The sequence below is a fragment of the Acipenser ruthenus genome, chromosome 1 (genome assembly GCF_902713425.1).
Source record: "Acipenser ruthenus chromosome 1, fAciRut3.2 maternal haplotype, whole genome shotgun sequence".
Classification (NCBI taxonomy): domain Eukaryota; kingdom Metazoa; phylum Chordata; class Actinopteri; order Acipenseriformes; family Acipenseridae; genus Acipenser; species Acipenser ruthenus.
Window position 1 is genome coordinate 6,694,951 of NC_081189.1, and position 243,793 is coordinate 6,938,743.

Consider the following 243,793-nt stretch of genomic DNA (forward strand, 5'->3'; position numbering starts at 1 on the left):
ATAACCACACAATTAACAAAATACAATGATATTAATAATAACAATAAATAGCAAATATCTAGATAGGACAAAAATAAAATCAATAAAAATAACAAATAAAATACAAAGTTAGCAGATAAAAATACATAACAGAAACTTTATATCTAGATCAGGTTAAAAAAGCTGATCTATAAAAATGAGTCTTTACATGACTGAACATGTTAACAGCGACTAATCTTTATTAAAGCTATAATGAAAAGTATTTTATGCTGGACACACTTTATTACAATCGTTCTGAGTGACTGTATTTACATTAATAAAGAGGTGTCGCTTCTCCTTTGAAATGAAAAAGTAAGACAATTGAAAAGCCAATTTATTTGTTTCATAGAAAACCCCTCGTAAATTAAATCAATTTTACTATTAAACACATTTCTCAGGCTTAACAGGAATCAATTGAATTTTTAAAGGAGAGTAGAAAAGTCGGCAGAAAACACAGAAAATCAGAAGCCCTCTTTATAATAAAGAGATAACTTGAGGGTGTATCGAAGTATACAAGGAGAGAACAGGAGACATTTTTGTTAATAGTTCTTGACTAACACTTAATTGACTTAACAGGCTCATGATTTCACCTGATTTGATTCCAGGAAATGGAAGGTTTTTTTAGGTTTATTTACAAATTACAAATGAAAATGTTCATCTGTACACATCTGTAAAACACTTACTCAAAGAGACTGTGCAGGGGTGAAGTTACAATGGCCAGCGCAGTAAGCAGGTGATTGCAGTGGCTGTGAATAGAAAAGATCCAGGGACAGATATCTCTACTTGGATGAAGCAGCTCCTCTCTTGTACTACAGAGTGACCAGATCAGGTTCTCAGTGCACAGCAGTATGGCTGTAATATCAGTCCTGTTGAGGTAAAATAATACTGTGGAGGTAGACCAACAGAACACAAACCTCCCTTTTTATTAGTATAAGGAAGACATGCCATTATAGATAGCTAAAGGGGAATTCAAAACTAGGGTATTATTCTACAGTTATTAAAGGAATTGAAATATGATGATGAATACAACATATGGTCTATATCAGTTGAATTGCCAGACAGTATTAAACAATTTTTTCACGCTGTATCTAAAAATGATTAAGATGTCACTGCTTAGCAAACTTTAAAAAGGAAAAAGTCTAGTTTTTAAAATGAAATGTTAAGTCTGGGACTGTGTTATTAAATACACTAATACACTACAACTGGAGTAATAGATTAGTAGAAGAGGGGGAAACTACCCTGAACTTTTGCTCTCAATATAGACAGTTAAGCATGATAAAGTAAAAATTACTTAAAATCAATAAATGAAACATTACAATTGTTTTCCACATATTAAAAAACATCACAGGCAATAAATACAGTTGCCCTGCCTTGCATACTGTAATTTCCTGCAAGTATAGAAAAGCTAAGTAAATGCACAGTAATGTATAGCAAAAGCAAAACAGCTCACAATTGCTATGCAATTTTTAAAAAGGGAGCCAGTACAAGTATTGCAACTTAATAACTGAAGTAACAGCAGCCACAGTACCTGATCTGTAAGGTCCTCCTATACGTCGGGCGTGCCTGTGAGTACCTCTGCACTAACATTTCCAAAGTTTGGCTCAGCACCTGTGCTAGGATCTCCTGGGCAAGGCTGGGAGGAAGCACACTCCAGAGATCATGCCGCAGAGCTGAGAGGTAATAGTGCCACATCTGGATGGAAAACGAGCACCTCTCCCCCTGGCAAAACCATGCATGCGTTAGACAACAACAGATTCCCAGAACAAAAAAGTCTGGTTCCTGGAAATCTAATTAGTTCAGGCTGTAAGGAAATAGCTGGAGAGTTTATGTGGGTGACCAAGGAAAAGTATTGACAAGATGTAGAACATCTTTAATGGCCAAGGGACATGATCTATTTGCATTGCAAAACCAAAAAGACATCCACACAGTAATTTATCAGACTGATGACCAGCACAAAAGCCTCGCAAAACTATTATTTTTTTAATTAGTATTTGCTAGAGACATGACCAAAATGTAATGAAATCAGATAATTAATGCTTATATGACAGCTTGCAAATGGATATATGCACTTCAGAGCTACTTGAACGGATACACTTTCTAAAACTACATTAGCCAAAGAAAAGCATCAGGTGCTACCTGATTTCCTGTAGTCAAGCTTTCCTGTGCCAGTTTTTTTTTTTTTTTTTTCAAGCTTTGGCTTCCAAATGTAACCGAGAGCAGACAGCTTTCTGTTTTACGGGCTTATCAATGTGTGTACAGACTTTAATTAACGTCAAAATTTAAATTAAATGCCTTTTCTTCTAGGGGTAAAAAGAAAAAAGTTGTGTTTTTTCAAGCAGAAAAATACAGTGTATAGGTCATCCATAAAGTTGAACTCCCTTAAAAATGACTTGCTTAAATAAATTTAAAAAAACACACGCACTTTGTTTTATTCCTGTGTTGACGGATAGTAACTGTTCACCCACTGCTCTTGTGCCATTTAATAAAGTTTTTGTTTTCGCTACTCCTTTATTCCAGTGCCATGTACTGCATTACAATATTAATCATCCAAAACAGAATATTCACAGTATAGGAAATATAAAAGAGAAGCAAAAATGTAATGTAATCAAGACGTTTCCACAACGAAGTTGAGGCATTTCTACAGGAATATCAAGTGTTATGCTGTACGAACTTTTTTTTTTACTACTTCTATATCAATCAAAAAAAGTATTTGTTCAAATCATAGAGAAATAAGTGGTACTGAAGTAACTGATATGACAAACCAAACAGCTCCATAACATCTGTCTTCGAACAACATTTTTAAGAAATGACTGGATGTGGCACTATCTTTAATGTACTGAAACCTCATTCTGCTCAACACATGCTGCTCCCTTTAGAGTTGTCAACAGCCCTCCAGTGCTGCATTTACACAATGGTGTCGGACTTGGACATTGAGGCTGTCACCACTGTAGTTGTAATTTTGACGACATCTGTTAATATTTTCAAAAATATGTAAACAGAAGAAATTCCAAGATTATCAAGAAATTGTTGGCATGGTAAAATGCTAACAAAATGTCAATGTCTTTCACTGCTACGTCTCAAGGGTAATTGTGACTTTCTGTCTGAAGGAATGATATACAGTTTCAGCCACTCATACTCAATAAAGGTTTACACAACTGTACAAGCCTGCAGTAAAACAAAAGCAGTTTCCATCAGCATCGCTTGTAAGGTTGCCACTTTTAAAAGTGAAAACACCACCCTTTTTTTAATTTACTTTGAATTTTATCTAATTTCTTTCAATTACCAGAAACACTAGCCTGCCCCAGGACAAACTTGGTACATGAGCATATACATTAGGTAACATTGAAATTAAACATTTTTATTTCCCAATAATCACTTCATTTAACTTCACAAACCCTTCTCCGTTCTAGCCATTTTATTAGCCCTTCACAATTAAACATCTGCTACCACATACAAAAGGCTTAAAAAAAAAAACAACCTTAAGACATAAACAGCTGGCTTGTATTATACAAGATGATGTCTACGGCTGGATCTCAATTACAAAGGATTATAAATATGATCCAATACAAATATAATAAACGTTTTTCATTGTTAATACAATTGCAACCTCTTCCGGCAACTATGCCAACATTTTTTTAAAATATAATTTTTTTAATATAATTTTAATTGTAATCCCCTGTTTCTAATTAGATAGCACAGATAGACAGTATAAAAACACATTTGTGAAAAAAGGAGGGATAGTGAGCTTAACCTCGCACCTCATAAAAAACCTTGGGGTCATCCCAGTGGTGGCTCTCGGGATCCTGCAGGATGCTCGTAGTGCAGACTGTGACGCAGTAGCTGGTAACTTGATCCTGGAGGGCGCTGATCAATTCCTGGTACCTCTGGACTGATAGAGGGAAGAGGGGCCTGTGCGGGAGATCAAAGAGCCAGAGAGATTTAAAGCCTGGTTGGTAGGAGGTAATAATCCCCGGCGCTACAAATGGTTCTGATTATTAGCTATCAATCATTCATTTCCTCCATGTGCTTGTGTTAGCGCTCACAGTCACTTAAAAAAAAGTCTGCTCCCCCAACTCTTGGCTCTTTGAAAACCTACATGTGTTTTTCAACAAATCACTTATACAGATATTAATATTTTTTATAACCCAAATATTGGATTGTAGTGTTTTTGGCACAGCACTGACAATTTCACTGGACTGAAACGTAAACTTGTCAGCTATCGATTCCATAGCTTTCTAAGCGCAATCTCAACCAACCCCCTTCCTTGATTTAAATCTCAATCAAGTTGTGTATTTCCTTTCTTTTTTTTTCTTTCTTGGAAGGATCCCAAGATATGGGTTTGAAATAAATTATTATAAATTACATGAGTAGAAAAGTTGAAAGCCAGTGCAGTCTTGTAGTTGCTCCCCATTGAGCAATGTATTAAAAGAGGGAAAGCAGGAGGTGGGGTGTGCTAAATAATACACAATTACTCCCATAAGTCAAGATGCCAAACGCTTTTTATTGCCACAACAGTAATCTAAGGCTGTGTTCACACTGGGTCCGTTTAGAGGGTTTGGTCTGCACTCGATACGGTTCGGTACGTTTGATGTGAAGCATGAACAACAAAGTCCGCTTGGGAAACGAACCATACCGAGTCCACCTAAAGAGGTGGTCTGGTCTGTTTGGCAAACACACTGAGTCTGGTTCACTTGCTAAACGTCAATGTGAACAACTGCTGGACCTTTTGCACATAGGAAACTAACTATAAGGTAACCTGAGTAGAAAGCAAACATTTTGCGGTTTGGTTCATATTGTGAGGAAACAAGTAGAGCAAAAAACTAAAAATGTCTCAGGGAACTACATTAGAGTTACCAGACATCCCAGGAAAACTGGGATTGTCACAGGTTTTCAGCCTTCGTTTTTTGTCCCTGAGGAAACAGTAAAATTGTTAATCGTCCCTGTTTTGCAATTGTAATTTTTTTTTTTTTTACGTACAAATGTATCAGCGTGCTTAGCAAGTTAATAGCAGAGTAATGTATTAGGTTGTGTGTTAGCGCCATTCAAAAATAAAATAAACTATTGTGTGGATTATTTGTTTAATCATTCTGATTATGTGTATACCATATTTTTAAATGGCAATAGATGATCTATTTTTTTAAATCTGGCTTTTTGTACATTTAACATGTTTTGATTAGATGACAATATAAAGAAAATAATGAGTTGTTACGATCTGCAATACATTTACCCAATGTTTAATTTTTAAACTATTATTATGTTATTTTATATACTGTTATTTTTTGTAAACAGCGTCAGAGTTGCCACGGCTAAATAAATGCAATGAATTGAAGAAAAAAAAACATCCCCGGTTTTCTCTGTGGAAATCTGGTAATCCTAAACTACATGGACAGTGTGAGAAACTGAAGCTCTGGTAGAAAATCTGATCACCAAAACCTAAGCCGAATTGGACAAAACTCACAAAAATATTAAAATATATTCACTTTTCTCTAATGCCATGCAGAATTGTGTAAACTGCATTCTCCTACTGTAGGCATTCAAGAAATGCATTCATTAAATTAGCTCCCCCAGTGCTTTCTTCTACAGCAACGTGTAAGAATTTAATACACGATATTGTGGTGAACCTCGGTTCCTGCAGGCAGGGGCTTCTCACAGGGGGAGGTTGGATGCGAACCTGGGACCTCCCGCTTTGAAGCATAGCACCGATATCGCTGTACAAAAGAGCCGGGCTCCCTTGCAGGAGCAATCGGGATTGTCTTCCTGTTTAGATTGTGCCACCTATCAGCCCTGACCCCTACACCCGTGCACGCTGCAATATATTAAAAACCAGAGGAAGACATCAATAGCTGTCATCTTTCAATATACCTTGTAGGATATTGTAAACATCCTGTTCACACACCAGATAAAAGAACCAAGGGCACTTGAAAAATGCATTGTTAACACAAATGACCTAGGTCCTGAAAAAAATGAAAACTTTAGCTGGCATCCAAACGAACTTGGTCCCTTTGCTCTCAGATAAGTGTGAACAGCAAGCACATTGATACATTGTTTCAAACTAAACAAACCAGACCGAGTCTGTTTGAAATGGACCCACTGTGAATGCAGCCTTAGATTTAATCAACAAACACCCCAAGTCTGGGGCACAATCAGATGGTGCCTTGCTAAAGTCACACACTCGGTAGCTACCTTGAGTAGACCCTGAGACCCGAAGTCTAACCAAGACCATACCGTATTCTCCTTCCTATTCTCCTACACTGCAGTATGGAAATCATGCTATGTATACTAAAAATAACAACAGCCAAAAGAGCAGCTAACGGTACTTAATTTTGACTTTCCTTCAGTTAATATTTAGGTCATTCCCACAAAGATCACCTAACAACAACTCTAAGCTGATAAACATCAGCAGACCTCGACAATTAATGCAGGATGGTGATCCATGACCTCTCCAATTTGAGGGAGTTCCATGCTGACACAATTGTGCCCGCCCCCCACCACACACATTTTGTAGATATTTAACCCTTTACACCTAACTTGATGATTTTTGACCCCAGCTAGTAGAAACAGCAATGGCATTTAATAAACTTTTGACAGACCTGTAACTACTACCCAATACAGTTTTAAATAGACCTAGATGCCATAGTATGCAATAAAATTATTTACAAATATGTAAATGTTCAAGAGAAAAAAACATTACATAGGACGTCCTAAATTAAGGTAAAGCAATCAAGAATTAGTGCCAATTGGTATTTGTGGAACCAGTTAACGGTTTACTGATATTTGCAATACACATATAAACCATAATAAATTACACTGGAGCGTGGAGTGATTTTAAATGCCCTACACATAAATAGAAAGGACTACTAAGCATGTTCAGATACAGCTCTATCTAAGAACTGTACATACTGCATTCTGCAAAGTAGAGGAAGAATACCTGTAGATCTGGGAGCCCTACAATTTTTGGCACTAACCTTGATCAGTAAAGCAACAGACATAAGGGATGAATCAGCAAGTTGCTTGCACGAAACAAGTGTCTGCAAAGATACTAACTGCCAGAAAAAAGATTGACAAACCCATGGAAAAGTCTTTGAAGGCAGCGTTTAATCACTTTCCAAAAGCTTTCTTTCAACACCTTAGAAGCTGCTGCTGCACTGCACACTTCATTTAGGGGTTGTGTAATACTCCTCCTCCTCCTTTTCACCCCACATCTCCATAAACGGTATTGTAGGTCAAGGGGGATTACAAATCTGGCTCAGGAGCTACTTGCTCTTTAGCATTTGCACCCATTTCACTCATGTGGAGTGATTCACTTGAACAGACTCACTTGCAGCTAGCACCCTTCAGCCTGGCCTCATACTGGGTCAAACGCTGGAGGACATGGATGGCAGTGGAGAGCAGGGTGTGCAGGTTTTGAATAGGCGATTTCAAGGGAACCTCCTTACTCCTCTCCTCCAGCCTTGTAAGAACAGCTGCTGTTACTTTGCTGCAGACCTCCACAAAGTTTTCTATAATTTCCTGCAGAAAGTCCTTTCTGCACGCCAGGGCAAGTGGAAGCAACATGTCGAGTTCTTCCATGATGTCAGCGCAGAACTGGAGGTGGGGGGGGGGGAGAAAAATAAATGTGGCATTAAGTTATTCCAAAAGACCCGACAACAAAAAGTGTAATTTATACAAGTCTGTGTCACACTGGAAAGAGCCTTGAGGTCAATCTTTCTGATTATTAAATACCTTGACAGTCAAATTACTGTTTTAGATAAAATGGCAAAACTACACTTGAACATAACTGTAATAATGGTTCTTTAAAAAAAAGAGCCATATGGTTTTGTTGATTTGGTTAATGTTGCCTGCGCATTTGGGAACGTTTTATGTAGGTTTGGATAAATCTAATACAAAGGTTTAATCCCAATTTGTGTAACTGAAGCAAATGCATCTTAAAACAAATAGCTGTGATTTCAGCTGCGTACCAGCGAATACTAGACCTTACAGTTAGCTAGGAGAGGCTGAGAACAATTAGGCTCAGACCAGTCTGTCTCCACCTTGGTTCAGAAACAGGAAGTGCATTTGGTTTCAAGAACATTTTACAGCCATCCCTACTGGAAGCGATAAAAAATGAGTTATGCTGACCAATACTTGGTGGCGAAAATTGTGTATCTGAGCAGGTGTCTGAGCTCAACATTTCTGAATTCAGAACTGGTGCCAAGAACTGATATATGCACTGTGCCTCCTTTAGTTTTTTTTGGATAAAACTGTTTTTATATTAGTTTTTTTTATTATATTATTATATAGTTTCTCTTTCTATCTAGTGTGTATAGGTACTGCCAGAAGACATTGGGTCAAAAATGACTTAAGAGTCCTTGTTTTCCCTAGAATATGAACTATACAGGTATAGTACAGGCACTGAAACCACCAAAAAACTTCCCAATTGAATTGCCTCAGCAAGACAATGCTGTTAAGCTACCTTCTCTATTTTAGAACTGTACAACAATGGGCTAGGACCAGCTTAACCCTATACACACAGGCCACTACAGACATCAGACAGCCATTGCATTTAGTCACTAAGATCTTGCGGTGGGTTTGATCCTAACAACTTCCCTGTAATTGAGTTAAAAACAGTAACCAAATACCCAACACAAGCACATCCTGAAGATCAACTATAGGAATGCAGCTGCCACTATGGGTTTCACAGCTTATAGCTTTTTTTGCTCCTTTAATAAAAAAGCTATTTTCACCATATGTGGGTGTTGCTAAAGCTACAACAGATCAAGGTATGTCAAATGTTAATAAATACATACTGTTCTTAATGATATATTTATATGTCATTATAACTGAGTTACGATGCATATGATCTGGACACAAAGAAAAAAAACACCTGAAATGACTAAAGAAAAGTTACTGAACTTAATCCTTTTAAAACACTTTTTATGTGCAGTGCCCAGAGGATTCTGAAGCAGGCGCCAAAAAGGGGGCTGATAGATGGCGTACCTTAGGAATGAAATTTCTATTTTTATAACATTACAGTAAAATATTTGACAAAAGGTTTTAATCATTTCTTGCTAAAATAATGGTTCATAACATTTGAGTACATTTTTTATTACCTCGCTGTGACACAGCTGTTAGGCAATCGAGTTACAGCATTAGTATTAAGAAATAACTTATAGTATATAATGTTATAAACACATTAATCGGATCTATGCCCAGCTATAAAGTTTTATTGGAAAAATATCAAATTACAAAGAACTAAAAATAAACCTTTGCACGCATTTTTTTTGCATGCTATTTTTTTCCCCTTAAAATACATGTAATGTATAGGTCTAAATGATTTTGTGAGCATATGCTGTAGAACAAAACAAGTACAAAACTTTTTTTTTTTTTAAATCTATGTATCTGCATCATCATGAATCATTCTGCTTATCATCACACAGTGTTGGTGAAACATGAAATGAAGTACAGATGTCTACCAGTGCTGCCTGCTGGGTTTCCATAGGACTACATTGACAGTAGTACCTGTATCCTCTAAGGAATGATCTGTGGATCCCAGCAGTTATCTGGTCCACATTCTGTAACACAACTGTACTTTTTCCAAGAGGCATAGTAGAAATACCACAGGAAATGACTAGAATCATAACAAATGAGTTATAACATATGAAATGCTTCAATATACAGCATGTTGTGGGCTATCACAGAAAGTACACTAACTAGCTTTAGCTGTTCATATATTTTGGTTCAAGTGTTTTGGGGATTATTATAGACCCCCTATTAGCCACACTGTTACAGGACATGATGGCTGTAGAAATGCAAGTTTTGGTTGCTTTATTGCTGTCTGTCTCTTGGTGCAATGTGCCATGTGTCCTGAAGAAACAAAGACATCTCTGGAAATGTCCTTTTGATCTAATGCCAAATGATGCCCTTTTGTTCTATGAAGGCTGCAGCCTCCGAATAGAAGCCCTTGTGCTGTTCTTCAAAGTACTCTCAAAATCTAAATACATTTAAATAAATACGTTCATAACCCTGGGGATGAAAGTATCTTGTTTTATAGGGAGGACCTACAGATAACATACTGATAACCATTAGAATTCAAAATTCAGTCACTGGTTTGCAATAAAAGCTATCTTTCTAAGGTATGCAATACAAAACACCATTTATGAAAACTGGTATGGTACATAAAGAACAAGGAAGTCTAAGATAATCAATGAGGATATAAACACAGGGATCGCTGTCTTATTTACATGTATTATATTCTAATGCTTTCACATGTATGTCCATGCACTGCAACAGTAGATAATGGATCATTTCAAAAGAAACTTCAAACAGCAGTAGCTCTATGAAAGAATAATATTGAACTATTTGTATCCAACACTATTCCATCATTCAAGTTTACACTTTATTAATATAATGTAATACTGGCAAATTCATTGTGTAAAATGTATGTACAGTACTTCCCCCACTTCTTTAGGATGCCCACAGGTAATTAGGAAAAGTTATCTATTACAGTATGTGGCTATCTGTTGAATATGTTTTCAACAGACAGAGGAAGAATGCCTTTATCGGAATAGGCCAAGCCTTATTAGAATTTGTGTTGAAACACTACAACCTGCGAGACACCTATTTGTTTTATATCTAATAAGAATAATTATATATTCAATGTAATAGTAATCAATGACAGCACTAAAGATGCTGATATAAGTCTAATTGCAGTTAAGTGATTGTTTGATTTTTTCAGTGTACCGAGTTCAATAACAAACTTAGTGAAAGTCTACTTTGGAGATTTGCAATTTTGTTTTTCAACTTCAGAATTCACCATTACATGGCAATGTCTAGAAATTGGAATAATGTCAGGTTGCACAATTTCTCCACTGACTTTTACCATGGCAATGGAAGTAATTATTAGGGCTTCAAAATGGGTAGTGGGAGGAGAGCGCTTGGCTTCTGGAACGCGACTCTCACCAATTAGAGCATACATGGATGACATGACAATCATGACTACAACAGTATCCTGCACTAATCGGTTATTGGGCAAACTAATCAAGACTTTTGACTTAGAGTGCTATTTCTTACATTCACTATAGACAGATCGCTACAGGGAGACAGGTTCATGTTAAACTCAAGGTATTCTATTCTATTTTGAGATTTTTTAAACCCACACAAAAACCTACAAAAAGGTAGACTGTAATATCAAGGGCTGTGTTAAACGGTGTTTTCCAATACTTGCCTTGGCAATTCTCTGTGGTGGTTCTTCTGTCCTGCTTGGCAAGCAGATCTGATCGTCCTGCTGCAGACTGCAAAGATCCATGACCCTCGAGGAGTCTGATGAGTGGAAGTTCTCCTCCTGCTGTAACCTCTTCACACAGATGTCTTCCAGCACCACCTTGACACAGTGGGCTACAGCAGGAGCAAGGTCTTTGAAAGCACACCTCCAATCAAACTCCAAAACAGCAGGCTGGAAAGAGAGAGAAAAAATAAAAAGCAATGTCAAGTTTGTTAGTTATTTTGAAAAAGATCCTGGTGACAAAACTTTGGAGGCATTATGTCCCTCCAATAACTCAACCAGATCTGCTAGTTAACATTTTTAACAAATTGATGGATATGGTTTTACAAAGAGCATTCAGTCATTCTTACTTGTATAAAACAAGAGGTCATCTAAAACTTGAAATCAAAAGATATAAATATGAGAAACTATATCAAATACAGGAAAGTCAAGTTGACAAATGTTTAGTTTAGTGCCTCGTCCTGTGTTCACGCAAAAAGTATGTCCCAAAGAGATTTAACGCACAAATTCTAGATTGCGGTTGACAAAGAGAAGGAGATGTGATACCTTTTATTGGACTAACTAAACAATAATTAAGATTATGGTTGAAACAGAACTCAAAATAGCAACATGTAATACCACATTATCTATCTATGGTAAATCATTATTTATTGTATTGCAACCTATTGCTTCCTAATTGTAAACAGTTAACGAAAAGCCTCTTTTTCTTTGAGAAACTTCTAAACAAAAACAAAAAACTAAAACCTAATTTTCAATAAATAATTTGAAAGAAGACGACAAAAAGAATACTCTTGGTAGAAAAGCTACTACTGACCTCTGTGACCTGTAGTAGCTGTTCAGCAGTTTGCTTACTGGTCTCAGCTGGGGTCATATCAGTGTCCTCACATGTTTTCTTCAACATTCCTATATAGATAAACAGCATTCTTTAAATAAAGCAAGTGCTGTTTAAAGTCATACACAAAATTGTGTCTTATATTATAAATATGATTTGCTCAATAATGTTTTTTATAGGTTTTCTTGAATGGATGTGTGAATGAGAGCAAACACCATAAAAGAAACATAGTGCCAGCAGTTTTGAAACAAATGCACATTATGGAATATAGTAAATGATAACTGAACTCCAGTCAATCTATATTAACCCTCATTATATAAGATGGTGTAATTAATCCACTCCATCCCTGGCAGTGCCATTGTTCGATATGGATTGTTGTGTCATCCCAGTGGGTGAGGAGAGTGAAGAGAAGAAGCGAGCATGTGAGGAAGGAGAGTGAAGAGAAGGAGCGAGCACGGGAGGAAGGAGAGTGAAGAGAAGGAGCGAGCACGAGAGGAAGGAGAGTGAAGAGAGGGAGCGAGCACGGGAGGAAGGGGAGTGAAGAGAAGGAGCAAGCACGGGAGGAAGGAGAGTGAAGAGAAGGAGCGAGCATGTGAGGAAGGAGAGTGAAGAGAAGGAGCGAGCACGGGAGGAAGGAGAGTGAAGAGAAGGAGCGAGCACGGGAGGAAGGAGAGTGAAGAGAAGGAGCGAGCATGTGAGGAAGGAGAGTGAAGAGAAGGAGCGAGCACGGAAGGAAGGAGAGTGAAGAGAAGGAGCGAGCACGGGAGGAAGGAGAGTGAAGAGAAGGAGCGAGCACGGGAGGAAGGAGAGTGAAGAGAAGGAGCGAGCACGGGAGGAAGGAGAGTGAAGAGAAGGAGCGAGCACGGGAGGGAGTGAAGAGAAGGTGCGAGCACGGGAGGAAGGAAAGTGAAGAGAAGGAGCGAGCACGGGAGGAAGGAGAGTGAAGAGAAGGAGCGAGCACGGAAGGAAGTACAGTGAAGAGAAGGAGCGAGAACGGGAGGAAGGAGAGTGAAGAGAAGGAGCGAGCACGGGAGGAAATACAGTGAAGAGAAGGAGCGAGCACGGGAGGAAGTACAGTGAAGAGAAGGAGCGAGCACGGGAGGAAGTACAGTGAAGAGAAGGAGCGAGCACAGGAGGAAGTACAGTGAAGAGAAGGCATTACAAATCTGCCAGTAAAGGATGAGTGGAGAGGGCAAGAGGGAATATAAGGAGACACAAGGGATTGGAGATAAGAAGGGGCAGTATGATGAATAGAGTGATAGGCAAGAGCAAGGGTCTTAAATTGGATGCAAGCAGAGATAGGTAGCCAGCGGAGAGTGTGAAGCAGTAACGGTAACAACATCAGAGCTATGTACAGTATTAAAAATACTGCAATATGTAAAGTACAATTGCCCCAGATAAAAGTACTGAAGTCCATTTTTGTGAGCATATTTTATTCTATGTCATCTATCTTCCACAAGCAATAGCTTGGTTCAGATTGGTTATACAGGTCCTGTACTTGAATGGTTGTATTGTGTAGTGACACTGCAAGCCAGGGGCTCCTGTCTTGAATCCAAGCTAAGCCAATCTTTTGCAGTGTGACCCAAGGCAGAAAAAAAACAACAACTCTGTGATTGCTTTACTTTTTGACCTTTAAGCACATCTGATGAGTTTCTAGTAATTAAGTACATTTGATTGCCCAAATTAATGACTTGAATAACTGCCCTTTAAAAGATGTTTACTTCTCTGTAAATCATCCATTTCTGCATGTCTTGGTTTTACTGTAACCTTTACATAAATGACTACATGTACTGACAGCTTTAATTTTAACTTCTGCAGTCCATCAGGAATACTGTAATATAAAAGCGGTCCGTACCTGAGTTGCTTAACAAATTAGTTTACTGCTAGGCATATTGCTTTTTTAGCAAGTATGTCAGTTTCCATATTGTTTTTAGACCTTGGGTGTTTTTACATCAAGCCTTCCTAAGGTGCTGGGGAAGGATGTATGGCTGCTTGAATACAGGGATGTTGTGTGCGTGTACTGTATTCATGTACTTTATACATGCCTTACAGAAAACATATAACAATGCAACAGGGATACTATTATAATACAGAACCATTATATTGCCTTAGTACAGATACATGTATTGCTATTGCAGAGCCACTGCATGCAATTGGAGATATGATAGGGTGCAGGACCAAGCTGTTCCGGACAGGAATTTAAAGGGATGCTGTATACCATTTTAATCTTCAGTATATTTAATTTCTTCCCTGTTTAATATATTATTATGTCTGCTCTTTGTCATTCTCTATTGTTTCAGCTTAGATTGATATTTACCAGGCTTACTAACTAATGGCCTTTCTCAACCTCCTTTGGGTCTGCTTCTGAAATGACTCAGAAAAGCAGAATTTCTGGTATTCACTGTTAATGCATGGGGGCTGAAGGTGAAATAAAAAACCACAGCAACTCTCTGTAGTACTGCTTTGCTTGGATGAGTAAAGTAGGTACAGTACAGTACTTCACAGCCTACATTGTGAGTTTATTGGTTCAGTGACTACTACATGGTATCACACTACAATTAACCAGGAGTTTATTAGGGGTATTAAAATAAACTTTACAATATAATTAGTATATTACAACTTGCCATGAAGTATTTGGAAAAAAACAAAAAAACAAAGGACAATAAAATACCTTGTATGCTGCTGGCAGCCTCCCCTCCACAGTTCAAAAAGGAAACTTCAGTAGCAAGTTCCAATATTCTTTCCTCCATGCACAAAAGGGATTTCATGAGTTGGGCAAGACACCTCAACTGATGTGAGGTCAGGCAGAAATTCCTCCCTTTTTTAGGCCTTTCCTGCAGAGCTGTGTAAAATAATAATAATAATAATAATAATAATAATAATAATAATAATAATAATAATAATAATAATAATAATATGAATATGAATATGAATATGAATAAATAAAATGTAAGTAAATCTGCCTCACCTTTCTGGATACATTTGTTGGTACAGTAATTTTGCAACGTTTAAAGAGTGCCTAAGTTCCTGGTACCCCTCTTCCCACATTCATGTTTTCTATGCTGATCTACTCTGTCAGAACAGGAATATGCCCTGTACATACTGCAGCACAGTTATAAGGAAAAACTTGACCCCACAGTAGTACTGATGAGTACTTCTGTATTTTCAAAGCTCAGTAACCAACCATATAAATACTCCCCCAATACTGTCCATGCAGTTAAAATGAATGTATAAGGCATAAGTGGCCAGTGGAAAAAAGACATCCAGATTTTTGTATTCCGAATGGAACTATAATCCCAACCTCACTATCATTATGAAATGCATGCTGACAGCGTATGTAGAAACTGCATTTCCACACAGGTGAGTGTAACTATTATAACGAACAGTGTACATCAATAGTACAGTGCAGGTCATCCTAAGAAAGTAACTTTTAAAACTAAATGGATACAAGCAAATTACAGAAAAAAATGATAATAATTAAGATCCGCTAACCAAACAAATCACTAATCTGAAGAAGGTCTGGTCCCAAGTGGTATAGATTAGCTGTCCAAAGCATTTATCCTTCATAGCTGATTTGGGTTTTTTAATTTTTTTATTTACTATTTTTTAACCTTTTTATTCTGATCTCATCTGATGTCAGACGATTAAAAGGAAGGGTTTGATCATAAAAAATAAAAAAAAACTATGGGTGTTAGTATGTGATGCTAATTTCCACTAACCTGGCTAACCCCAAACCCCCTAAAAACAGGGCCATGATGTTCCTGAAAATGTGACGCTACAGTATGTAAAAATGGATCTGTGTACACTACCTCATTTGAACAGTATTGGGTCACAATACATACAACATTCAACTACTGCTTATACATTATGTACCACATACTATTACCTCAGTCTGCACTAAGAAACAGAAAAAACAATAAAATGTTGAGGAATGTTTGGAGCTGCCTCCATACTATCATAAAAACAGATCTTTCAGGGCTGGTATTCCTGAAAAGCTTTCTTACCCTTTGAATTCATGACACGACCTTGAGCCTACTGCAATAGTTTGTTGCCAGTAACTCTCACTTACTTTATGACATGTAACCTTCGAATTAAATGGTTTTCTGTCAACGTTATATGAGCTTTTCCTTTTAAATAGAAAGACAGTAATATATGTCCTAAGGTGGAATAAAATAACAGTTATCACATTATACGATAATCAATTGCAGGATAACGTCGGCTAATTATGCCATAAGCTAGAAAAGAAAATTGCCAGAATAAACTAATCAAAATCAACCAATCCAATAAAGACAAGGTTAATCCCATAAAATCAAGTGCTCAACCCATCACACAAACCATTTTAATCCACTAAAAATCAAAATGCCCCATTTTAAACTGAACAGAAGAAAAGCACCACCATGTTCACTGTTATGTTAAATACATGGAAAAGAAACAACTCCAAGGAATAAACAAGTTCTTTTATAATTTAAATATCCATGACTACTCCAATACAAGACATTTCCAATAGAAGGCTTACAGTGGAATAACTTCTTACAGTATGACTAGGGCCCTACCAAATTCACAGCCGTGGAAAACGCGCCACGGACCGTGAAATCTGGCCTGCCCTGTTAAATCTGTTTTTTTTGTACTTTTACCCTATAGTAAAATCCAAAGCAGTTATATGTAAATATATATATGTTATATGCAGTTACAGGTTCCTGATGCGATTGTTAGCTTGTTTAAGTTTTAAAAAAGGCTCATCATGAATAAGCCAGGATTTATTGATTGACACATGACAACAGCCAATAACTGGGCTCTACTCACTGATTAGTGGACACGTACTGTCAGGCAAGTCAAATTAGACATACATTTTAAAATGAGTGTCCAAAATGAATCAAAAAGTGCTACAATCATTACTGCAGCGGATCATGTAAAATAATTTGGAAGCCAAATGTATACCAAGTAGTACTATGAGCATAGAAATACATTAAAAAAAAAAACACAGCAGGACAAAAACATAAATAAAATAAATGTCAGTAATTTCAGAGACTTCACGTTTATATTTTTTAGTCTCTGGATATATTGTCCAGCTACGGACCTGTCTGTCTGTAAATTCCAACAAACTCTGTGGATGCAGAGAGAGCTGTGTCTATATACAGACAGGTATTTACACCGCAGAGACAGGGAATGAAGAAAAGCAGCATTTCAGAATAGTTTTTGAGTTACTGTTGCATACAATGACTACTTTGTAGTCACATCCCTTTGTTGAATTCAGGGCTTTAAATGTAAATGTAAATACTTTACACCACCGTGGAATTTAATATTTAAATAGTTGAAATCGTGAAATTTAAGAATTTTAAATGACCGTGAAATTTACAAAAATGTACCGTGAATTTGGTAGGGCCCTAAGTGACGACAATATGTGACGTATGTACAGAATAGTCGCTTACCCCGTTTGGTTTCAATTCTGTCCACAGTAAATAGTTGCGGGTGAAATAATTTTATTTTATTGCATACCCTTATAGTATTTGATTCTAACAAAAACGACAGCAAACAACATTGCGTTTCCTTAAGGTCAGCCTTGTGTTTTTGGTAAGTGAATATGGAAAGTGCAGATTTCCTGCACTGATTTCAAAGACAGCATTGGGGTTACAAAGCAGGTTTGCAACTAACCTACAAGACTTTCTAGAGCAACGAGATTTTGAATTATATTTACCTCCCACACAATAATTTTCCAACAAGAGCAACAACCATATACGTTTACCCAACATCGTACCCAGACAATTTGACTGATAAGGGCATCTCTGATTAAACACTGAGGAAATAAATAAACTGTGTTTAAAGATCACAAATTTGGAGGACAATTGCATTTATTCATGAATTAAATGACTCACTGATTGGATTCCAGACTGCATTATATTTATTACTTTCACATCTCTTAAATGACAAGCTTCGGAGCGAAGGCAGTCAGCACGATGCATTTCCCCAATAGAAGCAAGTACAAAAAAATAAGGTCACCATTGCATGTTAACTCTAAAGCACTGTTACTGTATAAACTTATAGTGGGGCCAAATAATTCCAGATTGCACTGAATTTAATCATACCTCAACTGTGGCTATCTAGCAAATGTGAGTGGACCCTTACAAGGCGTGTGTATGTTTACAAGGCAAACATTGTTAGTAGCATACCCTTGTTGGTGAGTATGATAGAAAGGGGAAAAAAAGAAGAGGAAATCCCTTAACAGTTGTTATTGATTCCAGCGTTTACGGGATGGTAGTTTAGTGCCGTATACAAAGTAAAACAGATGCAGGCAGCAAGCAAAAAGGTAAACAATTGCTGTGTGGCTGGCTGCCAGATCCCTCGTCTGATATATTAAACTGGGAGTGAAGTGCATTTCCCCTTTGGTTTGCACTTATTGCCACTTCATTTCCTCTGTGCTCTTTCTCTCCAGCACAGAGGCTGTCGTCTGGCTATTTCCCGTCCTTCTCTGACCCCTGAGGCCTAGTGCTACCTAACAGAGCCATTAGCGGGGGGAATTGCATGTGTCTGACATGGCCTGAAACCAATTATTAGATATTTTCTTCTGAATGATGCCCAACTCTGCAGGGAATGAGCAATCATGAAATAATTTACCTCCTGATTTAATTTTTTCCTGCACAAATTAGTTGTGGGCTTCACCAGGGCTGTACACAGCTGCCTGCGACACATTTTCTGTCTTATCAAGATTACACTTGAAACGACTAAAAGGAGGAGGGGAGGGGTAGGGTACGAGCTGAAATGAATAGGTTGGTGATTCTAGTTCTAAAAATCCCACTGACAAGTATATCAGATATACTGATCCCCCTGTATCTTCCACTGATTGGAAATGACAGGAAAATAAAGGGCTGTCAATGTTGCCGGGAACACAAATCACAAAGATGCAAACCTTATTCCACGGGGTATTTTAATAATCTAATAATTAGAAAATTAGAATCAAAAGGTTGTGAGAACTGTTACTAATGTTTGCTACAGTAGTTATCAAGGTATACATTTTTTTATTTTTTTTGCTTTGAGCTCCCTCTTCCTTTCTGACTGCCCTGGCACATTGGCAATCATGGAAGACTGCTCAGTGAGATGATGCCATTATTAAATCCTCTTTGAGCGTAAAGCTTAAACCTTTGTTATACATCAGTCCTCTGCTCTCCGGTGCTCCAGGTTTAGGCAGCAGCAGGGGACTTGCACTTGAGATGAAAAAGCAGCAAGTTTTGATATCTCGATCAAGCTGCCCGGAGGGTTGTCGCACTCCTACCGATCTAGTGGTGTGGAGGGATTATCCTAAATTATTTTACCAGGACAGACCAATAAAGATGCAATGTCTAGTTCCCAGTGGGATCCTGCTTATACCCACTGTTACAGCTGGGTGGGACTGAGGTGCATGGAGGTTAAGCAATCTGGCCCAATGACTAATGATTTCATATTTTTTTTAGTCCTCAACTGCAAACGCCTGATCATGAAACTACGACACAGTAGAAATATCACTGAGCTTGTACAATATTATCTAATTTTTGGGGTACTAATAAAATCTAATAAATATGCATATATCACCCTCATTCTACTTTCAATGCAATGATTGCAGAGACATTTCTGTGTTTATTTCAGGCTTCTCCCTTGAAGTCATTAAATTACCTGCTCAGGGTCAAAATGGAAACAAAGGAAGACAGGACTCATTATGTCCCCAACCTGGACCTCCTTGCCACTTTCCGTCAGACTAGCTGAGTATGTTATACTTTTTAAGTCATGCCTGAAAGCACATTAATCATTCCAGATTGCAAAAGACACTATATAATATATGCTGGTTTTTTTTTCTTTTGGTAAAGGACCTCACATCAGGCTTGGAAAAATCCCAGCTCTTCCTCCACAGACACCAGGGTTAACCCCTCTTAGACAGCCACGGCTATATATGAAAGCTGTTTAATGGTTCAGTGGTTTGACAGTATCAGAAGCCAGTGAACAAATTCCCCCAGGAAGCATCTCTGGAACTCTTTGTCTCTGAAGCATGCTTCCAAAAAATTACCATTTAATTTGAGTGTGAAGGAAGCGGGTAAAGAAAACTACCTCATTTTAACAATGGAAAAACTGAATGGAGGTTATCATGTGAGATTTACAGCACTTGAGAGTTTATGAGTTTTGGCAGATACTTAGTAGGCACAGTCGGAAAATGTCCTCACACTGTCACACAAAACAGCCATGAAACCACAATTCAACAGTTTCCTTTGCCACACAATAAATGTACTGAAGCAGAACAGGTAAACAACTAAAATGTGACCACCCACTAATAAAGACGCACTTCTTTATGCCAAAATCAGTCACAGAGAATATGTTAAATTGCGGTCTTAGCTTGAATCCACATCACAAAACAACCACAATGAGTTATGGTGCATACTGTTAATTATAGTCTATATTCTATCCAAAAAAGCTGATTTACATGATCTCAACCTTAGTGGGTTGATTTGAACTAAGCAACTATTATATGCTATGAATATTAAACATACATCTAAACTCATGTAGCCTTATTTACTTGTAAATGTTGTGTGTGCCCTACATGTACTACAAGAGTATAACAATAAACAGTAAACAGCAAACTAACCCATAGCGTGCACTGCTCCTTTCTGCTTGCTTTTGTCCATTTTAGTGGCGTGCATTACATTTTCTTTAAACTGCAGGTCACAAATCTTCTCGATCAGAGTGGACAACTCGTCAGTAATGTTGGAGAGGTATGTTTCGTTAAGAAACTTTAGGGTCATTGAAGGCTCCATAATCCCGTTGAGCATTTGCAGATCTTCCTTGATCATGGAGCAGATAGAAGGGATGCCTCTCTGGTGGGCTTGGACCAGTTTGTCGAAATTGGTTTCTCCAGGGCTGGAGAGCACCGAGTTCTGCAGGAGATCCTGCACTGCTTTGCTCTGGATGCTCTGGTACTTTGACAGGACCTCTGACTCCGGGTAGAGGAATAGAAGCTGCTGGAGACACTGTGTCTTGAAGGCCACCCTGTGATGGAGCTGGTGACCCACCTCCTGGCTGCATTGCAGTTTGTCCACCAGGAATCGCCTGAGGTGTAGCCGCACGTCATCCCACACTGACTGGACATCAATGGAGAAGTCATCCCCGACAGCGTGTAGGGAGGTTCTGGAGGTCAGCTGGAAGGACGATCCGCTCGGAGGAGATGGGAAGGAGACACCACACTGAGAGGAGATGTCAAGCAGGAGCAGCAGCAACGTTTCCTCCTGACCTTGCTCCGTCTTCAGGAAATGTTGCTGTCAAAATTCAATATGAAAAGACTGAACAAAAGAAATATAAACTATGGTTTCTATGTTTACACTACACTTAACATGTACAACTATTTATTGACATAAGTAATATCTGTAAGTACTACAAAGGTATGGATGAAATGTTGGTGCTGTTTGCTGGTTCCTAATCACTTCCTGGGTTATACCTACAATTCATAATTTCACAGTTGCCCATAATACCTTGCGCTCAGTGGGTTTCCTGTAACTACTATACTAGGACCAAAAAGCTATAATCAAATATAGAATCTGACTTAAATTAGTTGTGTAATATTTTTGCTCTACAAAAATTAGGTAGGGATGATGCTCGGGAAATAGTTATGCCATTATTTAAAAAACAAACCCAGTGAGGATCTTGTATGTTCAGATAACACCAAGGTAAGGTTTAAAACACTTGTCTCTCCTGTGATAGTACAGAACAGGCACGACCAGCTTATCTGTAACTTAGTATTTAAAAGATTTGTATACAATATCCTGAACAATGTAAGAAAAAAAGGAGAGCAATAAAAGGGGGATCAGTGATAATATTAAAGAAGCTAATAAGCTTGGTTATAATTTAATGAGTCTGTTTAATTAGTAATTGTCCTTAGGCTGGTTTGCCCAGGTATGGAAAACTGGCAGACATATTCAGTCACCTCAACCAACTAAATGTATCACTGCAAGGCCATGGAGGCAACATTTTTTAGCACAATGACAAAATCACAGCTTTTAAAAAAAAGAAAAGCTGAAACTATGGGGGAAGCTGGTTGATGATGGGAGTACTGATATGTTTCCTCTCATGACTGAAACTTTTGATGATGATGAAGCCCAAGATTTCAGTTGGGTAAGAACAGAGGTTGTAAACCACCTCTCTGCTCTCACAGTTCAATTTGACGAGTATTTCCTTGGCGATCCTACATCAAACATTGAGTGGATTCGACACTCTTTTACTACGGAGATCGAGAGTCTTGACCTGCTGGTGACTATGAAAACGATCTCATAAAACTTTTCTGGATGTTTCTCTGTCACAATTTTGGATCCTGGTTAAATGTGAATATCTCAATGTTGCGCTGAAAGCCATCAAGCATTTGTTTAGAACAACGTATTTAGTGGAAAGGGGAATTTCCGGCATGGCAACAATCAAAACAAAATACAGGAACAAGCTTCATATAGGGGATGACCTCAGAGTTAGCACAACAACTTATTGGAGAACCCTTACAGAGGGCAAGCAGGCACAGATCATGCATTACGTTAGTTTTTTTTTTTTTTTTAATAATTTAATTACTTTTAGTATTTGTAAAATGTACTGTTTGGTTTATTTATTTATTTATTTATTTATTTATTTATTTATTCTCTACATAAAATTAAGTATTTTACCTTTTCTAATTTCTTTATGGCTTTGTTTTTACTGGGTGGGTCACAGCTTCAGTATAAAAATAAATACAAAAGTGGTTCTCCAAAAAAAAAGGTTGAGAACCGCTGCTCTAGAGAATGAGATTTTAATTTTAATCAACATGCACCTTGACCAGCTTAAACAACAGCACATTTACCAGGGCTTTTAGGAAGTCCAGTAGATCCTGATGGCCAGTACAGGATGGTTTGAGTGAGCTGAAATTGCTGGGGCTGAACCACTGCGGGTTGTCAGTCGTACATGGCAGCTTCTCTCCGGTCCAGGTATCATTCAGTTCCACCTGCAGCTCCTTCAGTCTCTGTTCAATGCTTACAAGAAACGCAATTGAAATGACTTAGACAGAGGCTTTCAGAAAACTCCTTACACAATTTGACTGTTTTCTAAGTGAAAAAGTTTGTCATTATCTGAAGTGGATGAACACAACATCTGTTTAGATTATTGCACTTCATAATAATAATAATAATAATAATAATAATAATAATAATAATAATAATAATAATAATAGATACATTAAAGAAGGCATCCACAGTTCTGAATTCTGGTTACAGTTAAAGTTCCCCCAAAACAACTTTTTCAAAGAAAAAACAAAACAAATCTGTAATTAATTAAAAACAGTGGAAAATAATATTAAACAATAGGACAGGAGTCTCAAATATACATACAAAAATAATGATAAAAAATCATTGCCTGCTGGTTTTTGTGTAATAAAATGCTGTCAAAATGCAATGCTGGTTACTGTAAGCCCAGATGTCCCTAGATGTAAATACCATAAATTACTAAGAGAGATTAAAAAAAAAGGCATTTTTATTAAATCACAAACTATTGCATATAAAAAAATAATTAATTTTTAGAGGCCTGTTTCATAAAACGGTATACAAATTAGTTTGTTCTTGGCAATGTCTTTCAGTATGAAGTTGCTGGCAGAAAGCCAAAAAGCAGTTTCGCTTATTTAAAAACACAAAAGAGCACCACATTTCTGACAAGCAGTGTCAGTGTTTTCACTTGTATAATACTAATTGATGGGAGCTGTAAAATATTGTGCTGGTGTATCAGCTGACATTGAAACTGAATCTCCTTAAGTGTCCACATTTTAAGACTATAAACAAGATGTTTGATTTCAGTAACTTAATACAATATTGCACTTCTTTTTAGGAATTGTAATTAAAATAGTAATTCTGCATTTATAATAGCCCATATACATGTTTTAATTATTTGCAATAAATTAGTTTAGTGCTCTGAAATTGTAATGTTCTTGAACTGTTTAGCTGGAAAAAAAAAAACAGGTATTTTAGAAACTATAGAGTCCTCTACTATCATTTAAACATTCAATAATATACATTGCAACCTTATAAAAGCATATACCATGGTAAAGAATAGCAAAGGGTACAGTAGAAATGTTCTGGCTATTACTGTCTGGCAAGCACATATTGCAAGTCATTGGAAATGCAAGTTTGCTGTTCTAATATTTAAAGATATGTACACAGGCTTGATCCACTGAGACGTAACACACTTTTAAGAATGCTCAGTCTCCGGATGGCAAATTAAAGACTTGTGAATTAATTAAGGTAGCGTGAGGGGTATAATTAGAAAAGTCCAACTTTTCATTTTGCCTTTTTTGGAATTTGGCTAATACAAAACACAAATGGTCATTTATTTTATTTGCGATGTGGTATCTTTTTTTTACATAATGTGCCTTCCACATACTGTATACCAGGAAGTTCGGTAGATGGACAATGTCAAAGATAGCCCCAAATGCATGACAAGAACCAGTGACCTTCCAACTTAGAGGTGAGTCCACTACCTTTAGACTCAGAAACACCTCAAAAGGATTAACAGTATCAGCCATGCCCTTTGCAAAAATATTGTCTGTATAGCAGAAGGAACCCTGCAACACTACAAAAGGCCTGGGAGGGTTTTGAAAGAAATTGCGATGTTTAAGAATTCTTACTAAACAAATACTCAAGGTAGAGTTTTATTTATTTTTCCTCTCTTCCATCACATCAATCACTTCCAAATGAAATCTAATTGTTTTCAAACCAGAAATGACACTAAAGCCTGAAAAGGCGACGTGACACTTTTATTAGTTATGATGGCACATTTCACAGCTCTGTGATTTACAGAAACCGAATCCACCGATTAGTCAGTGGTTTGACAGTATCTTAAGTTCTCTGTCAAAATTAATTTAGTGTGGGTGGGCTCTGGTGCTGCTGAGCTCCGAAAAGAGGAGGAAAAGATATCTTTCAAATAAGTCTGAGCTTCAGTGAGTTCAAAAATGAATTGCTCTGAAACAAATATCTCCTCGCTATCAAAGGACTCCTTTTTTATTTAGGGAAAGTGAATTACTGCAATGAAAAAGGATACCTTGTTGCCTGTGGCCTACTTAGTTTCTGAGTAGTACAGATCTGGGAGACCTGTGTCAGTGAATACCTGATCGAAGCATGACAAAGATCGGCATGAACTCTCCTTATCTACTGTAAGCCTTTCCCAGCTTGTGAAATACGATGCCCAGCTTATACACCCTGGCCCCAGTGACACTACATTAAATACCTTTATGGTGGCCTCCAGAAGTTTCCAATTTGATGAAACCTACAGGATTACAGCATTTCAATTTGGAAAGCCCTGGCCATTGTCAGTCTATCTTAATCTGCTTCAATTAGGAAGCAGCTCTTAAACAAATCTCTGACATCTGAGTCTGGGTGCTAGCCAATGACTTTGACCCATGAATAGGTTAAAACCTTCACAGGAGTAGATTTCACTTTTTTTTCCCTCGTAATTTGTCCCAGACACCGATAAGTGAATTAGGCAGGTGCATTTCAATGGACCACCCTGAAACGGCCAAAAAAAGGCAGAACCAGTGTATCAGTGAATATTAAAATAAGTGGAAACTAAGAGAATTGTTAATGCAGATATTGATTTGATGGTAAGGCGTCATATCAGTGTGTTGTCTGAAGGGGCTATTGAGGGTTTTGACTCATTTGCACTCATTTGTAATTTATCATCACATACTTTACAGTGTCACCGGTGCAACGTGCCTAAAATAATATATGAAGACTTTTGAAGACAATGGAAAAGACCTAGTCGAAACATTTCTGTTAGTAATTCTAAATTTGCCTAAAATATTTGGGTTGCATGTATGGGAGGCAAATTTATTAACAGTGTTTAAAGATGTTAAGAGCATCAAAGAATCACTAAACCCAATCTGACTGAGTTTTATTTAGCACACAGTCAAATTTACTAGATAATGTAAAACAATATAAACCGATTTTCTATGAAAGATTATTTTATAAGACTAAAGACGTTGACAAAAACGTATCATTTATGATTTTAAAAAGTTGTATTTTGAAATAGTGAAAAGCCATGCAGTTCATTCACATTCTTATAAAAAATGAGAGAATCCTGAAGTAAACATTTCACGATATCATGACCTTTTAGAATAGCTAAACCACTCACTTTTTTTATCATTTTGTTTTTAAACAAAGAAAACAGAAGATATTTCAGATATATTGACTACATATGCTTTTATACGTCACTGTGAACCAGATTGAAGTCAACTACATCACATGATTTCTCAAGAAACAGGACGCAATCGGACATTGCAAACACAGACCTACAAGCAAGATGACAGCCAGCTAGATTAAACAACAGAACTCTGAACCATCTGGAATTTTTTTTTTTTTTTTCATAAAAAGGTAAAGGAAGGGTAAACAAATACTTAAATGGCATGTGTAGCTATGGCTATGTCTTCTTTACTATAAATACATTACAGATGCTATAAATTGAATGTTTAACAATGAAAGCACAGCTTCTGTATAAAATGTTAATTGAAAACTAATTGAAGAAGGGCAATTAATGTCAAATGTCCGTATTTCAATACACATTGTGGGTGTCTAATTGCAAAAAAAGTTTAATTGTTAATGAGATTTGTGAGAAATCTCAAAAGGCAGGTCTCTAGGTCAATTAGGTCATGAGATATAACCTTGTGAAAATGTGGTTCCACTTTCAAAATGCAGTCTTAAAGAAGTACCTGTGCAGAATTAAACCAAAGCCCGCGGTGAAAACTGCAAGCCATTTATCATCAACCTAAGACACTTTCCACACTACAGACCTGTATTTTCAAATCATTCTTATTGGTTCACAGTTCTGTTGCTCAAATATTGTATTGAGAGTTTGTATTACATGTATCTAAAGTTCTAATTACATACATACACTTGCACTATATCCCCAGAGGATATTAAACACAACACATATGAGCCATACATGAAAGACTTACCACAAGGCATTCAACTTCAGCTTCTCCTCTGTGTCATCAAGCACTTGTTGCAGTTCCAAATTCCCAGGCACCCCACTGAGTAAGCAGTCTAAAAACGAATGGTCCTGCAGATACTCTCCCTGCCACTCCATCTCTGGTAGCTGCAAACAAGCACATTCTGCAGGTATAACAAAGTCAAAGCAGTACTATACCAGAACAACAACTGGGGGATCATGTTGTGTCATGTTGTGGGCATTTATTTCCCATTTTACCTCACATGATTTGTTCAACCTATACCCCACTGGGATAAGGCACAGGAGGATTTTGTTGGAGCATTTTTTCAGTACCAGGAATCCACTGGGATTGCATCAAATCTGAGATAAACACTGATAGGTGGTTTATGCAATCCTGTTGTCCCCCCCGTTATATGCTCCACAATTTTGCTCCATCTGTGGCTTATCCCAACTAGAAGGTTGTTTTGCATTGATTTATTTATAAAAGCAAACACAAACTACACTCATAAAAACTACTCTCCAACATACACTGTTGTTATACTTGGTAGGGTGGTGTACAAAAACAGCCAGTCCATGTAAAGGCTGCAAGACTGTAATGAGTTCAAAAAAAGGCCTTTCCTCTTCACTCTTGTTTTAAATAAACAATCAAATACCAGTGCTGTATTCTTTATTACTTTATACTTAACATTTCCTAACAGCAAATTCAGCACTTAGGATGTATGATATCAGCATAGTCATCATGAGTCAAGTGGAATATAATGGAGAATGTCAGTGTCAATTTCACTTTCTCACACTCTCTTCCCTTCATCTCGCCTGATTTTAATAATCCCTGTCAAACCACAAACAGACCGCATTACCGTCCTGACACAGGAGCCTTCAAGTCAGAGACAGAATCTCAACATTCATTTAGCCTTAACAAAAGAAAGCTATCCAGCTGGACAAATATTATTTCCTCACTTGACAATCCTTACAGTTAAGATTGTACTTTATTATTTATTTTTCTTTTATTTTTCTAACAGGATGTTGATGGGAAGTTTGAAAATAGACTTCTTGCACTGAGCAGTTTCATTTATGGGATTAGAAAGCCAACAATTTCATTATACTGAAAAGAAAAAAAAAGCAATATGTTGCACAAAAGGATGCACATCGTCACTCGTCCCTGATAAATGTGAGAGCAATGATGAAGTGTCAAGTTTATATTGTCAACAAAAAACTCTAATTAGGAAGAGTAGGACTAGGGTTTTGTATTATTTATTTTGAAAAAGTGAAGACTTTAGTGTTTTTGAAAGCTGCCAGATCAACAAGACAGAAGACTGATTTATTCACATAGCTGGTGTAGACAGCTCGTGTGCACTGGAAGTTTCCAAGAAGCCCTTACAGTGTACATATACCCATGCACTGAGGGGACCTCACTCTAAGGGGTGACAGTGTTTCTTGCTACCCTGCCAGTCTGGTCCTGTACTTCTCTGTACAGCAGTCACAAAAGTGCCCTTTTATGCTACTGTCTGAGGTGCTTGATCATCTATTGATCGTGTGTTCTTTTGAATTTTCTTTAATTTATCCAGCATTCTATCTACTGTTCATGCCTTTATAAATGCAGAGCAAAAATAATTAATTTACCTAAAAATGTTTTGCATGGTGCCACCCTCACTTACATGTCCTACCTTCTGGTACACTACTATATTTACCCACCCACTCTCTCAGGTCCTCCTACTTAGTATTGTTGGTTGTTCCACCTTTTAGGTTGATGTGCTCTATGGGCCTGCGGGAGGAATCACTACCAGCACAGCTAAGTGCGTTTGGCGTGTCATCAATGTTGTCAAGCAGATCCTGTGGGAAGGCCGTAACGTCTGTGTCTATCACAAGCAGGAGCTAGACACTATCACCACGACCAGAAGGGCACAAACTCTTATCAAGGACTTTGTAATTCTGGACATCCGGACCCTCGGGAAGGACAAGGCCTGCGCGGAGTGGAGGATCGCCGGACTTCAGGACGTGAAGATGGAATAAAGGAAAAAACTGGAACCGCTAGCTCCTAGGAGCGGGACTACGGGGCACCGCTAAGCCTTTTATTTATTTTGTCATGCCAGCATTCCGCCCTTTTTAGCTGGCATGACCGTTTTTCAACGGTGCCCTGGTTTTATGTAGTCTTTTTGTTTCAGTTTTATGGACCTTTGATTTAATTTGAATGTTTTATTTGATTTTGTTTTGTTTTGTTTTATGTATCTTTAAGATTTTTAATGTAAACTATTAAAAGTTACATTTTAAGTGTTTTAAAATTTTAGAATTTTAACTCACTGTTTATACACTGTCCCTTTTCCCCTGTCCCTGTTTTAGATCTAGGTTTATGTTCACTTTTTTAGAGAGCACTCCCCGGCCCTCACAAGCACTGGTTTTTTATAGATGGTTCTTTTTTTCCAGTCACTTTTAAAACAGCACAGGTTTTTTTCATGTTGATTTTAATCTGTGTCTGTTTTAACCATGTACAAAGCACAATTGTCTTGGTGTTTTTAAATGTATTTTAAATGCTTTTAAAACAAAATGTATGTCTGTATGCATGAATGTCATCTTTAAAAGAAATGTAAAATGAATGAAAAAACGAATGGGTGTAAATGTAAAAAAATGTAAAATCTCAATAAAAGAGTATTTTAGGTTGATGTCAGTGGGTGACCGGGCATTTAGCCATTAAGTATCCAAGCTATGAAATGCATTTCCAAGGAACAATGGGGATTCAAATGTTCAGGAAAAGTCTTGAAATGTAATTGTTTACCAATGCTTTATCCAGTTTTATCAGTTTGTTTTTTTGGATTTAGTTGTAGATATTGCATCTATTGCAGCTACATACATAATATTTAGAACAGGCCCGTAGAAAGCAATTTGAAAGTGATACAGCCATACCACGTGAGTCAATAGCAATGTAGCCATGTAGCTAATAAAGTATGCTGTTCAATACTGGGTTTCTTCTGTTAGAATGGCGATTTTATATTAAGAATAACTGAAAATGAAATAAGGAGATTTATGGTTGTGAATTGTCATTTTTAAAACACTCAAAATTGCATTTACTATTTATTATCTATTTAATATTTTTATTATTTAATATTTTATTCTCCTTTATTAACTGAACGTGATTGTCTCCCAATACAGTGTTTTGTGTCACTTTTGAGATTATTGGAAATGTTTCGTTACATTATTTTTCCGTTTAAGTTTTTGTATATTTTGCTTTACTTTAATTTTGTTCCCACTCCAGTAGTTATATAGTGAGAGTGCCATGTCTATTCTATTACAAAACCGAAATGCTGAAAAGCACATATGCAATAGTATTTTTTAGAATATTTGCCAAGCACTGTAAATGCCAATAAGGAAAGTGATATAAATAAGCAGAAATCACAAGTCAAAACAACAACCTTTATTTTACATAGCGCCTTTCAAGAGGAAGCATCACAAAGCGGTGCACATCAAATTGCTTTCATACCAAATAAAATATCACTCTAAAACTATTTAAATAGAAACTAAAACTTTAATACAAATCGGATACTTGCCCAATTAGTTTGTCTAGTCCACGATACATGACCGTATTCTTTCATAGCCTGCTTAAGATCTTCAGCAGTGAATTTGCCAAAGAAATATTAGTGGTGCTCCGAGCCTTCTACAAGCTCGTTGGCAACTTCCACTAAGTTCAAGTTATCTGTTACGGTCTTGTGAATGTGAGGAATTATAAGGTAATTCAGGCGGGCCTGGCTCATGGTTGTAATTATCATCAACCCATTTAAAGTCTTCGATGCAAGATGTTACAACATCAAATGCAATCATGCATGCTTGGTGAAAGTGGTCTTCAACTGAACTGGGAAATGCTGCTGAAGAAGTACCTTATTCAGATCTGCATGGTGCTTTCCTCTTTCGGGGGAGCTGTGGTTCACCCACATCCAGGTTACTGGCCATTTCTATTACATGTTCTCAAAACTTCTGAAGCTCAGCCTTGCTTCTCAGAGATTTTAAAGTTACTACAGTCATTCTTGCTAAATTCTGTCCTTCTGATGCACATATTTCTGGAGATTGCAGAGCTGTGCTGAGGTTATCACAGTGACGAAATAAAACCTCACCAAGAGCAGCACCAAATAGGAAATCAAAAGACTTCATAAGGGAAGAAACACCCAACATTCTGCTTTTAGTTTCTGGGTTTGGACCTCGGTCTTCATGGGCAATCCATGTCTTCTGAAGTATGTCATAGTTATCCAAAACACTTTTGAGTGACTTCCCTTTCACAGTCCACAGAACACGAAGTCCCGGGACATTAGGTGCAAGATTTTTTTTTTAAGCTGTTCAAAGCAAGTTCCTCTGTTGGGAAAGTTTTTAATCAATTTCGTTATTTCATGAGTTACCTCAAGACCAGTTTTGATTTATTTGCACTTGTCAACAGCACCACAGCAAGTTTAAGGAATGTCCTTAACAGTGGACAAACAATGCCTTTGGCTCAGATATCTGCTGTGCCACATCTGACTTTTTTCCAGCCATAGCAACAGTACCATCATAACACGGCCCCCTGATATTTGTGATGCTAAGGTGAGCACGAATCAGAACGTCTCTGATTACACGCACCAGCCTTTTTGCATCAGTTCCCCCAACTTCATATTATCCCAAAAATTCTTTGTGAGCTTCATAATGGTCATCTACCCATCTAACACAAACTACAAACTGTTCCTTGTTGGCAGAATCCCTGGTTTCATCAATCATTATTAAAGTCAGCTGAGCATACTTTCAGCCTCTCATTTTGAATTTCTGCCAGTGTGTATTTGTCTGTTTATTGTTCATTCCAGATAATAATCCTAGGGTCATCGTAATTTGATCGTCTGCATAAAAGTCTGAATCCGATTCATCCCCGTCTCCGCCTAAAGCCAAACCCTGCTGAGCTAAGTATTTTCCATTTTGAAGTATTTTTAAAAAGGAATGATGCCGATCACTCTTCTGTTGTTAATGGACTAATGACAGACATTCACCAGCACCACGGAATGACATGGGAGCAGTCACAACCTTGAAAACAGAATTTTATGTGACACTTTGACAGGTCGTGTTTTCTAAAGTTAATACAAGCATCTTTCCAGCTGCTAAATCCCTTAGAAATGAAAGACGGATCAAGGCAGATTAGAAGTAATTAGTTTGTTTTGATATGCCTTTACACATATAAAGCAAAATGTACACAGTCACTGCTTTCATCGTAATGAAGCCACTTTCATTTATCGAACCAAGAAGCATTGAATGACCTATTTACTACCTGTGTTTTTCCAAATTGCCGTTTTGGAAAATCATAAACCAGTGGCTGATTAGGGTTGTCTGAAATTACTGGGGTTTCCAGTGTTGTGTAAATTTTGCTAAAAAACTTAGACTGGGCTGTATTTTATTCAGTTACAGTATTTTTAAATGATCTGCCTCAGAAGATTACCACCTCTGCATTCCACGTTCAGTAGCCTAGCAACGCTGAAGGTCTAGCACTATTGGCTAAGAACAGAATAGAAGTGAAGGCAACCTCAGCGCTCGTAAGCATGAACGATTACATCGTGTAACAATTTTTTTTTTTTTTTTTGGTTCCTGGGTAGTAAGTGTTATTTCCTAATTGCTTATGTCTCAAAAGTATAGAAAATAGCTATTATTCCCCACAAACTTTGCTTTTGTGACCAGGACAGTGATATTTTGAAATTTACCTATTTTCCAGAACATTCCAGATAGATTCAGTGCTGAGTAAACTTGGAGTAACTTCTAGAACTTTCTAGAACTTTCCAGTAATATAAATAGTAGTATAAATACAGGGGCCTTAAGCCCACCAGTTCAGTTTAGTTTCAGCTGCCTAAGTGGATACATATCTGCATTTTTCTGAGATGGCATCAAGGTCATAGGAGACTTCAAAATGGTGGCATTCCTGACGGGTCTCCAAGGCGGTTTTACCAAGTTTCCCTGCTATCTTTGCCTTTGGGACAGCAGGGACACCAAGGCGCACTACCACAGGCGGGACTGGCCACAGCGGACCGAGTTCTCTGTGGGGAGGAACAACGTCAAGTGGGAGCCACTGGTGGACCCCCGGAAGGTGCTGATGCCCCCACTGCACATCAAATTGGGCCTTATGAAACAATTTGTCAGAGCTCTAGATAAGGAGTCGGCAGCCTTCAAGTACCTTCAAGACTTCTTCCCTAAGCTGTCTGAGGCAAAGGTCAAAGCCGGTGTCTTCGTCAGACCACAGATAAAGAAGATCCTGGAGTGCAATGAATTCCCCAAGAAGCTCACTAGTAAGGAGAAAGCGGCTTGGAACAGCTTTGTCGCAGTGGTTCGGGGCTTCCTGGGCAATCACAAGGCCGAAAACTATGTGGAGCTGGTTGAGACTCTGGTGAAGAACTATGGCACAATGGACTGTAGGATGTCCCTCAAAGACCATATCCTTGATGCTCATCTTGATAAATTCAAAGAGAACATGGGAGCGTACTCGGAGGAGCAAGGCGAGCGCATCCACCAGGATATACTGGACTTTGAACGCCGCTACCAAGGACAGTATAACGAGAACATGATGGGAGACTACATTTGGGTGCTGATTCGTGAAAGTGATTTACAGTATAATCGTAAATCTCGAAAAACTACTCACTTCTAAATCTGTTGTAGTCATTTTTGTATTACTTTAGTATAAATACATGTTAATTTGGATTCATATGTTGTTTTTTTCTGACTTTATGTGAACGAAAAGACACAAATTCGCCCATTTTCTCATTGGAAATAGGTAAATTTCAAAATATCACTGTCCTGGTCACAAAAGCAAAGTTTGTGGGGAATAATAGCCATTTTCTATACTTTTGAGGCATAAGCAATTAGGAAATTGGTGAGGAGATGGGGGAGTCCAAACTGGGAGAAAAATAAATAAATTGGGAACACAAATTAAATAATAATAATATATGGTTTTGAAATGGACAAAAAAAGTGGTACAGCCATCACCGTACCAGCCGTACCGGTTTCTACGACTCTGATTTAGAAGATCGTTTTTTGCCATCCTGTATGCCATACTAATATTGTAATAAATGCTAGAACTTAGGCTGGTGCTCTTGTTCTTATAGTGGCATGAAAAGCATACTGTAGTTGTATGAAAGTAATGTAATATTAATAGATGTTTTATGATGTTTGCAGTCATTCTGGGTGGTTCTGAGTTTTGCTGCTCCAAGCATCATTGATTTCTTTTTTTTCTGTTAACCTGGCTTTGAGCTTGCCTGAAGAAGCATCCTCATTCTTTTTAAATCATGTGACAGTGACTTTTCAACTCTGCTAGCCCCATCTACTCTATCTCCTAATGAGCTGTCCAAACTGAAAGAACATACAGCGTGCATTTCTTCATTTCAATCCAGTGCTCTGCAACTACTGTATGAGGCCATAAAATTGATAATACAGAATCCATCCAGCAACCCAGAGAACAAAAGTGTCATAAAAGTGACACCCTCTCTGGGTATGCTCTGAATCAGACATCAGCATTCTACTGAATTAATATTAAAAACGTAAACTCCAAACAATCTGGATTAATTAGATTCAGCTTTACTATCACATTGTTAGTTGACAATTGTGGGAAAGTAAATGATACACATTAATCTGCCATTCTGCTCCAATCAGTGACCGTCAATAGCACTTTAATATATAGTGTGCATGCTGGGTAAGTGTAAGACTGTTGTGTCAATAGGAACATCAACACTCCTTCTTTCTGTATGGTTAACAAAATTAGGATTGATCCAGACAAGCAATAGGTCACTTGTAACAAGATAAATTCTAATAGAAAATAACATTGTACTTCAACCATCTCAACCATTTCCAATTGCATTGTGGCACTATGGTCAGTAGAGGTGTCAAATTTAAATGTGTTCACGCTAGGGATGCACCAATCTGATTAGAATCAGAATCAGCTATCACTGTCACTATCACTGATTATTGTTATTATTATTATTATTATTATTATTATTATTATTATTATTATTATTATTAGCCCTTTTCAAGGACACAGCAACGCTGCTGCCAGGCTGCGGTCTAGTAAACCTGCTGTGTGGAGATACTTTAAAACAATATAGATTCCAATGAATTTCAAATTCAAAAGCTCTGTCTCAAATCTGTGATGTTATACTTTAACATGGGGCTCAGACCCACAGTTTTCATCTCCATACACATGCCGTGCCAGTGGGTCTCCCTATAATCAAGCAAACTCGGCATTGGTCAGAGCACACTGTCATGGGCGTGGTGGCTCGAGGTAGGTACAATCTTGTTTGTAACTTTTTTTCTGTTGTTGCAGCAAACTTTTAATCATGGTAACGCTTTATGAAAATATGTTCTGTTTATGCATAACCACCGTTTGTATGCTTGGGATTTTCTGATTCTTTTTATCATCTGCGTTTCTTGGTACCTTCATACCGGTAGGCCAGTGTACATGGTGTATAGCCTACATGCATCTACATTTTTTAACTGTAGCTTTAAATAAGGATCTCGGGTAGAAATTATTCTGAATGGTTACCGTGTTTGTGTTTTATGTTAGGCTATGTGTCTGACATGAGTGTGTTTGATGCACATTACTATTTACCGTTTTGTACAGCAAGTAAAATGTGTTTGTGCTGCGTTCAGTTTAAGGCATCAATACATTTTCAGGTGTCATATTACAACTTCAAGTGATGGTTTACAATATTAATAGTGAAAAAGAAAACAATATCAGAATCAGTATCTGCCAATTATTGATTTGGAAAATCGGTAATCGGAATCGGCCCAAAACAAAATCAGAATCGGTGCATCTCCAGTTCACACTTCAGTTTAGTTTCCTACGACTACATGTTTAACCATTCACTAAATGAGTAAGATAAATGCAGAGATATCCGTAAAGAATATAAATAATACATGGGTAACTACAGTTAAAGTAGTTGTTGTATAGAGCGGATCAATGGCAACACATTATCTGTATTTAAAAATAGTTTAATAATAAATGACATGGCTGGCTCATCAACGCCATGTTGTTGAGAAGAGTGCTCCAGGGTAGTTGAGTGTGATAGCATTCACCTCCCAAGACTTTGGTCCGTGCTGGAATGACCCATATAACAAATGACACCATTGTATCCAAACCATGTGAGCAGGTCTGTTATCTGAATAAAGTTCTACTACAGTAGTACTTACCGGTGCTGCCACAATTTTCCAGGGTTTTTCAGTCAAATCTGGAAAGATAAAGGCGGTGTAGACAGAGGAAGATGTGTGAAAATTGCTTAAAAACACTCCACAGATGTTAACCTAATTTCCCCACCATGCCCAACCCTATTTGACCTTTTGGGCTAGCTGCAGTAGAGTAAAACAGGGCTTGTGTCGTTTTTTGCTGAGATTTTACCTCACGTTTTTATTTATTTATTTTTATTTTATTTTTTACCAGAAATGATACTATTTACAAAATCTGCTGTTTGTGCTACCGCTAAAGATATATTAACTGAACCGGTGCACTTCAGTAGTGGAAACACATACATTTTATTTAAAAAAACAAAAAAAAAAAACGACATAAGACCTCAGAAGGTAGTTCATACATAAGCTAGTTCAATATAATTTCATTACACCTCATGATCATTATCTTTTCAGAATCATGCTAGAATCGATTCCCTCGGACAAAGGCCCTTCATCTCTTGAATCAAATCGACATGTTACTAGTAGCTTATGTTAAGCATGGGTTTAACGTACAGAACAGCGTATTTTAGTTGATCACATCTCATACTGTAAGAAACACATACACCGCATACCTGCATGTCGCTGTAAGGTTGAATCCAGAATGCTAAACCTATATTAACACATAAACTAGTTTAAAATTTCTGAGCATCAAATGTATGGTCTTCACCATAACTAAATACCTTCCCTCACTATGGTTGATGATAATCGTATCTTCTTTCGTTATGACTAACCAAATCACAGCCGAAATTTTAAAAAGTGTAACATATTACATTTGAAAAACGCACCTATAGGGTCATATTATATAATTGTCTGGTGTTTACAAACATATTGTTATGAAGTCTCAGTGTTTATTAGTTAAGATGTATAGGTTCGTGGTACCAGTTGACGAACGTGTTCAGTCCAGAATTGAATAGCACTGACTACTTAAAAAAAAAAAAATCTCTGTTTACAAAACAGCGAACCAAAACCAAAGCGTCTCTGACAACCAGCCGGAAACAACCGTGAGATACTTCCGACAGCGAGGGTTGCACCATGCTGATAAAAAACAGGAAGAATCAGCTAATATAAATGAATGCATACGTTAATGGAACAGACAGAACGTTTGTAATCAAAATTGTTATTTTAGCAATATTTCATACATAAATAGGGCATATCATATATGTGAAATGTACAAAAAGAACCACCTCAATTTATAACTGTACTTGCACCTTTACATTTTATAATAGTGGTACAGTCTGCAATAACAGCTCAAAGAACGTAACTTCCAAGACAATGGGGGTGTTGTGGTATTTATTTAGCTTCAAAATAGTTTTTTATTGGATTATCTATAAGAAGAAGCTGTATAGATACGAGTTATAGTGATATTATTAGTGATTTATATTAAATTTACAGACGTCTACAGGAAAACGTGTGGTTTCTATTACCAAAGAAACCCAAATCCCCCCTACCTTTATCTGTAAACATGGCACATGCCAGTATGTGTGCAACTTGTGTAAAGTTTTGGCGCTGATGTTTCATAGTTTATTATTAGCAACGTATGTATCTGTTTTGTCAGCTTGTTTTCAAAATAGAAGTAAAGGTATGTGACAGTATTCCAGCACTGTATCACTAAATGTATTCGTTTTTCTTTTGTGTATTAAGTTTGCAAGTTTATTTAACTTCACTACAGTGTTTGACAGACACGTAAAAAACACGTAAAAAAACAAGTTTTTATTTATTTTTTATTTGTTTTTACTTGACACGTTTCACAAGCCATGTTGTTTGAGTGTTCAACCTATAAGACGTTGTGTGTTTTTAAAAATAAAATCTAGACCAGGGTCGAGAAAGTTCTTCTTGTTCTTCTGTTTACATGTAGTTTTTGAAGCGAGCGTGTTCTAATTTAAATTCAACAGTTTTAACACAATCACGACTAGTTACCTGAACATAAGCAGGATTTATTGCCTTATCTTTTACACTTGTAGGTGTTTGTGTGTGTGTGTGTGAAACACATCATGGTAAATTTGTGTTGTATTTATCTGTACAGATTGAACGCATTTGCTGAAACCCAGGTACAGTAGTTCCCAGGGGTGCATTGTCAACCTGCAAGGTAAGTACTGTGGATTCAAATTTATTATTATTATTATTATTATTATTATTATTTTCGCATCCGTTTTTATGATGTTTATAGTCATTCGAAGTGATTCTGTTACAATTTCTGTTGAGCCTGTAGAATCATGTTGCTGGCTCCTTTTGAATATTTTCTGATTTACAAATATATATATATATATATATATATATATATATATATATATATATATATATATATATATATATATAATGCTTTGACCTTTCAACTTTGCTGTCTCCACTTGTTTTATACTATTACTATACACCAGGTGGGACCTGCAGAGCTTAAAGGTCACAGCATTATGTGATCTGTTTGTAGTCAGGATGTGCTCAAAATGAACTAGCTAACGCTGTTGGATTTTACAAGCTCAAGGGATGCCAGGTGGTTTCTGGTGTAACGATTCATTGTGTATTGATGAGTCGTGATATTTCCTTTACGTGATATATCGTAATAGAGGTATGTGTAGTGTGTGTTTTTCTTTTTTTTTTATCATAAGAGACCAAAAGCACAGCATAGCTCATTGTGGTGGACCAAGTGGTGCTTTTAAAGAAGAACAAGTGTGTTTTATAGTTGGTATGAATGTATACTATCATCATGTTTTTTGGTCTTTTAACAAAATAGTTCTTAATTAAATAATAATTTGATCTTCTTATGCATCATATAAGTAGCCCACCGGGACCATCACATGTATCGTGGTACATATGGTATGGCAACGGGGATATTGTGGTGCCTATCCTGTTGTTACACTCCCAAGCCCTGGTTGTGATGTTGCCAAGTCCTGACATCATTATGGTCCTTAGCACCTTCTATACACGAGAGAGATGTTCAGTTCTGCCATAAATCTTGATACAACCGCGCACATCAGGCTTTAAGGGATGAATAGCGTTTTAGGGAATCCAGTTATTTTTCTATTTTAATTCCAATGTTTAAGAGTAGAACCCAACATTTTATCTTCACTCTATGAAACTTTCGCTGTATGTTCCCTGTTTGTGTTCTGCAAATAATGTATTAAGTTGTTTTTGTTTTGTTTTTTAGGATGGCTGATACAAGGAAAACTCCTATTATCCAAATATCTGGACTCAAAAGATTGAGCATTAAGAAGAAAATACTAGAGTGTATCCAGGCACTGGGGGGTACATATCTCGGTGGTTCGGTGGGTTTGTTCTTCTTTATGATTTCCATTACACGAGAGTAGATGTTAAAACTTCATGCTGATTTGAACTCGGCTCTCGCCAAGATAAGCACCAACTAAGACGTAGCTTTACAGTAAACTAATGTGATCCATATGCGTCTCCATCCATTTACGTTTCCTTCCATATGATGATGTAGATATCCTTCTGTCTGGTGTTAATGGCTGAAGTGTAATGCTGGCTCCAGGGATCAGCTTATTTTGCCTCCCTGGCGCATCAGCACACACAACGGCTGCGATGCTGGCTCCGGGGATCAACCAAAGTGCGGCCTCCCCAGCGCATCAGCATGACAACCGTCTGGATTGAGCTAAGTAGGGTACATCTCTGGGGTTTTCAAGTGGGCACCTTCCATCCTCAGTGTTTCGTCGACTAGCCCACGACACCTCAAGAGGGCTCGACGGTGATTCTGGCGTCCCAGCATCACCCCCCTCCGTCCCCCACTCAACTCAGCCCAGCTTACTTACCTGTCCCCAGCCAGAATCTTTCCGTCTCAACCACAGCCAGTTGCTGCTCCTCTCTGCTGCTTCAGATAAGTTCTTCACTGTGCGACGCAACTCTTGGCCACTGAATCCGACGTCTCTGAGAAACCGGGTTGTAGAGTGTGCCACAAATCCTCGACAACCCACTTCCACTGGGTAAACCCGAACTCTCCATCCTCGCTGTTCCGCTTCAGTGGCTAGTTGAGCATACCGCAGTTTCTTCCTCTCATACGCCTCATCTACAGCGTCCTCCCATGGCACTGTTAACTCTACCAGGTGAACAAGGCGTGCTGATCCAGACCACAAGACAATATCTGGTCGAAGGTTAGTGGTGGCAATCTCAGGTGGAAAAATAAGCCGTTGACCAACATCTGCCAGCATATTCCAGTCTCTAGCAGCTTCCAGTTGTCCTGGGCGAGGATTGGTTTTAACACCTTTTCTTGGTGGTTGCTCTCCTGGGCGGAGGAATGTTGTCTTTTGTGTGTAATGTTTTGATGGAACAGGTGGCAACTTATTGGTCATGTTACGCTTGTCTTCCAATGCTAAGGCCAAACATCGCAGCACCTGGTCATGGCGCCAAGTAAACCGTCCTTGGCTAAGAGCCACCTTACATCCTGTCAAAATGTGCCTTAATGTTGCAGGTGATGAACACAAAGGACATGAGGGATCCTCTCCTACCCAGAGGTTTAGGTTCTGTGGTGATGGGAGAACATCATATGTTGACCTGATGAGGAAACTGATCCTGCTCTGTTCCATTGACCATAGGTCTTGCCAGCCAATCTTGCGTTGTTCCACACTCTCCCATCTCATCCATTCTCCCTGTTTGGCCTGGGAAATGGCCTTTATACACCTCATCCTCTCCTCCTGCTTTTGCACCTCGTTGACTACCAGCTTCCTTCTTTGAGCTGGGGCCGCCTTGTGCCATGTAGGAGGAGTTGAACTGAAACCAAGACCCCCTCTTCCATGCTGAACTTGCCCCATGATATCACCAATTCGAAGGGCAGCCTTTGCATCTTCCACAGCTTTCTTTGCCGCCCACTTTCTTCCAGTTTTCAACACAGGTGCTGCCTCCCTTACGCATTTATCGCGTGACTCTACTAATGTCATTTCCAGTCTGACCTTGGCGCACTTAAACTCCTCGGTTAGAGCAGAGACTGGTAGCTGCAGTATTCCTTTACCATAAAGTCCCACTCTGCTGAGGCAGCGTGGAACTCCCAACCATTTCCTGATGTATGAACTGATTAAAGCTTCCAGCTTCTCTACTGTCGTCAAAGAAACCTCGTACACAGTCAGTGGCCACAGCAACCTCGGCAGTAGACCAAACTGAAAGCACCAGAGTTTTAGTTTACCTGGTAGAGCGCAGCTGTCTATGCTCTTCAATCCTTCCACTGCTTGTTGTCTAACTTCTCCCACACGAACTGTGTCCTTTAGATCCCCGTCGTACCATCTCCCAAGACTCTTCACTGGCTTCTCAGACACTGTTGGTATTGCCTCACCATTAATGAAGAATGTTTTATCTACTACTTTGCCTTTAATTATAGAGATGCTCCTTGATTTAGTGGGCTTGAATTGCATTCGTGCCCATTCAATGTTATTGGTTAATTTGCCCAATAATCGATTAGTGCAGGCTACTGTTGTAGTCATGGTTGTCATGTCATCCATGTATGCTCGAATTGGTGGTAGTCGCATTCCAGAAGCCAAGCGCTCTCCTCCTACTACCCATTTTGATGCCCTAATGATTACTTCCATTGCCATGGTAAAAGCCAGTGGAGAAATGGTGCATCCTGCCATTATTCCAACCTCTAGGCATTGCCATGTAGTGCTGAATTCTGAAGTTGAAAAACTGAATTGCAAATCTCCAAAATAGGCTTTCACTAAATTTGTTATTGTCATCGGTACACTGAAAAAATCAAATGCTGCCCAAAGTAGTTCATGTGGCACTGAACCATATGCATTAGCCAAATCCAGGAATGTCACATGGAGCTCCTTCCTCTCCTTTTTAGCTGATTGAATTTGTTGCCAGATCACATTGATGTGTTCTAAGCAACCTGGGAAACCTGGAATGCCCGCTTTTTGTATTGAAGTGTCAATGAAGCAGTTCTTTAATAGGTAAGCTGACAATCTCTGAGCAATAATGCTGAAGAAAATCTTGCCTTCTACGTTTAATAGGGAAATGGGACGAAACTGACTGATGCTTGTAGAATCTTTTTCTTTAGGTATAAAGACTCCACCTGCTCGGCGCCATGCTCTTGGTACAACCTGTTTTTCCCATGCCACTTTCATCAATTTCCACAGAATTCGTAGAACTCCTGAAGCACTCTTGTACACTCTGTACGGAACTCCATTAGGCCCTGGAGATGATGAAGCCCTTGCTTTTTTCACAGCTTGCTCTATTTCTTTCCACTTAGGTGCACAGTCCTCCATTTGGTATTCTGGTGGATTGATAGGTGGGATGTCTGACGGAATTGACATAGGCTCCTGCCTTTTTGAATCTGTATGTGTTTCCTCCAAATATCTCTCCAGCTCAACCTTAGATGCTTTTAGTGTGCCATTCTTCTCACTGGTGAATAACTTCTTTACAAATTTGAATGGGTCTTTATAAAAGTTAGCTCTCGCACGCTCCTTCTTTTTGTAACGTTTCCGTAGGCGCTCAGCTCTGCGCAATGTTGCAAGCTTATCTTTTATGACCCTTTGTAAGAGATTGAGTCCCTCCTTCTGACTTTGTTCTGCTCTTCTCCATTGGTTCCTCAGCTGTCTCCTTTCTCTAACTAAGCGTTCAATCTCCTGCTGCCGTCTAGACTTTCCAGGAATAGTTTGTACTTTTTCCTTCCTTTTTTCAACTCCAAACCTCTCACTTCCATATGCGTAGATGATGTCCCCAAATTTATCCAGCTTCTTTTCAACTGTTCCACTTAATCTTTCCAATGCAACGCAGAGATCTGTGTTTACTGTGTCCCATGCAGTTTTCTCACAAGCTCTTGGCCATTTAACTCCAGGCTTGTGCCCGTTGAGGTTCTTTTCTCTCTTATGCTGGTTTGTCTGACCGGGTTCACAAGGTTAATTTCATGGAGCTTAATATTTAGTACCTTTCCCATTTAATATCCTGCTACTGCATGTATGATTCTTTATTGTTCTTGCTTGGATAATTATATGCTTATTCACTATACCTGAAGACATATTAGGAAAATTGATGATATTTTAAGCACTAATTATTTCAAACACTTTAAATGATCCATGTACCTGTAAAATAAAGGCTTCCTGGACAGAACCATTTAGAGTTAACACAGCTTATTAAAATAAAAGTGCAATTATTTCACCGGAAAGCAGACCTTGACATACCTGTGTATTTGCATTCCCTAGAAGTAGTTTTAGCTGTATGGTTTTCTATTAAAACCTGCTTGCTGTTGAGTCAAATAGGCATATTCTTGGTACTACAGTCGGCGCGGCCTTATCGGGATCCTGATAATCAGGATTGCTGATTAAATGGGATACAACTATGGGAGAAAGTTAATCAAAATGCAATTTATGTTGTTTAATTGGGACGACACTTCGTTTAATTGGGGTATTTTCAAATGATGAACGGAGATTGCTTTTCAAAGCAAGACAGGCCACGTAGTACAGTGCAGGGAGTACGTGATTCGCTATGACTTGCGTAAACCACGTTGAACTCTTGAGAAGGAGGAGCCGTCTGTGGTTTCTCAGGCTGCTGTTGCAAAGAAAGTTGTCATGTCAGCATTTTTAGGGATAAAAAAAACTTGGACAAATGATGTATTTAACATTTGATCATAATGTGATGTGATTTCATTCTTTTTCTTTTCATTAAGAGTAAAAAAAGTCTGACTAAGGTCATCTCAACTGCCTCTTGTTTAATTGGGACAGCTGCTTATTCAGGATATTTTTCCTTCTCCCGAAGTGTCCCGATAAAGCGGTGCTGACTGTATGATTCATAAAATTCTAATTTGAAAACACTTCTGCACTGCAGCCAGTTGAAGAAGGACATATTGTTCGAATTGTCCTGAACTGTTACAATAAACCAGTTATGTACATTTTCTTTTTTACAAGTTTATGTACAAAGCAGTTGATCCATTTTTAACTCCCAGAAGTAACTCGGTGCTCTGGGTCTTCCCTGTGATAAGTTGTCCCTTTTGCATTGATTCTTGTGTATGAGTTCCACTATAAAACATTTGCAGAAGAGCAGGACCAGTATATGTACAAAAGCCATTTGTTCTTCACTAATTGCAACAACAAAAAAAAACATAAAAAAATCAAATATGCATTTACTGTAATTGGAGCCCTGCATTTTTCACGATTCACGACTTACTTTTTTACCTTTTAATTTAGTCCTACAGCCCCAAGATGTAGAAATAACCTCCACAGTAAGCCACATGATGATCAGTCATTAAACAATCATCTCATTACGTTACTTCAACCATTTTAATTGCTCATCCCATTACTACAAAGTACATGTTAGCAGATTAGTAAACAGAACGCTGTAGATGACTACTGACATTTATTTAACTCTTGCATCCCTGTCAATATGTATAACAGGGTTTTAAAAGGATGTTTTTTAATACTATTTCAGAGAATTGTAAATACATTATTTATAGATTTTAATTTACCACTACACTTGCAAATCATTTAGTAAAAAAAAAAAAAATTACATTTTCTTGATACAGTATCTGCCCATTTACTGGAATCTGGGCGTTTGATAGATTCTGTAACATATGTAAGCTGTGTGTGTTGATGTCTGTTGTTTTTAGTGGTTTGGTTTTGTTCTTTGAATATAATATATATATAAAAAAAGGTTGTTCATAAGAAGCCCATAAGTGTTACTTTTGTTGCATGAAAGAAAAAAATTCCATTCTCAGTTCTTGTGCATTATATTTTGCTATTAAACTAAAGCATTGTCAGTTGGTTAAGCCGGTCTTCTTTCGAGGATTGACGTTGCTCTGTGAAAATGTGTGCAGATGAAGAAACACTTCTTGCAGCATCCACAGAATTGGTAACAACTGACTAATATATTTTAGCCTTTCGTGCTAAATTCGGTCAAAGAAATTCCACTACTATTTTCTTTTGCATTTAGCTGATATCCCTCCATTTCTGATTTACAGTCAGCATCAAAATTAAATAAATAAATAAACATGGTTTTATTCTGCATTGATCAGGGTTGTATTAATGTGTCAATTTTTCAAAAACTTCATGGAAAGTTTTAACAACACACTGTGTTTTTATAAATTCTATAACTTTATATTACATTTGATGAACTCTAACGTTACTGCTTTCAAAATAAGTTCTACCCATCAGTTTGCAGCACACCGGTAGATATTGCTGCATGTGATTTTTCAAAGAAATGCTATTTGAGTTTGTTGGTGCATCTATTTGTTCTAAAATAGCAAGTCTCAAGTCAAGCTTTTAATTTAAACACATCAATTTCTAGAATGGCAATAATTGTCCCACGTAATTAGGGGGTGTTTTCTAATTGGCCAGAATTTTATGGGGTGATTACTTAATTATTCTTTTGATCAGTTTAGCTGGAGTGGCTACACAGACATCTGGAGGTTTAGGACTGAATTGCAGGTTAAAAAACAAGTTGTGAAAAACCCAGGTCCCTAACCATAATGTCTGCCAGGGTGTCCTCAGCTCACCACACACCAGTAACCCCTGTAGTCTGGCTGGGCACCTGTGTTGTCCTCCGACGCTGTAGTTCTGAGGTGGCTGCATGGTGGGTCTGCAGTGTGAAAAGCGGTTGGCTGACGGCACACGCTTCGGTGGACAGCGTGTGCTCGTCTTCGCCCTCCCGAGTCAGCGCGAGGGTGGTAGCGGTGAGCTGAGCCTGAAAATAATTGGCTACTCTAAATTGATGATCGGATACCAATATATTTTGCTTGATGCTTGTAGATCTCATTAACATCTATCCAAACATATCTTTGGGTGATTTTTTGGAGTCCCCTTACGCAAGTCATTACGGCGTAAACTTGGTACAAATAGCAAACATTCAAATTTCAAGGGGGTTTAATGCCCAGTAGTGGGACTTGAAACCAAAAGTTTTTCACAGAATTTGGAAGACTGGTTCCTAAGGTTCTCACAGCAATACCTACATTTTAGGATCCACATCCCCTACAGGGTAAAGGGTTAGGCTGAAGTTTCGAATAAAACTCGTCAGTTACCCCTCATCTGGCAATTTGCCAGAAGTGAGTAGGGTGCTCCTAGTATTTTTTTCTGAAAAGCCCTATTCAACACAAGTTGAACGAGGTGCTACACATGATGGTAGCATCTAAATTGCACCCTGGGTGATTTTTCTGGTCAAGGGCCCTTTCTCACTTTAGGTTGACCTTTGCAAGGTCACAGGTCGAAGGGGAACTTTTAAAAAAAATAATGGCTATCGTTTCTGAACTTGGCGTGTCTGAAAACCACCAGATGAATTTTTCTAGGAAAATCTGAGACAGGCGGGCAACGGTACTAGTTGAGTTGGTGTGGAATGACCCCTGATGAATTTGTAAAGATACAGATTTCAATTCCATACTGGATTTGGAACCAGCCCTCCCACATGTAACCCATGTGAGCATGGATGTATATAATATATTAAGTCAATTTTGTGTTCTAGACTTCATCAAAAGCTAGGATTTGTTTTTAAGGTTATGATTTAGGGGCTCCCAAGTGGCGCATCCAGTAAAAGCACTCACGTAGAGTGCAGGATGCGTCCTATAGTCTGGACGTCGCGAGTTCGAGTCCAGGCTATTGCTTTGACGACTGAGGACGGGAGCTCCCAGGGGGCGGTGCACAATTGGCCGAGCGCCGCCCGGTGGGAGGGAGGGTTAGATCGGCCAGGGTGTTCTCGCCTCACCGCTCACCAGCGACTCCTGTAGTCTGACTGGGCGCCTGCAGGCTTCCCTGTAAGCTGCCCAGAGCTGCGTGGTCCTCCGACGCTATAGCTCTGGGTGGCTGCATGGTGAGTCTGCAGTGTGAAAAAAAACGGTCGGCTGACGGCACACGCTTCGGAGGACAGCGTGTGCTTGTCTTCGCCGCTCCCGAGTCAGCGCGGGTGTGGTAGCAGTGAGCTGAGCTAAACAAAAATAATTGGACACTTAAATTGGGGAGAAAACAAAACAAACCAACAAAAAAACAATAAAAACAATTGGCGACCACTAGAAAAAAAGATTATGATTTAGACCATCTCCATTAACGTGTAATTTAATGTAAGTTAATAAAACAGCAGACTGTACCTGTCAACCAGTTGATTTGCAAAATAGCAGTTGAAGGTTACTTCTGATAAATGACCTAATTTGTTCACATATTGGAATGTATTTTTGACTTTTTAATTTTATCCCTGCCCTCATTTGCCTCTTTTTATAGTCATGTACCTTCTTTGTACTTATTATAATTCCCTTAGCTAAAAGTACAATATAAAGTTCTTGACCTTTTTTTTTTTTTAATATACTTTATAGTGTCCTTACTGCTCATAACTAGTCAACTAACTGGTGATTTAAATATGCAGATTATTTGTGCAGCAGTGCTGTGTTGATATCCTGGTAATCAGTGTTAGTGTGGTATGACTCTTGGACAGTCCATTCATTTTTTTTATGTAAGTGTGTGAACATTAATTACATACAGTAAAACGTTCTTTGTTTTAATTAAGTTAATTGCGTTGTATTGTTGAATACTAAAAAGCTGTTAAACTCTAGATATAGCAATATTTATAAATATTATTTAAATACAGATCCATGCATTTTTGGGGCAGTGTTATTATGGAAATGACAGTGGATTTTTTGGGGTCTTTTTCCCCCCAGATCTACAGAGACTGTGCTACACATCTTATTGTAAGAAGAGCATGTGCAAGTGAAAAGTTTTTAGCTGCTTCTGCTGCAGGTAAGTTCCAAACTGTCCAAACTGCAATATTAGAATACAAAATAGAATTCTGATTATTATTGTTGTTGTTGTTATTATTAATAATATTTATTATAATTTTGTTATTGTTAATATTATGCATTTATACAAGGTAACCTTATACCACTAGAACGACCGTGTTTATAGGCATTGTGAAGGAAAAGGTTGAGGGCCCTTTAAGAAAACAGCCCCAGACAGAAAAAACTACATGCCCCAGAAAGCTCAACGTCAGTCAGGAAGGGGTGGGGCCTGGGGATATATAGGGAAGCAGACAGAACAAGCTGGGGTGTTGCGGTGGAGAGACATTCCCAGACTTGTTTGGCGTGCTGACCGACTATTACGAAGACCAGCTTTATAGTAGGTAGTTACGCAACACTGTATTGTATAGATTTTCCAGTTTTGTTCGCTTTTGACTGTTTTGTTTAAAGTGTTTGTTTTACGACTGCATTTTCTAGCGTTTCGTTTGCACTGTTTGTTGTTTGTTCCTTTGTGTGGGAAGTGCCTCTGAGACATAGCCGGGAAATTTGTGTATTTGGAACGGCAGCAAAAGTTTAATCGCTGTCCCGGCGTATTACGCCAAGTTATTGGGGTCTATAATGTGTGTGTACGGGGGACTCCTGCAAGTTAAAAAAACAAATGAAAACACACACAGGACACTCGAGCGGGGTAGGCAAAACACTGTTTATTGCGACAAAGTTTTTGTTTGGAGCTCTCCGAAAGCTTGCCGGTTGTCCATTGGATGCGGGGCCTCCTTCCTGTGTGGACATATCGGGGAAACCAGCCTACAGTCAACCCGCTCCAGGGTTCCAGCAAAGGGAACCCAGCGTCACCTCTTTGTTCCACTCCAGCCTCCCATCAGGGGAGCACAAGGAATACTTACCTGTACTGTTCCAGCTCTCCAACAGAGGGACCCCAGCAACCCCCTACCTGTTACTGTTCTGGCTGTCCAGCAGAGGGCGCACAATGACCACCTATCTGCATTGTTTCGGTTGTACAACAGAGGGAGCCCAACGAATACTTACGTGTGCTGCTTCGGTTACCCAGCAGAGGGAGTCTAACAAGCACTTACCTGAACTGTTCCGGTTGTCCTGCCGAGGAAGCTCGTCGGCCAGCAGTAGTCTGAGGGTTCAAGAAGTGAGACAGTTAGCCGCCCACACAGGGCCAGTGTCTGTTGTAAATTAAACAACTTTGTATTGTAAATATTGTAAATAAGAAGTACTCGCCTTCAGAAGTACGCAAGTGCCTCATTCCTGCCAGGGAAACTACGCCCACTTGTGGCAAGAGTCAGTACTTGTTTCACGGCATACATAGAACAACCATGACCGGTCAATTTGACCAACGTATTAAAAACAACATAAATATTATAATGAAAGGACAAACAATTGAAGTTGTAGTTTTATTCAGGAACATCATATGAAGCATCTGCACAACTGAAACATTGTAAATAAACGAGCATTTGAACAGAAATGTGTTTATATACAGACGTTACATAAAGTGCAACCTCACAAAACTGTAAAAAATTAAATAAACAAATATTTGAAAATAAATTTGTGTATGTACAGGTATATCATGTACATACAAAACTGTACAACTGAAACAATGTAAATAAGTATATAAATACAATATACAGACACACTATAAATGAAAATGACATGAATAAATAAACATTTAAACAGAATGGGTTTCATTTACAATCGTTTACAAAGTCTAAGTGCTGGCACAAATCGCACACATCGCAGACTGCACTTGGCACAGCTATCAACAGTAACCCAGGCTTCTGGCACCAAATGCTCCACGAGCATATACCAGTGCAATGAAAGCTTCTACTTCCTCCAAAGGCATTGACCAGGGATCATCTTGTAGTTGTCGGTGGGCTTCTGCTTCAGTGCAATGTTGTATGTGGTGAAGCATATGCATGTCAATCAATAGGTGAAAAGCACTCAATGTGCTCTCATCAATGTTGTGTTTTGCATATGCCGTGGGCCCTGGAACTTCCCTCAAAATACTATGTTCGCCCCTTCTACCTGCAGCTTCAACACCAGGATTTATAGTGTTCCAAACAGTGTCATCATTACCAGCCTCTTGAGAGCCATGTGGTGCTAGCGCTACCGCTGGAGAAGCGGCTGCCCCAGGTGAAGTAGTGGCTGGATCAGATGCAGGGGCTGATACAGGTGAAGTGGCTGGCATCCTTGCAGGGGCTGCCACAGGATTGCTTTTCTTCCATAGGATCTCCTGCGCCCTCGGTGTCTGCTGCTGGAAGATTCATCTTCGCAAACCCAGTCTGCTTCAGAGCCAGATTTGTCATTGTCTGTCTCTGTTGCATCAGAATCGTTGTTTGGTAAAATTTGCAGTAATTCCAAACATTGCTTTGCTGTCCTGCGTTTTCTGTGATCCGTTTTCAATGTGTATTGGGGTAACAATTAATTTCTTAGAAAAATGAGTGACTTGTATAGTAACCAGAGTTGCAGACAGACAGACAGCATGGCGCTGTGTGCTGTCAAGGCTGATTGATTGGGCTACCAGGAGGCTCATTGAAACAATAGAAATGTCAGAAGACTGTGCACTTGAGGAATGCAGCCTGATATAATCAAACTTCAATACATGGCAGCAAGTTCCGACTGATAAATACAAATAATACCACAACATTTAATTGTTATAATATGTTTTATATGTAGCGCTCATTTTGACCGCTTCTGGTTGGAATAGATATGACAGCATTTTATCTCCCTAATTTTTGTAGCTACGCGATTCACTCTGGCAGGGTAATTTGTGCATATATTTAGGAAAAGTCAGGAAAGCACAGCTCTGTATCTTAAACACACACACCGTAATTTAAATTCCAAAAACGGTCAAAATGACCGCCTTGGTCGTTCTAGTGTTAAATGACGCACCCTTGCTTGAAATAACAAATCTAAATAATCCTTCTGCTCTGCACATTGAACAGAACAGTAGTAATTATGATAATGTCTGTGTAAATATGAAGATGTTCATTCAGCTTGAATAAATACACTTTTTCGTGTACCAAAAACGACGACACAGAATGTTACTTTGCCCAGAATCTGAAAAAGTTGAATCTGATGGAAACATGAAACAACGTTTTAACTGATGAACCGAATGTCATTTCTTTTTTTTGGTTTAAGCCATTTGATAAAAAAATTATTTTAAAATGAATTAATTCATGTAGTTGTACTAACAGTAGTCTGTCAGTGTCCTTGTATTTCACAGACTTTCTGATTGGGTGATAAACTGCAGATCCATGTCTATCTTTTGTCACAATTTCTAGATTTATACTGGATGTTGTGGGTTTTTCAATATAGTTAATCAAACATATGATTCCTGTGGTTAAATAAGCCATCATCCATGGTCAGTCCACGTCTCATCAAAAATTTATCTGTCCATGTGTAGCTAATTTGTCTGGTTTCATCCATTTTAATTCCCTTTCTTGATAGGTAAATGGATACTACCTCCAGAGTATGTATTAGACAGTGGTAAGCATGGCAGGTGGCTGAATGAACAGTCTTATCAGTGGCATTCATCAGTGTTGAAGGACTGGTCCCCACGTGAACTTCAGATCCTGAACTCTGCTAAATGCTGGCGTCAGAAGCTGGCCAGCTCCAAGATGCCAGGTGCTTTCCAAGGCTGGAAAGTTGTTCTACTCACTGAAGATGATGAACACCGGCAGATGTTTGAACGGTAAGGATCTTCACTTCTCTGAGTGGTACATACTGGATGGTAATTAAATACACTGTCAAATTGGTGTTTCTCTTTTTTTCTTCTTTTTTTATAATAGTGTCTTGAAAGCTGGGAATGCCATTGTGTACCAGCAGATATCTGCATCCAGCGAAATTACACATGTTTTCAAGAAAAAGGTGGAAATTGATAAAGAGCACATGAAGGCCTTAAATGTACCTTGCTACTCTGTGAGCTACATAGGTGAATATTTATATGGGGTAAGTACTACCATCACTAAATGGTGCTGTGTCAACTATTTTTAAATAACACCGATCAGAGCAATACTGGATGTAGATCTGCCTGTGTTATTCATTCAGTAACTCTAGCGTCTGGTATATTTAAAAGCACGTTTCCTGATGAGTACTTTTTCATCCAATGAAGACGTGAATCTAGGTCCTTTTTATGCCGGGGCAGATTGATCTAAATGGATCTGGATTTTGGATTTTCTTTTTGACACAGAAGGAGATTGCAGAGTCCCGGGCCCACATGTTGGATTCTGATGAGGATAATTGCCTGGATCTGTCTCAATGCAGCACTGTAAACTCACAAACAGATATACTTACTGATTTCGATATGGGAGATGAGGAGTGGTCCAAATTGGAAAGCACACTGAAGGATGAGATCTGTGCACCAGAGGTAAGAGCACAGCAAAAGGACTGTTTGGAGGGTCATTCCACATCAGGCCAGACATAGAACTGCTTGTTAAGAGTGTTTATAGGGCTACATGTAATTGATCTAAAAGGCATGTTTGGTTCAGGCATGAATCGCAGTACAGAATGTGGATTCCGATCCCTGTGTCAGGTACTTGTCTACACTCACTGCATCTTAAGGTTGTATATATACATATACACACACACACACACACACACACACACACACACACAAAGGTCGCGATATCGCAACATTTTGCAATACTGGTCATGGTGGTTTGTTCTGGGGTTTAGTCTTTCTAGGACTCATGTACTGTATGGTACCTTTCAAAACACTCCTCCAAACAGGCCTGGCTGAGAGGGACAGTGAGGACAGTAGTACCGTGTATCCCTCCGCATGCCCTTGCGGGAACATTCACAGCACTTTTTTTGTGGCTTTGCTTTACTCCCAGATGGTGGCAGCGTCCGTATAAAATGATGTTCAGTAAGTCTAGCCACTATCTCTAATCTTACTGTTTCTGGCATTTCTTGGCTGGCAAATATGAGGCTGGAGATGACAGTAGTCCGAAAGGCTAGAAAAGTAAGCTTGTTTTCTGGAGCCGTACAGTACATAACATGGCTGTTGTATAACGAAATCTGGACCATGTACATGGCGAGTTTTTTATAATATTGCAATGGTCTTCCTTGCAGCATTGTACAGCTCCAGCATTTGGTCCGACTTATCTACACCTCCCATGTGTCTGATGTAGTCCAGCACACACTCAGGCTTATTTGTGCGAGTGTCCTGACCTCGCACAGGAACTGCCACCGTGGCCTCATTGTGAATGGTGGTGAGGAGGTACACATCCTTTTTATCTGTGTATTTCATTGCCAGCAGTTCCTCACAGCGCAGAGTGCTAGTTTCGCCACAAATCTGTTTCTTGGCTACCAATTGATGGGGAGATTCCTTCCGGTTTGGTCTTATTGGGATGTGTACAAAACCCTAAACAGAGGGATTCTTGTGTAGAAGTTGTCTACATACAAATGGCAGCCCAAATTTAGGAGAGGAAAATTGTATGGGATATGGTTTTTCTCAATGGTCTGCAACCATGGGGGGCAGCCAGGTGGCTCAATTTCAGAGTAAATTACAGTGAGAAAAAAAAAAATAACCTAATAGGATATATTTTAGTTAACAGAAATCAAACCGATATTCAGAGGGAATAGTTTTCGTTAAGAAAAACAGCTGCATCACACTCAACTACCATTCTCTCTACTCTTCTTGTCCCGCCCCATAGCAACCAATACACACTTCTGATTCACTGGTACAGTACTCACCTGACCTCCCAACTCCTACCTAATAGGCTCTCGTTAACTTTCAGTAAATGTACTGTATTCAAGCCCCAAAAACACACAAGAGAATAGTGCTGAGGATCGGAGCCTCTCCTGGTGCCGTTTCTAAAAATGCCTTAAATCATTTAATAAAATATTGCAGCGTTTGTAAAGCATAGTATTATTAATAAAGGCCGCCCTCGTTTAAGGGTCGCAGTCAATTTAAAATAAACGCAGCAGTGCCAAATTGAAGTAATACAGTATATAGCAAAAACAAGTGGTCCCTAATGTTCCTAAAAAAAAGATTCAAACTGCAGTACCTCCCACACACTTGATACATTACAATAGTGTCATGTGATGACAGCCAGGAGCAGGAAGTATCTTCCTCTACCGTCATATAAACAAAACAAGACAGTCAAATACAGTAGGCAGATGTTACTGCTAATTCCATGAAGCACAGGTCGATAAAACAGCTACTAATCAAAGGTAAACTTTTTTGTTATCAATCCACATTAAAAAGAAAACGAAAGTTACGCATAGATTTAAAAAAAAAAATTCACTCGATGTTTCACAGTAGAAGCCAAACACAGGGCGCCGGTTCCGTTGAAATAGGCTATTCATTACATTTAGCAACTTCGTCACATCAAAGATATTTTAACTGTGTAATATAATGAAATTAAAGCCACTGACCTAATATGTAATAACACCTCGATGAGCGACCCCCAGTGAAATAACGGCCATGTATTTCAATTGGACGTACCAAACAAAAATCAAGCTATTTGGTCACGCTGATAGTCGTTATGTTTGGAGAAAGTCTGGTGAGGCGTACAAATTAAAAAACGCCATACCTTCTGTCAAGCATGGAGGTGGTAATATTCTTCTATAGGGCTGTTTTTCTTCTGATGGCACAGGAAATTCAGTTCCAATACATGGTAAAATGGATTCCATAGCATACCAAAAGATACTGGCCAATCATCTGAAACCCTCCTCTACAAAACTTGGTTTAAAGCTCAACTGGATGTTCCAACACAACGACGATCCAAAGCACACATAAAAATCTACTTTAGAATGGTTAAAGAAGAATAAAATCAAGGTTCTGGAATGGCCTAGTCAAAGTCCCGATCTAAATCCAATTGAGAATAGGGTGACCACCCGTCCCTAATTGGGCGGGACAGTCCAGAAATGTAAAGATCAAGTCCCGGTCCCGGGCTGAATGCCTCCGGGACGGCATTTATCCCGAATTCATAGACACAGTGCAGTCTTACAGTTTAGCATCACAGTCAAACCATAGCATATCTGTTTATAGCTCATCATAGCACTGTCCCTGCCGCATTATTTTGCAATGCCTTACACTTGCTCGCTCGCCAGTTAAAACAAAAAAAAATGTATTTATATATCCAGGCGCGCCCTCCAGAAACCTTTCACATGGTACGCACAAGTGAACCACACCGACATCTCATCTCATGCCGATAACGACACTGTATCAACATGCTGTAAAGTGTTTCAGTCAGAGTGCTGCATTTCTGTTCTTTCCTGAGTTTCCCTTTTTAAAAATGAATAAACACAACATGCTGCCATCGAGACAGAACAGCAACTACAGTGACAGCCAAATAGTTGACAGCAATAAAAGCTACAAATAAACCTATTTGAAATACAGACTTAAAGGAAAAAATAGCTCACAGATATTTTATGCTGGTTCCATTTCTAATCATTTTATTCTCACAATCACTACAACTAATCATTACCCCCATACCCCCCCCCCCCCCCCCCTTCGGTTAAAAGTTAAAAAAATATGTAAATATACCCCAGCATAAGAAATGGCAGGCATCCCGTTTCTGCATTTTGAAAAGGTGGTCATCCTAATTGAGAATCTTTGGTATGAGTTGAAGAAGGCTGTGCACTAGGTAAGTCCTCGGAATTTGAATGAACTGGAACAATTTTGCGTTGAAGAATGGTTAGAAATCACCTAAAGAATCATGCCAAAAGCTCACTGACAAATATCCTAATCGTTTAAAAAAGGTTATTATTGCTAAAGGTGCCTCAACTAGCTATTAATTTAATTTTCCTTGTCGGGGTGAATACTTTTGAATTAGCATTTTTTGAGTTTTGCAAAAAAAATGTTCAAATAAATACTTGTAGACATCAATTTCTTGTAACTTTTATTCCTCATGCACAAAAGCAAAACTTTTGCTGCAAAAGATTGTTCCTGTAATTATTTGTTTTCAAGAAATTTCAAGGTTATACATTTCCATTGGGGCATGTAAACGTTTTACTACAACTGTGTGTGTGTATAATTTTGATATGCAATGTATTTGAATGTTGTGTGTTTTTTTTTAAACCAACAGGCTTTGAAATTTTCAATCTGCCAAGTGTAATTTATTTATTTATTTATTTATTTATTTATTTATTTATTTATTTACATGTACGTCTGTCTTTTTTTTTCAGGCTTTGAAGAGCAAATATGTGCCAACCCTTATTGATTGTTATATCACAGATGTTCCCCAAGGCCAGGTACCATATTAATGGGGTGTAACTATATACCAAGGTCACAATATGATGCATAAGCTGTAACACAGAACAGGGAGTCCTGTTGAACTAGAATACATTTATTTTAATTATTTTTGTCTCTCTTTCCAGAGTATTAATTCTGGTTTTAGCCAGGGCTCCATTCACAGGATTGAATATCTTCTAGCGGATGCACTTTTCACTGAAGCACTGGAGGAGCTCAGATACTGTCTATCAGCTGGTGGACTCCCCCCTGCACCACTTATTCATTCTTTAATGAAACATGCACTGGAGGTAAAGGGGTCTGGGGGCTGGGGGGAACTTCATTCATACATTATTATTATTATTTATTTCTTAGCAGACGCCCTTATCCAGGGCGACTTACAATCGCAAGCAAATACAAATACATTCAAGTGTTACAATACAAGTAATACAATAAGAGCAAGAAATACAATAATTTTTGTTCAAGTGTGACAAACCACAATTCAATAATACAGCAGATAATAGTGATAGTTACATCAGGATATGATTAAATAGTGATAGTTACATCAGGATATGATTAAGTACAAAATACTACAGGTTAAACACTTGGCAGATTACAGTATTCTGAAGTACAGGATTAAATGCAGTAAAATAGGGGGCAGATAAGAGCAAAATAAAGCATATTTAAATGAAGGGTGATAGTGTCCCAGGATACAACAGAAGAGTTCTATAGGTGCTGTTTGAAGAGGTGAGTCTTAAGGAGGCGCCGGAATGTGGTCAGGGACTGGGCAGTCCTGACATCTGTAGGAAGGTCGTTCCACCACTGCGGAGCAAGGGTGGAGAAGGAGTGGGCTCGGGAGGCAGGGGAGCGTAGCGGAGGTAGAGCCAGTCTTCTAGTGCAGGCGGAGCGGAGAGGTCGAGTGGGGGTGTAGGGAGAGATGAGGGTCTGGAGGTAGCTGGGTGCAGTCTGGTCAAGGCATCTGTAGGCTAGTACAAGAGTCTTGAACTGGATGCGAGCGGTGATCGGGAGCCAGTGGAGCGAGCGGAGTAGCGTGGGCGAAGCGAGGCAGAGAGAACACCAGGCGGGCAGCAGAGTTCTGGATGAGCTGGAGCGGACGGGTGGCGGACGCAGGGAGGCCAGCCAGGAGGGAGTTGCAGTAGTCTAGGCGGGAGAGTACCAGGGCCTGGACCAGGAGCTGGGTAGCATAGTTGATGAGGAAGGGTCGGATTCTTCGGATGTTGCTCAGGAAGAATCGGCAAGTGCGTGCCAGAGTGGAGATGTGCTGGGAATAAGAGAGGCAGGGGTCCAGGGTGACTCCAAGGTTCTTAGCGGAGGAAGAGGGAGAGAGTGTGGTAGATTCCAGAGGAACAGAGATAGAGAGATCAGAGGAGGGGGAGGAGGGAAAGAAAAGGAGGTCAGATTTACATGTTTTCCATAACAATGCAACTTAATCCTCTAATGCAAGTCTTACCAATTATCCCAATTATAATAAATAAAAAGTACACACAATAAATAAATGCAGAAACTTCAGTCATGGAGAAGCATGGAGATTTCTTTGCTGGTTAGTTCAATGTGTTCCAGTCTTCTAGTTAGGTCTTATCTTGGTCTTCCCTCACATTGCGGGGGCGGGGGTCAACAGTCATCAGTCATCATAATAGGAATTGTACCACTTTCAGACACTTTACCACCATGTGGACATGAGTTACACAGCTCTTCTTTTGCAAGCATATGATACTTGCTCTGACACAAGCAGTGTATGTACAGCATCATCAACCACAGGATCCCCCCTCCCCAGAATTTGCTTCACTTGAGCTGTTGGGATGTGGGTGTATCAAACTATAAAATAAATACTTCTGTGGCTTGACTGTTTTCTATTTTGTCAGGGTGATGCTGGTCCAGTTTTCTCTCCCATGTTTATGGGTATTTTGCTAGAGATTCTCCACCATAACCCTCCATGGCGGGTACCTTTGAGAGTGAGTTACTTCCTGGACATTCTCCAGTGTCCTGACTGTAAAAAAGGGACATGGTCATTGCTGGAGATGGCTATAAGGTATGAAAGATAAACCACTGTATTCAGCAGTCAAACTGCTTGGGTAAACAAAAAAATGCTACTTTGTCAGTGAAGACAAGCACAGAAATGTGACACTGTTTTTTTTTTGGGGGGGGGGGGGGTCAAAAGTCTTACTAGACAGTTTTAATTTGAGAGTGGGCACTATTCAGAAAGCTTTATCATTCAGTTTTGGTAAATTTAAGCAGTTTCATGAACATGATTAAACTTGAATTTTAAAAAATACAATGCATAGAACCGACTCCATTTCTGATTTTTGGACGAACTACAAGTTTAAAAAAATATAATACAAAGACAAGACAAGGCATATTGAGTGTTGGGCAGATTACAATCTGTACTAAAACAAATCACTATCCTGAACCGAGTCCTGTCCTGAAGTATACTTTTATGCTTGTTTTACAGTAAAACAAAAAAAAAGTTATTCATTAAGACTTTTCTGCAGGATGTGAGGTTTCTGAACAGTGCATGGCCATATTGTGAAACGTTAAGCATAATGTTTTGCTTTATCATTTTAGATTCTGTATTGATGGTGGACCTTTCTGCCACCACACTCCTGGTCCAGTTCAGCCTGGGCTCACAGAATTCCTTGTAGAACTTTTGAGATATTTTCTCAGGCTGATTGAGTATGATCTACATGATTTAAACTCCAAGTAAGTTAAAATAATGAATTAGAAAACCCTTTTTTAACTAGAAAAATGATTTAACACATTTTGTGTGGCCTTTAACATCTGCATTACAATTTGTATTACAGTACAGTTCGGTTTATATGCTTTACCTTGACATTTTGAACACAGTATTTATCTACTGAAATAAGTATAAACCACAACAGGTTGTGCAGTTCCCATGAAATATACAGACACCGGGTGAAGCCAAGGGCCTTTAACCATCCAGGCGTGCGTATATTTCATGGTTTGTACTGAAAATAAAAACATTTTATTGGGTATACATTTGCTGTATTATGTAGTCCCAAAGGACATAGCCTTTAATTTGTATTCAATAATTTTTTTTAGTTTTACTTGGAGCAAATGATGATGTGGATGTTTAGGCGGACAAGGGGTTTTCACTGTTAGGATCAGACGTTTTTTGATGTCCTCGTTCTGTGCGAGGCACACATATTCAAGTCCGTTTTTCATCCTTTTGGATCAAGAAGGTTGTTGTTTTTCAAAGCCGTTTTATAAATACATATATTTATCCTGAATAAAATCATATTTATGTTTGCATAAATTAAAAGGTGAGGCGCTGGTAAAATATATATATTTTTAAAAACTACCAGTAAATCAAACATTTTATAATTAATCATTTTTATTGTCTCCACATACATAAGTGTAGTATTTTTCTTTGATTATACTAGATTATTAATTTAAAAAAAAAAAGTTTCATATTACAGATCCCTGAAATGGGTGTATATCCAATAGACACAGGAGTTACTATACATGTGACAAAAAAACGCCCAAGAATTTTGGAAAGTAACCGAAAACAATAATTTCATACATTTATATAAAAATCGAAAGCCCTGAATAAAAACAATTTCGGGGTATCTACATAAAACTAAGCTGAAAATAAGCAACGATAAATTTAATTAATAAAAACCATAAAACAGAAGCCCTGGTATACTGTATGAAGCCCTGCGATCTAGCATCCAGGATGCATTGTATCTAGTGTTTATTTGCACCAGGCAAAGTTCAGCAACCTAACATGCTACCCGAAGTGAAAGGTCAGTGAGTATCAACGGCCAATTGGAAGCCCCCTGTAGGCGACAGTGTGACTTCGGTGCTTATTTTTGAGCTATTTTCGAGTTTTATATACTGTATGAAATTAGTGTTTTCGGTTACTTTCCAAAATGCTTGAGCGTTTTTTTTTTTTTTTTGTGTGTGTTTGTCAAAATATGTATAGTAACTTGACAGTACTTGCACACTTAAGTTGTACCTTCTTTCCTTGGCTGTCTTCCACAACAAAATCCCTATGGTCATGGGCACATTCTTCTGGGGTTTTTATGTATAGGCATTTTTGTACATTTCGCCACAATTCTGTTTTAAATCCTCCATGTCTTAACTGTAATACAGCTTTAAATCCCGCTAGCAAGCCTCCATCTTGATTGTAATCTCGTTTTAAGTCTTGCAAGCGGAGTCTCCAATAGAAATGTAGGAATGTGCTGTCATTCAGTAGCTGGGGCGGGTTTAAAGTATTCAGAATGAATCAATGATAGATACAAGTCAGGCAGCCGGTTCATTGCCCAGCAGCACAGGGAAATGTATTTATTATTTTTGTAGTAGGTTTTATGTGAAAAGGGTAAAGTCAATGTGAATAGATTAACCATTTCCACAGTTTTTACATTGTTTTCCGGTGTTTATTGGCTATCCACCGATTACATTTTTTTGTATTGGGGGTGTTTTATCGGTTAAAACCGAAAATCAGAAGCCCTAATTATAGCTTTAATCTAACTGTAGTGGAGTTTGTACTCTTTATTATTTTCTTATAGTATAAGAAAGTGAAATTGTAATAGCTATACTGAAAGATGGATCGCATGTATAATGGCGGTGGCTACCACACATTAGTGCATAGTGTTAGATAGTCTTGCGTCTGAAGTGAAGCTCGGTACCTGAACCAGATAGCGCTCAGGGTGACCTGGTAAAGCCCTGAGTTCCTCTGGAATTTTTCAATAATTATACATACTATTTTATTACTGAATTTACTATTTTAATTAGTAAATTGTTAGTTATTATTGAAGTGTTGCACATGTTTTAATGTGTGTGTGTGAAGGGGGGGTAACAGTGAAATATATATATATATATATATATATTGTAACACTATGTAATTCCTAGTTGGGTGAAAGTCCAGTGATAGGTTCTCCATATACTAGGTGGAGGCATTGTTTTAGCGCCAAAGTTATTATTGTTTTAGTTAGTTGAATGCTGGAGACGACGGCCTTTTGAAGCCTGCTTAAAGGCCAGGACGATAAGAACCCAGGGCCCTTTATCAACAGCTGGTACCAGCAAACCTCAAAGTAAGCTTTTATAGGTAAAAACGGTATAGCAACTGGTAGGGGCGTTGCATGTATAAAATACACAAAGGAGCAACTTAATAAGGACAATGGTAAATCCAGGCAAGTATTATTTCGCTCAGCCGGAAAAATAATATTGAGACCTTTAGGTTTAGCCCTCCATCTGGCTCCATACTATGCTTTTGAGTAGGAGGTGCCAATCGATTTGACAGGTCACATGTTTCAGGTATGAGGAACTCAAAGACTATGGGAAAGACAGCTGTGGGAAGTGAATAAAGAATAATACAATCTCAATACCCTATGTGTCTACTATTTTTCTTAGCAACTCAGGAGATTGGAAGGGTGCAAATCCTACGGTCCTGGTGAAGATTTTTTGGAGTGTATGGGAAAAATCCAAGCTGACCACTAACCCTATTGAGCGGCTAACAGAATTTGTTGTCATTGCCACCAAATGGCTAAATGCATCAAAAGAGGTAAACTAACTATACCTTCCCAAAACATGCATCAATCCAAGCAAGAACGAGAAGAGAAGAACTTGTGTGCAAGAGTAAGCAGTTCAGTACAGAGTAGTAGACATATTTTCCATAATCCACTCGTTAACTCCTAGTTTCATTATGACATGACATTTCAACAGCAGGAACTCATGAATGCATAATCTGCAAATTAATAAAATTCTCTCTTCATGTAGGCTGCCAAGATAGAACTGGTTTACATACTGCATTCAATCCTGGGGGTAGTAGTGGAGTACTGGATTCGAGAAAACCTGAACTGGGATCTGACAGAAAAAGGAGTGAAAGACTTGGCTGAATATCTTGTTATGTTATGTGAAGGTGGGTACAAAGAGGCCTCCTCCTCCTTCTGCTGCTGCCGTACTGTAGTTCATCTCGCAGTGAATGGGTGTCATTTAAGATGAATTGGTATTTGGAAGATGCAAATGATGATTTTGTAACATAATTCTTGTATTAAGTTTGATAGGCACTCAGTACTGATTTGTCAATATACACTAAGCACTTTGATGGTAGGTAGTCCAAGACTACTTCTAATCTGGGTCTGCACTACCAGCCATAAATGTTCTGGTTCTTTAAATATTTTGTCAGACCCACAGCTGAAAGCTGCAATTTAAAAATGCTGGTTTTCACCTCGGATGGGGAAGTGGACCTTGCAATTGAAGCAATTATTTTGTAGCTGCATACAGTTTTTCCAAATCCACACCTGTGTAATGTCCAAAGTATCTTTGTTACATTTTACTTGTGAGAAAATGTGCAGTGAAATTTATATTTTAACATTTATATTTTTGTCTTTCAGATTTCTCCTTCACGGATTTAGAGACACTTATTACGTACCAGCAGTCCCCCTGGCTGAACATGTTTACTGCAGATGCCATCTACAGAAAGTTCTGTTTACAGAACAGCATTGCATTTCACCCAGAACCTCTTTCTTTGTTTAAAATTGTAAGTTTTTGTTTGTTTATTTGTTTTTTATGCTCCCCAAAGTTGTGTAGGTAACTAGTTGAGTATCTCCTCAAGGGAAGTTTGTATCCAGCACTGACTTATAACTCACAAATTTCTTGTTTCACAAACTGTAAACAATTCAGGCATAGTATACACCCTTGGGGAATTAGTTGGGTGCCTTTGACCTCCTATTCAAAATGGCAGCCTGGGCTGGTTTTGCTTGTGGTAGCAGGCTGAATTGATGTATGTTATTGCTGTACATATAAAGGTGTAGCAGGAGACTGGATGAAATAGTGACACCTTCCAAACATGTTTCTTTCAACCATCGCTCACTATAATGTTTTTTTTTTTTTTTTTTTTAAGATAAGTCATTCCCTGTTCATTTCAGTTGTGCAAACTTTGAAAAGGGCAAGATACACTATTTTTGACAAAATAAGAGTTTCAAATAGAGCTTATAAGAATAAGGACTCTGCCCTTATTCATAAAACCCATACATTTTTATCCAGCGCTGCAGATGCATATCCCAGCTAAATCAGGATGAGGTGTTTTGTATGTATCTAGAGAACCTTGTGAAGAATCTCTATCCAGACTTAAACTGCAATTGGGCTCGTCTAATTTTAACCCCCCACACACACCATCATAATCCCCCCACACCATCATAATCCCTCAACAATTACCAAAAATATCAGGCAATATTGAGGTATTTTCTTTCTTTGTGAGTTTTGTCTGGTTTGCTGGGTATAGGCAAAGGGAGTGTGTTTTAAAGGCATCATTATACGTTGATATTATTGAACATTATCGTATACACACGATTGAAAAATGCAACTACTGCCATCCCATCATATCAAACTTTGGGGGGGGGGGGGGGACTGTAAAAGCGGCAACAATCAGTGGTACTGTGCATCTGACAACACAATACCTGGAACAATGAACAGCAAACAAAAAAAGAGAATTGCGATCGCCCTGCTCTACCGGAGAAAGAAAAAAAAAGTAAGATCGCTGTGGGTCCATGACATCCTCAAGAAAAGAAAAAGGTACGACGAATATCATCGGCTGATACAGCAGCTCCAGTTTGATGAAGGTAGATTTCAAACCTACTTAATGTTGTATTATACAACTCTGGAGAATCTGAAATTAGAACCACAAGCTTTTCCTCCATTTTAATTTTTTTAAATTTTATTTTACTTCCTTGCAAAGGAGCCTCCTACTTTCCCCTGATTGGCTGCTGGTAGTTTACATCACGGCGCGGCAAAAGTTGAAAATATTTTATCTTCTGCGCGCCGCTTCCCTCTGCCGCTGCGCGTAACCACCTTCATTGAAAACAATTGCTTTTGCCGCACCGTGTTCGGTGTGAATGCCTCTTAAGTGGGCAAACAAAAAGATGGAGTGTAATAGCTCTTGTAGCTTTCCCTAAGTCTAACCTTGACAGGACATTTTATTTAAAAAGAAAATGCTTTGGCCTCAAGAATCGCAAGGGAGTCAAATCAATTGTCCAGTTGCCCAATTTGTTTGTGAAGGTTGATCTGTGCTTGGCGGGAGCTTATATTAATTAGAAATGTGCCGTCGAGGTGAGAAAAAAAAATTAAGGATGCCTATTAGACAGCTAGCTGTGGACTTGGCATAGAAATGCTATGGCTGATGTTCCCCACAGTATCCCTCTCCTGGATGTACGACTCATCAAACCCCCATTGATGACACCTGCCAGGAGAGGCGGAACTAGAGCAGCTGTGCGTTCACCTTTAGCCACTACCTGTCAATGCCTGCTCGTGGTTCAGTGGTGTCTGCTGCCTTTACTAGGGCAGGGTTACTCTGTTCCTGTCAAGATCCATACACTCATCACCAATTCAAGTCTCCAACTGTGGTTTGACTCACAGCAGCAGAGTGCAGAGCCATCAATATAGCAGCACCTTGGATACTAATAAAGACTGGTATCTACTGTATATTTGTATTAATATACAAATCTGTGAAAAACTTTAAACTGTAAGGGTGTCTGTATTGCATATTGAATTATTTTAATATATCCGCAATCCACTGTCCATCACTGGAACGGTCTGCGGAGACCATCTCCAGTTTCTGGTCTGAATATCAGATTGTTGCGTACTGTTGATCAGATAAGAAATTAGAAATCTCCTCAAAGCTCGGGCAGTGGCAGTGGGGTTTTTGAAAAGGATTTTGCAACAATACACAGTGTGTAAAGAAAAGGCTGTAATGCTTTTTAATATAAATTGTATTGTATGACTCAAATGACCTCAGCTGACTTCGGACATGCTGAAGAGATGGCTTTTGACATCTCCCTCGAATATTGTGAAATTTAGTGTACCGGCTGTCTTTTGTTCCTGTTTGATGTCTTAATGTGAGAGGAGAAGGGGTTAAGATCCTGTTTTTTGACAGTAAGTTTGCTCACTAGAAGGAAACTGATGGAATTGCACCAACACTTCAAGCTCATGGAGTAAATGTCCTTGCCCCCCACTAGGTCTCCTCATATGTAACAGCCCTGGGGAGACTGAGCAGTTCTGGGCCAAGCCGAGCGAGAAACCCCGGGGGAAAGAAGATGGGACCGTGGCCTGGGATTGAACCTCACACACCAGAGTTCACTCCCAGTGATGACAGCCAAAGCCCTGCCAATGTGCTGCCAAATCTCCCGTAAGTAATACCTATAACATCACCATGTTCAAATGTCTTGTGGGGACAGCCTCATGGGGTGTACACGCCACAGACCTTGATGTCACGCAGAAAATCACTATTCTCAAATACTGTATGTGACCTTGCAAGAAAGATCAAAATATACAATGGTAATCTTTAAACCAGCTTCATTCAAATGTAGGTTTCTTAATGCATAGATTTGAATCATTTTTACAGCAATACCGTAGAAAACAACTAGACTGAGCGGGGTTCTTCATAATTTAATACTAAAACATACTGTTACTTGCCTCTATCCCTTTCTCTTGCTTTGGTTTTATTTACCCCCCCCCCCCCCCCAAGTACATGCTGATAGTTGTCAAGTGTGCCTTGAGTCGTGTCCATTTGTACACAAATTTGATATGTTTGTATATTGTTCATTTGTTAATAACTAAAGTATGCACTATTAGACAACAGATGACACCCTCTCCACACCAACACTTTCTTCTTCCTAATAAGAAATCAGGTGTCGAGCAGTGAAAACACTTTACATAGCTTGGAGATTCAACGCTTTGTATAAAACAACCCAATTATGAGAAAACAAGTCTTTTATTTTGTAAGCACAGCATTCTATCCTTGTTATCATTCTGTCAAATGTCTTCAAGGTAGCCAATTTATGCCAAAAAGCATCTTGACAGAAAAACTCAAATTATCTCTGAGAAATGCACTTAGAAACAGTAGTTATGTTGTTATGTGAAACTAGGTTTTTTTACTTTTGACTAGTTTTTAAAAGGCCTCTAAAGATTTCTTTTTACATAATAACCAGGCTCAAACAGTAAATGTAATAGTAATACTGTGTGCTCTACTATCTATACAAAAACAATAAATACTGATGCAAATTGAGCACCCCAGCCCTCCCATCACCTCTACATAAAGGTGTAAGATAGGTGTTACAGAAACATTAGATTAATGTAATTACACTGAGGAAGGCATTCACCAAAACACATGTTCACTATTGGAATATTTGTGACCCGTAGACGTTTTCTTCTGATTTTGATGGTCTTAACTGATTTACATATAGTCAGTAATTACTACAGACTGATTGCAAATTATAGTTATGTTATTTTCAATAGGCTGTTTCTACGTTTTAGGGCATTTAAAAAGTCCATCGGAGATTCCAAGCCCCTCCCAGCACACATGAACATTCCAAAGGGGCTGCACAAAGTTAACATGGTTGGTAAGATCATTTTACTAATGTTAATTGTATGGTGTTAAGAGTCTAATCCAAACCCTGGTAGGATATGATCAGTGCTCCAGACAAATCACTGTTGTGACCAGCATCGAGATCTAGCCTGCTTGGATTAACACGTCTACTGTAATTGTGTATTATGTTAATATAATTCATGGTGGTTTTATGCTAAGCTTCTTAAGGCTGAGGCGATCCATCGATGCGTCGTATCGTTTGAACACTATCGATAGTCAGTGACAGAGCAAAGCAGATTACAAGTATGGTTGTGAATGTAGTGACCCAAGATGTATTGTAAGGCCTGTAAATATTGAGGGAGCTGCGTTTCGAAAACTGGCTAATGGCTTGCCGAAAGATGGTGTCCAAGTAAAATATAAGCCATGGATCAATTTACTGAACTGCTGTGGACAGTGTTTACTTTTTCTAAATTACTTATGCTGTTCTCTGGATTGGTTGTGGGTTGTGTTTTTTTTTTTTTTTTAAATCCAACTGGCACAAATCAACACGGATAAAGCAAGAAAATTATTTACTGATGTAATTTAATCAATATAGTGTTTTTTTTAAACCTTTTACTAGCAATGTTGTACATTAATCCACAGCTCCACGTGTATTACTGCTGTATTTTGTTTTACCCTTTCATCGATGCATCAGCTTTTTTGGAAAACGATATATCGATGGTGAAAAATTAGGCATCACCCCAGCCTTCATGCTTCTAGAGATGTTCTTTGTATTGCATCCCCACTGGTGCACTGATAGATGGTACTTGGTTCTGTACATGAATTAGCAACTACTTTGTTTAAGCTTTCAGGCTGGTTTGAGAGAGAAGTAATAAAAATTAATACACTAAAAACACATACATGCGCACAGTAGCCAAAAAGTAATTATTTAGAACTTCGAAGGCGAGAACGATAGAGCAACAAGTATGGGGAAATAAAATTGCACACTAATGTACTTGTGCCGGCAAAGATAGGGAGGTTGTACTGTAGTTACTGTACCTTCCAGATCCAGTGTGAGGTTTTTTTGGTGGATCAACACAAGTACAGTATCACACAAGTCCAAGATGAACGTTCTAATGTGTACACCAAACACTGTGACCCAAATACTTTATCACATAAATTGTACAGACTTTTAACTTGATCTCCTTTGCCAGTGTTTTTGACCCTGAAGAGAACTACTCTCTGAGTGCAGAGTATTGAAAGTGGGTAAAGTTTTCAGTTTGGTAACCTGTGTTCTATTTTGCTGTGGATAAACGTGCGAGTCTAGTGGAGCTGTAAGTTTGGAGCACATCTCAGAAGTGTGCTTCTTAAGTTATAAAGCAAATGACAATCTAGTAGCACATACTTTGTGACCAACATTCTTGTTTGTAAAAAACATTCTGCACAGCCAGACGTCCTGTTGAGAGGCAGTAAACCATTTATTAAGGGACCTATTTATTGCTTTACTAAAATATGTGCTGAATATCTAGTGCACAAGAGAAGTGTGATGGTAGAATAAGTATGAAACACCAGCACTAATAATTTTAGCACCGTCTCAGTGGTGGTACAATCGGCAACCTAATTTCTTATTAGATTATCGTATAGGCATTTATCAATAATATACGATGCATTGGCGTTTTATTTTTAAAATTTAAAGAACAAACATTACTGTTTTTAACAGAAGATCCAATAACTCTTGTGCATAATAGTTAAACAAAAAGGCACTACTTGCATTCAAATTAGAATAGTTCCGATTTAAAAAAAAAGAAATACAAAGGACTTGAGTTTTTAAAAACTAAAAATAATATGCGTGCATCTGCACCCTTTGACATTGTAATAATAATAATGAATACTATATTTTAACAGAAGTCATTTCTATCTGAACTATGGTTGTTCATTACTGTTAACATTTTATGTCCAAAGCAAAGCATTTGAATTAATCTTACAAATCCTAATATGAAGTTCGGGGTCCATAATTGAGGAGGTAGGAGAAATATCAACCGCACACAAAGAAACGGTTGTGGCAGTCAAGCTGGGTTTATTGCTCAGCAGGAGTTCAAGTAGCATAGCACTTTATAGTGCTAACAAACATACACCATAATAATGCAGCATCAGGAACAGTAGCAACCATCACGACATCCTCCTGCCCACCCTCTCCCTATACTCTGTGTTACACAGCTTGTACAGCCAAAGGGGCGGTGTAAGGGAATGAACGTAAAACCACTGACATGCTAATATGAGCGCACACAGAAATGACATGTACGTTGCTATACATACAGCATACCGTATATGGGTTCATTACACTAACCAATTTAACTACTGTACTAAATTCAGCTTATTATTATGTAATATCGCCATATAATCCAAACACAACATGCACTGAAACAAAATAAGGTAATCAGTAGAGTTTTAATAGATTAAATTAAAAAAAAAAAAACATATTGCCTTAATTCTTAAATCAAGAAAACATTAATACAATAGGCCTACTTCTGATTTGGCTTGTCCAACGCGAATGTAGAGGCCTAAAGTGTGTATCCTAGCAACGCGCTGATATTGTTTATCTACCGTACTAGCACTAAAAGAAGCACAGCCTCACACACTCAAGGTTTTAATGCAAACCGGCAACAGGAGACTTCAAAACGGGTTCTAATTTGATGCATCGATTCATCAATATGTAATGGAAGCTCAGGAAATTTAAGGACAGATGATCAATAATCAATGCGTCGATTTAATTGTTGTACCACTACTGTTAAATAAAGCTTTGTTTTGCCTAAGTCAGCTGCAGTTATTTTATTTGGCCGCAATAAGGTGCTTTACTGTTCTATATAACATATTTTTAAACTACATGTGAATGTTTGTTTTATTCCATTTATATGGATTACCAGTAAGATAGTAGGATTTTCAATCAAATATAAACTACTAGTTAGGGTTGAGTCTGAATATTCGAGTAATCGAGTATTCTAAATTTAAAATTACTACTCGAATACTTTCATCAAGTTTTGAATACTCGTTCATTTCTAAAACAAATGGAAAAATGTGCAAACTACACGCAAAAAAACTTGGCACGGTATTTGAGCGGAGGAAGTTAAAAGTGATGAGTCACTACAATTGTCATCTCACTGATAATTGACAGGGAGGCGGGCGTGCTCATTACCTAGCTCTGCTATTGGCTAAGGGAGTACATGCGCAGTGAAAATAGCATCTTTGGGGTGGGAGGGGACAGTATTTTGAAAAGTTAAATGAGACCACCATGCAATGTAATGTCTGCAACACAAGTATCTCGTATCGTAAATCAAGTTAAATGCTCAATCACCTGGAATGCAAGCACCCATCTGCTACTTTGGAAGGAAACACAAAATGTGGCAAAAAACAAACAAGCATTGCATCTTTTAATGTGTGCAGTCCTGGACGATGTGATGAGTCTCCGTCTGAAAAAAAAAGGTTTTTTTTTTTTTAGTTTTAAGTTTACATTAATTTGGATTTTGACTGCAAACTACCCGGGCGATGTTAAGCCTTTGTTGTTTGAGTTCTGCTGTTATCGGTCTCCAACTGATATCGGCTTGAATCCGGAATCAGACTTTTTGGGTAAAACAAAAATGTATATATTGTATAGTGGAATCGGCAAGTACAGGTACAGTACATCTCGTTTTATGTTATATGTTATTGAGCAAACATACATTGTTGTGCTTTGTTAGTAAGCAGTAGTGTTGTGTGTTTTATAAGAGTCGTCAAAGGGTGTTAAAAATGCAGTTTGGGGCTCCCGAGTGGTGCATCCAGTAAAAGCACTCGCTAGAGTGCAGGATGCGCTCTATAGCCTGGACATCGCCGGTTCGAGTCCAAGCTATTCCACATCCGACCGTGGACGGGAGCTCCCAGGGGGCGGCGCTCAATTGGCTGAGCATCGTCCGGGGGAGGGAGGGTTAGATCGGCCAGGGTGTCCTCGGCTCACCGCGCACCAGCGACCCCTGTAGTCTGGCCGGGCGCCTGCGGGCTTGCCTGTAAGCTGCCCAGAGCTGCTTTGTCCTCCGACGCTGTAGCTCTGAGGCGGCAGAGTGTAAAGAAGCGGGCGGCTGACGGCACACGCTTCGGAGGACAGCGTGTGTTCATCTTCGCCCCTCCCGAGTCAGCGCAGGGGTGGTAGCGGTGAGCTGAGCCTAAAAATAATTGGGCATTTCAAATTGGGGGGAAAATAATAAAAAGTAATTGGCAATGACTAAATTTAAAAAAAAAAAAAAAAAAAAAGCAGTTTGAAGGTCCTTTTTATAACGTTCTGTGTTTTATTGTTAAAATCCCTCTGCTGTGTATTCTTATTTTTTATAGTTTAAATCATTTTTTACTTTGAATACATTAGATGCCTTAGATGTGTCTTTGCTGTTACTGTTGATGTATTTATCTGTGTGTCCCTATGTTTGGTTGCTGATAATACATTCTAAGGACCGGTCACTGTTATGAGTAATTAGAGGTTGAGTATTCGGGTATTCAAAACTTTTATTCTTGGTATACTCGAATATGTTTATATAGGCTGTTGTCTGAACCTAATTTGATGCTGTTTGGGTGTGTACATTTGTACATTTACAATCCTAGCTGACTTCTTCAGATTCCCCTGTAGAATACCCCTGTACATTTACAATCCTAGCTCTTCAGATTCTCCTGTAGAATACCCCTGTACATTTAGAATCCTAGCTGACTTCTTCAGATTCCCCTGTAGAATACCCCTGTACATTTAAAATCCTAGCTGACTTCTTCAGATTCCCCTGTAGAATAATCCTGTACATTTACAATCCTAGCTCTTCAGATTCCCTTGTAGAATACCCCTGTACATTTAAAATCCTAGCTCTTCAGATTCCCCTGTAGAATACCACTGTACATTTGCAATCCTAGCTCTTCAGATACCCCTGTTGAATACCCCTGTACATTTACAATCTTAGCTCTTCAGATACCCCTGTTGAATACCCCTGTACATTTAAAACCCTAGCTCTTCAGATTCCCCTGTAGAATAATCCGGTACATCTCTCCATTCATGTTGTCTTCTATTAGTCCAAGTTCACCAACCCCTGAAGCTGCCATTCACCTCCAAACTTAATGTTGCCTCCTCCGTGTTTCATGGTGGGTTGCAGACACTCCTCTTTTTAATTCTTCGGATGGCTTTCTTCACACCATCACTCTCCCACCTGAGCTGAACAAATTCAATTTTGACTCATGCTGAAAAAAGCGTCTTGTTTCTGGAGGTATTGGCAAAAGACATTTTTTCTTCTTGTTGACTGTGCTGATAAAGGGTTACTTTCTAGCAACCGGGCCATAGAACCCCCTTTATTTCACTCTATTTATTACCGCGTGTGCTAACATCTTCACACCATATTCTTCAAATAGCTGATCCACAACAACTGAAGCATGTACTTTTCTGTTTCTCCTGATCTTGGCAACCAGGGCTTGTAACCAGGAGGTCCCCAGTTCAAATCCCACCTCAGCCACTACTAACTCATTGTGTGACCCCGAGCAAGTCACTTAACCTCCTTGTGCTCCGTCTTTCGGGTGAGACGCAGTTGTAAGTGACTCTGCAGCTGATGCATAGTTCACACACCCTAGTTTGTGTAAGTCGCCTTGGATAAAGGCGTCTGCTAAATAAACAAATAATAATAATAACAATGGCATGGTCTTGTCACTCTGTGTTTGATTCTTTTCCTCCCTCTGCCTTTTCAAGTTGCTCACTTTTTTGTTTTTTGTACTTCTGTAGTGCACTGTCTGGTGTGACATTTTTACCTACTTTTCTTTGGCTGTAACCTTCATACAGTACAGTACAACACAGTGTGATTTTATATAGCGCTCTTCATACAGAGCATCCCAGGGCCACTCAATCCAGCTCAATAATAAGCTAACTCAAACAAATATGTTTTGAAAGGTTCGATTGTGCCAGCATTCCTGATATGACTTGGGACGTTCCAATGGCAAGGAGCATAACAACTAAAGGCCCTCGCCCCTCCTATTTTTAGATGACTTCTAGGAACTACCAAAAGTTCAGCATTCACTGATCTCAAAGAGCGACTAGGAGCATAAGGTGCTAACAGTTCCTGTAAATATAAGGGCCCAAAACCATGAAAGGCCTTTTGAGCAGTAAGCAGAATTTTAAAACCAATCCTGAATTTAACAGGAAGCCAGTGCAGCGATTTAGGAATTGGAGTAATATGTTGTGAACAATGTGTGCGAGTTAGCACTCTGGCTACAGCATTTTGAACCAGTTGGCTCCGATGTAATTTAGAATCGGGAAGGCCAGCAAACCGCATATTACAATAATCTAACCATGAAATAACAAGAGCATGAACCAATATCTCTGCATCTTTATCAGATAGAATAGATCTCAATTTGGCAATGTTCCTGAAATGATAAAGTAAGGCCTTTGGAACAGTGCTAATGTGGGTATCCACACAGTTTTGAATCCATAGTAATTCACAAGTTTTTCACAGTATTGGATAGAGTCAAAATATTACTATCAAAGGGGATTTCAGTACGGGTGGATTTAACTAAACTGTGTCTGGAGCCCAGTTATAGCACCTCTGTCTTATTAGGATTTATTTTTAGACCATTTATAGCCATCCGTGATTGAATTTTGCTCAGGTACTGAGACAGCGCAGAGACCGCTATCTTCAGTTTGGGAAGAAAAGAACAATATATTTGAGCATTATCTGCATAACAGTGAAATCCAAGGCTATATTTTTTAGTAATTGATCCAAGGGGAAGCATATAGACTGATGAGCAGGGGAGCAAGGATTGAGCCTTGTGGAACTCCACACTTCACATCACCAGTCAGATGAGTACTGACACAAAGAGAAACACTGGCATTGATGTGATAAATAGGAACTAAACCATTGTCAATGTAATTCTGTAGTTTTTCCAATAAAATACCATGGTCCAGTGTCAGAAGCAATAGAAAGATCATGCAACACTCAAATAGACAATCGTCCAGTATCAGCAAACAGGGTGTCAGTACAGACCCTCCATAAGGCTGTTTCAGTACTACTGTATAACCGAAGCGAAAGCCCGAATGAAACTTTTCCAGCAATCCATTTCTACAAAACTGAACCTGAAGCCAAGTTGACAAGACTTTTTTTAATCAATTTCTCAATAAAAAGGGATGTTGGAAACAGGCTTATAATTTCCAAAATCATGTGGGGGCAGGAAATGTTTCTTCACACTGCTGTCACCTCAGTCAATTTGAAAGTAAAGGGAACCCTTCCAGTTGTTGGAAAGGAGTTCACAATAGGAGTTAAAATAGGACCCAAAACAGGAAGACCCTTAATTGGTTAAGGTACTACTTGCACACGGACAGCGCCAGAGTATTCTGCTCTTTTTGCCATTTTGAGGCAAAATGACAAATTATTCTGAAAACAATGACTGTTATACTAACCTGTGTGTTTTTTTTATTTGCATGATTTCAATTAACATCTGAAAAAATATATTGTTAAGAAATGTATTGTAATGTATCCCCCTGCCTGATTAATTGTTTTCAGACTGCCTGAAAAATTATTTGAGCACATCTGACATAAAATCTTTGTTTAAAAAATGTATTGTAGGAGAAAAAGGGTTTGAATTGTATTATATACTGAATACAAATAAGTAGCTTTTTCCTTTCCACATTCAAAATCAGTATAAAAGATTACAAAAAAATAAGAAATGCAGCACTGCCTGAATAATTGCTGTTGTAGACACAGTGCATACTTACAAGGTCATAAAGTGAATCAGTGGCCACTGAGCTGGGATTATTCAATTCTTTTGCTCTCAACATTGGACTGCACAACCTCACCCACCCTTATCTTAATACTGACAGAAATCACAACGATTCAGTTCTGTAAAATGGGGTCAAAAAACTAAAAAGGCTTCTGAGGTTACATAATTTGATTTTAAAGCATCCAGTGAATTCCTGGTTAGCTTCAGTTTCTTGCTGACACTTACATTTCAAAAGCCTTTTCTCCCAGATGTTTCCCTGAATACAGATGAGGCATTTCAATCCTGGTACAATTTCATTTAATGAAATCTGAGTGCATTTTAAGTTTCCTCTTAGTAAACTCTGTCTAAGGAGCATATTGTGTTCATTCCTTTTTTATGTGACTTGAAACCTCATAAGGTGTTTTTTTTTTGTTTTCCATATAAAAGATGCCTTTACAATAACACACTGGGCTTTATCTGTGCAAGCCAACATTCTGTACAGCCGGGTGCCCTGTTGAGAGGCAGTAAACCATTTATTAGCAGATTTGCAGTTTGGTATTATACTGGCAAGTACAGAAGCACTCATGCTTGGCCTGAAACTTTCTTGTGAAGTTCAGCCATACATGGAAATAGCCGTCTCTCTCTGTCTCTCTCTCTGTCTCTCTCTGTCTCTCTCTCTCTCTCTCTCTGTCTCTCTCTCTCTCTCTCTCTCTCTCTCTTTCTTTAATATTTTCATGATGTGATATTGTATAAAAAAAGGGTATACAAAAAATATAAGTAAAACCCTTTGGAGCCTTTTGTGCCAGCGTGTTGTAGTTTGCTGATTAAACATCACGTGGCGCATTCGTAATGCCCAGTGGAGCTTTTGAACCCTCGGTCTGTGAAAAATACTGTTGAAACCATTGTGCTAAGGCTGTGTAGCAGAACTTCATGACTGGAACAATACCGGCAAGGAAGTGATTTTCTAGCAGATTCAGTGTTGACTTTCACACTATAATGGAAATGGAAATTGAAATGCTATACCAAAAAAAAAAAAAAAAAGTCAAAATCGGTTAGCTTTTTTTTTTCTTCTTGTTTTTAATCTTTTCTTTTTCTGCAGTCTCGAAGAAAGCTGTGTTTTTATTGTGGGATATTTGGGATTGTAGCTGGTGCCTGTTTGCATTTGCGTCTGAGCATTGCAGAGGAACGCTAGCCAGACGCACCCTCATTTTGGATGATTGTTTTTTTACAAGGAGAGACGCTGTTACATAGAGCCTGCAAGCGGAACCAAGTCGAGAGGTTGATCGGTGCCCTTCATGTTCCTGGGGTTGACATTAATGTTAAAGGTAGGTCCTATTGTTGTTGTTGTTGTTATTATTATTATTATTATTATTATTATTATTATTATCATTATTATTATTATTATTAGATTTTTTTTAAAGATTATTCTTATATATATATAAGGTGCACTGACAAAATGCTTAAAATGACTGGGAGTATGGGGGCAAAGGTCACATGCCCATTGGTAATTGAAAAGAGCTGTTATGTCTTATATTATGGTTCCTTGCTTGAACAATATCCCCTTCTCACAACTGAATACGTTTTCCTTTTTGACCGCTGTGAAAGAAAAGGCTTTTGTTTTCCAGTTTTACTGTCTCGCTCCTCCATTTAAATGCCAATTTTCCAAATAGATGAAAAATCAGCTCTCGAGCAAGACTAAGATGCAAAAAAAAAGAAAAATCACTGATTGCTTTTCAAAACATTATTAGGATGGGTTGGTATTTTTATTTTTTATCCCCCCCCCCCCCCCCCCCCATACGGTCCAGTTGGCTTAGCTAATAAATCTGCATCACGTTTTCACAGAGAGAGAGAGAGAATAAATAAATAAAAATATTTGGCTCTTATTTGGTTTAGGATATCAAAGGTTTTCACTGTATAATGATAATACTTTATGAAGTGCCCTGCATTTTCCTTGTCCCTACTTATTATTTTCATAAAATCGTTTTATTAATAGCGATGCAAAAACTGCAAAATGGCCTTCATGTGAAATGCATGTATGTTTAGTCATTTTATGAAGGCTACCACCAGTGTTGATTTGCTTTGTAAGTTGACTGATTTCATTATTTGTGTGTACTTGTTCATTCAGACCATGCAGGCTGGACGCCCTTGCATGAAGCCTGCAACCATGGCAGCATTGAGTGTGTGCATGCCATCCTGCAGCACTGCCCGGATGTAGATCTTCTTACCCAGGTGGACGGGGTGAGCCCCCTGCATGATGCGCTCAGCGTTGGAGAGTTGGACATTGCCAAGCTGCTCCTCCGACAAGGCGGTAAGCATCCAGCTCTGCAAACCAGCGGGCACAATGCTTTCCTCTGTAACACTTTCAAACTAAGCGGCACAGAGTAATAATGCTGTTCACGTGATTTTGTGTTGTGGTTAACCTTATTAAGATTCAATAGGAAACCCTGGAAACCTTGGCACATCACATGTGGTGTATTCTCAACTACCATTGTAGGAAACACCTCACCACTGGTCCACTTCAGCTGGAATGACCATTATACAGTACGGTATAACTCACTATCCATGAAATGAATTATTTTATCCCTGGGAGTATAATATACCCCTCCCCTCCCACTTGGGGAATGGTTTGTTCAGAGTGCTGTAGTATCCCAAATATGATCCGCTTTCTAACATGACTGGCAGGGTTGTGCAGTTTTAGAAAAAAACTTCTTGTCCAAGGGACAGAAATCTACTTGCCCCCTTCCCATCGCACAAAACACACAAAAAGTAGAATATAACTTGTAGGGTTTTGGTTTTTATTTAACAGTGAGCACAATCAATCAATTGGTGATGAACAGGGGTTTATCTAGCCTTGTAGCTTGACTGGTTCACTAAATTCTTCAAGATACACAGAAAGATTATCTGCTACCCCACCTCACCTCAACATATTTAAAACATACTTTAATGAAATGTTCCTTTTAGTGCAGTTTGGAACACGTGCTAGTACATTTAAGTAGCATACTAAGAGTACAACTGTAATAAGCAATACTTGGGAGTTAATCAAATTGTAAAATAGCTTCTGCCTGTTTTTTTCCACTCTCTATAATTACTTTTTGTTTATTTAGCAGACGCCTTTATCCAAGGCGACTTACAGAGACTAGGATGTGTGAACTATGCATCAGCTGCAGAGTCACTTACAATTACGTCTCACCCGAAAGACGGAGCACAAGGAGGTTAAGTGACTTGCTCAGGGTCACGCAATGAGTCAGTGGCTGAGGTGGGATTTGAACCGGGGACCTCCTGGTTACAAGCCCTTTTCTTTAACCACTGGACCACACAGCCTCCTTGTGGTCCAGCCTCAATGCACAACACAAGCGAAGTAAGCGGCGCAAATGAAGCGAGCAAATATAGAAATACATTTTGTTTTGCATGATGACAACAAAAACATGACAATATTGAGAAGCCTTGTTGTTGTTGTTGTTTATTTTTAGTTGCTGTTTTTTTATATATATAATTATTCCTCTCGAAAGAGGCATATTGAGAACAGGAGTAAAAGGGCCTTCAAGCCGTCAGGAATCGTTCTGCATTCTAATCTTCTGAATATTGCTGTTTGTTGTGGAGGCTCTGTTTGACTGCCGTATTCATTTCACATACTGCAAATCACTGTTAGTGTGGTACATGTTAAAAATGTGAAGGCATATTTTCAACAAACTTTATACCCAGCATGACGAATAAACACAACATTTTTATCTTTGGAAACTTTCCATGTGGTATTTTCATATCCAGTGCATTTACTTCAAGCAGAAGTTACAAAAAGCTAAAACTAAAAAGTGGTGAATAGGTTGGGCTTTTTTTTTTTTTTTTTTTTTAATATAATATCCCTAAATGCTAAGTTATTGTCTGCTCTATAATAGTGTAGCGTGCACAGGGTAGGGGTCAGGGTTGGTAGGTGACGCAATCAAACATGAAGACATAAGCCCGATACCAGCTCCTGCAAGAGAGCCGGCTCTTTTGAGCAGCGGTATTGGCGCTGTGCTTCAGTGCGGGAGGTCCCGGGTTCACGTCCCACCCCTGCCTGCAGGATCCAAAAACGTTACAGTAGCAATAAGGCGTGGTTTCAGGACTGCACAGGAAGTAAGAATAATAAGCTAACTGCGAAGACTCACTGCTGTCATGTCTTTTTTGCTAAAATAGAAGTTATACAATAAATATAAAGTAATTAGATACACACAGAAAAGCGCAGAGAAGTATGTCTGATGTGTCAGCTGACGGGCTTTCCTGAGGTAATATTAGTGGAGAGAGTGCAGCAGTGATTGATGGTTTTGATTTTCCTGCTTGCACCACATGCTGATGCAGCACTCCTTGCTCATTGAGTTTGTCTGTATGTAGGGAAACCGCCACAGTATAGACACATTAAACTGTTTCTGGAATTCTTTTTTTTTTTTCAATTTCAAAAGAGCACAGTCTAGTGCTCTGTTTCAAATTCCCGAAGTTGCCTTGGGCTACCGGATACCTCGGTGGGCTACTGATTTGCTCAGTTAGTAACCTAACAGGCAGCCAGGCTGTTTCTTCCCCTGTGGTTGGTTATATAGGAGACATAATTGCAGTTTTAGGTTTTCTTTGTTTTGTTTTGTTAACACTTGCAGATATAAAACCAAAAGACAGACTGTAGTGGATTTAGTATTTAAAAAAAAAAAAAAAAAATCAGTAAGACAAGGTTAATGGTAGCATGATGTGAACTATTTAAACTATACTTAGTTTACAGAATAAAGTCAATTTTATGTTTGAGGACGTACTGTGTTGGCTGCAAGAAACAATATGACTCAATGATGGTCTTGCTTATGTGGAAACATACCTAAGATAACATTAGGTACTGCAGTCTAGAATTGGTGCTTACTGAAGTCGGTGAAATTAAATGAACAGTATGGGGTTTACTCATGTCACCTGAACCCCAGGGTGAGTTTACAACCGTGTATGTGGAGTACAGTGTACTTTAAATAAATAAATAAATACAGTTATGTTGTAAATAGTTTTTTTGCGGCCCCGGGGGGTGGGGGGAGGGGTTGGAGGGCTTTACATGACTCCATGTTATCTCCTTCAATCAACACCTCAAAATAGCTTTCTCGCAGTTACTAATATATATTTTTAAATTTACTATACAGCCTGCTATGCCAGACCAAAAAGTGAATTGTCAACCTTATACATAAAACTGAAAAATATGTGTCCCAGCCACTGCCTTCCAGACATGCATATCTTAGAACCGTGCATTCATGTTTTTTACCCTCATCCATAAGCAGTGTGCTGTTGTGGTTCTTAAACTCTTTCCATGGTGCATATTTTCATTAAGGTTTAATGAAATTAAGACTTTTTTTTTGTTGGTTTATTTTTGAATATTTATTTATTTATTTAGATATATTTTTATGAAAACACAAAAAAATCTAAATAACACATTTTAATGGAAGTTGTACTCACTTTTTGTGTGTTTTGACACATGAATAGTCAGGTTTTTACTGTACTGTAGTGTACAATGCAGGCGTTGGGTAGGTCTGTATCAGAGGTGTGTAACAAGCCTTTGTACTGTAGTGTACAATGCAGGCATTGGGTAGGCCTGTATCAGAGGTGCCTGGAACAAGCCTCTGTACTGTAGTGTACAATGCAGGCGTTGGGTAGGTCTCTATCAGAGGTGTGTAACAAGCCTTTGTACTGTAGTGTACAATGCAGGCATTGGGTAGGCCTGTATCAGAGGTGCCTGGAACAAGCCTCTGTACTGTAGTGTACAATGCAGGCATTGGGTAGGTCTGTATCAGAGGTGTGTGGAACAGGCCTCTGTACTGTAGTGTACAATGCAGGCGTTGGGTAGGCCTGTATCAGAGGTGCCTGGAACAGGCCTCTGTACTGTAGTGTACAATGCAGGCGTTGGGTAGGTCTGTATCAGAGGTGTCTGGAACAAGCCTCTGTACTGTAGTGTACAATGCAGGCGTTGGGTAGGTCTGTATCAGAGGTGTGTGGAACAGGCCTCTGTACTGTAGTGTACAATGCAGGCATTGGGTAGGCCTGTATCAGAGGTGCCTGGAACAAGCCTCTGTACTGTAGTGTACAATGCAGGCGTTGGGTAGGTCTGTATCAGAGGTGTGTGGAACAAGCCTCTGTACTGTAGTGTACAATGCAGGCGTTGGGTAGGTCTCTATTGGAGGTGTTGGGCTTTCAAGGACTGAAGTAATATTTTCAGTTTAAAATCGCTTTTTTTTTTTTTTATTGAATTTCAATCTCAAACTTGGTATGTAAATGGTCCATAGAGCAAACCATGTGGTGAATCCAGTAAAAAAAAACAAACTTCTATTCCCAGGTACCCCTTTGACAGATCTGATTGAAGTGTTTCTGAGCGAATCGGCTTCAAGTCTGCAGCTGTGCTCAGACTATCCCTGCAAAAACAAAAACACAAATAAAAATAAATGTACCAGTGAAGCTGTGCAGAACAGAGACATGTAACTGATCGCTGTAAGGCTAACACGTGAAAGTGTACAAAAAAAGTTAAACTAAGAATGACATATGGTCAACTTAAGGTACAGGAACAACGTGAGTAGTTATAAAGCTGTGTTTTTATTAGCCCTACTGACTTTGTCTTTACTATGAATTTGAGTGGCATAGGAGAAAACCACAGTACAGAACATTCTGTCACTGTATGCCAAATCTTATCCAAATCAATACTAAAGACAAAAAGTACATATGTTTGATTGCAAAGTATAGTAACCCAACCTACCGTTTTATACCTTGTGTGTTTTTAAAGCTGCTGTTGCCAGTGTCAGACACGTCCGCCATTTGAGGTTGCAACTTCATATTTGCAGGGTTAAATAAACGATGCAAGCAAAATGTGTTGGCTGTGACGTTGACCTCTGACCTACAGTAAGATAGCTACCATATTGATGGGATGTGACTTTTTGTGTCTCTGCTGTCTAGTCAGTAGACTTTTAGTTATTGTCTTAATGCTTGGTAGACAGCTGCATTATTTGATTTATCTTGGTTAAGTTCCATTATCAATGTTCAGTAAATTAATCAATATTATAGATCACATGTTTATAGTTGGTACAAAAAAAGGGTACAGAACATCCCTGTTAATTGTGAAAAACGAATCATGAGAGTACTGAACAAGACTTATACTTCGAATCGACATATATTGTTAATTATGCGGAATTTAGGCTTAAAAAAATACATAAATAAATAATAGTACACAAAAGTATAGTAGGTCAAGTGACTGTGGTGGGATTTGTTTTTTTAACAAATATAAGCCAGATTTTTCTTGAACTTATTTTACTGTATTTTTATTAGTGCTGGGACAAATATCTGAATATTCAAACAAATATTTTTTGACATGTATTCAGATACAAAAATCTGATGTTCTTATTCACTAGTGACAAAAATACCTTGTATTTATTTACCGTCTCACCAGAATTTGCGCGACAGTTAATATTTATAAAAAAAACCACAGAATCAACACAGCAGCTCTTGAGCCTCTATTTAAAAGTTTTAGACAGCAAAAAGTAAACAAATGTCATTCTGAAATGCCTCGCTTAAACAGTAACCAACTTGCTGGAAATGTTGTGTAGTGATTTTTATATAGATTGTCTATATTATATATTTTTTGTTGCGACTTTCTCTCATGTGGAATGTAATAATCGAGAACCAAAACGGAGTGTTTTTTGCCCCTTCATTTTACTGCGACATTTTGTTTGTTTTATTTGAAGTGTTTAAAGTTACATTTCAGTTTTCAATTGCTTGTTCAACTACATGTTATTACTTTATGAAAACGTGTCTATGGCCACTGTTTACTGTGAATAAACAGCAATGGCAAGGAATGAAAAAAAAGTTTAAAAAATAAATAAAATGCATGTCAACTTTTTGTGCTATTATTTCGGGAATAAACAAAACAATGTTTAACTTGAACTGCTATTTGGCATCCTTTGTTTTGTAGGTAATTCACTGGGTAAAGTAAGGCCTACACGACATATTCTTTACTCCTGGAATTTTTTTCTACTTTAACATCTTGCTGTAAAATAAAGGCACACACAGAGGGGCAACGGCCACACCCCCTGCCCCTGCTGCTATGCTGTCTCTGCCTGCGTTCAGAGCAACACAAAGACTTGTATTACTTTTTGAAAACAAACGAATATCTGAATGAATATTTAAATTGTGAGTGAATATCCAAACATGAAAATTCAGGCTCCTTTTATTAGCCATTTTTGAAATGAGATAACTGTAGCATCCATGCTTTTATAGAATTTATCTGTACCACAACCACCGTGGTGACAGAAGAAATGTGCTTCGACCCTTGACCTGTGTCACCCATACAAAGCTGTCTGCAAGACCTTTACTTATCCCTCACATTACAGATGCCACTCACCATTTCAGAGTGGCCAGTGGACACGCGGATCACAAAGGATGCTTTATGACTCAGGTCACTGTGGTCACTGTTTTATTGATGGCACTGAGATGCTGACCCTCTCCTAGTTGCCCTCCAGACTTCCTGAACCTGGGGTCTGTGCTGTCTGAATTATTGTCTGGAGACGTACAGTACACACCACTCAGACTAATGGTTATTATGGGGCTATATTTTACCTCTGCTGCTGCTTGATGTTTGATTGTTAATGGAATGGACAACCACAGCATCACTGGAAATACCCTTTTAATTTGCCCATATGAATTAGTTTATACTCGTGTTGTTGTACCGAGTTTTAGTTTGTTAAATGGCTTGGTGGTAGTAATGTTATGGGGGGTGAGGTAAGCAGGTCCATGGGCAGCATGATTGGAAGGTCAGAGGGTCCAGTGCAGTTTTGGTGTAGTCTTTAAGTGTTTATTTTCAGTAGTAGCAGACTTCATTGACACATCCTGAAACTTGTTAATTGTGTAATTTGACACTTAATGCGATAACAAGCAAGGACATCCAGGTACAAGCAAATGAGTTGCATGGAAATAATATTCCATTCTCAAATTTAAGCCGGGCATAATTCTTTCATATGTAATTATTTGATTGAGCATATTATTCTTGCAGAATCTAAAACATGACTGCAGTTTTGTTCCAGGCGTTTAAACAGTAACAGACTTCCTGAAATAAGGAAAGCAAACAGAGAACTTTCTTTTACCATGCATTGTACCAGATACCGAGTTTTAAAATTAAAATACATGTAAGCTGTGGTGGGCAACGATATGAAAATTGTATACTGATATTGTGCACGTATTTCAATATCAATAATATCGAAGTCTTCCAAAACACAGAAAAATATAATAACACAATTGCAGTATCAAATATACTGTATATAGACATTAACAGACATTTACATATGAAAAGCAATAACTTGCTTTAACTTAGTGGTGCTTTGCTTCACAATATCCATGGAGAAAAACAAGGTCTTGTTATATTGTTTTACTATTCCATCATCAGCCACCTCAAAACCGAAATATTTCTTTACTTCACTGTGCACAGACTTTCTAGCCAATCCGGCAGTAATTGAGTCTTCAGCTGCTGCTTATAAATGCTGACTCACGGCACCCCTAAAAGTATTAAGTACGGCGTCATGCTGAATTGTGCATTATTTTGAGATGTATTTTGATGTTTTAAAAGTACATCTCATTTATAATACTGAAAGTTCATATTTTAAAAATACATTAATAATAGCGTAAGTAATCACAGAGACAAAATGCAATGAACCGCTGACGCATGTGCATATCTCAAATAATGCAAAACAGATGGCCAATAGTGCTTTATTGCAGCATGGAATGAAATGGTTAAATAATACTTTAGTGTGTGGCGTTTGCCTACGAGACTCACAATGACTGGTATGTATAGGGTTTGCTGTATCATACTATAAAATAAACTTGATTATACTGCATTTGTATTTTTAGCAGTATTATCAATAAAAAGAACTGTAACAAAAATATTAAAATAATAATCTTAAGCCCATTGCAAATCCTTGCATCAGAAAATGGCATTATTCTCCACGGAGCTCTTGTTATGCACACACATGTAGAAGTAGTTTAAAAACTACAGTACTTCTGTAAGTTTTATATGAAATTGTGTATTTTGTGTAATTTCCTCTTCCACTTTTAACCTCCTTCACTGCCTGATCAGTTTTCTTTTCCTTTTCCTTTTTCAGTTTGACTGCCCACTTTGTAAAACCTGTCGCTGTCTTTGCACAAAGCAATGCAGGTAACCAGGGTTGAGTTCCTTAAAATTGCCATTTGGCATCAGTAATTTTCAGTTATTGGATAGCTACAGTTTCTACAATAAGCAATTCATAAATACAGCATTGATACCAATTCTGCAATTCCCTCCAGTGACAGAAAATTACATTGTAATTGTGAAATCATTTGATTATGAAACATTTCTGTTAATGGATTGTAGTTTTTAATCTTCACAACAAATAGATAATTAGCACCTATTAAGTTGTTGGGAGGCGCATATCTTGTTACACTAACAGTTTAGGGTTTGCAAATGGGTGAATGCAGCAACTAAATTTGGGGATTTTTTTGGTATTGTATTTATTCACAGTCACAATTGGTCCCTGGATCACAGGACAGAAACCTCTGCTCCAAAATCAAATGGGTGAGCTTAGACTGAGATTACTGGGATCAGAACTATTGGTCCTGTTATAAAGGCAGTGACGTGAAAGATGCCACGTCGGTTAGACTTCCGGTGGGTTAGCTTGGCAACATGTAGATTCTGTTTCACCTAGTAAAGTTCCGGAACAAAAAGGAGACTCATGCACCAAGATGGGTAAATAGCGTAACTAGATTTGTATTCTTAAGCACTAACTTTGTTTCTGCACTATATATCTCCTTATTTTTCATTTGGATAATGTTTTTACAAAGTTGAAGCTTAAAACATTAATTGAGCCTTGTGGCTTTTAAAAATTACAAAAATTAGATGCATTATATTTTTTGTTCAGAATTATGCTGTGTAAGCATATGACTGTTTACTTATGTCTTTTGGGGGATTATCAGATCCCTGTGCCTGTAGCTTGTCCTAGCAAGTACAGAGTGATGAGACAAATAGTGGCCAGTTTCACTCCAGTTGCTCTGGAAAAGTTGGCAAACATTTAATTCTGACATCCAAATTTCTGAGAAAATTAATCTATATAAATAAGACAGATGGTTTCAAACTGTTACTAAATTATCTTTAATAACATTTACCCCTGTGAACAAGATGTTTCGCCTCAGTAGACTATCCAGTTAAAATAATTGAAATAAACCTGTCAAGATAGAAGATGTATATTTTATTTTGTTTACACTAGCGTGTACTGTATTAGCGCAGGTCTCCAATCCCTTTGCTATGAGACAAGAAAAGAATCCGTCCACGGTATATATTTGTTCTTTCTTTTTCTCATTTTATTTGTAGTCTTCTCCTGCCCCCTAAAGGCCAGCTCTGGCTGGCTGTGTAGCGTCTGAGAGGCATCAATTCCTCTGTTCATCCAGCACGAGCCCTGGCACTGTGTAATTATCAAGGTTCACATTTAATCTCCCAGGTGTTTTATTCATCTCCAGAGCCGTGCATCTGACACATCACGCCAATACCTGGACTCACTTCAATCGGTCTCAGTGATGTGAGAGCCAATATCATATCAAGCCCAGCTTCTCAAAGGGACACGGCAATGCACTGACAGATGTGTATTTTACGGGCCATTGTGAAGAATAGGCAGTGGCTGATTTTATTGTCCTAGGGGAGGAGATCCACCAGCGCTTGCATTCATCAAGGTCTGCTGGCAACTGTACAGGCTGCACACAGACTCATCTTTGCCTTTGTCACATTCGGGGTTTCGGCCTGTCAAGCAGTTTGACACTGCCGTGGTAGGGACTGCGTCAGCTGCTCATTGTGCAGTCATTCAGTCTTGATGATTTTGATTTGGGCCGCAGACGCTTTTGCATTTGAAAAACTTTGCCCATTAAGTCCTATACTGAATTCATGCTTGAGTTACTGCATTTTAATAACAGACCCCTGCAGTTACTATGTGCTGAGGCACATTTGTCTCAGTTCTGTACATCTTTACTTTGGCTCTAGTGCAAATTAACCCTTTCACTGATGCCTTTTTGTTACCACATTATTATCCTGTTGGTTTATTGGTTTATAGTGCAGATCTGTGTGTGTAAGTATTTTTTTTTTATTTTATTTGTCTAGCACTAGTTTCAATAATAGCTGACACTAGCTGTTTACCTTACTGTTCCCCTTCATGCTAATGGAATCATGATGGATTCCAAATTGAAGGCCGAATGGTCTTGGTAAAAAGTCATATTCTAAATAGTGCTTGGTGCCACCTGGTGGCAAAATATTGTTTTTGCCTTGCTATATTAAGTCCATTCATTCATTTTGTAATTTTTTTTTTTTTTTTTTTTTGCACGGCCTTCTGTTAATTATTGCTAATATTTTGAGATATATAGTAAATATGGACTGGAAAGGAGGGCTATAGTAGAACATTATTGACCTGAGGGAAGACTATTGTTACCAACGGGGCTATGATGCCCGAAGCCGCAGGGGCATTTAATTTTCCACTATGGCTGAGTCTGCAGTACATATTTTTATATCTGAATCAGTGAAGAAAATAAGTGAGGCAAGGTTGGATAGTAAATACGATATTTGGTTTAAATATAGCTGATACCGCATACATAAATAAATATTGACATATATTTTGTTTAAATATAGCTGATACAGCATAAGTAAATAAATACCAGAAAATGTTTTCGAAGTTCATACCGTATCGTTAGCAAAGTTTTTCTCCGCCTGGTTTGCTGACTGCTGCACAATCCAGTTTATATCCCGCCCGTCATATTTGTTTTCGTCGAGTTGAATTTCAGAAAGTCAGAAAACAGTGACAGTAACGTTTTAATCACCATTTTGTTTGGAGCATCTTTCTTTTATAGGATGTTTTGTAATTCGTTTTCTGTTAACACACAGAGTCAGTGTTCATCCATTTTCTCTTGTGAAGAGTGCAGCGGAGCAAGGCGTTCATTTGAAAAGGGGTGGGACTGACAGTAATGTGTACCAATCACACAACGGTCAGAGACTATTGACCGGTGGTGTAAGGATGTTAGGGCAATAGTATCAATCTATGATGAGGTTTTTGCCAATCACTGATTCATACGTAGTGAAGGTAGAGTCTCTACAGCAATACAAAAATACAAAACTCTTTGAGCCAAACTTCAGTTTTAATGGTTTACCAAAAAAGTTTACATAGGGACATTCATAGTTGCACTCTCAACATTTTTCTTCTTCAAAAGAATTAAATGCATGACTCCTGCTGATTTTTATACTCATCAAAAATGTTATTTATTTGTTAAAAACATAGTGATTAAACAAACACACAACGCGTTTCGACACCTAATGTGTCTTCATCAGGTTTACATCAAATTGGATTTGACAAAGGGGGCCATTCATTGAAGGCTGCCATGGTTTTAGTTAACTGACTTTTCAACCTGTAAACAAACTTTTAAAAATTGCCTATAAAATATCCTGATTGACCGAAAAGGGCTGCAAGTAAAGCAGATGTCTCTGAGGCTAAAGATCTCATTATCCTGATCATACTTCTGTATTTAATATAGACAATTTTAAAAGCACACAACCCACAATGTAAATTAATAAAAAAAATCAGTTAAAAAAACTATTTATAAATGTGTTTAAAAAAAAAAAAAGGTTGTCCATTCAGCCATTTATAAAAGAAATACAGAATGTTGTATCAAGAGTTAAATAAGAAATAATATACATTTAATTCACCAATTGTTAATATTTAGTCATCAGTTTACAGAGAATATATTCATAAGATAATATTGCCAAAATGGCTGTCGTAATAGATGTATTTGCCATTTCTGTTCATTTGAACAGCGTAATTTTTCACTGTTAATAATGATGTAAAGTGCAGAATACCGTCTTCATGCAATATCTTGTAGTGTTCCCTCAACATCACTTCTGAACTACAGTAGATGTGTTTTTCCCTGAAGCTGGCAGGCTGGCTGTCTATCTATCTAATATCCAGGGACGCTTTATGAAAATGGCCCATGAAACTGTTGTCACAGTTCAGTGTTCCAGAGCAGGTCTGTGGATGCTCACTTTTTTATTTGAACTCAATTAGGTAATTTACTTAAAATTTCTTCCTTAATGTGACTTGACTAGGCCGTCAATATGTAACCAGTTAATTGTGTCAACATAAGTGCTAAAAATGGTTCTAAATGGCCCCCTAGGTGCTGTGTAAAACAGCTGTTCCGTCACGTGCATGTAAATGCTGTTCCTGTTTATGCCCCTTCATTGTTCCTGCAGGAGCCGTGTTGTTACAGCAGAGGGATAAGAGTGGAAGGACGCCGCTGGATTATGTCCATTCTCAGCCACTGAAAGAGGAGCTTCTGGACATTGTGCGAGAGGGTAACTCTCCCAGGGACGGCCAGGGTGACAAGCTGTTGGATGACGCCTTCTTGGAGATGTGCTCCTGCCTCCTGAGCTGTCTGATAATGAACTACCTGGTGGTGTACAACCTGCCAATGCATGGCAGCTTCGAGTCCAGTGAAGAGGTGAACTCACAGCTGGCTCGCTTTGTGGCTGTTCACACCTTTGAGAAGGTGACCAGCATGTGGAAGGAATCCCGGCTGATTCGGCACGCTAAGGACATAGAGACCTTGCTGAAGATGTCAGAGTATTACCAGCAGGTGCCTAACGTCCTCAAGAAGGGCTGTGGGATACACAGTGAGATTCTGCTAGCGTACCTGCAGATTTTGGCATTTCAGAGTGAACAGCTGAACAAAAACCAGGGGTGACCACAAGTGCAAGCCTGGGAGTCCAGCCCTCTGATCGCTCAGCTGAGGCTAAACAGATCAGTAATTGTTATCTTGGACGTTGTCACTACTTAAAGTCAAGCAACACAGTTCTTGCTGATTACTTGGTTGCATTAGGGCACCCACTATTTAGCTCTTTTTACAAGCTGGGATAAGGGGAAGTTCCTAATAAATATTTATGCATAGTGTATAGCTGAGTGAATATCTTGCACTTGACACTGTTTATTGTTGAGCGGTGTCCGAAATGCTGTTATAAATCACTTAACTTTATTGAAACATCATGAAAAATGTTTCAGAATGGCTGAATTAAATGTTGTGCCTGATTGAGTGGAGAGGGGGAGTTGAATGTAAACAGTACTAAAAGCAAGCAGGTTCGGTTTTTTGAGTCCTTAATAAAGTAGGTTGTAACAGTGGCAGTGTGGTCCAGTGGTTAAAGAAACGGGTTTATAACCAGGAGGTCCCTGGTTCAAATCCCACCTCAGCCACTGACTCATTGTGTGACCCTGAGCAAGTGACTTAACCTCCTTGTGCTCCGTCTTTCGGGTGAGACATAATTGTAAGTGACTCTGCAGCTGATGCATAGTTCACACACCCTAGTCTCTGTAAGTCGCCTTGGATAAAGGCGTCTGCTAAATAAACAAATAATAATAATAATAATAATAATAATAATAATAACAAGCTGGTAAAAAAAGTACTTTTAACACTGAATTTAGAATGCTTTTTAGACGCCAATTTAAAAAGCCTGTGTAACCGGTTGCAGAATTAACAGGTTTCAATGAATATCCCAAATCAACTAACAAGTTTATTATCAGACAGCTCAACTAACTAACTACAAATATATATATTCTGAAAGGTGAGTGATTTTATAACGTTAATACCAGAGTCTCAACTGTAAAATTGTTATTACATTGTTATGCTTTTTGTTCAAATTTAAATACGGTGCCTTGGTAAATATTTCCAATAAAGTCTTATTTTAACTAGTTAGTGCTTGTAAACACATTACAATGAGTCCTTTTCTTTGTTTTGTTTCTTGTTCTCTCACACATCAGTTGCTGCTTTTTTTTTTAATGGCTCGCAAGACATTCTTGACCAGAGGTTGTCTACTACGTTCCCAGCTTATTTTACCAATGCCTGTGTCTTTCAACGCGTCGTTAAACACTCCCCCCCCCCCCCCCCCCATCTTAAATTACAAATATATCAATAATCCGTGAAGTCTCGGGCCGAAGTTATGTGTTTTTAAACACTATTCCATTACTGTACCTTTATGTTCATGATACTGTATGAATGCTCTTGGAAACAAAGGGAAAGGGGATTGTTGTACGTTTTGTCCAGATTTGCTTTCACACACGTCTCTAAAAACACATCTCATATACTGAACGTTTGTAAGACATTTATGGGTCAGTATTTTTTAATTTTTTCAAACATTTCTTAAATTCAATCTGGAAAACTGACTTGGGTCTCTACAGCGTAATACAAGAGGTGCACGCTATATTTTAAAGATGGCGCTATTAAGATGTCAAAAACAATCGAGCAACAAAGAACTACTACAGTATTCAAACGTCTAACGTAGACCCCCCTGTATATAGTGACTGCTCTTCATCCCAATGAAAAAGTAGCAGAAGCAGTACAGCGCTCAGCGTTAAAGTAGATTGTCTGCTGACATGTGCTTGGGTGAACAGCCAATCAAAAGCAACAAAGAGCGAGGTAAGCAAAATATTGTGACCATATTAAAAGACAAAATCTCAAACTGGATGCCCCAACACTGTGTAGAACATGCCTGTGCTGAGTTTCCAACAGCTGTAAGGTTTATGATAAAGATAATAACAGACATACTTCAGCAGGCAAGGCAGTGATGTTAATGTTGGCAGGTACGGTCTGTGTTTGCAGAGGGCCCTGCATGCTTAAACCAATTCAAAACTGGATAAACCTTGCTTCTAAATAAAAGTATATGCAACTGGGAGATTTCTTTAGGAACTGCAGAAATGATAACTTTGATGTATTGCTGTATTAACACTGATCATCCATTTTACTAAATATTTAAGGCTGACATCTCTGTGTGAGGCCTCCTATTGCCGCTGCTGCTCCTGACGACTGAGATTGAGCTTTCTCATCTGGATACCATGTGGAGTTAATGCTAAAGCTGCCCTCCATCAACTTTTGGGTGGCTCTCCTGGTTTGAAGAACTGCTTAGGGAACATTGAATAATCACTTGTTTCCTGATGAGTCTTTTCAACTTTATACATTAAAAGAGAGGGTACGTGGGGAGGATTAGAGGCTGGGTGCATTGCTCAAAGATTGTCTACCTTGTTTAAATGTGCAGGATGGGAATGCTTCAGTTTATTAATTACAAAAAAGGTTTCGAACTAAATGTGAATTTGCTTCTTTGGCAAGACAAACTTAGCGACCCAAAACTATGCTTTTGCTTTACTAGCTGTCAAGGCTAACCTGCACAGACCATGCTCAATATCGCACTTCAATTTTTAAAGTTATTATAAGAAAAAAACTAAAATGCAATACAATGCCAATCAGCATATAATTAGTGCTGTCTTGAAAAAATATATATGTATGACAGAGATCCAGAAAAGTCACTGATCACTGTGTATTTCTGTATTGAGAGTATAGTTTTTGACCTTTTGCATTTACACACTGCATTGAAAAAAGGGTATAACAATTCAGACAAGAAACTCCTCACGTTAATATTATTTTGTAACTTTATCCGTAGGGAAATCATTTACAGTTTATTGTAATACTGCTATACTAAATGAGAAAATTGACTAGAAGTCAGAGTTGTCCCTTCATAAATGTTGTAAATGACATGAATATAAATGCTAGCATTCACAATACTACAACATCTGTCTTTTGAAGCATAGTATGTATACTACAATGTAGAATTCTACAGCTGCACATGGATTTTGCATTGTAGCCCTGTACATAAAGGCATCTGCCAAATAAATAATAATAATAATAATAATAATAATAATAATATCATCACAATAGGTTTCTACAGTATAACAAAACTAAAAAAGTGTTCCCTGTATTAAATGGTGTGTTTGACCTCTCCTCCAGTAGTTGAGTTACAGAAAGTCACACCTGCCTGCTGCTCTAATGAAGCTTGGCTCTTTTGGTATCTATCTAACAACACGTCACTCCAAACTGAATCTGGAGTCTGGCAGATTGATCCTCAAGGACACTGACCTTTCCAGTGGTATCTGTCCACATCTTCGTGTGTGTCCGTACATACCTGTATCACACGTCTGCATGTTCTGGATATTGGGCATGCAGACTTATTGATCATTATACTGGATTTACAGCCAAGGCATGGTGATGTACAATAATGACAATGTTGTTCACCTTTCACTTCGTTAAGTGTATAGACACACACCCTAACACATATAAGAAAGCACAGATGGATTCCTGTAGTTTTGTTTTTGCAGCTGTACTTGGCAAACACGGAATCGTTGAGATAAATAGTTAAAATAAAAATATTTAATATTTTCAAAATATTTTTTTTTTTTATCTTTTCACTTCATGTAAAACAGCGCAACAGCAAGCAAAGTACGGACAGCAGTGTCACAGACTATACTGGGATTTCTGCAGCAATGACTGACCAGATGGCATGCCTTCCAAAACTAACTAGCAATTTATACCAGAAAAAAAAAAAAAATGTACAGTCTGTACAGCATTTTATACAGGTGACCTTGATTGGGATTAGAGCACAAAAAAATGAATTCTACATAAATAAATTATATAGGCATGGAAAAAAACAAATGGGACCCAATAGTAAGATTTTTTAACAGTACATGAGCAAAAGTGCATACTTAGATGCGATACATTCTTCACAAACAGAACTGCCGTCTTAAAGTATCAAAGATCAGTTTAACTGAAGGACTCTAGTTTACCTATCTTTTTAACAGCAACAAGAGTGCGGCAGTTTTAAGATGGAGATACCCTGGCGGTAACCACAGTCTCTTCCTGTCGTACTTGAATATGTTCTTAATGCAGGATTTAAAATCACCTGCTTTAGAAAACATTGCGAATGAAAACTTGCAGCGATTGACATTGAGTTTATGAGTTTAACATAAAATGCAACACTTTACTTGCCATTAGTTATACTGCAATTGCACTCAGTTAAGTACACATGTAATTAAAGTGCAACTAAATACTTTCATGTTGTAATCAGGCATGTTTAAGTTGATCGTGTAGTAAATAAAGTGATTACATGTGTTATAACATGGTTATATTGGCACTTGAGTATTAGCAATCTAAAAAGTGGTATCTGTTGGTTATGATTGAAAGGTTTACAGGTTTAACTATCACAGGAATGCCATTTAAGAAGGACTGGCGATTTTAAATCGCACATGAAACAGGCAAACCCTGCAAAACCCACCCATACCCCACATACACCCCAAATAAATAAATACATTAAAGTGCTCTGTATAATGGTAATTATACTTTTCTGAGTCTGTACATTATTTACAAAGAAAATAAATAAGATGGATAACAAGGAGGAGCAGAATTCCTTGTTGGTCAAGGATGGTCCTTTCATCTTCTCAAAGCTGCGAGGCGAGGCTCCTTGGAGGAGGAAGCTGGCTACCCGGGGTTGTTTTTCTTCCGTTTACCCGGGCTGTGACCAGGATCTGGTTTCAGCTCTCGGTACTGCACCTGTTAAAACACACAGACACACGCTGCAGTCAGGTGGAGGGGAGCAAACTGTGAAAGGCTTGGGAATGTGCCTGCAAATATTCCTTTATAGCTGTATGAAAGTACCAGCTGGGAAGGGAAAAGACGGGAAAGAAAACAAAGAAAGCAAAATTATACTCTGCCAGGAAACAGTGGGGTTTTGTACGTTAACTCTTTGCAAGCCTTGGAAACTGCTTCAAAATAACAAGAGGTTTCCCAGCTGCTTATAGTGTCCCAACACCACACTATTCAGGTTAGATAACATTAGCAATAGCTTGAGCGTGTCTAAATATTGCATTTTGCACATTTTTGCACACAATGCCATTCTATATCGGCAGTACTGACTTAAATGTGTACCAAACAGTGAAGGTAATAGGCAAAGGATGCCGAAATTTTACTGACATTAGAGCAGATGTTACTAATAAGGTCTGTGTGAAAATTAAGTAATCAAATAAACAAACAATAGAGATATTTATGATTTTCTGAGGTAACTGACAACGGTAATTTCAGACTTCTGAAGAGTTTGGTCATTTCCGGTGTGTGACATCAACTTTGCTGTTCAGGTCAAGTATAGCTAATGTAAACATTTGAAACATCGTTGTTGAGCAGACATTTCACGAAGGAAATTGGTTTATTGCAAAGTAGTAGGTTGTAAATCAGAATCTAGTAAAGGAGAAAGGGTGACCTGGCATTGATTTTCCATCTGACATCCAACTGAGGAAACAGTGGATATCAAAATTAAATAGGACTGGCGTCCATCACATTCGGTTTGTGCATACGCGAGTACCAGTGGTACAAGCGTATGTCTGTGTTATAATGAAATATATGTGTGGATTTTAGTTGATACAGACACACATTTATTTTACCACACATAGCCTTGTGTCATTTAGCAAAACCCCGAAAACCGGATTGCGTTGAGCCCGCCCTGGGAATGCAAACATTTCAGTGGGATTTAAAAGAAAAATATCTTACAAGACGGGGTTGCGGAAATAATCATATCATTTATGATCATGAAATGATTTTACACATCAGCAGGATGGATGGATGGATTGCAGTTTACCTCGGTGTAGAGCTAGTGAAATAATCATGACCAGTACAACTGTACAACACAGTTATACAGTTAACCTTTGAAACTCTTTCCTACATTCTTCAACTAAAAGTTCATCAACAATACACAGACTCGATCCCGTTTACATTTTACACCAGAGCATCTAAAAATAAGAAAGCAAGTCAGTACGGCATCGCAAATGTTTTCTCGACAAAGTGGGGCACAAGATAAGCTAAGTGCGATTGGAGACATTCTAATAAATAAAAACAAATGGCTTACCTTCTATAACCTGCAAAGCATTGTGATTTAGAACAAGCCCTGTTTGTCACAATCAAAAATAAGTGATTTTTATAAACCATTTTTAAAAAAGGGGGTACGTTAAGAGGTTTGTTTGTTTGTTTGTTTGTTTACGTGCAGGTTTTTTATTAAGTTTTGTAAACAGCAGAATAGTTTTTTACTTTTTCTTTGCCTGTACATATTCAACATTTTTTTTTTATTTCTATAATGTTACTTGAGGCATTGCTCTTAAATTGCTTTGTGAAAATACAGTTAATGCAGTAGATTGCATAATTCAATGGGGATCGGTTCAGCAGACAAGTCGTACCACACACAATACACACGTATTATTATTGAACAGATTGAAATTATACGTTTTTTTTTGGTTTTTATAAAATTGTTGAAACGGATGAATGTAAACAGATAAATTTAAATGGCCCGGAGATTTAAAAAAATAAATAAATAAATAAATAAGTGTTTTAATTTATTGCAAACATAGGTTTTGCCCATGGCCCTATAATTAGCTAAATATTTAACTAAATCTTAAATCTCTTAACAAGATTTAACATTTGGCAAAATATTTAACTGGCCAGCTAAATCTCTAAAAAAGATCTAACATTTAGCTAAATATTTAACTAAAATCTTAAATCTCATAACAAGATTTAACAACGGGGTGATTTTTGTCGCCGGCGATGTGTCGTCAGTGATTCATTGTGAGAACCTTCTCACCACACGGGGTGATTTTTGTCGCCAGCGATGTGTCGTCAGTGATTCATTGTGAGAACCTTCTCACCACACGGGGCGATTTTTGTCATCAAGTGATAGAATGGCAGAAGGAGGACTGCCGGTTTTATGTGCTTCTGCAACTCTTGCTTTGAAAAACACTTCATATGCTGTGTGTATACCAGGGTTCTCCCCAGGAATTCTGTAACATCCGGGCGGCAGAACATTATAGCCGGGAGCACTTTTAATGGAAAAATAAACCTGCCTTACCTTAAATACATAAGACGACAAAGAATTTGATAATGTGTTGTCTTTCGATGACTATATCTGGTTGCTCTTTGTTATGTTCTACATTTTCTTTTTCATGACTGTTTTTTATTATGGTAAATTACCGTGCTTATTTAAGCACTCTAAGATTTGGCTGGGGAAAGATAACGTAGGTTTATTGGAGTTCACAAAAAAATAAAAAACGGGAACCTTGTCACTTCCTTTTTAGCTTAATTATTGAGCTTATTGCTTCATTTAAATTGTTTTCTTTATGTTAAGTTTTCAGTGCATTTTGTTAATCCACGTCCATTTTTGTTTTTCGCTGTTCTACATTTTTTTAATTGTTCATTTTTTAAAACTGTCCATTTTAACCATTTTTTTTAACACAACAGTAGTCACACATGTATCCATCATAACTGTTGCATGAAACTGGAGTGTAATAATCCAGCACCTCTGCACTTAAGCATTTGTATGTCAGCTGACAAGTGTTCAGCTGATATCCCATCATGCCTTTCTTCTTAAAGGCGTACAGCCTCTATACATGAACCCCCAATATCTTTCACAAGCACCTGGGTACAGATTTTTTAAAATATCACAAACAAAAGGAATACGCTTTTTTTTTTTTTTTTTTGGTGCATATGTACTTTAAATAACCTTACAGTACAATAATATGACAAAATATGGACTGAATGATTGATAATACATGAAAATAATCTTAATATTTTTTTAATAAAGTAGCCGGCGCAAATAGTGTTAGGCGGTGGATCTGATTGCCAGTTTATTTTGAAAACCCTGCATTCATTTTCACTATTTTTGCTTTGAAAATAAACTCTCAAAGTGCTTAACTTTTTTTTGCAGTGTACAGTAATGTGAACAAAGCATCACAATGTATGTTTTGTTATCGGTAGCCTATATGCTAAAGTAATTTACCTGCTTGTTTGTAATTTCTCTGTAAGAGAAACCGAAACAAAATCTCATAGATAGTAAGCAAGTTTTTTGTATATAATTGTACAGGACTGAGTAAAAAACAAAACAACTTAACCCCCTAGAAGAAGATATCTTCAGCCAGCTTTCGGATAGCGCTTAGAGTGACCGGCAAAGCTCTAAGTTCCTCTGAGTTTTTAAGTTTTCACCATCCAAGCTGACGACGAGGTAAACAGACAGCCCTTGTTTTATCCCCTGCTGTGTTGGCACTGAACTCTGCTGGAAAAAAAAGGGACGTGAAGGACTGCTGTGCTGTAAGTAGTTCATCTTGGGTTGTCTGTCGGGACTGTTCTATAAAATAATATTTGCTTACTAAGGTGGGTGTACATTAGTTTGTATTACATGCTGGATTGAGGTTGCAGTCTCTTCGGGGGTGTCATGTACATAGGCAGAGTTGCGCGTTTCTTTCTTTATTTTTTGAACAGGGGTAGAAAAAAAATACCGTATTTACGTTTCTTTATGGAGAGCGGCGTTTATTCAAGGGCGGCGTCTATTAAAAAGCTGATATCTGAGTGAGGCGTTAATTCGAAGTAATACGGTATTTAATATTTCCACGACCCGCTCATGCAAGCTATATGTTACACTCAATATCTGTATTTGGTCGTTCACCATTTATTTCTTTAACAGTTTTGAAATATTACTGTTAATTTAACTACCACGTTTTAGATTTTCACTATGAATGTACAAGTACATACTATAGTTGTAAAACAAACTTTGTTTTTGATGAATTGTGTCTCAGGATTGCAGCACCGCTGTGGTGTAGATGTAATTACATGCTTTTCCAGCTTTCTTATTGGCAAACTCTTTGCTCTGTGTAAATATTTTAAATGTATGCATTTTACTGTCTATAAGCATACTACTTCCCTCTAGGTTTTTATGTATGTATTTATTTATTTATTTTTAGAAGTGTAGTTGAAATTTAAATACAATTGATTTCACACAACACAAACTGCTTCGGTGAATTTTATTAAATTTACCATGACTACACCGTGATTTTGGGAAACTTTTCAGAGACAGATTTTCAACCTTTTTAGTTATTTACATGTCTATCTAGTTAGCTACCAATGCACCTGGATTATACTATGAATTTGCTGTGTCTGTGTTGATATTAGAACACGCTGCTCCATCGTCCTCAGACACAGACAGTCTCACTCTCCATCATGTCAGAGTAGCTCCGTTGTTTATTCTAGGGCAAAGCTGACGTCACAGGCCTTGCCCTCGCGGCCAAGGGGCGAATTGCAGTTTGTCTTCTAAACTTCTTTTTTTAAGAAAGGAAACTATACCCACAAATATCATTATGTAAAATAACAACTGTGAAAATGACAGGACATTTTCAAATTTCTTTGCGTAGGTACCACAAAAAAACCCCTGCAAATGTACAGTATATGATCACGTGACATGGTGAGACATGAGAGCTGAGAGCAACAATCCTGAGAAAGCAGAAGGATCTCAGTGACTGAACAAGGGCTATGATAATGAGAGCCCATGCAACTGACTCTCAACACAGGGGCTGCATTGACCAGTGTCCTTCAAGACAGTATCCCGGATGTGAAGCCTTTGCCCAAAGCACAGTAACCATGGGCTGTTAAAGTCTCTCCCTAATTTATTGGCTAGTCAATGTACAGTAAAAAATATGTTTTTATACCTTGGTAGGGGACTCTGTCCTGGTCAGAACTTAACCAGTGTATAGCAGAGTATTATGAGTTTTACACTAACCTTCTTAGGCATCAAGCCGAGTTTTATATCAAGCATTAAAGAAAAGACAGAAACAAACAAAGAAAAAAAAAATCGGTCTGCCGTTGGGAGATCTTTCTGGAAATACTGGCAACACAGCACAAGAATAAAAGATCTTCTTGGTGGCAGGCGGTTTAGAATGGCAAGTCTTAAGATCTACATTCCCTCGTATTATAAAGAAAGCTGTTCTGAGAAAGATAACATAGTAAGCTAGTTAAAATCTGCAGCTGTGGTATGTTAGCAAACTGGAAAAGTTGACAACACAATGAGCCGTCACTGGAGACGTTAAGTAAAGACCCTCAGCAGCACAAAGGCTGCTCCACCTTCCTTTCCTCATGTTGACAGTTGGACTACAAAACAATGTTTGAAGCCTCTGCTCTGTTGGGTCTCATCGTACAAGAGCTTTTAGTTGAGCGGTGTCAGGTGACGTCCCAGGACTCAACGTGTGGAACATTTCTGTCTTGCTATTTGTTAGGGTGGGGTGGGGGGTAGTTTAAAGCTACATCAGCAAGAAAGAATAATAGCAGAACATTTTTAATGATACTATAATATGCTGTTTATAAAACACACGTCGCAGGCTTCATCTCTTGTGATGCCAAACCCAGTGTTATGGTATTAAACGATATCATAGCTACGGCTTCCTCAGCAGGAGACTGAAGCTTTGAAATCTACTGCAGAGAGTAAAGCTGGGAATACACGTCAAGGAGAAGCTAAAAGTTCTGCAGCAAGCCTACAGCATACGTGTTACTTTTGTTTATATGTAATTACCTACTTTCAGGTTTCAGTCTTTTACCAACAACATGTAAATTGCTACAGGAAATTCCAATCAATATGTACACTATACAAGTTGTCAACTAACACTTCTGCAACTTGCAAATATCAGCAGACAGTAGTGGTGAGTTCTACTATGTTAACGGAAACAAAGTGTTATAATGTTGGCCTGTGCCTCAGTTAAAGACTGTGTGCTGTGAGTAAGTTCTCAAGAGAAATAATTACCATTTCATAGCACATTCTTGCTATACTTTGCTCTCATGAAAATGTACCCCTTTGGCCCAGATCGCTATCTGGCAAAATATACTTTAGACCTTCCACTGACTGCTGGTAACATGCCCTCTGGGGGTGCTGCCAGGGATGGCCCTCATTGCTTGAAACCCTGCTGGTTTGTGAGGCATGTTATAAAATGCTATGCTAATCTTCTAAGTAGACAGTACCTTGGGGTGAACAACTCCTGCAGAGCATTGTTCAAGAAGAGAGGATTCAGTGTTGTGAGGATGCATTGGTGCCAGTATTTATGGGGTCTCTACTAGAATGCGTAGAACACAGTAGTAATGAATTGGTCATTGAGGGTTATTTCAGTGATAGCAAAGTTAAGTAAAAACATGGCATAGAACTGTTATAGCCATGCATCAGATTTACTGTGTTTATTATGCCCGAGTAAAATAATGTTTTTATGATAAGCAGTGCAAGTTGTGAATCTTCCAAACTTGTTAGGCGTGGTGTGTCTATCCAGTGCCCAATCCAAGCACTATGGGTAGAAGCATTGATGTATTCAGATTGCCAGTTTGTTGTGCCAAAAATATAACCTGCACAGCTAGATTCAGAGGGTTAAATACACCTTGCATACTTTACATAACATTGTACACTAATGAATGCTAATGCGTAGATAACAGAAAGATATTATAAATAATAGAGCATTAGGAATACCATCTTGCGACCTTTCTGAATGCTGCGAGTCTTTGTTACCTCACATGAAAAGAAGCTAAAAGCACCTACCACTTGTACATCTGAAGGAACTCTGGAGAGGAAGTCAAGCAGCTCGTTGTTGTCAATTGTATACGGGTCGCGAAGTTTCTTTGTGAATTTATTAACGCCTAGGGGGGAAAAGGCTTAGTTAGCACCTGGAGGGTATAAATAAGTGCACTTTCCACCTGCATTATGGAAGTTGCAACATGGAACATGACAGATTAAACTAGGACAGCATCAAAGGCTCCTCAGAAACTGTCACCAGATGCTGCAGAAATGAAACTGGCTGAGACTCTAAGTTCAGTGTGCTGCTTTTCTTTTTCTTTTTGTAATCCCCACAATTACAATTACCAGTAGTACTTGCGTACTTGCAAGTGAAACTACCTGGGGAATAAAACTGACTCAGAAACACGAACACGTGTCACCCAGTGGCCAATATTTTTGACAATGACCTCAACTTACCCCAGGCCAGCACAATGTATCTCAAGGGAATGAAGTAGACGATAATGGTGGCGACAACGAGAGCCACAATGGCCAACCAGCTGAGAAAAGGCACGGTCCAGTTGAATGTACTGAAAAGACATGGAATGAAACAACATTTTAGGTGAATGATTGGGTAAACTTTTAAAAGGATAATACAACGTCAGACAAATCCCTCGCCAGCCTGAACAAAACATGGTATGATTATTTGCCCGTTGACTATGCTTCCTTAACTTGACCGTTAAACTCAGTTGGCTCCACACACTATACCATAATGCTGGGCCCAAGTGAAGTCTACAGAGGTGAAAGGTCACAGTGTCACATGATCTTCCTGAAACCAGGAAGAACAGGTAATGACAAAACAACAAGGATTCTTTAAGCAAACTCAAAGTCAGTAAGACACAGCTTGTAAATAATGAAGACATCGCAGAACTGAAAATAAAACTATATCATGGTAAGGCAAATGTGAGATAGCCCATGGCCCAACCTATAACTACTGATATCACACTTCTAGGGGCTCCTGCTATATAAAGTCACAGCGGCGGTGTGCCTGAGACACATGGAGATCAGGGGGCTGTCCAAGGTCACACAGTAAACCCAGGATTCCATCATTCTTAGTCCCTATCTTATCACCAGACCCTGCTGACTCCTCCATACACGTTATGCAATGGAAGGAAAGGGTTACCATCTTCCCAAAGTCCCCCTCACATTCCTCAGTGGTGAAACGAGGAGCAGACTCCTTCAGACACTACTTTATCTTGTTGGCTGGCAGCTTGTTTCACTGTATCTTTTTTAGACAGAAACGTCCTGGGTGTCTAAAAAGAAGGACGATTTTTTTCACATCAAAGCCACCTTAAAGCAGGAAGGGCTTAAGAAGATGTATTACCAAGATATCCACAACTCCTAGATCTTTAGGGAATATAGGCCGGCATAAAGGGAGGTAAGTAATGATAGGAGCCTGGCTATACATCATCCAGTGTGGTGCTATCCTGGCACCCTAAACAAGGGAACATTTTAGGCAAAAGCAACCTGCTGACTTACTTCTTTATACGTTCAGCGTATGAGGCCACCTCATCCAGAGCATTCTGCACGCTGATGCAAACATCCTGTATGGCGTACAGTTTGTTCATGAATCCTTTTCTTTCAGAGTCCTAGAACAAATGAAGAAGCACAGAAGCATTGTGAAGTCCTTTAAAAAGGTATGTGAAAGGTTCCATGGAAATTCTAAGTATTATAATGCTCATTTTTTCAAAACATGGTGGGTGTACACAAGTGTATTCTGGTGAGTTTCAGCAACACTTCTACATCTAGGCAATAAAGCACCTGTCTAACAGGTTATACAAAAATAAAAATACACATCCCTCAGTCAGACAAAATCAAAATTCTCATATGACATTCTATGTTTATCTAGGGCTGAGATGAACTACTACAGCATTGCAGAATTTTGATTACAGCTTTTTTTATTATTATTATTATTTATTTATTGAAAGCTTTTTTTTAGCAGCATGTTTTACTGTGAAATGTAGCTGCAATGACTTAACATGGTGCCAAGGCCTTCATTCTAATTCAGTAGTTGGATTACACTATTCATTAATAATTATGTTCTCACTATACAACAGTGAATAGCTGGGTAAATGTACCGAGATGTTTTAAAACAAGGTGCATTTCACAGTGGCTCCATTTGCTCGCCCTCGGAGCTTCCCTACATTATAATCCCAAAAGACAACTAGAGAGATATGGAGTGTGGGCATTGGGAAGAAAACATCCCCGGTTAGGGCTGCTGAAAGCAGTAAATATGGGAAACTGGGTGCCAGTAAATATTACAGTGCAGTAGAGAAGTCAGGAGGAGAAATATGGGCCAGATTCTCAAAGCTACAGTATTTACTCAAAGCTGTCATGAGCATTTGTTGTTTTCCATAAAGCAAACCTGCACACAATAGGGTTGAAATAAACAACTGCCATTGATTTAGAAGCTTGGACTGTAAAGTTGCTTCTCTTTATTTTTTAGAATTGTAAATGGAGTTACAGTCGGCGGTGCTTTATTGGGACGCTTCGGGAGAAGTAAAAATATTCAGGACAAGCGGCTGTTGCAATGAAACGAGAGGCATTTGAGACAACCTAAGTCACACTTTTTTGAAAAAGAATGAAATCACATCACATTATGATTATAAATGTTTAATAAATCATTTAAATTAATAGTCAATTTTTTTTTTATTCCTAAACAAAATGAATCGCTGTTTTTTATTTCTACACCTGTGATGTTGACACGCCAACTTTCTTTGCAACAGAAGCCTGAGAAACCACCTTCTTCAAGAGTTCAACATGGTTTACACAATGTATGCAAGTCACAGCGTAATCACGTACTCACTGCACTGTGCTACGCAAACCTCCGTTCATCATTTGAAAATACTGTACCCCAATTAAACAAAGTGACATCACAATTAAACGACATAAATAGCATTGAGAAGAACCATCTCCCAAGTTGTATCCCATTTAAGCACAAATCTGATTAGGCGGTGTGGACTGTGTTTCCTTTCAGAAAACAAATGGCTAATGATGATTAGGAGTAAACTAGCTTTGAGAATGTAGCCCATGTTCATTGCTATAACGGAATTACACTTACAAATTATAAAACAATTAACCATATCATAATTGTAGTTCTCTACTCCACGGTTTATTCACTGCTAATTAACTGGGTGCTAAATGAACATGCTGTAACAGCTGGCAGTCCCAATGACAAAGAAATCAGCTGGTATATAATACTGGTATTGGTCGCTGTAGGCCGTGACCACGCTAAAATAAAAGGGTGTACAAAATCACAGGTCTGATCGCTTTCATTACTCCAAACTCTCTCCGCCCCAAGTAGGCGTGGCCTCCCTTTTATACCTCCCTTAACCCCTACCCCTTAAAACATCACCTCTCCAATCCCAATCAGTCTCTGTGCCCAGTCCCTTTTGTGCAAGTCATTGTCCATTCATTCCTATGGTAACACCCCATTCTGTCTGTCTATAGGCTAGTTCGGTCCGGTCTGTGATGTGCATCAGCACAACCTAGCTGTCAGTTCAGTTTCACAGTAGCCTAGTCGCTTGAGCCCTGCAGACTGCCCACATTACATCATTTATCTGTCACTTAAAATGTTCTCTTTCTTTCAATACATAAATTACTTAATCGAACATTGGAAAAAAAGTTGCACAGTCCAGTTGTTAGACAGTTGATTATAAGTGGTACTGTAACTATGTGAAAAGGTACAGTATGTACTGCAGAAGTTGCTGTGTTAACATTTTTACACAGCAAATAAATCAATTGTTTATATAATTTTCAATTGAAACTGAGCTGCAGCTCACAGATTTGTAGCTGGCTGTTGTTGTGACAGCATGAGCTGTATGAAAGAATAATGTTTTCTCAATTCCTAAGGAAATGTGAAATCTTCAGCTTCGCTCAGGTGTATGCAGGTGTGAGTGCATTCGGTTAAAACATTGTGACAAGATAATGGAAAAACTGCGAAAAAGATTTGTACGGAACATAAAATGAAATGCAAACAAATATACTTAACACATTGTTAGAAGGCTAAAGGTTAACATACTTTTAAATGAAACTGTAACCTCCAGTTTCGACAGCAAGGTTTGGGATTAAATACACCCCCTTTTACTCATGCGACCCTTCTGAACTACTTCCCCATTAATCTGCTTCTCTGCCTTCCCCTGCACTCCTGTTTTGATTTATAATCAAATAGTGTGAGAAGTGAGCAAATATTACCGGAACAAAACAGTGCCCTCTGTGACACTCCTGTTAGAGAAATAAGGATCCTTTTATTGTGTCCTGGAGTTATTTTTCTTTACAAATATTTTACAAGACAAACCTCTTTTTTATGTGCGCATCTGTTCCAAATTAGGCATTTAAAAAAATAGATTCTAACTCTTGGTTTCAAAAGGTCTGGAAGGAAATTTGTTGACATATTCCGAGGGAGGCTCAGACAAAACAGTCCAGGAAAAGTGGGGGCGGCCACTGGGATCAGGGTTCGACTATGTCTAAACTAATTCCACATGCCCCATGAACCAATCACTGTTTTTTATTACCTGCCCCTCAAATCCTTTCTTAAAGGAGTGGGGGTTGTATTAATGCAGCTTTGCTTATTTTTATTGTATACATTGCGCATACAAACATACATTCTGAGCCAGCTTTGGAGAGTTAAGGTCTTTAAGAATCTTTGTCCAAGCACTGCTGGTATTCCTTTGCGTAAAATGAATGAAATCATTGTTTTTTATTTTTACTTTTCTTTTTTATGGCCCTTATTGCCAAGTTTCTGGAAATAACCATCATATTAATACTAGACATCTTGATGTTGTCCAGCATCTATTTTATTGCCCTTTAATTTCAATTACATTTTTTGTCGGTTTAAGACATTCCACAAAATAAGATATCAGTGTCTTAAAAATATCATTGGTACTAAAGGGCTATGGAGAGCGCTTCATCCTACTGCCAAGATTCGCTTGTATCCCTGGGATCCCAAAGGGACAGGCGGGGCAGGCGGTGCTGAATGTTCATGCAGCCACTTTGCGAGGACTGTTCCTTGGTGGGAGACTGCTGCCCAGAGCTTCTCCATTTGCATCGAGTCCGCCGATCGCTTATACCGGTGACGACTTCTTCCTCGGGGGAGGAGAAGGAGAGGCAGAAGAAGATGAGGAAGACCATGAAGACAGCTTCCTACGCAGGCTTTCCCGTGCGTGTCGTCCGCTCTCCCTTGGCACAGAGCTATGGTGTGAGGACGCAGCCTCCTCTCTAACAGAGGGTGGTGGACGAAGATTGTTGTGCAGAGGTGAGGGACGCAGAGTGCTCTGTAGAGCTGCGGGAAAGATGTTTCTCCAGCGTACGCTTTGAGAAATGCACACAAAACTCGTAGAAACTGAGGTTCACCAGTGTCTCCTTTTCTGACCCCAGGCAGGAAGAGCATCTGCTTGTCCTCCACAGGCAGGCTGGCCTTGCATGTCTTACAGGGATAAAACCAAGGCATTATGCAAATAGCAAGCAATGTACAGTAACAATGTACAGTAGCTGCCTCTGCTGCTAAAAGACAGCAACGGGGCTGTTCAAGACCCAACAAGACCGGCTAGGTACCAGACTGGGGATGTAAACACCAGCTGGTAGTGGGTCGGAACCGGGGCAGTTTCGGTGATTTTAGCACCGAGTCGGTACAGTATGGTACCAGAGACGGTGTGGGCCGGTGACCGGTATGGTACCGGTACGGTCTACCAGTCCGCAGTTACCGCGGGTAAGAACATAAGAACGTTTACAAACAAGAGGAGGCCATTCGGCCCATCTGCTCGTTTAGTAGCTTATTGATCCCAGAATCTCATCAAGCAGCTTCTTGAAGTATCCCAGGTTGTCAGCTTCAACAACATTACTGGGGAGTTGGTTCCAGACTCCTACAATTCTCTGTGTAAAAAAGTGCCTCCTATTTTCTGTTCTGAATGCCCCTTTATCTAATCTCCATTTGTGACCCCTGGTCCTTGTTTTTTCATGTTGAAAAAATCCCTTAATTTTGAATGCTTGAATCAGATCACCGTGTAGTTGTCTTTGTTCAAGACAGAATAAATTCAATTCTTTTAGCCTGTCTGCATACGACATGCCTTTTAAACCCGGAATAATTCTGGTCACTCTTCCTTGCACTCTTTCTAGAGCAGCAATATCCTTTTTGTAACGAGGTGACCAGAACTGAACACAATGTTCTGGATGAGGTCTTACTAATGCATTGTAAAGTTTTAACATTACTTCCCTTGATTTAAATTCAACACTTTTCACTATGTTTCCGAGCATTTTGTTGTCTTTTTTTACAGCTTCCCCACATTGTCTAGATGAAGACATTTCTGAGTCAACATAAACTCCTAGATCTTTTTCATAGATTCCTTCTTCAATTTCGGTACCTCCCATATGGTATTTATAATGCACATTTTTATTGCCTGCATGCAGTACCTTACACTTTTCTCTATGATATGTCATTTGCCATGTGTCTTCCCAGTTCTGAATGCTGTCTGGATCATTTTTGAATGACCTTTGCTGCTGCAACGGTGTTTGCCACTCTTCCTATTTTTGTGTCGTCTGCAAATTTAACAAGTTTGCTTACTATACCAGAATCCAAGTCATTAATGCATGGGAATGCATTTCCTTGAATCCGTACTGCGTTTAGTTTGAGAATTAATCTTTTTTGCGGGACTTTGTCAAAAGCTTTCTGGAAATCTAAATAAACCAGATCATATGCTTTGCAATTATCCATTGTCGATGTTGCATCCTCAAAAACATCAAGCAGGTTAGTTAGACAAGGTCTCCCTTTCCTAAAACCACGCTGACTGTCTCCCAGGATACTATCACCATATAGGTAATTTTCCATTTTGGATCTTATTATAGTTTCCATGATTTCCATTACACGATAGTAGATGTTAAAACTTCATGATGATTTGAACTCGGCTCTCGCCAAGATAAGCACCAACTAAGACATGATGATGTAGATATCCTTCTGTCTGGTGTTGATGGCTGAAGTGCAATGCTGGCTCCAGGGATCAGCTTATTGCCTCCCTAGCGCATCAGCACACACAACGGCTGCGATGCTGGCTCCGGGGATCAACCACAGTGCTGTCTCCCTAGCGCATCAGCATGACAACCGTCTGGATTGAGCTAAGTAGAGTACATCTCTGGGGTCTTCAAGTGGGCACCTTCCATCCTCAGTGTTTCGTCGACTAGCCCACGACACCTCAAGAGGGCGGGACAGTGATTCTGGCGTCCCAGCATCACCCCCCTCCGTCCCCCACTCAACTCAGCCCAGCTTACTTGCCCGTACATCACCGTTTCTTTCTTTCTATTGTGTTTGAGATCCCCAGCCAGAATCTTTCTGTCTCAACCACAGCCAGTTGCTGCTCCTCTCTGCTGCTTCAGATAAGTTCTTCACTGTGCGACGCAACTCTTGGCCACTGAATCAGACGTCTCTGAGAAACCGGGTTGTAGAGTGTGCCACAAATCCTCGACAACCTCCACTGGGTAAACACGGACTCTCCATCCTCGCTGCTCTGCTTCAGCAGCTAGTTGAGCATACCGCAGTTTCTTCCTCTCATACGCCTCATCTACAGCATCCTCCCATGGTACTGTTAACTCTACCAGGTGAACAAGGCGTGCTGATCCAGACCACAAGACAATATCTGGTCGAAGGTTAGTGGTGGCAATCTCAGGTGGAAAAATAAGCCGTTGACCATAAGTTTACATATAATAGAGTTCAGGCTTATTGGTTTGTAGTTACCTGGTTCAGTTTTGTTTCCCTTTTTGTGGATCGGATGCCCACCTGTGCATGCTATTCGCAAAGCCACTCAGACAGCACTCACACAAGGCTGAAGGAAGCCTGCTTCTTAGAATGAAATAACAACTTATTGGAACCAGGTCAGTACTGGGTCGGTGACAGTAGCACCAGGTTGGTACGGTACCAATGGTATGGTTTATTTGGCACCGTACCTGTGCGGTAACCTCGGTCCAGGTTCAGTACGGACAGTACCGGCTTGGGAATGGAGAGGGTCGGTGACCTCAGTACCGGTACGGTCCACTCGGTTCACAGTTACTGCTGGTAGTAATGTACAGGGATGCCCACCTGTGCAGGCTACTGGCAAAACCACTCAGTCAGCACCCACATGAGACTAAGGGAAGCCTGCTTGTTAGTAAACTAATAGCCCTCGTAATGGTGATGCGAAAGCTGACACCAAAACGGCATCAAGATGCTGTGGGAGGGATTGTCCAGCAGCTGCTCTCACTACACGTGTGCTACATCACGCAATGCAGACAAGCCTGCGTGTAGTCTTCACGCGGGGCACAAGGCCGCAGCGGGATGTAACAAACAATAGGCTGTAGTGCACAAATACCTGTAATTAGTAAAACTAATGCAGCGATTATTTGTAATATCACATACAATTTGTGTAAAACACAATAAATGTGAAAATTTATAACAGAAAAACTAACAAGTACTTATTTGAATCAGCTCTCCTGTCAGGTCAGGTCTTGAAAGGAAAAATGGCTCTGAGCTCTGTGAGTGAGGTCCTTTTATACCCTCGGGGGCCGGCATGACTGTGTCACAGAGGCTCGGTTAAGCAGCTTTGATATATTTTATTCCAGCTTCGGGTCTTTAGGAGGTAAATACCCATTCGGTAATGGTTACATTTCATACTTCAAAGGGAACTAGTGGCAATGCAGGAGCAGGGAAGCAAGACAAGCGGACACTAAACACTTCTTATAGCAAACAATGAATTCTACCATGAGTGTGCCAGGGGGTGTCATATACAATGAGGCACAAACCCCACCACATGAAAGAGCAAACACAAACGCTGTTCAGATTCCAGGAACTATACCATTAAAGATGCTGCCCCTAGACTGGGAGGAAACTACAAGTATATATATATCCACACTTTTTTATTATTATTATTTATTTATTTATTTATTTAATTTTCTTGGAACAATGTATATTTTAAATTATCTAACCTAAAGTGATATAACAGAGTGATTGTTTTCTGGGGTGCTTTGTGCAAAGATCTGCTCTCTGGGGAAATATGATGGGTTGGGAGATGAATGGCACAGTATAATTAAAAAACCTCCAGTGCGGGCAGTTTGATTCTAGCCCAGAAAGTGACTTCGCTGTAGGGCTGTCTGGAGACTGTTTGGAGACCCAGTGTAATTGAAGTGCATTGCGAGCATCTCAGCTTTTATATACAGTAAGTGCATATGTTAGAAAACCTTGATTTCAAAACATTACTGATGAAAATTCACCAGTATTGTGCAAAATTGAGAAGCAAACCATTGTAGTAGGGAAGAGACCTACGATTACATCACTTGGATGTCTGATACTAGTTTTGAAAAGTCAATTGCTTTTTTTCTCGTTTAAAAAAATAGGACTTCATCTTTGAAAACATAGTCCGCTGTGTGTATGTGTGTGTGTGTGTGTGTGTGTGTGTGTGTTGGGCTAACATCTTTGTACAAGCCTTACATTATTAAATATTCCAAAGATGGATGTACTGTATTAACACTAAAAAAAGACAGCATCTCAAATGTCTTGTGTTCCAGAGACTTGACTATAACACTTTTTCGTAGCTTTGCAGTTTGTGGTTTATTGCTTAGCGGAGAAAGTCACACAATCATGATCTGATTAATCAGTGATAAGAACAGGAAATCTGTGCTAAGCACACAGCATGCTCTTTCTGTTGTGCATCAGGCAAGTCACAACTAGCAGAAGTAGCAACCCAATCATACAAGTGAAGCATGCTATTTGCACTTCATCGCACAGCCAGGAAATCCATATTCACATAAATAACATTGGGCTCGGTCAATAATTAGGTTATTAATAAAGACCAGAAATGAAATGAGAAATGCGCCGGGAACAGCATGGTGGCTCAGTGGGTTCAGGCAGCTGCTGTGCTTCCTCAGGGGGGTCTGTGGCTTCAATTACAGCATCTGGCTTTAAAACGTGACACGGAGGCTACTGATCAAGCTGCCTGCACATTTCTATCTTAAAAACAGCCTTGAGCTTATTAATAAGAATCAACAGCAACTACAAAAAGAGAGGTTTTTATTTCTCCAGCAGTGGCACACGTACGGTTAGAAACCATTTTACATAAACTTCCCTTCTAACGCGCACCACTCTGCCTACATTGTACCACAATGCACTGCTACCAAAACAATTTCCATCCGTAGCTATTTCCATCACTTCCTGTGTCACACCAGTTTCAGTCATAACAGCTTGCGTGTAACAGATATTGAATAACACTGAAAAAGCAAACTGGTGTCGAGTTATGAAGTGCTAACAAAAATATGAACCTCTAATAGTTTCCTAAATTGTAGATGCTTACAAGAACACAATAGTTCACCACATCCAGTTCCACAATTCATCTCCACACCGTAGTGCAGCCTCCTGCAGCAATGCTGCCGCTCTCATTGAAATGAGTGGTGTATTATAGGCAAGGCCGGATTAAGTTTAATGGGGGCCCGGGGCTGTTATCATTTTGGGGGCCCCTCTTTGCATATTAATTTGCTTCCCTTTACTGTTTTACTACCATCATGCTCAATTAACATTAATGTCAAATGATTCAGTCTTAGCTGATCCATATTTTATCTGATTCGATGTTTGAATTAGCTCCAGTTTTGAAAATGAGCATTGGCCACAGCGTTAGTTACTGGCAGTTTCAAATACAAAATGTTAAATGCAAACTGCAGACTCTTTTGTCGTAATAGCAAGTTATCTGAAAATGTGTTGTCCTTATCTCTTACGAATATGCATCTTCCTTGCGATGACACTGTACTTGGTGTGTTTCTGCCTTTCATACTTCCAAGGTGCTGCTTTGTCAGACATTTACAGGTTCTGATCTGCGTCACGTTCGCGCCGCAGCACACCTGATAAAAGTGGCATGTGACTTGATTGCAGGTCAAGTCTTATGATCAGGCAGTCCCTGCTCCTCCAATGCAATACGGCTTGCTAAAACAGACCTGTTGTTCCGACCCATACAGTCACACACTACTTATTCATGCTTTAGGTATTGTATTATAAATTATATGTATATATATTTTGGGGCCCCTCAAAATCTCAGGTCCTGGGCTGCAGCCCCTAAAACCCCTGCGTTAATCCGGCCCTGATTATCGGACGGAGAGAACAGGCATTCTTGGGGATCAAGAGCACATCACATTCTTTCCACTGCAGAACTGCGGATCACTGAACTAAACTGAACCCAAACAAAACAAATCACGGTAGCAGAAACATTTGATTAATTGCAGCAGGCATTGAACACTGTGAATTATGAAGAGTGTTTGCTTACGTGACCCAGGGCCAGCGTATACACTTCCACTTGAAAAAACAAACACAATATATGTTGGGTAATCAGGTGCAGGTTGTGAAGTGACCTTTCCATTCCCTTTACAGTAATGAGGCTGATTGCAGGGACCTGTATTCCAGAGAGCACAAGTGGAGTGGATTACATACAAATTCAAGCACCCCACGGCACACAACTGGATAACAAACATACCATAATTCAGTGGCACAGTACAACCAAGTGCACAGTTGAGCAGCGTTTACTCGATGAATGGTATTTTACCACAATGTACTTTGAGACAGGATTCTAGGTCAAATTGGTAATACAAATTTCAACACTGTCACATGGTCTACCTCTCAATTGAACATTCTGGACGTATAAACATAATAATAATAATAATAATAATAATAATAATAATAATAATAATAATAATAATAATAATAATATTAATACCTGGCAGACAATTATGTAGATACTAAACATTTTTTAACTGGATAAGGATTTCAACATTGTCCCCTAGTTTGAAAAGTGTAGATTCAAGAAAAAGAAAGTAGAAAATAAAATGAAAATCAGTGAACTTCCCCTAGGCTGAAATGCTGCACTAAAGCCTTTCTGCAGTTAAAATACAGTGTCATATTATAGAGCCTTAATTCAATAAAATGAACTGCCTGTTCTGTGTATATGAACATGGAAAACACAAGTATTATAATACTGTATATAACCCTGGGTCAACTGACCACTAAAACACATGAGAGAAGTCTGGGAACGCTAAAAGGCCATTCAGCCCATCAAGTCTTGTCCCTTGTTAGCACACCATTCTCCCCTACTGGGAGAAACTAATTTAAAAGCACACACTCTAGCCTCTGTTTTAGATCCTTCTATGCCACCTGGTCAGCTATTTTATGCATGTATGACTCTGTAAAAAGTGCTCCCTCCCTTCTGTTCTAAACTTACTTTTACTCAGCTTCCCTTTATGCCCTCTTGTGCTAAATCTGAAGTAGTGTCTTGGGTTAACTTTATCTATTCCATTTATGATCGTATAGACTTCAATCAAGCCCCCTCTTTCCCTTTCTTTTTCTAGGCTGAAGAGATTTCATTACTTTAACCTTTCCCCATATAGCAGCTCATGTCATTAAGTCCTGGGATCAGCCTAGGTGCCCTTCTCTGTACCTTCTTGAGTGCAATGATGTTTTGGCACACAGTACTCTAGGTGGGGTCTAACTTGGGCATTGTATAAGCTTAGCCTAACCACTCTAGACTTGTATTCCACACTTCTGCAATACAGCCTAACACACAGTGTAAAGATGACTACTGACTGCCTCCTCTGTGCCTTCATATTCATGTATCATTGCAGTAGTTTTCCAGTGGCAACAGGATTCAATATTTCCATTATGAAATGCAAAGACGCTGTTCCCACAGAACAAGGACTTAAAAATCTGTGTGAGAGAGAAAACTGGGGCAGCACTTCGGAGTCGTCTGTCGAAGAATTCTTTAACCCACATGCAAGCGTGCGGGGCGGAAGAGTATGGGAGGGGTTCGCCTGAAGCTGCCTATGTTCTATAATAAGAGACATCAATTACATTCCTCTGAAGGGCCTTGGTAATCGCATTAAACAAACTGGATTGCAAAGTTCCATAGCTTTGAAAATATGTGACCCCCACCAACTACTTGTTAAGCTCCAGTCCTTTTGTTTTATTGCTACTGTAATGCCTGCTTCTGTACCATTTATAGATTTCAACAACAGAATATCCATTGATTGTATTGAGATCGTATTGAACAGAACTAACTGGAAACAAAACAAAAGGACCCCTTTCCTTAGAGCGCCACTCCTGTAAAACTGGATTCACTGACCTCCACAGCCCTGCGATTTAAACTGGGTGGCAAGACCAAATCAAAATGTCAAACAAATACATATTCGTCACTTCCATCATTGTCCCTTGCCTTAGACATGTTTACTGAGATATACCGTACTACAGCAGATGCATATTAAAGATGTAAAGGTAAAGTCAAAGTGTGGTAAATCAGAGCGAAGCACTGGTAAACCGTGGTAAATCACGATAACTGCCTTGGTTTTGCAGAAATCTTCACCACACTTTCAACATGCACTGTTTGTATCCTTTCATGTACTGTGCGATTATTACGTGAATATGGGGACCCTCTCTATGTGCATGCACTTTGAGTGATAAAGCGAGAATGAACTCATTCTAATCATTTGGACAAATGGGGTTGAGACCAAAGTTTTCTATGAGTTGTGGAATAAAACCTCTCTTCATGGCAATAGGTTTGTGTGCGGCTGCCCTGAATTCTGTGTGGAAAATCTTACTGTGTGGAAAATCTAAAAAGCTGAAAAATATCATGATTCCCAGATTTTCTGAATAAAATCAAAGACTTACATCTTTAAAAAAAAACTCTTTCTATTAGTAACTATAATAGAAAATCGAGTTCCGTTACGGATATAACTGCGTCTGGCTCGTTGCCAGAGCCTCATGAAAGAAGCAGATGCTTCGTTTCGAAGCTAGGTTTTAATACATTATTTATTTCAGGAGTGATCCTCAGGTGAGTAAGGAGAATACTTTTTTTTATCCCATATAAATAGCTGTTTACCAGTTAAATAACCCTTAGCACTTCTCGAACCTCTGTGTGGAAAACCATGTTACTGCAAATACCAACCCAGGCCTGTGACTGTCCAGGCACTATAGAAATCACACCCTGGGCATAAGATCAAGTACAGCTTCAATGTCATTTTGTTTATTGTTCACCTTTCCCATTTTATGATCTACGGGAGTGGTTCCAGTATTGAGTTTATCATTATTATCTATATCTGTTTTTACCTGGTTTTGTGCTTCTTTTGAGCTTGCCTAGATAATCCTAACTGCCTACACTGAACAGCCTGCATTTTCCATAATAAAAGTTTGGGCTGAAGTGAATAACATTAAGCGCACTACACACTTCAGAAGGTGAAGGGATAGGTGCTATAGGGGTATAGACGCTAGTGTTTGGGTTAAGCAGACCACTGCTCAACACACTAGGATTACAGGCTACACTACACTACAAAATCAGTTTCTGCAACAGCTTAAATATATTACGGTTAATTCTGTCATAAAACTACCTTTTCCTGACCAACCAATAGTAAGCTGTTCTACCTAGAGTGGACATCACTGAGGTCCAGTGGAACCATCCTCACTCACAGAGCACAGCTCCACATCAGACCACAATCGCCAGCGTAGTATCCCAGCATCTGTTCTCAGTTTAATTCCAAGCATCTTATTTTTACACCACATCACTGCTGGAGACGGCCCTGTGGCTGCACCTTTCTGACACGGTAAGTTATGAGCGTCAGAAAGTTGGTTTATAATATATCTAAGGCTCGTCTCTCATCAGTATCATCTTCATTACAGGAACCAGCAGCAGGAGCTACCATCTCTTTAGTTTGAGCGGATCCTCTACGGCCTCTTGCCAAATCGGCCTATTAGTCACATGTCCATCATATCCAAGTAATTATCTACAGTACTCCTCACCGTTCATTCTCTGGCTCCATCTCCTGGCCACTATGCATTGCTTGTCTATTGCCATTGTTCTTGCTATAAGGTGTCCTGTTCACTTCCATCAACGCCCCTCATTGAGTGAGGGTTTAGGAATTAGGTGCTCATAAAAGGTGATGGACAAATGCCTCTCAAGCTGAGATTGCTAACCATTGTTTTGCGATTTGGAATATTGTTCATAGGGGCTGCTTATACTTGTGAGCCAGTCCCCACAGGTACAATGGTATTGCAAGATGTGTGCCTCTCATTATGATAAATTCCCTTCTGTTATAACAGAAGACATCTAAAAGAGCTGTACACCAATCCAGTAAAACATATTCTTAAAAAGAAAGTACATCAGGTAAAACAATAGGTAAAGTCAATTGTCTAATAACATCTTACAGTAGAACTGTCAAAGCACTGTCAGACAAAACCAAACCCACAATGTTAATACTATGGAGAAACATTAAGACAGGACTTAAACCCTAAATAGGAATTATACAGGTGGTGCAATAAGAAAACTATTGCTATTTATCTTACGACATGACCAGGAACATTACAGACCTGCAGCAACAGTATTCATTCAAAACTAAAACTAAGCTTAGTTGTTTTCTTATGTTTGTGAGGATCTACTACAGCTTTTTAGGATTATGATTTGCTCAAAATAGAACGAAAGTTAGAAAGGTTGAGGGAAATGCTCCCACACCAGTGCAGCAGGGTAGGAAGCCACCGCAAGCACCTTCAACTGTAAGAACACAAACAGCTACACCACACAACTACACAGTCGCACTTACCAACATTCAGTGTATCGACTCAAACAGGCAGGAAGCTGACGTCAATCATTTTCAAATGAATATACATAACCTGAGGGAAGCAAGGGCCCTTAGTAGGGATTGAACCCGGGACCTTCTACGCCAGAAAAAATGAAAATTTCACTGCAGAGATAAAGGGCCAGTTTCTTTAACGCAGGTCAGCAGATGTTGTCGTCTTATCTGCCTACTTCTGTCTTCTAGAAAGAGCCTATTTCAAACATACTGAAACCTCACTTTGTGCCTTTTCTTGGCACCTCTGCTTTTGTTTTAGTATTTATTTGCATGTTTAAACAACAGTTCTGTTTCTGACTGAAACATTTTTTTTTGTTATTGCGTAAAGCTTATCTAATTTTTAGAGAAAAAAACTGAAAAAACCTTAAAAGCTTTTCAAACTTTTTTTTTTCATTCTCTCTAGCGCTAGGAAAAATCTTCATACCCAAGGACATGCATGAAATATCACAAGCCTGAATAGCCTGGAAACAAGTTTGTAGTCACAGGTTTTAAAGTATTAAAATAATCCTTGCACACTCTTTGGTGCAATTACATACCACAACAGAGCTATCAGGGGGAATCGGGGGGAAATCTGTCAGACTTGCAAGTTTATTTTTCCATGTGTTATCTGCAGATAAGCCGTGCTGTAATTTTAGATTCCCACTGACATAGCTGTGCATGAATTCAGATCTGATTTTGCATTACACGGTGCAAAAAGGTGACACATTTTGGCTAATGTAACCCATTAGAAAAGCAGACGCATTGCCAGCGTGTGAAATCTGAAGCTTGTGATTAAGAAAGTGCAGACCCAGGGGTCATCCTGATGGAAGGAGAGCGTACACAACCACCCCGAGGCACTGAAGCTGCGATACTGGGAGAGCCAACACCCTGTGCACTGATTGCTGCACAAATCCATAGTCTCTTTGTAGTATCAGTGCATTACAGCTGTTTTGTTAGTCTATTATATTACCATTACTGTCTCCTAATGCTAATAGAAACACGATTAGTGTTTTTTTTTTATTTGATATTATCTTCATTCTCAGCCTCACAGCAGCAATGACAAACACCTTTGAAACATATCTGTGTTTTTTGTGTTCTGCAAAACTAACAATCCACTCTGTGGAATCTATTTTCATGCTAATGGGATAGATGCCTATTATTATACAAAACAATACAATTACTGTACTTGTATCTCTCTGCACAAGTTATAAACACCATCCTTTAGCAAGTTCTGGGACACAGATGCTCCAATTCTGTTCCAATACGTGGGACAGAAATACCTTCCGTCTACTTATAGAAATATCCGCTATATGCAGTAACTGTAGGGCACGCTTTTGTTTAAATGTCCCTCACACTACAGTTTATTGTTGTTATGAAAATGGTAATGGCTGAGGGTATCTTTTAAAGTTACACATACTTTTCATTAAATACAGGAATAAATCCTTTCCTAAAAAAAAAAAAAGAAACGTTAACCAGACTCAAATATTATAAATAATTAGAACAAGGGCTTGTTACCAAGAGGCTCCCGGTTCAATCCCAGCCACTGACTCACTGTGTGTGACCCTGAGCAAGTCACAAAACCAAGGTCCTATTGGAAGTGACTCTGCAGCAGCAGTTGTGATGCATAGTTCACCTCTAGTCCATAAGTTGCTTTGGATAAAAGCATCTGCTAAATGACCAGTTCATCATCATCATAATCATAATCATAATCATAATCATAATCATAATCATAATCATAATCATAATCATAATAATAATACTAATAATAATAATAATAATAATAATAATAATAATAATAATTAGTTTGCAGTCAAGTGCATTGCAGTCCAGTCATTTATGTAGTCATGAATTTCACATTGCCTTCTTTGTTTGCAACAGTATTCAGGACTTCATGTAAACTAAATGAAGTAACCTGACTTTAGATTACTTTATATACAGTATACCCAGAACTACCAGAAAATAAATACATGTGCAGGCTTGTTGGGCTGAGGGGAGGGGCATTAGTTACCCATTTTATACCATTCAAACCGCTTGCATAAAATAAGTCATCATCCCCTCTTCACATGCCTTTATATGCAAATATTTTGTTTTTCTCAACAAATGGGTTCCAGCAATGCTAAGTTGATAGAAAGGTGGTAATGTACACAGAGTCCCCTGCATGTTGTACCAGTCTCTGTAGTAACTGAGGGGGAGGGATAAACACGAGTATATGCACAGTTCCATCACAAACACACGTGATTCTTTTGATTTGTCCTTTTAAATGGCTAAATGTCTAGAACGCAACCAAACCCAATAAACACACAGCTCTAAAGAACCAATGTGGTGTCCTTTCCTGAATTTCCATTGCTGGAGGGGATACAGATCCCCCTCCAGCAATGAACATGCTGTTCAAATCAAAAAGCAACATGCTTCCTAAAATAGAGATACAATTAAGCCCAATTATCCTCACTTTAGCTTGTCATCATAACCCCAGGTCATGAAGTTTGGTTAATTTAGATGGTATTTTTAACTTGCAATGTAACCATGTTTCTGTCAGCACTTTTAACTGGGTTGGAAGCTCAAACTTTGAGGTATTTACTTCTTGTGGCCTGCACTAAAGCACCTTTATAAAACACTGTGTGAATCTATACTTCTTGAAACCTACTTAGATATCAAATATACAACGTGTCTGATAACCATGATATGCATCTGCTGCATGCAGAGCATCCTCTTAAATGCCCATGCATACTGTGGTTTCACCTTTTTACATTTTCCCAGTTTTTCTCAACCAAATCTGGAGGTTTTAAAAAAAAAGAAAATGATTTGACAGCAACCTTGTGAATTGTTTTCTTTTTAAATGATTACATAAGAGAACTGTAAATGTACAGCACATCATTAACAACAGTGTCATATACCATAGGTACTGGAAAATAATGTATTCTTTTCAACATTAAGGAATGTGTAAACCATTCGAATTTTAAAGTGCCCAAAATGCTATTCTGACATTTGACCTTTGAACCTGCTGTTAGTGTAACATTGCAAAAGCTCCCCAGAGAAGTCTGGTAAAGTTAATGATGTGCACATTAAACCCTTTATTAACAAGACTGGAGTGTGGAAGAAACACAGTCCTGGATTAATTCAAATAATCTGACGGAAAATAGAAATTACAAAATAGGTGTGAATACCAAAATGTAAACCGTTCAGAGCCCTAGCAACAGTTTAATGAACAAAATGTACTAAAGAAATACTTTTTTTTGTTTTCTCTCCTTCAGGTACCTGCTTTACAGCCAAACAGTCCCCTTTCATTGAGATAAAATTACTAATATCTACGTTGGCTCCAAAGAAACACTTTTCACCACCGCCCAACAATCGGCTAAGTGAAATCACATGTAGAGGTTTAAGAAGAGCCTGCAAGGGGTCCTCGTTGAATGGAAAACAGGTGCTCCAGTTTTGTGCCATGTAATACCCCATTTAGCCCCGGGACCAAAGGTTACCAAGCTAATAGCTGCCTTGTGGCGCACAGGGAAAGCTCAAGCACTGGCCAAGGTTAAACATCTGGGACATATTTCACATACTTGCAACATATGCTTCAGGTTCAATTAAAATGAGGCCTTGGCATATTTATTAATCTTTTTACTTTCATCCTATAAAAGGCCTCCTCTGACCTGACCTCAATATTTTACAATTTGAGCAAACAGAAAAGGTAATGAGAACAAGAGGTCACTACCTGCTAGCGAATGGAAAAGACACATTTGCTCAGCCTTAAAACTCCCATTTGTTGTACACTTAACTGGGAATAAAGCAATAGCAAAGGGCTAAGAGGGAAGGTGGGGGGTTTGGTAGAAGAGAAGTACAGAGAAAGAAGAAGAAAAATACAGCCTTTCAAGTTACCAACAGCTAAAATGAAATGCTAACAGTCGAGTGGCGTGCTAGATCAAAATGAATAAAGTGAGAGCTGGTAAATTGTAGCCTTTGTGGTTTCCTGCTATTTGTAGCGCTAGAGTCCACTGTGTAATAATAATGGGTTCCTCTTATGTGGAATAATAATCGCAATTCTGAATCTAACTGCAGGAGGCTTGCTCAGAATCCAGCACCCTCATTTGAATTTCAAAGTTATAACAGCTTTATATGATAATTTGCATCTTGCATCCTTCTCTTTTGAAGCAAACTTTTTTATTGCCCATTTTCTATGGCTGTATACATCTATCGGCAATAGGACTGCACATGATGTAAAGTGCGTATGTCTATATACCGTCAGTATGTACTGTATTATACAGGACACCACCAAAGATAAACAGACCCTTTATTCACCAGATGTAAAACCTATGGGACCGGATGAAAAAGGTGAGTTATAAAAAGAGTGTCTATCAAGTGCAACGTCACTGCAGCTGCCTTCAGAAAAGCTATCAAGTTGGGAGGCAGGCTGAATTATTACAGTTCCTGGTGGATAGAACAGAAAAGAAAGTGGATTTATAGTCCTCTGTCCTTCTCACAATGCACACCAGACATTGTTGGGATGATAAACAGCTCAGTTCAATTATTTTTTCTTCTAAAGAGGTAGTGGCTTAAAGATTTTTTTTGTTCTGTCTGTAAAACAGTGTCATGACTAAAAATGCCAGTCCCAAGGTACCAGAATGTTAGAGAAGATAATTACCTTGTCATCTTTGTCATATTCCTCATCCTCGTCCTCTAGCATGTCCTCCACTGTCTGCTGCTGGAAGCAAAAGGAAAAAAAAATGAATAAAAGAGACCAATTGTCAGGATTAAAATAAGAAAGGTTGTTTTTTGTTCTGTCAGGGGTGATGGGGGAACATTCTTCCACTATCCCATACAACTACCCACCCCACCCTGACACCCACCCAGGATGAAAACTTCATTTGGCTTTGAGACAGATAGGGGCGGTGGCGTGGGCCGGCAACTATGTGGTTCAGTGGTCCAAATCTGATGGAACAATAGTAATTCCAACACACTCAAAGCCATTGAAACAAGAAACACAGATGTGAACACACACACACACACACACACACACACACACACACACACACACACACACACACACTAAATAATAATATAATAATAACATTTTGTTTGAATGCCATATTTATTTTGTAAGCATTCGGTGAAATAACAGATTCTACCTCCCAGAAACTATAAAAACTATACATTTGAAGAAATGATTAAGGTTATTTCATATTATTTCATATTCTATCTGAACAGAATGACACAGCTGAAAAGTATATCAGTGAGGCTCTAGCCTCTACCAAATTCTGTATTTATAATATCTGATCACATTTTTTTGACCATTCCTCCAAACATTTAAGTGTTTTTTTTTGTTTAATATAAATTTCTGTGCAGAAGAATTACATTTGATTTGCATTTGTGATTTGCATTTACATGTAGCAATCACACTAGTCTCAGAACAATGAAACAGAAATGTGTAGCTTTTTACAGCCTATGCAGTCGACTACTACCTTCCATTAATGAGATCATATAAAGAGCTTGTGTGAGGTTGCATCACTTTGGATAAAGGCATCTGCCAAATAAATAATAATAATAAAAAAAATAATAAAAAAAAAATAATAATAAATAATAATAATAATAATAATAATAATAATAATAATAATAATAATAATAATAATAATAATAATAATAATAATAATAACGGGGTCCATGTTTATGGGATTTTCATGTACTTAAATAACATTTCACCTTCTTAAAGTCCATCACTGGTTATATCAACCACATTTCTATACTTTGTAATTAATACACAAAGTTGCCCAAGGTGTTGGGAGGTTGAATTGACTGATGGAATTGGGGTACGTTGAAACTAAAGTGATCAGGTTTTTTGTAAGTGTTTGAAACTCACATGGTTTATTTTTGTCCAAACCTGATACAGAAGGGGCTGTGATGGGTGTGTTGTGTTGTAACACCTTCATTGGTAAACCTCTCAATGAAGGTGTTACAACACAACCCATGCCCCATACAACTAGCCCCAACCTCCTCTATTGAATCCACACACCCCCCCACACCAAGAACAACAATTTACAAAATTATAAAGATGGTTTACTTTAATATAATGCATCACCATGTGCCTTAAAGTGTGCATTTTACAGACATTGTTATCTTATGATTTAACGCACTGTCAATTTCAATGGTTCAACCTTCTAAAGCATAGAGAATTTTTTCTGTAGAAATCAGCACCTACAGTAGGAAGCTATACCATTATGCTGACTACAGAAGCCTCTTTTTTAACTGGAATGGGTATTTATTATGGGAGCAAAATGCACTCTGAATGTTCAAATCACATATTGGATCAATTTAACTGTTCTGCAGTAGAATTCTGAGCGAGTGAGAAAGTGGTCATTTCACAGCAGCTGACCCAAATAAAATAACACATACAAAAACTCCACCATGTGCTTGTATAACCTCCCCCATCTATAAAACCTAAAACAGGAGACCCATCAACTGAAAGAGCTGCTAGAAGACAGCAATTTATATTTCAAGGGCTTTCCCCTCCTCGGTGAAATACTATACCAATAAACAACAAGAGAAATTGTGTACAAAGCAATGCCATTTTTTGTTTATCTAAAAGCTTTCTATTTCCTTTTTAGATCCATTATTCAGAAGAGATAAAGAGTTAAAGACACTTCAATAAACATGACTGGTGTTGTGGTAATAGTGCATGACTTAATCAATAACACTTATAGATCCAGTGGGTTCGTTTAAGGCTTGTTTCTTGAACGCAGCAGTAAAGCCCAGATAATTATCCAAAATTATCCACAGTTCAAGCCTCACAGTGAGCTCCTGTCTACAAAAAGGACTGCATCTGAAGTGCTTGAGAAAGTAGTCAATACTGTGAAGTATGTATTGCTGTTTTCACTTTGCTGTGCTTTTCCGTATGGCTGATGCATGCCCACTGCAACAAAACAAAAAGAAGTAAATAAAAGAAAGAGAGAGATGTCCCTCCCGTGACATTCAGTGAGCACTGCCCAAGGGGAAGGTTGAAAACAAAACAAAAACGACCTTGTTGTTGTACACAGAAACAAGTGCCTGCCACAAATAAAAACATGTTGCCTTGAAGCAGTACAGCTTAACCAGCATAAATCAGTTCAAGACTTGGATCGCTGTCTGCTTAAACACAGCCCTTTCCTTCTTTCATTTGGATTCTGGTTTTTTTCTTTTTTAATTAAAATCTGCTATATATATATATATATATATACAGCTCTGGAAAAAATTAAGAGACCACTGCAAAATGATCAGTTTCTCTGGTTTTACTATTTATAGGTATGTGTTTGGGTAAAATGAACATTTTTGTTTTATTCTATAAACTACTGACAACATTTCTCCCAAATTCCAAATAAAAATATTGTCATTTAGAGCATTTATTTGCAGAAAATGACAACTGGTCAAAATAACAAAAAAGATGCAGTGTTGTCAGACCTCGAATAATGCAAAGAAAATAAGTTCATATTCATTTTTAAACAACACAATACTAATGTTTTAACTTAGGAAGAGTTCAGAAATCAATATTTGGTGGAATAACCCTGATTTTCAAGCACAGCTTTAATGCGTCTTGGCATGCTCTCCACCAGTCTTTCACATTGATGTTGGGTGACTTTATGCCACTCCTGGCGCAAAAATTCAAGCAGCTCGGTTTTGTTTGATGGCTTGTGACCATCCATCTTCCTCTTGATCACATTCCAGAGGTTTTCAATGGGGTTCAGGTCTGGAGATTGGGCTGGCCATGACAGGGTCTTGATCTGGTGGTCCTCCATCCACACCTTGATTGACCTGGCTGTGTGGCATGGAGCATTGTCCTACTGGAAAAACCAATCCTCAGAGTTGGGGAACATTGTCAGAGCAGAAGAAAGCAAGTTTTCTTCCAGGACAACCTTGTACTATAAATAGTAAAACCAGAGAAACTGATGATTTTGCAGTGGTCTCTTAATTTTTTCCAGAGCTGTATATATATATATTTTACATACTTGTTTTTAAATTAATGTGTTTGTATATTTATATGTAATGATTTCGATTTTGAACAGAAAAAAGCATCATCCCTATCAATAACAGAACATTAGACAATAACATAACAGTCACCACATAATAATCTATCACTGCTTTCAAAATTCTAAAACACACTTAATGAATTCAAACGGAATGGCTTTTTCAGTGCCTTCAGTGTTGTCAATATAAATAATTCTCACTGATTTTAATACGTTTATTTCAATTTTAATTTTAATTTTAATTAACTTTGTACAAAAGCTGTAGCCTAAATCTGGTCCTGTGTGTATGTGAGTGAATGAATACTTTTTTTTTTTTTGTAACTGGGGCCTATTATGTTCCATATCCAGGGTGTTCTTGGAATCTGGATGCAATCTGGGTTAACCTTTAACCCCCCCTCACTGAAATAAATCAATCAATAAATAAACTGTGGTGTAATCATGAGGCACCATCGCCAGCAATGTGCCCCATTGACCAGCACACTTACAGGAACATATTATTGCATACACATGGTATTCTCCTGGCGAGCTGCACGCCAAATGTTTAGCAGTGTTCAGAAAACAGTCAGCTGAACGCATATATTATTATTATTATTTATTTATTTCTTAGCAGACGCCCTTATCCAGGGCGACTTACAATTGTTACAAGATATCACATTATTTTTACATACAATTACCCATTTTATAGTTGGTTTTTTTTTTTTACTGGAGCAATCTAGGTAAAGTACCTTGCTCAAGGGTACAGCAGCAGTGTCCCCTACCAGGGATTGAACCCACGACCCTGCAGTCAAGAGTCCAGAACCCTAACCACTACTCCACACTGCTGCCCATATATAATGTTATAGGGGTGTATAACAAACAAGATAACACTTCATTCATTTTGCAATGACCCATACAAAGGCGCTGCCAGATTATGGTGCAGTGTTACAGCCCTTATAATGCCCCTCTTTCTTACAGAAAAGGAAACGACGCATTGATTTTACGTTCAAACGTCAAAGTAAACATCGAATCAAAAGCTCCTTCAGGTCATTTACTTATTGTCATGTTCACGCATTTACAGAATTCTAAAGCATGGTAAGAGTCACTATGTCGTAGTTACAGTGTTTGTTAAAAGCATTTACCATTGTTTATGATTGGGAAAGTGACTTCAAATGCAATGTTGTTCAGGTATGTTTTTCTGTAACTTGGTTGAATTTATTATTATTATTATTATTATTATTATTATTATTATTATTATTATTATTATTATTATTATTAGTGATAGTATTATTATTAGTATTATTATTAGAACTCCTGTATAGCTAAAACAATGAATGGATGGTTTCAAGGCACTGAGTCTGCAGGTAATTGGAAAGTACATCAAGTTATATTTTCTTTATACCGCATCATACCTAACCTGCTAAAACAAGTCCTAGGGGAAAGCTTTTTAATGAAGCTCACTGGTCATTATAGAGTGAGTAGAGTGGTGCTCCACCATTCCTTCGAAAAACACAGGTCACAGGTCTTGAGCGGTGGACTAATAGGCTGCAAAAATAATAGCCGTCTCTCTGTGGCATTTTTATTCTGTGACAGGGAGTGATGGAGTATACCAGGGAGCTGTGCAGTCGCACGGTGAGTAAAGTCTCACACACAGTAATCTTCAGAACCAAGTGTAAACCAATGAGACAAGGGGACTGGAAAACATACTGTGCCTTCCAGAGCCACACAGCGAGAAACAAGAGGTAAACTAACAGCAAACACACTCCGAACATCATTAGCAAAATGTGCACAAAGTTCACGGGCAGGAGAAAAAACAATTACAATACCACTGCTTTAAATCAAGAGTGCGATTCAAACTGTGCTGAGGCACAGGGGAAATCAGCATGATCTAATGTACCCAGTTAAAAGTGACATGACCTTTTTGTAGTGTCACCTGTCACAGGCTGGGATGTCACAAACTGAAGCGCATCTTCCAAACGCTAGTCGCAGGCGCTTTATTTTTTACTCCGCTGTCTTGGAAAATCTAGCGAGTCAGGAGACGTTAAAGGGAAGCGTTACTAGACAAAGTCCTGCCATATCAGGTACGACAGCACATTATTCCAGATTAAAGGGCTCACGAAGTGTAAGCACAGCGCTGAAGACAATGCCTCCTGTTTGCTTTTTCATTCGACTTTGCCTCTATCTACAAAAAGATTGGATTTATTTAGTTATTTATTTATTTAGTTATTTTCCCCGCAAGGAAGAAATATATAAATGAAATGAGGCCTGGAGCCAGGGCCCACGGTTACAAAGCTGAGTGACTAGGCCTGCTTTTTTTTTTATTGAACTCTGTGGACTTCAGATCTATAAGCTGTCACTCCACCTGCACAGTATATTAGACATAATTAATGTAGGTTCTAATGGAGTTGTTATTTATAAATCAAACATTTACAAGTTACGTTTTTTTTTAAGTTCAAAGGAATATAAAATGTGTGTGTATTTTTTCCAAGCTTTATAAATGTCTTGTTTTACCAAATATAGGGCCCTTAATGTTACAAAACATTATAATAAAATAATTTGACAAAATTAAGTTATATTTTCCAATCACAATAAATGATCAAATTGTTCTTTTCCGTCAGTTTTATAACTTTAGGCATACAGCTGTTCACTTTATAACATTGTAGCAGACACCAGTAGCACACATTTCTCACTAAGGCTTTTCATAGTTTATTCTGCAAAGATATCATTCCTCCACAACATATTCCCAGGTTTACCCAAATGTAGTATTTAAAATCAAGCCTAACACTGATTTGCTGGTTTGAAGAATGGAACGACATTGTTAGCTATATGTTTGCCTATTTCTCCAATCAGCCCCTAGCTTATTAGTCTTTTTTTAAATTATTTTCAGTATATTTTCTCTGCCATTGCTCTTTACAAAGTCATTTCTAAAAGTTCACTCAAACAAGTGACAGGCCTATTCATGGTTAGAACCTGAGCCTGCTGATACTGTGAAATTACTTCGCCAGCTAAGCTTAGTGGTCACTGGTGGAAATACAAAATCAACAGTATATCTGATCTTTGGTTTGCATTGCACGAGGAGATGCATGTGAAGTTGGGGCAGAGCATTTGAAAGGGGTGTTCAAAGTCCAATTAGAAGAGTGGAAAATAATAAACCGAAATACTGTCTTACAAAGTGTTTACATCACCCCATATGGGAGAGCAGCAGACATAAAGCATTGAAATGTCAAGGGACCTAAACACCACAAATGAAATGTACTGTATGGTGTCTGTATTTCAGCCCCAGCACCACCACATGCCTGTGAGATAAAGCAGCTCAGTGATCATTCCTTTCTATTGTATGCAAATAGACTCTGTGGCCACAGTGCATACAATGAAAGCAGACAGAAGTCATCAACAGCACAAGATTATTTCCATTAAAAAGCTATGATGTTTCTTTGTGGTTTAGGAGGGGTGCTTTGGCATAGGCGCATTTGAGACTATCAAACCACCACTTTCCGGGTAATGACCTTTTTATGCAACAGAATGGTTTAATTGTTGTTTATCATAATTAACAGCAGCGTTTTCAAGGCAGGCGGATCAGCAGTGTCCCTGCCAGCTCCATATTACTCGACAAAGCCTCAGTGTGGAATGTAAGGAAATGTAATTCTCATGGAGCAATGTAAACCACTTCCCACCACATGTGCCTTCACAAAGGAAATGTTTACAAAAATAAACAGAGAAAAGGGTTTGGAGTGAAAGAGGTTTCATCGTGTAATTTATGTTTCTCCGTCCTAATGTGTGCAGATGCTAATATTTGGATGTCTTACAAACCAAATGAACATTTCCACCCCCCGGGGGGATTACAAAGGAATGTGGTTTGGAGTTGTGCTCTCTGTAAACGGTCTGGAGCTTATTTGTGTCGTTCTCGCTGCGCGTCCGGTAACCGCAGCATGTGTTTGTGTGTCAGTGGATTTGCAGCGCCTGCATATTAACGGAATCTGAAATTACTGCCTGTCTGCTTTGTGAAGTCCAACCAAGTTATTTCAGGTCAGGTGAAAACACCTCAGGATGGCACGATGGTTTAGAGAGAGAGATAAAACCCCATCCATTACGGTTTACTGAGTCTACAAACATACACGCACTGTGCTGCCACAGACCCTTTAAAAACACCCACCCCTCCTTCATTCATTTACTAGAAGAAAACGCCCCTTTCTTGAAGAGTTCTAAAAACAAGTTGCCTCATCAATTCATCTGGTTTAATCAGAAGCAGATTTTTGTATTTGTTTATTGTAACAGTAAAGTGAGGTCTCGCTGCTTCACAAGGAGAGGACCTTGGGCAGCCTGAACTGTTGTGGTTACAATTGTCAAAATCCAGAGCAGCGAGACGACTCTTTCCAATGCTGTGAAGCATGTGGGCGCTGTACAGTATACTAAACAGTCCTGCTGTTAAAATCTAGTCATGTTTAATGCCTCCTTTTCATAATCTAGTTCGCACTGGGTGCTTTGTTGGCTAACAGTCTATGCACAAAACGGTGCTATAATATAACATTTTATACAGACACATATTGAGCAAAAGGTTTCTTTATACAGTATGCAACATGCAGCAGCAAGGTTTTAAGATTCTGAAGAATATCTTCCAAGCTGTGTCACAAAAAAGTAATACACTTGATTGTCTCAATTATGAAACAGTATTGTTTTAGCAAACAATGTCTCCATCTACAGGATTATGCACGTACTGCAGTCTAACACACAACTGGACTGTTGGGTTTGTTTCGCGGTAACAGCAGTAGAAGTGCTTTAAGATGAATCTTCTGATTAATGTGCAGGCACTTCTGATTAATATTAATCTTAATGTTTCTCCAAAAACCTTGTGAGAATATAACTTGTTCAGAGATTACCTTATTAGCATGGTTTGGTTTTCAAGTACTGTACTGTGTATATATACAGTAGATGCTGGTTATTAGCAACCCTGATAAAGACAGCTTTTGGTTATTAACAACATTTTCCAAGGAACCAATTAGTGACAACTTTATTACTAGTTGCCAGTGCTACAGAGCACACTTTATGCTCATACTTCATGCAGCTTTTATAACACACTGACTGAGGCAGAATCGTGGCTTTGTAGTACATCATTGTGTAGTACTATTTAAGCCTAACGTCTTTTTATTGTTTTACACACACGTGAAGTAAACAGATCTATGTTTGGGTATTTCATGTTTCTCATGTTAATTTTTGAACACTGTAACATTTAAAACACATGTATTTCAGTGACATATTTGTACAACTACAGTATATATCATTGTTCCATATAAATACACTTGAAAACGGGGGCTTTTCGCTTATTGTCAACTTTCGGTTAATGACAACTTTTTGCTGGGAACCGAGATGTTGTTAATAAGCAGCATCTACTGTGTATATACAGTGCCTTGCATAAGTATTCACCCCCCTTGGACTTTTCCACATTTTGTAGTGTTACAGTCTGGAATTAAAATTGATTTAATTAGGATTTTTTTGTCACTGATCTACACAAAATAGTCCATAATGTCGAAGTGGGGAAAAAAATCTACATATTTTTCAGAATTATTTAGAAATAAAAAACTGAAAAGTCTTGTTTGCATAAGTATTCACCCCCATTGCTGTAACACCCCTAAATAAGCTCTGGTGCAACAAATTGCCTTCAGAAGTCACATAATTAGTTGAATGGCGTCCACCTGTGTGAAATTAAAGTGTCACATGATCTCAGATTAAATACACCTGTTTCTGGAAGGCCCCAGAGTTTGTTAGAGAGCATATCTAAACAAACAGCATCATGAAGACCAAGGAGCTATCAAAACAAGTCCGGGATAAAGTCCTGGAGAAGCACCAATCAGGGTTGGGTTATAAAAAAATATACCAAACTTTGAACATCCCCCAGAGCACTGTTAAATCCATTATTAAAAAATTGAAAGAATATGGCACAACCGCGACTCTGCCTAGAAAAGGCCGTCGACCAAAACTCAGTGACCAGGTAAGGAGGGCATTAGTCAGAGAAGCAACCAAAAGGCCAATGGTAACTCTGAAGGAGCTGCAGAGATCCACAGCTGAGATGGGAGAAACCGTCCATGGGACAACTATAACCTGGACGCGCCACAAAGCTGGGCTTTATGGAAGAGTGGCGAGAAGAAAGCCATTGCTGAAAAAAAAACCATATCAAATCCCGTTTGGATTTGGGCAAAAGGCATGTGGGAGACACAGCAAACATGTAGAAAAAGGTTCTCTGGTCTGATGAGACCAAAATTGAACTTTTTGGCCTTAGCGCAAAACGCTGTGTGTGGTGCAAAGCCAACACTGCTCATCACCCTGAGAACACCATCCCCACGGTGGCAGCATCATGTTACGGGGAGGCTGTGTGGTCCAGTGGTTAAAGAAAGGGGCTTGTAACCAGGAGGTCCCCGGTTCAAATCCCACCTCAGCCACTGACTCATTGTGTGACGCTGAGCAAGTCACTTAACCTCCTTGTGCTCCATCTTTTGGGTGAGATGTAATTGCTAATGCATAGTTCACACACCCTAGTCTCTGTAAATCGCCTTGGATAAAGGCGTCTGCTAAATAAAATAATAAAATAAATAATGCTTTTCATCGGCAGGGACTGGGAAACTGGTCAGGATTGAGGGCAAGATGGATGGAGCCAAATACAGGGAAATTCTAGAGGAAAACCTGTTTCAGTCTGCAAGAGACCTGGGACTGGGGCGGAGGTTCACCTTCCAGCAGGACAATGACCCTAAACACACAGCCAAAGCTACACTGGAGTGATTTAAAAACAAGAACCTGAATGTCTTAGAATGGCCCATTTAAAGCCCAGACCTCAATCCGATTGAGAATCTGTGGCAAGACTTGAAAATTGCTGTTCACCAACGTTCCCCATCCAACGACAGAGCTTGAGCAATTTTGCCAAGAAGAATGGTCAAAAATTGCAGGATCCAGATGTGCAAAGCTGGTAGAGACTTACCCAAAAAGACTCACAGCTGTAATTGCTGCCAAAGGTGTTTCTACCAAGTATTGACTCGGGGGTGAATACTTATGCAACCAACAAATGTCTTTTTTTTTGTTTTATTAAGTTTTGTGTCACAATAAAAAATATTTTGCACCTTCAAAGTGTTAAGTATGTTGTGTAAATAGAATGGTAAAAATCCCAATTAAATCCATTTTAATTCCAGATTGTAACACTACAAAATGTGGAAAAGTCCAAGGGGGGTGAATACTTATGCAAGGCACTGTATATATATATATATATATATATATATATATATATATATATATATATATATATCTGGTGAAGTTAACACCTGTTGTTCTGTATGTGTGGTATATTAAGTGGAAAAAAATGATTGCCAAACATCTAACATATACAAGTTTTGAACTCCATTTTAAAATGCGAGTGCTCATGATGAACTGATATTAGGGTTTGTGTTTGTGTTTGGGTTTGGGTTTAATACGTGTAAGTATGGAATGCATCATGAGTTTACCACATGAGAATTCAATAGGATTTAACAGGGAATCACAGGCTAGTTCAAACCTAACTAAATATACAATACTGCCAAGTAAGCATGTCACAATAAATCATGCAATATTTACTGTAACTTTCTCCTACAGTGTTTCACTGAGGCTAATATCCACACCAAGACTACCCATATACTCAGCAAACCACTGAAGTGTCGGTTTACTCCAGTCATTTGTTGGTAGCATTCCTAAATTAGTGCTTAACACATTTTTGATTATCATTGTGGCACCCTTACAGTTATGTATACCACATTTCATGTTAAAGAGTCCTCACATCTCATTTAATACCAAATTATATGGATTCATCAAGATAATTCACTATTTAAATTCATGCAGACAATTTTTTTTATTTTTGCAGTGTAATCTGATACAGATCTTCATCATTTCAGTACCTCTGTGTGTTCATAAGAAATGAGCATTATTCTTACAAATGTGTCTACTTAATTAGGACCAAATACCCATGCATTGCCTTTCCCCTTACGGAAAGGAATGAGCAATTCATTGCATTCTTCATGCTATGCTATTGCTAGGAATGAAGACTCTATTTCATGGCAGAGACAAAAGAACTGCATTATGATAGCAAACGGTAAAGTCTGCGTGTTTCATTCAAATGAAGATACAAATAGCAGGTAAGAGTATTAGTTGATATGTGGAGTGTAGGGTGTCTCTAATTATTATAAGAGATGTCGCCTTGTGCAGTGTTGGTGAAAGGAACACGCAAAGCAAAACTGAGTGGTTCCAATTGCTCAAACTGTGCAAAATTAGTTCTGTTATTACAGTACAAGAGACCCTGTACACACAGTGCATTAACTTAAACCCCCCCAAAAAACACTGTATTCAGGAACTACTAATAAACGTAGCATTTACTTTTTTATTTAGAATTCTGTCATATACGATGTTCTATGCAGCTATACATCTGTCCTTAATGTGATTGGTCGATTTCTCATACATGCTTTGTAATTAGAAACATAACGCTTTGAGAATATGGATTTTAAACTGAGAAAGTACTGGATCCCCACCGCGGTCCTACATCCTATTGACAGTGTTTTAGTCGGAGTTCCTGTTTTTTTCTCTCCAAAAAGGCATTCTACTTTTGTCATTCAGAGGCTCAAAACCTCGGCTCCTACCCTGCTACAAGGCCCTCTGGATGTTTCTCTGCAGTGAAAACGAAGACAGAGATGTCTCACAGCTTCCTTTTCTTCTTATCCTTTTTTGACAATGTGCCTGAGTGGCAAGAATTTTAAGCATGAGAACAAGTTGGCGCTGAAGGTCTGCTGATAATCTGAATGTAGCTGAAAGCAGTGTGGTGTAGCGCTGTATCAGAAATAATAATGTAACAAAGAGCTCTATGAGGTGCAGAGAGGAGGCGGGAAATTCAATACTGTAGCTGTGCTCACTGGATTTAATGTCTTCCAATCTTCCATTAGTAACTCATATTTTAACCCCAAATGCCCACAATGTCCTTTTGCGATCTGGTGACAACCCATTAGAGTTTTATTGTTAGATAATATTCATGTTCTCCTCTCTCCCTCTCTTTTATTTGATCCATAAGGTAAACACACTTAAACTAACACTATCTAAAGAGCATTCTATCTAATACAGAGTTCTCAAACTTTCCTTTGAAGTGTGCTCTACCCACAGTGGATGTGAGATTTTATTTAATTGTTGTTTCTATGGTATTTCCTCCTGTTGTATTTGTTCCATTCACTAGAGTGTTGCAGGGGGGACAGATTAGTGGTTACACTCTGGTGTACCAGATGTGCTGTACTCTGAATGCTGAGGCCAGTGGGGTGCGTTACACACCGGGATGTGATGGATGAAACAGAAAACAATGCAAAGGGAATCTAAACAACACAAAGAATATGTTAGTTAATATGACTGTGATATTCAACCCTTACCAAGTTGCTCTTTAAAGTGTTGTTTGCAACAAGCCACTTCTCTTTAACACTGAGTCAAGTCCCAGGCTGGGGTCAGGATAATTACAACACATTAAGATCAAGCATAAGACAAGTTAAGATCTAGTCTTCACTATGGAATGTCAAATAGAATAAAAATGATATTCATGTAAGCTGTGAAGACATAGCTGGCAGGTAGTCAGGTATTGTTTACAGAAACCAGCATTCACACACGCTAACTCAGTATCCTTCTGTATTTTTTATTTTTTTGCCCTTCACAAAAACTTTCCATGAGGTCACAAAGAGAAAGGAAATTCATATATATATATATATATATATATATATATATATATATATATATATACATGTACACACACACACACACTGTATAGTTTCAGAGCTCCAGTAAGAACAAAATGCATTTCACGAACAAGAGCAGGCCAATCTGCCGATAGGTGCTTGCCCAGTTCCTAGTAGCTGGTTAATCTCAAAACTTTGTCAAGTCAGTTTTTACAAGATATCAATGGTTCCATACCCATTCCATAGCCTCTAATATTTGCCTGTGTAATGATGGCAAAGTAATGAGTTACTTACCATATCACCTTGCCTGGTATCCTTCCCAGATATTATGAGAAAGTAGTTCCACGCCAGGGGTAGTAGTAGCATCAGGGGAATCATGTACATCTCAAAATTCCAAACCACCAGGAGGAAGAGCTGGACAAGAGAAATGAAAGAAAAGTAAACTTGGGAAAGAGGGTGAGTGTGTCCACATAGGAATGACTGGAAATTATGGAAATGGGCTGTTAAAGACTGAGTAGCCAATAGAACTGGAGTACCTGAGGCTCATTAGTGTGTTGTGTTCATACTGAATCTCTAAACTGGTTGTCTGTCAGTAGGGGCTAATAAGCGAGAAGCAGACATGCAGAGTTAAGATTTTAAACCTGTTCACAGAATGAATGCTCCAAACATCGCAAATCAATTATTGAAGGGGAAAAAAGACAGAATATGCCCCATGCAGTGTTTTTTCCTTTCATTTTTCGTTGTTTTAACGATGCCTGGGGTTATCGTTGGGTTATGGCACAAGGTCTGTCCCAGCAGCTGCTGCAGCTTCAGTTTTAGGGAATTAATTACAATCGCAAGTCAGAATGAACGGGTCAACTTTACCACGTCTGAAAGCCTGCTATGCTCCACCATGACCTGATGTGAATACTGTGAGGATGAATCCTTAAAGTCTCTGAGGGTCGCAGGTGCATTATAATACACAGAAATACAAAGGCAGAACTTGAGGTTACGTTTCTTTTGTTTCCCTGTAAGAAATCTGGCTATCGTAGGAAAGCAAAAGAACACAACACTGAAGCTCACGGCTGTCCAGATGCACCGGCACATTCTCAGAGATCTAATCATGCTAATGATACATACGCTTGTTTTAAAGACTCATATCAGCTTGCTGTGTAGCCTAGTACTGGATTTCCTGACTGCCTCTAATGCTTCTGTGTGTCTTTGGTGTCTCTAAAGTATAACACTAGCATGGGTTTATAATTAGCTCCATAATATTTATGTTTAATAGGTTTTAGTACTGAAAAATCACCTGAAAGCAAAATGTTATAAAATGTAATGTACGGTTGTGTACTGTAAGTTAAAGGTTCTGCTGCCTCAAACAAACATCACATCTCAGCTTACCATAGCTTTAAAAAAAAATAATATATTCGAGGTCGACCTCTAAAAAAAAAGCATACGCACTCCAAAATGTGTGAGGTGCAAAGAACAAAATTAAATCAGCATGAGAAAAACATTCCTCACACACTTACGTAACGTTTACCTAATTTGTTTTGGGTTATTTGTGCTGGTGCTTCCTCCTTTGAAAGAAATATTTCCTTGGCAGTTTGCAAATTCCGTTGCACAATGCTGCTTTGGGAAAGAAATTCCACACAATGCTACTTTGCTAGATGTCTGGATGCCATGTTTTAAAAAAACACCAACAACAACAACGGTGGAATATGGCACAAAGAATCCTGCAGCATGAAGCGCATTTAACATTAATAACTGTATTCAAACTGAGACGTTTATTATTATTATTATTATTATTATTATTATTATTATTATTATTATTATTATTATTATTTTGATGTTTTCAGTACTTAAAAAGGTTACACAAGTCTACAGATCAGAAGGGACTAAATGTATGTGTACTATATAGTATTTAAATGTGTATCATGCACTTAAAACATTCATATATGTGATTTTTTTTTTTTTTTTTTTTAACATTACCCTAGAAGAGACCCGGGTACCCGGGTATTTTTCACGGCAGGTACCCGGTTCCGGATTCTCTACTCGTGCCGGCCTCTAATATATATTTTGAAAATGACTGGACGAGTGAGTGAAACGCATGTTACTGACCTCGAAGAGTGAGCTGAGTAAGCGTTGCCAATGCTACTGCACTGCTGTTGTGTTATTTTCTGGTTTCTGGTTGTGTTTTGTCTTTGATATTATTATGAAGGTGAATGCTCGTGGTGTTTGTGGACAGTACATTACACCTTGGAATTAGTAAATGGCTCCCTGAGAAGCTCCGGATCTCGTTTTGCAAGGCGTGACGTCTGCCTAGAACTGGCTGTTCAGCACTCCACAATGGGGTCAGCAGCACTGTATACACTTCAATGAAACCTGATAGCCTGTGTAAACTCTACATAGGGGGTCTGCAGACGGCTTTGTCCTGTTATACAGCACTAGAAGGGTTACAACAAACAATGTTGTATTACTGTGTGCATTTGTACCATTCAGATTATCATGTGAATTCCAATGACAGCTATTTCAGCAGCAAAAAATGGGTCAGAAGACCATATATATATATATATATATATATATATATATATATATATATATATATATACACACACACTTTATTTTGATCTTGTCAGGTAATAGGTGGTAAAATATAATATGCAAGTAAGTAAACTTACAGTATATATAAATTCAATAAATGTTTAATTACTCTATATAAACTGTGTATGACTAATTAGGTTTGTAGTAAAACCTGGAATGACTCGAAATGCTCTGCAATGGGAGCCTTATGGCACATTTTTCTGAAGATTTTCTTTTCAACAATTTAAAAACTAAAGACTACTTACAAGCACCTACATTTGTATAAGTTGGTTTTTCTTTCTGGTTTGATAACCAAATTGTGTACAAGTTTCCTTTGCGAAAAAAAAAAAAAAGTGCTAATGATAAATTGTTGTAAAAAGCTGTATAGTTTGTTACGGTGTTTTGTTCAAAAGTATTTTTATTTTAGTACACAATTTGCACCACATTATCAAAACAGAATAGACCTGTTAATGTAATACACTTTGAAAAAACAACTCCGGACATTCATTTAGTTCTGACTTGTGTCGAAGCTGCTGCTTTATCTTTCTCTAACTTACAGCTGACAACATTTTTGGACTGGATTGCTGAACATGATTTTTCTGAAGGAGTAACACTTGTACTGTACATTGAATGATTAACTATCTGTGGCATGGCTTTTCTCCACTTTGTCATTCATGACGCTGCTCATATTTTATAAATAGATTTGTTTTTTTAAATAAACCCCTCCCATCCGCAGATAACCCTTGAACGTGATAAATCACTGGATATCAGTAATCACTTGAATTGCCTTGCAGCATTGATACAGCTGCAATGTCACCACTCACTCTCCTCTGAGACACACATCACAGTGCTGTCAGGAGCCGTCCTCAACACTCCCTGAGGACGCCGGCACTTGCATATTACAAAGGTGACTTCAAAAGTTCAACATAATAAACCGTTTACTGATGAACACGGATAATCAGGCCTTTTAATAACTTAACATACTGTATGTATGACAAAATCCTTCTGTCTTTCGCAGACTCATTTGAAATATTCCTCATTATTTTGTTGTGGGGGAGGGAGGAGGGGTCCAGTTGAAAAACAATCCCTATGCCTTTCCCCCCCTCTCTTTTTTTAATCCCACAGAGAATCCTGGTAAACAACAGTGTGGTGTAAATACCGAGAACACGGGACGATCAAGCGGGTGGTATGATATGTTCATAGAGGCCCATTGTCTGACATCTCTATAGAAATAACTTACTGAGCTCAAACTTAAAGTTATGCCAGCAAATATCCTTAGGGGATAGTCAAGTAACTCACAAAAGAGAACCAGTCGTCTTACATAAACTTAAAACTTTAAGTAGTAAAGAAGACAAAAGTTTAGACTAATGTCTGCAACAGTATTATCTTATTTAGATAATATTGTGAAGTCTGTAGTCATTTTGAAAAATGCTGAACAAGTATCTATGTGTAAAATGGGACAGCTTATTAATAATTATTACAACTGCTGCTCTAACACCAGTGTCTTCTTTTAATGTTGCTGTTTTTAACGTAGATGTTTAGAAAACTATTTGAAGGATGCTTGAAAATTCTGCCGCACATACGCACCATTTTGTTGGGTTCTATGTAATATCAGAACTGAAATTTTGTACAATAGGGCCTTGCTATAAAGCAGCAGTTGTAGTACGTTTTGAAATGTGTATTATATGGATAATATATTTATGATTTACATATATATAAAAATAATGACGTGTAGCTGGCTAAGTGCAGCAATGTGAAGACACTGTCTGTCTGCTCTGTCACTAGAGCCTGGCTCTTTTGGCACAGCATCCGGCACGATGGTTTCTGACCCTGGAAAGCAGGGTCGATCACCAGCCTTCAGTTCTGTGTTCAGGGCTCTGACGCACCTTCCTAATAGTGGCATCAGTATCGACACTAGACACCACCGTGTACAGTAAATGGAGTAATTGATATGAAAGAAGTCAGTTCTGCTTGTTAAATCATATAAAGGGGTATCTAATGAGGCAGGCGATGTAATACAATTCCCATCAGTTTGTCTATCATGGATTAAGACTTGTGTTATTAAAGCTGTGCATGCTTTATTAGACCATTGCATAGAATGACTGCTGCTATGTGTGATTCTTTTATCAGTTTGAGCAGCATTAAAGTTGCAGAAAAGAGCCATCCTTATCTGACAGGAGGCTAAGCGTGGCCTAAAAATATGCAACTTGTACAATGGCCTATATTTGCTTACAAATCACAGTTCGGGCATGAACTACAAAATTTGAAGTCTGTATCTGTTTTCAAAAAATCTGCCCCACATAACTGCTAAATAAATGCTGCTATTGTATGCTGCAGCATGCATGTGGAACCTATTACTCATTAAACTAAACCCCATTTTTTTTGTCTCTTCTTTGTAAGTGAAAAATGATTTTTTTGTTTGTTTTAATGTAATTTCCAATGCTTTTGTTCCAGTACATTTTTCATGATATAGCTTTACAGCTTTCTTCTAGGGTAAAGCCTTCTTTGTACTATATCAGAACATGTTATCAGTCCAGTTAGTTTACATTCCCTACATTTTCTTTAGGCTTGTTCTCCAGCTTGCCAACACGCCACTCTTTGAGTCCAATAGCCACGCTCCTGCTCCTTGCAACAATACAGCGTTCCACACAAGAGGTCACAATATTGCAGGTCCGATTTCTAAAATAAAACTTACTGAAAAAGTATGACTCCAGATAACAGCTGCACAAATATTATTTGACATACAAGAATTAAAAACATACGTTATTAAAAACAGACATCACTTTATGAACACTTTCAAGGCTTAAGGCCCAGCAGGAAGCTCAGGTTTTCCCTTGAGAACGTACTTTTTGATCTGCCTTGGGTTTCCAAGGTGGCAAGAAACGAATACGAGCAGATGAAGCAATGCTGAGCAACATCCTTGCCCTTTCCCTTCATCCCTGTCTAATAAATCCTATTGATTGTGCTTGTAGGCAACAAAAACAGCTTCATAAAAAAAAAAAATAATAATAATAATAATAAAAAAGGCAGGTGTGTCCTGGCAGGGTTCCCATTGTTTTTATAGACATTTTTCCATCCTTCAATAGTTGCAATCTAAGCCCCACTCTCTGTTTGCAATCAAGCTTTACTGTGCCGTTCTAGCTTACAGTCAAACAGGTGTGGCTTTGTGCTCTCAGTACATGACACTTTGCAGAATCCGGATCACCTTTCACTAGCTCGCTGTTTGGGCAACACATTACACTTCAGCCTCATAAAGCTATTTATACCACTGCCCTTCCCCAGCAAACTCTCAACCTCGGTTCAGCACTGCTTCATGGGGCCTGAATTCAAACGACTTTAAGCAATGCTAGTCGCCTGGTACTATTTACTTCAGATGTGTATGTAGTGACACATTGGAAATGTATTATCAGATTTTTAAATTATGCCTATAAAACACTACTTAACAAAAAATAATAATCTTACTACAGTTATGTAACTGCAATCATTTTTCTAAAATACAAAAATGTACAAATATGTACAAATGTAACTTTTGATTTAGAAATGTCTGATTCTTCCATATATTTTTGCATAAATAAATACACTATGAATACTCCGGTGCACAAATGTACTTGGCCACTTTTTAACAAAATAGTTCTTATAAATAATAAATGTAACTAGTAAGAAACAGCCCTCTCACATTTTAAGTTGTTTATTCCTCTCAGTTGCTTTCTCTTTTTTTCTTTTAGAATTTAGAATTTGTTGGTGCCGGAGTTCTTTTAGAAACAGAAAATAGATGCAGCCCTGCAGCTACAATCCTGGTAAAATGCAAGACACATTAAACCCTACCTCAGTGCTGTCTTTACAGCTATTCACAAAGGATCCCAGCATTTTAATGACAGATTTTCCAAGCTTTAAGATGACTGTGTTACTAAGTTAAATTAAGCATTGCTGATGTTGTATTACTGTGCTCTACATTTCAAGGTAGTAGAGCAAAATGTACTGTAGTTAAGTTGCAAATTACTTTTATAAATATTATACATTTATCCAAATTATGAGATTAAAAATATATAGATAGATAGATAGATAGATAGATAGATAGATAGATAGATAGATAGATAGATAGATAGATAGATAAAAAGCTTTTTTCAATAATAAATAAAGAGTTAGCAGTCCACATTTAGCAGTAAGTGGGGAGGGAAAAGCACGGTTTCTGAAAGGGAGCTGTGAGCCAGATAAGAAAACCAAATAAAATAAAAAAGAGAAATCCTGTTCATATACACATGTAGTAATAATGGAAATATATATATATATATATATATATATATATATATATATATATAAATGACAACAAAGACATCAATAATACATGAGCTATGAACTGGGCAGTTCATTTGCATATCGCTCGGAGCACAGTATTTATTTTTAATAGGCATGTCCAGTGCATAACTCCTGCCATGACTGGAAGTGCAGAATGCCGAGCTGCAAGAGCCTGTGCTGAGATTTTCAATACTGCCACCTTTAGAGGTTTGTGTAATAGCCTTAAATAATTGACAATGATTTACAAAATGCACAGATAAACTAGCAACCGTCTACCTGTCTGTCTATACTGCACTACTTCCCATATCACACAGATATGTATTACATATTGCACTTTATAACTTTATATCTGTGTACCCAAAAACAATATTCTACTGTAAACACATACAGTACGTAAGGAATGTAGAAGAGTTTCTATTTTAACAATTCAGAAAGGGTAAATCCAGACTAGCTTATTAAATGTGACAAGTTTACCACATGAAGTAAATCAATGTAATTACATGCAGACAACTAGATCCCAAATTACAAGACAATAGAATAATGGGCTGGACTTCTCACACAATCTGGAGCGCTTATTATTTTGTTTAGTATTTTATTTTTTATTTTTTTAAATGAGCAATACAGTTCTTTGTTATTAGCATGGTTTGTGATATATATATATAAAAAAACACTTATTAAATTTCTAAAACTAGTAAGAAACAAAGAATTCAAGACCCTAAATCACATATCTAATATTTATGTTTCAGTAACTTTATCAGATTCATTTTCCCTCTCCAAATGACAAGTTAAAAGCAGTGTGGAGTAGTGGTTAGGGCTCTGGACTCTTGACCGGAGGGTCGTGGGTTCAAATCCCAGTGGGGACACTGCTGCTGTACCCTTGAGCAAGGTACTTTACCTAGATTGCTCCAGTAAAAACCCAACTGTATAAATGGGTAATTGTATGTAAAAATAATGTGGTATCTTGTGACAATTGTAAGTTGCCCTGGATAAGGGCGTCTGCTAAGAAATAAATAATAATAACAGCAGAATATTATTATTATTTTTATTTATTTATTTTTTACCCACAAACTCCACAAAAGCACCTAGAATCTGCCTCACATCCTCCAATAACATCGTTTTAAAGGGTCAGTCTTTAGCCACCAACCCTGAGAAATCCAGAACAACAAAACAAAAAGTTTTGCTTGGCCTCTCCGAATTTCAAAAGTCCGACCTAATATAGCCTCCCCATTTCATTCTCCAGCACGACAGACCTTACAAGTTAATACTGGTGTGCGGCTGCTTTTATGCTTGAACGTTTTAAACTGTCAGCAGATTAATTCCTTTAGATTTGGTTATTTTACATAGAGCTCGAGGCTACAGCAGATTGACAGCGAATGAAACGAGAGAGCGTGGCCCACCAGCAGTGAACTCTGCTCCCATTCACAGGCACCAAAGCCTGAAATAAGTTTGTAAGGCACTGCGGCTCTAACAGGTCTGGCTATTCTCTGGGTCCAAGGGACCATATCATATACATCACAGCAAAATAAAGTGACTTCATAATAAACCCAGAGGAGAAAGCAAGAGCAGGGCGAGGGAGGGCAGGAGAAAGATATGAAGATATGTCACTGAAAGAAAGAAAGAAAAGCCTTCTTAAACATGCATGGTAATTGTAAGGCTCAGCCATGTTGTTACAATACTCAACTGAACAATGGTGGGCTTGAGCTACTCAATGGCTCAGGAATATCAAGTCACACTGTCCGGACTGGTTTTAGAACTGTATCGTTATAGAGCATTGCTCCAAACTATTTAACGTGTTAATCCATTGAATAGCATGGCAAATGTACCTGGGATCAGTTACAAATTCGATGTATTAATTGTATTATTATTTTGTATTATTATTATTATTGACTTTTATAACAATTAAATGATCTTTAAACTTAAGCTGAGCATTTTACAATTTTTTGGAAACTGTACCATGCAATCTTAAAACTGCATCTCCTTCCAGACCATCTGCTTCTTTATAACTCCTACACAATCTTAAACAGGAATCGCTTGTAACAATCAAATATCAAATGCGAATAAAATGCATTTTTATATAACAAAAACACGCTCAATGAATACAATTACCTTTAGGCAATACAGTTGTTTAACTAGATATTCTTTTTTTCTAATAATGAGACTATTATATTCCAAAATCATACAGTATGACAATTTTTAAGAAAGGAATTTTTAAATAAGGAAACCACCAAATACATGCATGTATATCCCCTTCAGGCTCTGAGTCCACAGATGTGGACATAACATTGTTAAAATGTGTTAAAAATATCAAATTACTCTTGTGTATAATACTGAAAAGTTTTATAAAATAATTAGTTTATTTAGCATATATATATATATATATATATATATATATATATATATATATATATACACACACACACACACACACACACACACAGAGAGAGAGAGAGAGGATTTAAAATATATATATATATGGACAGGTGTGTATTGCGATGGTGGGGGATAGCTGGGAAATATATATAGTATACCTGTTTATATATTCAAGTATTAATTTACACTCCAGAATATGAGAATAAACAATTAGCTTCCACATAGTAAAGGACATTTATTTGCAATGTATCAGTATGTAATTGTCAACAGCCTATTTCTGCAGTTAAAATATGCAGTCTGCCCTTTATTGTGTCCGTTCTGTGTTATCCTCTAGGGTCTTGTGCATGTCTATAGTTTTATGGATTAATTTTTACAATCAACTTGACTTAATCGTATTCCAAAGCCTGAAGTCAAATAAAATGGTATATCACATTTCTATCTATCTATCTATCTATCTATCTATCTATCTATCTATCTATCTATCTATCTATCGTTTAATTTTACAAAACAAATACAAAAAAATTCTGGACTTACAAATGCTTTGTATTTTTTTGTTTGCATTAAAAATGTTAAACAACTGTGCCATTCCCTTACTATTAGGATTCATGAGAGACAGTAGGCATTTATTTTTGCTTTATCTTGAAGCTGAAAATAGATGCTTGCTGTCTCTGACCAGCATTGTATGCACATGAAACAGGGTTTGTTAATGTATTGTACCCCACAGAATTATCTTATACGACAAAAAGAAAAAAAAAGGATGCTACTCTTTGCTACTGAATTTTGCTTATTCCACATACTGGATACTAAAAACATGTATGCACAAGCCATACATGCTAACATGATGTAATAAAACAGATTATTTCAGAAAGAGAAAAACAGAATTACAGTTGTTATAAAGAATTTATAATATCCATGTATTAAGCTGTGCTGCACGACTAAACCAAAAACTGATATATTTCCATTCCTGACTGATAGAGATGATTCAAGAAAAGTATCTGAATTGAACCAAGAAAGCTGCCACGTTCTTCTCACGAAATGCTTAATATAAAGGTCTAAATTGTGATTCCTATTATAATTATGGGCCATGCTTTACCAAGCAGATTGGTGCCAGGGTTCTTAAACAAGGACTAGGCCATATTAGCATATCAAAAGTAAGTGAAGATTAAGAAAAATACTCAGTTAAATATTAATAATAGATACCTTTTGTCATATAATTATTGTTTGCATGTAGTACAGTACACTGTGCTCTTAGAGAACTTTACACTGTTTTAAAATGTTATGTGAAACTCTGATTAAACTGCTATGTATTAAATGGAGAGTCATGCAGATTAAACTGTATACTGCACCTTCTAAACCAGACACCTTTACAGAAGAGCCTATGTAAAATGAGAGTGTGTGCACTCTCTTGAATTTCAAATGCCACACCACTGGGATGTCTTACTAGTATTCAATGATGCAACAGCGCTACCTTCTGGTCAGCTTAGAGAATTACAGGCATACTGTAAAGCTATGGCCAAAAGTTTTGCATTTCACCAAGAATTTTAGGATTAAAAAAAACAAAAAAAAAACTATATGAACATAATTTAGATCATGTAATGAAAAAAAACTACAAAATGATATTGCAAAGGTCTATCAGAAGCCATAATACTGCAGTATTACATGTTAGATTTTGAAATGTCGCGTTTGTCAGTTTTTTGTTAAGTATATGGAAAACTACAAAGCGGTATGTATTTCAATATGTTATCAGTAACATTATTCAGCAGGTTTCATTCAACTTTATGAAGCAAAATTAGTTCATTTTATAGGGTGATGCAAAACTTTTGGCCATAGCTGCAAATATTTGGCTGCTCAGTGCACAGGCATGTAATGTGTTAGTATCTGAACAGGGCAAAGCCACATGGCAGCGAGGAGACAGAAGGAATGGAGAGCCTGGCACTGCTGCTGCCCAAGGTAATGCCTAATGGATTTCACTTATCAACTCCTTCTAGATTCAGAATCTTATTGTAACTTGTTTTTCATTGAAAGCCATTTACTGTAAATGTCAACGGAAGTTTAAGCAAAATGTGTTTAAATGTAAGCTAGCTGTGCACATGTTTAAAAAAGTGACACTTGTTTCAAAGTGAAGGAAATGTGTTTGACGTTCCTGCCATTCTATATTTTAAAAGGAATAAACAGCGTGTCGACCTCATTTTGTACTTGGGACACACCAAACCCGATGGTGAACTTGTATTTGTTATATAAAGTGCACATGTACAGTAGTAGTTTAATGAAAACTTCCAGAGTTCCTTAAACGTTCAGATCAAATATGGAGCTTTAGTACAGTATTATAATTGTTATTTTTTTTAAACCCAGAACTAAACAGTGCACATAAGACTGTAGTTCCATCCTCTCAGGGTCGTGTTGGCTTTGCTCTTGTGTGTTTATCATGTCACCAGAACCCCTTGTGTGATATTATAGCCTCACTACGTACAGTCGGTTGTAAATTATTATTATTATTATTATTATTATTATTATTATTATTATTATTATTATCATTATCATTATCATTATTATTATTATTATTATTATTATTATTATTATTATTATTATCAGCATCATCATTATCATACCTATGTGTGTTGTGTAGAACATTTGCTATTTTGTCTTGCGACGGGGTTAAAAAGGAGAGTTGCTTCCAGATGGTTATTACAGCAGGTTCCCCCCGCAGTACAAGGAAAGGTAAGGTCTGGAACTGTAATTGTACACTTCACAAGAAAACCAAACCAAGATGGTCCCCGTTTTCCTGTTTAAAGTTGAAAGGTAGGCAAGGTCATGGCTAGTTGAGACAGGCTTCAAGGGGACATATGTTGGGAAGGCCAACACTGCAGGGTCATCTCCCAGACTTTGGGGAGCGAAAAAAAAAAAAGCCTTCAGATCATTCTTCAATTATATTGATACATTCTAGAAGCCTGTCGTTTCAATATGTGCGAGGCTTAAAATGCACACATAAGGGCTCTATTTACTGAAGCATAAAGCAGGTAATTTGTGCTGCAGTTGCACCCCAGGTATCTCTCTCTTGCCTAACGTATACCCCTGATAAGAGGCTTACTTTGGAAACATAAAGGCCTCGTATCCCTTCCGTGGCCTATAAACAAACCCCTTTTTTTCTCTCTTCCTGCTCTACACAATCTGAAGTCTATTTGCACCCATTCAGGACTAAATTACAGATAAAGTTACAGCAAATTTGTTTTCTAAAAAAAAAAAAAAAAAGCAGTGAGGCCTACGCTGGCGGGAGTAATAACAGCCTTGTCTTTCATTCACATCTAGAGCTGGCAGAATGTTCCTCAGAAACAAACACCACTTCCTGCCACAATGGGCCTGTTCTTTGCTCACTGAATGGGAGCAGGTCTCAATTTGCAGGTGTTCAGGTATAAAGGTAAAGAGAGTATTTGACCCTGGTGTTTTTCTTGCTGTGGTAGGTAACTTCAGTCCACTTCTTTATATCGCTGTTATCAGAGGAACAGCCACAGTTACTCATTTTGAATTGGCAGTGCAAGCTGAAGGGAGTTAATTATTTATATAGATGTTATCTCGGGCTCTCTAATGGCCAAAACTCATCCTTTGGAAAGATGATGATGATGGTAAGAATATAATTGAAACTGCATGGCATTATTTCACAACAAGCCCAGTGGAATGGATATAGCAGCAATGGTCTTATATATAGTATCTATATGAACACTTCTCGCAGTAACTTCCCACTTACTACATGCAATGGATAGTCTTTAAAAAGCTACCTTTTCAACAAAGACTTTTTCACGTACAGCACACACACACACACACACACACACACACACGCAATTTACAAAGTGCAGTTTAAAACAGTTTAAAAATCAACCCATTTGGAAATACACATTTTTTGAAGAATCTTCCAAATAGTACAGTTACCCTATAAATATTCAGACAGTTTTATATATATATATATATATATATATATATATATATATATATATATATATATATATATATATATATATCACACAGTTGTAGTCAAGAGTTTACATACTCCAATGAAAATGTATAATTTCTAGAAATTTATTGAAAACAGGGAATTTTAGGAAAAATCTTTTGTAGCAGAAGTTTTGCTTTTGTGGATGAGGAAAAAAAGTTACAAGAAATATATGGCTACAATTATTTATTAAAGCAATCTTTTTGCAAAACTCCAAAAATGCTAATTAAAAAGAATTCATACCCTTTGATGCTATGATAGTATTGTCTTCAAGGTGCTAGAAAATTTCAATATGATAAAGCAGAACATAATTCTAGAAAAGTCTAGGAAATGCTGGTGAACATTCTTAGAGAGTAAGGGCATCAGCTAAGAAATAATAATAATAATAATAATAATAATAATAATAAAAGGGTTAGACATAGGATGATTGCTCAACTCAAATCCAAACACTGAGCACCTGGGGTTTTATGAAATCACATGACTTGAGCTCAGTATTTTGTTATCCCAAGGAATAATACTAACCTATCAACAAACCTATCTGCTCGCTATTTAAAATGTAAATAACATTGTTTGTGCTCAATGAGCGATTGATGTAAAACTTACACTGTTGCATTTTCATTGTGCATCAGCATATATAATTCAGAACCAGTTTAAAAATATCTCCTGATCATTCCATTCTAGTTTTTCCAGAGCAACAATATTGAGATTAGCTATTTTAGAATCAGAATAAAGAAGCTACTGCTTCCTAGTACCTAATTGTTGCATGGTCTCATTGCAGCTACACCATGTAGCTAGGACTGAAATGTACCTACAGCACACAACGTGATAAGGCAGCAGAAATCAGCAGGACTTTAAATCTGTAGTGCTGTAATTGAAAAATCTACACATCCCAAATTTATTTATGAAAACAAAATCCCAAAACTGGAAGACATCTGACAGTCTTGTACATAATTTCCCGGACTAAAGAAGCAAGGAAAGACAGTAACTTTTAGGAGCTTGGGCTGAGTTGCAGTTTGAAAGCAGGTGGAAGCACCAGACTGAGGGTATCAAGCACATCAATACATCTACTCAGTGGCTGCAAACATCATAAAAAAGCTAAGAGGGCAGTCAAAAAAAACTGTTTAAATGTCATTTGAAGCAACTTGCTCTTTAAATGTATATTTGTTAAATGAATTACATTTAATTAAATGTATTTTTTAGGACTCTTGGCATTTTTGTCTGGCATTTTCATTAACTTTTGCGCCATATGAGAAACGGAATTGAAATGTTAAGTGATCAATACTGTTTCCCTCTCTCCTGTAGCACAGGGACGCACACCCCACGGGACAGTGCGCCACTATAGAGAAATGAAACGTGTAAAATACCAAATGTTAATGCTAAATGCTGTAGCACTTAAAACAACTGAAAAGGCTAGAGCCAGTCTAATAGACAGGTTCTGCTGCAAATTATGCGCAATCACATTAAGGATTATACATTGGTCTTGTAACATAATTCACTGATTTATAAGCTACAGAGTGTCCTTTTGATGATGGCTCAGTTGTCCAATTATGTATTTCTGCTTATTACAGAGGAGGGATGACAGCAGCAGAGAAAGGGGCTTTTCAAAACGCTGCACAGATGTCAACAAGAGAGAAAAAAAGATGATAATTTGTCCCAGTGCTGATAATTCGTCCCCATTCAGGATCAGCATTTACCAGAATGACAAATTTCTTTTGAGTTCCAAATCACATCTTTAATTTCTAATTAACATAACAATGTAAAAGTGCTACAATACAGCGAGTAAGTGCAAGAAAGTTGTCTTTTTGTGTGTGTACCCTTTTCACTCAGCAGCGGTTTGGATTGTGGAATAGAGAGAATAAGCTTTTATTTCATTGATCGAGACTGATGAGTTGGTATAGCATGTGATCATGGTGGTGTGTTCACAAACGTGTTGAAGCAGTAGCTGCAGTTGCAATGATATTGAAAGGTAATAACACTTTTTTACCCTACTTATTGGGAGCCTATATACCAAAGACAATGAATTGTGTAAATTCTGTTTGTAAAATACCGGGCTTAATCAAATGCATTTAACCATTTGTCTTCCGTGATTAGAAAATGAACTATCTAGTAAGATTTAAGTGCATTTTTTAAAATCTCAATTATCCAAAGCGCTCTGGGGACACGCATTTTGTTCTGATGATCAGGTGTTTGGGATAATCTCGGTTGCGTTGAATAAACTGTAAGGTGACCTGAAATTGGTTTGGATAAACCACAGTTTCAGATAATCAGGTTTTAAATAAACAGGTGACGGCTGCATTAATTCAAAAACCAATGAAAAATGACACTAAGCTTTTTTTTTTTTTTTTTTTACATTAAAAAGTGTAGATTTGCTATATTTTTAAAGCACAGACTCAAAATGTAATCTAAATTATAATGGACCATTTGCCAGTCCTGCTTAGTTTGGAGTTGGAGTGTTTAGGTAAGACTCGGGAGAAGTCATTAAGATGCTGCAGAATATGTTTCCTTTTCATCTTACCAGAAAGGCAGCAAGGCTCCTCTGTGGAGAGTCCCACTCCAGACAGCTGTTAATGTAGAGGCCGGCATTTATAAGTATCACGATACAGCGCTTTACACGATTAAAGTTCCTCAGCAGCAGCTGTAAAGGGATAAAACATCACAAAGTTACATGCGTTAGTCTCTGTAACATCTGTTTTTAACTTGGAGCTTTAGCATGGACACTGGTGGCTGTCCCCCTATTAGAGCAGGAAATGGGTTTACAGAGTATCAGCTCTAAGAGCTGGTTTACTAGGAAACTGATATTTGGAATGAACCTGTAACATAGCTTTCCTTCAAGGGAAACATGGAATAAGCTGTTTACCTGTTAAACAAAAACAAACAAACAAAAACACACAGTTTTTCACAATTTTCAAAAAGGGTTTACACTACCTTTCTTTTGACTACAGCTGTACACACACACGCACGCAGACAGACAGACAGAGACAGAGACAGAGACAGAGACAGAGACACACACACACACACACACACACACACACACACACACACACACACACACACACACACACACACACACACACACACAGTCGGGCTTATTCACACAGCAGCCTCGAGCAGACTGCTTCCTTTCTTTATATACCCTGCACCTGGCTCTAATTTACAATATTAGCCACGTTCAGGTGATAATTAAACAACTGAACAATAATAAAAAAACAATAATCAAATTAGGGCTTTTCAGCCTGTGTCCTTCTGGGAGGTGTAGTCCTGTGTTCCCCCCTCCCCGGACAACACTTTCTCACAATATTTACAGTATATATATATATATATTTGAGTTTTTTTTAACATGCTCTGAATAATTGAGAGACACTTTGGGATTAACGTTTTTTAAGTTTTTTATTAAGCGAGAGTTGCCGTCTTCATTCTTCATTGGTGGAAACATCATACAAAGTATTATTTTTTTTTCATATATATATATATATATGTGTGTGTGTGTGTGTTCGATCCACTGAAAGACATAAACACGAACACACATATATTTTTGACTGCTGTACTTAAAATATATATACAGTATCTGGTAACATTCACAAGCAGCTTCACTAAGCACACTTCATTATTGACACCATTTATTCATTTCAAGTGCAATCATTTACATGGCGCATTAAAAAAAAAAGACAAAAGGTCTTAAGATCTTCATAAGTCAGCCAGCTTTTTGGCTTTAGAAAAGGCCTGCTTTGGAACACACAGAATCCAGCAGCTCCAGGGTCTAAGAGCATAAAGGCATCACACAACGCCCTGGCAATATGTCAGGTCTGCACAAACAGCGGGCAGTGTGTGACTCCTCTGGTTCAGACCTCCCCCTCAATCCAGCCTTCAGTCAGAAGACCACATTCAGTACTGTGACAATGGACTGGGTTACAATGATCTCATTCAGCACCAATACGATGGAGCACCTTCACTTGAAGACATGTTAGTGACAGTCTGGCATTTCTATTCACCATATAAATAAAAACAAAAATAACCTCTCTGACAGTGCGCTCCCCCCTGACACGTCACTGGGTTTCAGTAGCTTCTGACACAAAGAAGCTGTATTTGCTCCCATCTGAACTAATAATATGATATATACAGTATATAGACAGAGAGAGAGAGAGAAATATCTAGATATTATTACCTGTTTGGACACCCTTGGTTCCTCCTCAATATACTTCTGCTCTACAGGTGTTAACGTCCTTATGCCAGCTTTCACCTAAAAGCACAAATACATATACTTGTGTGTCACACCTGATACCCCTTAGTGATTTATATAACTTAAAGTGTTACACGCCACCCCATGACTGTCAATGCGTACCCCCCATGTATTGGAATGTATAGAAGATATAGTGTAAAATATGGCTCCGAATATAAAACTAATCCTGCTATGTTAAAGACATAAGCAACTCGGTATGTACCCAGGAGACAGCAACAGTAAGACGAGAGGGACCTGGATTACATCGAACCTTACGGCACGTGTGTTGTAGTGATATCGGGATGGTTAAGGCGTCTCTGAGATCCGCAGTTTCTCAATGTGAGGCATTGGCAGTTAATGAACCATTTCTCAGCTGGGTTTGAGAGGGTGTATTAGTTGGTTGTCGGTTTTCAGAGCAATGTTTAACCTAAGACAATGAGGTTCCTTTTAGTCTCTAAAGTTTTGTGAAAAGGATCCTCGGTCACTTTTAAAGTAAAGCACTCGGGCTGCATAGGGTGCCAGTACCGGTAGAATTGCTAAGTGTCGCTGAAAAAATGACCAAGGGGTGGTGTAGTTGCTGAGGAGTTATTTAATACTGATGCAATGGTCCCAGCACATGGAGGAGAATATCTATATTCATTGTAATTTTAATTTTACTGTGCAGATAAGGTTTGATTTAACCCAGAGCAGAGTTGTATAAAAGACCCTCGGATTTGGAACTGCGATCTGGAGAGGGCTATTATTATTACCAGGTGTGACGGGCACTTAAATAAATAAATAAATAAAATAACCAAACACAAGAAAATTCTACAGGCAGCCCAAGTGCAGTGAACAAGGAAGAGCATCTCTCTCTCTTTCTCTCTCTCTCTCTCACACACACACGCATTCAATATTAAAAAGGCTTGCACAACAGCAGGCATGACATAAAATTCCCTACAAATCACAAACAAAGCCTTTCGAGAAAGTCTTTAGCAATATGAAAAAGAAAAGAAAAAAAGTGGAAAAATCCAAAGTTCAGACTTACAGCATTAAAAATCACATCTATTTCAAGATAGATGACCCCCTTTGTTGGCCCTGTCAGCTGCTTGTTTTTCAAGACGTAGGCTCTCTGTTCACCATTTTGAATCTGCGGGAAAAGGACATGACAGCCGTCTGTCTCGCAGTCTCAACTGAATACACTCCCTCCATGAACTTTGACCCCCAGCTGCTGAAACTGACAGAGAACCCAAAACAACTGTGGCAACTCTGACAAGTACCTGTTCATTACCACGAGCAGGCCTGTCAAAGCGGAATTAACTATCTTGGGACTCCACATTGACGGGAGTTGGTACATTAAGTTTTTTTTTTTCTTCTTCTTCTTCTTTTGTGTTATTATTACAAATCTTGGTTGAGAAATGACAGACGTAAAGCTTTTTTTTTTCATCAAAAGGGAAGAGAAAAATAATAAGTTGCACTGAACTTACAAACAACAACGGGATGGCAACCTTGCCCAGGAAGTCAGCACTGCGATCTCTGTCTTCATCATAAACTGTCACTTCAAGGACAGCGTGGATGTCTTTGATGGTGCTGGAGATTTTACACACACAGACACACAAAAAGACATGTTTATTAATGAGCCAAAAATACAATAATGATAATGCACAGTCTAGCAACATGAATACAATATTAAGACATTATTATTATGACTGTTAGTCAATGTCTTTTTTTTACATATTGTCCAAATACCCCAAAAATGATGCATTATTTTTTGCAAAAATGTTACTTACACAGTATTTTTGTTATTACTTCATATAAATGGTTTTAATAAATAAAATAGAGAAAATTAGACTGAAGTATATATTTTTGTTTCTATTACAGATCGGATGATGTAATTTGATTGTGAAACACATACAGAATAAAGTCATGGTTTAAAGTGTTGTAGTCCTTATTGTGAGTTTTATTAAATCTATCCAGTTTTCCTTTCACTTTATTTTCCATCTACACTCGATACACAAATATGTTGTTTTCATCAGACTCATCCGTTCTTAACACTGGTAAACATTGTATGATCCTGTTTGGAACTAATTTACTAAATAGGTATTCTGTAAATTCAAATTATGAATTATGAAGAAATTATATAGTTCGATACAGTACATCCTTGTTTCATTTGCAGTATTAGTTCAATGTGTATTGTTGTACTTCTTGTATATCTGTGTCACCTGATACATTGTCCACAGTAAATAACTAAATATTAGGATATTTGAACCTATTACTCCCAAGTCTCATTAATTAGTACGCACTTGAATCATTCTAAACTAACGTGTCCTCAGTTACAAGCATCTGTTTCTATTCTTCCAGTCTGGATGCCCAGTGAACTGCTTACTTAAATCACTCAGTCAATCTTGTTTAACTGGAAGTGCTGAAATTTGCTTAAAGTAATTCAACAAGTTTTTTAAACACCTAGGGAGCTGCAACGTTGGGGGGCAGGTTAATAACTCCATAGAACCACTTGGCGATGGTGTATTAGAACAGATCTATGTATTTTAATCTGTATCAAGGCAAACAGGGTTGCATGAATAGGTGTCCTGGATTTTGCATTAGTGCAGCACTTACAAAGTGAACACCTTGTTCCACTCAGGGTTAAGATTCTTATAGACAGTGTGCGTCTGAAGCCTGTCATTGCCTAACTCCACCACACAGAATGGGTCACTTTTGCCTACAAGGGAAAAAAAACAAAGAAAGATAAAAGGGGATACATTAACTTTATCGCCCAGTTCTCTTATCACCCGTCTGTTAACCCAGTGACCACGCACGGGGGAAGCAGATGAGCATGTCCTGATAAACATGCTGGAAGGCGCTCCAAGGTGGATAATGACCACCTTTTGCAACCTTGAAAAGATGTAGGTTAAGCCAGACAGTCTTGTTTTTTTTTTTTCCAGCATCATCGCCCAGCATTATATATTTACAGACAGACAGAAAGAAGATAATCATGTTCACAGAAGTTACAACCCCTACAGCATTATTGAACCTACATGCCACCAACACTTGATTGATTCAGGATGCACATGCAGATCTGGTGTTCTGTAAAACACGCAGCTGGAATTAACAATCTAAGAAAAACTCTGCGCTACACTTCAGTGTTCGAGTAAATAGAGGTTAGTTGAACAATAGCGCACTAAATTAACACCAGTAAAGCCACAAAACGTATTGCCTATTTCTTGAAAAATAGGAATGATTAAGTTAACGCTAAATAGAACTAATAGTTGGAGGTTAAACATAATTATTCATCCAAATGTGTTAGGTGTTTTACAATACTGTGTAGTAATCCTTGAAGGAGGTTACAATTTAAAGATTATTTAAATTCTAGTAAAGGCAACATTAAGTTGAGTAGTGTGGAGTTTGGTGGTCTCCCCTATCACTGGTAGTCTCTGCCTAAGAGAGGCCTAGGACTGAACAGCAGTGGGTGTTCATGTTAGGCCTTTTTATTTATTTATTTGTTTATGTATTTATTTTGGATCCTTCAATAAATAAGTAATTTAAATAAATATATGTTTAGATTAGTATTTTTGTAGCATTCCTCTGTGGTATTCGGGTACTTTGTGTTATCACATTCATACACAGAATTTAAGACCAGTACTTTTCAAAACTGTCCCGCTTTAATTTCACAAAATGTCCATCTTTTTATTAAGAAAAACAGGCTTTTGCAATCTAATCTTACAAATGCAGTGCTTTACTGCTATAAAGTAAAATAATATAACTGTTTTTACTCACTTTATAAGGTAATATATAACATATATATATATATATATATATATATATATATATATATATATATATATATATATTTAATTTGTTTATTTAGCAGACACCTTTATCCAAGGCGACTTACAGAGACTAGGGTATGTGAACTATGCATCATCGTCTCACCCGAAAGACAGAGCACAAGGAGGTTAAGTGACTTGCTCAAGGTCACACAGTGACTCAGTGATTGAACCGGGATTTGAACTGGGGACCTCCTGGTTACAAGCCCTTTTCTTTAACCATCGGACCACACATCCTCCTGTTATGTATAGCAGACAGAGAAACTTGAATAAGAACATTTTTAAAATCCCCCTCATCTGAACTAATAATGCTACTAATATTATATTGCTAACACCCAATATGTGTATGGCATATCCGTAATATATTCCAATTGATTCCTATGAGTTTATCCAAATGTTATGGCAAAAGCAGGTCACTTATTTGATATACTGAATAAATGTCACTGCAATCAATAGAAAGTCATTGCTGTCTGGAAGGCATATCCACCAAAACGAACACATTGATCTGAAACTATCTGAGAGGTTAATGTGCATATTAACTTAATGGTGCACGATGATTTTAAAGCTGTGCTGCATACATTCTAATTGTTTTCATGTCTGGATATAACTGCCTCCGCTCCTTTTGATAAAACGTGTGTGTTCTAAAATGATTTTCTATCAATATATCTCTCTACGGTAGTATGTGTGCTGTACATGCAGAGTGTACAGCTGTAACATACTTTTAAAACGACCCAACCTGGAAGCATAATGCTGTGAAGTCAAATACTTGCGCGGATTCCACATACAGTAAGAATATAACCCTCATTCATTACATTTATACAGTGTGATTCATTAACAATGCACCACAGGAATACAAACAGTCCGTAATGGCAGACGGGAACACAACTGTACAGAGTTGATGAACATGTATGCAAGTCTTGGGCAAAGTTCTCTTGGTAAAGCAGAGGAGTTACATGAAACGTTATCCAGACAGGCCAAAGCCAGGCCAAAGCCAAGTCAAAGCTGTTTATTTACACTGTACAGGTATGTGTTCCTGGTCACTGTCTAATTGAAACTGTGAAACAAACCAAGAAACCTTTTTTTTTTTTCTATGGTGCATTTGTTTTATGAATCACCGTGTACCTTACTGTATATAAAATGCTGGAAATCCATCAAAGGCTGTGGAATAAATGATCCATGAAAACCATATATCCATAGCACTGCTGTGCTGCTTCCAAGTAGCTTTCTGCACCAGTCCCTGCTACCCTACAGAGAGAAAGTGGCAAGATTCTGCTTTTTGATCCTTACATCTGATTCTGCTTACTTACGCTGGGATAACATTGACACATTCATTCACACACATTCTCCATCTACTTATATACCATATTGTAGCCACTTGTTTGTAATGTCAGACAATCAGTGCTTACAATTCAATTCATGTACTGTATACAGTATTTTTCTCTTACACAATATTAAAGAGTAAGTAGCGGGGTTTCGAAAAATATAGCATTACACATCCCCAGGTGTTGCTACAACTGTTTAAATAACGTACCTGTAATTATCCTATTCGTTGTGAACATCTTAACAACTTCTAATTTTAAAGTGTGTTTCAAAGCGCTTTTCAAAATGACCGCTCTAGTGCACTGATAGTGTAAAGATTATTGCCCACATTGTCAAACAGGTAACACAGCAATAATGATCCATGATGTGGTACGGAACTGAAAAGCCAAAGCAGCTTTTATTTTTTTTGTTTTTTTTTCCTGCAGTGATTTAGAGGACAGATCTCAAATCCCAGTGCACTAGAGCAGCCATTTTGAAAAGAGCTTTGAAACAGACTTCAAAGTTAGATGTGTAAAAAGCTGTCAGGGTGTTAACAGTGAAGAGAAATTACAGGTATGTTATTTACACAGCTGTAGTAACACATGGGGACGTATAATGCTATATTTTTCAGAACCCCGCTACTTACTCTAAGTTGGGTGGAAAAGTGTCCCACCTATTTCTCAAATTTGCATGGTTTTCTTCAGTCAGCGATACAGTACAACATACATAATGGGTTAGATTCTTGCTGCATTTTACTAAAAACCGTCACTAACATGAAAAACAAGAGATATTACCATACCAGAAACAAACATTACCCCATGATATGTGTCCTTCATTGTTAGTTATTGCTGATTCTGCACTCGTGGGTTTTAGCAGTACAATATCGGCACTCTAGTATGAATTTCAGGTTACCAGTGGGGGAAAATGAGACGAAGTTAAAGAGTTAAGATCTTACCCCCCCCCCCACCCCCCCTCCTTAATATGTGTTTAGTGGATATTTATCATGTATCTGGGAGAGACATGCCTGTGGTACTCCAGATAAATGCCTCAATTAATTGTGCTGGGGGAAGAGACCTCTTGGAGCTGAACCGGAGCTGTGAGCTCTTTATTAGAAGCACTGTTCTGTAGCCCATAACCTTGTTCCCTGACACCTCTCTAGTTTCCAATTTAAACAAGTCTCCATTCTGCCTGCTCTAAAGGGCTTTGTCTCCCTGTCATTGTTAAGAGAGCCGAAGCAGCCGAGAAGTGTGAAATCAGAGCTCATGAGCTGAACGGTTCCCCAGGGAACACCGGACCGACCATGCAGAAGGTCAAAGTCACGGGCTGGACCATCTGAGAGTGTCGGATCGCTGGTCTGTGACACAGCAGGGGAGGCCTGCCATTGAACACGTCTTAATTAAAACTCGCAGACAGCCAAACAGACCGCCTGCAAGGGGGAGCCATCAAAGCAGTGCCCAGGTTTAGCATTCTTAATGACTCTCTGAAGTTGAGGGGACCACTGCTGGGAATGATAAGTACTCAACGTTTTTTTTTTTTTTTTTTCATTTGTTATTATTGGTTTAAGAATGGAAAAGACATTTCAAACAGTTACAACACATTTTAAGAATGCAAAAGGCATGTTGAATATATCTGATTGTGTCTGGTGTGTGTGAGTCTAAAAATAACAATGCATTCCAGTCCTAAACATTAACTATTGGACCACATGTCAGTCAAAAATGCTCTTTATTTTCTACAAGAAGAAATCCAATGGGTATCCTAGTATAATAAGAAATAAATTACCTGGAATTGATTCATAAAGTCCAATGTTTTGTGCAAAAGTATTTAAAACTTAATATTTTCATCAATTGATTTCAACAGTAGTGCCGGGTGTACCAGTTAATTAAGGCTATTTTCATTGTTTTGCTCCTGGCTAAAGTCACAATTGAAATCTCAACTAAGGGCACAAAACAACTACAGCAAAATCACAGCAATTATCACTGGGCACATTTTCAGACAGACTCAGACAGTGTATTGGAGGGGCACAGGGACTGACAATGTGAGAAAGCGAGAAAGAGGTTTGTTATAGCTTGTCGTACCTTCTTTTCTGTGTGAGTGTAAAATCCTATGAGGCTACAGCTTGTTAAAAAAAATCAATGAATTCTAATGTCCCAACGTCATACATAAGTATGTGTGGGAGTTATAAATTGCAGCTCTAAATATAAAAACGAATCCCTTTTTATCTCTTAACCTCCACAATTTGACCTGCGACGTCCAACACTGGGCTTTTGAGAGTGAGAAATAAAAAAAAAAGAAAGAAAGAAAGAAAGAAAGAAAAATGGAAAAGTGCCCTCTATAATCAACAGTTTATTAGGGACTTCAATGAAGGGAACCACTGTGGCAGCATTCAGTCGGACAAAGCTCCTCGATTCCCTACAAAGTGAAAGGACCGAGGCTTTCGGTAAACAGTCAATTGTGCTTTTTTTCAACCAGTTCATTCAAAGACATTCTGAATTGCCCTTTTATTCACAGAGAGTTAATACAACACATTTCTAATTGAATGTGTGGCAACAAAAGAGAAAAAACACCTTACAATTCTAAAAAAAAAACATTCCTAGCCTGTCATAAAATTAATGATTTGAATTAGACCTTTTTGTTTACTGGTGTTTTGGAAGAAATAACACACCAGCAAACAACAAAATAACAATAATCAAATTTCATCCAAATCCTTCAGGTTTTTGTGGTTTGTTTACTCTGGCTATTGAATTAAGCATACATATGGTACCTGTCTGAGTGTGAACAATGCATTCTCTATTGTTAGAACATTTACACTGAGTTATTGTGTCAGGAGTGACTGTGAAAATAATAATTAAGAATTGACTATATAATTATGAACCTCTCTGACACTACAGTATAAATCGGAATGGAATGACAGCATTGTATTTTTATTTCTCCAGTTGCTGTATAGGTTTCATATTTCTGGCTCCTATTCTTTCTTGCCGATGTCTGAGTTTGCCATGAGAAGTGCTGCTTCCCCTTTTGACCATATCCCAGAATCCTTAGCTCCTCTGCTCAGTCTGCCTTGTTTCTGCTTCAAACATGAACTGTTAATCAGAACGCCGAACACAACGTAGAGCTCTCCTCTCACCCCACAAAATCATTGCTTGAGGCCCCGTCCTCAGAGGCCACAAACACCAGTGTACGTCTAGACACTTCAAACCAAGAGGAAAGAAGAATCGAATTCCATAGACAATATTATTAAAGCACATTAAACAAATACAAACATACAACACCCACCCACCAAAAGCCGCAGCAGACAGGAACAGATTTCCAACTAGAAATGCAGTCTGCCGCACATGAAGCCCTTTCCGGTCTTTCCTTTGTGATCCTCTCCCGTAGACCAGGCCTGCCTGATCATACAGTACTGTAAGCTGTCTGGCTGATGACCTTCTAATGTATTACAGGGCTGTTCAAGTATTATAGATTAAATAGCCTTATTATTGACTAGTAGTGAATACAAAAAATATATTTAACCCATACTTGCCTTAACCCTTTAAGCACCCGGCATTTGGCCTGCTTACTATACTATTCAAGAAAACTGGAAATAAGGGCTTTTGTGAATAAAAACAAAGCTTAATAAAACAATTTAAAAATACATGTTTAACTGATAACATGTAATACTACTACTACTACTACTACTACTACTACTAATAATAATAATAATAATAATAATAATAATAATAATACAGGTGCACTCCACTTATAACAGACTCCAAGGGACAATGGAAGTCAGTACTTTATAAACAAACTACGTTGTAAACACAATTCGAAATGCTGTATGTAACTGTGAACATAAGTACTTTAAATATTTACTCTCTGTAGTCATAAATGTTAAAAAAATGTTTGTTGTCCCTGGCAAATAAATGCATAAATACCAGTAAATATCAACAATACAAGAAAGCTTAACTGCCAAAGAACGGGAGTTTATTATTTTTTACAAAACACGCCCCCTGTGGGCTGTACAGTGTAAGTAGTGCCATTTTACAGATTTATATTTTTGCTAAATGTAATTAAAACTGTATTCGTTTAAACTGTACAGCGACTGTGCCAACAAAAACGCAGAAGAATAGAAGTAAACAGCAGCTGCTTTCCTGCCTGATGTCACCAATGCAGCCGTGACTGTCATTTACTGTCCGGATGCACCTTATTCACGCACAATATCTACCTGTGGAACAGGAAAACTGTACGTATTCAATGGTACTGTATATATTAAACTGTACGTATTGAACGGTCCTGTATATATTAAACTGTACGTATTGAACGGTACTGTATATATTAAACTGTACGTATTGAACAGTACTGTATATATTAAACTGTACGGATTGAACGGTCCTGTATATATTAAACTGTACGTATTGAACAGTACTGTATATATTAAACTGTACGGATTGAACGGTCCTGTATATATTAAACTGTACGTATTGAACGGTCCTGTATATATTAAACTGTACGTATTGAACGGTACTGTATATATTAAACTGTACGTATTGAACGGTACTGTATATATTAAACTGTACGTATTGAACGGTCCTGTATATATTAAACTGTACGTATTGAACGGTACTGTATATATTAAACTGTACGTATTGAACTGAACTGTATATATTAAACTGTACGTATTGAACGGTACTGTATATATTAAACTGTACGTATTGAACGGTCCTGTATATATTAAACTGTACGTATTGAACGGTCCTGTATATATTAAACTGTACGTATTGAACGGTCCTGTATATATTAAACTGTACGTATTGAACGGTACTGTATATATTAAACTTTACGTATTGAACGGTACTGTATATATTAAACTGTACGTATTCAATGGTACTGTATATATTAAACTGTACGTATTGAACGGTCCTGTATATATTAAACTGTATGTATTGAACGGTCCTGTATATATTAAACTGTATGTATTGAACGGTACTGTATATATTAAACTGTACGTATTGAACGGTCCTGTATATATTAAACTGTACGTATTGAACAGTACTGTATATATTAAACTGTACGGATTGAACGGTCCTGTATATATTAAACTGTACGTATTGAACAGTACTGTATATATTAAACTGTACGGATTGAACGGTCCTGTATATATTAAACTGTATGTATTGAACGGTCCTGTATATATTAAACTGTATGTATTGAACGGTACTGTATATATTAAACTGTACGTATTGAACGGTCCTGTATATATTAAACTGTACGTATTGAACGGTACTGTATATATTAAACTGTACGTATTGAACGGTACTGTATATATTAAACTGTACGGATTGAACGGTACTGTATATATTAAACTGTACGGATTGAACGGTCCTGTATATATTAAACTGTACGTATTGAACGGTCCTGTATATATTAAACTGTACGTATTGAACAGTACTGTATATATTAAACTGTACGTATTGAACTGAACTGTATATATTAAACTGTACGTATTGAACGGTACTGTATATATTAAACTGTACGTATTGAACGGTCCTGTATATATTAAACTGTACGTATTGAACGGTCCTGTATATATTAAACTGTACGTATTGAACGGTCCTGTATATATTAAACTGTACGTATTGAACGGTACTGTATATATTAAACTGTACGTATTGAACGGTACTGTATATATTAAACTTTACGTATTGAACGGTACTGTATATATTAAACTGTACGTATTCAATGGTACTGTATATATTAAACTGTACGTATTGAACGGTCCTGTATATATTAAACTGTATGTATTGAACGGTCCTGTATATATTAAACTGTATGTATTGAACGGTACTGTATATATTAAACTGTACGTATTGAACGGTCCTGTATATATTAAACTGTACGTATTGAACAGTACTGTATATATTAAACTGTACGTATTGAACTGAACTGTATATATTAAACTGTACGTATTGAACGGTACTGTATATATTAAACTGTACGTATTGAACGGTCCTGTATATATTAAACTGTACGTATTGAACGGTACTGTATATATTAAACTGTACGTATTGAACGGTACTGTATATATTAAACTGTACGTATTGAACGGTACTGTATATATTAAACTGTACGTATTGAAGGGTACTGTATATATTAAACTGTACGTATTGAACGGTACTGTATATATTAAACTGTACGTATTCAATGGTACTGTATATATTAAACTGTATGTATTGAACGGTCCTGTATATATTAAACTGTATGTATTGAACGGTACTGTATATATTAAACTGTACGTATTGAACGGTCCTGTATATATTAAACTGTACGTATTGAACGGTACTGTATATATTAAACTGTACGTATTGAACGGTACTGTATATATTAAACTGTACGTATTCAATGGTACTGTATATATTAAACTGTACGTATTGAACGGTCCTGTATATATTAAACTGTACGTATTGAACGGTCCTGTATATATTAAACTGTACATATTGAACGGTACTGTATATATTAAACTGTACGTATCGAACGGTCCTGTATATATTAAACTGTACGTATTGAACGGTCCTGTATATATTAAACTGTACGTATTGAACGGTACTGTATATAGTAAACTGTAAGTATAGAATGGTACAGTATATATTAAACTGTACATATTAAACACAAAAGACCTGCCTGTGGAACAGGAAAACTGTACATATTAAACGGTATGTGCAATATACACAAATTAGTTTTAACCAGAGTAATTCCCCTTTAAATCCCATGTTGTTTGGCAGGACCATGCCTCCTCAATACGTTGTAAAAGCTTGTTAAATGTTTGTTTTGCTCACCTGTGACATCAGCTGCCATTAACCCTTCTGCCCTGATCACCTTCACCTGGACTATGCCCACGTCCTTCATGTTGTGAAAGGATCTCAGAAACCCCTGGAGCAGATTAAAAAAAAGAAATCTATAAGCAAGACTATACCTGCAGTAAGGTAACCACTTCCTCTGCAGTATTCAGATATTATTGTCTTGTGCATCAAACATCACGGTGGTCCCTTCAATACAGTATACATTTCTAATACCATTGCTACACAGTAACTAGAGTGCTGTTATTCCACGAACGAGTGAAATAACCACAGCACTCTGTGAAGATCATGGAGTATTCTGTTTATATAAAAAGTACAACGTATGGAAAAGAAAGCATGTTTGAACCTATGCATTATAGTGTTGCAAAACAGAACGTACTTTTCATTAGTTAATGTACAGAAGTGACTGACATGGATGGGGACATACAGCTATGGCCTAAGGTGTTGCATCACCCAGAATTGAAGGATTGAGACATAATTTTAAAAAAATGAAAAAGAAACTATATGAACATAATTTTGATCTTTTATTTACCATCATGTAATCAAAGCAACTACAAAATGATATCTCAAAAGCCTACTGGAATCCATAATAGTAGTACAGTATTTCACGTTAGATTTTGAAATGTCAATTTTGTTCGTTCAGTATATGGAAAACTACAAAGCGGTATGTAATTCAATATGTCTCTAGGGTGATGCAAAACTTTTGGCCATAGCTGTACAGTAACCACAAACATATTATCATAAAGCAAAAGTTTTGTACTGTGTGTCTCTTCAAATGTTTTGTATTGTTTTTTGTTTCTGAACAATTCCACCTTGTGCATTTATTCTGAAGTTCCAGATGTCACACCACTAATAGCTCTTAACAATTTTGTGACAATTTTCAAGGTCCTTTTCCCAAAACTGCTATCATTCCTGTGCTGATGGTTAGTCATAGCATAGTCAGATAATAGAGGTATTTCAAGCCTGTAAGAATGACACTGAGGTGCAACAATAAATAGAGAAAAATAGTTCTGTGTACACTTAGACAAAACAATAGCATGATTCAGGCAGGCGACTGAGACATCGTGCAAAAAGGATCATTAAAAAAAATAGGTTTTGATACAAAATATTGTACAATTTAAACGTGTACAAACCAAGGTTACTGTTTCGATTTGAACCTTTTTTATATTGTATCTCACTACAATAATAGAGATGCAGGTTTCTTGTCGCTTTTCACTCATGAACAACATGACCCACGTTGTCTTCCCACCTGCAGCATTGAACTAAGATTGTAAATCTACATTGACTAACTCTTAGTCACATTTACCACTGCCTATCATATACTGAATATTCTCAAGAGAAAATAGCGCTGATTTAGTTTTTATAGTCATCTTCATATTTTATATGTTTTTATTTTCATATGTAATATTCAGTTAGAGCAGTTTACAATGAACTACATTATTGTTATTAAATAATGTGAAACTCTTAGCAAGGTCCTGCATCGGTGGTCAGACGGGTAGTATTTTATTTGAATTTACTGTTCAAACGTTTAACCCTGTACAGACTTACAGGACACAGAATGCGCGTGGAAAGTCTGTAAACACAAACCGTGTTGATGTTGTTGCTTGAACTCTTCAAAAGTTGCTGTGTGTTTTACCGCTGTGGGGTCAGGTATGGCCCTATTGTGCATGATAACACAGGAAATTAATTCAGTAAAGAAAACCAATATCCCCTCTGGGCACTGCTGCGTATGAAGTTGAAAAGCAGTTTAAAATAACAAGTTTATTTCGACTATATAAATCCAAATTGTTGTTGTTAAATGATGTGGCTTGCACAACTGGTGAAATCGTTGTAAAGGTAAGTGAGCTGACATGGGAGTTTAAAGCCCGGTTCTGAATGACCAACTCGAATGTCCAACTCTTCCCAAGAGACAGTAAAACTAAGACAGACGAGAGACACACGACTAAGACATGCCTCTGTAGGATTACCTCTTACAGTAAGAGTTGTCCGGACACACGACTAAGACATGCCTCTGTAGGGTTACCTCTTACAGTACTGGGCTGTGTTCTGCAAGAACAGCTTGCTCAAATGTTGTGCTCCACATTTGTTTTTTTTTAAATGGTAACCCAAGCTGCCAGAACTAACTGGACCACAAACGTATGTCAGTAAGGAACATAAAGTACAATATCCGCCGCCACAGCTGTAAAATGAAACGTATCATGAAATGGGAGATCATCAAGACCAATATCCAAAGAACGGTACGGACATTAAAAAAACAAATCTAAAGAAGAATATTATATGTTTCTTTTGGTATTACTAAATCCATATCAAGTTTCATAATTAGATAAGCGTGCCTATAGATATTTAAATGGAAGTGTAACATAAGATTATGTGCGCAAACTGAGGGACAGACACCTTTTCAATGCCCGGATTATCATAATAACTGAAAAAGTGCTGAAAAAGTCAACTGGATACGTGTTTCTCTAGATAGGTAAAAACTCAATTGCACTCATGTATTAACACTTGCATTATGAAAATAAATGTAAATTAAAAGAAAAAGAAAAAGAAAAAGTAGAATTTACTCATGCTTTTTCCTTAAGGCCCCCTGTGTCATAAAAAATAAAAATAAAAAACAAAAAATGAAATCTCCTTTCATTTTTCAGGACGCCATCTAGCCCAAGTGGTCTCTTGAGGGTTTGAAGGGTCTGCTGTGGCTCCTGTGCTTGGGTTTGACACCCTGCTCTAGATACCTAAAATCAAGTCATTCCCAATGCAAAACTCAAACCCAGCATCTGAACTGCACTTCCATATACATGGCTGGATAGATGCTGACATTATTAGACACATACCTGGAACCTTTAAGAAATTATTACAGACATTACAGAAATAGAAAAGCACGAAATCAAATCACTACAATCTGAACAAGTTCAAAGACGTTTAGTCCTTTAATGTTACTAGTGCAAGTTTCTCCGGCTGAACTTCTGGTCAATGATTAATCTGACCTAAATTACCGGTATTACAATTATTTTTTGAATCAATAAAATAAAAAGAAAACAACAAAATTGGTTACTTTCAATTATATAATTTTCAGCTTGTATTGAGAACCCATCAATGAATGGAGTGCACAGGCACTCATATGCTTCAGTTTTTACACCACCCAAGCAGTGATCTTACAGCTAGGTTTGATTTTGCAGGGTGTACAATGACTGTCGCGGGTCTGCAGGTCTGAATGTCAGTTTGCGGGTCTGACCTGCGAAATGCGGGTCACTTGGGTGGTCTGCCCTTGTACACAAAAGGGGTTTCTATTCCTTCACTCTTTTGGATTTGCTGTAAAAAATAAAATAAACAGAACGCTAGATGATAGAGCTTTAGAGCCCCGAAAATACGACTCCCTCAATTTATTTTTTCTTGTCTGGCAACAACCCTCTTAGATGCTCAGAGAAGTAATTATCATTTGAATTTTCAAGTCAGGGCTCAGCTACAGACTTAATTTATAATAAACTCTGACAGTCGAGGCCTGTTACAAGTGATAATACTGTAGACAAAAAAAAAAAAAATTAAAAAAAAAACTTTAATACATAATTTATCAGTAGATACACCGGCTTGTTATTTATGATTATTGGGATGGTCTCAAAAACCAGGATGATTTCTGAAGCCCTGCAAATTTCCATAGCCAAGGAATTTCTGATTTGCTGTGAATCCCTTTCAGACCTCTCAATAGACCGGGGGGGGGGGGGGGGGGAGGGGGGGGGGGGGGGGGAGATTGAAATGCTCTGGAGATGAGTCCTCTTTATTTTTTTAATGAAAGGCTGTATAATATTTTTTTTTTCGCTGTTCGGCTGCGGCAGCTGTCAGGGAGAGAGGCTCAGCTCAGCTCTATTATGGGAGAAGCAATACCCCCATCCTATGGCACAGAGATGCACAGAGGGGCCAGGGCTGATTGACAGCTTGTCACCGTGACGTCTTATTCCATCTCTGTTATGGAGAAAATGAATGTCACACCAGCAGCCTTATGACTCGTTGTCATCTAAGAACTGTTCACCTTTTATCAGTGCTCTAAATAACATTTCAAGCCCATCGTCTCATCGTGGACAATCCGGTCAGGGGACATTAAATCGGATGACTGTGAAATGTCATAATGAAAATGGAATGCTAACAGCCTCTTTTCTTCAACCAGCTCTTCTGGGTTTTTTTAGGCAAGTGACAAGGAGAGCACGGACTGGGTGCCACCACTCCTGCAGAGGTCACCCTGCCCGCCGCCCATTAACGTCCATTAAACAAAACCCACGCCTCGCGTTTAGAGCTGACTTTTTGCCTTTTTTTTCTATGACTGAAGTGATAATGAGCGTCTAATTTTAAAAAGATTTAAAAAAACACCGTCATGAATGGTTCAAGTGCTATGAACTGCAATGCCCAAAACTATGGACACCCTCCAATGTTTTACTATGCAAAAACTCTCCAGTTCACACTGAGATTATTACCATTAAGGAGATTACTCATGACTAGTGGGCAAAAAAATCTGAAATGCTGAAGTGAAGCACGGGTGCGAAAAGATAAAGCACAATCCTCATTGCCTGTCAGTTTGCAGCCAGGTTATTGTCTTTGTAATTACGGTTTTATACTTCTAAACAGTTTAATAAAAGTAAGAAAATAAAGAAAAAAAAGACTGTTATACCCATCTTCAGAATTTGTTTTGCACAACAGTTCTTAGTGCAATATTGAAACATACAAGTGAATTTAATGCAAAATGGGAATTTGAGCATTTTTTAAAAAAAATTATTGTACCGCAAGGTGTTTATTAAAGATTTGTAACATTAAAGATTGTGCTTTTTACTCCTGTGGGAATTTTCTCCAAAATGTTTGAGTGCCATACACTTTGGTTTCATTTAAACAGTAACAAAATAGTGCCATTGTTTAAATCATCATAATAAGGCATTTTGCTGACTGAGGCTTGGGTTAAATCATGCCAAGCTTATGGAGCAGTGCTGGTCACTCTCTGTGGTGTAGTCTCTTTAAAAATCTGTAAAATAACGGACCGGGTCTTATTTTAAGTGTTTAAACAATGGTGGTATTTAGATCTGCAAATTACAAAGACATTTAAAGATATTGAAGAAGACTCCTTGTCGAAACGTTTGTCATCGAATTGTAGTTTATTTTAGTATTTCTCAATTCAGCACTTCTGAGTGTTTAATAGTTATGGGTGATAGATCAGCAGATGTTTAGATCAATGGAATAGAAGTCATTGTATTGTTTAAATGTTTATTCTGCTGTAAAGATAATAAAGACAACAGCACTGATATTCAAGAGCATTTTATTCTGGTAACTAACGTGTGCATCTCCCTTCCTTTGACAACTTGGGGTATACAGAACAATTTATTTAAAAGTATTTTTTATAAAACAGTAGTTTATAATTTATGCTTGCTATATGTACATCGATGTATGTGTGAGTCTACAGTGTGCAAGTATGTATGTATGCATGTACAGTTCTGTATGTGAGTATGTACAGTATAGATGTATGCATGTACAATTCTGTATGTATGTACAGTATGTATGTATGCATGTACAGTTCTGTATGTATGTACAGTATGTATGCATGTATGCATGTACAGTTCAGTATGTATGTACAGTATGTATGTATGCATGTGCAGTTCTGTATGTATGTACAGTATGTATGCATGTATGCATGTACAGTTCTGTATGTGAGTATGTACAGTATGTATGTTTGTAAACTACAGGCTTAAGCCAGTTAGTCACGACATTAAGATGTTAATTGTTTTCTAAATATAACATTACTGTTACCTTGCATGAGCACACTGCAGCACATTGCAGCATACTGCAAGATCAGGGCATGTTCTCACTAAAACCATTAACATAAATTGTAATCCTTAGTACAGCCCAGGGCTCCAATCACAAAATATTTCCTTTTCGTTTTGTAACATGAATGTATTATTACTGTAAACGGAAATGTGCCGCACCGTCCAGTAAAGTAACTCATTGTACAAATCTCTTAAACCCAGCTGATATTTCTCAAGCAAAACCCTATTATTACAAGAGCAGAGTGAATACTGCAGTTCCAGCAGGATGTTTAATTACATTTTTCAGGGCTGGTGATGGGAAAACAGCACGTGTACACAAGTGGTTGAGAAAAATACATTATTATTATTATTATTATTATTATTATTATTATTATTATTATTATTATTATTATTATTATCTGCTCCATCTTGCCTCTATTAAACTGTGTTTGTGATAATGCTATTCGTGTATGGGTTCTACAGGCGTCTGCAGACAGCTGATTTAGTTAAGATACCAGGAATAAATTTGCTGAAGCACACATCCTGCTAATCTGTTTGAGGAGCATTGTACGGCATTAGTACCAGCACTTCATGTTCTCTGCAATGGCTGATAAGGTACATCTTTATTAATTCACTTATTGAAAGGATGTCAGTCAGGGAACAGAAATATACTAAAAGCAAAAAAATAAATAAAGTATTTTTTTTTTTTTTCTAGTCAGACACTCAGCCTCTGGAAGCTGTCGAGAAAATCCTTCCTTAAGAAAAAAATAAATGTCAGTATCTTGGATGGAGTTTTGTATGGTGAAATAGCTTTCTTTTCATTTTATTTTTTTAATGCCAGTACTCCCAGTCTGTCAGTTTGTTCCTGGTGTAAGAGCTCCCCTCTCTGAATCTGACGGAAAACTGCATGGTAGGGAAAGGGTACTGCAACACTGCAAGCAAATAAGGATCTGGCTCGGTTATGTAGGTCATGAGTCCGATGCTTGGCCTGTGGAGTATTTTACACTGTTTCTAGACGCAAGATCAAACATATTTCCCAGCATGACATTTAACTTAAATTAGGACTGAATTCACACACAAAGACACACAAGCCCTCAAAACATGCCGCTGACATTGAGAACTGCAAATGAACCACACTATGTATATGCATTAGGTTCTCACTCCACGAGGCTGACAGTCAAAACAGAAATGCACACATTATCTTCGGTTGCTCTGTTGATCAATGCAGATGCAGCATCTGTATTTCCTTTGAGAGCTTGTATTGCTTTACTTATGTCACCTGAGAAGAAAAACAACTAGCTCAAAGTTTAGCCAGGAAATTATAATACCAGCCACAATACTTATGCAGTACTTACTGTATATACGTACGATTACACTATCAAATATACGTGCTGCTGTGGATATGCATCCCCAGTGAGGGATAATACTGTAACTAATTTATAAGGTGTGTCATGAAGTAGTCAGTTATTAATGCTGGGTAGTATTATACTCTGCTTTATTTGACTACATATGTACTGTACTTGTGAGCAGCAAGTGTGCAGTAACTAGGCAGTGCCACAGCATTACTTTATGGAAAGTTATATTTATACATGAGGGGGAGCAGTCACATTGAATTATCAGCAGGATACTGCGCAATAGACAGCCACCCTCCTTGTGGACAGCAAATGGCGAGGGGGCTAAGAGAGCCAAATATCGACCTATAGTAGGACTACTGTCTTTTCACAAGCCAGTCGAAATTCATTCGGCTCAAGTTCCAGTTCAAAAGAACTTGTCAGCCACTCTCGTCTCCCATTCAGCATCTTAAACTCTCTGGCGCAGACAGAGAATCCAGAAACACAGGCTCTGAACCGACTTTAAAAAGGGGTCACGTCAGCATTCTCAGCCTGTCTGTCAGACAAGCCAACCCCGTCACCAGGAGACCGCAGCCGACATCTCTGTTCACTTGGGTGGGCTTTGCTCTCTCAGCGATGCATGCATACAGATTCACAGAGCTGCTGTGGGCTTGTGTGTGCATCTCTTTGAAAATCTGTTTATGATGAAAACATGTAACAAATATGATGGAATGAAATCCCTGCTGTGTGTGGCTGCTGCATGCAGGCTATAACCACTAGGGGGCATAGATGAGACTAGCCTACAGTCCATGTACATGTGCAGTCAATAGAAACCTGTGATAAAAAGAGCATGACGCAATGTATTCATATTCAATTAAAACAATATAGATAGATAGATAGATAGATAGATAGATAGATAGATAGATAGATAGATAGATAGATAGATAGATAGATAGATAGATAGATAGATAGATAGATAGATCACTACTGTGTGTGCTATTCTGCACGTTTTAAAATGTTGTCAAAGGGAAAGATTGGAACCTGGTTACTGCGCAGGAGGTAATAGGCTGAAGTCACTGCCTTAGCTTGATTACTCCTTGCACCACAAGTAGCTGAGTGTTGTGTGAACAACACTTGACTTGGGTATGCAGCTGGTGTGTGTTTAACAACAACCGGACACTAAAACATATCACTGAAGTTACAATACTTGAAATAAACATCTTGGGGGAATGTCTGATTTCTCAATGGTCACTGTGTGTCACAATACAAAACCAGCAAAACCTGGAACAGCTCAAACTGATGTGCAATAGGAGTTTTACTGTATTCCCAGCTCCATTTCTGGTACTATAAGAAAACGAAAGATGAAGCCTGTGAATAAATGCTACGTACGTATCTGCTGACGATCTCCTGCCGCTCCCTGGAGTCTTCAAGGATGTTGACGGACAGGTCAGAGATGCCGATAGTGGCCGAGGCTGTCAGAGTGACCAGCAGTACCAAGAGCCCCTCCCCTTCCTCCAAGTGCAGCTCCAGTTTGTGTGTGTGCTCTTTACTCAGGGCCGACAGGTCGATCTGGCACCTGCAAACACACATTTACAAGGACTGCACTAAGAAAAACGCATTCCAACAACGTGATTATCTCAGTGGCAGTACTTAGATCTGACACTGTTAATATCAATTGTATCGAATCTATGATGTTTTATTTTATAGCTGACAATAAATAATGCTCTTACAATTTGCACTATGTATTTACTATGTTAACACTAAAGAACAAAAAGGCTGCGAAATTCAACATAAAGAAATTGAGTTTGACAACCATTACCCAGTCGCTTTAACACTCATCACTTATAATGTGACAAGCTTGCGTTCTGTCACTTTCGCTCAGCTAAATACCTTACAATCTCTTTTAATGAAAATGTCAATTGATTTTGAAGAGGAAGATAATGTATTGACCGCAGGGCCAGTGAGCCCAGATAAAAGGTGGCAGACTCAAATAAAAGGGCCATTAAAAGACAGGAAATAGTCAATTACTAGAATAAATGTGGCCTTGTACACCCAGTGCTGTTGGATCAAGAGCGGTGCCATTATTGCCTGGTGATCCTCAGCTGAAATGAAACTTGCAGGCTGGGTACTGAAGCTGACAGGTTGGAAGCTGCAGTTAGCCAGCCCACTACTAATGCTTATGGGATAATGGTTTATTGTTTTATTCCTGCTTACTTGGCATCAATAATATGATGGCTTATGAAACGGCATAGACAGCAGAAAGCAGAAAAGACAAAGTGTATTGCGCAGAGTGATACAAGAACTGTAACTTAGATTAAAGAGTACCTGCTTGAAATCTGCTACCCAGATCATGAGCCAAATAAGGATGTTCCTGGTACACTGGCAAAATGAACTGATAGTAACTAATTGTATTTAAGAGTAGGGCTTGGGCTAGCGTTCTGTGTAGTAGGGTTTGGGCTAGCGTTCTGTTCAGTAGGGTCAGGGTTAGGGTTCTGTGCAGGTTAGGGTTTGGGTTTCTGAATTAGGGTTTGGGTTCTGTGCATTAAAGTTAGGGTTTGCCAGGTTATTAGCGACCTCCTGATAAAAGACACAATCTTTGCTCAGTCCCTTAGAAGTGACAAATAAGGATTTGAACACCAGAGACATAAGGAGTTAAAAGCTGAGCAAGGTACAGTAATACGAAATTTGACCCTGTATTCAAACTTCTCTCATGTCCTCACAGCAGTTCTGTAAAGGGAGCGCTACTTTTCTTGCAGCAGTACAATGTCTTAAAGCTCTGTTATGGAACAGAACTTTGACATGGTGTTTCCATAACACAGATAACCCTTAACAGGAGATGCAGGGAGCTGCCATTATCCACGAGAGAATTCTTACACCATTTTACACTACCCCTTTAAAGGAACGCTAGGTTCAAATACAGCACACACATTCCAGCTGATTTACAATCCCATGTAGCCTTCTATTATTCAACATCATATGTTCTGATTTGTAGGATAATTGTTTGTGGATCTGCACACAACCTGTTTGACTTTTAATATACCCGGTGTGCTGATGAGAATGAAGGACCCTGCCAATACACATAAACTCACATAATGTCAAAAATAAATGTCTTTTCTTCAGACAAAGGCAGCAGGGCCCCAGGTGTAAATCTTTCTGCAATGGAGTGTGAAAAACCTAGAGTGGAGGAAGATTACATGACACAAGCGCCCATTTGTCTTCAGAGCACATAGGGACAAGTACTACAGGTGTATGACAGCACTCAGTCTTGACAATTCATGGCCAGTGTCAAGCAACCGGTTCAAACAGATTATAGCTCTGCATAAAAGTGCCACAATTATGACAATTTATCAGCCCCTTATCACAGAGGTGGCACGGTGAGCAATCGCCTGCATGAGTGCAGTGGATAGCTGAGTTAATAGATTCCTGCTGTACAGTAGCTGTGTTAATAATATGTGTGGATTCTCCCTGGCACCTCATTTAAACATTTTACATTTGAAATAAAATGCATCCTTTTTTTTTCCTTTTTTTAATTTGTCTGAAGGTACAGAACTTTACAGTACAGGGCAAGAGGAAAAAAAAGGTGTTATTTATTTATTCATTCAGTCATTTATTTACTTGGAGCCAGCCAAGGCCAAGTAAATACATAAATACATAAATACATAAATAAAACCAGCTATGCAGGCAGCAATGTCTTGTTTTCATATGCCACTGGGCCCAAAATGAAATCAGAGACCATTGGGCATGTAACAGTAATGATGTATATGTATACCAGCTACAGTATTAAACATGAACAATAATAATAATAATAATAATAATAATAATAATAATAATAATAATAATACATTATGTGTACGACTGGGTTTCCTAAAAAGAATACTTCACTGAATATGGCCTTGTAGATAGAGACATGTAAAATCAAATAGGTGAGAGTGCTGCAGTGACCTTGTCATGGTGAAACCTGCCACCCTCTGGCTAAGCAGAGAGTAACTTGATGCAGAGCTCCACAAGTTCCAGCCCATGGTGCCTTTGCAGTTACTGTTCAGCACAAACTGATCCACCACACATATTAAAACTGATCCAGAATCCGAGGTTCAGACACTGACACTGACACTGACACTGACAAAATATGACATCAGGTTTATGTACCAACACATATTTTAAAGGTGCAGTACATCAAATCAATTTACTTGCCATTTAAAAATTAATTTGAATTGTTATGCTTTTGCCACATTTTTCTTGTTTTCCATGTGAATCGAATCCTATGTAGGCTGCTTGTGCAAAGTTGTTAGTTTTAAGATCATTTTTCCATTGTTGTTTGGCATTATGAGATGTGATAAAGATGATGATATTGTTTAAAGATGGTCTTATAAAATGTAAATGAACGTTCCCTTAGCAGAGATGTTTAATCATGATGAACAGCACAGACCTTCCCATGAAGTCGTCTCTTTTGGCAGCGTCCTTGTCCCACACGGTGATATCGATCACACCCCCTCGCTCTTCATAGAGATGGAAATCAAACTGCTCCCTCCATTGTGGGCTCAGCGTTTTAGACATCACCTGCAAATGCAGAGAGCACGTTTATATTTACATGATAGAAGACACTTTCTTGGATTTTTTAGGACATTGCTTTATAAAAAAAAAATCTGATTTAAAAGGATGACTTTTAGTAACTTTTTACTGAAATAAGCATCACAGTTATTTTAAGGCCGCTGTCTCTTATCCACAAATGGTGGACCATGTCCCTCACATGTCACCCACTCCGAATTGGAACTAGGTATCTATTCTTTGGTGTTAAACTTGTAGTTAATCAAATACTATGACCCTGAACAATCTCAAAGCATTCTAAGTAGAAGAATTTGGGAAATAGTAATTTTAAAGACATACAAAGCACATTGTTGTACTTTTAAATTTGTAGACGTTTCAGCTGAACTCAAAATCACCTTTTCCCTATGGACGGGGATACACAGAACTGCACTGCCCAGTGATGATATTAATAGCACTATCTTTCATGAGCACCCAGTAATGTATTATAACCCTGAGGGATGCGCTCGCACGAAGCCTATGGGAGTGGTTTACCTTGCTCTTGTATTTCTGGTGTCCCAGTCTGAACTTGACGTAAGGATCGCTCAGCCCGTTGTTGTCCATGGGCTTGAGATCCCGGCCCTCGATCAGACTGAGGCTGACGATGCCTCTCCACAGCTGAGCTTTTCTGTGCAGGTCCACAAGTCGCAGGCTCTGGCTTTGCTGCTTCAATACACAAACCGTTATTAAAAAACATTGAAAAAAAAAACAAGAAAAAAACAGCCAATCAGAACATTATTAATTGCAAAGGAGAATTAGGAGGGTCACATTTTCATCTGCCTCAAGTGATAATTCACATCCCCATTAGAACCTATTATTAGTACCCACTACACTTTCAGGGACAGTGTTGTCATTGTGTTTAACACATTGAATACAGCTACTATACAGAAGCATCTTAAATGAAAGACCTTTTATACTTAATGACTTACCTTTTTAGTAAAAATGTTCATGTCTAATATAGGAATTTTTTAGTGTGAAGCGGAATGCTTTACTAAAAAAACATTAATAAAAATGATTTGAAAGTAGAGTGACATATGCCGAAATTAGAATATTCGTAGTAACTAGATTCAGAATGATAGCTGTGTCCAAGCAGCACGTTAACTCAGTCACATTGGCCAACTTATCATCTTCTATCCTTCAAAACCTAAAAAAGCCCAAACTCTCAATGACTCACAGCATTGCAATGTATACTATTTATGTCACATGTGTAGCTTTTTAACTTGATACACAATTTGCACTGTTTAAAGATTTCACCAGAGCTAATATACATGTTGTTGCAAAAACTATTGTACTTCATCAAACGATATACAATCCTCTTCCGTTTACTGCATTTCAGAGCACAGAGCAGATTAAAACACCATGCTGCTGTTTACACACTTAACACAAAATATCTGCACTGAGTTTGTTTCACCATCAGTGAAGTATGAATAAAAGAATTCTCTCAACATTCTGATTCCATCAAAATCCTGCATTCCATATTCTAAACAGCTGCAAGGTAATATCAAACAAAAGTTAGCTGCTGAGATAAAGAAACATATGTCAATGGTTCAATATTATAAAAGCATATAGTATCACTTGGCCCTGGATCTCTTTAGTAAACACTAAAGCACTGGTTTGATCTTTAGCCATAGGGGGGACTGTAGGACCGATTTACTCAGCTTTTGTTATTTTGAAGTTATCACAATCTGTGTGCACATCAACTCTAATTTTAACTGCACATGCATTTCTATACAAACATTCAACAATTTAATATGTAAAAACTCAATAAATATATTCAGCAAGAAAAGTAGCTGCAGCAATAGTTGGCACATCTATCAAAGTATGACAACTGCATTACTTAGTAACTTCTTAAATATATATATTATCTGATGGCCATTTGTAACAGTTTCTATTTAAGATGTTACTAATGCAAGCAATATTTGTTTGTTGTGAATGCTCCTCTTATGTTTATTGATTTCCTCTTTTTACCAGTCAGTTAAGCATGAAAAGAAATATTCTGCTTAAAGGCAGTAGTGATGTAATTAGCTGTTCATGCAATTCCCAGCTTGCATTCTTCTCAACCCAGTTCAGAGCTTCCAAGCGATTTTTATTCCTACTCTTCAGCAGCGTGTCTTTCTGTGCATGACACTGTTTGCATCCGCATTGCCGGTTTTTGTTTGTTTGTTTTGATTTTCCTTAGAGAACCCTAGGATAAAACAAGGTGCTTTTCATGAGTACCAAGACTTGGAAAGAATGCATGTTTTAGAAGATAAATATTCAAGTGTAAACCTGACCATGAGCGTGGGACACTGCAGCTAGCAGTTACTATGTGCATCTGTATCTAATTAAACACTAATCTTCAACGTGCAACTTATTAAGTTGTGCAGTATTTTCTTCGATTTCTGTCTTTTTTAGACTTTTGAGATCTTAAAAATTATTTTATTATCATTTACTTTTTACTAAATTGTATCTTTGACAACTACATCATTGCTACACAAAACACTGATGCATAATTTTTTATAGTACCAGTAATATTATGCATGTCAAAAAAAAAACATGCACATACAAAAGATGAATGGTCTTGGGTTTCAACCATCATGCTTCACTTCCAAAGCAGATGTTTTGAATTTCAAAAAACAAGATGGTGAACAAAAATGAGCACGAGGCACGACAAAGCATACTTCTGAACTATCACTACGGTCAAAAATGAGCAAGAGGCACGACAAAGCAAACTTCTGAACTATCACTGCAGTCAAAAATGAGCACGAGGCACGACAAAGCATACTTCTGAACTATCACTACGGTCAAAAATGAGCACGAGGCACAACAAAGCATACTTCTGAACTATCACTGCAGTCAAAAATGAGCACGAGGCACGACAAAGCAAACTTCTGAACTATCACTGCAGTCAAAAATGAGCACGAGGCACGACAAAGCAAACTTCTGAACTATCACTGCAGTCAAAAATGAGCACGAGGCACAACAAAGCATACTTCTGAACTATCACTGCAGTCAAAAATGAGCACGAGGCACAACAAAGCATACTTCTGAACTATCACTGCAGTCAAAAATGAGCATGAGGCACAACAAAGCATACTTCTGAACTATCACTGCAGTCAAAAATGAGCACGAGGCACAACAAAGCATACTTCTGAACTATCACTGCAGTCAAAAATGAGCACGAGGCACAACAAAGCATACTTCTGAACTATCACTGCAGTCAAAAATGAGCACGAGGCACGACAAAGCAAACTTCTGAACTATTACTGCAGTCAAAAATGAGCACGAGGCACGACAAAGCAAACTTCTGAACTATCACTGCAGTCAAAAATGAGCACGAGGCACGACAAAGCAAACTTCTGAACTATCACTGCGGTCAAAAATGAGCACGAGGCACGACAAAGCAAACTTCTGAACTATCACTGCGGTCAAAAATGAGCACGAGGCATGACAAAGCATACTTCTGAACTATTACTGAGGTCAAAAATGAGCACGAGGCACGACAAAGCATACTTCTGAACTAGTACTGAGGTAAAAAATGAGCAGGAGGCACGACAAAGCATACTTCTGAACTATCACTGCAGTCAAAAATGAGCACGAGGCACGACAAAGCAAACTTCTGAACTATTACTGAGGTCAAAAATGAGCACGAGGCACGACAAAGCAAACTTCTGAACTATCACTGCGGTCAAAAATGAGCACGAGGCACGACAAAGCATACTTCTGAACTATTACTGAGGTCAAAAATGAGCACGAGGCACGACAAAGCATACTTCTGAACTAGTACTGAGGTAAAAAATGAGCAGGAGGCACGACAAAGCATACTTCTGAACTATCACTGCAGTCAAAAATGAGCACGAGGCACGACAAAGCATACTTCTGAACTATCACTGCAGTCAAAAATGAGCATGAGGCACGACAAAGCATACTTCTGAACTAGTACTGAGGTAAAAAATGAGCAGGAGGCACGACAAAGCGTACTTGAAAACTGTCCCTGTCACAGGCATCTAGAAGGCCCATGGACCATTGGTGAATGCACTGCAATACACTGAGTGGCAGGCTGATGCAAGACCCATGCTCTGATGAACCTGTCTGAATGTTGAGAGGTATGGTGATGAAAGCCAATGAAGACCCAGCATGAAGCATGACTCGTGTTCTTGCTGTAGTGTGAAAGCTGCACTACGTAAGCCACTGAACATGCAATGCAGAGAGTGACTTCCAGGTCATACTGTTGTTTAGCACATACAACAATACAATCCCGGGGCTCTATGCTGTTTACAATGGTAGTCAATTACATTGCAGCTTGGAAATAAAGAAAAGATGATGCATTTCAAACTGAAACAGAACACAAGTGCATTCCATTCTCTTTCAGACAAGGAGCACTGGCATTTCAAACTGAAACAGAACACAAGTGCATTCCATTCTCTTTCAGACAGGGAGCACTGGCATTTCAAACTGAAACAGAACACAAGTGCATTCCATTCTCTTTCAGACAGGGAGCACTGGCATTTCAAACTGAAACAGAACACAAGTGCATTCCATTCTCTTTCAGACAGGGAGCACTGGCATTTCAAACTGAAACAGAACACAAGTGCATTCCATTCTCTTTCAGACAGAGACCACTGGCATTTCAAACTGAAACAGAACACAAGTGCATTCCATTCTTTTTCAGAGAGCACTGGGATGACCACATGCTGTTAATTACCTTACTTGATCTTTTCCAACTCCTTCTCAAAAGCATGGTCTGTAAATGAAATAAAGCAGTTTAATCACCCTTTACATGGGGTGTGGATCGATGGGAGGCAAGGCAGCTTAGGGAAAGCAGGGTTCCACTTCTAGGAAGCGAAGGGTGCAATTCTGCAAAATAAGTGTTAGTAACAACAGCATATATACAGTAGCATATATATGTACCTTTAATCAAACATGCATTTTATTCCACATCTGTACTGAACTTCTGAAAATGAAGACGGTACTAATTTAATACTGTTTGGAAGAGATTAAGACCACTTTCAATACTCATTTTTTGTTTTTTATTTACACCAATCAAGTCAATAAGTCAACAGATATGCCACAATGTCTGTGATTTTTGTTGCACATATTTCTTGTTTTACAGTAATCTGTTTTTTGTTTGTTTTTGTAGACCAAGTCACATCGTCATTATATGCTTTTTGTTTGTTTCACTGTTTGTTTTGGAAGCTTTTGTGATGTTTGCAATTGATCTAGATAGTCTTTGGTTCTGTTTTCAGAACTAGCTGGATAAACAGTTCTCTAAACAGAATTAATAATGTATGTGTTACACGCCTACAGTACCTACCTAGGTAAAGGCAGGATACTCCCCAGATTCTAACACCACTATCTATTTAATTAACTAAGTAAAGAATGTCCTTACCATGTATCTTCACAAATAGTCATTTATCTCTTTCTTTATTTTTCATATTCAGCGCTACAGAGTGAATTTACTCAAACACAAAGACAAAATTACTGGACCAATGCGTTTTCATTTACATTGTTCTTGTCATATTAACAGAATACTCCCTGTGCGTTGATATTGTGCTGTGGTTATTTCACCAGTAAAGTGTGACATGCAGCGCGTACACATGTATGAACTCACATATGTACAGGCACCACCGCTGCTGTATCTCCTCTTGCCAGTGATGCACATCCCCGCCACAGTTAAGCTTTTGGGGATGTTTCAAGCTATTTGCAGAGAGGGAGGCCAGCGTTTAGAAAGAACAGCAATGTCAGTAAAGCCACTATGCTCAAATCACAGAGTAACAGGGTGGAGACTGGGCGCGAACCGGCAAACCCACGCAACGCAAGCAAGCCTCTTAACCACTACGCAAAAGAGTCGGGTTCGTCTTGGTTTTAGAGGTTTTAACCTCATCTCATCTCACCGACGGGGGACATAACCCGTAACGGCAGTGTATCACACAACTTGTTTATTCTTTTTAATCTTGTTTATTCCTTGACAACGTTAAAACAAAATGAAAACCAAACAAAATACGCAACAAGTTGTTGTGTTGCCCCTGTGTAAGTTTCAGATTGTGCAAAAGAATGCAGGTTATGGAGGTTTATGCAACGACAAATACACAGAGCTCTTGATACCATAAAGCGATTACTATCACACACACACACACACACACACAATACCAGTTCAAACTGTGCACAAGAGTCAGATAAATGCAGTCTAGTGAGAGGTGCCTTTACAATATCCAGCCACTAGGTGGGAGAAGAGCTAAATAAAAACCTCACTAATCAAACAAACACAACAACAGCCACAAACCTAAATTCCATTGCTCATGAATTATTGTTTTAAAAACCATTGGGGCTTTCACTGGCTACAAATTCAAGACTTTGCAGCATTCTGTTGGGATTAACCAGTGGACTTTTCTACAGAGCATTGTTTCTACACACTTACTATAATGGTTCACTTTACTACTGTATGACCCTATCAGTGATCTAATACACATAGAGCAAACACAGGATTCCACTCAGAATCCAACTAGGTCACTACATGAAATGTATTAGTGCTGGGACAAATATTTCAATACTGGAATAAACACGTGAAATGTATTTGGTGGCAAAAATGACAAGGTTCGTATTTGATTCAATAGCAGAATTTTTCAGATATCAAGCATGGGAAATGGATGCATACATGACTTCTGAAATACATAGAGCATTATCTACAGCACAGAAGAGTGTTTCTCTCCTTCGTTTAGAAGGTATATCTGATGGGGTACCAGGTTCGATTTACTCCTGAGAGATGGTATGGTATTGATATTACATTGTTTGCATTTTGAAATAATACTTGCATGTGACAGAACTGTGTTCATCCCAGCACTAATCCAATAGGAATGGTTATCTATGAGGCAGCGGGGCAGATCCACTGAGAAGCGATTAGGCAGGCTAGGGGGGATTTAGACAGACTAGAATGCTACTGGCCTGTAATCATTTGTATCCCGGATGTCAATGGGATTTAATATCCAGAGGGTGCACAGGGAGCTCAGGTTAACATTCCCTGCAGAGTATGTGCCCCCTGCGCCCCCTGATACTAACAACACGACTGGGCGTTGCTTCAGAGGCAAGGTTACCTCCTACTAATGCACCAACATCACTTTCACATGGAGGCTCCCCCATCCAGCTACTCACCAGTCCCAACCCTGCTCAGCTACAGGTCTGTATGGTGCGGCTGCAGGAAAGTCTGGAGGTGATTAAATGTTACGAGAGTTCTAGGGTTCTAAAGGAGTTCTAGGGTTCTACAGGAGTTCTAGGGTTCTATAGGAACAGTGAATGACAGTGAAGTTCAACACCTGAATGAATGCTATTGCTTGCCTTTTTTTTGTACTTTACATAGACAGAAAATAAAATGTAAATTAGTAGGACAGCTGTCTAAATCTGTATGGGAATACAGAGTGCAGTACAGTGGTGTGTAAACGTCTTAGAACACCCTGCGATTTGTCATTTAATGAGCATCATGTCAAGCTTTGGCTCTCTAATGATGTTCATTCTCTCTTGTTTGGCATTGTAATGGTATCACTACACAGGTAGACCACTTTGTGCTTTAATTAGGCATCTTAAACCATTTCTAAAAAGTCTCATGTATTTTACCATGTGTGGCTGCGTGTTCCTTTTCTCTTAATACTTTCAATGCATTGCACGTGTGGCCTGTTAATGGCATCAGTTAAATTAGACAATCCCTATTTGCCTATTTTGACAATTTTTCAAGATTGTCAGTTCGAGTGGTTTGATTTTATATGCAGAACAAATCAAAACTACAGATGCAACGGGGTGTTCTAATACATGTTCATAGTACTGTATACTGTTACAGTATATACTTGACAGATCTTTGTAATCACACAGCACATGGCATGACATGTTTACTAATGTGCTGTCATTTTTCACATACAGTACAGCATAAACCTGTACACAGCACAATACAACTCCAGTAATAACTGTTATAGTTTCCATTTAAATCTCTTGTACAGATTCCCTTGTCAAACCGTTTGTAAAGCAAAAAGACACACCGAACTCGCTCCTGTGTGACCCAACTGTCTTACACATTAACTTCACACAGTCATACATTTGTAGCATGTTCTGGTGAAGCAGGTGATGCACCACGCAGGGATATTTAGGGGTTATCTACAAGGTGGTTTGAGCAGCACAGGGACTCACAGCGATGGGTTTTGTATATTGCTTTCTGTTAGAGAAAAAGATTTTAATTGTTGAAACTCGCTTTAGTGCAAAAACAAAATCAAGGCAAAGCGGCACCAGGACATAAAAACAGAAATAATGCCAGTTCACTCTGACATTTAATACTTTGCCAGAAATACAAAAGCAAATTCACTAGATGGTGCTGGAGCTTAACATGCATACACTGGATGATCTAGCTAGCCTTTAATATTTGTGACTGGAAACCACAGCTGAAGAATAGTGTCAGGCCATCTTAAACACCATCAGTGGTTAAAGAAACGGGCTTTAACCAGGAGATCCCTGCTTCAAATCCCAGCTCAGCCACTGATTCATTGTGTGATGGTGACCACTGTGAAAGGCGCTATATAAAAACAAAGATTATTATTTTATATATATATATATATATATAAAATGTAAACAATAACAAGTAGTTGTCACGCCGTCAAAAACCTATAAATACCTCCAATGTTTTGATTCAAACACAGGCTCCCTTGAGAAAGATATGTACAACATATCGAAACGTTGGGCAGCTGGCTCTTTGAGCTAAATATATATATATATATATATATATATATATATATATATATATATATGAAAATGAAATCTGAAGCTAATGTACTACAAATCTTAAGTTAAAAAACAACAATAACACAAACGATTAGTATTATTTGTAGTAGTATTAGTATTATTATGAATTGTCTCTCAGTTACTAATTATGGATTGCGTCCCCTTGCCAGTGAATCCCCAATAAGAAATGTATTCCAATCAGTTTCCTGAACTGCGGGATCGCAGAGTTACAGCATGATCTGACAAAGCAGTTCTTTAACATAGCTTTAACATTCTCAGCTCATCCTGCACTGAACAACCCGACTCATGTCTCAACACCTGTGTTCACTAAAGGAGCCTCTCAATAGAGCTGGGAATGGAAAACACATTGACTAGCTTCCTGCAGTTTACATACCAGGTCTCTAAACACACAGAGCAGCACTGACACCTCCAATCCAGTTAAAGCAGCATACAGTAAGGTGGCACTGAGAAAGCGAGCAGGCATATAGCCTTTTATTTGCACAGTAGTGTACCATTCATAACACCCTCATAAAAGTTACATAACAATGTAAAACAGACAAAAATGCAGGCGAATATTCATAACATATTGTCATAACACTTGCTACAACACAATTTTACTGTGATTAAAAAAAGCAGCATTTCTACTGTGTTTATTCGACTCGTACTTTCATTGTCATTATTGAGATCAATGAAATCGTATTATTCTGCAGCACTGCAGTGCAGATGTTATGCTAACCGTTTATTTTGTAGTGACTGTGAAGGGGAAGGATTATTCACATGGTTATGCCCGGGTACGTAGCCTTTATGAAGGTGTTATGAATTCCACATTGTGTCCAATTCAAATAAAGTGTAACTGCCTTTCCAAAACGCAATGTAACCTGCCTTCTCAGGTCAGTAAATAACTCTTTGTTGTTAGTCAAGCACTGTTTTAAATCCCATGTATTTCTTTGTATTACAAACAGAACTGAGATACATGGTGATGACTAGTAATCACTAGTAGCTACTGAAGGATTCTCATCTAACCCCATCTTATTAAGGCTTTATCTTTCCCATCCTCTGTACTTCCCTTTTCAAGATACCCAGTGCTGCAGTGTTCTCTGCATATGTTATGCACACAGGTAAGAATCTTCTTCTCTGATGGCTGAAGGGGAGACTTACAGCTTCTCTTATGTCCCCTTCTTTAGGGGACAGGGTGACTGATAGTAGCAGCGTGCCCAGGTTGAGATCAGGGTGATGTGGGTCCTTCAATTTTAATGTCACCTCGGTTGTCCTGCAATCACAAAATTACAGATCACTTATATGTGGGGCCCCATCTGTTAAATAGCTATATTAAATAGCTTCAATATACTTTTGTATGTACTTTAACTTGGAAACACAGCACTCTGAAATGTTTTAGAGTTCCCCTAAAGCATTATCCACACTTTTCAGAGTACAACGGAATTCTTTAAAAGGGCAGAGAGAATGTTGTGCATGTAGAACCGAATCTTCAACACATGGATAGATGTCCTGTTCATTTCCATCTGTTTCATGTACAATTTCAAACTGTGTTAAATATTTTCAATTCCCTGCAGTGACCACCAGATGGCGCACTCACTCTATCTTAGATACAGTATTTTAAAACGTTGCACACTGTGGTTAATGAATTACTATTAAAGATTCAAACAAACCTACCTTTTCTGCCCCAAGGTGTTGAGGTACAGGTAGGCTGATCCCATGAAGTCATCTTGCAGTCCGAAGTCATAATCAAACACCTGATACACACGCACACGCACACGCACGCACAGACACACACACACACGCACACACACACACACACACACACACAAACGACACAGTGACATAATCAGAGTAAGTTATCATAATAATATAGTTAAAGAGAAAATTACAGGAAGATGCCAGTTAAAAATACAAAGCAGCCTGTCCTTAATGGATTAACATTTCCTAAACATTTCAACTTTAGAATTAAAAACACACTTACAACTTTAACACAGTGGTAATGTTTTTCAACTAACTAAAAAAGATGTGTATAAGACAGTATGTGTACAACAAATGTTTATGGAAAAACCCTGTGAAGAAATATTGAATATTAAATAAATAGCCACACACTGTACACTTACTACTATGGGACCACTAAGGCTATATTTGGCTTGCATAACTGTTAAAGTTATAAATGTTTAATATTTGGCTCCATTGATCAATGAATACTGCACTGCACGTGCTCATCTCCTGGATACCAGGACTACACAGGGGAAATTAGTACATTACTAGAAGTGACCACAAGGTGGCATTATAACTCCACAACTGTCAAAACAGCAAAGCAAACAGATCTCTAATAGCAACATGCAAACCAAAATAATTTCAGAACATCCATTGTTTCATATTCTAAAAGCTATATTTTAACCGGGTTGTGTCACATATCATTCCAATTAAATGGACCCCCAAAGACATTTAGAATTGGTGTACAGGACAGGTCTGCTGCACACGGATACGCACTTAAATCCTCCACTGCTGGCCTTATCACTGTTCCCTCAATGATCTCTCCTTTTCTGGCTATAAAGATCGTATTTGGGTATTGCTTCGAACATCTTGTCGTTGTTTTTCCTTTAGTCCACATTAACATACAGGAGTGTCTTATTTATGCTGTTTTTTTGTAGGCTGCTGACTAGGTTTGCTGACATGTACTTATTGTTGCTTGTATTGTAATGGTTTTATTGTCTAACAGGACCCCCTTGTAAACAAGGCCTCACTGACTTACATTGATAGTGCATTCTTTAACCACAAGCCTCACTTCCCATTGGATTGACATTGCCTGAGTTGAATAGTGTAAGCCATTGCTTACACGTAGCTGTCACCTCACTGGAAATATTACTGACAGTGCAGGAGCACTAATCTATAACCGCATCGAGGCTGCACAAAACCAGAAACACTACATTTAGCTTCAAGAAGTCAAAAGCACATACTCAGGAATTGCTATCACTTACTTTAGAATTGTGCTGTATATTCTATGCATGGGTTGCCAGCTGCTCACAGGATAAGATGCACTGGCATTTTGACAAATCTGGAACTGTGAGTGGTTGATTTATGATTGGTGAGCCCTAATGCAGAAAATGGCATATTTTGTGCTACAGTAGACAATGTCCCTGTCCCAGGGATATGCATCCCCATGGGTGCATTAAAGTATAGAGCCTGCTGAAACAAACCAGGCGCTTCTGGTGGCATCCTGAACACCTGTCAAAGACACCTGTCTTCCAGCTCCTAATTGAATGAGTTTTGCACTTTGACATGACACTTACTAGCGTTATCTAGTTGGATGTTATGCTACATCAAAAATCCAGTAATTTGGGACTGCTTTATGAGAACAGTATGTCATTCCTTCTCATTAATGTTGATATTTTATACTGCTGTTCTCCGATAGACTTGAAGAATATATTGCAGACAGCGCCATCCTTCTTCACCCCCTATAAAATAATCAATTAATCAATGCGGTGCCACAGTAACATGCCTGCTGAACGTTCACTTACCTTTACATACACAGGCTCCCTGAGGTTTTCAATGAGAAGGCTGGCTTTTTCATCCCACACTGGGTTGAGGTTCTTGTGTATCGTCCTGCTCCTAAAAACTTCTTTCCCGGAAATTTTAAACTTGACATATGGATCACTTGTGCCTGTTAAAAAAAGAAAATTAAAAATTAAAAAAAAAGTAAACTGCAGCAAACACAGATGCATCGTAAAGCCCTTATTTCTCCTTAACATCTATTGAACTGTGACAACATGATCAGTGCCACATGATCAGAGCCAGTGTGTGTGTGTGGCAGGGTGAGAGCTTCCCCCGCTCATATTACTTTGGCACAGGCTGAAGGTGGCAGTGCCAAGCCTTTGCTGCTATCGATTGATGAAATTCATAATTTAATAATCAGTTCATAATGCAACTCACATCCTAATTGGATAATGCAGGGTCACATGACCAAAAAATAGTTTGTGCTGTTGCCCAGAGAACAGTCTGTGATCACACAGTCAATAGTGTCCTCTGACTCCACCCCACAACAAGCACATGTGTGGACCAGCCACAGCATCACAGAATCCTCTAGGTGAATCCTTTTAAATGAGAGGTTAATAAATCAGTCTTTTCATTTTCATTTAAAAGTAATAGGCTAGAAATCCTAAGTAGAGGGCAGAGGGGTATGGGGGTCCTCCCCTAGCGCGGGTGCAGGGGGGTATGGGGATCCTCCCCCAGCGCAGGTGCAGGGGGGTATGGGGGTCCTCCCCCAGCGCGGGTGCAGGAGGGTATGGGGGTCCTCCCCCAGCGCGGGTGCAGGAGGGTATGGGGGTCCTCCCCCAGCGCGGGTGCAGGGGGGTATGGGGGTCCTCCCCCAGCGCGGGTGCAGGGGGGTATGGGGGTCCTCCCCCAGCGCGGGTGCAGGGGGGTATGGGGGTCCTCCCCCAGCGCGGGTGCAGGAGGGTATGGGGGTATCTATATTTGCACCTTGCCTTTTAGTACCCTAAAGGCCTGGACACTTCAGCGCTTCGCGTCACTTTTTTAATTTTTTTTTTTTTTACGGCCAGTAGGACAGTGCCACACCAGTGCATCTATACCCAAGCGTCAATTCCCTTTCCCAGGTAAAAAAAAGTACTTTATAGCGTTACATTTAGCACGAAAATACCCCTCCTCCCCCACTGCTGCTCTGACCTAATATACAAAAAAATATGGCTGTGTTTTGGGAAGACATGGAAAGTGTGACATCAACGGAAGAGGAAGAGGAAGAGAAAGAAGAGATTCATACTGTACATTTTAAACATACATTTCCATATGACTTGAACTTCTTAAAAAGGGAATTTAGATAGTCTTCTTCTTTAATCATCTTTTGTTATTAATGCCCTGTATGGTGTTGTTTTTTCAATCTCAAGCTATTTTAACAGGCAGTGTTGTGTGATGCCCTGCCGTTGCAGGTCCTGTGCCCTGTCGGTGAGATGAGACGAGACGAGATGGAGCTGAATAACCACGCCTGCAGATGAGATCAGCTCTTTTCTGTTACACAGTGTTTAAGACACTTGCTTGTGGTGTGTGTGGTCGCTGGCTTGCGCCCCACCTCCGCACTGTTACACTATGGGTGCTTCACGTTTTGATTTGCCCTTATCCAATATACTCTTCAACACAACTGAAGCTGAGCTAAGAAACAAAATCGGTATAATTAGATTCAAGAAATCTACCATAAAAGTGAAATGAATCCTACAACTAATAGGAAAACAATCCAAATTATGAATTTTACAATCTTAATTCTGGCATGAAATGTCATTGTGTGACTTTGGACAGATTTGGAGTCTACATACTCAAAAATATAAATAACACCGATCTGTAGTGAATTGAATAAACATAGAATGATGTTTTTGACAGTAAAAATACTGGGAGCAAAACGTCACGTTGTGAAGGTGTATTATATTTCAATATTTCAACATACCGTAAGTACTGAAACAGTAAAAGTGAATACATTCAAAATACTGGTGCATGCAAATATAACACAACCTCACAATCTACCTCAATGGAACTTAGTTATTAATGCCGTACAACAGACGCGTACATTGCTTTTCCATCTTTGAGAAAACCCTTCCATCAACACGAGCCCTTAAACTCGAGAGATGAAAAAAGAACAGAAATAATACAGATAAAACTGCTATGGGAAAATACCAGGTATTTCAGCTTTCGAGACTTTACAGTTGTTGTGTATAATTTGTTCCCCAGTCATAATGGCCATATAAAGACATATTGTATTGCTGTCATGTACTCTGAACCTTTCATACTGTTCTGGAACAGCACGTACAGTACCAGAAGCCTGCTGGCTGACCATGGAAAAGATCACATGAAATGTATTCACTATTATATTATAGTGCTTAAGAGTTTTGTGTGTTCCCAGCAGTCTGAATCATAAAGTAAAGAGCTGCATTGATCCACTGATTCACTGCCCTGTGTTGAGCTAGGTTCTCAGCTACTTCCTCTAGAATGGCATTAGCATGCTATTTTCACGCAGTAATAAGACAATAACTACCAAACCTGAAATAAACAACTCAGGCATGTTGTGTTGGGCTTTGTGAAGACCCTTGAGTTGTTTTTTCAATAATTTTTCAATTTGTAGTACATATCTGTGAGAATCTAGTCTTGAATTGTGCTGTTAATTAACTCAGTGTGATAGATGTCATCAGCAGAAACACATTTATACATGCACAAGATTGCCATTCTGTGCTTCCCCAAGAGATGCAAGCCTCCCTACAATAACTGTACACAAACTAAAGGAAATAACATTACAATTACAGGTACATTATTTAAACAGCTGTGCTGAAATTCATAATTTAATAATCAGTTCATAATGCAACTCACATCCTAATTGGATAATGCAGGGTCACATGACCAAAAATTAGTTTGTGCTGTTGCTCAAAGAACAGTCTGTGATCACACGGTCAATAGTGTCCTCTGACTCCACCCCACAACAAGCACATGTGTGGACCAGCCGCAGCATCACAGAATCCTCTAGGTGAATCCTTTTAAATGAGAGGTTAATAAATCAGTCTTTTCATTTTCATTTAAAAATAGGAGGCTAGAAATCCTAAGTCGAAGGCAGGGGGGTATGGGGGTCCTCCCCCAGCGCGGGTGCAGAGGGGTATGGGGGTCCTCCCCCAGGGTGGGTGCAGGGGGGTGTGGGGGTATGGTGGTCCTCCCCCAGCGCGGGTGCAGGGGGGTGTGGGGGTCCTCCCCAGCGCGGGTGCAGGAGGGTATGGGGGTCCTCCCCCAGCACGGGTGCAGGAGGGTATGGGGTCTTCCCCCAGTGCGGGTGCAGGGGGGTATGGGGGTCCTCTCCCAGCACGGGTGCAGTGGGGTGTGGGGGTCCTCCCCAGCGCGGGTGCAGGGGGGTGTGGGGATCCTCCCCCAGCGCGGGTGCAGGGGGGTGTGGGGGTCCTCCCCCAGCACGGGTGCAGGAGGGTATGGGGTCTTCCCCCAGTGCGGGTGCAGGGAGGTATGGGGGTCCTCTCCCAGCACGGGTGCAGGGGGGTGTGGGGGTCCTCCCCCAGCGCGGGTGCAGGGGGGTGTGGGGATCCTCCCCCAGCGCGGGTGCAGGGGGGTGTGGGGGTCCTCCCCCGGCGCGGGTGCAGGGGGGTGTGGGGGTCCTCCCCCGCCGCGGGTGCAGGGGGGTGTGGGGGTCCTCCCCCAGCGTGGGTGCAGGGGGGTATGGGGGTCCTCAGTGGAATAGCCTGGACTCGAACCGGCGACGTCTAGACTATAGGGCGCATCCTGCACTCCACGCAGAGCACCTTTACCGGATGCGCCAAATAAATACCAATAACAATAAATAATGTATTGGCATTTACTTAAACAATGTAGCTTGGAAGTAAAAGTCCAGTACATACATATCAAGTAATAGGTATATGAAATGGAAAAACATGGAAATTACTATCAAATGGAAAAGAGTAATGTTGAAATGGAAAATCACTTTGGTCGACAAATTGCATTTTATTTATATACACAAATGGTTTTGGATATTTCTTATTCATTTTATTAATACAGATTAGCATAAACTGACATACCACTTCCTTAGGAGATTAGCATGAGCTACTATAGGAAATCTAGAGAAGCTTCCCTTTTTGGCTGGTGGTTGCAGTCTGCCACAAAACACTGCAATACACGGCTCACTAGCTTTAATTTGTATGAAATTAAAGTATGACTACTTTCTGTAGAAATCACTTTAATGTTTATGTAGAAACCTGGAAAAGGGTCAAAGTTATTAATGTAGATTGTATACACTCTATTTAAGACTTTGAATGTACTGTTGTAGCTCAGTTTTGCCAGAATGTGTCACCACAAAAGGCACTCAGATCAATGAAACTATACAGCTGGGGAGTGCGTAGGAGTAAAAAGTGAAAGCAAATGCAGAGTTAACCCATTCATTAATGCTTACATTTTTTATACTGTGTATCTATGTTTGCACCATGCATTTTAGCACCCTAAAGGTCTGGACACGTCAGCGCTTCGCGTCACTTTTTAATTTTTTTTACGGGCAGTAGGACAGTGCCACACCAGTGCATCTATACCCAAGCGTCAATTCCCTTTCCCAGGTAAAGAAAAAGTACTTTATAGCGTTACATTTAGCATGAAAATACCCCTCCTCCCCCCACTGCTGCTCTGACCTAATATACAAAAAAATATGGCTGTGTTTTGGGAAGACATGGAAAGTGTGACATCAACAAAAGAGGAGGAGGAGGAAGAAGAAGAGATTCGTACTGTACATAAGTTTGAACATACATTTCCATATGACTTAAACTTCTTAAAAAGGGAATTTAGATAGTCTTCTTCTTCTTTAATCGTCTTTAGTACCATGTCTATTTAAACATAGATAGATAATCGCAGTATGTGTTTATGCGTATTTGTGTGGGTGTGGGTGTGGGTGTACTTTTTATCTGTATATACATGTTGTGTGTAAACAGCCAATACTAGACCACAGTTTTACAGCAATTGATTATGCAGCAAAAGATCTGACTGTGATAGTGATATTTTTCATTTAATAAAGACTGAATCAGCAAAACAAAGCAGATAAAAATAAAATAATCAACAGTCTGATATTATACAGGGATGATATTAATTACTTGTGCAATGTGAATATCGTTTCCTGAACTTTAATTGTATATGCTAGATTTCAGATCGATCTAAGTCACTGCATAAGACATTTTACAATGCTATAACATATACTCACTGTATTTTGTACACTTTGAGTCAAAATCTTACATAGAAAACACAGGTTGCTTGTTTAAAAAATATATATATATTCAATTTCATAACTCTGCGAACATTGAGAAAGACACAACGCCCCCAGATGTTATGCTCAGAGCTGTACGTCAAGTGAAACTTCAGAGCAAATCCATCAGAAGCACAGATTTTAACATTAACTATCGGCCTCTAACCCGGTATTGTCAGAAGTTGGGTCCTGAAGACATACAAGGGAAAAATGATCAGCCGTGGATACCAGTTGGATATGTGAAGAACAGAATGATGTTTACTGCAGAGCTGGAGGAACAGTTAGTAACATACATTACAAAGGCATCTGACATGTTTATGGTCTTTCACCTAAAGAAACACGCAGACCTGCTTACCAGTCAGCTGTGTCTCATAACTGAAGTACCCCTCATTCCTGGAGAGATGTTGAACAAGCCAGTGCAGAATGGGTTACAGGCTTCTTGAAACGTCGCCCACGTTTATTAATTCGCAGGCCTGAGGCAACAAGCCTAGCCCGAGCCAGTAGTTTCAACAAAGAAAATGTGGGATCTGTCACCACATCATGTTTATTTAAATTCTTTACTGTATGTCCTCCTGTTCTGTGGAGGCTGTGGTATTATTCTGTACCATGGGTTCAACATTTGAAATACATATAGGCCTATATTGTTTATGTTATATGTAGCCTATGTTCATATAAAAAGTAAAAATGTAACTATCTGTCATTGTAATCCTGTGTTACACAGTAGAAACTTTATGTTATTTTGAAAAATTAACATGTTGCATTATTTTCTACTGTAAAAGCAACCCCATAATTAGTGACAATCAACCTCATATCGTGTGACAACCAACCATAGTATGATGGGGCAGGTTGTCATAGGTGAGCAACGCTTTCTCAACAGTCTAAATATCATATTTTGAATAAAGTTGAAATGAGAAGTTTGATAAATACATTTAATAAAACTGAAACTCTCATTCCTAACAGCCCAATGCAACCCAGTACTAAAAGCACATTTAAACCACATTTAAAAATAGGTTTTCAGTTCATGAAAGCCACAACATATTCTTCAGTGGGTCATGAACCACTGTTGTTTCCTTTGGTCAGTTGCCTAGATGTTTTGCTTTCTTTCTGTATTATTATTATTATTATTATTATTATTATTATTATTATTATTATTATTATTATTATTACTATTATTATTTTATGCTTTCAGGCTTTTTGAATACATTCAGACAAACCTGCAATAAACTAACATGGAATATACAAAAATACTCTATCATTAAACTGAGATCTCTCTGTTTTGTAGAACACAGAAAGGAGCAAGTAACTATCAAGATATACAACCAAATCCCACCAATGGGTGCTGTGTAGTGATGTACCTACTTCATCTAATGAAATACTGTATTGTATGTGTAACTACTGTTCATTTATTATACAAAGTGCACACAGAAATGACAATTTCATAAATGAGGTACTCTAGGTCACATTTAAGGGACCAAAATACAGCATGTAAGTCTCACTCTATATATGAGGGTCTAAGGGTTTGGAGAGCCATATGAGGCCACGAGGTGAAGCAAAAAGCCCAAAACCTGGTGACAGTGCAAATGGTTTCTTTTTTATTTATGCTATAAAGATCACCACAATACAACTTTGTTTTAAGAACAAGTTGTGTGTAACTGAAATACACAGAGACACGACTGAAATTCGACACCTGTGCAAATAATTGTCATGGAGCTTTATAAGAAAAGCTGGGTAGTGTTACCAAAGAAGGTTAGCATGCTTATTCTGAGACAGATGGTTCTGTTGTAAGGCTGCTGTTTACAGAACAGACTAGTGGAACAGTGTTGCTCAATACGGAATTCAGTTACACACACCACTGCACAGTGCTTAATGAACTTGGCTCACTCATGAACGCAAGACAAACAAACTGAAAACAAAAATACGTACTGATCCACCCATTATCTGAGTGCTTCAATTCATGCGTACAGATACTTTTGACAGCAGCCTTAAAACTGAATGTACAGACAGAATGTACATTTTTTTAATGCTTAACTAACTACAGTACATCGTTTTTTCCATGCATAGAAAAAGAGGAACGTGGCAACTCATGACAGTATCACCTCATGTTTGATACACAGAAAGGTCAGACTTATACTGTATGTGCACCATTCTACATGTTTAAATTAGGCAATGTGGTAGACGAAACACTGTTTAAACTACCTAAAATCAATGTCTTGGGTACGTGATGCAAAGGCTGAAAGCCAGCTTTAATAATGGGTCCAGAAACGATGTCAACGCAGTGTCAGCGTTTTTCTGATTGCGCTGAGAGATCAGTGGCTAGCTGCGGGGGAACCCTATTAACAGGTGCAGGCCCAACCTGCTCCCTGGTGACAGCACTTTAACAGCTTGGTATTTATGACCTGACACGCACAGCACAGGAGACAGCCTTTACTTCTGCTATTCATATCATGGCTTGGGCAGCAGTCCAGAGTTTTCATCAAGGTTACTGGAGCAACCAGATAATATTGAAGTGACAGATCTGCACCTAATGCTACTTCTAGGAACAGAAAACAGATAGTCTAGACTATATACACTACTGCATGCACTGCTAATCCCTGAATTAAAAAGAAAAAAAAAGCCTCAGTCTCGACAGATGACAATAAACTAGAAAACACATGCAGTGTTAGTGGTGGAGGTCCAGCATAGTGGGATCAGAGAAGTGTTTTTAGGAGGCTCAATACAAAGTGCAAACTGTTTGGAAGCTGAAATACCAAATGATATTCAATGAAAATGCAGTGGCACTGCAATGGCAATGAAGGAGCAATGGTTCAGTAGCCATTAGCAGACTAGCACTCCAGCCGTCATATTTATATTTTAACATATCAGTGGTATCATGAATACACATTGGAAATACACTGAAGTACCTCGGTACTACAATGAATCCAGTGGCCTGGGTAGTGCAGTTCATATCTCAGTACTACTACTATAAACCTGTAACACAGGTCCAGACCACAGCAAGCCAGGACTGAGGGACGTGGGTGAGGATGTATTGGAAAGCTTGGACAGTGTCTGCACTAGCAGTGAGGATTGATCCCTACATTTTCACCAGCACTACCTACAAATAACCCCCCTGACTGCAGGCACTTGAATTACAAATCAGAGGTAATACAGCTGCACCAGACGTATCTGAAGTATTTTATTTTACAGAAAGTAAACCACACTCTGAGTGTGGATGTGTTGACAGATCCCATCCAGAGGGACTACAGGAATAAACCTTTGTAACCAATATTGTATTCCAGGTTAGTGACAAACTGTTTACCAGATTTTAAAAGAGTAGCCAGGTATTCCACTGAGTGATCCAGGCTCTACTGGAGCTGCAGGGGTGTCCAGAACTAAAAACTCTCTTTATTTGTGCTCTACAGCTTTGCTGCGTATTCTGCAAAGAAATGGATATCAGTTTGGTGCAGCCCTTACTGATAACAAAAGTAATCCATCATTTATGAGGATTTGACAGTGTTAATGTATGTCCCAGGCAGTCGTACCCCAGATTCCATTAGACTGGAGGATCTACCTTCTAACTCTTAATTACAATTGCTCCATGAAGGGAAATGACAGTGAGGGCTTGGTTAGTTTGAAGCCGTTTCAAAGGTAATGAAAACACTCGAACAAATACATTTAAAATTACAGCACGCTGTAAACTAATTCAGCATAAAAGGGGTAATATATCAGTACAGAGAGTCCATAGCGTACCAAAAAACAAAGTGAAGTAAGCACAGCAGTAACATGTACAGAAGTAACATGTTCCAGCTGCATCCAGAACTGGGCTGAAATATGGCAAATGAAATGTCAGAGTAGAGCAAGTAGCTTCCGATGTTCTTTTAATTGTTGTCTTCACAATTCATCCATAACTTCAAGTCAAGCAGACAAAGTTCAACTAGATGTAACATGTTTCGGCTGATGCTTCTTCAGCATGCTTTTTACTGTCACTCTTTGATGGGGTTTGCAATCATTCAGGGTGGCTCTGGGTTCTGTTGCTCCAGTTGTTTTATTTTCAACTCAAACCCCATACCAACCAAATATCTTGGCATATCAGAAAAGCTGATCAATCAAGCCTTCTTCCAAGACCCCAAATAATTATGAACCTTATATAGCTGGTTTCCTGGCTCCTTTTTTCCAAAAATGCTATACAATTAAAATAATATATACATGGGCTCCCGAGTGGCGCATCCAGTAAAGGCACTGCGCCCAGAGTGCAGGATGCGCCCTATAGCTTGGAGATCGCCAGTTTGAATCCAGGCTATGCCACTGCCGACCGTGGCCGGGAGTTCCCAGGGGGCGGCGCACAATTGGCCAAGCGCTGCCCAGGTGGGGAGGGTTTAGATCAGCTGGGGATTCCTTGGCTCACCGCGCACCAGCGACCCCTGTGGCTGGTCGGGCGCCTGCAGGTCTGCCTGTGTGCAATTCAGAACTGTGTGGTCCTCCCATGCTGTAGATCTGTAACGGCTTCACAACGGGCTTGCAGTGCGAAAAATAGTGGATGGCTGACGGCACACGTTTCGGAGGACGCGAGTGCTCGTCCTCATCTCTCCCGAATTAGTGCGGGGGCTGCAGCAGTGAGCCGGGTTGAATAAATCGGCATTCCAAATTGGGAGACAATTGGGGGTAAAATAATTGCCGATTCCAATTTTTTTTAAAGAAAAAAAAAAGAAGTTATATAGTGATATCAGAAGCTGATACATACATGGACAATGAGAATGGATACTGAGAATATACAGTGAGAATGGATAATGACAATGGCTATTGATAATGGATATTGAAAATGGATATCAGGACTGGATAATGAGAATGGACAATGAGAATAGATATTGAGAATGGACAATGAGAATGGACAATGAGAATAGATATTGAGAATGGACAATGATAATGGATATTGAGAATAGATATTGAGAATGGACAATGAGATAGATATTGAGAATGGCTATTGAGAATGGATAATGAGAATGAATAATGAACCAACGATTAGCACAGTTCCTGTGGAGGAGCAGAACAATGCAGACAAAATTGTGATGTAAAGCCCAAGGTTTAACAGCCAGCCTCCCGAACCTCACCAAGACTATAACAAATCTTGACACCTGATTAAAGTGCTTATGTTGATATTATAGACAAGTGGTTGTTTGACATGGCTAATGCCCCACCTGCACATACAGTCTATGAGACAGAGACAGAACCACAAGCGGATGAGACGTGTGTCTATTTTTAAAGCATGTTGAGATACCAAAAGCCACATATGACAAGAGTGGCTTAATCCTATACACCAGCTACTCTACAGACAACGTGATTCAACAGAAGCTCTACTGACATCGCTCTGTGAACTGCAATGTGAGAGTTCTGTCAGCCCTCTGAGACCGAAACAACACAATCAAGGGATACAAATATGGCAGCAACATCAATGGAAATCGTGACTAATAATATTTCAAACCTGCAGAGCTAGTAGGTTTCTAAGAGGGATATAATCTGAAGTTTCTTCTTCAAAATTCTTGATGAAGCTATTGTCTCCACCCTTGCGAGTCTTTGAGCTATATACTTTGCTAGGAGACACGCTGTAAGATTAGCACAGTTTTGGGTTGGAAACACACAGAACCCCCCTCCCTGCTGTATAAAAGTGTATATAGTACGATCTGTTATCAGTTATTGGAGCCACACTGAATATGATAGCATGATACTGCTGGTGTCCCTGAGAGCTTCTGCAAGAGGACAATGAACTGGTGTGAAGTGATGCAGGATCAACAAGGTCATTAATTCAGGGTCTGCAGGTGACACATGAAAGTAACAATTAGTGAAATGGAAACTGCTTCTTGTTCCTGCAGTTAGTCATGTAAATTGCATTTTCAAGGAATAGGGAATTCTATAAAAAAGGAACATGTTGCATTCCTGTGATACAAGAAACACTGAAAATCGTATTTAATGTACTTTGTCAGGGTATGTTGTGATGTAATATTATTAAGCTTACTGGAAGGATTGCTAGAGGCTAAGACAATGGATAATTAAATTATTTTCTGTAAATAGTTTTGTTTTGTTTTTTTTGCATTTATTTCGACGTATTTTTGTTATCCTCATAGAAAATTTGGTTACATTAAACGGACATCTTCATGATACTAAAGTTATTTTTAAAAGGTGATTTGTACATTTATGATGTTAGCTCATATGAAACCCTAGATGAAATACTATTCTGGGCCAGATAATACTTTTGTGGCCCCAGGAAACGGGTTCTGCATTCAGTAGTGCAGCACATGCACTGCTCCTCCTTGAAGGCTCATCCACTGTACAGTATCACACTTATCCTATAATACACATCGTTCAGCAGTGTGTCTAGTACTGTGACTGGACTGTCAAGCACTTGCAGACTGTGGAAAATGATACAGAGCTTATCTGTTGTAATAGAGCACTATCAAGGGGGTCCTCATCTTCTCTCTGATAAAAAGGCAGCTGGTCTTCTCCATCGTTTTAGTTACGATTAAAAAAAAGTTGTGCTTGATATCGAGACGGTCTCATTGACAGAACATTGCGAAAGCATTTTAAATTCCACCTACTGTATATTAAAGAAAGGAGAGCTGGACCTTTGTGTTCACTGAAAGACTGTTATGATTATTTATTGAAGGCAGTTATGCTCAGCAGATCTGTTGAGATGCAATGCTTTATTTCCAGTGATATCCTGACCTCTGTATGGGCTTTGGAGAAGTGAAGACTTTAATGGAATTACATGTTGCTTGAGAGTAGAGATATAGTTAATGTTTAGTTACAGGAGATGAACAAATCCTATAACAAGTACACTGTCTGGCCACTGTATTAGGACCTGTATCTAAAATTGAGTTGGACCATCGTTTGCCCTAATCGTAGCCATGAGGTGATGTGGAATAGAAGGTGTCTAAAAGATATGAACCCATTCAGTCATTATTATTTCATGCACTTGCTGCAGAGATGGTGATGAGGAATGGGTCGATCTTGGGGGTTGTCATGCCCATTAAAGAAGCATGAAATCTCCAGCCAATTCTGGCATGGGGGAGGGGTGAACATAACACCCTTGTATTATATTTGCTTAGAACCACGTAGCAACAGTCACAGTCAGTAAATGGATGACTATGACATCACAAATGTGAGGCCCCATTGATTGGCTTGTTTCAAGGTCTCTGTTATTGAATCTGTCAAAATGTCACCATGCATCTAATAAAAACATTTATTGAGAACTGATGAATGCTGACTGACTAACACAGTAAAGGCCACTGAAGAATATAAAGCTTGTGTTTTATTTATATCAATCCAAGCAGAGTTTCACTTTACAGTTCTGTATTTGCATTAGTCATCACATATTGTTTTTAAGATGTTCACCATTGTGGAAGGTAAACATGTCCATGTTAAGGCTATATTATTATTATTATTATTATTATTATTATTATTATTATTATTATTATTATTATTATTATTATTATGTGAAACAATACCTTAACCAAAAATATATTGCAAAAGTTACTGTGTGAAAAACACAGTAGACTAATCCTAACCAGTTGGGACTGGACCCTGTTGAGATTAGCGATTTGTTCTGATTTCCTGGCCGTAATCTGTACCACACAAAAAATGCCTTGTCTTTGCTTAATGTTTTCCATACTTATATTTCAACAGCAATTTGTAATAACAATCTGAAGCTACGTTTCTACAGCTACTGTCAGCATGCATCTCATGATGACAGCGTGGCTGAGATTCTAGGTCAGTTGAGACCACTGGGGTTCGGAATGGTGAGAGTCTGGGGCACTGAAGCATTGCAGAGTCATTTTAACAGCTATAGTGATGAGATTCTAGGTCAGTTCAGACCACTGGGGTTCGGAATGGTGAGAGTCTGGGGCACTGAAGCATCGCAGAGTCATTTTAACAGCTATAGTGATCGAACGACCAGGGAGTCAGGGCAGCCCATTTCAAATAAGCAAATAAATAGACAAAAATACCTCTGTTACGACCAGCAAAGCTCTAAATGTGCAATCATAAGAAAACCAGGTTACATCATACTGTGCACACTTTACATTCCACACAATAAAAATATATCTACTGCACTGTGTTTTACACACACCTGTTCTATATAAACCATTTACAGTATTGATGTTATCAGAAGAATATATTGATACACTAGCAATAACAATTAAACATTATCTAAAGCTTAACCCATAAGAGATATCCTTTGTGTCTGAATAAAGATTGCTAGATCCCCCTGGATATTTTGTTGTGGCATTCAATAGCAATTCAGAGCCATAATTTGCATTTGTAATGCTTCAAATGTTAATAATAAACCCAATCTGCCACATCTAAAGGTTTTCCTCTGATTAAACCAAACGCTCACACCAAGCCTTACCTCCTCGATCCCGTATGGCTAGATTATGCCCCTTCTTCAATACAATGTCCAGCTGGAACATTCCTGGATTTGCTGTTGAAGGATCTGCATTACTTGGCCTGACTGTATTTATACCCTAAAGGGTTGAAGAGAGGAGAAAAAAAAGAAAAACGTCACTACGGTTTAAACAAGCAACAATTGAGTCTGCTTACTGCCTTGTGGCATTCAGCCAGAAGACTTGTTCACAGATGGCATGGTGGTATGACCTGTAGAGACAAGCACACTCCATGACAGTAACCCAACTCGCCCTCTACCAACTTGTGCCATATGCAAGCCTGTTCCAAAACCAATGTCAAATCTCTGGTGGCTTAGAGAAAGGTATAGAGAAGAGACGTGGTTATCGTGGTTTACATTACATTGAGCTGACTATATTAAATTATAACATTTTATTTTGGGTTTGCTGGGTATTCCAATCCCTGCATTGGTTTAAAATGTCCCCAGTTTTCAGGAAAATGTGCATACTCTGACACTGTATAACTGTTAAGACCGCTGAAACAACTCTTACCAATATACCTGTAATGAAAACAACCAGTAGGTAGATTCGGGAGGTGAGTATCAACATACAGCGAGAACAGCATTCTGCTTCAAGAAGATTCCTTTGTATTAATCATTTCACATTTCAGCATCAGAGGATGTGAGGAACTGACAAGTATATCTGGCAAGGCAGAGGCACCTCTGAGGTTCAGGCCAGATGACAAGTATTTTATTTTTGCATTCTTAATAGAAGGATTTCAAAAGTTTTTCTTTTCAAAAGACAACTGCATACTTTCTGCTTCAACGCATTAACATTGCTTGGTCACCTGGAAACATAACTGAGATAGAAGGTGGAATTATACTGGATACAAATGTGTTTAACTGTGAATCATGTTGTTTTGTTAAAGAATGGTACTGTATACAGTAACTCCCTGATAAGAGCATTATTATTATTAGTTTATTTAGCAGACGCCTTTATCCAAGGCGACTTGCAGAGACAAGGGTGTGTGAACTATACATCAGCTGCAGAGTCACTTACAACAACATCTCACCTGAAAGACGGAGCACAAGGAGGTTAAGTGACTTGCTCAGGGTCACACAATGAGTCAGTGGCTGAGCCGGAATTTGAACCGGGGACCTCCTGCTTACAAGCCCTTTTCTTTAACCACTTTCTTCAACCACTACAATAAAATCGCACACACATCCATTTATAGTGCTCAAATGCATTTTAAATGTAAATCATTACGCTGAAATAACACTAATGTGTTTTGGGTAGGCTACACATTACATTATGTACAAATTTAAATCTGTACAGTAGTCCTATACAGTATACAGTACAGCAGTAAAATCAAATGAATACCTAGCGCACTTTCTTTCTACTTTAGCCTGCAGGCTACCAGTAACACAGAATAAATCATGCTGCTGCATTGAACACATTGGTGTACAATGCGAATAAAAGATTATTTTAAATTGAAATTAAATGAGTTTAGAAGGAGGGGGGGTGAAAATTAGGTACTTGCATTGATGCATTGAGCACAACTGGCCAGCAACAATTGTGACTGTTTAAAACGTGCTTTCAAAAGTTCTTAACAAATTGATGCAATTGTACGTGTCCCAATTACCGGCAGCTTTAGTACATCTCATTGTAATATTTGAGAACTCTGATTTGCACTACCAACACCCCATTTTTGTGAATTCATGCAGGAAGTCACTTACACCATTGCTTGTTTAGTACATTTCACCCTAGATTTCCGACTCGTTTGCAACTGGTTTGCGACAGCAGCAACACTTTAGTACATCTACCCCTATGTATGTAAACATCTCAATGGGAAGAATGAAACATCAATTAATGTTGAATAGTATGTGCATCCAGCTAGCCAAACAAGTAGAAATGCGTAATTTTATTCATAGTTGAAAAGCCATTGAAACAAGCTTTACAATTATACTAATGTTTGCTTTTAAGTGTTGGGAAAAATTCAAAAAGGGCATTTCACACCTTCAGACATGATCTCACCATGTGCGCGCTGTGTTAAACTGCTCTTTTCCATGCATGCACGTATTCTGCAATCATTTACATCAACTGCAGTTTATGTATCAGTCACAAATGGAGAAGTAGCCTTCCCAGAATGAGGTCCCCTTGAGCTAGAATACCCCTCTGCAGTAATTACAAGTTTTGAATTTGCTGTAAGAGTGTTTCAAAACTTTTAAGAAGATGAAGGAGTCAAACACAACTACAATAAATCAAGGTCTGTTTAAAAAAAAATAATCAATACAGAATGAATTTGCTCTCCACGGTTGGGAGTGCCCACTGGAGATATCTGCGTCATTTTTTATTACCAAACTTTTTTTTTTCCTAATGCAATATTCGTGACAGATTTACCGTTACACAGAAAAAAAAAATCTATATTGTGGTTAATTACAGCATTCTGTTTAAAAGACAAGATAAAGTGTCATCTTCAAATACTATTGAGCGAAAGGGTTTGGTAGAAGAATGAATGTAGACTTAATGAGCCATGAATGATTCTCATTTCCACTACTATTAGCTGTGACTCTCATCACACATGTCTGCATCATACATTTAGAACTAATGCTCCAGATGCACTGAGATCACAGTCAGACATTTGAAGAGCACCATCTCGTATGAACTTCATTGTGGGCACAGCAGGGTTTACATTCACACAGTGAGAGAAAAAACAGCAATTAAAACAAAACAATACGATACTGAATATTAGAACCACTTTTGAGTCCGGCGTATTGAGTTGGCAGTGGCATGTAAGGCAAAACTTCAAGTACAAAGAAGCTACTGTAAATAAGGCCATTGTAAAGGCCATTGCAGAGTGGATCTGATAATGCATCTGAATTTAACATGCTTCTAAACAGAAAAAAACGATCATGTGCATCCCTTATTGCACCTTGCACACTGAGGCCGTAACTGTAAAAAAACGATCATGCGCATTCCCTATTGCACCTTGCACACTGAGGCCGTAACTGTCGCACGACGGTGATGCGTCAATTTTAGAATTGAAAAAAGTTCGATTTGATCCGATTTTGACGTGCGTTAAAAATGACATTGGCCAATGAAAAACGAATGGGAAGACACGTGGGTTCTTGCAGTACGCTGAACAAAATGGAAAATCTAATTGTGTGTGCCGCCAAACAAAAATGACTTTATGATAAATCCAACAAAGATTACAAAGACTTTGTAAAAAAAAAAGAACACATATGGAAAAACATTAACATGGATTGTGCTCTATTCCAACAACAGGTAAAGTAGTAGTTCAAATCTAGTCCAGTGACTAACTGCAATACAAAAAACAACTAATAAATGTATGTGGACAGGCTGGTTGGAACAGAAACACACAGAGTGGTGAGTGAATTGTGAATTGCGCTGTTGCGTCAATTTATTATTAAACGGAAAATAAAAGGTTGAACAAAACAGAGCACACTTAATTATTATTATTATTATTTATTTCTTAGCAGACGCCCTTATCCAGAGCGACTTACAATTGTTACAAGATATCACATTATTTCACATTATACAGACATTACATTATTTTACATACAATTACCCATTTATACAGCTGGGTTTTTACTGGAGCAATCTAGGTAAAGTACCTTGCTCAAGGGTACAGCAGCAGTGTCCCCCACCTGGGATTGAACCCACGACCCTCCGGTCAAGAGTCCAGAGCCCTAACCACTACGCCACACTGCTGCACTACACACACACAGACACTATCTGAACACTCACTGTGATCCAGTTTGCTGGTCAGGGTTAGCGCACACACACACACACAGACACTATCTGAACACACTCACTTAACAAAACAAACGGCGAGTTGGCCAAATTAAAAAGACAAACAAAACACAAATCCAAAGGAGTATCATGCTAGTTTAAACTAGCATGCGTAGCAATTGTTTACTTTTAGCTTTTTAAAATGTACTCCATACTTTCTCTCTCCCGTTCTCCACTCTCGAACACACAACCCCGAGAATGGGAGAGAGAAAGTAGGGAGTAAAACACAACCTCAAGAGCATCTATATATACAAAGGATTCAATTACTAATTAATTATTCATTTGGGCAGCAGTGTGGAGTAGTGGTTAGGGCTCTGGACTCTTGACCAGAGGGTTGTGGGTTCAATCCCCAGTGGGGGGACACTGCTGTTGTACCCTTGAGCAAGGTACTTTACCTAGATTGCTCCAGTAAAAACCCAACTGTATAAATGGGTAATTGTATGTAAAAATAATGTGATATCTTGTAACAATTGTAAGTCGCCCTGGATAAGGGCGTCTGCTAAGAAATAAATTATAATAATAATAATTTGAATCCCAGCACGTGAACTAATCTGTGCACTCCCAGTGCTCACATTTTATCTGCACGTGAAGTGATTGTGCAATCCTTGCGCCTAAATACAACTATATATTTTAAATCACTCGTGCTCCACAGCCCCATTATATCCCATGCACCAATATATATATATATATACACCAACATTAACACGCTACATACAACATAAAACACAATCTACACACAGGGGAGGGTCTCCCCGCCACAATGTATTAAGGAAATGCAATAAAACAAGTGAGACAAAGTCAGTGAGGATGCAAGGCTGTTTTTTTTTTTTTGACATGTTGAAATACCATCCAGAGTGTTTCCTGGTTGTATACAACAAATTAAATTAATCAAGTGCTGTTAATACATGCCTTTCAGTTACTCAAGTTACTCAATCATATACACAAAACAATATATTTCCAATTCACACAAAAAAAAAGTAAAGGGGGTATACCAAGGCATGCCTCTCCTAGCAAATTATGTTTTTAGCACACTGGAGGCAATCAGCAACTTACAGAAAACAGACAAGTGGCAATCATAAACAATTAGGCAAAAACTTTCAGGGTGACCTTGCCCAACAGCAGTGTATCAATTTTCAGCATCAAAATCTTAAAGCAAACCATCAGATCTCACAGAGCCTCCAGGTTAAAGCTATATAGAAATGCAATGCTAGGAACTTATTTCTAACATATTAATTATCTGCATTTCACAATTCCCAGTTTCTCATGCGTTTGATAATAGATGCAGCTGAGTGGATTGACAATTCAAAACACCCATCCAGTGTGAGTAACGGTGAATAAAACAGTCAAAGATCCAGGAGCTGAAGCCTACAAATGGACATAACAGAAAACAGCAGGATGCCTGCCATACCATAATCCAGCCCACGAAACAATGGTGAACCATACCTGTCTTTTCAAACTGTTCCTCTGTTCTGCCAACAAGTGCTCGGACACATTTTTCATCAAGATAAACATATTAGGCTTTTGAGTCCTCTGGAACAGTATATCTTCAAGTTCAGTAACAGGGATGTGAACTTCAATCCAGCGTTGTAGTCCACGAGCAAGAAATAGTCAGTTGACAGTGTTGTAATTAAAATCTAATAGCTGCAACTTCACAGAAACCACATTGCTAGTTTTATAAAGGAAGTGACTCAGTCATTCTTTAAAAACAGTTTTGAAAGGGCACTGGCGCTGTTACGTACATGTTCACAGAACAATGGTTGTGATGCTTCACTGGCTGCACTGCTTATATAAAGGTTTTAAAAAATAGTTGAATTATTTGAGGTGTGGCAAGCAAACAGATCTCTGAGGGTGAGGACGTTTGTATCACTACTGCTGAAACTGCTTCTGAGGGAATGTGGACATGCTGGTGTGGCACTGGCTCTGTCACAAGAGAACGGAGGGCACCCTATTGAAGAGCACAGTGTAGTGCCAGGCTGCAGACATGACCAAAAATATGTCACAGTTTAAATCCCTGCAGACGGTACATCTCCCAAAAAACTCTTGGTTGTGCTGCTCATTAAGCATTCTATTTGTACTGCCAAATACATACTGTACAAGTCATGGCCCGAGCAGACATTTCTGTCAGGCTTGCCAGTCCAGATCAAGGCAGTCGATTACCATTTGTTTTTGTGCTACAAAACTAGAAATAATCGACTTGGATGCCACAGAGGCCTTGTTTCAGGTTGTGTTAATGACCCTGTGAAGTAAAAGGCGTTGTGAATTTCCCCCTGTATCTGAAAAGTATCATTTTCTCACCTGCCCTGAAGAAGTCTAAGCGGTGACACTTTGGCTTCAGCCCACTGCTCTGCGTAAGCAATGCATTTCCTTCAGTTTGGTTAGCTTCGATAACCACGTCTTTATTCACACTTCTTTCACACCAACTCATCATGCTAGTCACGGCATGCAAGTGCAAGCCCATTTAAAGCAGAAGACCCTTCTAAAATTACAACAAAATATATTGGTAAACACTGTGATGGCTTCAGTTATCGGTGAAATAACTGTGTGTGTTGTTGTATACAGACATGTCCTAGAAATACCTACTACAGTCAGCACTCACATATCCAACCCTATAATATATATTTAGTCGTTGCCAATTAGTTTTTATTATTTTCTCCCTAATTTGAAATGCCCAATTATTTTTAGGCTCAGCTCACCGCTACCACCCCTGCGCTGACTCGGGAGGGGCGAAGATGAACACACGCTGTCCTCTTTGACTTCAGCGACGGTTAAACGCATGTGACACATATCTGATTATTTCATTCTGACCCGTTCCAACCCTTGTCTGTTTTTCAGGGAACACAAAAAAGGATACAACATCAAAAATACATATCTGAAAGGACTGTGTTTTAAAATAAGTAGGCTTCCATTTAGATGTACTGTGTTTTGTTGGTACAGTACTACATTTTCAACAGAAGAAGTATTCTGAAAATATGACTTGCCAAAAGAGATGACTGGACTGTATCAGAAAACTGGAGTCAGAAATCGAGTGTGATGGGTAAGTGCATTAATTTGTTACACCTATATAATGGGGATTGATTTTATTAAAACTAGCTCTGCAAATCATTAAATTATGTCTGATTTACAAGGGATTAAAATGACAAGTGATGATGTTCTTTAAGATACCTGTTTACCTCACAAGTCTAAGAGAATATACACATAGCACTTGTCACCCCCCTCCCCATATCATATTCATAGGGCTCCAAAACCAGCTTAAACATTTGAATATATTATTATTATTATTATTTATTTCTTAGCAGACGCCGTTATCCAGGGCGACTTACAATTGTTACAAGATATCACATTATTTTTACATACAATTACCCATTTATACAGTTGGGTTTTTACTGGAGCAATTTAGGTAAAGTACCTTGCTCAAGGGTACAGCAGCAGTGTCCCATACCAGGGATTGAACCCACAACCCTCCGGTCAAGAGTCCAGAGCCCTAACCACTACGCCACACTGCTGCCCTAAATATATCTTTATATCTTTTATATATCTTTTCTTAATCTCTTTTCTCAGTAATTTTGTTCTTTGCAGAGTCTGTGTCATCTGTTTCTACTGCACTCGGTTCCACAGTATATTAGCATTGTCAGGGCTGCATAGTTTATGGTGCAATATATCTTAAAGACAGAAATGAAAAAGCAGCCATCTGGAGCTTTAGCGCCTGATTAATGAAGTCAGGGGACTAACAAAACCCTTTTTCTGTCAATCTTTTGGATAAAAAATACCAAAATGTAAATAAAATGATTTAAAGGAGTGGACAGGTCTGACCATTTCCTGTTTCGTTGCTTGTTTTTAAGTCTAACAATTTCCTGTTTTTTTGCTTGTTCTTTTTTAATTCAAACTTGCTTCTGCTTTCTGGTACCTAATCCCTTCCTGTGCGTGCTATAGGCCACGTAGTCTGTCTGCAGCTAGCCCATTCGATTCACAAGGCTGTCTCCACTGTTTTTTGTGAACGGCAATCTAAACAGGCTATGAGGAACAAACCCCTTTTGATCTCATAAACTAACCTTATATAAGGGCAGCAGTGTGGCGTAGTGGTTAGGGCTCTGGACTCTTGACCGGAGGGTTGTGGGTTCAATCCCTGGTATGGGACACTGCTGCTGTACCCTTGAGCAAGGTACTTTACCTAAATTGCTCCAGTAAAAACCCAACTGTATAAATGGGTAATTGTATGTAAAAATAATGTGATATCTTGTAACAATTGTAAGTCGCCCTGGATAAGGGCGTCTGCTAAGAAAGAAATAAATAAATAAATAAATAAATAAAAATTGTATACATTGTGTTACGTTTCATAACATTAGGGCCACATCTATTGTGATACATGCCATACTGCGAGCTGCATATCATAAAACATGTTGTTACACTGTGATTGGATACTGCTTTACTGTATCCATCTGTCACTCTTACTAACCATACCAAATCTGTATTAGTCCATTGGCAATTTCATTGACAATAGAGGAAAGGTTGATAAAGAGAACACTGTTAAGTAGCTGAGATATATGTCAGATTGTGGTGTCACCCTTTTGAATAGACTTTGCATCTGAAGGAAATTGCAAGAGGTGAGAGTATAGGTTTAATCCAAGCACTTCCTGGTCTAATCTCACAGTTGTTCAGCTGATCTATGCACAGTACAGTTGAGACATACATACAGCATGAATACACAGTTTTTTGGAATTGATTTAAGATTCTGTACTGGATTCAAAACCGTAGATAAAAACAGCAGCGGACTGTGTACAGTTATCAAGAAGATTTCACACGTCTGTCTTGTCCTGCCATGTCATGTCTGCTGTGGAAAAAGGATGGTAATCATTCACAGTGTTTGTTTTTCTCTTGTTAACAAGCCTGTGGCTGTGTTTGTGAATATTAGCATTAGTACTATGAGTGTGAGTGATGAAAAGCAAGCCCATCCTAATTTATTACTGGCATGTTTTGCTTTCATTAGCTGCTGATTAGCGGTGCAGTGCTCTTTATACTGATACATTACTGCATTTAGTAGCATCTCAAACAAGTAGCACAGGAGTGCTAATGATTTATTTACCAGCACTACCTTTGCTTTTACCGAGTTATAATTAGGAGAATTCTTAATTTAACATCAGCCCTTTCATTTTCTTTCTATTAAAGGTTAATGGCATAGAAAACACACTCTATGCATAGTTTAAATCTATTCAATGTTATGTTTATGCCGCTTCATTGAGCTATGTTTCTTTGACAATTCACTTACAAATGGAAATCAAGAAGAGTAATTCATGAAGGCAAAACAAAAGTATGTCCTTTACTACTCCAACGTTTTATTTAAACGCATTTGTCATTAGACTGTGTGACAGAGAGCGAAGGTATTTGACCTGTAAATCTCCCTCCCAACCAGAAAAGGCGCTGTGTATGGCTGGTTGTATGTTTTCCCCTCGACTGGCAGACTCGACGGTAGGTGGAAACCAGAAGTCAGCCATCATGGGGAAAGCGCGTAGCTGCAAGTACTCTATACAACTCCATTGCGATCAGATACGGGTCAGGCAGCGACTGGATAAACCATGACAACTAGCTTATTGCAGGGAGGTGTTTGGTTTCGGACACTGCACACTTTCTGTGCACAAATAATTGGATTGTATTTAACTTGTATTGTGTATTTATTATTATTATTATTATTATTATTATTATTATTATTATTATTATTATTATTATTATTATTTAGAGCTGCAAACCCCTGTGTGTCCCCCAATACCATAGCTGGTAGAGGGGCAGATTATTATTTGAATTACCTAAATAAACACAGACGTTCTGTACTGGAAAACTACTGTCTGGACTTTCCATTTATACACCGTACCACTCACTGCCTTGTCACAGACTGTCAGATGTTTTTTTTTTGTTCATTTTCTTTTAATTTTGTGTTCAAAGACAATTTGTCACTGAGCTTGAATAATAATAATATCTTTATTTTTATCTAGCGCCTTTCATAGTGGACCACCATCACAAAGCGCTTTACAGAGCTAGGCTGTGAACTGTGCTTTATATGCAGTCACTTACAATAGGACGTTGATTTAACATATCATCCGCAGGATGGAGCACAAAGAGGTTAAGTGACTTCCTCAGGGTCACACAGTAAGTCAGTCAGTGGCAGAAGTGGGATTTGAACCGGTGACCTTCTGGTTACAAGCCCTGGACTTTAACGCCTGGACCACACAATGTGTCTTTCCCCTATGGGCTGATTTCAGCACTGAACAACTGGACAGCTCCACATGAACCCTATAGTCCTGTACGCAACCACTGATAAAAACCATCCTTGAATGATTGCCCTGCATGTCTTTTAACTTCTACAGTACACTAAAGAGCCATAACTCTACAAACTAAAATAATAATAATTCTATTCACTTTGTGTTTGAGACTAATTCTTTAATTATTATTATTATTATTATTATTATTTATTTCTTAGCAGACGCCCTTATCCAGGGCGACTTACAATCGTAAGCAAATACATTTCAAGTGTTAGAATACAAGTAATACTTATGCACTGTCACGTATTAATGTACACTGAAGCTGTTCTGTTTTGATAAACTCTTATTGGTTTCAGTTAAAGGAATTGCACTCACTTCATGCACCTTTGACCCTCTGTATGTTTGGCTCAATTGCTTTAATAAACTCTTACAGCACATGCTGCCCTGAGCCTTTTATCTATGTGATGCAGACAGTGTGTTTTCAGCCCACAAAGACAAATGTTCTTCATTTCATCCCTTTGTGCGTTACTGAACTCCTCAAAGACAAGCAGGAGTGATGGGGCTCAGTCCTCACATCTAATTAGTACAGCAACATTCTCACAATCACCTCGCTGTACATATTTTAACTTTGACTGGACAACACCTTTATCCAGCCCCAACACCACGGGCCTTAATTAACAAGAAATGCAGAAACAACTCCTATAAAGAATACATCAATTTCAACAGCATGGAACATATCAGAGCAATGGTATATGCTCCCAACTGTTGTTCCTTGTTAGTTGCATACCATTATTAAAATGGTTTTATTATTTTCAGAGAATTTGCCATTGCCCTTCCTGCTAAATAGGGTTCTGTGTGTCCGGGGATAAACACGTGGTTTCCTGTCCCTGTTCATTTCCTGTTCTGCAGGTATTAGGACCACTCTGGGGCCTAGGCTTGTGGGGTTATCACTGCTAAAGCACAGGAAGTGTAATGACACAGGAAGTGAAGTGCTTACCCTCAAACTGAGTTTTGGCGCTTGCAGTAGGTCTTGTGAGAATGTTGTTATTATTATGAAAATGAGCCTCTGCTCTGACTCTTTTTGGATATGAAATATGAGATTTAAACAGTGAGCAGTTGCTTCTTGCAGTGTGTCAGACACATATATTACAAACAGATCCCTATCCAAACAAGTCTTAGATATCAGTTTAGGAATCAAGCTCTGTATTTAACACTACATGATATATTATACTGTTATAATATAATTTATTACAAGGTGCGCTCTTCACCATAATTTAGAATCTATACAATTTAACGCTGCTGAACCTGACCAAACAATGAAAAAAACAAAACCAATGTCTTACTACTGCAGACATGTAATACATGATTCAAAGAAGTTTTACTGGTACAGCAGAACCAGTAAAACCAGTTTAGACCAGACCCTGTTCAGAATATTAGTTTGTTTTTTGAGCATTGATCATAATCTGTACCGTGCAAAAGATTCCTCGTCTAGTATTTGTTTCATGTTTTTGATATTTCAACTAAAATCAGTAAAAAAATGACTGCAGACCCAAATAGCAGTTATATTGTTTGTTACTCGTGCTCTTTTTGACCGGCCATTAATTTTAGTCAATGTTTATGCTCCCAACTGGGATGACAGCCAGTTTTTCACCACATTTCTATCTTCTCTACCTGACATGCACACCTGACCTTTTACTCGGGGAGATATGAACTGTGCATTACACCCTAGACTAGACCGCTCTTCCACAAATCCAACCCCTCCCTCTAAATCTAAGTCGGCTGTCTGAAATAACTGACCTTATTTTACTGTTAGATCAACAGCATGCTAACTCTCCAAATCCTGACCACTATAAGCAAAGATTGTCCTTGCAAACTTAATTTGACCTGCTCTCCACAAAACAGGCTGAACAATTAATAACTAAATCTCGATCTGCAATATATGAACATGGTGACAAGGCCAGAAAAGTTTTGGCACACCAGTTACGCCAGTCGGCAGCGTCACATCTGATCCCACAAATTAATGTACCATCTGGCCAGCCTACAACAGACCAGCAGGAGATCAATGATCAAGTTAAACATTTTTACTCTGCTCTCTACACATCTGAATTGTCCTTGGATCCTTTGTTAATTGAGTCTTTTTTTGAGAACCTTTCTATTCCGACTGTTGATCCACAATCTAAAGCTTACCTAGAGGAACTATTATCTCCAGATTAAATAACTCAGGCTGTTCGATCAATGCAGAGTGGTAAATCTCCTGGCCCGGATGGGTTTCCCATAGAATTTTATAAGAAATGTAGCCATAGTCTATCTCCTTTGTTGACTGATGTGTTTACAGAATCTTTTTGTCTCTGTTTTTACCCTCAACATGTACCAAGCTTCCCTATCAATACTATTGAAATAGAATAAAGACCCTCTTGAATGCGGTTCGTACCGTCCTATATCTCTGCTTAATGCAGACTTTAAAATTCTTGCTAAGATCCTAGCACACCGTTTTGAATCAGTTCTCCCCTCTATAATCTCCTCTGCCCAGACAGGGTTTGTACAGGGTAGACATTCGTATTTTAATTTACGATGACTGTTCAATGTTATATATGCTCCGACTTCCCCCTTGCCTGAGGTGGTTGTTTCACTTGATGCGGAGAAGGCTTCCGATCGTGTTGAGTGGGATTATTTATTTTGCTACTCTGCACAATTTTATTTCATGGATCAAACTGTTGTATTCCTCCCCATCAGCCTCAGTTCACACAAACAACACGCAGTCTGAGAACTTCACTATCCACTGTGGTACATGACAGGGCTGCCCTCTCTCACTCCTCCTCTTTGCCATTGAACCTCTTTCGATATCTCTACGTGGAAAGCGGGATATTCAGGGTGTAATTCGAGGGGGTTGAGAAGCTATCTCTATATGCAGATGACCTACTTTTATATATTTCAGATCCTATGTCCTCTCTCCCCATGCATTAGCTATATTAGAGCAATATGGTTTTTTGGGGGGGGGTTATGAACTCAATTTACACAAGAGTGAACTGGATTAGAGATGTGATGGAATTTCTAAAATTAGAAAAAATAAAATTACTGGTAAATTTTACAAAGCATGGCAGCCCTTTTTCTATCATGTTGAGCAGCTCAAACTGCCCGACTTTTCATAGCCTGTCTCTCTCTCCAATAAACAAAGTTTTTTAAAAGGCATTGTATCTCATCACAATATTTCCATACCGCTCAGCTACAGAAGGGGAGGGCAGGTAAAACCTTTTTTATTCAAGTGGGAGTTTTAATTAAAATAACCTTTTTCTGCTGACAGTTTCCATTAGCTAAATATCTGTCTAGAGTTGCGATTGAAATAAGCTGTCAAAGACATTATACAGTACATCAGAAGCATTCTTTTTCAATAAACGTTATTTTTTTTAAGTTCACGTTCTTAACAAGCATATTTTCTTCATATAAAATAAACAGCACACACAATCTACATTTATTTTAAAAGGTATAGTGTTTTATTCAAGCTTCGGGAACTTTACATTGCATTAAGATAATAGTTGTGCATATGCTGTAATGCTTTATTTGTTTATTTATGTATTTATTTGTAGTATTTAAATTATGAATAATTAACCAATAAGTTTAAAACAAAAGTGCATAATTCCATTTGAAAAACCAATTTATACAAAACCTGAACTTACAACAACAACAACAACAACAACAACAGCTTTTTTTTTTAAGTAATATCTGCGTCCCGTCATGTACAATGAATTGTATTACAGCTTGCAGTGCCTTCAACACCGCTTTGAACAACCAACATCAACAAGCACCTTTTCAAATAAGCTTCTCGGCTTCCAAAAAAACGTGCTCATTAGCTGTTCAAGCAAACACAGACCACAGCCTTTTAATTTTCCTGACATCATTCCGAAATAAGAAGAAAAACACAGAAGCGTTCATACATACAGACAGGCTCTGTCCTGCTGGAGTGCGAGGGTCTGCTTTCCATTCAGCAGCACTGCAGCAGCAGTCTGAGTTAGGGATGTGTGTGGATGTGAGAACAAGCTGTTTGAAACCTGCACACACTGCTGAATGCTTACTGCAATAAGCCAAAGTTTTGCATCGCCAGTCGTATCCCACCGCAACATTACACAGAGGTGGGTGGAGAGAAATTATACTTTCCTATCAAAAAACAGGAATCACTGCGACATGAGGCGGTCTGCTATTGTTACCCTGAGGTAGCAGTATTGGATTAATTCACCTACCCGCCTTGTCAACTGCAGCAGACTGCTTGCTAAGGATTTTAAAGGACCTGTGGAGCAGCATTTTTGGGGAAGTAATGAAGAACAATTAATAAGAAAAGTGTAATAGTTTGGGTTTGGTTGTTGATGTGTTTATTGAATCCCGATAAATATTGATCCACATTGACTCTTATGTTCTTATATTAATTTGCATTTTCCTAAACAGAAACGTTTTACATATAGGGAATGTAATTTGCAGTGTCTAACTTCATTAAGGTGGAGAATGACTTTAAGAAAAAATAATACATGGACCTCCATCCTAGAATTATCCTTTATACAGTTGGCCTGTTATATAGCCTGGTATTGTTAACATGTACCTTTCCTGCTGGCCAGTCATCTCTTTGCTCTACAGTATATCCATATTTTTGAGGTATGCATTTACAAAGAAAATCAATCTGGTGCCTCTTTATTTTGTATGGTGGCTGGCTTCTTGACACTACAGGTAATTTCTTCTCTGTCAAAAGTTTGAATTGTGCAACCTAAAGTGTAGTATTTAAATGTAAACACTGATTGGTCTAACAGTAAACATCTATACATACGTTTTTTTTATTGCTCATTTAAATATGTTTTTGAGAGATTTTAATGAAGTAGTTTTCCTCTCATTTATCCCACGCACCTGTTTTTCATCATCATCATATTATGAATGCTACAGTATATGCCTTTATCTGTATGCTCCTGCTACAGGCCAACAGGAAGTGCTTGAAGCTAGATACTGCATCGCAAGAAGCCTAATGTAAGAATACATTTAAATAAATTAATAAATACTGTTCCCATAACTGCAAGTATAAATCTGTGGCACTGAAGTGCAATGGCAGTAAATTACTATTTATTCACCTGTACTGCATTTTTCTATACAAGTGGTGTGGCAGTAAAAATGATACATAAAAGGCTGCTTATGGTTTTCAGCCGGCAGAACATTTATTTTGTGGCAGGCTTTAATCATAATGAGAAGAGATAGCATCTACTTTGAGCTGCTTTCTGCAGCCACAACGGTTCTTCCCTACCACCACAGTTTGCTGTCTCACATGTCTGAAAGGGGGGCTGCTCCACTGAAGCATGTTATTGTCGATACATCTCCTATACTCACATTTCTAAGAGGCTGTGTGGTCCAGTGGTTAAAGAAAATGGCTTGTAATCAATAGGTCCCCAGTTCAAATCCCACATCAACCACTGACTCATTGTGTGACCCTGAGCAAGTCACTTAACCTCCTTGTGCTCCGTCTTTCGGGTGAGACGTAGTTGTAAGTGACTCTGCAGCTGATGCATAGTTCACACACCCGAGTCTCTGTAAGTCACCTTGGATAAAGGCGTCTGCTAAACAAACACATAATAATAATAATAATTTCTGTGCTTCAAATCTGTGCTCCATGTTCCCAGTCCTTATAAAAGTTTACTATGGTATTTTTGCATGGTCATTTTGCAGTTTTCCAATGCTATGGATGGATAATCAAATACATTTTAACATTGAAGAAATGGGCTTTGTATCAGAAAACTGGTGACTGAGTCAGAAATCTCATGTGACGGGTAAATGCATGAATTTATTACATACATATACAGTCACACCTGTATTAAGAGACCACTCGGGACACTCTAATAGTGGTCTCTTAACACAGGTGGTCTCTTAAGAGGGCCCATAACTTATGAATTTTCTATTAGTCTATGACATGCTTTCCTGTAATTAGGTATGTCTTACATACACTGTAAAAGCCAGAAGATGTAATATGAACAAAAGGAAGTGTGTAATGTAATAACATTCATTTAGATAATGCATTTACAAAACAAATTATTTTGTGAAAGTAATGAATGCTTGCCTGTCTCAGGTCACACAAAATGTTTTAAATCCTTTGCAAATTTCAATGCCTGTGTCTGCCTTCAGGTATGTGTTGATTCATTGCATCCTGAAACCAACACCAGCATAAGCATGAGCTCTTTTTCGATTACGGCACACATTGTTTTCATACTCTTAAAGTATGGCTTTAATTTTTCTGTGTTTATTTTCCTTTTAACGGTTTGCCTTTAAGTCTTGAGCCACTACATCCTAATTATGAGAACATTCGGTTAAATTAGCGGGAAAGAACAACACAACACGAAACAGACACATTGGAAGCTAATGTGATGTTCTATAGATGTTCACAAATCCGACATTTTCACATATCTGCCTATATCCCAGTCCACAGCGAGTTGGATATGCAACGTTGTACTGTACAGTGCTGGATTTCAGTGGTTTACAATGTATCATACTTCAAAGAAATGCAACGTTTTGTTTTTGTGGAAAATCAATGTATAAAACTGGACTTTCTGGTTAAACGTAAAGTGAAAAAACGTAACAGTTAAACTCTTACAGCCTCACAAGAGCAGGTAGCTCACCGCAGTCCCTCGGGGGAACGTTTCACTTGGCCCAAGCTTTTGTGATTCATTCAGCATAAAGGATCCATAATCTTCTAAAAAAGCCTTTTATCGTTATGAGCTAAATGTCAAGCATGTCAAGCTGGTCTCTCAGGGGCAGTCTTGAGGCATGTGGGGAAGATCATACTGCTCCCTGCCCTGTGGACACAATGAGAGGACTTCAGTCACGCTCAATACTACAGACAGTCAATCCTGACCTGACCACCCCAACATTCAGTGGGCGAGAATGAAAACTGTGCTGACGTATGTCCAGTAGGAGCTTGGTTAACTCCACTGTGTCAAATGATCCGGTTTGAGGTGAAAAGGTTCAAATTAGCCTGCTGCTTTTAAATATTCATAAAAACATATTGTCCTGTCTCAGCAGTTTTGTTTTGGAAATCCCTGTGTCGTGTTATTTTGCGATCTATTTCTAAAGTATTATGCCGTGCTTTGTTCTGACAGTTTCATTCAGCTTTTATGAAGATTAAATGGTGTAACTGACAAATACCAGCTGACAGACACGCAATTTTAATGAAGAGCAGGTCATACAGAAGGTAGTTCAGTGTATAAACAAGTAGCCTCAGGTTTTTTTTTATCATTCATGGATACTTTAGACAGACAGTTATAATATTCACTAATCAGATCAGTGATTTGTTGGGAGAACGTCATCTGTACCGTACTAAATAATTTGATTTGACTATTTTCATTTTTCATATATTTCAGCTAAAATCAGTAATACATAATTAGTAATGCAAAACACAGACATGCTTTATATGTCTTACGCACTTATAAAAGTATTATGATATTGAATATTGTCTCTGCAGCTGCTATCAGCACGCATTTCATTATGACAACGTGGTTCAGATTATAGGTCTGAGGTAGTATTAGTGAGATTCTACAGTAATACCCTTTTTTTATAAAAAAACAAAACAAATTGACATTAAATACTCTACAAATCCATACAAATAACAAAAAAACAATTCCACCACTGACACATGATAAAATAGCAATAAGTACTCATGTTTCACAGGTTATATTACACTCACAAAAACAACTGCTGGAAACATCAGTTAATATAATTGTATATTAAATAATTAAGCTCAGCTGTATTGAAACACTGTATCATGTTTTTTTATCAGAGGAAACATTCTGGGCTATTGCTTTAGCTCTCCATCAACATGTTATATTAGTGTGTGTTGGTGGATGGCTGATTAATCTACTGCTCCCCCGTCCTTAAAGAACAACGCAGATATGAACATTCCAGATATGACTTCCTTTAACCTTTGCTTTTCTGTATTCACTCAGCTCAGTGAACAGCTACATTCTAACACTCGGCAAAGCCACGTCTGGATCAAGGGTGGCCAGCGTCAGCCCTTCCACTCCTGGTCTTTGTTCCAACCCTGTTCTAAATTGTTTAATTTGACCAATTAAACCACCATCCAGACCCTGAAGAATGTAATGATCTCATTTTACCTGTTAAACCTGGAGTGGAATAGCCCTCCAAGACCATGATTGGAGTCTTGGATTGAGCCACCCAGCTTTTAAGACTTGTAAACTCTTGTGGGGGGAGGGGGGGGCGGGGGGGGGGTGGATCTGACTTATTATTGCAACTCCCTTTTTAGAGACAAAAATAAAAAATAAATAGTAGAAACCTGAACCCAGTTACCGCAAACTAATGTGAAGTACTGTCATCAACAAAATAAAGGCAGGGTGGTGGCTGGTTGCTGACAGGCAATCCCATATTCCCAAAGCAAGCGTATTAACCACTGCACAAAAAAGCCAGGCTTGCTTGCATGAGCAGTTATAGAGCGTGAGCACAGAAACAGAAGCATTCAATGTACAGCAAGCACCACGTTTCAGAGGATGCTTAATGTATTACACTATAAAAACCGCAGTTTACATCACTGCATAAATAATGGGTATCATAGCTTATACTTCTTACAGTGCATTTACCACAGCAGAATACATTCCCAAAACCACACAACATTGTACATTTACTGAAGTCCAGTTGATGAAGAAGTTAGCTGAGGCTGAGTCACTTCGTTTATTATGCACAGAAAAAGCTGAATAAGAAATTACATTAATCCTACACGACTGACTTTTGCTTACATAAACCACAATGCTCAAGAGACGAATACATACTGTAAGCTTGGCAAATAGCATGTATCATTTTAATAAGCTGTTTTCAAGGTTTTGCCACTCATTCATTTCTCTCACTGGACTTAAAGGATACTTCACCACAGCTGCCCTTGTACTGAGATCCAAGATGTCAAGTACAGTCAACTGAAAACTTGTTGGATCAGTTGGATTTCTGAAATGCAGTAGTGCCACCTGGAATTCTGTACAACACTCCCCTCTCCTCCACCACCCCTTGTTCTAATGTCCCAATGTTATTATTTATTAGAAGTGATTTATTCAGGGTTAATCCACTCAGATGCAAGCACCTCATTCACAGGGACATCCTGACAGCAGCAGCATGACATGTTACAACAAAAACAAACAAAAGACTATCAACAAATCAAACAATCTGATATACAAGCACGGACATCATCCTTCAAAAACAAATCACACCTATATTTTCACTATTCCAGGCCCTCTACAAAAGTGTGAAGCTGCTGTTGTTTTTGTAGAGGGACTGGAATAGTTTGTTAGTTCTACAGCTTGTAATTACTGCAGTAAACATTACGCAGTAGCAAGCAGTCTTCATTTGCATTTTATGAGTAGTCCAGGGGGAGCAGTGTGGAGTAGTGGTTAGGGCTCTGGACTCTTGACCGGAGGGTTGTGGGTTCAATCCCCAGTGGGGGACACTGCTGTTGTACCCTTGAGCAAGGTACTTTACCTAGATTGCTCCAGTAAAAACCCAACTGTATAAATGGGTAATTGTATGTAAAAATAATGTGATATCTTGTAACAATTGTAAGTCGCCCTAGAAAAGCGCATCTGCTAAGAAATAAATAATAATAATAGTTCTATTGAGAATTTCAATTACACAGCTGTAAGCGTGGCTATCAGTATTGTCATGAATATCATCAACACATTCACAAGTTTTTTTTTATTTTCTAAAGGTAGTTTCAAGTACAGGTGCACAAGCAACCTCCTTCCATGAAGCTGTCTTACCACTCTTAATTAAACAAGCATGTTACACTGAAGAAGGCACTGTTGGAAACTTTTGTCTACTTCATTTAGTTTCTTACAGTTGTATCTAAGTAAAAACATGTTTAAGACTATATTGGGTACTACACCTTTAAGAGTGGTCACTCGAGGTTAGTGCTGAGCTACAAGTATCATTGCATTGCATTGTACAGCACAAGCAACTCGTTCCAAACCTGCTCCACAAACAAACTTGTGACATCGGCTTCCAACGTCCTCAATCCTGCACCACATACAGAGCATACAATGAAAATATGTGCTTGTCAAAGACTCATCTTTCATATACAGTAAGTCTACAGGTTGTGGTTCCACTATTGTTGAGTCTGTTCCATTCTCAAACTCAGTGGTGCCACTGGGGAGATGCCAGTTCCAGGAAGCTAAAAGGACACCTGCTATACATTAGTAGCCAACTGAGACTTCAACCGGACAAAACCCCAGATCTAACAACGAACGTACCTTTATCAGCAACCCACACCTGACAGAACGCAGAGCTTGCAGTGAAGTGTCTTTGCAAACACACGATCGTCGCTCCAAATAATCCCAGGATTACCTGTCCTGTTCAATCTCCGTCACAAAAAGGTATGTATAAATGCTGATTGATACTGAGCTTTCCCCCCTTAACCCCCGTTTAACAAACACTCTCAAAAGTTTGTACAGCACACACTTCTCTGACACGTCTCTCAATGTAAAACTGTATTGACAGGCTTGACATTAGTGAGAGCTGTGACACAGGAAGCTGCTCTCTAAATCCTTGTTATGCACCAGGGAGATGTAGCAACTTTAATGTCCTTAACCTGGCAGTTAGTGAACTTGATATGAGGCCAGCAGGGCAGTACTGAAGAAAGACTGTAACTGTAACTCTGAAGACGGTATCATATCCACTACGAGTAAGCACTGCTGCAGTCAGGCTGTGCTACTGAAGTTCTTTTAGGTTTCTACTATTAAAAAAATGCCTCTAGGAAAAATGAGATCTATATATATATCATGCAATAAACAGGAAGCTTTTTCCTCCTCCAGGGTTATCTTAGAAAAGTGGCACCGCAATGTAACCAAAATGAAATGCTGGCTTCTCAGAGGGAAATGCATTATCAATATTTTAAAGGACTGCCAATTAATAATTCAAAGCTGAGGAGTCACACAGTCCTGTTCAATTTGACACTGACTAACTCAAGCCTCCACCCCCCTCCTCCAGTGCTGTCTTCCACTACGTTTGTTTGTTTACGTATGCATGTATCAAATTCAGCACAACAGGACGTCTTTAAGCAAGCAGGGTGTTTGGGGATATACAGACAAGAAATCTTACTCAACTACATCAAGCTTCAGGTGTCATTTTATTTGTGTGGGCCTCCATTCCCAGGTCTTTTAGTTTAGTAAGCCTGGTAAATAAGGACACAACAACAGAGGAAGAAAGAGAACACGCACAGTGATGGAGTATTAAATAGGTAGGAAATGAAATATTATAGAAATGTATCCCTTTAAAGGTGTAATATGTTGCACTGAAAAAAAGAAATCTACAGACCATATTTTTCTTATTGGACAGCATTAATGAAACCAATGTTAATTAGGTCAGTTAAGGAAACAATAGCAAACAAATTGACAAAAAAAACAACAATACTATTATAGTGTTAAAGTTGTAAATACAATGCAATATAATAATACAGTAAAAAAGCAAACAACTTTCATTTATATAGCGCCTTTGTAAATCCTCCTAAGGCTCTCAGCGTTCTCACATTCTACCCTCTCTTCAGATGGAACTGCATGTCCCATGATAGCCACACATTCACGTCTTAATCTTCATTGCAGTAACACACATAAACATTTCTATGACGTCACCCATTCAACCTTGGATTTGTCAAAGAGAACACTGAGAAGCGTGGATTATTTAAAAGTCTGTGTACAGCATGTTCTAGTATGAATGTAATCCGAACAGCCTGAAGAACCTCTGTTGATGTGTGTTTCTGTAGAGCTACTCCTTAGCTTCACAGTGAATGTGAATTAAAAGATGAAAAGGTATTAGGGTGGGACTTGACCACTTTGGTTGAGTGCAAATCCCTGGACACAATTCCGACTTGAAGTGGTTTGAAAGTCAAGCTGCTTCTGAAATGTCCTGTGCTGCAACTCCTTTGTTCCCAGAGTAGGTCCGATATTGTAAGAAAACGCCCTTCCTCACATACGTATCATTGATTTGGTATGGACGCTTTAGGCTGACAGCACTCTGAGCCAAGTAAAGATTTACACTCTGCTTTACACATAAATCAATGTATGGAGGGACAGCTCTTTAATTTAAATCAACCATTATTTCTTTATAATAAAGATTTATGAACTACTGTATGGAGAAGTACCAAGCTGAAACTGGCTTAGCCACCCATTAGAAACGATTACAGCACAGTCAGTAAAAAAAAAACCGGATCATTCACAAAAAACTGCAATTTTGTATTGATATTTAATTGATTTACAATTTGTAACTGTTATTGTTGCTTCCTAACACAAGGGACCTTGCTTTTAATTCCTTTATGCATGTACATCTTTTACCCACGACTTCAAAACACAGTTCTGAGCTAAAACAATCAGAAGTCAGACAGACAAACATTTCAGTCTCCTCTCCAAACCTGACCTCAATGCCATTCGGCTTGTATAATGAGCAGAACTCATTTGCTTCACAGTATGAAGTTTCTTACTTTTTATATTCCTAATGTATACAAAGCAGGACAATAATGACATTTTCAAAGATCACTTATCATGATTATCAGAATCCTGTTTTAACTCCTATAATTGTGACTTTCTGCCCAGTTAGTATTCTTTCTCTCTCACATGCTTTTTTCTCAGCCTGCTTCTCACTTGTTTGCTTTATAAATGAAGCCACACCACTGAGGGGGGACTGAATTCAAGACATGAAGACACACTTAGTAAAATCCCAGTAAAGCACAGGTTAGCATGGTCAAATGGATTTTAAAAGTATAATAGAACACCATGGTTGCCTTGATAAAGTGTGGTACCTTCAATATTAAGGCCACCATGCAGTCCCAAACACATCAAGCCAATGTTAAATTGCCTCTCAACATGCTGTAAACTACCAGTCATCTCTATTTTTTTAAAACAGTTTACATAAAGGAAAACTGAAATAAATAAGATCTAAGTAAAATTCTTTGGCAGATGTTTTGACTGTGTAGCTTTAGAAGTCAGGCTATACTTTGTTAGCCCTTTGAAGCTTCCTTGCATGGTGTTCTATTGTGCTAACAATGCCTGTCTATATTAACATGGTCTTTTCTCACAAGATCCGCTATACTGTGGCAGTTCAGTGTTCTCTATTTCATTCATTAGTTCTCATTTCCACATTATCCATCTCTCTGGTGGTAACGGTTAGACCAAATTATTGTTTATTTTACTCTATTAAAATCAGGTACAGCAAAAATAATTGATATTCAATACAGTAAAATCGTAATAACACACAGAGGCCCTGGGAACCTATAACCTATAACCTGTGCACTTTCTCCTGTTGTGGAAATTAATTTGCACCCCTCTCTCCCTGTATATTGTTTTTGAATGTCATATTACACAATTTTACAATAATAATTTGATCAAATCGATTTTACAAATGTCCCCTGCCAAAATGAATTTGGATAATAGGGTGTTTACTGTAACCAGAATTTTAGCTGGAAAGCTGAGTGTGAAAGATCCGGCATCAGAAAGCAATTTCTCAGGCTTTGCACAGCACTATCAGAATTATCGGGTGATTAATTGAATAAAAACAGACTGCAAAGTGGCTCCAATGTACCATTGCTGCCAACTGTCCAATTCTAAAAGCATACCGCTTGATAAGTCTGGGATGCAGCGTTTTCCTGTTTCTCATTTCATCTTTATCTTCTCTTCTGCACTTTTCTTAATTAGTTTTTTTTTTCACACAAGAGCAAATGTCTTCTTCCAACCCCGTATCTTCCAAACCGCACTCTGAGATCAAAGGATGTGTGGCTGCTGGTTATTTCTAGGGTCAACAAAAGCAACATGGGAGGTAAGGCTTTTTCTAGTAGAGCTCCTAAATTATGGAATGCTCTGTCTTCGTTTGTCAGGGAACCTGGAACTGTTACAGTTTTCAAGTCAAGACTAAAAACACACTTTTATAAAAATGGCTTTCTTATCTTAGTGGGTTTTAATGTAACTTTAAAATTAACTTGAAAATAGCATTCAAATAAATAACAGTCTGTATAATACAGTACTTCTGTGAACACGCATCTATTCAGTCACTCCAGGCTCTCTGGAGTATGCAACGTGCCCCCCTCTAATGAGCTCTCTCCAGGTTTATATTCCCACCCTTATCACTAGCCCCCCCCCGAGTCAATCCACTACACCTTTAAACCCAAGAATAGTTACAATAAGGGTGACATAACTGTATTATAATTAATTTAATGCTAAGATCCTTCCACTTGGTATTTAACTATACATGAATATCCACACGCACATCAATGCGATATCACAGTTAACATCCCCACCAAATGGAATACTTCCCCCTACTCCCCAAGATGGCGGTGCCCAAAGTCACCCCAACTTGCCGGTAACATTGCAAACCAAAACATGTTTTAAAAATATTTACAAAGGAGAATGACAACGACAAAGCGCAGTTACGTCTCCTAAGTAAATTATATATTTGTCTTTCCATTTTCACAGTATCTGATTCTTTTACATGTTTACATTATTTATTTGAAACAGACAATAATAAAGAAAATGTCTTTGTCACATCATCTTTTATATTTTAAGACATGGTAAAAATCATAGCGATGGTATGTATCTCAAATCACACCGTCACAACACTGATCATGTGTTTACCGTGTTGAATGTGAGTAACAGGAGAGCAAACCGGCGACCATGCACCTCACAGTATGCAATCCAAAGAGCCGGGCTTGTCTGCTTTGATTACAGCGCTTTTAAACCAGCGACCATGCACCTCACAGCATGCAATCCAAAGAGCCAGGCTTGTCTGCTTTGATTACAGTGCTTTTAAACCAGCGACCATGCACCTCACAGCATGCAATCCAAAGAGCCAGGCTTGTCTGCTTTGATTACAGTGCTTTTAAACCAGCGACCATGCACCTCACAGCATGCAATCCAAAGAGCCAGGCTTGTCTGCTTTGATTACAGTGCTTTTAAACCAGCGACCATGCACCTCACAGCATGCAATCCAAAGAGCCAGGCTTGTCTGCTTTGATTACCAAAGAGCCAGACTTGTCTGCTTTGGTGAATACAGTGCTTTTAAACTAGCGACCATGCACCTCACAGCATGCAATCCAAAGAGCCAGGCTTGTCTGCTTTGATTACAGTGCTTTTAAACCAGCGATCATGCACCTCACAGTATGCAATCCAAAGAGCCAGGCTTGTCTGCTTTGGTGAATACAGTGCTTTTAAACTAGCGACCATGCACCTCACAGCATGCAATCCACAGAGCCGGGCTTGTCTGCTTTGATTACAGTGCTTTTAAACCAGCGACCATGCACCTCACAGTATGCAATCCAAAGAGCCAGGCTTGTCTGCTTTGATTACAGTGCTTTTAAACCAGCGACCATGCACCTCACAGTATGCAATCCAAAGAGCCAGGCTTGTCTGCTTTGATTACAGTGCTTTTAAACCAGCGACCATGCACCTTACAGTATGCAATCCAAAGAGCCGGGCTTGTCTGCTTTGATTACAGTGCTTTTAACCTTATCTCACTGACAGTGGTCAGAATTCATTCAAACGGCAGTGCACCACACAATGTAACACTCGCCCCTTTGACCTCAGCAATCAGCTGTAGCCAATCTATGAGATCCGGGGCAGACACAAAGAAAAAAAAACAGATGTGATGATAGAGCTTTTAATCTCATTTCACTGACTGGGTTCAGAATCTGTAACTCCAGTGCACCACACAACACTGCCTTTACATGTGCACTGACTACATTACTGCACTTGGTTTATGCTCTCCAAAAGACTCAGTTCTGTCCTGAATCACCAGAGAAATGACAGGATTTTTATTGATTCTTAACCCTTTTTTTATTGATCCCTTAATTCATAACGTCTGACTCAATCTATAAGAATGCTGAATGATTAGACTGGTAAAGATGGTGTTACGGCATGTCACAAAGACGGCCGGAGTGGGTGGCGTCAGACCAGAAGCAGGAAATAAATAAAAAAAACGAGAGGTAGAGTTTGGTGGAGCTGAGCGAATGCTTTCGCTCAGCATTTAATAAATAAACAGAACAGAAAATAAAAAGGTTTTAACACAACACAAAACAGGACACGGCACTTACGCCAAAATAAATATATAAACAAAATGGACTAAACAGTGAACAGACAAACGAACAAACACGGTGAGTGAAAACAACTATCAATTTACTTTACTTTATTTTACTTTACTTTCTCCTTCTCTCTCTCTCCCGTTCTCCACTCACGAACACCCAACCCCGAGTGAAAGAAATGTGCATCTATATATACTGTTGTGCTGGGATTCAATTACTAATTAATTATTCACTTGAATCCCAGCACGTGAATTAATTCTGTGCAACCCCGTGCTCACATATTACATTTAACCAGCACGTGAAGTGATTTGTGCCCTCCTCGTGCCTAAATACAAATCTACATTTTTAAATACACGTGAAACACAGACCCGTTTATATCCCGTGTACCAATGACTATACACCAACATTAACACACGCACGCAACATACAACACATAATATACACACAGGGGCGGGGCACATTGCCAAACGGCATTACAGTAGTACCGGAATGGGCAAGTATTACGTTATCATAAAATTGATAGCTATGTCCTTGAGAAGGCAATTGAAATGTGTTCAGTGATAATGTCCTGTTGGAGTCACAGCACCAGGGCTCTTCTATTGTTCTCCTTTTTTTCTTACCTGGCTTGGAGCTGTTTAGAGCAAGTCTAGAGAATCCCAGGTGCTGGGACTGAGCAACACTGTGCCTTTTGAGAAGACAGGGCTGACAGAGTTGAAAGGTCATGTTGTCACGTGATTTGAATGGAATGAGGAACACTGTTCATTCTGGCCACATAGGATTCTCCAGACAAGCTCCAGAGAAGACAGATTTAGTTTAAAAATATGATACCAACTCGAAATTATTTCAAACACCATAAAACAGTGCGGTTAATGTGAAAATGGCAATTTAAGGACATTCAATTAAAATGCACTGCAGGTGCATGGCTAACAAGTGCAATGTGATTTAAAAAAAAAAAAAAAAAAGTAATACGTTCATATCAGGATTGGGTCACGCATGTTAATAACTTTACATTCAAAAAAGCAGAACAAAGGTGAATTCGATATCAGGTACCTTAAAATTCACAGAAATTTCACTATGGTTGAAGTGATTGCTTGTGAAAGTACCAGGCCCCCCTCCTAATATCATGTGCCTGCTTTGACACAAGCTGTCAGTCTCTTTAAGGGCTCATTATCCTCACTGTCCCATGTTTATTAGTGAGGTGAGCAGTCACTGCCTACAGAGCAGCAGATGATCAGAAATTATTTTAATGTAATTAGAATGTCTGATTTCTGAAACAGTATTGCTAAACTGCAAGTTTCAACTGTGCCTCCTGTCGAGATGAAGAAGTGTTTGCAGCCAAAACAGGACAATGTTATGTGGTTTCATTAGTATCAGACGCCAGCTTGAAAACATATTGTAATCCAATCAAGCTACTGCCCATGTGAGCCTGGTTTATCAAGGTGTTTATACCAACAATTTAGTCTCCAGCATTTAAAAAAAATAAAACTTGTAATATTACTAAACTAGCATCAAACACCTTTTTGACACTTTGTTGAGTCCTGAAATGAGTCCTGAGTTCTGTTGTTTCTGTCACATCAGCAAAGGCATCTGATCTGACAGACTCTCATAGCAGGGATCACTGAGTCAGCGTCACGTATCCCTCCAGAACAATTTAAAAACCTTGCAAACTCCATGGGCAAACTGGGATGCGTCTGGATTGTTCTGGAGGGACAGAGGGGCACAGTAAGCCCAATGAAACTCGAGCAGGAAATACTGCTGAGCCCCAGTTGCGCTGAAGAACACAGAGAAGGTAACCCTCATTTACCAGCTTTAATTACCTGAAATGCTCATTAAGCAAAACTTGAATTAAACACTGAAATAAAGAAAGTGCAAGCTGGGTAGGATGACACACGTAGCAGTGTTTATCATATTAATGTTATTTGTGTAGCATTTTGAAATTGAACCTCGCTCTAGGTGAGCAGGATTGATTTGCTGGCAAGAACTAATCTATGGACCTTGTGCCATGTAAATTAATTTTATTCATGTGTAAAAAAAAAAAAGTATTATAACCCTAGGGTCCACAATGGCTCACTAGCAAAAGCACGGCATGCAGGTCATGCAGGCATGGTTCCAATCCTGCTTGTGACAAGTTGCCAATCCTGGCTGGGGACCGGCTGGCAGTGCTGCATTGTCCGAGTTAAGGCGGAAAATCAGATGGGGTGATTTAGCCTTGTCGCACTTGTCACAGGGAAGTGCCTTAACCACTATGTAAATGACCAGGCTCACCTGCAAGTGTGGCTACAGAGCTTTTAATCTCATTGTACCTCCAGAGGTCAGAATTTGTAAATGGTGTTGTCAGACATTTTTGGTCAGGTAGGTATCAGCAGTTCAATGGGAAATGCCCCCTCTTTATTTCCCTGCACCTACAGTGTAGTTCTCTGTTCACAAACTTCTTGGCAGACACACACTGGACAGTATTGTGCTTCACTGCACTGAGGAAGGTAATAAATATACAATTGGCTAGTGCAGCAGTTATTACATTTCTCCAATACTCATTTGGTTTGTGTACCAGAAAAAAAAAAAAATCATCCCCAGCTTTTGTTTATATTTTTTCATGTGTTCTCATGAAGTATTTTAGACTTATAACTATTTTTCTTCTTTTAATGATGCTTAAGAACAATTTCACTCCTCTCCCCATCATTACACAGTAGAAGTTTTGATGCATATCTTAAGCTTTGCAGAGCAGAGGGAGCTCATTGCTCATTGGCCTAAGCGTGAATCAAGCTTACCCCAGGGGGACCAATCCCTTTGGGATTAACACAGAATATAACACGCAGCATGTATAATATGCATGACTGAGCTGCCTTGGGTTATATATTCCTTCTATACGGTGCACCTCTTGTATAGTAACCTATCAAAAACACCATCATGTATCGAATGCTATTAACAGAGTATACAACACACCTTATTTGAAACAAACAACCTGTATAGCCTAGAACACGCAGAGCTTCGCACACAAAGTGTAAAAAGGTGCTGATTATATTCAGAACATTAAGGTAAATCACAATATAAAAAAAATCTATGCATGATTAATGCTAGAAACACAATAAGATCTGGGATCTAGAAACATGACACATGCTCATCATCAGTTTAGGTTCACACAGATCGATCAAAGAGAGTGCTGGCACAGTATGGGTTACACAAGATCCTTCAGTCAATGTTGGCACCTTTACTGTGCACACAAGAGGATACCGCAACTGTAAGTGCAGCCATGCCTTGTAATGTCACGCACTATAGTCAAAGCTGCTTCCTCATGATTACCCTGAGGCACCAACACCACATCAGTTCCACTATACTGCACCCCTCTCCCCTTGGGGACTACTGTAGTTCAATACTTTGTGTACAGAAAATGCCTATAGCCCTGCCTGATGCATTACACAGCAGAACAACAAGCATGCAAGTGTAATACAATATCAGCTATGTGTTGTGGATAATAAATCCCTCTTTATGTTTCGGCTCTTCCCACCAATACCTCCCACTTTACTTTGCGGTGAAGTGGGAAGTGTGATCCACAATGGCCTGACAATCCACCCAGGCTTCTGTAACGTGCTTTTCACAGCTATTCACATGCACTGACGCTCAACGCTTTGCTGCTCAGCCCCTCTCCATTGCACTCTAGTTCCAGTCGGGGGTTCAGTCAGAAAATGAATCAGGTTTTACTGCCTTCTGTAATGGCTTTGGGGTTCATTTAAATGAGTTAAAGGAAGGGGCAGTAGTAAAACCAGACTTTTCATTATATTTGACTGTGAAGGGGTGGCTGTGCGCTACGCCTCAATCCTCTACAAAGCAAACAACAGCTACAATATTTGGCCACACATATTTGGAGTTAAAATATCAAATATATTTGAAGGTCTCCCTGTTTTTCTATATTTACGATGCACATGAATAATATGTATGTGAATTTTTTTTGTATTATTATTATTGGTATTTCTTTAAAAGTAATTAGTTTAACAGTGGCAATTCAGAATGCTTTATTCTAATTCTTCTATGATTCTTTTTCAGAGGAAGCAAATAATAGGTTCTCTCAGGATTCGTTATAACCTAAAAACAAAAAAATAAACAAACACTCTGATTTCTTTCTCTTTTTACAAGAGCTCTAGACTGGTTTGTTCTTATCAGAAGTCCCAGGTAAGAACAAAGAGAACCATCCACAGGGTTCTGTCATTGTTATAATGCTGCACTTCTGATAGAAATCTAGCATTGTGATTGGCTGCTATTTATTATTATTTATTTCTTAGCAGACGCCCTTATCCAGGGCGACTTACAATTGTTAGAAGATATCGCATTCTTTTTACATACAATTACCCATTTATACAGTTGGGTTTTTACTGGAACAATCTAGGTAAAGTACCTTGCTCAAGGGTACAGCAGCAGTGTCCCCCACCTGGGATTGAACCCACAATCCTCCTGGTCAAGAGTCCAGAGCCCTAACCACTACTCCACACTGCTGCCCTACTACTCCACACTGCTGCCCTATTTACTAGAATTTACTATTCTCTTTTGACCCTTTCCTGAGCTGGTAGAGGGAGGTCCTTTTCCAAGGAAAGCTTCTCTTTGCCGCAGTGGCTTCTAAGGGTCATACAGGTTATGGACCGTCCAAGATCTATTACCCAATTTCATTCTTCATCCATCACTAGGCAGGCACCACCGTTTTATTGTGAATATACTGTGGAAGCCAGACAGTGAATAATTAGTACTCTTTCATTGTGCGAAAAAGAAAAACAACAGCAGTTAATGGTAGTAATAAATACCTAGAAAATAAATACAATAAATAAATGCACAACAGCTAGGGGTTGGGCCATTCATTGCCCAGTTGAACGTCATGTATTTCCTTTTTTTATTTTAAAATGCATTACAATGTATTTCCCTGATTACATTTCTTCTGCCATTAGAATAAAGACAGACACATGTAAAGCCTCAAATGCAGAATGCAGTTACAGAATATGTAAAGAAATCTCTGACAGTCTGTCACGTTGGATACACTATGTAGATAAAGTGCTTTGTGTCCTTCTGAGAATTCTTCAAGTCACTGGGGGTCCACTCATTGAATTCTGAGATCACTATAACTTACCTAGGGAATATTGTGAATCATTGACAGTACCTGCGGAATTGGCTCAGGTTTCCCTATAAGATGCTTAGAAAATCAATAATTAATTTTAGTATGAGCAGCACAGCCTGCATTATCTCATGACATCAAGCCATCATTGAATATTCAAATAAAAGATATCTAGTGCGTGACACAGCTCTATGTTGCCAGCACGACGGGGTGTTGTTGCTGCTACTCTCACCTCCATCTGCCAAAGCTGCGAGTTTCTTCTCCTTCCAAATGAATTAACTCATGTGCCTATGTATACAGGGGCTCACATTCCTCTCACTGCTGGTACCAATGCACCTGTGAACACAGTAATGTGCCTTTTAAAGTTTTGATTTATAATGCATTTGAAGAGGTAAAAGCTATAATTCATAGCTGAATGTGAAGATTACACTTGACAGTTGAAATAGAGAATCAACTGGGCTAAGAAGAAGAATCCCCACAGATGAGTTTTAAATAGAGGTGTGTTTTAGTTGCCCCTTGAGTTGTAATCGCGACAGAACTGCATTTGTTTTGAGATCCTTGGTGCAATTACAACAGTTGCCCATATGATGGCACTATGTGCAATGCATAAACCTATCAGATAAAAGCATCACAAGTATCCTTCCAACTGAGTGGCAGAAACCAGAGAATATGCAGCGCACAGCTTCATCATAAATCTAATTACATCATCCAGGTTAGTGATGGGGCCCGCTTGATTTAATTTGGCTTGAAATGCTATTCATGGAATTACCTTAATTGCCTGAGGATCGGTCAGGGAGGTAAATGAGAAAAGGTCCTCTGCAAGTGAATGTACAATAAATATAAAGCAATGATAAGCAATAAGTAATAACGTCTGAATGGTTGACACTGCTAAACACAATCCGTCCCTAGCCTGTACATCAATAGAAGACCATGGTGAGTTACTGTAGGCATTATTTCCATCTGTCTGCAGTGGAGCACTGGGGAAATCCAGTGCAGTCAGAGCTTGGCGCTTCTATTATTTTTGTAAGTGTGTACTGTTACTTTCTGGTTCAATTATGTGGAAAAATCAGCTAACTACATTTTTTTTTAAATTATTTATTTTTATTAATTGGTCATTTAGCAGATGCTTTTATCCAAAAGCGAATTACAGAGACTAGGGGGTTAACTATGCATCAACGACTGCTGCTGCAGAGTCACTTGCAATAGGACTTTGTTTTGTTTCACGTCTCATCCAAAAGGCGGAGCACAAAGAGGTTAAGTGACTTGCTCTGGAATTGAACTGGGAACCTCCCAGTAACAAGCCCTTTTCTTTAACCACTGGACCACCAAGATGTTGGACTGTACACTCTACTACCGTTTTCTTGTCACTATTTGATATGTTCAGTATTTTGTTTAGTTAGCAGCAGGGTATGAAATCTTGGTAATTTTGAGTTTCAGCTGTCAGAGAGAGTTTGTATAGCTGCAGTTAACTGTGGAAGAGTGGAAGTCTGCAAGAGACAGCAGGAATCAGGGAAGGGAACCAGGCTGCTGAAGAAAAACACCCAGAGAAAGTTGGGTTATTTTGTTTTATTCCACCTCAAAGTCTTGCCTGACTGTTCACTGGAACTCTCCTCCAGAACAGGAATCCTACACTGGAACTCTCTTCCAGAACAGGAATCCTACACTGGAACTCTCTTCCAGAACAGGAATCCTACAATGGAACTCTCCTCCAGAACAGGAATCCTACACTGGAACTCTCCTCCAGAACAGGAATCCTACACTGGAACTCTCCTCCAGAACAGGAATCCTACACTGGAACTCTCTTCCAGAACAGGAATCCTACAATGTAACAATACAAAGGGGTTGCAGCCTCAATGTGCTCTGACCTCATAAACCTGAGATTTAAAATGTAAATTACAGTATGCTGCCTTCTGCTTTCATTTTAATTATCTTTTTGTTCTCTGCATGTTCCACTGTTTCATACATCTGTTTTCCCCATTTCATTTAGCTTTCACAATCCCTGGTGCTGTCGCCTAAACCCGCTTCCCCGGAGCTTCCATTTGCTTTTACAATTAACAGCTTTCCTAAAAAGGCACATTCATTAAAAACATTTTTAATAATTAAATCAGATAGTGTACATGTTTTAGCCACACTGGGGAGTGTAGAAAAACTCCAGGGCCAGTATTAACATAAAAACACAGCTGTCTTTCTGTCAGGGAAACTTTCCTCTCCTTCACTGTGAAATTCAGATCTCTTTTTTCAGTGCCTTTTCTGAGATGCCTCGTTGCTTTTATTTGTCTCTCCTAATGTGAAACGTGTAACATAAAATTAAGAAACACAATGGTTGTAACAGTATGAAACCTGCATTACATGTGGTCTCTTTTAAAACAGACTGCCTCTCGTCTCACTGGCCTTGTGGTCCAGTATTGATCTCTTTGTGAGATGCTGCAGAGAACCAGGTTTGTTATAGGTGTGTTTAACAAACAGGTAACTGCAATGGATCATCTGAGGCAGGGTTACCATATGTCTCCATGTACACTAACAGAGTTTTGGGCAGTTCAGGTAAGTGTAGTCCTGCTGTGAAAGGTGCCCGAGACAAAATACTGAACATTTTTAATATCAAATAATGACAACAAAACAGTAGTAGACTGTACATGCCAGAATGCATTGCGATGTGAGTTTAATTTCTTAGCGGTACTGTGAGTTGAAACCATCCCACTGTCCTCGTGTACAGCTATGGACAAAAGCTTTGCATCACCCTACAGAATGAACTAATTTTGCTTCACAAAGTTGAATGAAACCTGCTGATTAATGACACATGAAACTTGCATTGTGTCATTGTCTCTGCCCACCAGCATCCTGAAAAGAAAACATTAAGGATATGCAGACTGTACAAGACCAATAATTAAAACATGCACCGTACTAATTTGGTTCTGCTAACTCCTGGGAGGACATTGTCACAGGGTTATTATTATAGTAACATTGTGAAAAGAAAACTACCCAGCATATCAAGGTTAAACAGGGAGTTCTTTTGGCAGAGCACTTCACACAATGTAATCTAGGCTTCACTTTCTCTTTATTGCAGGTCTTGGCATTCTTCCATTTTTACCTTACAAGTACTATAATATTGAAAGCTGCCACCTTATTACTAAAACCCTGTAATATTAAACAGCAGGGTGCCCCCTGCAGAAAGAAACGATGCAAACACTGCCATCTAGACTTCACTTACTTTGCAATACCATGGTTCTGTTTTGCAAATACTGTAATATGCAAAACAGAACCTTCCTATTAGCTTCAAATTTAATTTTCTTAATTTGTTTCCTGCTCACTAAAAAAATGGTTCTTGCTTGCAATTACTCAGTTGTATTTGTTTTGTCCTTTAAGGTGCTTTGCATCTGAATTCAGGAGATGCTGTTCAGTTCAAGTTGCCTTGACACCCATATATATATATATATATATATATATATATATATATATATATATATATATATATATATATATACTGCTGTGCAAAAGTGGGGGTGTGGGGGTGGGGGTGGGGGTGGGGGGGTGGGGTGTGGGGGTTGGGGGCGGGGGTTATACTACCATAGAATCAACCTGCTTTAATACTACCATAGAATCCATTTACAGAACGTCATGTCACGTATACATTTTAAACAAAATTATAAAAGTTGTACTTTTTTTAATCTCCTTTCTTATGTAAAAGTATCACCGATGCATTGTTCCAGTCATTTGGCACTTTCTTTTGCTTAATACAATCTGTAAAAATAATCGTTATGCCGTCTTCTCCGGATGCCTTTCCTGTCTTCATATGTTTGATAGCATGCTTCTGGAGCATTTCTACATTGGATTTCGTCATCACGAGTTTCTCCAGCGCTGTGTTTAGGTGTATTTTCCATCTTACAAGTCTGTGGTCACTTCCTGTGTTAACATTGTTTTGCACTGAGATATCTTGTACGGTGTGCCTCTTGTTGGTGAGTATGTAGTCAATTTCATTCTTCACTCCTTTGGGTTCTCTCCATGTCCATTTTCTGATGGGTTTCTTCTGGAATAAGGTGTTCATGATGAATAAGTTATTGTTCTCTGCAAATCCAACTAGTCTGTCGCCCCTCTCGTTCCTGTCGCCATGTCCAAATTTGCCGACCGAATTCTCGTCTTCTTGCTGGGCTCCTATTTTGGCGTTGAACTCACCGATGATGAACTTATAGTGGCTCTTCCCATTTTTGTGTAGTTCTTATACATCTTCATAAAAATCTCAGAAAGGCCATTAAAAATCTTTTAAATTGATGTAAGGCACGACAGGGTCAGATAAACAATGCACGACTGAGACGCGAAAAATGCAAACAGCAGAACATGCAAAAATGACTTTTGCACAGCAATGTATATACATATATATACACAGGTGTTGCTGATAAAGATCAGAGGGACCTGTGGGCAGTGTACGTGCCTGCCATGACGTCAAGGAGTTGACGGGCGAACAGGCTGCAGGTGTGGTTAGGTAGGCAATTATTGTTTGAACATGGTATAATATCATTAGCCTTAATTGGCCCACACATGTAGCCTGTATCAGCTAAATTCCTGGCTGATGAGGGGCTGGTAAAAGAGAGCCTGTACAGCTAGTCAGGCGTCTCTTTTCGACCTAAAAGCAGTCTGGGTTCATCTATGCCCGAAACAGGAGCATGAGAGTTAACATACGTGTCGTGAAAAGCTGTCTATTGTGTCTGCAAGTCCCTGTTTGCTACAGGGGCTGTGGGGATCTGCCTATTGGGGTCCCGAACTAATCAGTGAAGACCTACCTGCAGGGCTGGAGTCTGGACCGAGGGACTTATAAACAAACACCCAGCGTGGAGTTCCAACCGGGGGTTCAGAGACAGAGTGTACCGGTTTAATAGAACAACTACGGGACGGAAACGGGGACTCCTGCACGGACGTTCGGGACAGTTACTGGCCAGGCACTGCCAGGCGAAAACACTCTTCCACCAGCTGGCCATGGTTAAGTGTCCAGTTGGTTTACATCGTCTTTCTTTTTTTTATTATTTTTCTTTTTGAATCCTGTTTGAATTGTTTATTGCCAGTTTGAATACGTCTGAGTAAGGGGATTGTCTTTTCTGTTTCAAAACTAAACCTCAATAAACCCTCAGTTTTGATTGGAAACACCTGTCTGCCTCCTCTGTGTGACCCACCCGCTCACAATATCTATATATATATATATATATATATATATATATATATATATATATATATATATATCTATATATATATATATATATATATATATACATATATATATATATATATCTATATATATATATATATATATATATATATATATATATATATATATATATATATATACATATATATATATATATATATATATATATATATACACACATATATATATATATATATATATATATATATATATATATATATATATATACACACACATACAAACTATAGGCTAGATCAGCCAGCACCATACAGTGATCAGATACTTTGCTTTGGAGATGGTGCTGCTACTTACTAATATAAGGAGGCTGATCAAGCCTACAGTTGTCTAAAGCAGGCAACTATAACTGAAGAGCAGTGCCTCAACTCATGGTCCAAGCACAACATTGGAGTGTGCAATAAGCAATAAAACATCTTAAAAAGGTAAAGGAACAGTAAATAAAGGAACAGTAAATAAACTAAAATGTAATTTGAAGTGCGAGTACCTAATGTACAAACTCGACAGGCATGTCTGTAAAAGTAAACTCTGTGTTTGAACATTACAACCATGAACAGTAATGACGGAACTGTCCTGTACTGTAGTATGCTGGCTACTATTGTTAGAAGCTAGGTTACACGCATGAAGAATTAGTAATCAACGCCCATCCCCAAAAGAAGCGATCTGTCTCAAGAATTACACCACAATAGATCATTAAATTGATTAGATGGGTGTACAGTACTAACTGGAATTACACCTGAGCACAAGCCCAAACCTACTGCATACAGAACAGCATTTTCAACTTAACTGGATACAACATGTAGGAAAGTCAATGTGGAACGCTGTATGAACAGCTGATCGTGTTACATTTTAAGCATACTTTCTCAGTCAAGAAATCCAGCAAGCCAGGTGCTGCCAACAAGTATAAACCTGCACGCAAGCATCTGTTACAGAAAGCACACACCGTGCCATTTGAAATAAAAAGGACCCTGAAAGACTGGTGAAATATTTTAACGGTAACTTGAATTTGAGATACACTTCAAGGTGATCCGCTACTGTTTTTGTTGTGCATCATTTTCATGCATCATCCTACATATATTAAATGTATAAATCACAAACGTCATCATGGTTATTTTGACTGTCTTCTGTATGACCTTTTTTATGTGTTTCCCTACAAATAATAATGAAAAATAAAATGTCTGTTTTTTAAAAATTCAAGCATGGGGACTCACCGTTTATTTTTGTGATAGTCTTACTTTCGAATGAGCAAAATACCATAATAAAATTAAAGATTTGTGGATAGAATTACTAAAAACATTATATTTCCATGCAGTATATACCTGTAGGCATACAGTACAGAAATGTGTGTTTTGGGATACTGTTACTTGTTTCTTATTTGTTCAGCAATGTAAATGAAATACCATCAAAATGAAGACATTCCATCAATATCATAAAGTCCAGTGACCCACCTGAGCATGACCAAAGCCACACATATACAGCAAGCCCTTTGCATAATTCCTTGTGTTGCAGTAATGGACATGGTCATGTAAAGCTCAGATGTCTCGAGATGGCAGTTGCTGCAGCAGTCAGGTCTATTAAAGACCACATCAGTTATGCACTGCAGTCTGGTATTTTCCAAGCAAAACTCAGAAGCTTAAGAAGGCTTGAGAACATACTGCACCTGTAAGTGGTTTTATTCTAAGGACACGATTGGATTAAATAAACACATGTAGATAAATGCACCAATTAAAATGTGACGATGCCTTTCAGAACAGCTGCCGGGGTTTTTATCTCGTTTTTGCTTGATAAGACACAGAAGCTGGTGGTGTTTGGAGCTCTGTGATGAAGACCTGTTGGGAAAGCCAGTTCTGGTTGGAGATCGGGTTCATATTTACAGTAGGTCAGTGCATTTCCTAAATACTAAGCTTAATCTCCTTTCACTCCAGTGAAGTGTCATGGGCAGGCCCTCTTAGAAAGAACAACCATTGAGAGGTAGTTTGGTCCAATGCTCAAAGTTCTTATAAGACACAATTTGCCTTCCAGAGTGCGGCTGAGTGGTGGGGCATACAAAACTACAAACCACACATGCTCTAATCCAGCAGGAGTGGCTCCCAAAGTTGTCCACCTTGCATGGTACCAGAGTTCCTGTTAGTGGATAATATGACCTGTTCTACTCACATCCAGTAGTACTGAGTCCATCACAGTGGCATTATCTATGGATGTTCTCAGGGATAAGCCATGTGAACTTACCTTTGTTTCACAGCAGTTTGGTTTCACTGGCACACTTCAGTTTTAAAAGCATTTCAGTTGTGTTCATACTGTACTTGATTAACAGCCTGATTCCACACTTACTGGGCCATTTGCAACATCAGCAGCTAGTGTCACTCTTCAAAGAGCACAGCCCTGATAAAAATGACTTGATGAGAAAAATAAAGTAAAAAAACAGCCCAATTGCAAAGAAAGTGGCTTCCATTCAGCCGCATTAAAGATATCAGTCACAGGAATCACGTTCAGAGCTATGAGGCTGCTTCTACTCTGCATTAACTCAATTACAGGTTTCTATAAATGACACTGCACTTAGACAAATGAGGTATAACTAACAGTTCTGAAATACTGCCAGTGACAACGCCTCTCCTTCTTAACCCTAAAAGTGCTGAATATAGAAGTTTGGACATTAATATCCACACACGCACGCACGCACACACGCACGCACGCACGCACACATATATATATATATCAGGACTTTGACTAGGTCATTCCAGAACATTGATTCTATTCTTCTTTAACCATTCTGAAGTAGATTTTGATGTGTGCTTTGGATCGTTGTCATGTTGGAATGTCCAGTTGTGCTTTAAACCAAGTTTTGTAGCGGAGGGTTTCAGATGATTGGTCAATATCTTTTGGTATGCTATGGAATTTATTTTTACCATGTATTGGAACTAAATTTCCTGTTCTGTTTGAGGAAAAACAGCCCCATATTACAACCTCCATGCTTGACAGTAGATATGGTGTTCTTTCTTTGTACGCCTCACCAGGCTTTCTCCAAACGTAATGACTATCAAAGTGACCAAATAGCTCGATTTTTGTTTCATCACTACACAAAACCTTTGACCAGAACTCATATCCTCATTCAAATGCCGTTTTGCAAACTTTAAGCGATTGTCCTTGTGACATTTTCCTAAGAGTGGCTTTTTCCTTGGCCTGCGACCATTGAGACCTTCACCATGCAATACTCGACCTATGGTTGAAATGGAAATCCCAGTCCCACTTGCAGCCAATTCACTTTGAATATATTTGGCAGTCAATCTCAGATTGTTATTAACCTTCCTCACAATTCTTCTACTTGTTCTTGGTGAAAGAACCTTCTTTCTTCCAGACCGAGGGAGCATTGTGACAGTACCATGAGTCTTGATAACAGAAAACAGTTGAAATTGGGATACTCAAATTCTTGGAAATCTTCCTGTATCCTTCTCCAGTTTTAGGACAATAAATAATTTTCTGCCTAAGGTCTTCAGATAGCTCTTTACTTTTTCCCATATTGACTTATTGGTAACGACAGCAATCATCCTATGCCTTTTATACTCTAAGAATATTCCCCTACTATATTGGGGTTTGTAAACTTCTGACTACAACGGTGAGGTTGTACGTAAATGATGCTCGTCAGCTTCATTTTACCCTTGTCATCCCCAGACACTGACTCAAGATGTCAAACCCATCTGCTTACTGTAACCAAATAGCAGTGCCAGTCTGCACATTATGATTATTAAGAACGGCTTCCTCTGTGCAGCTAGCAACCCACTTTACAGGAAAAAAGGGTATTAAAGTATAGTAACCAGATGATTTACACTGTATGGTCCAAAGTGCAATTTCCAAGAGTCCCAAAGATATGTTTCATTCATCTGTCAGACCATCGACTGAGACATGTGTCACCTAATGGCAAAGTACTTCTGAATCCCAAACGAGGTACTGGATGTAAAATGAAACAGACAAGAGAGACAGGAATATAAAGCAGATAGTGGTCCTAGATTTGATACCGGTGTAATATAACTTGAGACGCTCTATCATAAAATCTTACAGAAGACAGGTGGTCTTGTTTTGTATTAGCCTACCTTGAGTTTCTTTTTAGTGTTAACTAAACAAAAGGCCTATAATTAAGGAGTGAGGTAACTGGGATGTCACACTGAAGACCGGTATCAGGTGTTATTTATGCAACAGGCCACATTAAATAATGTATTGGGGTGCTTAAAACTGGAGACAGCCATGCTGCTTTCATTTCAGCCATGGCATTTCACCAGTCTAATTGCATGCTGTTCTCACTGGCTGTTGTACTTTACATTCATATTTCCAGCCCTCGGCTTAGGCATTTAAATACCAGTTTAAAAAGGGGCATATTTAACACTGCAATAAATTACCACATAAACGTTTCACCCCTCTCCAAAAACACTGAGACCTCCACCACTGTAATTCCAATGCCATCTGTTTTTGTAATTAATAACAAAGTCACCCAGCGAAACACTGCTTTGTAAACACAATCTAGGTATCTAAGGTTTTACTCAGGATATATGTTACCATGCAACGTCATCCTTTTTCAATGGGGCAATTTACCATGCCCAGGAATGAAGGACTGTGCGGTACAGTATTTAAACATACCACAGTTTATGTCAAGCATATGGTGCTAATTAAATGTAGCTGCAACTGTAAGTGAATAACACTACTGACTACAGAAATAGTACAACTTAGTGTGTGAATTATTCAGGATACAAGAACAAGCCATGTGACAAGACCTATGATGCACAGCGCAGGCCACAGTGTTGGACAGTATGGCGTGGTGATAATACAAACTCACTGAACTGTGACAATTCATTTCCGTGGTCTTGTACACTTACAACAGTGAGTCAATAACGTGCGGCAGTACTAAATTAAATTATGTTAACTTAAATTAAGTTAAATTATGGTTAATACTAAAGTAATTCAAGTCAGTGAAGGGAGGGTAGAGGGGTTAAAACGCAAGAAAGCACGGAACCCTTCAAAAAGGGAAAACACGTAATTTGTTACATAGACTATGGAATTTAGACAAGTAATAGACAAGTAATACTAATACTTGAATATTTTAGAACCATACAGTACTTGCCTGCTTACCAATATCAATGTGAGCATCGGACTGCATGCATTAGTTACTGCAGTTACATGTTCGTAAGACACCCGCTACCACCAAAACCAGGCATCTTTTTTTAATGAAACGGTGAGTAAAATACGCACTACTTCCTAATAACAAATGCGTTCAAACATGCTTACTTACAGACTCGCTCGCATTCTGCGTGAGGCAGTCCTCTGCCTCGCTTTCTGCTGGGTCCAGCAGCCTCTCCAAGCAGGCAGACCCCAAGGAGGAGCTCTTCTGATGGGACAGGATGAGGTGAGACACTGCGGGCTCGGGGCTCCCCTGCTGCTGTTTCGCAGTGCAGTTCGGTTCTGCGTTTGCTGGTGCGACTCCTACCTGCTTCTCCAGCTGTTCTTTATTATCAGGGTCGCCTTGGTTGCAGACAGACCTCTCGCAGTCAAGAGGCTGCGGGGCAGAACAGCAGAGATTCGGCTGAGAAGAGGAAAGTACGCGGTCCAGCACGTGACTCTTTTTCTTGAAGATCCATTTACTGCCGGGCTCTTTTTTCTCTTCTGCACTGCGGCGGTCAGATCCGAATTTGGAGCTGAGAAAAGGTTTGGTTTTCTCTTGAAAACTCTTCCACATCTTTTTCTGGTAGGACAGTGCCTCTTGCTCGGACGCACTGCCATCCTGAAGCTTTTCCTGCATTCTCCCCGCGTAGCAGCAGCCAGTCCGTGCTGAGCAACCCGGGAAACAGGCTCGAATTGGTTTGAACAGCGTAACGATCGAAGCGCAATGAAATACCACTATTACTACATTGACACGGAGCGAGGGAGGGAGGGGTGAAGTTTTCTCCTATCTCGATTCTTCCCGTTGGGACCTTGTTTGTAACGGGAATTTCCAAAAAGGATCAGCATTATTTAAGAAAAAATAAAAGACTGGCATTCTTGTTTTCTCATGCTGCGGAAGTAGTGGTTTCCTTGTACAGTATGTGAGCAGCCCGTGTGGTTATAGTAAAAAGCTTCAATGGAAAAAGAAAACTGAAGTTTGCATATACATGCCCTCAAATGTACACCCGCCCCCATGCTTATTTATTTAAATAATTACCGTGAACAGCAATACGCCATATACAATATACCAAAGTTAACATAATGTACACAAGCATCATTACCAGAGTTTGTTATAGAATAGAATAAAGTACTAACGGAGCTAGCAGCACTTAAAATAAACAAATCCCCAGGGCCTGATGCAGGAGTCTTTAGGGAAACTAGAGAACAGACTTTTAAACCAATGTATTCAACAAATATATAAATAAAGGAGCACAATTGGCAATATTGTTTCTATATTTAAAAGAGAGATACATTTGACCCTGGCAACTACATACCTATACATTTAACATCAATCATATGTAAAATCATGGAAACTATAATAAAGACCAAAATGGATGAATATTTATATAGTAACAACATCGTAGGAGACCGCCAACATGGCTTTAGGAAGGGTAGATCTTGTTTAACTAATTTACTGGATTTCTTTCAGGAGGTGACGACTAGAGTGGACAAGGATAGTGCGTAAGACATAATCTACTTGGATTTTCAAAAAGCATTTGACAAAGTATCGCACAAAAGACTAAACTTAAAGATTAAATCAGTAGGAATAAA

The 243,793-nt window shown here is 38.5% G+C and overlaps 3 protein-coding genes and 1 long non-coding RNA gene across 21 annotated transcripts in view; 2 read left to right on the plus strand and 2 right to left on the minus strand.

Moving 5' to 3' along the window:
* Positions 1 to 37,282, minus strand: part of LOC131697412 (uncharacterized protein KIAA0825-like) — a 108,135-nt gene extending 70,853 nt beyond the window's left edge. For 2 of the 8 annotated variants that reach the window (XR_009307256.1, XM_058986089.1), the window contains exons 1-12: positions 36,836 to 37,281; positions 36,231 to 36,268; positions 27,073 to 27,212; positions 22,942 to 23,110; positions 20,716 to 21,382; positions 14,782 to 14,952; positions 12,093 to 12,181; positions 11,222 to 11,449; positions 7,337 to 7,602; positions 3,777 to 3,927; positions 1,547 to 1,737; positions 702 to 884 (exon numbers count right to left, since the gene is read on the minus strand). Coding sequence is in view for 7 of the 8 variants with exons in the window: in XM_058986089.1 (XP_058842072.1) it covers positions 702 to 884; positions 1,547 to 1,737; positions 3,777 to 3,927; positions 7,337 to 7,602; positions 11,222 to 11,449; positions 12,093 to 12,181; positions 14,782 to 14,952; positions 20,716 to 21,382; positions 22,942 to 23,110; positions 27,073 to 27,203 (2,246 nt within the window). In the remaining variant the exon portion in view is untranslated. Of the gene's footprint in view, positions 1 to 701; positions 885 to 1,546; positions 1,738 to 3,776; positions 3,928 to 7,336; positions 7,603 to 11,221; positions 11,450 to 12,092; positions 12,182 to 14,781; positions 14,953 to 20,715; positions 21,383 to 22,941; positions 23,111 to 27,072; positions 27,230 to 36,230; positions 36,269 to 36,835 lie in introns of all 8 variants that reach the window. The other 6 variants (XM_058986135.1, XM_058986037.1, XM_058985929.1 and 3 more) reach the window with 6 other exon arrangements.
* A 249-nt stretch (positions 37,283 to 37,531) lies between these two features.
* LOC117403866 (SMC5-SMC6 complex localization factor protein 1-like) lies at positions 37,532 to 89,926 on the plus strand. 3 transcript variants are annotated; one of them, XM_058986232.1, is made up of 19 exons: positions 37,532 to 37,842; positions 38,287 to 38,349; positions 39,406 to 39,523; positions 47,827 to 47,905; positions 51,373 to 51,616; positions 51,714 to 51,873; positions 52,118 to 52,291; positions 56,059 to 56,124; positions 56,251 to 56,412; positions 57,985 to 58,151; positions 58,685 to 58,819; positions 61,493 to 61,643; positions 61,859 to 62,000; positions 62,476 to 62,621; positions 65,095 to 65,264; positions 66,392 to 66,477; positions 75,395 to 75,487; positions 76,288 to 76,470; positions 88,438 to 89,926. In XM_058986232.1, the coding sequence occupies exons 3-19, from the start codon at positions 39,407 to 39,409 to the stop codon at positions 88,926 to 88,928; spliced, it is 2,766 nt and encodes a 921-aa protein (XP_058842215.1). In that variant the 5' UTR covers positions 37,532 to 37,842; positions 38,287 to 38,349; position 39,406; the 3' UTR covers positions 88,929 to 89,926. The 3 variants fall into 3 exon arrangements, with proteins under 3 accessions (XP_058842215.1, XP_058842174.1, XP_058842252.1); XM_058986191.1 differs by having other exon boundaries at positions 37,534 to 37,842; positions 52,115 to 52,291; XM_058986269.1 differs by lacking the exon at positions 56,251 to 56,412 and having other exon boundaries at positions 37,534 to 37,842; positions 52,115 to 52,291.
* A 2,507-nt stretch (positions 89,927 to 92,433) lies between these two features.
* On the minus strand, positions 92,434 to 243,134 carry LOC117404022 (multiple C2 and transmembrane domain-containing protein 1-like). 9 transcript variants are annotated; one of them, XM_058986470.1, is made up of 21 exons: positions 242,334 to 243,134; positions 200,627 to 200,741; positions 186,998 to 187,140; positions 185,148 to 185,227; positions 184,635 to 184,746; positions 179,425 to 179,463; positions 175,236 to 175,403; positions 174,586 to 174,716; positions 171,549 to 171,735; positions 163,034 to 163,127; positions 153,718 to 153,820; positions 152,589 to 152,691; positions 152,150 to 152,251; positions 151,072 to 151,146; positions 149,425 to 149,544; positions 133,994 to 134,113; positions 120,662 to 120,718; positions 101,923 to 102,032; positions 100,864 to 100,973; positions 100,432 to 100,529; positions 92,434 to 93,608 (listed from the first exon to the last, which is right to left on the minus strand). In XM_058986470.1, the coding sequence occupies exons 1-21, from the start codon at positions 242,838 to 242,840 to the stop codon at positions 93,537 to 93,539; spliced, it is 2,646 nt and encodes an 881-aa protein (XP_058842453.1). In that variant the 5' UTR covers positions 242,841 to 243,134; the 3' UTR covers positions 92,434 to 93,536. The 9 variants fall into 9 exon arrangements, with proteins under 9 accessions (XP_058842453.1, XP_058842349.1, XP_058842399.1 ...); XM_058986366.1 differs by having other exon boundaries at positions 175,236 to 175,406; XM_058986416.1 differs by having other exon boundaries at positions 120,662 to 120,721; positions 242,334 to 243,133.
* LOC131697511 (uncharacterized) lies at positions 144,834 to 148,541 on the plus strand. The gene is made up of 3 exons (XR_009307334.1): positions 144,834 to 144,874; positions 146,231 to 146,339; positions 148,478 to 148,541. It is a non-coding gene; the product is annotated as an uncharacterized LOC131697511 (long non-coding RNA).
* Positions 243,135 to 243,793: the final 659 nt, after the last annotated feature.

Excerpts from the sequence above, each read along its gene's own strand:
- LOC117403866 (XM_058986191.1), top strand. The coding sequence starts at position 39,407 with ATGGCTGATACAAGGAAAACTCCTATTATCCAAATATCTGGACTCAAA. Across the intron at positions 56,413-57,984 it reads TAATGAAACATGCACTGGAG|GGTGATGCTGGTCCAGTTTT; the intron begins GTAAAGGGGTCT and ends CTATTTTGTCAG. Across the intron at positions 58,820-61,492 it reads CTACATGATTTAAACTCCAA|CAACTCAGGAGATTGGAAGG; the intron begins GTAAGTTAAAAT and ends TATTTTTCTTAG.
- LOC117404022 (XM_058986325.1), bottom strand. The coding sequence starts at position 242,840 with ATGCAGGAAAAGCTTCAGGATGGCAGTGCGTCCGAGCAAGAGGCACTG. Across the intron at positions 149,545-151,071 it reads AACCAAGGGTGTCCAAACAG|CTGCTGCTGAGGAACTTTAA; the intron begins GTAATAATATCT and ends ATCCCTTTACAG. Across the intron at positions 120,722-133,993 it reads ATACCAGGCAAGGTGATATG|CAGCAGACAGTGGAGGACAT; the intron begins GTAAGTAACTCA and ends TTTTGCTTCCAG.